The sequence below is a fragment of the Cherax quadricarinatus genome, chromosome 22 (assembly GCF_038502225.1).
Source record: "Cherax quadricarinatus isolate ZL_2023a chromosome 22, ASM3850222v1, whole genome shotgun sequence".
In the NCBI taxonomy this organism is placed as follows: domain Eukaryota; kingdom Metazoa; phylum Arthropoda; class Malacostraca; order Decapoda; family Parastacidae; genus Cherax; species Cherax quadricarinatus.
Genome location: NC_091313.1, coordinates 258,890 through 547,247, shown reverse-complemented (window position 1 = coordinate 547,247; position 288,358 = coordinate 258,890). Strand labels below are relative to the sequence as shown.

Sequence of the window (288,358 nt, the reverse complement as noted above, 5' to 3'; positions counted from 1 at the left end):
CTCTCCACCTCCCACTGGTACCTCAGGCTTGAGCGGCTCTCCACCTCCCACTGGTACCTCAGGCTTGAGGGACACTCCACCTCCCACTGGTACCTCAGGCTTGAGGGACTCTCCACCTCCCACTGGTACCTCAGGCTTGAGGGACTCTCCACCTCCTACTGGTACCTCAGGTTTGAGGGACTCTCCACCTCCCGCTGGTACCTCAGGCTTGAGGGACTCTCCACCTCCCACTGGTACCTCAGGCTTGAGGGACTCTCCACCTCCCGCTGGTACCTCAGGCTTGAGGGACCCTCCACCCCTCACTGGTACCTCAGGCTTGAGGGACTCTCCACCTCCCACTGGTACCTCAGGCTTGAGGGACTCTCCACCTCCCACTGGTACCTCAGGCTTGAAGGACTCTCCACCTCCCACTGGTACCTCAGGCTTGAGGGACTCACCACCTCCCACTGGTACCTCAGGCTTGAGGGACTCTCCACCTCCCACTGGTACCTCAGGCTTGAGGGACTCGCCACCTCCCACTGGTACCTCAGGCTTGAGGGACTCGCCACCTCCCAGGGTGACGGACCGATCACGTCAATATTATTTCTACTGCTGCCAATGCCGCATTCACCTGGCTGACCGAGGAAGTCTGCTGCGCAATATTTCGGCAATAAAGATACGTACTTCAGTGTCGCAAATGTGTCCTATCAACTTGTCGGTATTGTATACCGACAAGTTCACTGTGTGGGCAAAACGTTGCCCCTAAAGGACCGCTTTATACAGCCTTTATCAACAGTGTCGATATTTTATATAATTTCTCTCCTTTCTAAATCTAAATTTACCAAACTTGAATACATTATCTTGAGTTCTTTGTTGGTTACCATAAGAACATAAGAAGGAACACTGCAACAGGCCTGCTGGCCCATGGAAAGCAAGTCCAACTTACACATGTCTTCCACTTATATACTTCAGTCATATCTCCATGTTACGTCTTTCGAGACAGTGTAGGAACAGGATTCTTAAACTATTTTCCCATGAAAGATTCCCTATGCAATGGTTTAATTTTCTCCTTTATCTCTATGCATTCCAAAATATAGCATTTATATCCATTCTGTAGTGAGAAGACCAGAACTGCATAATCCGAATAAGCTGTTAAATAATCTCTATACCCCGGTTTCTAATACGTCCAGATATAAGTCTAAGCAATCTGTTAGCCTTATTACGGACGCTCAGAAATTGCTGTCGAAAGATTTCAATTTTTTTCTTTTTTTTTTACATTTTGTACGGTCATATTCTACATTATTTAGTTCATTCCTGAGGATTAAGACTTTGCTCGTTCCACAATGAACTTTATCTGTCACCTGACCACAACATTGTCTTGTCTTAATCATCCTAAATGAAGTCTTCCTCTGGAATTTTTGTTGGACAGTTTTTGTGTCATCAGCGAATTTACTCACGTTGCTTTTATTACTACAGAAAAAGCGTCCTTCCTCCAAAATTTGCACCAGTCAACTATAGTGATAATATAGCATTTATTGTGGTGGAGACGGAAAAAACAAAAATAGAAAAGCCAGATACAGCGATTGATAAACAAAGAGGTCGACTGTACGTCATTGTAGGAGCTGCCAGATATCACCGGCTCTTCAACACGCAAGTTATACTTTTGTATCAGTCAAATCACATATTACTCGGGTAGATAATTTCCAGTAGATCCTTCATGTGTTAGCTCAAATCACCGACCAGTATGTTTTAAATAAGTGACCCACTGATCAGAGCAGATCGACTGGTCCGAACCCTTGACTGGTCCGAACCCTTGACTGGTCCGAACCCTTGACTGGTCCGAACCCGGGACTGGTTTCAAACAGTTTCGTTGGACAATAAAGCAGACTGTAAACGGATGGGTTTGTAGGCGCCCTTATAAACACAAACATTAAAAATCAGGAACGTGACGGTAAGCTGTCCAATATACAAAAAGAGTTAGAAACAGAAATACAAATAGCTAGAGCTTCATTTAAGGTTATTAATATAATATTCAAGAGGTTGCTAGTAGAATTGCAGTAAATCAACCATTCAAATCATTATGAAGCTGTGTGTAGTCTGTGGTCAGTCAAACAAACGGGCTTCCACATGGATAAATTGTCATTTTTGTGGAAATTGGTGTCACGCTCCTTGTGCAGATATCCCAGAACTAGCTACAAGCAGTATTAAAACAGAGAAGTGTTTTTGGGTATGCCCAAATGAGGAAAATCTGTGGACTAAAATCACAAGGGTATTAAAAGAGGATAACATCAAAGCTGCTTTCATAGAAAACCTGGAAGCTTTCTACAACAGATGGGAACATAAAAAGTCTGGGCTGAATGGTACTGCCCTTGATACTGGCCATGTAGTCACAAACTGTAAGGCTGGAGGTGATGTCCTGGTAGTCAGTAAATGTGGGGCTGATAGTGCTGTCCTGGGAGACAGTAATGGTGAAGCTGGAGGTGCTGTCCTGGGAGACAGAAATGGTGAAGCTGGAGATACTGTCCTGGGAGACAGTAATGGTGAAGCTGGAGATTTTGTCCAGGTAGTCGGGAATTATACGCAGGAAGGAATACATATAAATAACCTCATAGAGGACAGGAGCCATAGTAGGGAAACAAGTGTAGTCAAAGATAAGATAAAACCAATATTGCAAACTAGAAATACCGCAGGAAATAGCAAACAAGAGGACTCCAATAGCAATAGTGAGGATAAATTACCAAAAACAACTGGTGGGAGCTCCATTGTTGGTGCTAGGGAGGATAGGAGTAAGACAGGGAAACATGCACCAACAGGGAATACAGTCACAGAAACCCAAGGCAAACGGAAACCAAGCCTGTGCACATACTATGCACTTGGTATCTGCTGGCATGGGAAATCTGGAAAAACAGATGGGACATGCAACTATGACCACCCTAGAAAATGTCATGCCCATATGACAACAGGAAAATGCAAACTCCCTTCCTGTAAGCTTTTTCACCCTGAAATGTGTACCTCTTCAGTACAGGAAAGACTGTGCTATAACTTAAATTGCCAGGCATACCATCTAAAGGGGACAAAAAGATACAAAACATCCAGGCCATGGGAAAACCTGGGTAGCCACAGCCACTCAAGAGGGAGAGGTTTTTTAGTGCCAGGAAGGAAAAAAACTGGCAGGAAATGGCAGAAATCGTACACCAAATCCAGTCATTCCTGGAGTGGAACCACAGTCGATGGCCTCCACTCCAAACCAACAGATACAGATACTAATGCCGGAAAAAAAATCCCCCCCCAGTACCAACAATACCACCAGTCCGATAACATTCTTCTTTGCAAATATACAGGGTCTAAAGCCAGCAACAAACAACAAAATACCTTTCATCCGTGGACTGCTTGCAGAGGCAAAGGCAATGTTCGCGGCTTTCACTGAGACCCACATAAAGGATCACTTGGACAACGAAATATGGATCCCAGGTTACAACCTATACAGATGTGACAGAGTGAACAGGCAAAAGGGGGGGGGGTTGGCCTGTACATTGCAGAGTCACTTGTTTGCACAGAACTGCTTAATGCCTCAAATGACGTAGTGGAAGTTTTAGCAGTAAAGGTCGAGAACCAAAACCTAGTCATTGTGGTAGTCTACAAGCCTCCGGATGCAACATCCCAGCAATTCCAGGAACAGCTGTTAAAAATTGACCACTGTCTGGAAAATCTTCCAGCTCCTGCACCCAACATCTTGCTCCTGGGGGATTTCAACTTAAGGCACCTAAAATGGAGGAATATAGCAAATAATATTGTTGCAGTAATAACACCAGGAGGCAGCTCTGATGAAAACTCACACTCACACGAGCTTTTAAATCTCTGCACAAAATTCAATTTAAACCAGCAAATAATAGAGCCTACTAGACTGGAGAATACACTAGACCTCATCTTCACTAACAATGATGATCTGATAAGAAATGTCACCATATCAAAAACAATATACTCAGATCACAACATAATTGAGGTTCAGACATGTATGCGTGGAGCCCCAGACCGACAAAATGAGACTAGTCACGAGGGAGCATTCACCAAATTCAACTTCAATAACAAAAACATAAAGTGGGACCAAGTAAACCAAGTCCTAACCGATATAAGCTGGGAAGATATACTAAGCAACACAGACCCAAACTTATGCCTAGAACAGATTAACTCGGTGGCACTCGATGTATGCACAAGGCTTATTCCTCTAAGAAAAAGGAGGAGTAGATGTAAAATAGAAAGAGACAGGCGCTCCCTTTACAGGCGACGGAAAAGAATAACAGAGCGGCTAAAAGAGGTCAATATATCTGAAATGCGCAGGGAGACACTGGTCAGAGAAATAGCAAGCATCGAACTTAAGCTAAAAGAATCCTTTAGGAGTCAGGAATCGCGGGAAGAACTAAAAGCCATAAATGAAATCGAAAGAAACCCAAAGTATTTCTTCTCCTATGCCAAATCAAAATCGAGAACAACGTCCAGTATTGGGCCCCTACTTAAACAAGATGGGTCCTACACAGATGACAACAAGGAAATGAGTGAGCTACTCAAGTCCCAATATGACTCAGTTTTTAGCAAGCCGCTAACCAGACTGAGAGTCGAAGATCAAAATGAATTTTTTATGAGAGAGCCACAAAATTTGATTAACACAAGCCTATCCGATGTTATCCTGACGCCAAATGACTTCGAACAGGCGATAAATGACATGCCCATGCACTCTGCCCCAGGGCCAGACTCATGGAACTCTGTGTTCATCAAGAACTGCAAGAAGCCCCTATCACGAGCCTTTTCCATCCTATGGAGAGGGAGCATGGACACGGGGGTCGTCCCTCAGTTACTAAAAACAACAGACATAGCCCCACTCCACAAAGGGGGCAGTAAAGCAACAGCAAAGAACTACAGACCAATAGCACTAACATCCCATATCATAAAAATCTTTGAAAGGGTCCTAAGAAGCAAGATCACCACCCATCTAGAAACCCATCAGTTACACAACCCAGGGCAACATGGGTTTAGAACAGGTCGCTCCTGTCTGTCTCAACTACTGGATCACTACGACAAGGTCCTAAATGCACTAGAAGACAAAAAGAATGCAGATGTAATATATACAGACTTTGCAAAAGCCTTCGACAAGTGTGACCATGGCGTAATAGCGCACAAAATGCGCGCTAAAGGAATAACAGGAAAAGTCGGTCGATGGATCTATAATTTCCTCACTAACAGAACACAGAGAGTAGTCGTCAACAGAGTAAAGTCCGAGGCAGCTACGGTGAAAAGCTCTGTTCCACAAGGCACAGTACTAGCTCCCATCTTGTTCCTCATCCTCATATCCGACATAGACAAGGATGTCAGCCACAGCACCGTGTCTTCCTTTGCAGATGACACCCGAATCTGCATGACAGTGTCTTCCATTGCAGACACTGCAAGGCTCCAGGCGGACATCAACCAAATCTTTCAGTGGGCTGCAGAAAACAATATGAAGTTCAACGATGAGAAATTTCAATTACTCAGATATGGTAAACATGAGGAAATTAAATCTTCATCAGAGTACAAAACAAATTCTGGCCACAAAATAGAGCGAAACACCAACGTCAAAGACCTGGGAGTGATTATGTCGGAGGATCTCACCTTCAAGGACCATAACATTGTATCAATTGCATCTGCTAGAAAAATGACAGGATGGATAATGAGAACCTTCAAAACTAGGGAGGCCAAGCCCATGATGACACTCTTCAGGTCACTTGTTCTATCTAGGCTGGAATATTGCTGCACTCTAACAGCACCTTTCAAGGCAGGTGAAATTGCCGACCTAGAAAATGTACAGAGAACTTTCACGGCGCGCATAACGGAGATAAAACACCTCAATTACTGGGAGCGCTTGAGGTTTCTAAACCTGTATTCCCTGGAACGCAGGAGGGAGAGATACATGATTATATACACCTGGAAAATCCTAGAGGGACTAGTACCGAACTTGCACACGAAAATCACTCACTACGAAAGCAAAAGATTTGGCAGACGATGCACCATCCCCCCAATGAAAAGCAGGGGTGTCACTAGCACGTTAAGAGACCATACAATAAGTGTCAGGGGCCCGAGACTGTTCAACTGCCTCCCAGCACACATAAGGGGGATTACCAACAGACCCCTGGCAGTCTTCAAGCTGGCACTGGACAAGCACCTAAAGTCAGTTCCTGATCAGCCGGGCTGTGGCTCGTACGTTGGTTTGCGTGCAGCCAGCAGCAACAGCCTGGTTGATCAGGCGCTGATCCACCAGGAGGCCTGGTCACAGACCGGGCCGCGGGGGCGTTGACCCCCGAAACTCTCTCCAGGTAAACTCCAGGTAATTCCCTCAGAAAGGTCATTATACAAACAATAAACCCCGTGGAATGCCACTCATGAGTGGTCCCCATTCTCATTTCACTTCATTAATACATCCGGATATAAACATGTAGATAGTTCATTACCTCTGTAACTTGTTCAGCTATAAAAACTTTGCTTTCCAGTCCCTGGACCCATTACGTACCTCTGTAATGTTGAGGTACAGTCCCTGGACCCATTACGTACCTCTGTAATGTTGAGGTACAGTCCCTGGACCCATTATGTACCTCTGTAATCCTTGCACCACAGCCACAGTATGGGTATGGAGAGCATAATACATACTCTTAGCTGCCTTTATGTCAGCCATGACTCTGTCCTTGAGAAAATGTTTCCTTCTAAACATGTGTTGTTATTTTTTAAGTCTTTTGTGTGTGGGACTCCAAAAGTCTGAAATCGAAGTAGACAACGTCATATTCTTTAATTCTTTATCATTGTCTACTGCTCAAATGTTGACAAGAAAGGTCAGCAAATTTGTTATGCATGATCGGCCTCTTGTGAATCCATGTTGAAACTCATTAACCAAATTAAGTTCATCGAGGTGATTTCTTATATCTGCTATTATTGGGTAGTATTGTGATGCTAGGTACTAATCTCCCATTGTAGATAGGAGTCATATTAGCCATCTTTTACACACGATACCTGTTTGTAGCGATGTGTTGCAAATGTTAGTTAATGATTCACTAATTTCTTTAGAACTCTTGAAAACATTCCTTCAAGACCCGGGATTTTATTTTACTTTAATCGATCCACCTGTTGAATTCTAGTGACTATGATATTACGTCCACTCTAATAATTATGAGGATCTCGTTTGTGTCGTATAAGACACAAACAAAACCGACAGTCAATAATTATTGAAAAGAAATAGCACATTTCTTTCTCAATTATCAGTATAGCGTCTTGAGTTAGCTTTAAGTGTGCCCAGCTTCTCTCTAACCTTCGTTCTCTATACTTGAAAAAAATCTTCGGATTTGTTTTTTGATTCATTAATAAGTTTAATCTCACAATCTCATTTAGCTTTCTTATCTTTTCGTTTACCTATCTTTTAGTATGAACATAATGGTTCATTAAGGTAACCCTCTCCTTTATTAGTGCGCCTGTAAACTCTCTTTTCATTTAAAAGATATTGTAGTCGCCCGTTCATCAATTTCGGACCCGTTTTATTCGATGTTATTTTTCATTAAGAGCAGTTTGTATAGTATTTAGAAAGCCGTCATTAGGCAGTTCTCGTTTCTCAAGTAACTACATGACAGGTGCTCTTGGAGTCCATTATAATTCGCAGAACCAGAATCTGGGACCTTCACCGCAGTATCCATATTATCATACTTCTAGACAATTTTAAATGTGACAGATATTTGACCGCATATACGAAGCTCTTCCATGACTTGTAGAGTGTTTACAAGGGTTTCCTTGTTTGCCGGTACAAAATCAAGCAGGTTATTTCCTCGCGTTGGTTCTGTCACAAACTGTTTTTAAAAGAAATCGAGAACTATGTCAAGGAAATCATTTGACGCTCAATTCCCAGTCAAGGAATTCCAGTCAATCTGAGTAAAATTAAAATCCCCAGTATTGAATAGAAAACCGTGACTGGAACAATACACGAATAACCCGCACTTGGGAGAATGAAACTTACAGCGACGTTGAGGTCCACTTCGACCATTAACTAATCACGACCGAAACGTCATCATAAGTTTCATTCTTCTATGTGCGGATTATTTGTCTATCCCCAGGATTATTATATTTTCACATCTTAATGCCTTGATACTTTTATCCCCAAGAAGTCTCCCAGAGTCGATGTCTAGGTTATGGGATCCGTAACGAACGTCTAATTCAGATTTTAATTTCATTTAGAAAATTGCAGCCATGGTGATTCAGTGTCAGGGGCCTGCAGACTTTATATAATTTTTAAGAAAATTTCAAGTTTTCTCTGACGTTTAGTGACGCTTCATCCACTTTCTTGTTATTTCTCTGTAGGAAATCATTTAAGTTCTTTTATGTGTCATTCGGCAGTCATATCTCGAATCTACAAATTAAACTACGTTTCTGTTATTGCTATAATATCTACATTTCATTTCCTCTAAATGGAATTAATCTTAGTTCGTTTATCTGGCTTTCAGCGGCACAACAGTTTATACAATAAATGCTGAAGAAGCTACTCTTCGATGTTCTTTGTTTTTTTCTATTATTTATGGTATTACCTGGAGAGGGTTTCGGAGGTCAACGCCCCCGCGGTTGATGAGGGTCTGATCAACCAGGCTGTTACTACTGGCCGCACGCAAACTGACGTACGAACCCCAGCCCGGTTGGTCAGGTACTGACTTTAGGTGCCTGTCCAGTGCTTTCTTAAAGACAGCCAGGGGTCTATTGGTAATCCCCCTTATGTAGGCTGGGAGGCAGTTAAACAGTCTCGGGCCCCGGACACTTATTGTGTTGTCTCTCTGTGTACTGGTGGCACCCCTGCTTTTCACTGGGGAAATCTTGCATCTCCTGCCGAGTCTTTTGCTTTCACAGGGAGTGATTTTCGTGTGCAGGTTTGGTACCAATCCCTCCAGGACCTTCCAAGTGTATATTATCATATATCTCTCTCGCCTGCGTTCCAGGGAATACAGATCAAGGACCTTCAACCGTTCCCAGTAATTTAGGTGCCTTATCGAGCTTATATGTGCCCTGAAAGTTTTTTTTTTTTGTTTACACAGGGTTTGACAAGGTTAAGGATCCCTAGCTTTATTGACAAGCTATTTACAGGTTAAGGATTCCTAACATTATTGACAAATTAAGAGCTGTTACCTACATCAGCTCATTTGAAAGCATTTTTATTATTATGAGACATACAAGTAGGGAACAGGATGAAGCTGGAGCAATCTGTGGGCCAGCATTTTCATTTGATCAACTCTTCCGCACAACCAATTACAGTTGGTGTCCCACAGGGAAGTGTCCTTGGCCCTCTTCTCTTTCTCCTATACATAAATGACCTACCAAATGCTTCGCAATTACTCAAACCCACACTATTTGCAGATGACACTACATACGTCTTCTCTCACTCGAGCCCAGTCATGCTAGCCAATACTGTAAATACCGAATTACAGAAAATATCTACCTGGATGAGGACTAACAAACTTACACTAAACATTGACAAAACCTACTTCATTCAGTTTGGTAACAGAGCTACAGATGTACCTCTTAACATAATGATAAACGGATCACCTATCACAAAGCTAACAGAGGGAAAATTCTTAGGAATCCACCTTGATAATAGACTCAAATTTCATACACATATACAACAAATTTCTAAGAAAATTTCCAAGACCGTAGGCATACTATCGAAGATACGATACTATGTTCCACAGTCAGCCCTCCTGGCCCTATATCACTCTCTTATTTACCCCTATCTCACCTGCATTATTCTTACTGAGACCTGGCTTAAGCAGGACACAATAGATATCTACCCTCTACCAGGATACACAGCAATTCACAACTGCAGACCAAACCAAGTTGGGGGTGGTATTGCAATCTATTACTCTAACCAATTATCTTGTATTAGCACCACTTGCTTTAGTGATGAATATGGGGAATACATTTTTGCTAATTTTACTGTAAAAAACCTTAAGACGCCTATAACAATCGGTGCCATTTACCGGATACCTCACACAAACATCCCAAATTTCAGTGAGAAATTAAAGTCACTAATAACAAACAGACAAATGAATAAGCACCACCTTCTCTTAGCTGGAGACTTCAACATCAACCTTGGCTTACTAGATGATCAGCCTGTAACTGATTTCATCAACAATATGAACAACACACTTCTCATACCAACAATAACTAAACCAACCAGGCTCACTGAGACAAGTGCAACCATAATAGACCACATATGGACCAATATACTAGCCCCCCTTAAATCAGGGATAATCACAGATAGCACTACAGACCACTACCCTACCTTCCTCCTGACAAACATTAGTAAACCACCACTTGAATACAACAAAGTCTCATTTAGACTCCATGACGAGGCCTCAGTAAGGAAGTTCACAGCTGACCTAGAGACTGTTGACTGGCCTACAGAATTCTCCAAGGCCAATGGTATTGATGACTGGACAGACATTTTTCTTAACAAATTACTTAGACTATACAACAAACATTGTCCTATAAAAACAAAACAGATCACAAACAAACGGCTTGGTTGCCCATGGCTAACCAGCACCATTCTGAAATCCATTGACAAGAAACACCAATATGAAAAGCAATATAGACAAGGCTTAATACACAAAGATATTCTTAAACACTATTCATCAGCTCTCACCAAAGTAATAAAGAAAGCCAAACAACTATACTACTCCAGTAGATTCACAGACACTAGAGGAGATATAAAAAAGACCTGGAAAACACTCTCTCAGATTCTAGGGACCCACAAACTGAGAAAAACCAAGAATATTGTCCTAACTAAACCTAATGAAACACCACTACATCCCACTGACACAGCTAACAAGATAAACGACTTCTTCTCAACCATAGGATCTAATCTCGCCAGTAAAATCCCACATACCAATGCCCATGCCGGGGACTACCTAGATGGGAATTTCCCTAATTCCTTTTATCTTGCACCAACTGAGCCCACGGAAGTCACCGAGATTATAAAGTCACTTAAAAATAACTCGGAGAATCTGTCTCATGTCCCACCATTACTGTACAAGCGAGCGGCCCATGTCCTTTCGCATGCTATTTCATTACTCTTTAACAAGTCACTAGAGACTAGCACCTTCCCGAAACTACTCAAGTTGGCAAGGGTTACACCAATACATAAAGGTGGTGACCCTACAGACTTAAACAACTATAGGCCAATATCTAACTTACCATTGCTATCCAAAATCTTTGAGAAACTCGTGCACAGGAGACTGTATTCATTTATAACGGCTCAAAACATACTCAACCCCTGCCAATTTGGATTCAGGAAAAATAAAAGCACTAATGATGCAATCATAAAAATGCTAGATCTGCTTTACACAGCATTGGAAAATAAGGAATATCCACTAGGAATTTTTATTGACCTAAGAAAAGCTTTTGACACAGTAGACCACGACATCCTACTCCACAAACTTGATCATTACGGTATAAGAGGCCATGCGCTTGCTTATTTCAAATCTTACATTTCTAATAGGTATCAGTATGTCACCATTAAAGACACAGCATCAGCAACACGGCCACTTGATACTGGAGTTCCGCAGGGAAGCGTCCTTGGTCCCCTGCTCTTCCTCATATACATCAATGACCTTCCAAACGTATCCCAACACCTGAAACCCATTCTCTTTGCTGACGACACTACTTATGTCATCTCTCACCCTAATCTTGCCACCCTCAACACCACTGTGAATGAGGAGCTGATCAAAATATCGACTTGGATGACAGCCAATAAACTTACGCTTAACACTGACAAAACCTACTATATTATGTTTGGTAGCAGAGCAGGAGATGCACAAATTAACATTAAGATTGGCAACACTCTAATTACCAGAAATAATGGGGGCAAATTCCTAGGCTTATACCTTGACAACAACCTGAATTTCAGCACCCATATCCAGCATATAACCAAAAAAGTATCCAAAACGGTTGGGATCCTCTCCAAGATACGATACTACGTGCCGCAAAATGCCCTTCTCACACTATACCACTCACTTATTTATCCATACCTCACCTATGCTATTTGTGCTTGGGGATCAACTGCAGCAACACACCTAAAGCCAATAATAACCCAACAAAAAGCTGCAGTAAGAATAATCACTAAATCCCATCCCTGGCAACACACCCCCCCACTCTTCATAGACCTAAACTTACTCCCTGTTCAGTACATCCACACTTACTACTGTGCAATCTACATCTACAGGGCCTTAAACTCTAATATCAACCTTGACCTAAAACGCTTTCTTGATAGTTGTGACAGAACCCACAGGCATAACACCAGACACAAACATCTCTACGACATTCCCCGTGTCCGACTAAACCTTTACAAAAATTCAATGTATGTCAAAGGCCCTAAAATCTGGAATACCCTACCTGAGAACTCTAGAACTGCAGACACATTCATCACCTTCAAAACTACCATTAGAAAACATCTTATCTCCCTGATACACCCTGTCAACTAACTACACGAATACCACCTGGTGGTTCACACTTACACTCACTGACTCATTTGACCATAAACAGAAATATTAATCTCAATCTTAAAATAATGAATCCTGTGATACTCCAATACTGAAACTATGTACTGTGCCAAAACAAAAGCATTTACATTGCTAAACTCACAAACTAGTATTTAGTCACTTAGCCATAATACCAACTTACCTCATAATTTGTAATATTTTACAATTAAGAATAAAACTAAGTCTGCCCGAAATGCCTAGCCATGCTAAGCGTTCTAGTGGTACACTCTGTAATCACTATTTTACTACATGTAAACCACACAATAACCAAATTTCTGTAAACTCAGCATTGTAATCCTTATAGAGAATAAACTTTGAATGGAATTTGTGTATGGGGCTCAACAACAATTAACCATCTCAGACCAATAATTACCCAACAAAAGGCTGCAGTCAGAATGATAACAAATTCCCACTACAGGCAGCACACTCCACCAATATTCAAAACTCTAAACCTACTCACCATACAAAACATCCATACTTATTACTGCACCTATTACATACATAGAACACTTAACTCTGATATTAACTCTCCCTTCAAACATCTCCTTGCCAACCTCAACAGAACACATAACCATAACACAAGGCACAGATCACTCTTTGATGTTCCTCGTGTCCATCTCACGCTATGCAAAAACTCAATGCACATAAAAGGCCCTAAAATCTGGAATTAATTACCTGTAGATATAAAAGAAACACTACCTGTTTATAAATTCAAGTCTCTTCTCAAAGATCACTTACTCACCCAAAACCAAATAAATACTGAATAACTGAACCTTATAAATTGTATATCTTAAATGTTTCTCACAATTATATCACATAAATGTTAAACCTAAGACCCAATCTAACTTTGTTATTTTTTAAATACACTACCTAACAGAATACTCCATTCTACTGAATGTTCAGCAATGCATGCAACCATATGACCTGTCTTTGTAATACTCATTTGTGCTTTATTGTTATCTGTTTACAATAATGTTTTATCACTGATTACATCATTGCTTAGTTAATCTTAAGTTAATTTTAAGCCTGCCCGTAATGCTATGTATACAAGTGGCTTTGGCATGCTGCTCTTACCTGTATTGTTTTGTACCTCTGTATGTATGTTCAAATTATTAAATAAATAAATAAATAAATAAATAAATAAATAAATAAATAAATAAATAAATAAATAAATAAATAAATAACTGACTTTATCTCGTTGACACTCTCGTTGACACACTCGTTGTACACTCTCCAGGTTTGCAATGTCGCCAGCCTTGAAGGGGGCCGTTAGTGTACAGCAGTATTCTAGCCTAGAGAGCACAAGCGATTTGAAGAGAATCATCATGGGCTTGGTATCCCTAGTTTTGAAGGTTCTCATTATCCATCCTACCATTTTCCTAGCAGATGAGGTAGATACATTGTTGTGATCTTTGAAGGCGAGGCCCTCTGACATTATCGCTCCCAGGTCCTTCACATTACTTTTCCGCTCTATTGTATGCTTAGAATTTGTCGTATACCCCTGGCAGTCTTCAAGCTGGCACTGGACAAGCACCTAAAGTCAGTTCCTGATCAGCCGGGCTGTGGCTCGTACGTTGGTTTGCGTGCAGCCAGCAGCAACAGCCTGGTTGATCAGGCTCTGATCCACCAGGAGGCCTGGTCACAGACCGGGCCGCGGGGGCGTTGACCCCCGGAACTCTCTCCAGGTAAACTACCCTGATACATTTTTAATTTCCTCAAGTTTCCCATATCTGAGTAGTTGAAATTTCTCCTCGTTAAACTTCATATTATTTTGATGGTATGTCCATCATAACCAAGCACTGTTATTTTTACTATATTTATAATTCTCGATATTTTTATCATTTACAGCTGCAGAACGGCCTCTCTTTCCAAGTAGCTTATATCTTCAGCCTCCACGAAACTTAACCTTCTTTTCGTGTTAATTTCATGAATGCGCCACTCTTAATTTCTACAAGTACATGATACAGCTTATATACTTCTAGCTGACATCAATGGCATACTACTATATAGCAAGCCGCTTGTTATGCAGAGCATTTCGGGCAAATTAGGTCAGTTTTGTCCCAGGATGAGACCCACACCAGTCGACTAACGCCTAGGTATCCATTTTACTGTTGGGGAACATAGACAACCGGTGTAAGGAAGCATACCCAATGTTTCTACCCTCGCCGGGAATCGAACCTATACATCATCATATGAAGCGAGAGCTTTAGCCACCAGGCCACAGGGCACCGTATGCAGAGCATTTCGGGCAACTTTGGGCAATAAATGACATACTCATGCACTCTGCCTCATGGAACTCTGTGTTCATCAAGAACTGCAAGAAGCCCCTGTCAGGTGCCTTAAGCATTCTGTAGAGAGGGAGCATGGACACAGGGGTCATCCCACACTCACTGAAAACAACAGACACAGCCCCACTCTACAAAGGTGGCAGCAAAACAATTGCTGCTACCTTTAGCACTAACATCCCATATCATAAAAATCTTTGAAAGGGTTCTAAGAAGCAAGATCACCAACCACCTAGATACTCATCAGTTACACAACCCAGGGCAACCCGGGTTTAGAGCAGGTCGCTCCTGCCTGTTACAGCTAATGGACTACTATGACAATGTCCTGGATGCTGTAGAGGATAAGCAAAACGCAGGTGTAGTATACACAGACTTGGCGAAAGCCTTCGACAAGTGCGACCACGGTGTAATAGCGCACAAAATGCGTGTTAAAGGAATAACAGGAAAAGTTGGTAGATGGATCTATAACTTCCTAACAAATAGAACACAAAGTAACAATAAACAGAGTAAAGTCTGAGGTAGCTTCGGTGAAAAGCTTTGTTCCACAAGGCACAGTACTTGCTCCCATCCTATTCCTCATCCTCATATCTGACATAGAGATGTAAGCAGTGTCCTCTATCGAAGACACCGTAAGACTCCAAGCGGACATCAACCAAATCTGTTGGCTAAAGCTCTCGCTTCACACGTGGAGGGTCTGGGCTCGATTCCCAGTGAGGGTAGAAACATTGGGCGTGTTCCCTAACACAGATTGTCTATGTTTCCCATCAGTAAAATGGGTACCTGGGAGTTAGTGGACTGGTGTGGGTCGCATCCTGGGACAAAACTGACCTAATGTGCCCGAAATGCTTTGCATAACAAGCGGCTTTCTATCGTAGTATGTCACTGATGTCAGCTAGGACTGTATACCTTGTACATGTACTTGTAGAAATAAAGATATTATTATTATTATTATTATTATTATTATTATTATTATTATTATTATTATTAGGTCACTCAAAACAATATGAAATTCAGTAAACAAAAAATTCAACTGCTCAGATATGGCAAACTTGAGGAAATTAAAACTGTATCAGGGTATACAACAAATTCTAACCATACAATAGAGCGAAAAAGTAATGTGAAGGACCTGGGAGTGATAATGTCAGAGAATCTTACCACCACCGTCAAAGACCACAACAATGTATCTACCGCATCTGCTTGAAAAAATGATAGGATGAATAATGAGAACCTTCAGAACTAGGGACGCCAAGCCCATGGATTCTCTTCAAATCGTTTGTTCTCTCTAGGCTGGAATACTGCTGTACACTAACTGCCACCTTCAAGACAGGCGAAATTGCTGACCTGGAGAGTGTACACAAAACTCTCACGGCACACATAAGTACGATATGGCACCTAAATTACTGGGAACGGTTGAAATCCCTTGATTTGTATTCCCTGGAATGCAGACGAGAAAGATCCATGATAATATACGCTTGGAAAATCCCAGAGGGATTAGTACCAAACTTGCACACGAAAATCACTTCCTATGAAAGCAAAACACTCGGCAGGAAATGCAACATTCTCCCAATGAAAAGCAGGGGCGCCACGAGTACACTGAAAGACAACACAGTAAGTGTAAGATGCCCAAGACTGTTCAACAGCTTCCCAGCATACATAAGGGGAATTACCAATAGACCCCTGGCTGTCTTCAAGAAGGCACTGGACAGGCACCTAAAGACAGTGCCTGACCATCCGGGCTGTGGTTCGTACGTCAGTTTGCGTGCGGCCAGCAGTAACAGCCTGGTTGACCAGACCCTGATCCACCACGAGGACTGGTCTCAGACCGGGCCGCGGGGACATTGACCCCCGAAACCCACTTCAGGTATAATCCAAGATGCGACCCACACCAGTCGGCTAATACCCTGGTACTTACTGCTAGTTGAACAGGAACAGCAGGTGTCTTAAGAAAACATGCCCCTATGTTTCCATACCAGATCATTGGTATAAATTAGTTGAAGCCCTCAGACAGGTCGCGAAAGGTGCATGATACCTGAAGCATTAAAAGTTAGCAATTCACTCTAGTGACCCTGGATAACCATTCAATTTTCACCCTCATCTTATGCAAAATACCATATAAGTGAAGCGTTTGAGCCTTCATGCAACACTTAGGCAAATGATTAGTTTATTCTCACTTCCAGTCAAGATACTAATCCTGTCCTTAAAATTCCTGTTCCCTCGCAAGGCAAACACGACTTCATTCTTCATGTACCTTTCGCAGAGAGCATGATCCATACACCATACTTGCAAATGATCAACTACAAGAATGTATTTACTTTTGTCTTTCCTCTGGCACTTCCTGTTGTTGTCCTGGTTCATTACTGCATTAAATGTCCTTCACTGATTTTCGAGCACAGCAAAGAAATTGTAAGTTTTCAGACTTCCTTCAATCCTTCCCGTCTTGAATCTGGCGCCTTTTCTCTCCACTACTGACCACCATATTTTTCGCCCTAGCTGTTGTGAAGGGTGTGAGGAATCCTACTGTTCTACTTTCTTAATCGCCATATCTCTACTAGTTTCCTCCAGTTCCTCTTTTACCTGGTGGAACAGCTGCTCCAGAGAAAGCATCATTGTTTATTCTTTACCGAGAGCTCACAAGGTACTACCTCAAAGTACACCTTCCACATCTCCCAGATTTTATGACGAGGACAAGCATCTGATATTTCACATAAATTGCTTGGATCATAAAAAAAAAGAGTCAACTTGTTCCATGTGTATTGGAGGAGCTATACTCAGCTAATATTCAGTCATACAAAAGTGAACCAGATTTTAATACTTATAGCAGTCAAGAAGGTATGATTCGATCCATTTGTAGAGAACAGTGATTGAATCAAACATTCAAAATCAATTGACCTAGCTTCCCACTTGTTACGTAAAGAATCTTAAGATAAGCCTAGCCGGACATCATTTAATCTAACAGTCATTTTGAAGGATGCTGAGAAGACGTCTTGGATAGCTGCCAATAACCCTTCTCTCAGTTCACGATCTGGATACACTGAACACAGATGTGAAGGGAATATCGTAATATTTGCACACCTGGACTAAGACTAAGCCCTGTACTGCAAGCTGATGGAGTTGAAGTGGGCTGTCTCGCATTACTAAAACAAGTTAATACAACGCTTTGGCAGTGTTTACATATTGAACTTTGTGAAGGACATAGGGAATCATAAGAATGGCTCTGGATTTGCTTAGGTACTGGTAGTGTGTGGACTCCTTGGGCAGGATAGTGTGTATGTTTGCAAGGCATACATTAGTTAGTTTAATATGTTTATTATGCACCCCATACCCATCCTGTGGGCGGTAGTCAAAAGATTACAGAGGTACATAATTGGTCCAGGGACTGGACTCCAAAGTTTTGATAGCTGAGCAAGTTACAGAGGTAATGAACTCACAATTTACAAAGGTAATGAACTCACAATTTACAAAGGTAATGAACTCACAATTTACAAAGGTAATGAACTCCAGGTAAGTCTGGTCACAATCATGACAAGTTACAAAGGTATTTACAGATTACAGAGGTACGTAATGGGTCCAGGGACTGGGCCCCCAAAGTTTTGATAGCTGAACTAGGTACAAAGGTAATGAGCTCACAAGTTACAAAGGTAATGAATTCTGTAGAATGGTTACTTACGTTTATACTTTGGCTACAATCATGAACAAATTATAGAGTAATGAGCAATTCACACTTCCACACAAGTGATATCGGAATTAATTCTAAATCATGCATACATCATGTATGCTAAGTATGGCATATTTTGTTACCAAAATTCCTTTCCTTTGCTAAAGATTCTGATAAGTAATGTCACAATGAGCTGAAAAATACGATTCTTACTCTTCACACGAGCTGAGCGTGATGGTGTTTGAGATTTTACTCTGCTCTCCTTCAGCGTAATGTTACCAGACTCTGCGAGGTATAACCATCTTTATGATGCACGCTGAGGTCCCCTTTATCTTGATAAAATGCACCAGCTTAACAAGTCTGTGCTGGCAGAGTTTAGGGTCGGCAACTTTTTTGCAAAACGTTCGGCTAAGAAATTCAACCAAACAGTAGTGGACACTATCCTACAATCTAAGGTTTCATACTGCAAGTGAGGTTCTTGCCATGTACAAGCTCTTCTCTGTGCAACATTACCACAAAAGATCTAGCAACGAAAGTATTTCAGGATTCCCCACTTTCTGCAGGTGATCTTTCCAAGCAAGATGTTAACCAATTTGTTGAAGAACTCTTGGTAATGGAGGGATTTCCATATGTGTTCTTTTCAAGCAAAAAAAAAAATGCTTCCGCTTTCTCCTTACTGTATGCATGATGATTGATGAGACGGGATGACTGATCATGACGTGCAGTGGTTTCTGGGCAAAGTGTTTCTGTTAGTGAAATGTCAGCCAGTAGAGACTTCACTGTGTGATGCAAGTCATTGATTTCTGCAAGTGATATCGGAATTAGTTCTAAATCATGCATCAGAACAGCGTGCAGATTTACAGTTCGCTGCTTGGTAATCTGCAATTTAAACACTGAAGGACTTCTGTGCCAGTAAACTTGTTACAATGTTATTTTTACGCAAGCAAAGTTGTTACAATATTACTGTTTATGCCAGTAATATTGTTACAATAATACTCTTTATGCCAGCAAACTTGTTACAATAATACTTTTTATGCCAGCAAACTTGTTACAATAATACTTTTTTATGCCAGCAAACTTGTTAAAATAATACTTTTTTATGCCAGCAAACTTGCTACAATGGCCTTGAAGGCAGTTTCATGACACAACTCAGACATTAAGGGTTGAAGCCATTCAGAAGAAGCGTACCTCAAATATGTAAAGGAAAGTACTGTTGTACCATTTCGAAATTAAAACTGACAAAATGACACCTACATACTCCACTGACAATCTCAACATTCTTCCAAGTACGATGAACGAGCGTTTAACGTTTGAAGCCGACCAGAAGAGGCTGCCTAAGGTAATCGCATGGTAACCAAAATCGGGTATGGCCAATGTAAAATTAAGGAGAGGGAACCTACACATGCCAATTCTTCCATGAAACTTTCCCTAGTTAAGGTTAACTTTGGTTGAAAATTTGAAGCTGATCAGATAAGTCTTTTAGAATTTCAAAGTGAAATCCTCTGGAGGAAATAAATGGAAAATACAAAAAAGATGTAGTAACTGGTGCCTGGAAATCTGTCATTTGTCATTTAGTATATTGGTTGTATCAGTAGGCTGTAGGTGAGGCTCATTGGGTTTAGTTAATACAATATTTGTGGATTTGGTCAATTTTCGAGAGTCCAGGATTTGGAAGTTTTCCAGGCCTTTTTCATATCTTCTTTTATTTAACCAAACCTGTAGCATAATACAGTTGTGGAAATTATTTAATTTCCGAAGCTATAGTGCCTCATAAGTGTTTAATGTGTTGATTTGGGTCAAAATGTATTTGTATTTTGAATGGAACCAACTGGGTTCCCGCTGCGCCTGCGCAGATGTGCGGGGGTATAGGTCGAACGAGGGCACGAGAGACGGGAGTGTTTTGAATGTAGTGAGGAGGCTGGGAAAGCATGGAATCAGAAAATTGGCGTTCACGGCGGCCTAAGGATTAATATAGGCCTCATTTCATAATAGGAAGTGTCGTAACTGTTCCTGGTGGAGAGTGAGGGAACGTGATTTACGGGACCACCGTAATAGAGTGGTAAAATGAGTGAATAAGGGTAGGACCGGGTGACTGGCGCGTCACCATGGACTGTGTCCCGGGGAAAATTACCCTTGGTTTAATCATCACTCATCGGTCTCAGATCTTAATGGAGTGATCTCTAATGTGAATAATAATTATGAGACATTAAATCGTCTTGTGAATTGTAATGTAATTAATGATAATAACGCTAAGTTAAGAGAATGCGTGAAGTGAAATAAGTCGCCTTGCTCCGAGTGAACACGTTAGACCTCATTGTTCCCGTCACGAGGAAAGTGAAGTTCATTGAGTCACGACTTCTAAACCGGGACAAACCAACGGATACCTCGTCCTGCTGGAATGAGAACCATGTCGGTGTAGCAGGACATCGAAATGAGATGGTGAATGGAGGAAATAAGGAGTATCAATCACCCACAGTTAAGTAACCCTTCTAGTTATAGCAGACTGATACTGGCCAGTTAGGTATGTTGTAATTGGATAGGTTATGGGTGATCCAGCTACATCAAGTGACCCCCAGAGAATATCTGGTAAGTGGTGGGATTATGTACAAGTGTTTTTTCCTTGATGGGTATATCCATGTGTAACCTACCCCCCCCCCTTCATTCAGTTAAACTAATATAATCTATACAGTCCACAATTAATTAGTAGCGCCGTACTTGAGGGTGCTACCCAATTTATACTGGTCTCGGATAGATATGTATAAAACTCCAAGGTATAGGACGGTTATCCCTCAGTGCCAGTCGTGGGAAAGAAGTGAATAGGTAAATAGTCAAGGTTAATATTTTAGCAGCTGACCTATATTCAGCTGACCAGTGACCAGTGAGAGAATCATAGCAGAAAAAGCCAAATATATCTATAAACTCAAGGAAAGTCAGGTGGTGTTACTCCCCTCAGTGTTTTAAAAATGGCTGAGTCAGCAAAACAGGTCAGGAGACAACAACACGACACAACCCCCGATAAATGGAATTGAGGGGGATTTGGAAGGATAAAACCACTGATTAAACCTTTCTGGTCTACCAGAATGGAAAGGAGTTAGAAGTTAATTGGTGAAGCCAGACTGTGAAGTGAGGTGGGTAGGGGAGGGTGAATAAGGGGTTAAATGTAAGGGTGTTGTGAAGTTAAGGGAAAAGTGAGCAGTGAAGAGGGTTTTGAAGGTCAACTGTAAGGGTTTTGTGAAGTTAAGGGAAAAGTGAGCAGTGAAGAGGGTTTTGAAGAGGAAATTTTACTAGTAATTCAGTGTAATTAAAGCAGATACTAAGTGTACTAGGGACTGGAAAAGAAAAATAAATATTATTGTATATGAGTAAAAGAGCGAAGAGTGAAAATGGCAGGCATTAGAGGGGTACAGGCTGCCATAATTATATTTATATTTCTTCTTCAATTCCATGAAGAAAGAAATCAGTCATGGGGGTTGGAAAAGGTGAATGGAGTAACAGCGCCCTGGACAGTAAAAGCCCAACAGTTGCCATCCTACCAGAAAAGTAAACCTCACTATCGCCGCAAGGTATGGCAACACCGCATACCCAAACAAAAACAATGGCACACAGCTCTTATTGTAGCGCTCTTAAGTGGTGATATCCAAATTAATCCAGGACCTCAAACTATTGTGCAGAGGCAAAACAGACAGATAAATGACGGCAATAATGACGGTCTAGTAGCTAGGGATGATAACCTTAACTCCATATGTAATGCATACATAGGTCAATGTGAGACAATACAGCCATTATTATCTCAAACACTACCAAACAGATGCATACACTGTACTAAAGTACGCATGAAAAACAGAAAAGGCACCTTATGTAAAATGTGTAAGGGGTGGGTGCATGATGGATGTATGTACAATTATAGCAACGGTGCCAGAATTCATTTTGTGTGTAACAAATGCACTTTGGCACAGTTACCCTTTAGCAGTGATGACATTGATTTACCTAATTTTAATACAAATGACCCATTGCCATATATTGATGATTATGATTGTTTTATGAAAACAGGCCTTCACTTTATTCATGTCAATGCAAGATCACTTCTTCCTAAATTGGCAGAGATTAGGATTCTAGCTAACAAAATTAGGGCGGCAGTTATAACCATCTCTGAATCTTGGTTGGATGATACGGTGACTGACGACGAGGTCAAAATAGAAGGTTACAATATAAAACGCTTAGATAGGAACAGAAAGGGCGGTGGAGTATGTGCCTACATTAGAAATGACTTAGCTTACAACCCAAGACCTGATTTAAATAACAATAAACTGGAGATTCTATGGTTTGAAGTGCTGCTTCCCAAGACCAAACCCATCTTAGTAGGAACTAGTTACCGCCCTCCTACCCAGGACCAGTTCTTAGAAGACTTTTCCAGAGTCTTGTCCGGAGTTGAAAGCAATTGCGAAACAATAATACTGGGCGACTTCAATATCTGTTTTCAGCAACAGAATAACGGGCTATGCAAAAGGTATAAGCAAATTCTAGGATTAAATAGCTACACCCAACTAATTAATAAACCAACCCGGATCACACAGTTCTCAGCCACCCTAATTGACCACATACTTTGCAACCGCGCTGAGAACATTAGTCAGTCAGGCGTCATTACCACAGGTCTTAGTGATCATTTCATCATTTACTGCACCAGGAAAATCACTAGGGATAGGATAGGCCTACACAGGACAATAAAAATGAGGTCAACTAGAAACTACAGTAAAGAAACACTGGTAAATAGGCTACACAATTGTGACTGGACAGAGATAACAAGTTGCACGGACGTAAACGATGCCTGGGAAAATTTCAAAACAATGTTCACTACCATTCTTAATAATATTGCACCAGTTAAAGAGGTTAGGATTAAACGAAGAACTGAACCCTGGATGACTACTGAGATATTAGATAATATGAAATTCAGAGACCAGCTGCTAAAAAGATTTAAAGCAAACAGACAGGATATTGCAGCACTAAATGAATTCCAAAGGGTGAGGAACAGAGTACAGAGGCTTATAAAAGGAGCAAAGGCAAAGCACTATTGCTCAAAAATTGAAGAATATAAGCATAACCCCAGAAAGCTCTGGCAACAACTAAAACAATTGGGATATAGCCATAAGCCAGTAGATAGGTCTAACATAGTACTCACTATCGATAATGAGGTATGCCACGAAACATCTAAGGTGGCAAATTGCTTTAATTCCTACTACACATCTGTTGCATCAACACTAGTAAGTAAACTACCAGCTGCATCAAATACCTTTAACACAGACTCTGATAAGTTTCAAACATACTATTCCAATAAAGGGGTAACCCCAAACAGTTGTCAACTAGTAAGTGTATCTCATGACTTCATTCAAAAAGAACTAAGCAGGTTAAACCCAACTAAGAGCACAGGCCCTGATAACATCCCATCTAAGTTCCTAAAAGATGGTGCTTTTGAACTGTCAATCCCTATTGCTCACATAATAAATCTATCAATCACCACTAATACCGTACCGGAGGGGTTCAAGGAGGCCAGAGTTTCTCCTATCTTCAAGAAAAATAATAGGTCTGATGTAAGCAACTATAGACCTGTTAGTATACTCAGTATAATATCTAAAATTCTGGAGAGGGCGGTGTATTCTCAAGTAGTTAAGTACCTTAATGACAACAGCATTCTCCATAGCTATCAATCGGGCTTTAGAAGATCCTACTCAACCGATACCTCCCTTATTAATCTGATGGATTACCTGAGAACTGAAATGGCAAAAGGGAACCTCATAGGTATGGTAACCTTAGACCTGCAAAAGGCCTTCGATACTGTCAACCACAATATATTATGTAATAAACTTCAATCTATCGGTATAGGTTCTGTAGACTGGTTTAAGTCCTACCTTAGCAACAGGAGACAAATAGTCAAAATCAACAAAACGGAATCAGAACCCCTGCCGATAACATGTGGAGTTCCCCAAAGTAGTATTCTGGGTCCCTTACTATTCTTATGTTATGTCAATGATATGCCTATCAGTGTCAAGTGCAAACTCCTACTGTATGCAGATGACAGTGCTCTGTTAGTGACAGGTAAAGACCCACAAGATATTGCTAATGTTTTAACACTGGAACTGGAGTCCTGCAGCAAATGGTTAGTAGACAACAAACTATCATTACACCTAGGGAAAACTGAAGCCATTCTCTTTGGAACGAAACATAAACTGAGAAGGGTAAATAATTTTAATGTTCAGTGTAATGGGGAGTCCATCACTTTGGTTTCATCAGTTAAATATCTGGGAATCCCCTTTGACCCATGCATGTCAGGAGAATTGATAGGGAACAGTGTAGTAAAGAAAGCGAATGCCAGGCTGAAGTTCCTGTATAGACAAGCACAGTGTCTACCTACTGAGGCTCGCAGGACCCTATGTCTAGCCCTTATACAATGCCATATGGATTACGCTTGCTCTTCTTGGTACTCTGCCTTGACAAAAAAAACTGAAAGATAGGCTGCAAATCACCCAGAACAAAATAGTAAGATTCATCCTGGGGCTGGGACCAAGAGAACATGTAGGCCAGGATGAATTACAGCAGTTGGATATGCTGAATGTTGAAGACAGAGTAAAACAACTGAAGCTAAATCATGTTTATAAAATTGCTCACGAACAGTGTCCAGAATATCTTGCTGTCAATTTTGTCAAGGTTGGGAACCAAAGCAATCATAGTACTAGGGGGAGAGAGCACAACTTTGTAGTACCCACAGTCAGTGGCCAAGCTTCAAACACCTTTTATTGTACAGCAATAAAGGAATGGAACAGACTACCCACAAATGTCAAGGCCAGTCATAGCTTGAACCAGTTCAAGAAGACTGCCAAAAAGTGTCTGATGAATGAAGCAACAGAAAGGGAGGGGAATGATTTTCTATTTTTTAGCTAAAATACGTGTAAATTTTACCTTATCCCTAGTAATGACCCTCGTATTGTAGATAGTCGTAATGACCCTCGGGTAGTAGATAGTCTTAATGACCCTCGTATTGCAGATAGTCTTAATGACCCTCGTGTAGTAGATAGTCTTTTTAGTATGATAATAAGATGTTATCTTCATTATAGAATAATAAGAAAATATTATAACCTTTATATTATAATAATAAGGTAAAAGGACCCCAATGGAAATAAGTCACTCTGTCTGACTTTTTTGGGTTATCCTAGGTTCTCTACACATATGCTGCTATGTATGAGAATTCTATGTAACTGTATTGTGTATACCTGAATAAATTTACTTACTTACTTACTTAGGGTCGAGGGGGCCACCTGCAGTGACCAGAGGAGGTTAAGTTTTCTCACATGTCTACGTGGGTGACTATGGTAAACAATATCGTTGTTGTCTCCCAAGGAGATTACTCGTATGCATGTAATGTCGAGGTACGTACAAGTAATCACTCCTATAAAATTTTCCACATATAACCGCTGGTCCTTCCTGAACCGGATGCAATCAGTGAAAAATTAATTAAATTAATTACTTAATAATTGACTGATTGAAGAAAGTGGGTATAGGGTACACAAATTTAATCGGTCGTGTGGCGGATGATAATTAACCCAATTAATTACTAGCACATGGGTGGCTAGGATTTATACAAGTGCAAGAATTACTCACACAAAGTGTCTACTTAAGTCGTATAATTGGTGATTAATTCCCTAACCATGGCTGGGTCTGAGGAAGTTAGTGCGGCTGGCAAGTCCATGGATGCCAAAGCAAAGAAAGCGTCACTACAAGCTCGGAAGGGTCATGTTACTAAATCATACAACAAGTGTATGGAGTTAATGAGACAAGAAACGGTAAACCCTGATGAATTAAAGCTACACCTAGATGCCTTAGAAAGTAGATATGAGTCATATAAATTGTGGTATAAGGACTGTGAGAGCGATCTTCTGGTGAATTGTGCAGATGATGCTGAAAGGGAGCGGCTGCTGGATCAATATTATGAAGTGGAGGACAACATTGTGTCCTGCAAAACTAAGGCTTTAGAGAAGGTAAAGGGTGTAGACAATGTTGTTGGTCAACCTAGTAAGGAAAATCAGAGGTGTCTACCAAAACTCCCAGAATTATGCATGCCTGTGTTTAATCCGGGAGAAAACTGTGAGGAGTTTTGGTCTATCTTTAAAGCAGTCGTACATGATAGGAGTGATCTTGCAAGTGTTACCAAATTATGCTATTTAAAGGGACAAGTAAGGGGAGATGCGCATGTTCTCATACAAGCATTCCCAAATGTAGATGACTCCTATAGTGAGGCAGTTGACTTGTTGGAGGTCACTTACGGTAACTTGGAGCAAAGTAGGCTGGATCTAGTAGCTAATTTGGCAAGTTTGAAGACTCCAGATCACAACCACAACAGCTTACAGCAATTTAGGATCAAACTAGAAAGCACTCTTAAGACCTTGAGTAATAAATATGATCTGGAGGGAGCAGAATGGTTGTTGAGTGCCTTGATTCAGAATAAATTGAACCACAAGACAATAGAGTGGCTATCTAACAGATATCACACGGGTTACTTCGGGTTGGAAGAAATAAGAGTGGGCCTGCAGGAGCTAATTGTCCAACTGCAAACCAGCCAACCCATTACCTCTAGGAATACCACGTTTACAGACCCCAGTGCACCTGTCAAGTTCCACAAAAGGAAACTTTATCCCAATATCAATAATCATAAGTCACCTACTAAACGGGGTTACGTAGGCACATATCAAGTGACAGGGGGCAGTAATATGGTTCTCCACATCCAAGCAAGAGGAGGAAGTACCACAATAAGGGTAGCCCAGTTGATAAGAGGTCAGGCAAAGAAAGGAGAGATTGTATCTTCTGCAACGGTACTCATTTCTCTAAGAACTGTAATGCCTATAATTCATGGGATGTTAAAGTGGAAAGATTGGAAGAGCTTGCCAGATGTATCAGGTGTCTAGGAAATCATAATGTAAGGGATTGCCGTGCTAACTTGCACCATTGTTATCAGTGTAACAAGGGAAGACACCACATAGCTATGTGTAAGGGTGGATCTAATCGTAATAATGGTAACAATAGTACTGATAGTGATAATAACCCGGACACAACAGTAGCCAACGTAAAGATTGCAGCTAATGTCGGTAATGATGGCCTAGCTGAGGTAGCTTTACCTGTGTTGGATGTGGTGATTAATGATAAACGGCCTAAATCCAAAACTGTAACAGCATTACTGGATCAGGGATCACAGCGTACCTTCATAAAACGTAATTGCCTTAATGGGATGAACGTACAAATGGGAGATCCTGCTATACTCAAGTTATCTGGCTTTCTCTCGAATAAGAAGGCCCAGTCATACGACACTGTTTATGTAACTGTCAGGCTGGGCAATGAGAGAAAACGTATTAATGCCGTAATTGTGGATAGGCTCCCAGAGAAAATATCTACAATAGGGCTTGGTAACGCTACTGAAAGGCTTTCAAGTAAGGTAAATTTGGCACCTTCTGGTGTAAATAATGATTCTGTGGGGCCAATAGATATTTTGATAGGTAGTGACCATTATGCCACCTTTGTAAAGGGTATGACAAAGAAATGCGGAGTCACCCTTCTAAGGACCGCAGGAGGTCACGTGATGTATGGCAGGCTTCTTCGTACTGATAATGAATGACTGGAGGAAGCCATAAATACAGTTACGGTGTCTTACTCATGAAATATCACCCCAGTATAAATATACTTCAATAGAGGATGAAGTTGAACCTGTGTATAAATTATGGGAATTGGACAGCATAGGGATCAATGTAAATGAAGAAAGTCCAGATGATTCCTTTACTCAAGAACAATACCAGAAGGATGTTAAATTTGAATCTGGACAATACTGGGTGAGACTTCCGTGGAAGCTGAACCATCCAGACCTACCAACTAATTACCGGATGGCGTATGGACAATTAAAGGCTCAGCTCCACGAACTGAGCAAGACACCAGAACTGTTGACTGCTTACGATGATATAATTAATGAGCAGTTAAATAATAAATTCATAGAGGAGGTACCTCCTGAGCAAGCCCAGATTTATGGTCACTATTTGCCACATCATGGAGTGAAGAAGGATTCTAAGACCACTCCTCTGAGGATTGTGTTTAATTGTAGTGCCAGGAGTAACAAAAATGTACCTAGTTTGAATGACTGCTTGATGACAGGTCCGTCGTTGACGGAAAAACTGGGAGACATATTATTAAACTTCAGGGTTAAGAATTATGCCTTTACGGCGGACATAAGTAAAGCTTTCCTGAGAGTGGGTCTGCAGGAGGCTGACCGGGATTGCACTAGGTTCTTATGGCTCGAGAATCCTAATGACCCACTTAGTCCCCTGAAGACTTTTCGCTTCAGGAGCGTATTGTTTGGTGCTACCCCCAGTCCATTCCTACTCCAGGCAACGATAAATGCACACCTTAAGCGTATGGGTGGTTCACTGAGTGGAGTAATGGGTAAACAATTTTATGTGGACAATTTCCTGGGGGTGACGTCTACTGAAGAGGAACTAATAAGCATATATGAAGGGGCTAATGAAATAATTCAAGGTGCAAATATGCCCCTGAGGGAATGGAACAGTAACTCGTCCAGTTTAAGGGCTCAAATAAATAAAGACAACCCTGGAGTTGAAGTGTCTAAATATAGTAATGTGCTGGGACTGACTTGGGACACAGAGAGAGACTTGTTATCGTTAAAGTCTAATAACTACAGTATGCCCAATAAATTAACCAAAAAAGTCTTACTGGAGACCTGGAGTTTACCTGGAGAGAGTTTCGGGGGTCAACGCCCCCGCGGCCCGGTCTGTGACCAGGCCTCCTGGTGGATCAGCGCCTGATCAACCAGGCTGTTGCTGCTGGCTGCACGCAAACCAACGTACGAGCCACAGCCCGGCTGATCAGGAACTGCCTTTAGGTGCTTGTCCAGTGCCAGCTTGAAGACTGCCAGGGGTCTGTTGGTAATCCCCCTTATGTGTGCTGGGAGGCAGTTGAACAGTCTCGGTCCCCTGACACTTATTGTATGGTCTCTTAACGTGCTAGTGACACCCCTGCTTTTCATTGGGGGGATGGTGCATCGTCTGCCAAGTCTTTTGCTTTCGTAGTGAGTGATTTTCGTGTGCAAGTTCGGTACTAGTCCCTCTAGGATTTTCCAGGTGTATATAATCATGTATCTCTCCCTCCTGCGTTCCAGGGAATACAGGTTTAGAAACCTCAAGCGCTCCCAGTAATTGAGGTGTTTTATCTCCGTTATGCGCGCCGTGAAAGTTCTCTGTACATTTTCTAGGTCGGCAATTTCACCTGCCTTGAAAGGTGCTGTTAGAGTGCAGCAATATTCCAGCCTAGATAGAACAAGTGACCTGAAGAGTGTCATCATGGGCTTGGCCTCCCTAGTTTTGAAGGTTCTCATTATCCATCCTGTCATTTTTCTAGCAGATGCGATTGATACAATGTTATGGTCCTTGAAGGTGAGATCCTCCGACATAATCACTCCCAGGTCTTTGACGTTGGTGTTTCGCTCTATTTTGTGGCCAGAATTTGTTTTGTACTCTGATGAAGATTTAATTTCCTCATGTTTACCATATCTGAGTAATTGAAATTTCTCATCGTTGAACTTCATATTGTTTTCTGCAGCCCACTGAAAGATTTGGTTGATGTCCGCCTGGAGCCTTGCAGTGTCTGCAATGGAAGACACTGTCATGCAGATTCGGGTGTCATCTGCAAAGGAAGTCACGGTGCTGTGGCTGACATCCTTGTCTATGTCGGATATGAGGATGAGGAACAAGATGGGAGCTAGTACTGTGCCTTGTGGAACAGAGCTTTTCACCGTAGCTGCCTCGGACTTTACTCTGTTGACGACTACTCTCTGTGTTCTGTTAGTGAGGAAATTATAGATCCATCGACCAACTTTTCCTGTTATTCCTTTAGCGCGCATTTTGTGCGCTATTACGCCATGGTCACACTTGTCGAAGGCTTTTGCAAAGTCTGTATATATTACATCTGCATTCTTTTTGTCTTCTAGTGCATTTAGGACCTTGTCGTAGTGATCCAGTAGTTGAGACAGACAGGAGCGACCTGTTCTAAACCCATGTTGCCCTGGGTTGTGTAACTGATGGGTTTCTAGATGGGTGGTGATCTTGCTTCTTAGGACCCTTTCAAAGATTTTTATGATATGGGATGTTAGTGCTATTGGTCTGTAGTTCTTTGCTGTTGCTTTACTGCCCCCTTTGTGGAGTGGGGCTATGTCTGTTGTTTTTAGTAACTGAGGGACGACCCCCGTGTCCATGCTCCCTCTCCATAGGATGGAAAAGGCTCGTGATAGGGGCTTCTTGCAGTTCTTGATGAACACAGAGTTCCATGAGTCTGGCCCTGGGGCAGAGTGCATGGGCATGTCATTTATCGCCTGTTCGAAGTCATTTGGCGTCAGGATAACATCGGATAGGCTTGTGTTAATCAAATTTTGTGGCTCTCTCATAAAAAATTCATTTTGATCTTCGACTCTCAGTCTGGTTAGCGGCTTGCTAAAAACTGAGTCATATTGGGACTTGAGTAGCTCACTCATTTCCTTGCTGTCATCTGTGTAGGACCCATCTTGTTTAAGTAGGGGCCCAATACTGGACGTTGTTCTCGATTTTGATTTGGCATAGGAGAAGAAATACTTTGGGTTTCTTTCGATTTCATTTATGGCTTTTAGTTCTTCCCGCGATTCCTGACTCCTAAAGGATTCTTTTAGCTTAAGTTCGATGCTTGCTATTTCTCTGACCAGTGTCTCCCTGCGCATTTCTGATATATTGACCTCTTTTAGCCGCTCTGTTATTCTTTTCCGTCGCCTGTAAAGGGAGCGCCTGTCTCTTTCTATTTTACATCTACTCCTCCTTTTTCTTAGAGGAATACGCCTTGTGCATACATCGAGTGCCACCGAGTTAATCTGTTCTAGGCATAAGTTTGGGTCTGTGTTGCTTAGTATATCTTCCCAGCTTATATCGGTTAGGACTTGGTTTACTTGGTCCCACTTTATGTTTTTGTTATTGAAGTTGTATTTGGTGAATGCTCCCTCGTGACTAGTCTCATTTTGTCGGTCTGAGGCTCCACGCATACATGTCTGAACCTCAATTATGTTGTGATCTGAGTATATTGTTTTTGATATGGTGACATTTCTTATCAGATCATCATTGTTAGTGAAGATGAGGTCTAGTGTATTCTCCAGTCTAGTAGGCTCTATTATTTGCTGGTTTAAATTGAATTTTGTGCAGAGATTTAAAAGCTCGTGTGAGTGTGAGTTTTCATCAGAGCTGCCTCCTGGTGTTATTACTGCAACAATATTATTTGCTATATTCCTCCATTTTAGGTGCCTTAAGTTGAAATCCCCCAGGAGCAAGATGTTGGGTGCAGGAGCTGGAAGATTTTCCAGACAGTGGTCAATTTTTAACAGCTGTTCCTGGAATTGCTGGGATGTTGCATCCGGAGGCTTGTAGACTACCACAATGACTAGGTTTTGGTTCTCGACCTTTACTGCTAAAACTTCCACTACGTCATTTGAGGCATTAAGCAGTTCTGTGCAAACAAGTGACTCTGCAATGTACAGGCCAACCCCCCCCTTTTGCCTGTTCACTCTGTCACATCTGTATAGGTTGTAACCTGGGATCCATATTTCGTTGTCCAAGTGATCCTTTATGTGGGTCTCAGTGAAAGCCGCGAACATTGCCTTTGCCTCTGCAAGCAGTCCACGGATGAAAGGTATTTTGTTGTTTATTGCTGGCTTTAGACCCTGTATATTTGCAAAGAAGAATGTTATCGGACTGGTGGTATTGTTGGTACTGGGGGGGGATTTTTTTTCCGGCATTAGTATCTGTATCTGTTGGTTTGGAGTGGAGGCCATCGACTGTGGTTCCACTCCAGGAATGACTGGATTTGGTGTACGATTTCTGCCATTTCCTGCCAGTTTTTTTTCCTTCCTGGCACTAAAAAACCTCTCCCTCTTGAGTGGCTGTGGCTACCCAGGTTTTCCCATGGCCTGGATGTTTTGTATCTTTTTGTCCCCTTTAGATGGTATGCCTGGCAATTTAAGTTATAGCACAGTCTTTCCTGTACTGAAGAGGTACACATTTCAGGGTGAAAAAGCTTACAGGAAGGGAGTTTGCATTTTCCTGTTGTCATATGGGCATGACATTTTCTAGGGTGGTCATAGTTGCATGTCCCATCTGTTTTTCCAGATTTCCCATGCCAGCAGATACCAAGTGCATAGTATGTGCACAGGCTTGGTTTCCGTTTGCCTTGGGTTTCTGTGACTGTATTCCCTGTTGGTGCATGTTTCCCTGTCTTATTCCTATCCTCCTTAGCACCAACAATGGAGCTCCCACCAGTTTTTTTTGGTAATTTATCCTCACTATTGCTATTGGAGTCCTCTTGTTTGCTATTTCCTGCGGTATTTCTGGTTTGCAATATTGGTTTTATCTTATCTTTGACTACACTTGTTTCCCTACTATGGCTCCTGTCCTCTATGAGGTCATTTATATGTATTCCTTCCTGCGTATAATTCCCGACTACCTGGACAAAATCTCCAGCTTCACCATTACTGTCTACCAGGACAGTATCTCCAGCTTCACCATTTCTGTCTCCCAGGACAGCACCTCCAGCTTCACCATTACTGTCTCCCAGGACAGTATCTCCAGCTTCACCATTACTGTCTCCCAGGACAGCACCTCCAGCTTCACCATTACTGTCTCCCAGGACAGCACTATCAGCCCTACATTTACTGACTACCAGGACATCACCTCCAGCCTTACAGTTTGTGACTACATGGCCAGTATCAAGGGCAGTACCATTCAGCCCGGACTTTTTATGTTCCCATCTGTTGTAGAAAGCTTCCAGGTTTTCTATGAAAGCAGCTTTGATGTTATCCTCTTTTAATACCCTTGTGATTTTAGTCCACAGATTTTCCTCATTTGGGCATACCCAAAAACACTTCTCTGTTTTAATACTGCTTGTAGCTAGTTCTGGGATATCTGCACAAGGAGCGTGACACCAATTTCCACAAAAATGACAATTTATCCATGTGGTAGCCCGTTTGTTTGACTGACCACAGACTACACACAGCTTCATAATGATTTGAATGGTTGATTTACTGCAAGTCTACTAGCAACCTCTTGAATATTATATTAATAACCTTAAATGAAGCTCTAGCTATTTGTATTTCTGTTTCTAACTCTTTTTGTATATTGGACAGCTTACCGTCACGTTCCTGATTTTTAATGTTTGTGTTTATAAGGGCGCCTACAAACCCATCCGTTTACAGTCTTGCGGAAGTTTCAAAATGATTCGATCCACTAGGCTTAGTGTCCCCACTTACCATAAGAGGAAAATTGTTGATACAAGAACCATGGAAGCTTAAGTGTGCTTGGGATGAAACCCTACCTGAGGAATTTGTTGAAAGGTGGGAAGAACTAATAGGTGAATATGTAAAATTACCAATGTTGGAGTTCCCACGTAATGTGGCCAGTCAAGATGGAGAAAATGTACTCCACATTTTTTGCGATGCTTCGAAATTAGCATATGGAGCAGTCGCTTACCTTCAATGTAATAGTGCCATTTCTCTTGTTATGTCTAAGGCTAAGGTGGCTCCAATCAAATCACGTACCTTACCTCAGTTGGAATTAACGGCCATTTATGTAGGTGTCAAATTAGCCAATTATATAAGAAATAAATTGCGAGAGATAAATATCAGCGACACCGTAATTTGGTCTGATAACGAGGTATCCTTACAATGGATTCGTAATGGTAACAGTAAGATTGTGTATGTACAAAACAGAGTCGCTGAAATCAATCAAATGCAGGAGAAATATAACAGTTTGGGTCAGCATATGTTAACCTTTAATCACATTCCTGGTGACGAGAATCCAGCTGACTTCTTGTCTCGAGGCTTGACTTATGGAAAATTTGTGAGTGCTTTATCGTGGTTTAAAGGGCCAAGTTGGCTGGTGGACAAAATTAACTGGCCGGTGCAAAAGGCACATATTGCTCCTGTCGAAATTACGGTGAGCACCGCTCCAGTCAGTAGTCCCTCCTTAGCCATTGACATTAATAGGTATTCTTCCTTACCCAAGCTGATTAGCGTGACAAGGTTAGTGTTTAAATTTATAAGTAAGATGAATATCTCATATAATTTTCCCCATCCTCTGAAATACTGGCTACAGAGGGTACAAGAAGAAACCTACAGGGATGAGATTAAATTAATGATGGACGGAAAAATTGTGAAAGGCTCAATAATAGAAAAGCTGGGGCTGTATTTAGAGGATGATGTAATTAGGTGCAGAGGCAGGTTACAAAATGCTGAATTGGGGGAATATGCTAAGCACCCTATCTTGCTGCCCAAAACTCATCACCTGACAACCTTGATTGTCTTTAATGCCCATAATAACGTGATGCACGGTGGGGTACAGGATACCTTAAACTGTATTCGGGAAACCTTCTGGATTCCACAAGGACGGCAAAGTGTAAAAAGGGTTATCAAGTCGTGTGTAATATGTCGCCGGGTGGATGCCAGAACCTACATGTACCCAGGTCCTCCACCATTGCCCAAGGAACGCGTGCAGTTGGTAAAACCATTTGATGTGACCAGAGTGGACTATAGTGGGCCAATCATTTTAACAGGTACTTCAGATGGTGTTCCCTTGAAGGTATATGTATGTCTATTTACTTGTACAGCTACTAGGGCTGTTCATCTAGAAGTGGCTCAGGAATTGTCTGCAGAACAGTTCATACAGCTGTTTCGGAAATTTGCAGCTAGGAGATCCTGTCCAAGATTGATGATCTCAGATAATGCCACCAATTTTGTAGCGGGTGCTCAACACTTGATGGAATTAAATAAGAGTGATGATGTACAGTCTTTGTTGACCCAGCGAGGGTGTGTCTGGAAATTTATTACTCCCAGAGCCCCTTGGCAGGGAGGACTGTACGAAAGAATGATAGGTACAGTGAAAAGATGTCTTCGTAAGGTGCTACACAGGAAGAGAATTAATTTGGAGGAATTCCGTGCAGTGTTGGTGGAGGCAGAGAATCGGGTAAACAATCGCCCTCTGTCATACATGAGCGACACTCCTGACGCGGAGATCCTGACTCCCTCTCACCTAATATGCGGACGAAGGTTAGAAGCTGCACCTATCTATAGAGATAATCCCGAGGGAAGTGATGAGGATTACAATAACGTGACCGTGTTGAGTGATAAGTTCAAGATGTTAAATAAGGTAATTACTCATTGGTCCGATGTGTGGCGTAAAGAATATCTTCTTACACTACGTGAACACTTTTATGGTGCGCCAGAGGCAGTAAACCGACAGATCATTCGACCAGGTGACATTGTGTTAATTGATACTGAACAACATCGAAGATTGTGGCCTCTGGGCAAGGTAGTTACATTATACCCAGATGCACAAGGTGTTGTCAAAAACGTCAAAGTGTTGTGTCGTGGTCAGGAAAGTTTGCGTACCATTAATAAATTAATTCCCTTAGAATTAAATGGTGTTCATTCCAGTGCAGATGGAAATCTAAGGGAAAGTGACACGAGTGATATTGAAGACACTGACCGAGTAATGCAAGAAGAAATTGTAGTAAGACCCACTAGGAAAACAGCAGCGCAATCTAGAGAGGGCTGGAATCGTCTCCTGGAGAAAGACGCAATTTAAGTTGTCTAATAACTACTTCCGCCCGGCCGCAGTGTGGAAATTATTTAATTTCCGAAGCTATAGTGCCTCATAAGTGTTTAATGTGTTGATTTGGGTCAAAATGTATTTGTATTTTGAATGGAACCAACTGGGTTCCCGCTGCGCATGCGCAGATGTGCGGGGGTATAGGTCAAACGGGGGCACGAGAGACGGGAGTGTTTTGAATGTAGTGAGGAGGCTGGGAAAGCATGGAACCAGGAAATTGGCATTCACGGCGGCCTAAGGATTAATATAGGCCTCATTTCATAATAGGAAGTGTCATAACTGTTCCTGGTAGAGAGTGAGGGAACGTGATTTACGGGACCACCGTAATAGAGTGGTAAAATGAGTGAATAAGGGTAGGACCGGGTGACTGGCGCGTCGCCATGGACTGTGTCCCGGGGAAAATTACCCTTGGTTTAATCATCACTCATCGGTCTCAGATCTTAATGGAGTGATCTCTAATGTGTATAATAATTATGAGACATTAAATCGTCTTGTGAATTGTAATGTAATTAATGATAATAATGCTAAGTTAAGAGAATGCGTGAAGTGAAATAAGTCACCTTGCTCCGAGTGAACACGTTAGACCTCATTGTTCCCGTGACGAGGAAAGTGAAGTTCATTGAGTCACCACTTCTAAACCGGAACAAACCAACGGATACCTCGTCCTGCTGGAATGAGAACCGTGTCGGTGCAGCAGGACATCGAAATGAGATGGTGAATGGAGGAAATAAGGAGTATCAATCACCCACAGTTAAGTAACCCTTCTAGTTATAGCAGACTGATACTGGCCAGTTAGGTATGTTGTAATTGGATAGGTTATGGGTGATCCAGCTACATCAAGTGACCCCCAGAGAATATCTGGTAAGTGGTGGGATTATGTACAAGTGTTTTTTCCTTGATGGGTATATCCATGTGTAACCTACCCCCCCCCCCTTCATTCAGTTAAACTAATATAATCTATACAGTCCACAATTAATTAGTAGCGCCGTACTTGAGGGTGCTACCCAATTTATACTGGTCTCGGATAGATATGGATAAGATTGTGAGGGTCGAGGGGGCCACCTGCAGTGACCAGAGGTGGTTAAGTTTTCTCACATGTCTACATGGGTGACTATGGTAAACAATATCGTTGTTGTCTCCCAAGGAGATTAATAACAAAAAGGCACAATACCGTGACTGGAACGATACACAAATAACCCGCACATAAAAGACAGAAGCTTACGACGACGTTTCGGTCCGACTTGGACCATTGACAAAGTCACACTAACAGAGGAGGAGCAGAACGGCTATATATAGGCAGGAAGAGGTGGAGGTAGTAGTAGTGGTAGAAGTAGTAGTAGTAGTAGTACAAGAATTGTATATAATACCGACAGGATGAAATGACACATGCACAACACCCGGGCATCCCCACCGTAGACGTTTCGCCATCCAGCCAGCCACTGGATGGCGAAACGTCCACAACAAAGACAACCAGACGCCGCACATGTGTCTAATTTCATCAGTAGATGTAGTAGAAGAAGAAGAGGTAGTAGTAGTGGTAGTGGTAGAAGTGGGAAATAAGGAAGACGAGCCAGTCAAATACAAAGGAAGGGGAGCACTGCAAGAGAGCTAGAAACCCACAGAGGGAGAGCAAGCGCACCGAGGTGCGTGAAAGGGGAAGTGGTGAAATAAAATAAAGAAGGAACAGAAACACGAGACAGGAGAGAGAAAGACAACCCAGAGGAGAAAAGGAGAGAGGAAAGGGGAAGAGGAAGAAGAAAAAGAAGAAGAAGAAAAAATGAGGATTCAGGTTAAGTCACGGGTGTTCTGAAGTTTGGAGCATTTTACAATGTAGTGGGAGAGGAAGGCATCTACAGAGACGAAGCCAGGGCTAAGGTTCATACAAGGAAAGTTGTGTATAAGAGAGGATTCAACTAAACGGCGACTGTTCGAGTTGGAAGTAGGGAAGATAGTTTTAGCAGAAGACCAGTCAATAGGATGGCTATGATCTCTGACGTGACAGAAAAGAGCATTGTTAGTGTCGGCAAGCCTAACACTATTTTTGTGCTCCCTAAGTCTGTCAGAAAGAGATCGACCAGTTTCTCCAAAGTATTGAAGAGGACAGGAGGAGCAAGAAATAGAGTAGACACCAGGAACATCTGTAGAGGGAGGAGAGGTATGAACGAGATTAGTGCGAAGAGTGTTAGTCTGGCGGAAGGTAAGCTTGATGTCTAAGGGACGGAGAGAATTGTTGAGATTAGAAAGACCGGAAATGTAGGGAAGGCAGAGGATAGAAGAGTTCCCATGAGTAGAGAGTTTGGGAGAGAAGAAATTGCGTTTAGCACGTGAGAGGGCAGAGTCTATGAAATGGGAAGGGTAGCCAAGACGGGAGAACGAATTATAAAGAGTGGAAATTTCTGCTGGAAGGAACTGAGGATCACAGATGCGGAGGGCACGGAGAAAGAGGGAGATAAGAACACTTTTCTTGACAGGGGAAGCATGATAGGAAAAGTAGTGAATGTACATGCCACTGTGTAGTGATACTGGTCCTGTGAGGAGCAGCAGCAGGATAATACTGCACCACCTCTAGGGGCCCTTAACAACAACAACAGTTTGGTGTGGTCATGGGCACCAACACATGGTGTGTGATTCTCTCATACTTTATACATTTATCAGCGATGCAGATTACATGGTGAGTTTAAATATGTGGCCTGTAGTTATAACTTTTCTCTTGACATATGCAAGACATCACCATCCCTGTAGAAGCCATTATTAGATGTACTAGTCATTATATTTTGTTGTTGCAGAAGTACTATGAAGATTCTATGTTCAATAAAGCCTAGAGATAAGGCCTGTGTTTCTATCACAACAATTTATTGAACATAGAATCCTGGGCTACCTGGTGGTGATCCTGCGCTAGACTACATCACAACATGGAGCGTTTACTGAAACCTGAGAGGCTAGACTGTGACCCCAGCTTATCAACGGCTGCTCAGGAATGGAAGCACTGGTTTAAGACTTTCGAAAACTTCTTGGGAGCCCTTCCTAAAGAAGATCTAGATAAACTAAGTCTGCTCATCAATTTTGTGTCACCTAAGATATATGAGGCTATTTCTGAGTGTAATACCTACGAAGATGCTATCAAAACCCTCAAGTCTCAGTATATTAAACCTACAAATGAAATCTTTGCACGCTATCGCCTTGCAACTCGCCGCCAGCAGATTGATGAGTCCTTAGAGGAATACTTTCAAGCACTGAAAATCTTAGGTAAGGACTGTCACTTCCAAGCAGTGACAGCTGCTCAGTATTGTGAAGAGTCCATCAGGGATGCTTTTATCAGTGGCCTGCAATCACCAATAATAAGGCAGCGTTTATTGGAGAATAAAACTCTCGACTTAGCCGCTGCCTTTGACCAGGCAAGAGCTCTAGATTCAGCCCAGAAGAATTCTGAAGTATACAGTACCACTCAGCCTTCTCGAGTGGTAAGTGCTGCAATTCCTGACCAAGACTCTTGCAATGAAGTTACTGTGGAACCTGCCTCAGTGACAGCAGCAGCAGGTACGGTGTGTTTCTTTTGTGGTTTTTCAAGACATCCACGTCCAAAGTGTCCTGCTCGTGAAGCAATGTGCCATAAATGCCACAAGAAAGGTCACTTTGCGAAAGTATGTCGTGCTAATGCATCAACAAGAGCTAGTGCCTCCACACATTCCAGTGATCATGCGACTCTAGCAACAGTGACTTCTGCGGCTACTCCAAATTCACTGTCAAAGGCAGTTGTGAAAGTATTCATCAAAGGAACAGAAGTAGATGGTCTTATTGATAGTGGCAGCTCAGAGAGTTTCATCAACCTTGACTTAGTTAAACGGCTCTCCTTGACTCTACATCACTCATCAGGTACCGTTTCCATGGCATCAACATCTCTCTCTATTCAGACCTTAGGGTTTTGTAAGGTAAATCTCAGAGTTAATGGAAAGGATTATCAAGATGTACATTTAGCTATTCTGCCACAACTGTGCTCTGATGTTATCCTTGGTCAGGACTTTCAGAAGCTGCATGGTAGTGTCACCTTAACATATGGAGGTGAACTGCCTCCTCTTGTTGTCTGTGGACTTAGCACTTTAAGGGTAGACCCACCAAAGCTGTTTGCAAATCTTACCGCGGATTGCCATCCTATATCAGCTAAGTCACGCCGCTATTCTTATGAGGATCGGATGTTCATTGAGAAAGAAACTCAGAGGCTGCTGAAGGAGGGTATTATAGAACCGAGTGATTCTCCTTGGCGTGCACAGGTTGTTGTTGTTAAAGATGGTTATAGGAAACGGAGACTGGCTATCGATTACTCTGAGACAATCAACAAATTTACACTTCTTGATGGGTACCCTCTACCTCGAATTGACGATACAGTGAACAAAATTGCTCAGTACTACGTGTTTAGCACAATTGATCTGCAGAGTGCCTATCATCAAGTCCCTATAAGGAATGAAGATAAACCATACACAGCGTTTCAGGCTAGTGATGGCCTGTATCAGTTTACCAGAGTCCCTTTTGGAGTCACCAATGGGGTAGCCTGCTTCCAACGAATTATGGATTCACTCATTCAGGAAGAGCAACTCATGGGAACTTACGCGTATTTAGATAATGTTACCATTTGTGGCAAGACCCAGGAGGAACATGATGCAAACCTTGATAAGTTTTTGGAAGCCGCCAAGAAGAAAAATATCAGTTACAATGAGGAAAAGTGCACTTTTTCAACTAAAAGGCTTAGCATCCTTGGTTATGTAGTGGAAGGAGGTTCAATATTCCCAGACCCTGAACGACTACGACCTCTACGGGAACTTCCAATGCCTCAAGACAAAAAGTCACTCCGAAGAACTCTTGGTCTCTTTGCTTATTACTCACAATGGATCTACAACTATTCAAGTAAAGTCCGCCCATTGAGTGCTACCACATTTCCTGTGACAAAGGAAGCAGAAGCCGCTTTCCATACTCTCAAACAGGACATTGAAAACTCAGTAGTTCAAGCCATTGATGAGTCCCTACCATTCGAAGTGGAAACGGATGCATCTGACATTGCCATTGCTGCAGTCTTATCTCAGGCAGGACGACCAGTAGCCTTCTTTTCGAGAACTTTTCAAGGATCAGAGAAATGTTATGCTGCTGTAGAAAAGGAAGCCCAGGCCATCATAGAAGCAGTTCGCCACTGGAGGCATTATTTAACTGGTAGACATTTCACCATAAGGACTGACCAACGGTCCGTGATGTATATGTTCGACAAGAGGCACAAAAGTAGGATAAAGAATGACAAGATATTACGCTGGAGGATGGAACTATCGTGTTATGACTTTGATATTCTGTACCGACCGGGTCAAGAGAACATCTCACCTGATGCATTCTCTAGGTCCCACTGTGGAGCAGCATGTCATGATTTGCAATCACTCTCATCTCTCCACAAGGCTTTGTGTCACCCAGGAGTTACACGCCTGTACCATTTTGTCAAATCAAAGAACATGCCCTACTCAGTGGAAGATGTGCGACAAGTGATCAGAGCATGCAGAGTATGTGCAGAGTGCAAGCCAAACTTTCATCAGCCAGAGAAGACTCATCTCATAAAATCCACCCAGCCTTTCGAAAGATTGAATATAGATTTCAAAGGACCTCTACCAAGCACAAATCAGAATAGGTATTTCCTTAACATAGTAGATGAATATTCAAGGTTTCCCTTTGTATTCCCCTGTGCAAATATGGCTGCTTCAACTGTTATTAGTTGTCTTTCACAGTTGTTCTCTATTTTTGGTATGCCAGCTTATATCCATTCAGACAGGGGATCCTCGTTCATGAGTAACGAACTTCAGGAGTTTTTGGCTAGCAAAGGTATTGCCTGCAGCAGAACAACAAGCTACAACCCTCAAGGCAATGGTCAAGTGGAGCGGTTCAATGGTACTATATGGAAGGCAGTTACAATGACATTAAAGTCGCGCAATCTACCTGTTCAACACTGGCAAACTGTCCTACCGGATGCTCTTCACTCTATTAGATCACTGCTGTGCACAGCTACTAATGCAACCCCTCATGAAAGACTCCTCAACTATTCACGTCGTTCCTCTACGGGAGCCTCCGTGCCCACTTGGTTATGTCATCCTGGACCCGTTCTCCTGAAGAGTCACCGTAGGATGAACAAGACGGATCCTTTAGTGGAAGAGGTAGAGCTCCTGCAAGCTAATCCACATTACGCCCACATTCGCTACCAAAATGGTGAAGAGACTACAGTATCTACAAGACATTTAGCCCCAGTTGAAATCCCTATTAGTGTGGAATCTCAAGATACACCAATAGATGTGAAAGATGCTTCGTTTTCTCCTGGAAAGCCCCTTGAGACTACCCCTATGGAAATAGAGGATTCTGCTCCAGCAGTTAATCAAACCCCGCTGGAAAATATCGAACCTGGTGAAGAGGCTCAAGGGCTACGAAGGTCGGGACGTGTACGTCGCCCACCTAACAGTTTGGGAGATTACTGTCTCTGATATTTTAGAAGGGGGAGATTGTAGTGATACTGGTCCTGTGAGGAGCAGCAGCAGGATAATACTGCACCACCTCTAGGGGCCCTTAACAACAACAACAGTTTGGTGTGGTCATGGGCACCAACACATGGTGTGTGATTCTCTCATACTTTATACATTTATCAGCGATGCAGATTACATGGTGAGTTTAAATATGTGGCCTGTAGTTATAACTTTTCTCTTGACATATGCAAGACATCACCATCCCTGTAGAAGCCATTATTAGATGTACTAGTCATTATATTTTGTTGTTGCAGAAGTACTATGAAGATTCTATGTTCAATAAAGCCTAGAGATAAGGCCTGTGTTTCTATCACAACATTGTTAAGAGCTTCAAGAAAAGGTTGGAAGAGACTGGAGTCATGAGGCCACAGAGCAAAGATGTCATCCACATAGCGGAGCCAGAGTGAAGGTTGCACATCGAGGGTAGGAAGAAGAACAGTCTCGAAGTATTCCATGTAAAGATTAGCAAGGACAGGAGAGAGAGGAGAGCCCATAGCGACACCGAAGGTTTGGGAATAATATTTCCCTTGGAAGGAAAAGGAGTTAGAGTCCACACAGAGGCGGATCAGATCAAGAAAGACATCAGTGGGGATAGGGAGATGAAGAAACCCTTCATGGGCCTTCTCTCTAAGGAAATCAAGGACATCATCAAGAGGGACATTGGTGAAGAGGGACTCAACGTCAAGACTAAGCATCTTACAGGTGGGAGAGAGCGAACTATCTTCCCTACTTCCAACTCGAACAGTCGCCGTTTAGTTGAATCCTCTCTTATACACAACTTTCCTTGTATGAACCTTAGCCCTGGCTTCGTCTCTGTAGATGCCTTCCTCTCCCACTACATTGTAAAATGCTCCAAACTTCAGAACACCCGTGACTTAACCTGAATCCTCATTTTTTCTTCTTCTTCTTTTTCTTCTTCCTCTTCCCCTTTCCTCTCTCCTTTTCTCCTCTGGGTTGTCTTTCTCTCTCCTGTCTCGTGTTTCTGTTCCTTCTTTATTTTATTTCACCACTTCCCCTTTCACGCACCTCGGTGCGCTTGCTCTCCCTCTGTGGGTTTCTAGCTCTCTTGCAGTGCTCCCCTTCCTTTGTATTTGACTGGCTCGTCTTCCTTATTTCACACTTCTACCACTACCACTACTACTACCTCTTCTTCTTCTACTACATCTACTGATGAAATTAGACACATGTGCGGCGTCTGGTTGTCTTTGTTGTGGACGTTTCGCCATCCAGTGGCTGGCTGGATGGCGAAACGTCTACGGTGGGGATGCCCGGGTGTTGTGCATGTGTCATTTCATCCTGTCGGTATTATATACAATTCTTGTACTACTACTACTACTACTTCTACCACTACTACTACCTCCACCTCTTCCTGCCTATATATAGCCGTTCTGCTCCTCCTCTGTTAGTGTGACTTTGTCAATGGTCCAAGTCGGACCGAAACGTCGTCGTAAGCTTGTCTTTTATGTGCGGGTTATTTGTGTATCCCAAGGAGATTACTCGTATGCATGTAATGTCGAGGTACGTACAAGTAATCACTCCTATAAAATTTTCCACAACAGTTATTTAGATTTCCTTAATAGCTTGGTAAGCACAGTTTTTAGTATGTTCTTTAGTTATTAATTTCAATGTGCAGTTTTTCATATTTTTTTTATCAATGGTAAAAATCCGTGTTAAGGAATTGTGCAATACGTCCACCTATTCCCCAAGAAACTAATCATGCGCAATCCTCAACTTCGATTACTTTCTAAAACCAGCGCTCTGGAACACATACAGGACCTTAGATCAAAGAATACTATCAAACAATCTTCACTGATGGCTACCTTAACCCTGACAGTGGTAGGGCGGCAAGTGTCGTTGTTGTGAACCAGCCTGATGCTACTATAATACACAGGTGTATTAGAATTAATAACTGGGCTTCCACCTTACAAACAGCTGTTGGTCATTCTTGTTGCTCTCAAGCTTATTGAAACTACGACCTCACACAGTGCAACTTTAACTCTTTCCTCATTATTTGCTCTAAATAACCTGAGATCTGAATGTAGTACGCTTGTGTATGAAGCTTGGCACTGATGTACATAAATAATTTAGAAATTTATTACAGTTAAGTTTTTGTGTATTCCCTCTCACACACACCACCAGGAGCATGACGATGTTGATGAATTAGCTACACAAGCATTAATAAAGAGAACGTTGAGTATAACTTTATTTTTTCAAACTGAAGTTTACGAACATTGTCAAAAAAGAACTAACAAACGAGCTTAAAAAAAAGTTGAACAGTACAGACAGGAACTAGCAGATCCATTATCCATTATGATGAAGTGTGTAAAGTCAAATATATATGTCTACGGAGAAAGTGACAAGGTTAGTAGATTACAAGATGGTGTTACTACTAGACTATGACTAGGCTATAAGTATCTCTGGTAGTACGATTGTATGGAGATGTCAATGATATAAAATGTAAAGTGTGTGGACAGGCCATACACCGGAGCATTATATCTTAGAGTATCCAAACACCTGATCTTTCAGAGATATCTTCATGCAAACCTAATAGGATAGGGCACAATAACTCATTATTAATGATACGATATCTGAAATATTGAGGTTGTATCCATGTTTTACATCGACTAGATGAAGTCTTCATGGAGACTGCAACCCAGCTATGACCAATGTTTTTTTTGTTTTTATCTCTAGTTGTAATTAGAAAGCATTTTTTTTTTTTAGATTGTATTCCTTACCGTACTGTGTACAACTATACGAAGTAATTGTAAAATGAGAAATGACTGATATTCCTTTCTAGCAATGTAACAATGTCCAGAGGGATCTGACCCGTTGTGACCTCTGTAATCCTTTTTTTTTTGCGTTACCGCTCACAGGCTGAGCATGAGGTGCATAATAAAGTAACTGTTACTCTCGCAACTCTTAAGGTTCTTTACTGACTCACCTGGAGAGATTTACGATGTAGAGATTCCTTATTTCAGTGTTTCCAGAGGATTCCTAACCACAAATGATTCATTAAACTATTGAATCTAGAGAACTTAGGGCCCTGTAAATGGAGTATACCTGGAGAAGGTTTCGGAGGTCAACGCCCCCGCGGCCCGGTCTGTGTTCAGGACTCATGGTGGATCAGGGCCCGATCAGCCAGGCTGTTGCTGTTGGCCGCACGCACCTCTACGTACAAACCACAGCCCGACTGGTCAGGTACTGACTTTAGGTGCATGTCCAAGTTGGACAGTCCAACGCCTTTTTGAAGACAGCCTTTATCCTGCATAATTATCCGCGGCTGGCCTCGAGGTGGTGTAAATGTGATTGGTACCCAACAATCACTCTTCTCTAGGCCTGGCACGCCTGCCACATTGGTGGTCTGCAGAGGTGACACTGTGGCTGTACTTATGATATTTAGGTCTATATTCCTAGTCTAACTTAACTGTCTAAATTGATCTTAGACATGGTGTTAGTCTACTAATAGCTTACAACTAATTGTCTTACAATCAAGGTTTAAGTTAGAGGCGTGGCACCACAGCTACTCCTCACAAACCTTTGTGAAGAGGAATCAGTTGAGTGCGCCTCTCCTCTCTCGCACCCTCCATCCCACTTGTTAACAGTTCGGATCTAGGACGGAAGAACACCAGTTTTTCCATACCTACGGGTTTATCGCTTCACCTGAATAAAATAATGATAACTGTCCAGTGTGGTGGCTACTGATAATGTGCGCCCGTTATTGTTCACGTGTTGTTGTTCACTGAGACGGTCGCTGGAAGTGTTCGCTTCCTGTATTCTGATAATTTAGTGATCGTGAGTCACGAAAAATCATACATTTTATGTGTTTATTTAAGTGTGTGAAGCTAATAAGGAATTTTATATTAAAATGACGCATAAGAGGTATGTATATTAAGTATTATCCTGAATGTAACAACGATACTTACAATTTCATGTAGAAATGACTGGGAAGTTTTATTTAGGCCTTTGTATTATGTTTAAACTTTTACGCTGATTTAATGTAGCATATTATGTATACTTAATCTAAGGTAGCCCAGCAAAGCCAGGAAGTGTGACTTGTATTTATGTTATATAGTTACTTTGAGTATTGCATTATTCAAAGTTTCATGCTATATATTTTTCTATATGTAAATTCATTGTGAAAATTTAAAGTTATGTATGAGATGTAAATAAACACTTATTACATAGCTTAGTATTTACATAGTCATACTGTATTATCCTCTGCTTTTATTTATATTAATAAAATGTAAACAACTTTATACATTAGGAAAAAATGAGCATTTTAAAATTACAAGAAATCACTACCTTCCCTTTCTACTGCTTCACTTATTAGATATTGTCTGGCTCAGTTCCTCAATAATTTTATATATGATTGACCTTGACATGATCAGGTAACCCATCCCAGTGGATTGTGCAATAGAGATACAGTAGTTATATCCTACCCCAGTTTGTCCTAACTTACCCTACAAATTTTAGATTGTTCGGTTGGGCTATGCTTATTTTTGGGTTTCCAAAAAAATAGTTTTCTCCCATTAGGCCTAAAATGTACCAGTCTACATTGTATACCTCATTTTGTATTGGGGAATCTGGAGTTTATCTGGAGAGAGTTCCGGGGGTCAACGCCCCCGCGGCCCGGTCTGTGACCAGGCCTCCTTAGGTCAGTGTCCCAGGATGCGACCCACACCAGTCGACTAACACCCAGGTACCCATTTTACTGATGGGGAACATAGACAACAGGTGGAAAGAAACACGTCCAATGTTTCTACTCTGGCTGGGAATCGAACCCAGGCCCTCACCGTGTGAAGCGAGAGCGTTAACCACCAGGCCACTAGAGCATTTTTCATTTTCAGTACTTGACCCTGAGTACTTGAGAGATATCCATGGTATACCTGTGATTAGTTTCAAGAGTTTTTCTTCAGTCAGCCTGGTCTCTGGCCAGGATTTTCTGTTGATTGGCTAGTCAACCACTCTACTGCTGTGTGGCTCACTAGCCCATATATCCATTGTAGCCTGGTTGATCTGGCATGTGGTGGAGGTAATGATCCAGTTTCCTCTTGAAAACTTTCTATATTCTGGTAATATTTCATATATCTGCTGGTGACAGGTTGAATAGTCTTTGACCACAGATCTTGGCATGGTTTTCTCATATTGAATGGTATCACTTCACAGCATTATTCATCTTCACTACCCAACCCTTGCAACATCATTCATCTTCACTACCCAGTCCAAGCTGGCACTGGTCAAGCACCTAAAGTCGGTTCCTGACCAGCCGGGCTGTGGCTTGTACGTTGGTTTGCGTGCAGCCAGCAGTAACAGCCTGGTTGATCAGGCTCTGATCCACCAGGAGGCCTGGTCACAGACCGGGCCGCGGGGGCGTTGACCCCCGGAACTCTCTCCAGGTAAACTCCAGGTAAACTCCAGTCCTTCCAGCATCATTCATCTTCACTACCCAATCCTTGCAACATCATTCATCTTCACTACCCAACCCTTGCAACATCATTCATCTTCACTACCCAATCCTTGCAACATTGTTCATCTTCACTACCCAATCTTGCAACATTCATTTTCACTACCCAATCCTTGCAAAATCATTCATCTTCACTACCCAACCCTTGCAATATCATTCATCTCCACTACCCAACCCTCACAACATCATTCATTTTCACTACCCAACCCTCACAGTATCATTCATTTTCACTACCCAGCCCTCACAGCATCCTGTATCTTCGCTGCCCAACTCTCACAGGGTTATCCTAGGTAATTTACACATATGTAAGACAATTGTAATAACCTAAAACTAGTGTAATTACTAATACCTATCTGTAACTGTACCTAAATAAACCTACCCTCATAGCATCATTTATTTTCACTGCCAAACCCTCAGGGTACCAGTTATCACTTTTTTTTTTTTTTTTTTTTTTTTTTTTTTTTTTTTTTTTTTTTTCCAACAAGTCGGTCATCTCCCACCGAGGCAGGGTGACCCAAAAAAGAAAGAAAATCCCCAAAAAGAAAATACTTTCATCATCATTCAACACTTTCACCACACTCACACATTATCACTGTTTTTGCAGAGGTGCTCAGAATACAACAGTTTAGAAGTATATACGTATAAAGATACACAACATATCCCTCCAAACTGCCAATATCCCAAACCCCTCCTTTAAAGTGCAGGCATTGTACTTCCCATTTCCAGGGCTCAAGTCCGACTATATGAAAATAACCGGTTTCCCTGAATCCCTTCACTAAATATTACCCAGCTCACACTCCAACAGATCGTCAGGTCCCAAGTATCATTCGTCTCCATACACTCCTATCTAACACGCTCATGCACGCTTGCTGGAATTCCAAGCCCCTCGCCCACAAAACCTCCTTTACCCCCTCTTTCCAACCCTTTTGAGGACGACCCCTACCCCTCCTTCCTTCCCCTATAGATTTATATGCTTTCCATGTCATTCTACTTTGATCCATTCTCTCTAAATGACCAAACCACCTCAACAACCCCTCTTCAGCCCTCTGACTAATACTTTTATTAACTCCACACCTTCTCCTAATTTCCACACTCCGAATTTTCTGCATAATATTTACACCACACATTGCCCTTAGACAGGACATCTCCACTGCCTCCAACCGTCTCCTCACTGCTGCATTTACCACCCAAGCTTCACATCCATACTCAACTGAAATGCCTATGGTAATAATAACAATAATGATAAGTGCTTACCCATATGGATCATATGTCACATGCATAGAAAAATTTAGACAGTTACTGTTGTCACTAAACCAATGGCAAAAATATTTTCATAAGGTGTAAAATGAATGGTTTTCTAGCAGTAATATGTACATTCAGTAATGCTTTTCAGACTGATGATGTCAAAAGATGATTGGAAAATTATAGTATTTTATTTGTATAATCTGAGGGAGAATTTGTATGTGATTTGCAGTCATACATGATACATTGTAAGGAAAAACCTTATCAGATCTTGTTTATCAGTGATGTAGCTTATCAGTATGTACGTAATTGTCATCTGTTTACCAATTATTGGGTAGTGACTACTGGATAGCCTTTTACTTAAACCAAATTGTGTAACATAACATAATTATTGATAATTGAGAAAGAAGCAATTCTAGCCATATTCTCTCCATATTGGAGTTTTATTTTGGCATGTTCAGGTTTGTTTCATTTATTTATGTGAATGGAATGTATAGGAGCTGAAATTACTATACATGTATGTATATTCATATTTTTAAGGTACCTGCCCAAGGAACTTTGGTTAAAGGAAAGATATACTGTAAAGATATACTATCTCCAACTCCCAGGTTTACATGTATAGTTCTTATTCTGCTGTAAAATACAGTCTTTGTCACAGGTGTAATTATGGCTGAGCCAGTGGAGGATGACATAAGCTTACTGGGAACGCGAGAAACAACAGAATATATTTCACCTAGCTCTGACTGCCAAGTGCCCAGCACTGAATACCACACAACTGGTGCAGACTACCAAGTGCCTGAGTATCTCCCAGCTGGGGCACTCAGAGCACCAGTCGTCCCTTCTCAGCCAAGGCAGGAGCGAAAACACTCCTCAGGGTAAGTTCAGGAAGTGCATTTCATAAACACACATGAATGTAGTATTGATTTGACAAATCTGTTATTTCTGTTGATGGTTCCAGAGATTATCATCCCACAGCCAAGTTTCAGATCTGGCCTTATAACTTGGAAAGGTAGTACAGTATTATAGGAATCACTATATAATGTACTGTTTAAAATGACAGAAAGGTAAAGTGATTTTTAAAAATTAAATTTTTTTTTACCCTGCTGTAAGTTAAAATCAGCAGTTTGCAAAAGCTAGTATCACTGTTAACTCCAAATGAAGTAGTCAAATTTAAATTTTCTTACATTGTACTGTTAAGGGACTTTTTTTTATGTAACACTTCTATGGTTTGCTCATCTGCTTAATTTGTTATAAGAACAGTTTTGCAAGTAAGGTTTGAATTATTACTTTCTCTTAAGTTAATTTTAATTCCCTCATATATTGGCCTTTATGTGGGCAAGTGAATCATTTAGCATTATTTTATTATTTTTATTAATACATCAGCGGTTTCCCACCAAGGTAGGATGGCTTGAAAAAGAAAAACTTTCACCATCATTCACTCCATCACTGTCTTGCCAGAAGTGTGCTTACACTACAGTTATAAAACTGCAACATTAACACCCCTCCTTCAGAGTGCAGACACTGTACTTCCCACCTCCAGGAATCGAGTCCGGCCTTCTGGTTTCCCTAAATCCCATCATGAATATTACCCTGCTCACACTCCAACAGCACATCAAGTCCTAAAAAACATTCGTCTCCATTCGCTCCTATCTAACACGCTCACACATGCTTGCTGGAAGTCTAAGCCCCTCGCATACAAAACCAACTTTAGCACCTCCTTCCAATCTTTCCTAGGCCAACCTCTACCCCACCTTCCTTCCACTACAGATTTATACACTTGAAGCCATTATATTTCGTTCTAGCCTCTCTACATGTCCAAACCACCACAGTAACCCCTCCTCAGCCCTCTGGATAATAGTTTTGGTAATTCTGCACCTCCTCCTAATTTCCAAACTATGAATTCTCTGCATTATATTCACACCACACATTGCCCTCAGACATGACATCTCCACTGCCTCCAGCCTTCTCCTTCTCGCAACATTCACCACCCATGCTTTGCACCCATATAAGAGCATTGGTATAACTATACTCTCATACATTCCCCTCTTTGCTTTCATGGACAAAGTTCTTTGTCTCCACAGACTCCTCAGTGCCCCACTCACCTTTTTTCCCTCGTCAGTTCTGTGATTCACCTCATCTTTCATAGGCCTGTCTGCTGACACGTCCGCTCCTAAATATCTGAATAGTGTCACCTTCTCTATACTCTCTCCCTCCAATTTGATATCCAATCTTTTGTTACCTAATATGTTTTGTTATCCTCATCACCTTACTCTTTCCTATATTCACTTTTAATTTTCTTCTTTTACATACCCTACCAAACTCATCCACCAACCTCTGCAACTTCTCTTCAGAATCTCCCAAAAGCACAGTGCCATCAACAAAGGGCAACTGTGACAACTCCCAGTTTGTATTAGATACTTTATCTTTTAATCTCACACCTCTTCCCAACACCAGAGCATTCGCTTCTGTTACAGCCCCATGTATAAGTACAGTGGACCCCCGCATAACGATCACCTCCGAATGCGACCAATTATGTAAGTGTATTTATGTAAGTGCGTTTGTACATGTATGTTTGGGGGTCTGAAATGGACTAATTTACTTCACAATATTCCTTATGGGAACAAATTCGGTCAGTACTGGCACCTAAACATACTTCTTGAGTGAAAAAATATCGTTAACCGGGGGTCCACTGTATATTGAATAACCATGGTGACATCACACATCCTTGTCTAAGGCCTACTTTTACTGGGAAATATTCTCCCTCTCTCCTACATAATCTAACCTGAGCCTCACTATCCTCGTAAAAACTTTTCACCACTTTCAGTAACCTACCTCTTATTCCTTACATTTGCAACATCACATTGCCCCTCCTATCCACCCTATCATATGCCTTTTCCAAATCCATAAATGCCACAAATGCCTCCTTACCCTTATCTAAATACTGTTCACCTAGGAATTTAAACTGGTAGATTATAGAGGTATGGGTGTTTGTGAAAAACAATCAGGCTGCAGCATTAGAGTTAAAAACAGCAGATATTACCAGGATACCCCAGTAATATGTTTAAAAGATAATATTCAAAATAAAGTTGCTAGTAAAGGCAAAGCAATTGCTCAACAAACAGAGAGAGAGAGAGAGAGTAGAGAGCAACAAGTGACTAACTCTCTTGGGGTTTACTATACAAATAGTAGGAGTCTAAGAAATAAGATAGATGAGCTAAGATTACTTGCAAGTGCAGGTAATATAGATGTTATTGCTATAACAGAGACCTGGTTCAACTTGAAAGATAGAGAAATGCCTTCTGAATGCAACATACAGGGTTATAAACTATTCCACACTGATAGGGTCAACAGGGTGGTAGAGTGGCAATGTATGTCAGAGATAATTTAAATTGTTGTGTTAGACAAGATGTAAGATAGGAACATCGGACACAGAATCTGTTTGGCTACAGCTTCTTGAAGGTCATGAAAAATTAGTCTGGGTGTGATTTGTGGGCCCCCAAACCTTGATAGCGAGTGCAGTAGGCTGCTATGGGACGAAATTCATAAGGCGTCCAGATATGAAAGTGTTGTGTTAATGGGATATTTTAACTTTAGACAAATTGATTGGAACAGTGTGATAGGAAATCTTGAATCTAGTGACTTTCTTGATATGGTTCAGGACTGCTTTTTAAAACAGTTTGTGACAGAACCAACTAGAGGAAACATCCTGCTTGACTTGGTTCTTGCCAGCAAAGAATCACTAGTTAATAATCTTGAGGAAATGATGAGCTAGGGGAAAGCAATCACAAATCACTTAGTTTCAATATATCATGGAATTACCCAGATAACTGCAATCAAGTCGCTACCCCAGATTTCCGCTAGGCCAACTTCATGGGACTGAGAAATTACTTGGGTAAGCTAAATTGGAATGACCTTACTATGGGTCAGGTAGGTAGGGTTGGTTGCCAATATGATGTATTTCAGAGCATAGTTCTAGCTGCCCAGACAACATTTTTCCCGAGTAGGGAAATTAGACCTAACAAAAATGATCCCAAATGGATAAACAATAGATTAAAACATCTCATTGGTCAAAAGAGAGGCATATATAGGCATGTCAAAAGAATTCAGTATATTCAATTAAAGAGAAATAAAACAAGGAATAAGAAAAGCAAAAAGGGATTATGAGGCTAAAGTCACAAGGGATTCGAAGACTAACCCAAAAGGGTTCTTTCAGGTATACAGAAGTAAGTTTAGGGACAAGATAGGCCCACTTAAGAGTAACTCAGGTCAGATCACTGATAGTGATAAGGAAATGTGTGAACTTTTCAATACCTACTTCCTCTCAGTTTTTACTCAAGAAGATACCAGCGAAATTCCAGAAATAATAAATTATGTAGAACAGGATGATAATAAACTATGCACTATTGGGGTAAGTAGTGACATGGTCCTCAGACAAATAGAGAAATTAAAACCTAACAAATCCTCAGGCCCTGATGAACTCTTTGCAAGGGTATTAACCCTTTGACTGTTTCGGTCGTATATGTACGTCTTAAAGGTAGTAGGTTGGTAGACAGCAACCGCCCAGGGAGGTACTACCGTCTTGCCAAGTGAGTGTAAAACGGAAACTTGTAATTGTTTTATATGATGGTAGGATTGCTGGTGCCCTTTTTTCTGTCTCATAAACATGCAAGATTTCAGGTACGTCTTGCTACTTCTACTTACACTTAGGTCACACTACACATACATATACAAGCATATATATACACACCCCTCTGGGTTTTCTTCTATTTTCTTTCTAGTTCTTGTTCATGTTTATTTCCTCATATCTCCATGGGGAAGTGGAACAGAATTCTTCCTCCGTAAGCCATGCGTGTCGTAAGAGGCGACTAAACTTCAATTCAATTCAATTCAATTCAATTCAGTTCAAAATGGCAGGAGCAAGGGGCTAGTAACCCCTTCTCCTGTATAAATTACTAAATTTAAAAAGACAAACTTTTGTTTTTCTTTTTGGGCCACCCTGCCTTGGTAGGATACGGCCGGTGTGTTGAAAGAAAGAAATACAGTGGACCCCCGCATAACGATGGCATCACATAGCGATTTTTCCGCATAACGATTACTTTTATCGCAAAATTTTTGCCGCGCATACCGATTAAAAACCCGCATACCGATTTTCGTCCGAGACGCGTCCAATGTGCCCTCAGCCAGCCTCACATGTGCCGCCCCGTCCCATTGTTTACCAGCCAGCCTCCGCGGTAACATCCAAGCATACACTCGGAATATTTCGTATTATTACAGTATTTTCGGTGCTGTTTCTGGAAAATAAGTGACCATGGGCCCCAAGAAAGCTTCTAGTGCCAACCCTACACCTCAAAGGGTAAGAATTACTATAGAGATGAAGAAAGAGATAATTGATAAGTATGAAAGTGGAGTGCGTATAGCCGACCTAGTCAAGCTGTACAAGAAACCCCAATCAACCATCGCTACTATTGTGGGCACCAGAAAGACAATCAAGGAAGCTGTTCTTGCCAAAGGTTCAACTGTGTTTTCGAAACAAAGATCTCAAGTGATGGAAGATGTTGAGAGACTCTTATTGGTGTGGATAAATGAAAAACAGATAGCAGGAGATAGCGTCTCTCAAGCGATCATATGTGAAAAGGCTAGGAAGTTGCATGAGGATTTAATTAAAAAAATGCCTGCAACTAGTGATGATGTGAGTGAATTTAAGGCCAGCAAAGGTTGGTTTGAGAGATTTAAGAAGCGTAGTGGCATCCATAGTGTGATAAGGCATGGTGAGGCTGCCAGTTCGGACCACAAAGCGGCTGAAAAATATGTGCAGGAATTCAAGGAGTACATAGAAACTGAAGGACTGAAACCTGAACAAGTGTTTAATTGTGATGAAACAGGCCTGTTCTGGAAGAAAATGCCAAGCAGGACCTACATTACTCAGGAGGAAAAGGCACTCCCAGGACATAAGCCTATGAAAGACAGGCTTACTTTGTTGATGTGTGCCAATGCTACTGGTGATTGCAAAGTGAAGCCTTTATTAGTGTATCACTCTGAAACTCCCAGAGCGTTCAGGCAAAAGAATGTCCTCAAGGATAATTTGTGTGTGCTGTGGAGGGCAAACAGTAAGGCATGGGTCACTAGGGAATTTTTCTATAACTGGTTACACCATGCATTTGCCCCCAATGTGAAAAATTACCTAACTGAAAAGAAATTAGAACTTAAGTGCCTCCTGGTGTTAGACAATGCCCCTGGTCATCCTACAGACGTGGCAGAGCGACTTTATGGGGACATGAGCTTCATTAAGGTGAAGTTTTTGCCTCCTAATACCACTCCTCTCCTGCAGCCCATGGACCAGCAGGTTATTTCCAACTTCAAGAAACTGTACACAAAAGCTCTGTTTGAAAGGTGCTTTGTAATGACCTCAGAAACTCAACTGACTCTAAGAGAGTTTTGGAGAGATCACTTTAATATCCTCAATTGTGTAAACCTTATAGGTAAGGCTTGGGAGGAAGTGACAAAGAGGACCTTGAACTCTGCTTGGAAGAAACTGTGGCCAGAATGTGTAGACAAAAGGGATTTTGAAGGGTTTGAGGCTAACCCTGAGAATCCTGTGCCAGTTGAGGAATCCATTGTGGCATTGGGAAAGTCCTTGGGGTTGGAGGTTAGTGGGGAGGATGTGGAAGAGTTGGTGGAGGAGGACAATGAAGAACTAACCACTGATGAGCTGATAGATCAACTTCAAGAGCAAGAGGCCAGACCTGAGGAAACTGGTTCAGAGGAGGGGAGAGAGAAATTGAAGAAGTTGCCTACTACAAAGATAAAGGAAATCTGTGCTAAGTGGCTTGAAGTGCAAACCTTCATGGATGAAAATCACCCTCACACAGCTATTGCAAGCCGTGCTGGTGATTATTACACTGACAATGTTGTGAAACACTTTAGGCAAGTCATAAAGGAACGAGAGGTACAGGCCACTATGGACAGATATCTTGTGCGAAAGAAGTCCAGTGACTCTGAAGCTGGCCCTAGTGGCATTAAAAGAAGAAGGGAAGTAACCCAAGAAAAGGACTTACTACCTCAAGTCCTAATGGAAGGGGATTCCCCTTCTAAACACTAACACACTCTCTCCCCTCCTCCCATCCCATCAATCATCACCAGATCTTCAATAAAAGTAAGTGTCATTTAATTGTGCATGCCTTTTTCAGTTTGTGTGTATTAAAATTAACATTTCATGTGGTAAAAAAAATTTTTTTTCATACTTTTGGGCGTCTTGCACGGATTAATTTTATTTCCATTATTTCTTATGGGGAAAATTCATTCGCATAACGATTATTTCGCATAACGATGAGCCCTCTTGCACGGATTAAAATCGTTAACCGGGGGTCCACTGTATACATCTTACGAGCCACCGTGTTTGACGGATATCTACTCTTAAATTCTAGCGGCTTCAAATCAAGCAGGAGAAAGCTGGTAGGTCCACATGTGAGAGAATGGGTCTGTATGGTCAGTGTGCACCATATAAAAAAATCCTGGAGCACGCAGTGCATAATGAGAAAAAAAAAAACTCCGACCGTTTTTTATTTAATTAAAATGCCGACTTTGTGGTCTATTTTCGTATAGTATTAATGGTTGTATTCTCGTTTTCCTGGTCTCATTTGATAGAGTGGAAAACATGTTATAGACGTAGAGGTGATTTTGATTGGTTTTACTATGAAAAGAACCTGGAAATGGAGCTCAAAGAAGGGGAAATGTTTGATTTTTGCCAATGTTCAGAAGTAAACAATTGATGTCGTTGTCCAATAAATGTCCAACTAGCCATTCTAATATGCATTCATGAATGGGTTGACATTATTTGTACAATTATTATAGTACAGTGTATTGCAGTAGTCTGCATAACAGTAAATCTTCTATTTTTTGTTTGAATAAAAATTCAAAATAGAAATTCAAAATATCAGAGGGGCCTGGAGACATGACTGATGAGCAAAGAAAATGTTATTTTAGAGCCAGGAATGTCTGTATTGTTCATTCTGGACTTTATTTTGAAATTGTCATATTTTTTAATTTTTGTGAAATTGGCCAAATTGCAAATTTCTGACCATGTTATTGGGTAGTTTAAATCGGTAAATGGGTAATTTCTTGTGCTCAGTCGATAGAAAAAATGGAGTTCTAAAGAAATGGCTATGAGTTTGGTCGACTGGAACAATGGAATTAGCGGAAAATAGGAGTCAAAGTGGGCGAAATAGCCGATTTGTAAATATCGCTGAGGTCGCTAACTTCGCAAGAGCGTAATTCCATCAGTTTTCCATCAAATTTCGCTCTTTTGGTGTCATTACAATCGGGAAAAGATTCTCTATCATTTCATAAGAAAAACTTTTTTTTTTTTTTTTTAATTTTGCGACACCAAGAGACACCTCAGGATTGGGGGCTGTGACAGTCAAGGGGTTAAAGGAACGTAAAGAGGAATTTAGCATACCTTGGCTAATCTTTTCATTATATCACTACAAACTGGCATAGTGCCAGACAAGTAGAAAATGGCAAATGTAATACCTATTTACAAGGCAGGTGACAGGTCCTTTGCTTTGAACTATAGACCAATAAGCCTTACTTCCATAGTTGGTAAATTTATGGAAGCAGTAATTGCTGATGTAATTCGTAGCCATCTTGAAAGGCATAAATTGATTAATGAATCTCAGCACGGTTTTACAAAGGGGCGTTCCTGTCTTAGGAATTAACTAACTTTCTTCACTAAGGTATTTGAGGAGGTAGATCATGGTACTGAATATGATATTGTGTATATGGACTTCAGTAAGGCTTTCGATAGAGTTTCACATCAGAGGCTCATGAGAAAACTTACGGCACATGGAATAGGAGAAATTTTTTCCTGGGTAGAGGCATGGCTGACAAATAGGCAGCAGAGAGTTTACATAAGTGGGGAGAAATCAGAATGGGGGCACGTCACAAACTGTGTTCCACAAGGGTCAGTATTGAGCCCGTTGTTCACAATTTACATAAACGACATAGATGTGGGAATAAATAGCAGCATAAGCAAATTTGCTGATGACACCAAAATAGGCGATCCAATTCATTCTAATGAGGACATTAGAGCTCTCCAGGATGATTAGAGTAGACTGATGCAGTGGTCGGAGAAGTGGCAGATACAGTTTAATATGGACAAATGCAAAGTTCTAAATGTTGGACAGGAAAAGAACCATGCCACACATGAACTAAATGTACGTACATCTTAATATTACGGATTGCGAAAAGGATTTAGGAATTCTGGTTAGCAGTAATCTGAAACCAAGACAACAGTGCACAAGTGTTCGCAATAAAGCTAACAGAATCCTTGGCTTCATAGCAAGAAGTATAAATAATAGAAGTCCTCAGGTTGTTCTTCAACTCTATATATCTTTGGTTAGGCCTCATTGAGATTATGCTGTGCAGTTTTGGTCACCATATTACAGGATGGATATAAATGTCCTGGAAAACATACAAAGGAGGATGACAAAGTTGGTCACATGTATCAGAAATCTTCCCTATGAGGATATACTGAGGGCTCTGAATCTGCACTCTCTAGAAAGGTGTAGAATTAGGGGGGATATGACTGAGGTGTATAAATGGAAAACACAAATTAATAAAGGGGATGTAAATAGCTTGCTAAAAATATCTATCATAGACAGGACTCGCATCACTGGTTTTAAATTGGAAAAATTCAGATTCAGGAAGGATATAGGAAAGCACTGGTTCAGTAATAGAGTTGTGGATGAGTGGAACAAATTCCCGATTACTTTCATAGAAGGTAAGATGTTGTATAGTTTTAAAAATAGGTTTAGTAAATACATGAGTGGGTGTGGGTGGGTGTGAGTTGGACATGACTAGCTTGTGCTACTAGGTCGGATGCTGTGCTCCTCCCTTAAGTGAATGTGACTGACCTGACTAGGTCAAGGCATTGGCTTAAGCCGGTGGGAGAATTGGACCTGCCTTGCATGGGCCAGTAGGCCTGCTGCAGTTTTCCTTCTTTCTTATGTTCACTGCAAACACTTGGTCTACACACCCCCTACCCTTCCTAAAGCCTCCTTATTCATCAGCTATCCTGCTCTCTGTCTTACTCTTAATTCTTTCAATAATAACTCTACTATACACTTTACCAGGTATACTCAACAGACGTATTCCCCTATAATTTTTGCACTCTCTTTTGTCCCCTTTGCCTTTTTAAAAAAAACTATGCATGCTCTCTGCCAGTCCCTAGGTACCTTACCCTCTTCCATACATTTATTAAATAAAAGCACCAACCACTCCAGAGCTATATCCCCACCCACTTTAAACATTACTATCTTTATCCTATCAATCTCGGCTGCCTTAACCCTTTCATTCTACCCACCGCCTCACGAACTTCCCCCACACCCACAACTCGCTCCTCCTCACTCCTATAAGATGTTATTCCTCCTTGCCCTGTACATGATATCACAGCTTCCCTATCTTCACCAACGTTTACCAGTTCCTCAAAATATTTCCTCCATTTTCCTGATACTGCCTCTAACTCTCCATTTAATAATTCTCCTCTCCTACCTTTAACTACAAGAAGTTCTTCATAGTAAACTTTAGATAGGCAGAATATCCTATAATCTTGTAAAATAAGATTGCAGTTTTGAGTGTTGCTAGTTGTATACATAATCAAAATCTAGCTATGTACCTGTTTGATGTTAGTTTTCGGCACATAAACCATGTACAACTCTAGACGTGTGTTGCCTGGCAGTGGGTCAGACCGGGTCACCCCATTTTCGTCCAGCAGTCCTGCAACCAGTCCACGAACTCCAGAGCGAAGTCCTAACTACAACATAGACGCTTCAGGCTCCACATATGCCCTACAGGTAAAATTTATGCAAGTCTCTCAGATGACATCATTTAGTGTGTATAATACAGTGGTCCCTCGTTTATCGTCGTTAATCCATTCCTGGAAGTGCGACGATTATCGAAATAGACGATTTTCAAATAAATTTTCCCCATAAGAAATAATGTAAATACAATTATATATATCGCATGTATGCGCAGAATTGTCCTCACTGGCTTTATAATCAGTGACACACTGGCTGGTACATGGAATGAGTGGCCGGGCCCGCTCATGGCGCTGTGCCGACACGTTCAGGATGAAAGCTCTTAACCGTGTTTTTTGGTGTTAGCCGAGCCAATTTTATTACGCCAAAGTGAGGTGTTAGCCAAATTTGGCATTAGCCGATGCAGGCATTAGCCGAGGGTCTACTGTACTTTTAGTCTGTAAACCATTCAAAATCATCTCTATTTCTGTACATCTTTCTATCAAATGACACCAAGAAAACGAGAATGCAATCACAAGTACAGTACCATACAAAAATACAGCGCAAAGTCACTAAATGTACTTTTGGGGGTCTGAAATGGATTAATCAAATTTACATTATTCCTCATGGGAAAAATTCGTTCAGTACTCAAACAGATTGGTACTCTAACAGCTTTCTGGAACGAATTAAGTTTGAGTACCGAGGTTCCACTGTATTATCTCCTCCAGTCGTCCGGTAAGTTTGACACAGGACTTTCCATCCCTAAAGCCATGCTGGCTGTCATGTGTGAACCCACTCCTTTCTATGTGCTCTACCACTCTTCTGATGATCTTCTCTATAACCCAGAAGTATTAAAACAAAAAAAATTTTTACATGAAATATAGATGTAGTACATAAACAATGCAATGGGACATGATGAATGAAACATTAACAGCATAACACTTACCTTTATTGGCGATTTTTCTTAGTGTATGGAAGACTGGAGGAGGAGAGAGATTGGATTAGGTACTGTTTGGAAGGGAATCCCCTTCCATCAACACCTCAGGTACCAAGTCCTTTTCTGGGGTTAATGCCACTAGGACCAGCTTGAGAGTCACTGGAGTCCTGTCTCGCAAAAAAAGTGTCCAGAGAGCTCTGTTTCTGGCATCTCTTTAAAACTTCCCTAAAATGGGCCAAGACTCTCTCACTGTATAAGTTGCCGATATGGCTTGCAACATCCTTCTCAGGGTGATGTTTCTCCATAAATCTTTCCATCCTACCCCACATTTCAACAATCTCCTTAATTTCTGAAGAAGGCACCTTCTTCCATCTCTCTTCCTCCTCCTCTGCAGCAAGATTCTGAGCTGCGATCTGTTGCTGTTCCTGCTGAAGCTCTTGCAGCTCCTCAGTGGTTAGCTCTTCGTTGTGGTCCTCCACCGACTCTTCCACATCCTCCAAACTCACATCCAACCCCATGGAAATCCCCAATGCCACAACAGATTTCACAACTGACATAGGCTCATCAGGGTCAGCCACAAACCCTTCAAAATCCCTCTTGTGGACACAAGCTGGCCACAATTTTCTCCAAGCAACAGCAGCTCCTTGATATCCTTTTTATAAATAACAAAAAGGCACAATACCGTGACTGGAACGATACACAAATAACCCGCACATAAAAGACAGAAGCTTACGACGACGTTTCGGTCCGACTTGGACCATTGACAAAGTCACACTAACAGGGGAGGAGCAGGACGGCTATATATAGGCAGGAAGAGGTGGAGGTAGTAGTAGTGGTAGTAGTAGTAGTAGTAGTAGTACAAGAATTGTATATAATACCGACAGGATGAAATGACACACGCACAACACCCGGGCATCCTCACCGTAGACGTTTCGCCATCCAGCCAGCCACTGGATGGCGAAACGTCCACAACAAAGACAACCAGACACATGTGCGGCGTCTGGTTGTCTTTGTTGTGGACGTTTCGCCATCCAGTGGCTGGTTGGATGGCGAAACGTCTACGGTGAGGATGCCCGGGTGTTGTGCGTGTGTCATTTCATCCTGTCGGTATTATATACAATTCTTGTACTACTACTACTACTACTACTACTACCACTACTACTACCTCCACCTCTTCCTGCCTATATATAGCCGTCCTGCTCCTCCCCTGTTAGTGTGACTTTGTCAATGGTCCAAGTCGGACCGAAACGTCGTCGTAAGCTTCTGTCTTTTATGTGCGGGTTATTTGTGATATCCTTTTTCTTTGCCATGATGGAAGATATGGTTGTATGGGGTTTGTTATACATCCTGGCCAGTTCGGCCACACGTACGCCACTTCCATATTGTTCAATGATGTTTTTCTTAAATTCAGTCATATTTCTCACCTTTACAAAAGGCTTGGCACTAGGAGCTTTCTTTGGAGCCATGGTAGCTTGTTTAGCACTTGCAAGCACTAAAATGAATGGAATATTATGAAATATTTCATATGACCAAGTGAGGGGACCGTCGCTCACTGGTAAACAATGGCACACTGGCTGGGAAGGGAGGCCAAGGCAGCTCAGACCCATGAGTACGCGTCCAGGACAAACGACGATTAGCGAGTCAACCAATGATTTGCGAGCCAATGTTTGGACGAAAATAACGCGACAATTTCAGAAAAGGACAACTATTGAGCCCGACGATTATCGAGGGACCACTGTACTAGCATAATTTTAAAGACAAAAGTTTTTCACATGGTTTGTATTTCACATTTTTATCCTTTTCTTATAGCTGCTTGTGCATTTTTACATTGACTTAAATTTTTTTTCTTCTGTGGGTCTTTACTCTCTGCATGTCTTATCGAACCGAGTTCACTTAATATTTTTGGTTTAAATTGAAAGATGTGTGTCTGAGTTTATTACATTCCTATAAATTATTACAAAATTCTCTTAATGTTTGCATAGTTCTAATATGTATCAGATGTAGTAAGATTGCTTTAACTTCTGTGACTATAATCTTTGGAACACAGATGATAGATATCTCATAATTTATACAATACCGTATAGGAAAACTTAACTAAGCATAAGAGGACTGATGATTTATTGGAGTGTAGGGTATTGTTGAGGTATCAAAATAAATCTATTGTAGAAGAGGAGTCTTGATTTTTTAAGCCTAGAGAGCAATGTAAACATACCGGTTGATAACTTTCAGAGACGGCTTGGTGAGTTTCTGCAGTAGGCTCTTGCTTAATCTGGTTGTGAAGGTTGTTGTGTTGACGTGTGGATTACAAATAGCAATAGCTGGGTTGATAGGGTAATCATCAGAAAAGCGTGTACTCTGGTAGGATTACCTAGACTCTCCCACATAGCAGTAGCTTCTGTGGTACTTTCTGCAGTTCCTCAGTCTTCGATGTTGTGGGTGATCTGTCATTATTTTGATCAGATTAAGTGTGATATTGCACCTGGTTAACTGCTATAGGTGTTCTTGCAGCATTTTTTTTTTTGAGCATGTGTTTCCTTTTTGTTTATGCATAGACACCTCCAGATCTGATGTAGCCTCTGGGTTTGTTGCTGCCTTATCTGATATTACTCATAATGGCAGTTTACTTGCTAATGTACTAATAGGTTTGTTTTTTTAACCAATAAGCTGGTTGGAATGGTAATACTGCCCCAGACCCTTTTTCCATGGACTATGTTTAAAATTCATTTATTATTATTGATTCTAGGTCTTGACCCTTTTAAGATCTTTCATCCCACTGTCTTAGAAATTTTTGAGTGGTTGATCATTCTTCTTCAGAGGGGTATAAGCCGCAAAATATTACCACTGTAGTATGCCCATGGAAGTACATGTACAACCTTTCCTCACTTAGCGATGTACTCGTTTACCATTGCCTTGGACTTACGATGGACTCTTTGACCAATATTTATACCTAAATAATGTATATTAGAGCTGATTTCCTCTATTCTGTTTATTTCAATATACAGTGCACTACTGTACAAACATTAAATTTTTTTTTTTTAACAAGTCGGCCGTCTCCCACCAAGGCAGGGTGTCCCAAAAAGAAAGAAAATCCCCAGAAAGAAAATACTTTCATCATCATTCAGCACTTTCACCTCACACACATAATCACTGTTTTTGCAGAAGTGCTCAGGATACAACAGTTTAGAAGCATATACGTATAAAGATACACAACATATCCCTCCAAACTGCCAATATCCCAGACCCCTCCTTTAAAGTGCAGGCATTGTACCTCTCATTTCCAGGACTCAAGTCCAGCTATATAAAAATAACCAGTTTCCCTGAATCCCTTCACTAAATATTTCCCTGCTCACACTCCAACAGCTCGTCAGGTCCCAAATACAGTGGACCCCCGGTTAATGATATTTTTTCACTCCAGAAGTATGTTCAGGTGCCAGTACTGACCGAATTTGTTCCCATAAGGAATATTGTGAAGTAGATTAGTCCATTTCAGACCCCCAAACATACACGTACAAACGCACTTACATAAATACACTTACATAATTGGTTGCATTCGGAGGTGATCGTTATGCGGGGGTCCACTGTACTATTTGTCTCTATTCACTCCTATCTAACACGCTCTCGCACGCTTGCTGGAAGTCGAAGCCCCTTGCCCACAAAACCTCCTTTACCCCCCCTCCCTCCAACCTTTTCGAGGATGACCCCTACCCCGCCTTCCTTCCCCTACAGATTTATATGCTCTCCATGTCATTCTACTTTGATCCATTCTCTCTAAATGACCAAACCACCTCAACAACCCCCCTTCAGCCCTCTGACTAATACGTACTTTTATTAACTCCACACCTTCTCCTAATTTCCACACACTGAATTTTCTGCATAATGTTTACACCACACATTGCCCTTAGACAGGACATCTCCACTGCCTCCAACCGTCTCCTCACTGCAGCATTTACAACCCAAGCTTCACACCCATATCAGAGTGTTGGTACCCCTATACTTTCATACATTCCCTTCTTTGCCTCCATAGATAATGTTTTTTTTGTCTCCACATATACCTCAATGCACCACTCACCTTTTTTCCTTCATCAATTCTATGATTAACCTCATCCTTCATAAATCCATCCGCTGACACGTCAACTCACAAATATCTGAAAACATTCACTTCTTCCATACTCTTCCTCTCCAATGTGACATCCAATTTTTCTTTATCTAAATCATTTGATACCCTCATCACCTTACTCTTTTCTATGTTCAATTCAACTTTCTACCTTTACACACACTCCCAAACTCATCTACTAACCTTTGCAATTTTTCTTTAGAATCTCCCATAAGCACAGTATCATCAACAAAAAGTAACTGTGTCAATTCCCATTTTGTATTTGATTCCCCATAATTTAATCCCACCCTTCTCCCGAACACCCTAGCATTTACTTCTTTTACAACCCCATCTATAAATATATTAAACAACCATGGTGACATTACACATCCCTGTTAAGCTTTACCAGGAGGTAGTCTCCCTCTCTTCTACACATCCTAACCTGAGTCTCACTATCCTCATAAAAGTTCTTTACAGCATTTAGTAACGTACCACCTATTCCATATACTTGCAACATCTGCCACATTACTCCCCTATCCACTCTATCATATGCCATTTCTAAATCCATAAATGCAATAAAAACTTCCTTACCTATATCTAAATACTGTTCACATATATGCTTCAATGTAAACACTTGATCTACACATCCCCTACCCACTCTAAAGCCTCCTTGCTCATCCGCAATCCTACATTCTGATTTACCTCTAATTCTTTCAAAAATACACCAGAAATATTATAAATGGTGCAAAGGTGACTTTAAAACAATATCAAAGATGGTTTACACAAATCCACAACCATTAGATGACATATTTGTTGTCTTAGTGCTAGGACAAGTTGTTTGTCTCAAATTTATTGAGGAAGTTAGTGGTCCTTCCATTTTTATATTTAAATTTTTATTTTAGTTATAAAAAATTATGCGGTGTTTTGATTTTATTTAATATATTGTAATGCAGTACAATTATTTTTTGTGGAATAATGTATTTGGGAGGGCATTCAAATAAAATTCTGAATTAAAGAAGTGGTACAGACAGTTCAGATGGGTTTTAAAAACCATTAGAGGGTGCTAAGAAGGATTGCAGTGTTGGAATGAAATCATTCACACTTCAGTAACATTTCTCATCTAATTTCAAAATGCAGGTTTACAGTAATGAGTAAGTGTTGAGAATAACTTGCATGGTTTTGCTTTGCTATGGCTGTTCCTCTGAAATAGATACAGAAATAACTATAAGACACCTGAAATATTTTATATTTTAGCCTTAGAGTACACCTTGCTTTATTGAATGTGCATGATATTGCTATACCTAACGCCTACGTGCTCATTTCACCTTGCTTCAGGTTGCTCTTAGAAACATGAAGGAGCGATACCACAAACTGCAGAAGAAAATGGCACTCATAGAAGATGATAACCAGAGACTTATTAGTGGAAAGTCTGAACTATTTGGAGAAATTGGGAAATTACAGGTATTTAAAAGATCTTAAAAGTACCATATATTTTCTATGCCTGATAATGTGTCCATTTTTTTAATCCTTAACCAATTGTATCTTTTCACTGCATAAGATTTAACCAATTTCTATGTACTAGGATGTATTTTAATAGCAGGATGCTCCTGTCTACCACAATAATTAAACCACTAAAACTTGATTTTGGATGCACTAAAAGATGAGCAAAATGCAGATATAATATGCAGGTTTTGTGAAACCCTTCAATAATTGTGATCATGGTGTAATAATACACTAAATGCATGCAAAATGAGTAACTTTAAAAGTTTGCAAATGGATCTTGCATTTTCTACCCAGTTGAAAAAAAAAATAAAGTAAAATTAGAAGCCTCCAGTGTTACTGTGGAGTTATGTTCCTCAGTGCATGCCCCAATTCTGTTTTTCATGTTTGAGATAGACAAAGCTACAAATCATAACCGTGTATCAGCCTTTGCATACAATATTAGAATTTGTATGAGTGACATCCATCTAGAATTTAACAAACTTTTAAGCAAATTTACCAGTAACCTAAATCTTTTGCTGGGCTACAGAAAACAATGTGATATTCAGTGAGGACAAATTCCAGCTACTCTTGGCATGGAATAAATTAAGAAATAAAAACTGAAATAGAATACAAAAGGCAATCAAGCCACTTGATAGTGTGGAAGAGAAATGTAAGCACCTGGAAGTAACCTTGTTGAAAGACACTAATTTCCTTCAAGACAAGGGATACCAAGTTGGTAATGATTTTCTTTTAAGGCCCTTTTATGGTTTAGATTGTAATATTGCTGAAAAACAAAATAATACATAAAGAATAAAAGCTTATTGCAAAATTGACAGAATCAGAGGATGAAGTATGAGATATTAAAGGAAGAATCCAGAGTACATGTATATTTAAAAAAGAAGAGACCTCAGATAAAATGAACTTGAACACCCCTCCCCCAGCCATATGAGAGGGAGCCTATTGAAATAACCAAAGCCAAAGAAAAGAGCCTGTTATTGTATATTGACAGAAACAAACTAATATGAGTGTTGAAGGCATAGGCAGATGATCTTTGCTGTCATATTTCAATATTTTTCAGTTTGTATTACTTAAAGGCAGGCTAATAGACAATTGGAAATTGGTACAAATTGTGCTCGTCCAGGCCTATGATAGCTTTACTAAACTAAATCAGGCTTTCAATACTTAATTTACACAGATTTAGAATCTTCAATATACATATTTTGTGAAATGACAGACAAGTAAGACAGGTGCACTACTTGGGTATCTTTAATGTAGAGACATTTTACTAACTAACGACTATCAATCCAATTAAGAGAATAATAACGAGATGGTGGAAGACATGTAGAAATAGTGTTTGATGTGATCAGTTCTTCAACCTTGTTATGAAGTGTTCAGTCCCTCAACCGTCTATGTTGGCATTTTTTGAAAAAAGAATTCCTTATAATAGTAGGTAATCTTTTTCTAAAGGCAGTGACACCAAAAATGCAAAATTTGATTAATACTTATAGAAATACTGTACTTCTTCTTTCAACAAACCCGCCATATCCCACCGAAGCAGAATGGCCTAAAAAGAAAAACAAAAGCTTCTCTTTATAACTTTAGCAACATATGCTGGAGAAGGGGTTACTAGCCCCTTGCTTCTGGCATGTTAGTTGCCTCTTACAACACGCATGGCTTACGGAGGAAGAATTCTGTTCCACTTTCCCATGGAGATAAGATGAAATAAACAAGAACAAGAACTAGTAAGAAAATAGAAGAATACCCAGAGGGGAGTGTATGTATATGCTTGTGCATGCATGTGTAGTGTTACCTGAGTGTAAGTAGAAGTAGCAAGACATACCTGTAATCTTTCATGTTTATGAGACAGACAGAAGACACCAGCAATCCTGCCATCATGTAAAACAATTACAGGCTTTCATTTTACACTCATTTAGCAGGACGGTAGTACCTCTCTGGGCGGTTGCTGTCTTCTAACCTACTACTTTCCTCAACGACGATTTTTGCCCATCTTGAGGCTTATTTAACCCTATTCCTGTGCTCAAACTGGCCCAGTTCTTTGCTGTTTTCTAGTATTCCTTGAATATTATTCATTGATTGCAAGAAAATGCCCATTCAACTATTAAAACTATCCCATTTAGTTCCAATAATTCAGTAATTTGGCTAATTTTAATCAATTATGAACAAATTACAATTAAAAAATGGAGTCCAATACAAAAACTATGCATTCCAACCACTAAGGCACCCTTCCCTCTGTTTATTAATCATATCCCCAGGCATCTCTTATATAATGCTTTACCTCCATTTTGAATACATTGTCACATTGAAAAAATCTTTTTTTTTTTTCTAATATTTTTAGCTTAAAAACCATAATCAAGAGTGGTTTTTGGCTGTCCTATATAAGTGAAACAAACCTAGCAAAATTCACAAAGTAGACTGGGGAGACCCACCTTTCTAAGGAAAAATCAACCAAAATTGACCATTTCTTGCTAATTTGATGCTTATTTCAAACCACTTCTGGTCCTAAAATGATCCATATTTTGTCCAGTTCACTAGTATGTCTTCCAGTCTATCTGTTGGCACCAAGAAACTGGCAATAAACATGAAAGCCACCCTAGAAAATGCCCCAAAGTTGCTACAGTAGGACCTCGTATCCGCAGGTCCCGTATCCTTTGTGTCAGTTTACTGTGGCCCAAAACTAACCCTTAATTTTGCTTAATAATTGCCTCAAAGTGAAAAAGTAGTGATGGTGAAAGTTCTTCAAAGCCTAAGAGAAGTCATGAAGTGTTCCCATCAGTGAAAAAGTGATAATTCTCCACTTACTGTGCACAATTTATCAATTAAACTTTATAATAGGTTTGTATAGGACTTCTATATAGGGTTTGCTACTATCCATGGTTTTGGTATCCACGGCAGGTCCTTGGAACGTATTTCCCACGGATACAGGGGTCCTACTGTACAGCCTCTTGGTGCAAAGGTGACGTTAAAGAAATATCTAAAGATGGTTGACACAAACCCACTACCAGTACAGTATGCTTCTCGCTTAATGACCAGTTCAATCACTAACCTACTACATGTATTAGGAAGGGAACCCCATCATTAAGTGAGGAGAGGATGTATTTTAACTGAAGTGTAGGGTCAGAGATTAGCTGTGCTCATCATGCACTGCATGGAGTAGTTTTTCTTTTATGCTGTGCTCATTATGCACTGCATGCTGTGCACACCCACTGCACAGACCCATTCACTCATGTCCAGGCCAAAATTTACAGCTCTTAGCAGATTTGAGGGCACTATGAATTATGTGTACTAGTACGTCACCAAATCTGATTGCTATGTTGTACTAATATGTGGCAGACACCTTAGTGGTTAACAAAAATATTCACTGTATCAAAGTTTTATCTAGTTCAAAATAGTGGATTGTGGTGTTAACAGATTGTGTAGAAAAAATGGAAAGATAAAATTTTTCTTTCAGTTTTTGGGTTGCTGTTTAGATAAATTTCTTAATTTCTTTTCCAAGTGTATGTTTTTTTGCATTTTCTTATTTATTTCATTATGCTTTCAGGAAAACAGTATTAAACTTAGAGAAAAAAACTTGCAGTTGAATCAGGAGATCCATACAAAACATCAAGAATGTTGTTCTCTCAAGGAGAAGTTCTCTTCATTATCAACAGAAAACATGAATCTCACGAGACAGTTGGCCAAAACTTCTCAAGAAAATAGAAGACTAGTGAAACAAGTAAGATTTTTGATTTGAGTTGTTGTATCTGGCTAAAGTGAAGCTAACTAAAAACCTATCTGAGATTTTTTTTTTTTTTTTTTAACTTTTATTACTATGCATCCGTAAATGTTTATGTTGATAGATTACCTCCCATTCACCCTAGCCATTGTATGACCCTTATGAATTTAGCACTGCCATGTGAATGTTATAATTATATAATTTATTTATGAATTCTGAGGAAAAATATTCTGAATTAATGAATTCAGGATCAGTGTGTGATGCAGAGTATACTAATTTAGAGGCACAAGGGTAAATACTTTAACATTTTTGAGTATATAGTACAAAGATGATTTTTTTTTTTTTTTAACACACAGGCCATCTCCCACCGAGGTAGGGTGACCCGAAAAAGAAGAAACACTTTCACCATCATTCACTTTATTACTGTCTTGGCAGAAGCATGCTCATACTACATTTCAGATTCTTTTTTTTTTTTTTTTAACAAGTCGGCCGTCTCCCACCGAAGCAGGGTGACCATAAAGAAAGAAAATCCCCAAAAAGAAAATACTTTCATCATCATTCAACACTTTCACCTCACTCACACATAATCACTGTTTTTGCAGAGATGCTCAGAACACAACAGCTTAGAAGCATATACGTATAAAGATACACAACACATCCCACCAAACTGCCAATAACCCGAACCCCTCCTTTAGAGTGCAGGCATTGTACTTCCCATTTCCAGGACTCAAGCCCGGCTATATAAAAATAACTGGTTTCCCTGAATCCCCTGCTCACACTCCAATAGATTGTCAGGTCCCAAATACCATTCATCTCCATTCACTCATATCGAACATGCTCACGCACGCCTGCTGGAAGTCCAAGCCCCTCGCCCACAAAACCTCCCTTACCCCTTCCTTCCAACCTTAACGAGGACGACCCCTACCCCGCCTTCCTTCCCCTACAGATTTAAACACTCTCCATGTCATTTTACTTTGATCCATTCTCTCTAAATGACCCAGCCACCTCAACAACCCCTCTTCAGCCCTCTGACTAATACTTTTATTAACTCCACACCTTCTTCTAATTTCCACACTCCGAATTTTCTGCATAATATTTACACCACTCATTGCCCTTAGACAGGACATCTCCACTGCCTCCAACCGCCTCCTCGCTGCTGCATTCACAACCCAAGCTTCACACCCATATAAGAGTGTTGGTACCACTATACTTTCGTACATTCCCTTCTTTGCCTCCATAGATAACGTTTTTTGTCTCCACATATACCTCAACGCACCACTCACCTTTTTTCCCTCATCAATTCTATGATTAATCTCATCCTTCATAAATCCATCTGCCGACACGTCAAATCCCAAGTATCTGAAAACATTCACTTTTTCCATACTCCTCCTCTCCAATTTGATATCCAATTTTTCTTTATCTAAATCATTTGATACCTTCATCACCTTATCATGCAAATATCCCCACCTCTGCTTCAGGGTGCAGGCACTGTACCTGCCACTTCCAGGACTCGAGTCCATTTAACTGGTTTCCCTGCATCCTTTCATAAAATGTTACCTTGCTCACACCAACATCTCATCAAGTCCCAAAACCCACTTCACTCCTAAGACGCTCACACATGCCTGCAGGACGTCCAAGCCCTTCACACGCAAAACCTTCTTTACTCCCTCCAGCCTTTCCTAGGGTGACCCCTACCCCACTTTCCCTCCACTACAGATTTATACACCTTTCAAGTCATTCCATTTTGCTCCATCTTTCTAAATGTACAAACCACCTCAATAACCCTTTCTCAGCCCTCTGAATAGTACTTTTAATAACCCTGCACCTCCTACTCTCCAAGCTATGAATTCATTTATTTTTTTTATTAACACATTGGCCATCTCCCACCAAGGCAGGGTGGCCCGAAAAAGAAAAACTTTCATCATCATTTACTCCATCACTGTCTTGCCAGAGGTGCTGACACTACAATTATAAAACTGCAACATTAACACCAGCTGTGAATTCTCTGCATAATATTTATACCACATATTGCCCTCAGACATGACATGTCATTGCCTCCAGCCTCCTCCTTGCTGCAACATTCACAGCTCATGCTTCACACCCATTTAAGAGTATTGGTCCCACTATTTTCACATACATTCCCTTTTTTGCCTTCATGGATAATGTTTTTTATCTCCACAGATGCATCAGTGCACCATCCACCTTTTTCCCCTCATCATTTCTATGGTTCACCTCATCTTTCATAGACCCACCTGCTGACAAGTCCCCTCCCAAATATATGAACAACACATTCACTTCCTCTAGACTCCCTCCTTCCAATATGATATCCAATCTTTCATTACCTAAATTGTTTGCTACCCTCATCACCCAAGTCTTATCTATATTCATTTTTAATATCCTTCTTTTTACATACCCTTCCAGATTTGTCCACCAACGCTTGCAACTTCTCTTCAGAATCTCCCAAAAGCAGTGTTATCAGCAAAAAGCAGCTGTGACAACTCTCATTTTATATTAGATTTGCATATTTTAACCCCATACCTCTCCCCAACACCCTAGCATTCACTTGTTTTACAACCCCATCTGTAAATATGTTAAACAATCATGATGATATCATGCATCTCTGTCTAAGGCCTACTTTTACTTGAATATAATAATCTTCTCTCCTACATACTCCAACCTGAGCCTCACTATCCTCATAAAAACTAACTACTTTCAGTAACATAACACCTATTCCATATTCCATACACTTTCAATATTTGCCACATTGCTTCCCTATCCACCCTATCATGTGCCTTTCCTGTATCCATAAATGCAATGAAAACCTCCTTACCTTTACAGTGGACCCTTGATTTTCGTGATTAATCTGTTCCAGAGAGTCTGCCGAAAACCAAAATTCACCAAAACTGAAACCTTTTTCCCATAAGAAATAATGTAAATCCAATTAATCTGTTCCAGACACCCAAAAGTATTAACAAAAAATAATTTTTTTAGAGATTAAATATATAGTTACTTACAGAAAGGAATGACAAATCAATATAAAGCAATAATATCACACCTTTATTGAGGACTTGTTGGTGTATGAAAGATGGGAGGAGGGGAGGGAGAAGTTACTATTGTTTGGAAGGGGAATTCCCTTCCATAAAGACTTTAGGTACTGAGTCTTTATCCAGGGTTACTTCCCTTCTTTGTTTTTTAATGACACTAGGACCAGCTTGAGAGTCACTGGACCCCTGTCACTCAAAAATTTTTTCCAGAGAGCTTTGTTTCTGGCGTTTCTTTAAGATTTGCCTAAAATGGGACAAGGCATTGTCATTGAACATGTCACAGACACAATCTACAACAGCTTTGTTAGGGCGATGTTCCTCCACAAAAGTTTGCACCTCATTCCATTTTGCACAAATATCCTTAATCACTGAAGAAGACACCTTCTCCCCTCTATCTTCTTTCTCCTCTGAAGTAGTTTTCTCAGCTGTGGTCTGTTGCTGTTGCAGATTAAGCTCTTGCAGCTTTTCAGTGGTTAGATCTTCACTATGGTCCTCCACCAACTCTTCCACATCCTGGCCACTCACATCCAACCCCATGGAATTCCCCAATGCCACAATACATTCCACAACCTTTACCTAAGGGGTGGCACTAGGAGCTTTCTTTGGGCCCATGGTGGCTTAGCAATTGCAAGCACAAAAAACAGTGGATTATTACGAAATGTTTCATATGAACGTGGAGGGTGATGCTCACTCGCTGAGAAACAATGCCACACTATTACAACCCAGGAGTCCAAATGGCCTGTTATCCTGGGTGTAAAGGGAGCAAAATATACACAGCAGAAAAGTTTTGACATACAGTGGACCCCCGGTTAACGATATTTTTTCACTCTAGAAGTATGTTCAGGTGCCAGTACTGACCGAATTTGTTCCCATAAGAAATATTGTGAAGTGGATTAGTCCATTTCAGACCCCCAAACATACACGTACAAACGCACTTACATAAATACACTTGCATAATTGGTCGCATTCGGAGGTAATCGTTATGCGGGGGTCCACTGTATATTATCCTTCACCAATTTAGAACAGCAATATGTACACTATATACAGTGATAGGTATTAGTCCACTCCACAGTAAGCAAGGCAGAATAGAAGCCACAAGAGAGCAGACCATGCTTCAACCAGCTCTAGAATGGGAATGACAAGGGCTGACAGGAGAGTGGTACCCACATAACCTCTGCGATTGCCAAAACCATCTTCTTATTGGCTGGAACCTGGTTACTAGTTGAACGACGGGGCCCCATCATCAACTCTCAGTAACCTGGTTCGCTGGTTGGGGGAGATAGCCTGTAGATGAGGGTGTGTGCATGCCACACCTCCACCCCGAGAAGGCTCAGGATTAGGCTGCCACCTCCCAGTGGTAACCGTGTCGCCATGGCACAAAATAATGGGACCGCCTTTCCTCTCCACCATCCAACTCTTAGATAGGGCTCAGTTTTTCTCGTGACAAAAAGCCAAACCCTAAACTCAGAGTGAGACAGCAGTCAGTCGGGCTAGCATAGGTCCAAGATACTGGCGGACGGTAGCCCGCATCCCCTCACTAAAAAAAAAAACCCACACCAGGGGATAAAAAAAAGAGCATGAAAGGGGTTACCACAAGTAACCTAACATCCTAACCTAATTAAATAATATAGTTAGACTCTAGATAATGAGTCTGCCAACATATTTTCTTTTCCGGCAATATGTTTAATTTTAATATAATAGGGTTGCAGTCATAAAGCCCAACGCATGAGCCTCGTGTTGTGGTTCTTCATGGCTTGGAGATATGCTAGAGGATTGTGATCACTGTAGACGGTGACCACCTGCGATGTCTGGCCCACATAAACATCGAAATGCTCCAAAGCCAGTACCAGCGCGAGGGCTTCTTTTTCAATGGTAGAATAAGCCCTCTGATGTGGCTGTAACTTTGCCTAGAAGTAGGCTACAGGCTGCAACTCCTCGTTCCTGTTTTGCAATAGTACTGCCCCAACCCCAGACTCACAAGCATCAACCTGTAATGAAAAAGGTTTGGAGAAGTCTGGAGACAAAAGAATGGGTGCAGTACACAATAATATTTTTGCTTTGTCAAAAGCATTTTGCGACTCTGGGGTCCAATTAAAGGGAACTTTGTGACTGGTAAGAGAGGTAAGAGGGGCTACAATATCTGAGAAATTCTTACAGAATCTTCTGTAAAATCCTATCATGCCTAGGAAACATTGAAGAGATTTCCTATCATGAGGAACTGGATAATCTTTAATAGCAAGAACTTTAGCAAGTTTAGGAGCAACTTTACCACTACCTACTTCATGGCCTAGAAAAGTGACAGTGGCCTGGCCAAGGAAGATTTAGATAAATTAACAGTTAAATGGGAACTCTGAAAGGTCTCAAAAAGAGCCTTAAGTCTAAGTAGGTGTTGATCCCAAGTATCAGACACCACAACAATATCATCCAGGTACACTGCTGTGCCTTCAAGTCCTTTAATAGCCTGATGGATAAGTTTCTGAAATGAAGAGGGAGAGTTTTTCATTCCAAAGGGGGTAACTGTGTATTGATAATGACCTCCTGGAATTACGAAGGCTGAGATTTCCTTCGCCTTATCCGTCAAAGGTACCTGATAGTAACCTTTAAGGAGATCTAACTTGAACACAAAAGTAGCCTTACCCACAAAGTCAATTACGTCATCCAGACGAGGAAGAGGGTAAGCATCTGTGGTTGTGACCTCATTCACCTTACGGTAGTCTGTACACATACGAAACCCTCCATCAGCCTTCTTAACAAGGATGCACGGTGAAGCCCATGGACTAGATGACTCCTCCACTAAATCATGCTTTAACAGAAATTCTACTTCCTGCTGAAGTAGCCTCTGCTTTTCAGGATTAGCTCTGTAGGGGGAGAGTTTAATAGGTTTAGAGTTTCCCACATCTACATCATGATAACCTAACGTACATTTTTTCGGCACATCCAAAAAAATATTAGGGTATGACTGTAGAAGCTCAGTTAAACTTGTTGCTTGTGTTTCAAATAGTCCCTCCATTATAGGGCTAGGGTCCTTGAGGAGGACAGAATTTGAAAGTTTAACATTAATTTCAGAAATAGAGTGCAAAGAAACAGAGTTGTCCTCAGAGGAAGAGGATAAGAGTCATTACTGGGACTTTATCTGGTGTATGAAAAGATTTTAACTGATTAATGTGGTAGGTTTTAGTTTTTGAGGTCTTATCACGAGGAGCTACCACATAATTTACCTCAGATAATTTATTTACAATTTGCATAGGTCCCATAAATCTAGCTTTCAAGGTGTGGCCAGGTATAGGTTCCTGCACCAACACCTTGTCTCCTGGATGGAAGGAGCGGAATTGTGCACTTCTGTCATACCTCTGTTTCATCTTATTTTGAGCTGTCTTTAGGTTAACCTTGGCTAACTGACATGCCACCTGCAACCTTGAAGACGGGTTGTAGAGTGTTGAGCTAACGTCTTCTCCCATCCATCCTTCTTTGAGCACCCGAAGAGGACCTCGTACATTGTGACCAAAGATCAGCTCAAACGGACTATACCCAGTAGACTCTTGCACCGTTTCTCGTACTGAGAATAGCAACAAAGGTAGTGATTCATCCCAGTCTGTAGGAAAATGCATGCAAAAAGTTCTCATCATGGTTTTTAATGTCTGATGGAATCTTTCCAAGGTGCCTTGGGACTGAGGATGATAGGCAGTGGATAAGTTGTGGATTATCCTTAACCTAGTTAATGCTTCCCTAAATGCTTTGGCAGTGAAGTTAGTACCTTGATCACTTTGAATAGTTTTAGGAATGGCAAAACAAGAAAGAAATTTTTTTAAAGCTTTGAGAATAGCTTTAGTATTAATACTGCGCATGGGAATTGCTTCAGGATATCTGGTTACTCTATCCATAATGGTAAATAAATACTGATTTCCAGACTTTGACCTAGGTAGTGGACCTACACAATCTATAATTAAATCTGCAAAAGGTTCTCCATCAGCAGGTATAGGTTGGAGAGGTGCAGGTTTAATGGAATGTCCAGGTTTCCCTACTTGCTGACATTCTCGGCAACACCTGATATGATTCTTCACATCCTGCTTTAATTTTGGCCAATAAAATTCTTTTGTGATTCTATACAAGGTCTTTGTAATTCCTAAGTGACCTCCTAATGAAGTATTATGAGCTATATTCAGTATTTGAGGTCTAAACTTTGTTGGAACCACTAACCTGTCAGACAATTGCTGGCCCTCTATCTCCTTACCAGTCTCAGTGCAGATCAATAATCGTTTTAAAGTTCATACTTGACCGGATGATCCAAAAAGGATTTACCCATGGCTGCCTGAAAAGCGAATTTCAAAGAAGGGTCCTTTCGTTGTTCCTCCCGGAAGGACAGTTCTTCGGGCATGGAAACAGAGATATCTGGTAATCCTGCAACCTGGGAATAGGAAGGCTTGATCGGGGTCTGTTCACTTGATTTACAAGGCTCCGGCCAGTGTGCCTCATAAAACAACGTGGCTATTCCGAGATCAGAGTCGTCCAAGGATAGGTCAACATTCTCGCCAGACAACCCTTGGGATGTTGCCCGAGTTATGGCCAACACTGGAGAAGAATTTATCATTATGGGTTCAGGACACACACTAGCAGTAGTAATGTTATTACCCAGTAATAACATGGCATCTTTCATGGGGGAATCCTTTGGATACACCCACAGTCAAGTACCCAGTGTAATATTTGCACTGTACATAAATTTTATGCAAAGGGACAGAATATATAGCTCCTCCAAATGCTTCCAATAAAACAGAGGAATTCAAGGAAGTGTTCTTAGAGAGGGATAATATTCCCTCTCTTATAAGAGAGCAATATGCTCCAGTATCTAAAGGTTTTGACTTCAGTTGTTTTGGAGTTTTCCTGAAGGGAAATAAGACTCTTACAATAATAAGGGGCCATCCCTTTTTCTACTTCTCTTGGGGACATGTTACTAGGGATATTAGAGATTTTCCCAATGGGTTGGGGCTTGTGGGGGCAGTTGGGATGGATGTGACCTACTTTGTTACAGAGGAAGCAAACGACAGGCTTGCCCTTTACTCCCTGCTGACGTTGCAACTGGTGTCGTTCTGGCTGGTGTCTCTCTGGATACTGTTGTCGAGATGCACCATGTTGAGTAGTTTGTCTCTCAGCAGGTGGACCATAAGTTGAGAAGCGTGGCTCACCAGGTGACTTAGTTGGCTGACATAGACATTCTCCCTCCGGCTGGCACTTCATTTTCCAAGGTTGACGATCTCTGCTCATGCCAGGCTGTTGAAAAGAGAGACGGGACCGCTCGGACAAGGAGTGGTTAGTTTCGAAGGTATCAGCCAACCTGGCTGCCTCCAATGCAGTGGTTAAGTCACGATCCTGCAGAAAGACTTGAACCTCTGGTCCCACAGACTCCAGCAGGCTGTCAATCAGAATAAGCTGCACCAGCTCCTCAAAGGTGGCGATACCACTTGCTTTATACCAGCTGGTAAAAGCTTTGGTCTGCTTTCGCACAAAATCAACTAGGGATTGACCAAGCTGTCGCCTGCCTAATTTAAATAATTTTTTGTACTTGGCTGGGATACATGTATATGCTCCCAAAACTGTGGTTTTCACTACTTGGTAATCAGAAAATTCAGCGTCATTTAACACTGACATAAATTCCTGTGCCTTACCAAACAATACTGTGTGAACCAACGATGCCCAGTGCTGCTCCGGCCACCTCAAGGCTCGAGCCTGATTTTCGAAGCTTTCGAAAAATTGTTCTGGTTCGGCCTCATTGAAGCGGGGAACAAGCTGTACTGCTTTCTGTAAACTAAAATCATTTACAGAATACGAAAACTGCCTCCTTCTCTATCCCTATCAAATTCTTCTTTTGCGAATGCTCTCTGTTCCCTAGTCTGCTCAAGATTGATTTTTGCCAGCTCAAGTGCCAACGCCGCTGATTCACCTTGAGACAACCCTGCTGCACTACTGACTATTTTGCTCCGTTGATATATCATCTTCCTCCTGCGAGAACATAGTAGTTTTTGCCCTAGCTCCCGTAGAGGGAGGAGTCTGATGTGCCATCTCTTATTCTCGAAGTTTGTCAGTAATCAGTGAACGCGGTTGCGCAGCTGTGAGAGTGCGTTTGTATTTAATGCCAATGGAACGAGCAATTTTCCAACAATGCTGTAGGGACAATTTAGGTAGGTTATGCAGAGTACAGTGGACCCCCGCTTAACGATCACCTCCCAATGCGACCAGTTATGTAAGTGTATTTATGTAAGTGCGTTTGTACGTGTATGTTTGGGGGTCTGAAATGGACTAATCTACTTCACAATATTCCTTATGGGAACAAATTCGGTCAGTACTGGCACCTGAACATACTTCTGGAATGAAAAAATATCGTTATCCGGGGGTCCACTGTATATGCCGACACCAGACGTCTGACTCGTCTAGGTGGCATAAGTTATTCGCTATGCACAGTACGATTGCAGAATACCCCAACGTAACATGTTAATTTGCAGAACACGCTTAGCTATGCACAGTACGATTGCAGAATACGCATACAAGGTGGATACGCAATAGCAGAGCTGACTGCAAAATTCTCCACACCGAACAGGCTAGTAGCAACTGACACGCAAAATTTGTAAAGCAATGCCAGACAGCCAGCTACACACTGTTCTACAAGATTGACCGTAGCGAAGCGAGCACACCGAACAAGCTAGTCGCGAGCTGTTGAACGATCACACAATAGCAAGGCTAACCATAGCAAAGTAACTGACATGCAAAATTTGTAAAGTGTTGGCAAAGCTAATGCAATGCCAGACAGCAAGCTGCACAATGTTCCTGCTACCAGCTTCACCCTAGGCTCAACCCTTTCTCTAAGTCCAGCTCCAGCTCTCGGACAGGCTACCCATATTACAACCCAGGAGTCCAAATGGCCTGTTATCTTGGGTGTAGAGGGAGCAAAATAAACACAGCAGAAAAGTTTTGACGTATATTATCCTTCACCAATTTAGAACAGCAATATGTACACTATATACACTGTGTACAGTGATAGGTATTAGTGCACTCCACGGTAAGCAAGGCAGAATAGAAGCCACAAGAGAGCAGACCGTGCTTCAACCAGCTCTAGAATGGGAATGACAAGGGCAGACAGGAGAGTGGTACCCACATAACCTCTGCGATTGCCAAAACCATCTTCTTATTGGCTGGAACCTGGTTACTAGTTGAACGACGGGGCCCCATCATCAACTCTCAGTAACCTGGTTCGCTGGTTGGGGGAGATAGCCTGTACAAGGGCGTGTACAAGCGCCGAATAAAGGTTACGTACTATTTGCATGCCACACGCACTGACTCTTGAATGCATCTGTGGGAGGCTTTGTTTGTTTGTTCTCTGCCAATCTGTAGGTACCTTCCTCTTTCATACATTTATTGAACAAAAGTGCCAACCACTCAAAAACTATATTCCACTTCCTCCGACTTCCTCCTTACTGCAATATTCACAACCTATGCTTCACATGCATATAAGTGTTGGTACCACTATGCACTCATACATTTCCCATTTTGCCTCTGTGGATAATGTTTGCATTTATTAATGCTTAATGTAGTAATGTACATACTTATTACATAATTTTTTATTTTGAGTATGTTTGAGAAATTTAGCCATATTTCACAATACTCAGGTTAATCACCTAAATGATGAGAACAAAAGATTGAGAGAGAAGCTGAGCCTCATAACCACACAAGTTAAAGCATTGCCTGGAGGAGCTGGTTTGGCAGTGTCTGCAGCAGATGTGCCAGTACCTCTGAAAACGAAGATTGTTCCTCTCTCAGGTTAGCTCTGACTGCTTTTCATTTTAATTCTGTTGTATGCTTTACGGGTCTTTCTGTGTATCTTCCTTAGTTGTACAACTTTTCCCTAATGATTGTCACTTGCTTTCTGTCAAAGCTGTCTGAACAGTATTCTAGTTTTCCATTGCATGCCAATCAATATTTTCTTCCTAGAAAGGTTCACTTATGATACAGAAGTTGTTTTTGTCTCCTTTGAGTGAATGTATATTCTTGAGGCACCTCTATAGAGCCTATCATCCTCTTTTTTTTTTTTTATACAAACTCTTATATGTCAAGAAGTGTCTGGGTGATGATGTGTTTCTAGTGATGTTTAATGCTGCTGGTTTTACATTTTGTTATTGGGTAGTAGAGCCCAGATAGATCTCATTAACCCTTTCAGGGTCCAGAGGCCAAATTTCAAAGTGTGCCCCAGGGTCCAAGAATTTTCAAAAAAAAATTTTGTTATTTTTTCTTAGGAAATGGTAGAGCATCTTTTTCTGAAGGTAATAAAACAAATGGTATGAAATTTGATGGAAAATTGACGAAATTATGCTCTCGCGAATTTTGATGTGTCAGCGATATTTACGCATCGGCAGTTTTGCTGACTTTGACTCCCATTTTAGGCCAATTATATTATTCCGGTCAACCAAATTCTTAGCTATTTCACTAGCATTACTTCTGTTTTATCAAATGAGCACAAGAAATCGCCCAGTCAGCTGTTTCAACTACAAAATAAAGTGATCGGAAATTGGTAATTTGGCCAATTTAACGCAAAGTTCAAAATATTCCAGTTTCAAAATAGGATCCAGAATAAACAATGCAGGCATTCCTGGCACTAAATTAACATTTCCTCTGTTCATTAGTTACCTTTCAGGCTTTACAAATGAATTCCATTTTGACATTTTATTCACATAATGAATTTTTATTCAGACCAAAAAATGGAAGATTTACTGCTATGCAATATTGTAATAATTGTATAAATAATATCACTACATTTGTGAACGTATATTAGACCCACCACGTGGTGCACATTAGACGTGTGAGGTCATTTGTTTACTTTTGAACATTGGAAAAAATTTAACATTTCCGCTATTTTGAGTTTGGTTTCAAGCCATTTGCAGTACGAAAACCAATCAAAATCATCTCTATTTCTGTAATATATCTTCCATTCTATCAATTGAGACCAAGAAATCACAAATACAACTATAAAAAACATACAAGAAAGCACTGCAAAGTTGCTGTTTTAATCGAAAATTACGGTCTCATTTCTTTTTCTCATTATGCACTGTGTGCTGCAGGATTTGTTATATGTGGTACACACTTACCACATAGATGTATTCTCCCATATCTAGGCCCAAATTTACCGCTCTGAGCTTATCTGAGTGAGCTGAGCTCATGGCGTAGAACTACGGCACGGACCCTGACAGGGTTAATAAACTTCAAACAGGTTAATGTAAAAGGCAAGGAAAAATGTAGCTTTTGTGTCAAAATTGGTTTGTATGTTATATGTGAATTTTTTTTTACAGTTATCACTCAGCAAATTAGAAGTATAACACCATTATTATTAGATAAAATTATAATCTACAACATGCATATAGCGTCTTTAATATTATTGGCTAATGTTGCTGTGATCTGACATTTTATTTTGAAGGCAGAATTTATATCCTAAATTAAATCTTATGTTTTTAACTCAAATAATCCCAATTTGTCTTCTGTATTTGTTATATTATATATAATGAAATTCATGTATTTCATTTCAGAAGAACTTGATAGCTTTGATGATCCTCCATCTAGATTTATATCATCGTATAAAGATACTCTAGATGAATTTGAGCAGGTATGCTTTTCATTGTATAAGAATGCTTCTTGAATTTGTGCATGCTTACCACTTAACAAAGTCCATCAGATTTAGAGGAGCTTCCAGAGTTAAAGTATTATTTGAGAATTAAAACATTCTTGTCATTTAATGTGTCTCATTTTGGTTTAGAAAGACATGTAAACAAACGCTAGGATATATTTATTAGAAAATGTTTGTCCCAGGATTTTGATCACTTGTGATCAAGGTTCCAGGACTGAAATATTTTCTAATAAATATGTTCTAGAGTTTGTTTGTGTCTTTCTAAAGCAACTTATTGGTATCTATTACTAAGGTTTATACCATGTCTGGTGTTATTTAACAAGATGTAGAATAAGTTTAAATTTGATAGCATTTCATGCATTAGGTTTTAATTGTAAGGCCATTTATTGTAATGCAGATAAGTAGTAATGAGCTGGCTGGTACAGACTCAACCTGGAGTGTATCAGACATTGAAGATGAGCAGCTAGTGGTGTCGTTACAGTTGGCTACACGACGCATGAAGGACTTGCTCTCTAGTTTACAAGAACAACATCACAGTCTGCTGTTGCTCTCTCCCCTTTTAAATTCTCTGCCACCTTGTAGCTCTCAAATAGGTAAGGTCATGTTTGAGATATTGTATATTATTGTGGTTATTTCACTTGTGCTGCATGGGTAGTATATGCACATTATTGCATACCTTGCCTTTGATGAGTTTCGAGTCTGTTTCTGTTCTCAGAGCCCGGCCATGGGCCAGGCTTGCATAGGGTCAAATAAAGTAGTCACATTGTCAGTCATTATAAAATTATGAAAATTACCAACAGTTATAACTTATATATACAGTAGGGCCCCACTTATACGGCAGGCTAGGTTCCAGGCTACCGCCGTAAAGCGGAAATCGCCGTACAGTGGAACACCCTTTTTTTTCCCTTATAAATGCATACAAATACTAGATAACAAGTTTACATTAACATATATTAAGTTAGCAATAGAACCAGGCATTAAAAAACAATAAAAAAGTAAAATACACACAGTGCACTCATTACTTACCTTAAAATATTTGTAGTCTTAATCTAGGGTGAGACAAGTAGTATTTATTGTAAAAAACCAAGTGTGGTATGTATGGTAGTCAGCCGGGCTACCATACCAGGCCACCCCACCTACACATAATATTCTATTACATTTAAGCATCCCAGAGCGATAAAATGCATATACAGTTCACTCATTACTTACCTTAAAATATTTGTAGTCTTAATGTAGGGTCAGGGGTGAGTAAATGAGATAAAACAAATAAATGAGAGAGAGAGAGAGAGAATGAGTACATGGGAGAGGACAGGCGCAGAGTTATGTAAACAAACCAGGCGAACGCAAGTTTTGTAAACAAAGTGTACACGTCTGGTTTGTGTACAAATTACATTGTGTACAAATAGTCTCTACATTGATATGGTAGAATAAATAAAGAGAAACACTCCTATTCTCATGTAACACCATTTTTAGAAGAAATGATGCTCTGAGTGAAGGCAATGAGAATAAGTCACTCTGACTTTTTTGGGTTATCCTAGGTACTTTACACATATGCTGCTATGTATGATAATCTATGTAACTGTATTTGTGTATACCTGAATAAACTTGCTTACTTACATACGAAAAGAATAATTTTCTACAGTTACCCCCAGTAACACATTTTCTCTTATGTTGGACTAGAGAAAATGTTATTCTTGCCATCACTAATGCAAGTTGTCTAGCTCCCACATCTCATATTTATGTTTATTTATTCTACTGTGGGGTGTATTTATCATCTTTATATGTTATGCATCGTGTTTATTATATAATTTTGAAAAAATATCATAGATGGATTAATGAAAATATGTATATTAACGTAATATACGACATTTAATGAGACTCGGTGATTATTATTATCATTACTAATATAGCATCTGGAGACATAAGACACTTACTAATTTTAATATGTACCTGCACGCCAGCACAGTGTGTAAGTTTATTTAGGTACAGGTATACATAAGTGTAATTATTAGAGTATATATAAATTGCGGATGAGCAAGGAGGTTTTAGAGTGGGTAGGGGATGTGTAGATCAGGTGTTTACATTGAAGCATATATGTGAACAGTATTTAGATAAAGATAGGGAGGTTTTTATTGCATTTATGGATTTAGAAAAGAGTGGATAGAGGAGCAATGTGGCAGATGTTGCAAGTATATGGAATAGGTGGTAAGTTATTAAATGCTGTAAAGAGTTTTTATGAGGATAGTGAGGCTCAGGTTAGGGTGTGTAGAAGAGAGGGAGACTATTTTTTTTTTTTTTTTTTTTTTTTATCACACCGGCCGATTCCCACCAAGGCAGGGTGGCCCGAAAAAGAAAAACTTTCACCATCATTCACTCCATCACTGTCTTGCCAGAAGGGTGCTTTACACTACAGTTTTTAAACTGCAACATTAACACCCCTCCTTCAGAGTGCAGGCACTGTACTTCCCATCTCCAGGACTCAAGTCCGGCCTGCCGGTTTCCCTGAATCCCTTCATAAATGTTACTTTGCTCACACTCCAACAGCACGTCAAGTATTAAAAACCATTTGTCTCCATTCACTCCTATCAAACACGCTCAAGCATGCCTGCTGGAAGTCCAAGCCCCTCGCACACAAAACCTCCTTTACCCCCTCCCTCCAACCCTTCCTAGGCCGACCCCTACCCCGCCTTCCTTCCACTACAGACTGATACACTCTTGAAGTCATTCTGTTTCGCTCCATTCTCTCTACATGTCCGAACCACCTCAACAACCCTTCCTCAGCCCTCTGGACAACAGTTTTGGTAATCCCGCACCTCCTCCTAACTTCCAAACTACGAATTCTCTGCATTATATTCACACCACACATTGCCCTCAGACATGACATCTCCACTGCCTCCAGCCTTCTCCTCGCTGCAACATTCATCACCCACGCTTCACACCCATATAAGAGCGTTGGTAAAACTATACTCTCATACATTCCCCTCTTTGCCTCCAAGGACAAAGTTCTTTGTCTCCACAGACTCCTAAGTGCACCACTCACTCTTTTTCCCTCATCAATTCTATGATTCACCTCATCTTTCATAGACCCATCCGCTGACACGTCCACTCCCAAATATCTGAATACGTTCACCTCCTCCATACTCTCTCCCTCCAATCTGATATTCAATCTTTCATCACCTAATCTTTTTGTTATCCTCATAACCTTACTCTTTCCTGTATTCACCTTTAATTTTCTTCTTTTGCACACCCTACCAAATTCATCCACCAATCTCTGCAACTTCTCTTCAGAATCTCCCAAGAGCACAGTGTCATCAGCAAAGAGCAGCTGTGACAACTCCCACTTTGTGTGTGATTCTTTATCTTTTAACTCCACGCCTCTTGCCAAGACCCTCGCATTTACTTCTCTTACAACCCCATCTATAAATATATTAAACAACCACGGTGACATCACACATCCTTGTCTAAGGCCTACTTTTACTGGGAAAAAAATTTCCCTCTTTCCTACATACTCTAACTTGAGCCTCACTATCCTCGTAAAAACTCTTCACTGCTTTCAGTAACCTACCTCCTACACCATACACTTGCAACATCTGCCACATTGCCCCCCTATCCACCCTGTCATACGCCTTTTCCAAATCCATAAATGCCACAAAGACCTCTTTAGCCTTATCTAAATACTGTTCACTTATATGTTTCACTGTAAACACCTGGTCCACACACCCCCTACCTTTCCTAAAGCCTCCTTGTTCATCTGCTATCCTATTCTCCGTCTTACTCTTAATTCTTTCAATTATAACTCTACCATACACTTTACCAGGTACACTCAACAGACTTATCCCCCTATAATTTTTGCACTCTCTTTTATCCCCTTTGCCTTTATACAAAGGAACTATGCATGCTCTCTGCCAATCCCTAGGTACCTTACCCTCTTCCATACATTTATTAAACAATTGCACCAACCACTCCAAAACTATATCCCCACCTGCTTTTAACATTTCTATCTTTATCCCATCAATCCCGGCTGCCTTACCCCCTTTCATTTTACCTACTGCCTCACGAACTTCCCCCACACTCACAACTGGCTCTTCCTCACTCCTACAAGATGTTATTCCTCCTTGCCCTATACACGAAATCACAGCTTCCCTATCTTCATCAACATTTAACAATTCCTCAAAATATTCCTTCCATCTTCCCAATACCTCTAACTCTCCATTTAATAACTCTCCTCTCCTATTTTTAACTGACAAATCCATTTGTTCTCTAGGCTTTCTTAACTTGTTAATCTCACTCCAAAACTTTTTCTTATTTTCAACAAAATTTGTTGATAACATCTCACCCACTCTCTCATTTGCTCTCTTTTTACATTGCTTCACCACTCTCTTAACCTCTCTCTTTTTCTCCATATACTCTTCCCTCCTTGCATCACTTCTACTTTGTAAAAACTTCTCATATGCTAACTTTTTCTCCCTTACTACTCTCTTTACATCATCATTCCACCAATCGCTCCTCTTCCCTCCTGCACCCACTTTCCTGTAACCACAAACTTCTGCTGAACACTCTAACACTACATTTTTAAACCTACCCCATACCTCTTCGACCCCATTGCCTATGCTCTCATTAGCCCATCTATCCTCCAATAGCTGTTTATATCTTACCCTAACCGCCTCCTCTTTTAGTTTATAAACCTTCACCTCTCTCTTCCCTGATGCTTCCCGGTAAAAGTAGGTCTTAGACAGGGATGTGTAATGTCACCATGGTTGTTTAATATATTTATAGATGGGGTTGTAAAGGAAGTAAATGCTAGGGTGTTTGGGAGAGGGGTGGGATTAAATTATGGGGAATCAAATTCAAAATGGGAATTGACACAGTTACTTTTTGCTGATGATACTGTGCTTATGGGAGATTCTAAAGAAAAATTGCAAAGGTTAGTGGATGAGTTTGGGAATGTGTGTAAAGGTAGAAAGTTGAAAGTGAACATAGAAAAGAGTAAGGTGATGAGGGTGTCAAATGATTTAGATAAAGAAAAATTGGATATCAAATTGGGGAGGAGGAGTATGGAAGAAGTGAATGTTTTCAGATACTTGGGAGTTGACGTGTCGGCGGATGGATTTATGAAGGATGAGGTTAATCATAGAATTGATGAGGGAAAAAAGGTGAGTGGTGCGTTGAGGTATATGTGGAGTCAAAAAACGTTATCTATGGAGGCAAAGAAGGGAATGTATGAAAGTATAGTAGTACCAACACTCTTATATGGGTGTGAAGCTTGGGTGGTAAATGCAGCAGCAAGGAGACGGTTGGAGGCAGCGGAGATGTCCTGTCTAAGGGCAATGTGTGGTGTAAATATTATGCAAAAAATTCGGAGTGTGGAAATTAGGAGAAGGTGTGGAGTTAATAAAAGTATTAGTCAGAGGGCAGAAGAGGGGTTGTTGAGGTGGTTTGGTCATTTAGAGAGAATGGATCACAGTAGAATGACATGGAAAGCATATAAATCTATAGGGGAAGGAAGGCGGGGTAGGGGTCGTCCTCGAAAGGGTTGGAGAGAGGGGGTAAAGGAGGTTTTGTGGGTAAGGGGCTTGGATTTCCAGCAAGCGTGCGTGAGCGTGTTAGATAGGAGTGAATGGAGACGAATGGTACTTGGGACCTGACGATCTGTTGGAGTGTGAGCAGGGTAATATTTAGTGAAGGGATTCAGGGAAACCGGTTATTTTCATATAGTCGGACTTGAATCCTGGAAATGGGAAGTACAATGCCTGCACTTTAAAGGAGGGGTTTGGGATATTGGCAGTTTGGAGGGATATGTTGTGTATCTTTATATGTGTATGCTTCTAGACTGTTGTATTCTGAGCACCTCTGCAAAAACAGTGATAATGTGCGAGTGTGGTGAAAGTGTTGAATGATGATGAAAGTATTTTCTTTTTGGGGATTTTCTTTCTTTTTTTGGGTCACCCTGCCTCGGTGGGAGACGGCCGACTTGTTGAAAAAAAAAAAAAAAAATATATAAATTATGAAATAACTTTTAAAAACACTTGAAATTTTGGAGTTTCCAGACATAATGGAGAGACTTGGTGCTTACGGATCTCACAGAGAATGTAAACAAACCGGGTGGGGCACGGTGACCGTATTAGAAAGTCAGGTGGGGGGAGCCGTATATAGAGTTTTGGCATAATTTGAAATGACCGTATTAGTGGAACGCCGCAAAGCGAAACACCGTAAAGCGGGGCCCTACTGTACAAACAAAATTTAAATACCTGAGTATAAAACTTTGCTATTCAATATTTGCTCTGGAGTGATCACTGAGGTAATGTTTCTTTGGAATTACCTGTACTGTAGTTGAATTACTGATTTTTTAAAGGAGAATGAGTATTACTGTACATATTATTTAAGTATAGTGTTATACAATAAATATAAATTGGCATGGACTCCATCATAATTTTTTGCTTAATTCTAGATTTAATAAGAAGACCATGTATCTTATTGACTCAGTATTTCCCAAAAAAATTAAAGGGTTCAAAGACTGGATGAAAAGTGAAGAAATTAAAGAAAGCTGGTATGAGTTTGATTTGGGAAACATGTGGACCCCAACAGTGAATCTCACAGAGTGGACATGACATAGATAAGAGTAAGGTGATGAGAGTATCAAATGAGTTAGGTAAAGAAAAATTTGATATCTCATTGGAGGGAGAGAGTATGGAAGAAGTGGATGTGTTCAGATATTTGGAGGAGACGTGTCAGTGGATGGGTTTATGAAGGATGAGGTTAACCATGGAATTGATGAAATAAAAAAAGGTGATGGGAATGTATGAGAGTATAGTTATACCAACGCTTTTGTATGGATGGGTGGTGAATGTTGCAACAACGAGAAGGCTGGAGGCAGTGGAGATGTCATATCTGAGGGCAATGTGTGGTGTGAATATGATGCAGAGAATCTGTAGTTTGGAGATTAGGAGGAGGTGCAGGATTACCAAAACTATTATCCAGAGGGCTGAGGAGGGGTTATTGAGATGGTTTGGATGTGTAGAGAGGATGGAACGAAATAGAATGACTTCGAGAGTGTATAAATCTGTAGTGGAGGGAAGGCAGGATATGGGTCAGCTTAGGAAAGGTTTGAGGGAGGGGATAAAGGAGGTTTTGTGTGTGAGGGGCTTGGACTTCCAGCAAGCATGCATGAGCGTGTTAGATAGATGCAAATGGAGACAAATGGTTTTTAGGACTTGACGTGCTGTTGGAGTGTAAGCAAGGTAACATTTATGAAGGGATTCAGGGAAACCTGCAGGTCGGACTTGATTCCTGGAGATGGGGAGTACAGTGCCAGCACTTTGAAGGAGGGGTGTTAATGTTGCAGTTTTATAACGGTAGTGTAGGCATGCCTCTGGCAACACAGTGATGGACTGAATGATGATGAGAGTTTTTCTTTTTTGGGCCACCCTGCCTTGGTAGGAAATGGCCGATGTGTTAATAAAAACTAATAAATAAAAAAAAGGTGAGTGGTGCATTGAGGTATCTGTGGAGACAAAAAATCCATGGAGGCAGAGAAGGGAATGTATGAGAATATAGTGGTACCAACACACTTATATGGTTGTGAAGCATGGGTCGTAAACGCTGCAGCGAGGAGGAGGAGGCTGGAGGCAGTGGAGATGTCGTGTCTAAGGGCACTGTGTGGTGTAAATATTATGCAAAGTATTCATAGTGTGGAAATTAGAAGGAGGTGTGGAGTTACTAAAAGTATTAGTCAGAGGGCTGAAGAGGGGTTGTTGAGGTGGTTTGGTCATTTAGAGAGAATGGAACAAAATAGAATGACTTGAAGAGCGTATAAATCTGTAGGGGGGACAAGAGATGTAATCCACAGCACCGTGTCATCCTTTGCAAACAATACTAGGATCTGCATGGGACTGTCATCTATTGAGGACACAATCTCCAAGAAGATATAAACCAAGTTTTCCAATGGGCAATGGAAAGCAGTATGATGTTCAATGAAGACAAATTCCAACTACTACATTATGGAACACTGGAGGAGATAATAACTAGAACTGAGTACTACAAACTCTGATCATACAGTACAGTGGAAAAATAATGTGAGGAACCTGGGAGTGGTAATGTCTGAGGATCTCACTTTCAAGGATCACAACAGTGCCACAATCACAACTGCAAAGAAAATGATAGATGGATAATGAGAATGTTCAGAACAAGAGATGCCAAGTCAATGATGATCCTTTTCAGATCACTTGTTCTCTCTATGCTGGAATATTGCTGTACATTAACATCTCCATTCAAAGCAGGTGAAATTGCAGATCTGGAGAGTGTACAGTTCCATCAAACACCTCAACTACTGGGAACACTTGGAAGCACTTGACTTGTACTAGTTGGAATGCAGGCAAGAGAGATATATCACAATCTACTCTTGGAAAATCTTAGAAGGAATGGTTCTGAATCTGCACACAGAAATCACTCCTTATGAAAGTAAAAGACTGGGCAGGCAGTGCAAAATACCCCCAGTGAAAAGTAGGGGTGCCATTGGTACACTAAGAGAAAACACCATAAGTGTCTGGGGGCCAAGACTGTTCAACAGCCTCCCACCATGCATAAGGGAAATTACCAATAGGTCCCTGGCTCCCTTCAAGAGAGAGCTGGACAGATACTTCAAGTTGGTGCCGGATCAGCTGGGCTGTGGTTCGTACGTTGGACTACGTGCGGCCAGCAGTAACAGCCTGGTTGACCAGGCCCTGATCCACCGGGAGGCCTGGTTGTGGACCGGGCCACGGGGGCATTGATCCCCAGAATACCCTCCAGGTAGGGGTTGTCCTTGAAAAAAATGGAGGGAAGGGGTAAAGGAGGTTTTGTGGGTGAGGGGCTTGGACTTCCAGCAAGTGTGCGTGAGTGTGTTCGATAGGAGTGAATGGAGACAAATGGTTTTTGGGACCTGACGAGCTGTTGGAGTGTGAGCAGGGTAATATTTGTGACAGGATTCAGGGAAACTGGTTAGCTGGATTTGAGCCCTGGAAATGGGAAGTATAATGCCGGCACTTTAAAGGAGGGGTTTGGGATATTGGCTGTTGGAGTGACATCCAAACTGTCATATCTGGGTGCCTTTGCAAGTGATTATGTGTGAATGTTGGTGAAAGTGATGAATGATGGTGAAAGTGTTTCTTTTTTTTAGGGGGGGGGGGGGGTCACCCTGTCTTGTTGGGAAATTGCTGAAATGTTAAAAAAAAAAATTATTAAAGATATGACTGCTTAGATCTGTTTGTATGATAATTCCTGTATAAGAGATTCTGGAAAAATGGTTGACCACTGTATCATTTTTGTATTTTTCTTATCTGTTCTTGTGTATTAACATTCACTTGTGTATATTAACAACCACTTGTATTCACTTACCCAGTTGCTTTTCCTTTCATTAAAATTGATTATTAAATTAATATATCAGTAAGATATTAAATCACTTTCTTTTTATATGTTTTTTAAATCCTCTCGTCCTTTCTTGATAACATCCAGTCTTTGTTTCTGAACTGTTACAAAACTATGACCTGTCACAGAAGGCTTCTTTCCAAACATCACAGCGTATGTCAGTTCTTCATCTTACACACCTCTTGCTCTTCACTTGGCTGCTCTGCAACAGGAAGAAATGAGAAATTAAATTTTTTATTGTTTTTCATCTTGCTTATCTTCCATAAAGATGAGGGTACATATAAGGGAAGATACATGATATAGAAGTTACATAAAAGAGAAAATACATAGAAGTGAAGGTACATAAAAGTGAAGGTACATAAAAGTGAAGGTACATAAAAGGGATGGTACATAAAAACAGATGCATAAAAAAATGAGGCACATAAAAGAGAGGATGCATAAAAGGGAAGGTAAATATAAGTGAAGGTACATAAAAGCATTCATGGGTTCAGGAGGACCAAGGTAGCTGTGATGTGTTTAAGATCAAGGTTGACTTTCGTTAGGTTGTTCTTATACCAAGAGGTATCATGTTACATTTTCACTCTTCAAAGATATTGCCTTTACACTGATGAGTCTTTTGATCCAAAGTATTAAAGTTACTTTGCCTTTTCTTGGATCAAACCCATTTTCCAAGGGCTGCATTACCCTAATGGTCGTCCTTTTCTTGGATCAAACCTGATTATCTCCCATTTCCCAGGGGCTGCATTACCCTAATGGTCTAGCCCTATCTATTGAATATAATATAGTAATTCTGTAATCTAACATTTTCATAACTGCAGGTTCTTTGGCATTTATAACACACATGTCTGGTTTAGTGTGTTCTCAGTGTGACACCAACTTTGAGCATAGTCATCGTACCTTGTCAAAAGATGGAACTCTGAGTCAGCGAGACCGTGATTTGTCTACAGTGACAATTACTCCTTCCACTCAGTTTGAGGAGGGAACAAAATATGAAGTAGTTGATGATGATGGTGCTTGTCAAAGTCGATTAGCAACATGTGGATCAGTTCTCAACACCAACTTCACATCTGCAGGAATGAATACGTAAGTATTGGACATCGCTAAATCACCTTGAAGATGTTGGTTATTTGAGTGCATGTTAGTATGTGGGAGATATAGGCATCTATTAGTAGAAAGGTGGGATAAGAGAGCTTATCAGATAATGAGGAGGTCAAAGAGGTATAGAGTAGATTTAAGAATACAGTGCTAGTGTGCATCAGAAGTTTGTGGTTATAGGATTTATTGAGATTGAGGAGCTTCTATCCAGTGGTCTAGCCTCCAGCAACATACTTCGGGAGTGTGACCCTTTGAGGGATTGAGGGGGGGTTGCTAAATGCTAGTGAAGGGCTTTTGATCCAAGGAATTGGAAGTCTTGGATTAGATATAATTACTGTACCTTGCATTTCCCAGGTGCTGTATGACCCTTATGGATTTAGTAATTCCCCATGAACATAATTTAGGGGGTAAAAAGAACAAGTAGTTGACTTAATTTGAGCAAAAATTTTTGTCTGCATAATTATTTTTGCCACCTCTATGTGCTTTTTCTTTATTTAAAGTTTTCAGAAATCTGTATGCATAGTAAGCAAATATTATACTTTCAAAACAGAAGCCCATTGATGGATGACATCAATGGTGAGAGTAATATCCACATGGATGCCAATAATTCTGCAGAGGATCGACCACATAGTCCGTTTGATTGGAGACAAGTTCAGGTAAAGTTTTATTACCATATGAAATAATATTTGTTATCTATTACATTAAGCATAATTTAGAAAAAACAACTAATCTAATTTCAGTCAAATTTATCTTAATTTTTTACTCATTAAGGCTTGCTTTTTTTGTATTGCTAATTCGATTTTATATTCATGTACATACTAGTATGTGGATAATGGTGATGAGTTTAATTTTTCTTTTAATTATTGTAATTTTTAATACCATAAAGGTGGATCCAGTGAGCTAAAAAATGTTAAGGAATGTGTATTGGTAATGATGAATATATTTGCTATGGTGACAGCTCTCAGTTAGATATGAGAATTAGAACATATTCTTTGGGATTATCCTTAAGTTAATTAGACATTTTTTTATATTTTTACTGTGCTCTATCATTGATACAACAATATAAATTCTTGACTTGTTGTATGGTAAGAATATTTCACTTGGTTCATTTTGCTGTATGAAAATTGTGACTTTCAGTTTTGTTATTTCATTAAGATGAGTGATGACGAAGGGCGTGAGAATGACTTGACAAGACCATACACACGAACAGTGAGCACCTCACCAGATCCAGTGCTGGAAGATGAGGAAGAGCGCATCTGCCCAATGTGCAATGCAGTGTTTCCTCAAGTTATTCCTCAGGAGTCATTTGAATCTCATGTTGTAAGCCATTTTGAAATTGAGAATGGCTTTGAGGTTATTGCATAATTGAAGCCAGTTTCATGTGTTGGTATAAAGAAAATTTTTGGTCACAGATGCAGAATGTGTTATCAGTGAATAATGCATATTGCATTTTTACAGGGCTGTGATTATTGAAATACTCTAAGACGGTACTGAATTACATTCTTAGTATTGAACACTTAAACACCTGTAATGTTTCTTCATTTATGTAATGCAAGTATATATAATGCAGTTTGTTTAACCAGACTATTAAATTCCAAGTGACCTTGAACTAACAAAAGAATGCTTTGAAAAGGTACCTAAATTTTAAATTAGAAACTTTAACGTTTATAGTTTAGAATGTACAGTAGAAATTATATTAATTTCCATTAACATCAGAAACGGAAGATGATTACTGTTTAAGCTTTTTAATAGTATCCAAAGAAAAATTATATTAATTATAGTGATGTAGAATTATTCAGAGTATAAAACATTTTCAGCATATCACCACCCTGATACCTTCAAAAGGAGTCTGTAGGTGTTGATGCTTTCTAATTATTTACTGCACTTCTCATTTAAATACTTTGTGCAGGATAATCTTTCACTTCATCACCCTCCCTACATGAGGTGCAGTAAGTGCACTTAGTTTCTGGGTAACTGTAATGACTCTATTGATTCTTAATTCATGTTGGGGAAGTCTTCAGATAAATTGTATTACCTGGTAGTTTCTTCTCTTTATATTGTATGTTTATATACAATGTTAAGAGTTTTAAACAAAGTATTTTTATGTATTCTGTTACTGGTAAATTTTCATATACCTATATGACAACATTTTCTTTAAATGGAATGTCTTTAAATATGCAGCCAAAAATCAACTACCTGTGAAATGGTTCTTATTCCTTTTACATTTTTACATTATATTTTGCCTCATATTTTGAGCCAGATAAATTGCCAATGTATATGGTGTACAGCAGTTTAATTGTTCAGCTAGTTGATGTTTATTTTGCTTCAAGTTGTATATTTGTAAATAATATTGTTATTTATCTTTTAATCATTTAAATATCTAGACATAGTTTTAATATAGCATATTATATGGTATTAAGATTGGAAAGGAAGAGAGCCAAGAAAAGAACAAAATATACAGTGCTACAAAATGTAAGTTCTGTCTTTGAAACCAAATAATTTTTTTATATTTACTCCCTTCAAGGGTGTGTGTCTTGCTGCAATAAAGGGGCTCTTGATTTGAGAAACTGAACCTCTTCACCCCTTTATTAAACTGAATATAAATATCCCCCCCCCCCAACCCTCCTGCCCTTTTTGCCTGATTATAGGTAATATTTTTCCTTTTGTGAAATTCAGCTCTTTGATGGAACAAGGAAGAATTGCTTTCAGCCCTGTTCTAACACAGCTTCTGTTTGTAGTACTGTAGTGATTGTCTTCTGACCCGATGAAAACTGGATCATCTTAGGGTGTCATATGACTCTCCAAGACACTTGAGTGCCCATCTGGCATGGCTTCTGATGGCAGTTCCCAGCAGTGTATGACTCCTGTTCACCCATTACCATAAGTGCTCTTGCCTAAACAGGCAATTTTGCTAAGCCTTACTCGACTAATTCTGGAGGTGCCATCTTGGTGTTGCACCATGTAGGGTAAAAGGTGGTTTCCAGGAAAGAACAGCACTATCTCTTGCTGCAAAGGTGACCGTGGTTAAGGGTGGGTTTGTAATTTCTTTTCATTTATTCTCAGAGCTGGTTTATTCTCTTGGATGTCAAGTGATCATAACACATACTACTGACTCTTACACAGCCATGGATCTTACTCAGATCCCCAGCATCTCTAATGGGTAATCACTTGTGTTCTGGGCCCAGTACTGGCATTCTACTTTTTTCCTGTAGCACCTCGGACCTCATTACCTTGACCATGGAACTGACTTCATCCATGATGCATTGACTTTTCATGGATTGTCCACACACCAAGGGACTGAGTGGCTTGAAGCCATCTGCCAAGTGACAATAAAAGACAAATGATGAGACTGGTATAGCACACACCTTGGTTGTAAACTAAGAAACTCATAACCTGGAAATCTTCTGCTAACAGAATCTTCCAAACATGACAATGAATAAGATTTTTTCATCCAAATCATTCTTGAATGGCCACATTCTTGCACAAGAACTCATGACCCACATCAGCCAAGACATTTACTTGCACCCTCTAAAAAAGTTGAATGCACATTGTCGGAGATGATGATGCTGATATAGTTGAAACTAGTGCATCCCCACATCAATCTGTGCATGGAACTGTTGTTATCACTCACATGGTTATACAACAAAACTTCACCAACTGTACTTAGGATGCAAAAATAATTAGAATTACAACTCCCAATCACTGAATCAAAACTTATGTCTGCCCTGCTCATGGATGAAAATAACATCCAACTGATATAGCTAAACTGACATTCAATGTCTATGAACTTACCCCCTTCTGTCGGTATGCATATCAGGTCAACACTACAACAGTGCTGCCAGTGTAGTGGTACAGTCATCCATCAAAACATTGCAGGCCACAGGAAGAATGTCCGATCTGTGGGGAAATAAATCATAATTACCCAAACTGTGACTGCCCCCTTCCTACCTTAAGTGCAAAGAAATATATCCCTCATATTCCTGCCACTGCCTCATTTTCTTTCAGGAAAGCCAAATACAGTGTTGGAAAGAAAAAGGTCATTCCAATTTCTTTTTCTCCGTTTATTGTTACAACCTGCTTACTTTTAGCCATAGCTCCAATGAATAAAAGATATGTACACACAGTACATTGTCCACTAACCCTTTCAGGGTCGAGCGGCCCTCTCCTGAGCTTGTTCTCAGGGTCGAAAATTTTTCGGAAAAAATAAAAAATTTATCATGAAAACCAAACGATTGCCCAACTCCACCTACAGAGAATACCTCACATCTCTTATTCCAGAGTTCTCTAACACCCCCATTTCCAAGTAGTGTCCTCCTTTGCACTTATTTCTATATCCAACCTTTACACAGTTCTCACCACTGATGTTTCAAATTCTTCACCATATGTCACTTTCATTGCATTCCAATCCACACAATCCTCTCCAGCTATCTTTTTGACACTTGCTACCCCATAGACCTCTAAAATCTTTAAGGTCGAGACCTAGCAACGACACTACCATTCCTTCATGAACTACATTCTTTGACCAACTACCTAAAATTTTAACTAATGATAGATCTATCACTTTGTTGAACTGAAATACAGTAGCTTATATAATTTTAGAACTGTTTTTGCAATTTATATTTCAGTAGTTGTAATGGAAAAGGTTGCTAGTGGTAAGGGAATTGTTGGCTTCCCTGCTACAAACATTCAAGAAATTGTCTTTTCTCTCTTATGAAAACAAGTATTTAAAACTATAAAAAAATATGATAGAGTGGATAGAGGAGCAATGTGGCAGTTGTTGCAAGTATATGGAATAGGTGGTAAGTTATTAAATGCTGTAAAGAGTTTTTATGAGGATAGTGAGGCTCAGGTTAGGGTGTGTAGAAGAGAGGGAGACTACTTCCCGGTAAAAGTAGGTCTTAGACAGGGATGTGTAATGTCACCATGGTTGTTTAATATATTTATAGATGGGGTTGTAAAGGAAGTAAATGCTAGGGTGTTCGGGAGAGGGGTGGGATTAAATTTTGGGGAATCAAATTCAAAATGGGAATTGACACAGTTACTTTTTGCTGATGATACTGTGCTTATGGGAGATTCTAAAGAAAAATTGCAAAGGTTAGTGGATGAGTTTGGGAATGTGTGTAAAGGTAGAAAGTTGAAAGTGAACATAGAAAAGAGTAAGGTGATGAGGGTGTCAAATGATTTAGATAAAGAAAAATTGGATATCAAATTGGGGAGGAGGAGTATGGAAGAAGTGAATGTTTTCAGATACTTGGGAGTGGACGTGTCGGCGGATGGATTTATGAAGGATGAGGTTAATCATAGAATTGATGAGGGAAAAAAGGTGAGTGGTGCGTTGAGGTATATGTGGAGTCAAAAAACGTTATCTCTGGAGGCAAAGAAGGGAATGTATGAAAGTATAGTAGTACCAACACTCTTATATGGGTGTGAAGCTTGGGTGGTAAATGCAGCAGCGAGAAGACGGTTGGAGGCAGTGGAGATGTCCTGTTTAAGGGCAATGTGTGGTGTAAATATTATGCAGAAAATTCGGAGTGTGGAAATTAGGAATAGGTGTGGAGTTAATAAAAGTATTAGTCAGAGGGCAGAAGAGGGGTTGTTGAGGTGGTTTGGTCATTTAGAGAGAATGGATCAAAGTAGAATGACATGGAAAGCATATAAATTTATAGCGGAAGGAAGGCGGGGTAGGGGTCGTCCTCGAAAGGGTTGGAGAGAGGGGGTAAAGGAGGTTTTGTGGGCAAGGGGCTTGGACTTCCAGCAAACGTGCGTGAGCGTGTTAGATAGGAGTGAATGGAGACGTATGGTACTTGGGACCTGACGATCTGTTGGAGTGTGAGCAGGGTAATATTTAGTGAAGGGATTCAGGGAAACCGGTTATTTTCATATAGTCGGACTTGAGTCCTGGAAATGGGAAGTACAATGCCTGCACTTTAAAGGAGGGGTTTGGGATATTGGCAGTTTGGAGGGATATGTTGTGTATCTTTATATGTGTATGCTTCTAGACTGTTGTATTCTGAGCACCTCTGCAAAAACAGTGATAATGTGCGAGTGTGGTGAAAGTGTTGAATGATGATGAAAGTATTTTCTTTTTGGGGATTTTCTTTCTTTTTTGGGTCACCCTGCCTCGGTGGGAGACGGCCGACTTGTTGAAAAAAAAAAAAAATAGTGTCAGACTGGATTGCTTTTGTAACAAAATGTGGCCTGATAGTTGCAGAGCTGACAGTAAGCTTCAGAAGTATCTGGGATCAGTGACAACTGATGCACTGGCAATGATCCCAAAAGACAAGCCAGTGACAGCACCAGTCATTAATAGTAGGATTTTTTTCTAACACCGGCCATTTCCCATCGAGGCATGGTGACCCAAAAAGAACTACTAAATTTGTCCTGTCTTACCCTCATGGTTTGGGTGACCCACACCTAACCTGTTGACTTAAAAAGAATTGCAGGTAGATTACCAGAAAGACATTTAAGAGAAAAATAGCAACGGAATGCCCTAAAGTAAAAGGTGTCAACCATGCACATTAAAGTGCACAAGAGTGAAATTATTACTGATAATCAATATAAACAATAAGCGCAATAATAAAAACGCTATTATAATAAAGGTATCCAATAAGGATAGAGTAGCTTATATTTTCAGAAGAGGAGTGGAGGGCAAAATGAAGACTGACTGAGAGCACTGTCAACAGGTAAAATAAAATAAATCGGAGGTATTTCAAAGTCATCAAATGAATCCCACCGTGAGTCAGGGACATGGCTCATTGGTGGCATTGACATACATGCTCCTATGAGAGTAGAGGAAATTAGCGAAGGCCAGAACTACTTACATTCATCCTAATATAGCTGTATGACCCTTTGGGTTTAGCACTTAGTTATGATTATAATACTAATAATCATCCTAATATAAATACTGCAGTTCTGGTCTTAGGAACTTTTTCCCTTAAAGTAATATTCAAGTATTTGCTTTAATCAAGATTGTAAGGCCCCTTGATATTTATAAAAGCAATGCTTGCATCTGTCACTCTTCAATCTTAACATGAAAGACTGAATAACTTCAGCTCTTCTAAATATCATATGCTTACTTTTTAGTCTGGGTATATTCTTCACCTTTCCATGCTGAGCATCCACCTGTTTACCAATATTCATACTTGTGTATGAATATCAAAACTAGATATGCTAGAGTAGGATTTAACAACTTGTACAAAATGGCTGGCTCAACTTGACTTCAATACGTTATAAATAAATCCTAAAAGAGTGTTATATTTTTTACTGTGTCAGTACACTGCCTGTTTATCTTTATCTGGCATTATTACTCCTAGGCCATTTTCTTCAATTGGTTTCTTTAATTCTGTGGTGTTCAGAAAACTCTTACCTTTTTACTTTTGTTTCTGATATACTATGTACTGTATATTGCTTTGCATTTAACAGTGAAATTCATTTGCCATTTATTACTCCAACTTTCTGTACTGCACTGTTTAAGTTACCTTGGAATTTTTATACTTAGGTGGTGTAATGTTGCTCCCTTGTTTTATGTCATTATCAAAATTAGATTGTACACCACAACTCACTTTTATTTATTTGCACTGTGATTTGCAAAAATTCCGTCCACAGTTGTGTTAACTGGGGAGTTATAGCATTTAAACCAAAACTGTTACTATGTCATGTTAAGAGAAAATTCCTGGTTATATTTTTGTATTTCTCACATTCATGTGTGAATTTATGAAAAAAATACTGTCAGTCACAGTCCTGATGATAAATCGAGCTAAAAATCATTACCTAGTTGCAAGCAAAAGTGAGCAAATGTCATGAATTCTGCAGTTTTATCATTGTAAACTTACCATTCCCCCAAAATATTAATTCTTACCATGTGAAATGAAGCTCATCAAATTTGTATATATTATACTGTATTAAATAATGAATTGAGCATCATATTTTGATGCATTGCATTAGGGTACCTTCACTTTGAAGTGAAATTACTACAGAATTAATATTTTGGGATAGTCCTTTGGAAATGTACATTTAAGGCACTGCACTGCATTATTCAATCTTTACTACATGTATTTTGATAATCAGTTTAATTTTATTTTCCATATAGTACCTAATAGTATTCTTTATTTGTATGTCATGCATTTATTAATCTATACAGTACCTAAGAACCAGTGTTAATTGTATGAATAACAACGTTTTTGACTGAAAAGGAAAATAAAACATTACAATAAATTTTGGATATTTCAAGGTAAGTGGTTCCCTAAATCTTTGGGCACAAACAGTATTAGTCTCAGAGTTTCAAACCATCTTTTATCAAGAGTAAATGTAAACTATATGTAAAGTACATGCATCTACACTTTACTGACATAAAATGCATGTCTTTAATATCTTAACCTGAGTCTTGCATATATAGAGTACAGTATGCTACAGCTTTTAACATCCTTTTTTCTTTTCCATACACTTGTAACAATCAGTCATACTGCTTGCCTGCCCATTTATTATAAGCTTTTTTCAAATCTATAAATCCAGCACCTAGCTCCTTACCTTTATGCAAGTATTTCTCACACAGTATAATTTATTCCAAACACTTAAACTATTAACCCCTTCTCCTGTATTTTTTTTTTTTTTCAACAAGTCGGCCGTCTCCCACCGAGGCAGGGTGACCCAAAAAAAGAAAGAAAATCCCCAAAAAAGAAAATACTTTCATCATCATTCAACACTTTCACCACACTCGCACATTATCACTGCTTTTGCAGAGGTGCTCAGAATACAACAGTTTAGAAGCATATACGTATAAAGATACACAACATATCCCTCCAAACTGCCAATATCCCAATATCCTGTATAAATTACTAAATTTAAAAAGGGGAACGTTCGTTTTTCTTTTTAGGTCATGGTGCCTCGGTGGGATACGACCTGTTTGTTAAAAAGAAACAAAAAAAATATACACCCCTTCCTTTCCTAAGTCTTCCTTATTCTGCAGTTCTATTTATTGTCTTAACCATAACTCTTTTAATAATAGTTCTACTATACACTTTACCTGGTATAATCAATCAACTTCTTCTCTTCTTTCAACAAACTGGCCATATCCCACCGAGGGAGGGTGACCTAAAAAGGAAAACGTAGGTTTCTCTTTTTAAATTTAGTAATTTATACAACAGAAGGGGTTAATCAGTCAAATTATTTCCATATAATTTTTACATTCCTCTTTTGTACCTTTTTCCTGATACAGAAGAACTATTCATGCTCTGCCAGTCCTTAACCCCTTGACTGTCGCAACCCCAAATCCTGAGGTGTCTTCTGGTGTCGCAAAATTTCTGAAAAAAAAAAAAATTCTTATGAAATGATAGAGAATCTTTTCCCGATTGTAATGACACCAAAAGAACGAAATTTGACGGAAAACTGATGGAATTATGCTCTCGCAAAGTTAGCGACCTCGGCGATATTTATGAATCGGCGATTTTGTCCACTTTGAGCCCTATTTTCGGTTAATTCCATTGTTCCAGTCGACCAAACTCATAGCTATTTCTTTAGAACTCCATTTTTTTATCGATTGAGTACAAGAAACTGCCCATTTACCGATTTCAGCTACCCAATAACGTGGTCAGATATTTGCAATTTGGCCAATTTCACGAAAATTAAAAAATATGACAATTTCAAAATAGGGTCCAGAGTGAACAATGCAGACATTCCTGGCTCTAAAATAACATTTTCTTTGTTCATCAGTCATGTCTCCAGACCCCTCTGATATTACTCTTCCTTTCCATTTTGAATTTTATTCAAACAAAAAAATAGAAGATTTACTGTTATTCAAACTACAGTACTGCAATATTGTAATAATTGTATAAATAATGTCAACCCATTCATGACTGCATATTAGAATGGCTACTTGGACATTTATTGGAAAATGACATCATTTGTTTACTTTTGAACATCGGCAAAAATCAATCATTTCCCCAACTTTGAACTTCATTTCAAGGTTCTTCTCATAGTAAAACCAATCAAAATCACTTCTATTTCTATAATATGTTTTCTCTTCTATCAATTGAGACCAAGAAAATGAGCATACAACCTTAAATACTATACAAAAATAGACCACAAAGTCGGCATTTTAATTAAAAAAATGGTCGGAGTTTTTTTTCTCATTATGCACTGCGTGCTGCAGGATTTTTTTATATGGTGCACACTGACCACACAGACCCATTCTCTCACATGTGGGCCTACCAGCTTTCTCCTGCTTGATTTGAAACCGCTAGAATTTATGAGTATATAGTATATGTCAAAAATAGTGGCTTGTAAGACGTATATATATATATATATATATGACCAAAACAGTCAAAGGATTAAGTACTTTTCCTCTTGCCACACATAGTATGTATTGTATAACAATACTACTTATTCCAAAACTACACGGAGGTTCACAGCTCACACATGTATTACATTCCCAGTATCTCAACTTACAAACAAGATGTTTGTAACCCAGAACCTGTTTTTCTATAGAAAATAATGGCACAAGATCATTATGTGTCACATGTGTCTAATTTCATAAATAGGTATTCATAAAATAATTTTCTCAGTATTATGTCCCTTGGATTTTGTAAATGCAGAGCATCATAGCTCAGTCATTTTTAATCAGAAATCCTCCCTATATATTCTCATCTAATTTCAGCTTCTCAGTTTAAATCTCACCTATTTCTTCCATTTCTAACCCTTTTAACTTGCTTATTAGTTCACTTGCTGTCTTATGGGCACTTCTAGTTCTTCCCTTCTGTGCTATGCATGAAATCTCTGCCTCCATTTCATCATCTACTTTGAATAACTCCTCAAAAATTTATATCTAGTACTTCTACCTCCCCATTTAATATCTTACCACCTTCACTCTTAATTGATAGATTCAGTTGATCCCCAGGCTTAGTCACCTTAGTTATTTCTCTCCAATATTCTTTTCTTAATCTCATCAAAATTCTCATAATAACTCTTGCAGTCTCTCACTTGCTTTTCTGTGCTCCGTCGCCATTGTTTCCACCTTTCTTATCTCAGTTTTACATTGTAAACAGTTAGTTATCACTTACTACCCTTATTATTTCATTATTCCACCCATCATTCCTGTTGACTCCTATACCACAAACCTCTATTATATATTTGTACTGTATTCTTAAATGTTCTTCGACCTCTCCTTTCTTACTAGTCAGTTTTTCTTCCAACAGTTGCTCGCACCTCTTACTAAACATTCCCTTCTTTGACTCTATCACCTCTCTCTTATCCTATGACATCATTCTTGTAACTCTACTTGCCTCATATTCTTACTGTAGCTATTGCTAAATACTGATCGGACATGTTGGTCACTCATTTAAAATGAAATGTATTTCTTGAAATTTGCCCTTCAACATTTTATCATCTAATAATCTAACAAACTGCTGTCTTTATGCATTTCATCATTCCTCATATACTTGTTTATCCTCCTGTTTTATACATTAATTACTTATTTCCAGACCTCTGTATAGATACAATTTAATTAAAGGTCACTGTTGTCATTAAGCTCTGGCACTAAACTTTTCTATTGCTGCCTTTACAACAGCATTAAAGTCTCTTAAATCTTAAATGTAAATATAGATTTTTTGCCTTGTACATATAATGGTTATACTGTATGTACACAGTATCCTGCTTTGTTAAATAAACACATATGTATTAGAAATGGTGTTTGTTAACCTTTAATCTTAACTTATACAGTAACTAGTACAATATTATCATATTGGTGTTTGTGAGTGGACTTAGACTTTTGTTTTATTTTGTATTATGCATTTTGTTAAATACTTTGATAGCATTATATAGTAAACATACCTTCATAATGGCCTATGTATTATGTTATCATTCTGTTTTATACTGCAGTGTATATTATGTTTTTCCTCTAGTTATAGAGGCCCAGTGGACATAATCATATAGTGTATAGGTACTGTACAGTAGTTCACCATAAACTCGCTTCTTTTATCAGTGTTCCACTACTCTTGTATGATAATTATGATCATTGTATACAGTATAGGCAAGCCCTGCTTTACAGCCCTTTGCTTTACAGCATTTTGCTAATGCAGCAGTTTTCAATTAGTATACCCATTCTTCATTAATTCAGACTTCCTACAATAAATATATTCACCACTTACTATAAGCTAATGAAGAAAATATTTTAAGGTAAGTAATGTGTGTACTGTACATGCACCTTTTAGGCCTAGCTCGATTGCTCACTTAATATATGATAGTGTAGACGTGTTATCAGGCTTTTATGTGTACTTGAAAATGAAAAAAGGCTGTTTCACTTTACAGTGATTTTTGCTTCACAGCAATAGCCCAGAACCTAACCTGCTGTACAAGTGGGGTCCACTGATACAGCAGGTTAGTTTCTGTATATACACTCTACCTACACACTAAGAGGTGTATAGGTAAAGTTTAATCCCCAAGAAGATAATCTGTCTCATTACCAGGCAAAAAGGCAGCCTGCATGCTGACCCAGTCTCCAGGGTGCTCCTGCAGTACATCAACATTACCCTGCAAGATACAGACATGCCACCCATGCAGTTGATTATAGTACTGGGAGACATCTACATGATTGTTCTTGTGGCTAGCTTGTACCACAGTGTGGACCAGCACTGAAGGATACTGCATCACAGGAAGGTGTGAATGGGAGAGACCACAGAGTGTGTCAGAGAAATATGATCATGGTGACTGGCATAAGCCTGTTTTCCAGATGGAAGATGTCACACTGACATCCCTGGTCACACTGACATATCTGGTCACACTGACATATCTGGTCACACTGACATATCTGGTAACACACATCCTTGATCTTACTGATATTCAGAGCAACCAAAAAATAGACTCGGCCACTTAATTTGCTGTTCATGACTTACCAATCCTCTCACGGAAGGCTTCTTGATGTTCAGGGGTTCTCGATCTGGGGAATTGGATATTTGTTCCAATTCCTTGAATTAATCTGGAATGCTTTCCATCCCCTCCCCGCCCCCTACAGGTACTGTATAACCCATCCATCTTTCCGATCTCCCATAATAATAATGTCCCTCAAGGAGTCTCCCATTCTCAGACTGTTTTTCAGTACTGTTTCATCAACTTGAAAACTGCTGACAACAATGTTGGCCTTAATTAGAGCACCATTTTCATTTTATCAAACTACAGTTGAATTCCTGTCCATCTTCTTTCCATCACTGCTGACAAGGGATGATTACAAATCGGACATACACTTCTCAGCTGCCACGTGAAGAGAAGCCCAGAAAGTTTTATTTATTTATTTATTTATTTTATATCTTTGCAAACAGTACATTGAGATTTTGTATTTACAATAGTGGGTTGCAATGCAAAGAGAGCCTCTATTATGCCTAGGCATTATGGGCCAACTTAACATTAATGGCTTACAGTCTACTTAACACTGAGGAGTATATCATAGTTGTACAGTAGGATAGTAATTATTTCATAGTTGTACAGTAGGATAGTAAATATTTCATAGTTGTACAGTAGAATATTAATTATAAATGAATCAAAATTTGCATAATACAAAGATATATTTATATTCGAAAATGCTTTTTGTGAAAAACAATGTTTCAATTATATTCCTGTCAACAATGGATAAAAGGTTCAAGGTAATTGTTTCAGTTATGATGTGGGAGTACATAGGTGAGTAAGTGTGTACTGAGTATTTAGCATTTAGTCTAGGGTGATTAAGTGGCTTTTGAGAAGAGTCTTAAATTGATTTTCAGACTGGATTACTTTAATATCTTCTGGTAATGAATTCCATATTTTGGGGCCCTTCATGTGCATAGAGTTTTTACACAGTGTGATATGGACACGAGGTATATCAAAAAGAGATCTGTGTCTTGTGTTGTGGTCATGTGTCCTGTTTAGGTTGGTGAGGAGAAGTTTGAGTGGAGGGTTTATATTTGCGTGTATTGTTCTGTGTATGTAGTAGGCACATGAATAAGTATGGATGTTCTTAATGGTGAGCAGATTCAGACTTGAAAATTGGTGGAGTATGCTAGTGGGAATTTGTTATCATTCTTACTGCTGCCTTTTGCTAGGTTATTAGGGGATTTAGGTGATTGGATGTTGTTGATCCCCATGCACAAATTCCATATGTAAGATAAGGGTATATGAGTGAATGGTACAGTGCCAGGAGAGCTGATTGTGGAACGTAGTACCTTATCTTTGATAGTATGCCTACAGTCTTGGAGATTTTCTTGGTGATTTGTTGTATGTGTGTCCGGAACTTAATGCTACTGTCAAGGTGGATACCTAGGAATTTTCCCTCTGTGAGTCTTGTGACTGATGATCCATTTAGTGTTATGTTAATTGGATCATTTGCAGCTTTGTTTCCAAACTGAATGAAATAGGCTTTATCAGTGTTCAGGGTAAGTTTGTTAGTCATCATCCAGGCAGATATTTTCTGTAATTCAGCATTGACTGTGTTTGCTAGTATGACTGTGTTTGGGTGGGAAAAGACATATGTAGGGTCATTTGAAAATAATATGGGTTTGAGTAGCTGTGATGCATTCGGTAGATCATTGATGTAGATGAGAAAGAGGAGTGGTCCAAGGACGCTTCCTTGTGGGACTCCTACTGTGATTGGTTGGGTGGAAGGGTTTGCATCATTTGCATACACATATTGAGTTCTGTTACTAAGGTATGATTTTAGGTAGTTGAGGGAGTGGCCTCTGACACCATAGTGCATTAATTTGGAGTACAGCAGTTCATGGTCAACTGTATCGAAAGCTTTACGTAAATCAGTGAAAATGCCCAGTGGGACTTCTTTCTTTTCAAGTGTGGTATATATTAGTTCTAGCATGTGTATGATAGCATCATTTGTACTTTTATTATTACTGAATCCAAACTGACAAGGGTATAATATGTTGTGTGAAACGAGGTAGGAATAGATCCGTCTATGAATTAATTTTTCGAAGATTTTAGAGAGCAGTGGTAAGTTAGATATTGGTCTATAGTTATTCAAGTCAGCTTGGTCACCTCCTTTATGGATCGGAGTGACCCTCGCTATTTTGAGGATTGTTGGGAAGGTAGATGATTCAATGGATTTGTTAAAGAGCATTGCAACAATTGGTGACAATACTTGAGAAGCTTTTTTGTACATAAAAGCAGGCAAGTTTTTTATGTCTCCTGCCTTGTTTTTAAAGGTGTTTATGTTGAGCGTAACTTCAATGGGGTTGGTTGGAGCTAAGAATAGCGTATTTGGGTAGGTACCTATGAGGTAGTCTGATGGATGGGTGTTTGTGCTTGGTATTTTGTTTGCTCAATTTTTTCCTATGGTGGAGAAGAAAACATTAAGTCTGTTTGCTGTTTCGGTTGGAGTAGGGGTTCATCTGATTTTGTTAGTTTGATTGTTTTGTTTTTGGATAACTTTTTAGTTCCAAGAATTTCAGATAGAGTTTTCCAGGTTTTTTTCATATCACCTTTGATGTTATGTAATCTATTTTCATAATACAACTTTTTTGACCTTCTTATCAGGCTGGTAAGTGCTGACGAGTAAATTTTCGACTGTTCTCTAGTTATTTGACCCATTCTATACTGTTTTTCGTATTTGTGCTTTGTGTTAATGGATTTGAGGATGCTTGGTGTTAGCCAGGGATTATTCAGTCTCTTTGCTGTGATTTGTTTAGTTTTTCTGGGGCAATGTCTGTTATAGAGGCATTGGGCTTTTTTTAGAAAATTATTTATACATTCATTCATATCTGTATATGTTTTGAGCTCATTTTGCCAATCGATGTTATTCATAGCTGCTATAAAGTTGTTAACTGGTGTCTTGTTATGTAGTCTGAAGGTTACTTCAGCAATGTCTTGTGGCAGTTTTCCCAGATTAGTTATGATAAAGGTTGGGTAGTGGTCTGTAGTGTTGTCTGTGATTATGATTGATTTTATTTAAAGGTGCACATGAGTACAATTATCCCCACAAGGTGAGGGGCTCTTGATCTAGGGAACTGGATCTGTGCTCCAGTTCCCTGAATTGAGCCTGAATGCCTTCCATCTCCCCCCCCCCCCCCACATTTGCTGCATAATCCTATGGGTTTAGTGTTCCCCCATGATTATAATAATTATAATTGAACCAAGGAACTGAACTTGTGTTCCAATAACTTGAATTGAACCTGAATACCTTCCATTCACCCAGGCACTGTATGATTCCTATGGGTTTAGTGTTCTCCCATAAATACAGTATACAGTACAATTATCATACCTAGTAGCATATGTGTAAATTACCTAGGACAGCCAAAAATGTCAGTGACTTATTTTCATTGTGGGTCATGTGCCCCTCAAGGGAGGTTCCTTGATGCTGGTGAGGGGCTCTTGATCTAGGGAATTGGATCTGTGCTCCAGTTCCTTGAATTGAGCCTGCTCTTCCTCATATACATCAATGATCTTCCAAACGTATCCCAACACCTGAACCCCATTCTCTTTGCTGACGACACGACTTGTCATCTCTCACCCTAATCTTGCCACCCTCAACACCATTGTTAATATTAACGAGGACCTGATCAAAATATCGGCTTGGATGACAGCCAATAAACTTATGCATAACACTGACAAAACCTACTATATTATGTTTGGTAGCAGAGCAGGAGTTGCGCAAATTAACATTAAGATCGACAACACTCTATTTGCCAGACATAATGAGGGCAAATTCCTAGGCCTATACCTCGACAACCTGAATTTCAGCACCCATATCCAGCACATAACCAAAAAAGTATCCAAAACGGTTGGGATCCTCTCCAAGATACGATACTACGTGCCGCAAAATGCCCTAATCACACTATACCACTCACTTATTTATCCATACCTCACCTATGCTATTTGTGCTTGGGGATCAACTGCAGCAACACACCTAAAGCCAATAATAACCCATTATTATTATTATTATTATTATTATTATCAAGGGGGAAGCGCTAAACCCAGAGGATTATACAGCGCCTGGGGGGGGGGGATGTGGAAGGCATTCAGGCTTAATTCGGGGAACTGGAGCACAGATCCAATTCCCTAAATCAAGAGCCCCTCACCAACAGATAATAACCCAACAAAAAGCCGCAGTAAGAATAATCACTAAATCCCATCCCTGGCAACACACACCCCAACTCTTCATAGATCTAAACTTACTCCCTGTTCAGTACATCCACACTTACTACTGTGCAGTCTACATCTACAGGACCTTAAATTCCAATATTAACATTGACCTAAAACGATTTCTTGATAGTTGTGACAGAACCCACAGGCATAACACCAGACACAAACATCTCTACGACATTCCCCGTGTCCGACTAAACCTTTACAAAAATTCAATGTATGTCGAAGGCCCTAAAATCTGGAACACCCTACCTGAGAACTCTATAACTGCAGACACATTCATCACCTTCAAAACTACCATTAGAAAACATCTTATCTCCCTGATACACCCTGTCAACTAACTACACGAATACCACCTGGTGGTTCACACTTACCCATTTGACCATGAACAGAAATATCAATCTCAGTCTTAAAATAATGAATCCTAACTAGTCATAAGATGGCCTGTGATACTCCAATACTGAAACTATGTATTGTGCCAAAACAAAAGCATTCACATTGCTAAACTCACAAACTAGTATTTGGTCACTTAGCCATAATACCAACTTACCTCATAATTTGTAATATTTTAAATTTAAGAATTAATCTAAGTCTGCCCGAAATGCCTAGTCATGCTAGGTGTTCTAGTGGTACACTCTGTAATTATTATTTTACTACATGTAAACCACACAATAACCAAATTCTGTAAACTCAGCATTGTAATCCTTATAGAGAATAAACTTTGAATTTGAATTCCTCCCATCCCCCCACATGCACTGTATAATCCTACGGGTTTAGCGCTCCCCCATGATTATAATAATAATGCGGGCCATGTGATATACTGTACTTCGCTTTATTGAAATAAAGTTTATTTTGTTTTGAATGAAGCTACAGTTTTAGTTTAATATGTTTATTATGCACCCCATACCCATCCTGTGGGCGGTAGTCAAAAGATTAGAGGTACATAATTGGTCCAGGGACTGGACTCCAAAGTTTTGATAGCTGAGCAAGTTACAAAGGTAATGAACTAGATCTGGTCATAATCATGACCAAGTTACAAAGGTAATGAGCTCCAGGTTGAGCTGGTCACACTCATGAATAATTGCATTATTATTATTATTATTATAATCAAGGGGGAAGCGCTAAACCCGGAGGATTATACAGCGCCTGGGGGGGGGGGATGTGGAAGGCATTCAGGCTTAATTCGGGGAACTGGAGCACAGATCCAATTCCCTAAATCAAGAGCCCCTCACCAACATCAAGGAACCTTCCTTGAGGGGATGAATAATTGCAAAGGTAATGAATCATAAACACATTAATCATGAGAATTTACAAAGGTAATGAGCTCCAGGTAGAGCTGGTCACAATCATGACAAGTTTCAAAGGTAATGAATGATAAACACGTTATGACATGATTACAATCATAGACAAATTACAGAGTAATGAGCAGTTAACAAACATAGTAGGGAATTCATCCAATGCCCCAACAACAGATGTTGCTAGGTGCCTGTCTCTCCTCGGTAGACAGCCATTGCAAACAGCAGCAAGTTGCCCCGGGATCTGCTGCTTGCACGAGCACCATCGACCCTCCCCAAGAGGTCCAAGAAGCCAGTGACTCCGTTAGCAGCCCGATGGAGAGCTGCCCTAGGGACATGTCAGCGTCCTGGTGGACGCCAAGAAAATGAGAAAAGTGATTTCTTGTATATCTAACATTCATGTGCTTAATACTGTAAGATGTTCCGCTCTTTAATGTTCAGGCAAATAGTTTAGCTTATTCCTTGTATATTTCATTTTATTATAACTGATTTTCACACAATTGAGTTACTTAGCTGTTTTAACTCTTAAGGTTTAAATAAGATATTACCAGAACCCCAATAGAAATAAGTCACTTTGACATTTTTGAGTTATCATAGGTAATTAACACATACGTTACTTATGTATGATAGCTTGTGTAACTATTTGTGTGTACCTGTACCTAAATAAACTTGCTTGTTTTCTTTTGTATTAAAAAGTTTAACCTGACTGGGAAGGCAGTGTTCATAAGACATACACTCCAGCGGCCCTTAACAACCCCACAACATAACAAGAAGGATGTGCTCCAGACATGACAGACCTTACAGAGTTGTACAAACAACTGTGCAAGAGATACAACATAGAGGAGCAGGAATGTGTCCAGGACGGGTTAGCACAGTAAGTAGCTCGTCATGATTTAAGTAAGCACCATTTCAGTATTGTTGACAAATATAAAGTTATGAAGTCACTAGCATGGTCAAGCATGCTAGTGACTTTCTTTGTGCTTAACAAGACTTTATTCCCATCAAAGGAGGTTCCTTGATGTTGGTGAGGGGCTCTTAATCAAGGAAATTGAATCTGCTCCTATTCCCTGAATACCTTTCCCCCTTCTACAGGTGCTGTATAATCCTTATGGGTTTAGCGCTCCCCATGATCATAGTGATAACAAGATTTTATTACATGTAAACTACGTTTGTATACTACACAAAGAAATATAAATTTTGATTTTTATTTGAATTTTTGGTTTTTAAGTGTCTGATTTTTTTTTTTGGGGGGGGGGAGGGGGAGATTATTCTAGGTAATTTACACTATGTATGATAAGTACCTAATTAAACTTACTTAAGGGATAAGATTAAGATAAAATTTGTTTGGTTTTTAACCTGGAAAGGATTTGGAACCCAGGATAACCCAAGAAAATGGTGTGTTATCAAGGACAGTCTTATTTCCATTGGCATCCTTTAATCTTGTCTCCCAGGATGTGGTCTGCAACAGTCGACTAACACCTAGGTACCTACTTACTGCTAGGTAAACAGGGACAGCAAGTGTAAGGAAAGATAAGATTTCGTTCGGATTTTTAACCCCGGAGGGTTAGCCACCCAGGATAACCCAAGAAAGTCAGTGCGTCATCGAGGACTGCCTAACTTATTTCCATTGGGGTCCTCAATCTTGTCCCCTAGGGTGTGACCCACACCAGTTGACTAACACCCAGGTACCTATTTGCTACTAGGAGAACAGGACCTGGAGTTTACCTGGAGAGAGTTCTGGGGGTCAATGCCCCCACGGCCCAGTCTCTGACCAGGAAACGCTGTGTTAGGAAACACGTCGAAATGTTTCCACCTGCTGGGAATTGAACCCGGGCCCTCCATGTGTGTGAAGCAGGAGCTTTAGCCACCAGGCCACCGGGCCCAATGTTTCCACCCATGCTGGAGACTGAACTACAGACACTTAGTATGTGAGCTGAGTGTGCTATCAACTGAGCCACGAGCATCCATACCGAGCTACAAGCATCCACATTGCCTGTGGGGGGGCTCTTAATCTAAGGAGCTGAACATGTGCTCCCCTTCCTTGGTTTGTACCTAAATGCCTCCCATTTCCTTAGGTACTGCATGAACCTTTCTGATTTAGTTGATTGTAATATGTATTATTAATGTATGACCTCTTTGGATTGAGCCCTCCCCATATACGGCCAGCCCTCCACTTTTGCGAGCTTCGAACATTCGCGAATACCCAGCCGCCCGGTTTTCATGTGTTTTATGGTTTTTCGTAGTTCGATAGGTTAAGTAAGCACTATTTTTAGGCTAAGTAAATGCTATTATTATATTTCCCTACAATATATTTGCACATCAAAACATTCGCGAATGCTACAGTACAGTATTATTATATTTCCCTACATCATATTTACGCACCAGACATTCGCAAATTTTCAAGATTCGTGAGGTTTTTGATCCCCTAATCCTTGAAAATGTGGCAGGCCTTTAGTATGTTAAATAATAATGGTGGTGGCAGTAGTAGTAGTAGTGGTAGTATCAGGGTAATTGGAGATGCGTGGTTTTTGTGGTTTGATGTTCTGTAGGAGTGTTTACTCTGAGTAAAGTACTGGTATATAACATTCATGATGGAAATCAGAAAAGCTGCTTAGCTGGACTTGACTTGTGAAGGTGGCAGGTACAGTGTCTTCACTCTGAAGGATGGGTGGGGATATTATAGTTTGGACTATCACTGAGTGAGTGATAGTAAATGTGTTTTTCATCTTTGATTCATCCTGCATTGGTGGGAAATTACTAGTGTGATAAAAATGAATTGCTGTGATAAAAATAAACTACTTTCTTAATTTTGTTTAATTTACAGGGGCAGCACTCTAGATCTCTCCAACCAGACACTTGACATTGGCACTTGTGCTGTTTTAGGCAAGATTATGCAGATATCGAATGTAATCAACAAGGTTGGTGTTTACTGCATCTACCTTTATTTGACTTTCAAATACTGGATCTAAATTATTGATTTAATATCCTCAGTGATTTATAGTCGACTAAAAAAAATTAGCTGAGGAGGAGTTGCTTATTTTGTTTCAGTTTAAACCAGGTGTTCCCAACCTTTTCTATTCCTCACACTTCTAGGAAATGTTTGATTAATGTTGCACCCTCTACAAAAGTAATATCACATTTGATATTACTTGCTCAGATATAAATTGAGCAATTAGAAAATTATTTGGTAAAATAAACGGGGTTGTGTTTTTCATTAGGACTGTCGCACCCCCTAAAATGCCATCTCACACCCCCCTGGGGGTACATGCATCCCAGGCTGGGAACCCCTGGTTTAAACCTTACTCAGTACTTAACATATTTTGGGGGCTTATAAGACACTCTGATGCATTAGACACATCCCAATTTAGAAGGTAATAATTAGAAAAAAAATTAGAGTGCCTAATACCAAGTAATATTTACTCCACTGAAACCTATGATAATTTTACATGCAGAAATAAGGTTAAGTTTGATTTATGATAGGCCTAGTGCTCACCTGAACACCAGATGATCTCTCAGTTTGAATTGGTGAAACAGTCACTAGTGGTCGAGTCGCTGCTGTGTGCACAACTCTACATAGTGAGGGTCCCAGAGTGCATACTGATGCGTCTTTGTCAGTGACTGTCGATATAAACAAAAATGGCTGCTTCAGTTGTTATTGGGCCTCCGTATTTGCTTGGCAATATTTGACACTATACATGTATGTACAGACTCCTCACTTACTGACGAACTCGTTTACTGACAACTCGGAGTTATGATGGGCTCTCTGACGAGTTGTTATTGTACAGTGTACGAGAACTTGGGTCATGAATGGGCAGTACAGCATCTCAGCATCAAGCATCTGAATCTCCTTCCTTCAGCCACTCAGAAAACTAGCTTTCACAGTCTCCAAGACTACATATTTGTACAAATATGTATAAATTTGTACAAATATTATTTCCTCTTGGAAAAAGGAAATTTTTTATTTTATTATTATCACACCGGCCGATTCCCACCAAGGCAGGGTGGCCCGAAAAAGAAAAACTTTCACCATCATTCACTCCATCACTGTCTTGCCAGAAGGGTGCTTTACACTACAGTTTTTAAACTGCAACATTAACACCCCTCCTTCAGAGTGCAGGCACTGTACTTCCCATCTCCAGGACTCAAGTCCGGCCTGCCGGTTTCCCTGAATCCCTTCATAAATGTTACTTTGCTCACACTCCAACAGCACGTCAAGTATTAAAAACCATTTATCTCCATTCACTCCTATCAAACATGCTCACGCATGCCTGCTGGAAGTCCAAGCCCCTCGCACACAAAACCTCCTTTACCCCCTCCCTCCAACCCTTCCTAGGCCGACCCCTACCCCGCCTTCCTTCCACTACAGACTGATACACTCTTGAAGTCATTCTGTTTCGCTCCATTCTCTCTACATGTCCGAACCACCTCAACAACCCTTCCTCAGCCCTCTGGACAACAGTTTTGGTAATCCCGCACCTCCTCCTAACTTCCAAACTACGAATTCTCTGCATTATATTCACACCACACATTGCCCTCAGACATGACATCTCCACTGCCTCCAGAAGGAAAAAGGAAAAACAACAGGAAAATGGAAGAAGTACTAAAGAAGTTAACAGTAAATGGGTTAGCTAGTGTGGTCATCTGTGTTTACACTCTCGGTGTATTGCGGCAGCTTAAGAAATGATTAAACTCAGTGTACAAGGTATGTTGATGGTAATTTAATAATAACCTATATACGAAATACAAAATACATGGATTTGGAAAAGGCGTATGACAGGGTGGATAGGGGGGCAATGTGGCAGATGTTGCAGGTGTATGGTGTAGGAGGTAGGTTACTGAAAGCAGTGAAGAGTTTTTACGAGGATAGTGAGGCTCAAGTTAGAGTATATAGGAAAGAGGGAGATTATTTCCCAGTAAAAGTAGGCCTTAGACAAGGATGTGTGATGTCACCATGGTTGTTTAATATATTTATAGATGGGGTTGTAAGAGAAGTAAATGCGAGGGTCTTGGCAAGAGGCGTGGAGTTAAAAGATAAAGAATCACACATAAAGTGGGAATTGTCACAGTTGCTCTTTGCTGATGACACTGTGCTCTTGGGAGATTCTGAAGAGAAGTTGCAGAGGTTGGTGGATGAATTTGGTAGGGTATGCAAAAGAAGAAAATTAAAAATGAATACGGGAAAGAATAAGGTTATGAGGATAACAAAAAGATTAGGTGATGAAAGATTGGATATCAGATTGGAGGGAGAGAGTATGGAGGAGGTGAATGTATTCAGATATTTGGGAGTGGACGTGTCAGCGGATGGGTCTATGAAAGATGAGGTGAATCATAGAATAGATGAGGGGAAAAGGGTGAGTGGTGCACTTAGGAGTCTGTGGAGACAAAGAACTTTGTCCTTGGAGGCAAAGAGGGGAATGTATGAGAGTATAGTTTTACCAATGCTCTTATATGGGTGTGAAGCATGGGTGATGAATGTTGCAGCGAGGAGAAGGCTGGAGGCAGTGGAGATGTCATGTCTGAGGGCAATGTATTTTGATTTATTTTTTTTATCATCACACTTGCCGATTCCCACCAAGGCAGGGTGGCCTGAAAAAGAAAAACTTTCACCATCATTCACTCCATCACTGTCTTGCCAGAAGGGTGCTTTACACTACAGTTTTTAAACTGCAACATTAACACCCCTCCTTCAGAGTGCAGGCACTGTACTTCCCATCTCCAGGACTCAAGTCTGGCCTGCCAGTTTCCCTGAACCCCTTCATAAATGTTACTTTGCTCACACTCCAACAGCACGTCAAGTATTAAAAACCATTTGTCTCCATTCACTCCTATCAAACACGCTCATGCATGCCTGCTGGAAGTCCAAGCCCCTCGCACACAAAACCTCCTTTACCCCCTCCCTCCAACCTTTCCTAGGCTGACCCCTACCCTGCCTTCCTTCCGCTACAGACTGATACACTCTTGAAGTCATTCTGTTTCGCTCCATTCTCTCTACATGTCCGAACCACCTCAACAACCCTTCCTCAGCCCTCTGGACAACAGTTTTGGTAATCCCGCACCTCCTCCTAACTTCCAAACTACGAATTCTCTGCATTATATTCACACCACACATTGCCCTCAGACGTGACATCTCCACTGCCTCCAGCCTTCTCCTCGCTGCAACATTCATCACCCATGCTTCACACCCATATAAGAGCGTTGGTAAAACTATACTCTCATACATTCCCCTCTTTGCCTCCAAGGACAAAGTTCTTTGTCTCCACAGACTCCTAAGTGCACCACTCACCCTTTTCCCCTCATCAATTCTATGATTCACCTCATCTTTCATAGACCCATCCGCTGACACATCCACTCCCAAATATCTGAATACATTCACCTCCTCCATACTCTCTCCCTCCAATCTGATATCCAATCTTTCATCACCTAATCTTTTTGTTATCCTCATAACCTTACTCTTTCCTGTATTCACTTTTAATTTTCTTCTTTTGCATACCCTACCAAATTCATCCACCAATCTCTACAACTTCTCTTCAGAATCTCCCAAGAACACAGTGTCATCAGCAAAGAGCAACTGTGACAACTCCCACTTTATGTGTGATTCTTTATCTTTTAACTCCACGCCTCTTGCCAAGACCCTCGCATTTACTTCTCTTACAACCCCATCTATAAATATATTAAACAACCACGGTGACATCACACATCCTTGTCTAAGGCCTACTTTTACTGGGAAATAATTTCCCTCTTTCCTACATACTCTAACTTGAGCCTCACTATCCTCGTAAAAACTCTTCACTGCTTTCAGTAACCTACCTCCTACACCATACACCTGCAACATCTGCCGCATTGCCCCCCTATCCACCCTGTCATATGCCTTTTCCAAATCCATAAATGCCACAAAGACCTCTTTAGCCTTATCTAAATACTGTTCACTTATATGTTTCACTGTAAACACCTGGTCCACACACCCCCTACCTTTCCTAAAGCCTCCTTGTTCATCTGCTATCCTATTTTCCATCTTACTCTTAATTCTTTCAATAATATCTCTACCATACACTTTACCAGGTATACTCAACAGACTTCTCCCCCTATAATTTTTGCACTCTCGTTTGTCCCCTTTGCCTTTATACAAAGGAACTATGCATGCTCTCTGCCAATCCCTAGGTACCTTACCCTCTTCCATACATTTATTAAATAATTGCACCAACCACTCCAAAACTATATCCCCACCTGCTTTTAACATTTCTGTCTTTATTCCATCAATCCCGGCTGCCTTACCCCCTTTCATTTTACCTACTGCCTCACGAACTTCCCCCACACTCACAACTGGCTCCCCCTCACTCCTACAAGATGTTATTCCTCCTTGCCCTATACTCGAAATCACAACTTCCCTAACTTCATCAACATTTAACAATTCCTCAAAATATTCCCTCCATCTTCCCAATACCTCTAACTCTCCATTTAATAACTCTCCTCTCCTATTTTTAACTGACAAATCCATTTGTTCTCTAGGCTTCCTTAACTTGTTAATCTCACTCCAAAACTTTTTCTTATTTTCAACAAAATTTGTTGATAACATCTCACCCACTCTCTCATTTGCTCTCTTTTTACATTGCTTCACCACTCTCTTAACCTCTCTCTTTTTCTCCATATACTCTTCCCTCCTTGCATCACTTCTACTTTGTAAAAACTTCTCATATGCTAACTTTTTCTCCCTTACTACTCTCTTTACATCATCATTCTACCAATCGCTCCTCTTCCCTCCCGCACCCACTTTCCTGTAACCACAAACTTCTGATGAACACTCTGACACTACATTTTTAAACCTACCCCATACCTCTTCGACCCCATTGCCTATGCTCTCATTAGCCCATCTATCCTCCAATAGCTGTTTATATCTTACCCTAACTGCCTTCTCTTTTAGTTTATAAACCTTCATCTCTCTCTTCCCTGATGCTTCTATTTTCCTTGTATCCCATCTACCTTTTACTCTCAGTGTAGCTACAACTAGAAAGTGATCTGATATATCTGTGGCCCCTCCTTAAACATGTACATCCTAAAGTCTACTCAACAGTCTTTTATCTACCAATACATAATCCAACAAACTACTGTCATTTCGCCCTACATCATATCTTGTATACTTATTTATCCTCTTTTTCTTAAAATATGTATTACCTATAACTAAACCCCTTTCTATACAAAGTTCAATCAAAGTGCTCCCATTATCATTTACACCTGGCACCCCAAACTTACCTACCACACCCTCTCTAAAAGTTTCTCCTACTTTAGCATTCAGGTCCCCTACCACAATTACTCTCTCACTTGGTTCAAAGGCTCCTATACATTCACTTAACATCTCCCAAAATCTCTCTCTCTCCTCTACATTCCTCTCTTCTCCAGGTGCATACACGCTTATTATGAGGGCAATGTGTGGTGTGAATATAATGCAGAGAATTCGTAGTTTGGAAGTTAGGAGGAGGTGCGGGATTACCAAAACTGTTGTCCAGAGGGCTGAGGAAGGGTTGTTGAGGTGGTTCGGACATGTAGAGAGAATCTAGCGAAACAGAATGACTTCAAGAGTGTATCAGTCTGTAGCGGAAGGAAGGCAGGGTAGGGGTCAGCCTAGGAAAGGTTGGAGGGAGGGGGTAAAGGAGGTTTTGTGTGCGAGGGGCTTGGACTTCCAGCAGGCATGCGTGAGCATGTTTGATAGGAGTGAATGGAGACAAATGGTTTTTAATACTTGACGTGCTGTTGGAGTGTAAGCAAAGTAATATTTATGAAGGGATTCAGGGAAACTGGCAGGCCGGACTTGAGTCCTGAAGATGGGAAGTACAGTGCCTGCACTCTGAAGGAGGGGTGTTAATGTTGCAGTTTAAAAACTGTAGTATAAAGCATCCTTCTGGCAAGACAGTGATGGAGTAAATGATGGTGAAAGTTTTTCTTTTTCGGGCCACCCTGCCTTGGTGGGAATCGGCCAGTGTGTTAATAAAAAAAATAATAAAAAAAATACGTATGACATTTAAAGTGCTCCAGAGCGATTATTTATTATTATTATAAGTTATTATTATTATAAATTAATATTACCATCAACATACCTTGCTCACAGAGTTTAATTTTTTATTAACTATTGAACTGTCCAAACGTAGATTTACGTCCTCGTGGGGAGGGGGCTCCGAACATGTATCTACATTGTTTTTTTACATGCTTTCAAATGGGGAAAATCAAGGCCGGAGCGCTACGCACGTGAACGTAGATCTACGATTGCACAGTTTAAGGGTTAAAATGCTGTGAGACAGAGAGCATAAAATATTACTCAGAAAAAAATTCAGGAAAAATCTTGCTGTTTTTGCGTTTTTTCTTATGATAAGAGTGATCTAGGAGAATTTGCCCTGATGTAAATACCATTTTCTTTCGTTATAGACCAGAGGTACAGACGAGAGAACGTATCTGTTGAATGATCTTAGAGCAGCAGCTTCCACTGTCTACCCCACTCACATAATATGGTATATATTATTCATTTCGGCACCTTTATTACATTTCTAGGCTATTTTTCGTGTTTCTGATATAAATTTGGAGTAAATGTGATAGATAGATAACCTCTATTATGTACTAATGTTAGTGTAATTACACATTTTATTAGTGCTAAGGCTAACATCCAACACCCATTGACGATTCACCAGATACTGAATGCTCCTGCTGGCCTTCCCTATAGCTCCTCTCGCTTTGTAATGATGTTATATGGTGACTTTAATGTATTAGATAAAAAAATTTAAAAATTCAGAAAAAAAATCTGAAAATTCACTACGTTCAGATGTATGTACTATATTACTCACTGCGTCATAAAATATAGTTTTTGTAAAATGACTATAATTCTTTGTAGAAGCATAGTACAAAGACGATATACCAAAATGTTGCCAGATTCTTAAGCTATTTTTCTGTAAGCTTAACTTGTTGTGTGTGTATTTTACTTTTTTATTGTTTTCTGTATAATATAAGAGTTATGCAAATTAAAATAAAGTTATCAAGTTGGAGTTTTATTTTTATTTTATTTTTTCTTTCTAATACATGTATTTAATTCACCATTTGGCATCGTTACAAAGTGGGCGGAGCTAGCTATAGCAGAGGGAGAAGCGAGCAGTGTCTCAGTAACTCATGGTTGCCCATGACGCATGGAGGGGTGTGCCTCTCAGCACGATAAAATATTGTATAATTATACTATTACTATCAACAAAGGTTATCTATCTATCATATTTATTCCAGAATAATATTATGTATAATATAAATAATGCAGACGCATGATAAAGATGCCCAAATTAATAAAAACTGACATTACATTGAGGTATTGAAGGGTGGAGGGCAGGGAGGGATAAAAAAAAATATAGTGACTGCAACCATTACAGAAGGGTAACTTTAGAAGATCACTCTTATCCTCTGCAAAAACCTGAAAAAAGTGCACGCGTTTCCTGGAATATCTTGGAAGTAAGTCATCGACGTATTTCATGTTGCATTACCGTATGGTACAATGGTACCATATGGTACCATATGCTACCATTGGTACCATTGTAGCATATGATTCAAAACCATAGAATTCTTCTTCAGATCCACTTCCATCAGTGTTAGAACTATAACTTGGGAAGAAGAGAGTCGGAATTTGCCGGGGAGTGAGAGCTTCCTTGCTGCCAGGCGTGATGAACAAAGTGTACCGAGATGGCATTCCCACAATGCAGTGCGGGTGCCCTGATTTTTTGTTTATTGTGCACACCCATTCTCTTAGATGTAGGCCTACCAGCCTTCTCACTCTAAATTTGAAGCTGCTAGAATTTTGACATAAATCTACAGCTTGGACCCTGGCTTCAAAGCTGTAAATCTATGGGACGGACCCTGAAAGGGTTAAACACGTGTCACAGGAATGTCAGGAAGTATTTCTTCATCCTCAAAGTAATCAGGAAGTGGAATGGCTCAGACAAAGTAGTAGTAGTAGAGGCAGGTTCCTTCCATAGGCTTTAAAAACAGGAATGACAGGGTCCAAGAGGCTAGGAGGGAGTAAATCCACCAGACATCAGAGCCAGGAGCCAAGACCGCTCCAGCAACCACAAATAGATGGGGACACCCTACTTTGTCACCCCATCAGAATCCCACCTTAGATAATGCAGTAGGCCTACTGCAGTATTCCATGGCCGTGCAGTGTTCCATGGTCCTCTCAACTATTCAGTCAACTTCGCCTCCCTCACCTGACCACGCTTTCTAGGACTACAATATATTTGATGTTTGTGTGTGTGGATTCTTTATAGACTTGAGAAAGTCCTGTTTAAGGTAAATTGATTTTTAATGAAAAAAATTGCTTCTGTTATTCGTGTCTTAAATTTCTCATTAATGAGAATTATTGGGGCAAACATCAACCTCTGTGGCACCCCACTGTTTGCATGTTTTTTAAACTAAAAAAATATTTTGTCCAGGTAATAGTTTAATAGTATTGTAGTTTCCAGATCAGTCTGTGATCAGAAACTCAGTTGAAATCTTTCTTGAAATTTAAATGTAATCTGCCTATCCATTTCAGTCTTCAATAATTTTTATGAGTGTCCTAGCACCTTTGTTAATTGGATGTACAGGAATTTTTTGATTCAGACTGAACTACATGTATATGATGGTTAGTAGCTTTTGGCTCTCAAATTCTTTTATATAGTTTTTCCATTTTTTCATTAATAATTTCACAACAGTGAGACAGACCTGTACCCCATAAGATCCTACTGGTCTCATTTTTCCGCATCTGTCAGTTTACCTTCTTGTAGAGATTATTTAATTTGTCTGCACATTCTTTCAGGAGTCATGGTGCTATCTTGTCAGGTACTATTGCTTTTTTCTTATCTACATATAATAATATCTTAAAAATTATCTTTGGGTATATACATATCCTCTATTTCAGTTGGGGACATTTTTGGGGTTTAACCCGTAAACAGTCCAAACGTATATATACGTTTTTTCAACATTTGATAGTATGTAAAAAAAGTAGATCTTCTTTTTTTTTGTTATATTTGAAAATATGTAAAAAATACGTAGGTCTACTTTTGGAGCACTACGCATGTGAACATAAATCTGCTTGGACCATTTACGGGTTAAATCTGCAACATCGACTGTCTCCTCCTTTCAAACTAATAGTGTGGGGATTCTTACATGTATGTAGCAGTTTTGGTCCCTAAGGCCTTCTTCCTTCATAGCCAGGATACAAAGGTAGAGAACCCTCAAAACTGGCCATAGGTATGTGTTCTGGTCCCTCATTTGTTTTCTCTTTGACTGTATGTACCACAACTGGCTCTTATGCTGGTCAGGTAGTTACAGAGCTGATGTTTTATTTGATGTCATGGTGTATTGATTTTTTAGGCCATGGTCACCTCACAATGCCTGGGGACTGCCACCTTGATTGACATAACTTTAGACATTTGTTAAACGAGTCATAAGTTCATCATACAAATTTATATTTGAAGGATAAAGGATGGGGTAATGTAATACATTTTGTGTTGCCTGTAGGTATTATAACTTTAATTCTTTTAAAAACATGTTATTCCCTTGTGGCAATAATACTATTTTTTGTTTTCATTTTGTCCATTCCTTGCCCTTTTCCTTACTTTTGTAAATCTAAATGTACACAGGCATATTTATTCTTACCTAACTTATATTCTGCCCTGACTTTTATAGACCTCAAGCATCCCTAATCTGTGTAATTGCTTTTTATTCTATGTTCTCTTATTGAATCATGCAGACTTCCACTTCAAATTACATATAGAAAAAATCAAAGAATTGAATCAAATTACAGTGCTGGCATATTAAAACTATATAATACATACTCTGTATGTATAATTTCAGGTGAGCTTTGGAGATTGCTTACTGAAAGAAGATGGCATCAAGTCAATTCTTCTAGGACTTTGTGGTAACACCTCTGTGAAGACGCTATCTCTGAAGGGTAACAGCATCCAGAGCAGCAGCACCCATGCACTGGCCAAGATGCTCAGGCATAACAATACTATTATCAGGTCTCATTTTCACCAGGTGTAGTTTTTATATTATGTAGAGGCTTTGTTTTTATGTTGGGTAATATTTAGCATTCACATGTGTGCCTTATTTAGTCATATGATTTTGGATGGTCTTTGTGGTAACTGTACAGTGGACCCCCGCCTTATGATGGCAGCACGTTATGTTAAATCCGCCATACGATACATTTGAACGCAAAAATTTTGCCTCGCCTCACGCGATTCGTCCAGGACGCATCCCACGTGTGGCCTCAGTGCCAGTGTTTACAAGCCAGCCAGTGTGGTCGCATCCACACATACATTCGGTACATTTCACCTTATCCCAGTGTTTTTTGTGCTTGTAACTGCAAAATAAGTCACCATGGGCCCCAAGAAAGCTTCTAGTGCCAACCCTGTTGTAAAAAGGGTGAGAATTAGTATGGAAATTAAGAAAGATTTTGAAGGGTTTGGGGCTAACCCTGAGAAGCCTATGCCAGTTGTGGAATCCATTGCGCCTACTTCAAAGATTAAGGAAATGTGTGCAAAGTGGGTTGAACTGCAAACCTTTATGGATGAAAAGCACCCTAACACAGCTATTGCAAGCCATGCTGGTGACTATTACAGTGACAATGTTGAAGCCCATTTTAGGCAAATCTTAAAGGAACGGGAGGTACAGAGCTCTGTGGACAGATTTGTTGTGCAACAGAGGTCCAGTGACTCAAGCTGGTCCTAGTGGCATTAAAAGAAGAAGGGAAGTATCCCCGGAAAAGGACTTGATACCTCAAGTCCTAATGGAAGGGGATTCCCCTTCTAAACAATAACAACTTCCACACACTCCCCTCCTCCCATCCCATCAATCATCACCAGATCTTCAATAAAGGTAAGTGTCATGTATTCTATTCTTAGCAGAGTATTAATTGTGCATGTATTCTTAAGTTTGCATGTATTAAAATTAATATTTCATGTGGCAAAACTTTTTTTTTCAGACTTTAGGGTGTCTTGCACGGATTAATTTGATTTCCATTATTTCTTATGGGGAAAATTAATTCGCCTTACGATAATTTCGGCTCACGATGAGCTCTCAGGAACGGATTAATATTGTAAGGCGGGGGTCCACTGTATTATATTGACAATTGATGCTATGGAGCTCTTAGAAAGTGTAGAGTACTGTAAACTGTGTTAAGAAAAATCAGATGTTACAGAACAAGCTTTTATTAAAACAAAATTTTGCTCTATGTAGAACTTTATCATGACTTGATAAAGCTCTACACAGCTTCTTCTGCAACATGTCTTTTTATCACTTGTTGGCAGAACATCATTTAAATCCTGCTACTGTATATACATATTTTTATGAAATACCTCTGCTGTTTATTTTTGAGATTTACAAAGTTAAAATGTAAAAGTAATATAATAAGCATTTACAGTGAAGCATATAAGTGAGCAATATGTAGATAAAGGTAGGGAAGTTTTCATTGCATTTATGGATTTAGGAAAGGCATATGATAGGGTGGATTGGGGAGCAATGTGGCAGATGTTGCAAGTGTATAGAATAGTTAGTAAGCTACTAAATGCTGTAGAGAGTTTTTATGAGGCTAGTGAGGTTCACGTTAAGGTGTGTAGGAGGGAGGGAGATACTTTCCAGTAAAAGTATGACTTAGACAGGGTTGTGTAATGTCATCATGGTTGTTTAACATATTTATAGATGAGGTTGTAAAAGAAGTAAATGCTAGGGAGAGGGATGGGATTAAATTATGGGGAATCAAATTCAAAATGGGAGTTGACATAGTTACTCTTAGCTAATGATACTGTTTTCTGAGAGATTTTAAAGAGAAGTTGCAAAGGTTAGTGGATGAGTTGGGGAGGGTATGTAAAGGAAGAAAGTTGAAAGTGAACATAGATAAGTGTAAGGTGATAAGGGTATCAAACAAGTCAGGTAAAGAAAAATTGTATATTTTCCACTTCCCTGTAGAGAAAATGTTTATGTAACTACATATGTACTTCATGGGGAAGCAGAGAAGAATCCTTCTGTAATTCATGCATATTATAAGAGGTGAGTAAAATGCCTGGAGCAAGGAGCTAGTGATCCCTTCTCCCATATAAATTACTAAATGTAAAATGAAGAAAAACTTTACGAAGGTGTTTCGTCTCTTTCAGGTCACCTTGTTTTGGTGGGGGATGGCCGGTATGTTAAAAAAAATGCATATATACATGTATACATATATATGTGTATTTACATATATACATGTGTGTTAAAAAAATACATATATACATGTATGTATATTTCTTTCTTTCTTCTTTCAACGAACCGTCTGTATCCCACCGAAGCAGGGTGGCCCAAAAAGAAAAATGAAAATTTCTCTTTATAAATTTAGTAATGTATATAGAAGGGGTTACTAGCCCCTTGCTCCCGGCATTTTAGTTGCCTCTTACGACACGCATGGCTTATGGAGGAAGAATTCTGTTCCACCTTCCCATGGAGTTAAGAGGAAATAAACAAGAACAAGAACTAGCAAGAAAAGAGAAGAAAACCCAGAGGGGTGTGTGTATAGATATGCTTGTATATGCATATGTAGTGTGACCTAAGTGTAAGTAGAAGTAGCAAGATGTACCTGAAGTCTTTCTTGTTTATGAGACAGAAAAAGACATCAGCAATCCTACCATTATGTAAAGCAATTACAGGCTTCCATTTTACACTCGCTTGGCAGGACAGGAGTACCTCCCTGGGTGGTTGCTGTCTACCAACCTTCTACCTAGGATAGTTCTTTCTGTTTACATACAGTATATTTTTTCAACACATCAGCTGTCTCCCACCTAGGCAGGGTGACCCCAAAACAAAAAGAAACGCTTTCAATATCATTCACACACAATCACTGTCTTTGCAGAGGTGCATGGAAACTACAGTTCAGATGTTACTCCAAACAGCAAATATCCCAAACCTGTGATCATGGTCATGAGCCTTATGGTCTAGAAGTTGTATTTTTGGCTAAATTAGAAAAGTAGGTAACACAAGGTTGGGAACCACTGACCTAGAGGATCACTAGTGCCTCCCCTGAAAGGGAAGAAGAGGATACCTTGATACTGGTAAAGGGCTCTTGCTCCAAGATTTTAAATCTCTCCTTCCCTTGGATCAAATCTGATTAGCTCCCATTCCTTTTATATTAAAAATAATAAAAAAGAGTGGTGGCTAGAGAGGCTTATATCTGATGACTTTTTTTTTTTTTTTTTTTTAACACCACCCATCTCCTAGTAGGGTAGGGTGACCCAAAAAAGAAGAAACAATTTCACTGTCACTCACTCCATCACTGTCTTGCAAGAAGCAGATGAGAGTCACATAAGAGAATATCTACAATTTCTATTTGTTCTTTTTTTAGTTGCTTTATAAACAAAATTTAACTTAAGGCTTGTTTCAGGCTGTCTTTGGAGTGGAATAACTTGGGGCTATGCTCTGAGAGTTTTTCATCTTTCTGCGAGGCCCTTGGAAGCAATTCAACCCTACAGTACTTAGACCTACGTAGTAACCAGCTGGGCATAGATTGTGGACCACATTTGGCTCGAGCACTAGCTAGAAACTGCAGTTTATCATCTCTTGGTTAGTATTGTTAATTGTGATTTTTTTTAACATGGCTGTTTCCCACTGAGGCAAGGTGACCCAAAAAGAAAGAAAGAAAAACTTTCATCATTGTTCAACACTTTCACCATCATTCATACATAATCACTGTCTATGCAGAGGTGCTCAGATATGACTATTTAGACATCACTCCAAAACAGCCAATATCCCAAACCCCTCCTTTAAAGTGCAGGCATTGTACTTCTCACCTCCAGGACTCGAGTCCGGCTAACTGGTTTCCCTGAATCCCCTCACAAAATATTACCCTGGTTACACTCCAACAGCTTGCGAGGTCCCCAAAACCATTCATCTCCATTCACTCCTATCTGACACTGATGCACGCTTGCTGGAAGTCCAAGCCCCTCACCCACAAAACCTCCTTTACCTCCCCTCCCTCCAACCTTTCCTAGGATGACACCTACCCTGCCTTCCTTCCACTACAGCCCTCTGACTAATACTTTTAATTTTGATATGTTAAAAAATTGTATTTGGCTCTGTGATTGATAAATAGGCAGAATAATACTGTACTGTATTTTCTTTTTTATCATAATTATGAAATCTCTGTACAAATGAGAGATTTTTTATATTTTTTTTTTATGTGGAAAAGCTAAACCCATAAGAGTTACAAAGCACCTGGTATATTTATATGGTATATATACCGTAAGAGTAAGGTGATGAGGGTATCATATGATTTAGGTAAAGAAAATTGGATATCATATTGGAGGGAGGGAGGGAGTATGGAGGAAGTGAATGTGTTCAGGTATTTGGGAGTTGATTTGTCAGCAGATGTGTTTATGAAGGATGAGTTTAACTATAGAATTGATGAAGAAAAAAAGGTGAGTGGTGCACTGAGGTATCTGTGGAGACAAAAAAACGTTATCCATGGAGGCAATGAAGGGAATGTACGAGAGTATAGTGGTACCAACACTCTTATATGGGTGTGAAGCATGGGTTGTAAATGCTGCAGCAAGGAGGAGGCTGGAGGTAGTGGAGATGTCGTGTCTAAGGGCAATGTGTGGTGTAACTATTATGCTGAGAATTCGTACTGTGGAAATTAGGAAGTGTGGAGTTTCTAAAAGTATTAGTCAAAGGGCTGAAGAGGGGTTGTTGAGATGGTTTGGTCATTTACAGAGGATGGAGCAAATTAGGATGACTTGGAGGGTGTATAAATTTGCAGTGGAGGGGAGGAGGAGTAGGGTTTGTCCTAGGAAAGGATGGAGGGAGGGGGGTAAAGAGGTTTTGTGTACAAGGGGCTTGAACATACAGCAGGCGGTATATGTGAGCATGTTAGGAGTGAATGGAGACGAATGGTTTTTGGGACCTGACAAGCTGTTGGAGTGTGAGCAGGGTAATATTTTTTGAAGGATTCGGGGAGACTTGCTAGCTGGACTTGAGTCCTGGAGGTGGGAAGTACAATGCCTGCACTTTAAAGGAGGGGTTTGGGATATTGGCTATTTGGAGTGACATCTAAACTGTCGTATCTGAGCACCTCTGCAAAGACAGTGATTATGTGTTAATGATGGTGAAAATTTTGAATGTTAGTGAAAGTGTTTCTTTCTTTTTTGGGTCACTCTGCCTCAGTGGGAAACGACCAATGTGTTAAAAAAAATATACTGCATATATGCCCCAGTAAAGTCAGTATTACTTATTTCTATGTTCTGAAGAGTATTACACTCTGAAACAATTGTAATGTTATAAGTATTCATTTTACATAGCCTTAGAAGACCAAAATAGTAAAAAATAAAAGAATGAAAACCAGTCATACTGTAGATATACTGATTATTCCAAGTGAAGCAATGTTTGAAGTGCTAAAACACCTTGAAACACACTTTATATTATAAAAAACTAGTATGCAAAACATTAAACATTAAAATGAATTAAAAAGACAGAAAAACAATCATATATTAGCATCAGTAATTTGTAAAATACAAATACTAATGTTTATTTCTCCATGAAGATTACAATGTGGGGTTTGCATAGTATGAAATATTGGTTGCAATGTGTGGTTTACATCTAAAATACTAATTACAAACAGGGCCACTATCATGCCTAGCATGACTAGGCATTTTGGGCAGACTAATAATAATTCTAACTACAGTATATTGATACAGGTTATGGAGCATATTGATATTAAAGCTAGGTAACTGCATTACAGTTTGTAAATTTAGCAATGAGAATGGTTTTGTCTTGGCATGATACACAGTTTCTGTTAAAGCTCCTATATTGGAGTATCTCAGGCAAACTTATTACTAGTTTAAGATTTGTTAGTCAATAGTGTTATTCAAAATTTTATGTTTACAGTCATTTGGGTAAGTGTAAGTGTAAATTGGGGGGAAGAATCACAGATATCGAGAGTATGTCTAGTTCGTTTTTTATGCGTGCATGATACAACTAAGAGAATAGCTAGCTGATGGAGGGGTGTGTCAGGGAGATAAGATGTTTTTTAACGATAGTTTTGAAAGTGATGGTTGTGTCTGCAGTTCTAGACTTCTCAGGCAGGGAGTTCCAGATTTTAGGCCCTTTAATTAATGTACATTAAATATTTGTATAGATTTAGCCGGACACAGGGAATGTCGTAGGGATTTTTGTCTGGTGCTGTGCCTGTGGGTCCTTTCACAATATAAACATTGCTGGAACTTTAATGCCACTGTTGCCAATTACTAATCATTTTTTCACCAACTTCAACACATTATAAAATTATAAACTTTTATCAGATTTTGCACATTTTGGTCATATTCGATTCAGAAAAACAAACTATCAATGTGTTAGATTTTTTATGTTTATCAAAATCTTCCCCCATACACAGGATTGTTTTTTCAGGCTATTCCCCAGTTTAAGGGTTAGATATTGCTCTAACATCATTAATGTTGACAAAAAGTTTATAGAAAAAAAAAAAACAGATTTTGCCATGCTCACGTGTGGGAAAGCTTGTTTAAAATATTATGTTTCACTAACTTCATTCTTATTGTTTTTAACTGGGCCTATCCACCCCTTCCTTGGATTGAATCTAATTGCCTCCCCAGGTACTGTATAACCCTTGTGAGTTTAGTGCATCTCACTGATGAAAAAAAAAGCATAAAATATGAACATGATATTATATAGTACCAACAAAGAATTGTTTAGGAGTGAATATCCCCAAGGGTAAAGAAATTAGTATCAAGTTTTTCTTTTACTTAATTAAAATTTTTTATGTACTTAATGTACAGTGCTGTTAAATTATATTATTCAGAGTCAGTGAATAGCATACAGTGTAACAAATTTGATGGTTCTTCCAGTGTCAGTGTTTTTAAATGGCTGAATATTCAAAGTAAGGAAATGGAAGATTAAAATTGAATGGATCAATCATTTTCTTGAAAAGTTTGATTTTTTCTATTTTTTTTTTTACTGCAAGAAATACAGATATGTTCTGCTGCCAGATTTAGGATGAGATTAACAAGAGTAAGTTTGAGGTAACATGAAATTTATATACTGTACATAAGTATTATGGTAGTAATATGCTCTTGACTAGAGAACTTTAAATATTATTTTCTTCATTTTTTCAGACGTAAGATGGAACAATTTAGGAGGAACTGGAGGAAAGGCCTTGTTGGAAAGCCTACACCACAACAGAACTCTCTCTAAAATAGATTTAGTGGGAAATGGAATACCAAATGAAGAAATTTCTGCCATTGGTAAGTATCCATAGTTTTCTGTCTTCTGGCTGTTGCTAGTGATTGTAGGATCTGTTTAATGAATTAGAACCAATTAGCCCTTATAAGAAATGTCCAAAAACAAAAGAAATTTTGCATCATTATGCATGTTTGTGCACTAATCTTTCCCTTTCCTCATGTATTACAGAAGAGCAGCATTGTTAAAGTATATTTAACATTTAATTTCAGTAACTGGATGAAATAGTTTAATAATAGAACACACCATGACCCATAAAGCTTTACTACATGTTTTTAACTATAATAATTATTAATAATGGTAATTATACAGCCTCTCCTCACTTAACGACGGAGTTCCGTTCCTAAGACCACGTCGGCAAACGAATTCATCACTAAACAAGGAGCATACTATAATGGTAGTGGGTTTGTGTCAACCATGTTTAATATTGTTTTAATGTCACCTTTGCACTATTTACAATGTTTTTGGTATATTTTTAAATGTTTATACAGTAGTGTACTGTACAGTGGACCCCTGGCTTACGATATTATTTCATTCCAGAAGTATGTTTAGGTGCCATTACTGAACGAATTTGTTCCCATAAGGAATATTGTGAATTAGATTAGTCCATTTCAGACCCCCAAACATACACGTAGAAACGCACTTACATAAATACACTTACATAATTGGTCGCATTGGGAGCTGATCGTAAAGCGGGGGTCCACTGTATATTGTAATAAACAGAATAGAGGAAATCAACTCTAATATACATTATTTAGGTATGCATACTAGTCAGAGAGCCTGTCATAAGTCCGAGTCATTGGTAAACAAGTACGTCACTAAGTGAGGAGAGACTGTAATGGCATGTAGAGAGGATGGAAAGGGATAGGATAAGAGGTTATACAAATCTCAAGTTTTTGTGACTTGAACATCTAGCAAAAGTGTTAGATAGGGGTGGAGACCAGTGGTTTTTAATGGACGTGCTGTTGGAGAGTGAGCAAGATAATTTTATTCAGGAATTCAAAAGAAACTGGTTAGCCAGGCTTGGGTCCTGGAAATGGAAAGAACAGTGCCTGCACTCTGAAGGAGGGGTAGGGATGTTGAAGCAGTTGAACGAATGATGACGAAGGTGAAAGATGGCTGTTGAATTAAAAAAAAAATAATACTGTAATAATAAAAAAAAAATCCAGAACCTTGTTATCTATCAGATTACTTGTTGGCACCACTGACTTTACTGTTGTGAGACAGGAGATATAAATCACTTGTCATTAACAGCTCTATGACCCTTGTGGGTTTAGTGCTTAGTTTTGATTGTAATAATAATAATAATTGTCATCAACAGAGATGCAGCTGAGCCAGAACAGCCGGTCAGCCATAATGACAAAGGAGTACACAAGTCGGACTGGTATCCTAAAGCAACAGCTGGAAGAACGTGAGCGCTACTCAGCCCAGCAAATTGAATATCTGGAGCGGTCTTTAGCACAAACAGACTTAACATTAAATAAAACTATTAAGTAAGCAAATTTATTGAGCTGTTAGCCACCATATCTAGAAAATTTTGGCTCAAAGTGTTCTATAGGCTTATTAATTTTTTGAGAGAAGAATTTCCATTTGAATGTCCTGGTAGGATTGAAGTTTTTCTAGTATATGATTACAGTGCTCCTAGGTAGTAGGTTGGTAGACAGCAACCGCCCAGGGAGGTACTACCGTCCTGCCAAGTGAGTGTAAAACGAAAGCCTGTAATTGTTTTACATGATGGTAGGATTGCTGGTGTCCTTTTTTCTGTCTCATGAACATGCAAGATTTCAGGTATGTCTTGCTACTTCTACTTACACTTAGGTCACACTACACATACATGTACAAGCGTATATATACACACCCCTCTGGGTTTTCTTCTATTTTCTTTCTAGTTCTTGTTCTTGTTTATTTCCTCTTATCTCCATGGGGAAGTGGAACAGAAGTCTTCCTCCATACGCCATGCGTGTTGTAAGAGGCAACTAAAATGCCGGGAGCAAGGGGCTAGTAACCCCTTCTCCTGTATATATTACTAAATGTAAAAGGAGAAACTTTCGTTTTTCCTTTTGGGCCACCCCGCCTCGGTGGGATACGGCCGATGTGTTGAAAGAAAGATTACAGTGCTTGCTTGTTATTACAAGAGCAGAGATGTACATGTAGGTTATGCTATGTAAGATGGTCAGGAAACAGGATAAGTGTTTCCTGATGCTGGTCTTAGTTATATGATGACCCACAACTAGAACTTTAGGTCATCTGACCAAGGCCTTTTGCTGGCTTACCGGTCCACTTCTTTAAAAATTATGATTACAATTATAACCAATACTTATTTTACATATAGTGTTTCACCTTCATTCTTTAGTTAATCTCATGCTGTCAGTTGTGCTATATTATTTATAAAGAAATTTTTTATAGCATCCTTTTGATAGTTTTTTTTAGTTTGAAACTGTTGTCCTTTTCTCCTTGTTTAGGGTGATGAAAAATTAACTTTATTTCATCATGATATATGTGGTTATAATGTCTCCTCCTTTCTTCCATCTCCCAGCAAATGTCTTGTCGGTCTTTCTTAGCTCTGTACTTTATTTTTCTTAACTCTGGAGGTTATTTTGTGCATGTAATTTTGGCTTTTTTATGTGCATTTTTTTAGCTGTAGACATCATAATACAGGTGCATTGTTGGATTTTGGTATAATTTATATTTTGAACAATATTTTCATCATGTCTTCATACATTTATAAGAAGACTGTTTTTTTTAGCTTGCTAGTATAACATACAAGTTTCTTACTATTGTATATACATGCTCTGCTGAAAAAATTCCTATTTATTTTTACTCCCAGAATCATTTATCATCTAGTTTTCAAATACAGTATCATATACAGTGCTAGTCACGGCATTATGCCGGGTGAGCGCCCTGGCATAATGCTGTGATGAAAATCAAAGGGCTTCCATACATGGGGGTCCTTTTTTGTCAGTGCATTATGCCGGGTAGCAGCCATTAGCATGATGTCACGGCCTGCTGCCACACTTCACAGTGACTCCTCAGTGTTCACATGGCTGCTGTGGTGAGAGGAAGTGTTACACTCTTGTCTCTTATCTGCCCCATCTTTTGTCCAGTGTTCCCTTTGGTTTTGGGGCTATACATGTTTGATTATGAGTAAAAGCAAGTCTTTAACACCTGAAACTATAGCTCAAATCATAGGGCTTCACAAAGCTGGGCACCAGATGAAAGAAACAGTGGAGAATGTTGGTGTGTGTAAGCATTCAGTGAGGAACTGGGTGCAGCGTTTCAAGGCTGGTGGCAGTGTCGAGTTACCATCTGCCAAACTTTGGCTTGGCTCCCTCGAAGAAGACATCTGTTCATATCTTAACTGTGTTAAAGAAGCATTTAGAGAGTACACCTAAGATAACTGCTAGAGAATTGAAAGAAAAGAACCCACATCTTCTCTCAGAGGTGTCTGTAAGAACTGTTAATACGTGTGTCAGAACTGGGCTAGTCACTGCCAGGTTAAAAAACCGATCCTCTCCAAGCTACAGAAGAAACGTAGGCTAGATTATGCAAAGAAATATCTTCACTGGAATCCTCAACAGTGGTCTGAAGTACTTTGGAATGATGAAGCAACCTTCACCATCACCTGTAACAGTGGGGGACATGTGTATCGGCCCAGAGGTAGTGACCCGCTAGACCCACGCTACACCTGTGGGACCACCAAACACCCAGACTCGCTCTTGGTTTGGGGGTGTTTCAGTGCTCATTGTTGGTGAACTCATTGTGTTTCCCCAAAACCAGTATATGAACCAGTATAATTACCTGGAGTTATTGTGTGACAATTTACCTGAGCCATTGACAATTGTGGGGCTATGGTTTTTATGCAGGATGGTGTACCATATCATACCACCAAATCTGTAGTTCAGTGGCTTAAGGACTGTGAAGTGAGGTTCTTTAATGACTGGCCAGGCAATTCCCCAGACCTAAACCCTATTGAGAACCTCTAGTCAATAGTGAAACAAAGTTTACTGGGCAATGATATCAGTTCCATCCCATGGCTGGAGGCTGCTCTACATGATGCATGGAATAATGTACCTCCCCAAACCCTCAAGAATTTGTGTGAGAGTCTTCCTACATGGCTGAGGGATGTGATTAAGTGTAAAGGATGCAGCACCAAGCATTAAAACCTCAATAAGTGTCCAAATATATACATTATAATCTTTCATAGTATGAGTTTGTGTTTTGGTATGTGTGTGGGGGAGGGGCGGTATAATACCATGACTAGCACTGTAGTCTATACTCTTTACTTGGCAGATGCTAATATTAAATCTCATCATCCATTCATCACCTCACTAGCATAACCCATCTAAGTTGTCATGTAGAGATTTACAATAATTTTTATTTTATTTGCATAGGATTTTTGCATCATCTGCAAATGCCTTTGTAATGGAAGTTCTTTATAAAACACTCTAGCTGTCTCTCCAAAATATTTGAACTCCCCTTTCCTTTTGTTGTTCAACTCTGATTACCTTCTTATCCTTAGGTGCTATGTAACCCAAAGGGTTAATTGTTTTCCTATGAATTATTATTTTATTTATTATCACACTGGCCGATTCCCACCAAGGCAGGGTGGCCCGAAAAAGAAAAACTTTCACCATCATTCATTCCATCACTGTCTTGCCAGAAGGGTGCTTTACACTACAGTTTTTAAACTGCAACATTAACACCCCTCCTTCAGAGTGCAGGTACTGTACTTCCCATCTCCAGGACTCAAGTCCGGCCTGCCAGTTTCCCTGAACCCCTTCATAAATGTTACTTTGCTCACACTCCAACAGCATGTCAAGTATTAAAAACCATTCGTCTCCATTCACTCCTATCAAACACGCTCACGCACGCCTGCTGGAAGTCCAAGCCCCTCGCACACAAAACCTCCTTTACCCCCTCCCTCCAACCTTTCCTAGGCCGACCCCTACCCTGCCTTCCTTCCACTACAGACTGATACACTCTTGAAGTCATTCTGTTTCGCTCCATTCTCTCTACATGTCCGAACCACCTCAACAACCCTTCCTCAGCCCTCTGGACAACAGTTTTGGTAATCCCGCACCTCCTCCTAACTTCCAAACTACGAATTCTCTGCATTATATTCACACCACACATTGCCCTCAGACATGACATCTCCACTGCCTCCAGCCTTCTCCTTGCTGCAACATTCATCACCCATGCTTCACACCCATATAAGAGCGTTGGTAAAACTATACTCTCATACATTCCCCTCTTTGCCTCCAAGGACAAAGTTCTTTGTCTCCACAGACTCCTAAGTGCACCACTCACCCTTTTCCCCTCATCAATTCTATGATTCACCTCATCCTTCATAGACCCATCCGCTGACACGTCCACTCCCAAATATCTGAATACATTCACCTCCTCCATGCTCTCTCCCTCCAATCTGATATCCAATCTTTCATCACCTAATCTTTTTATCCTCATAACCTTACTCTTTCCTGTATTCACTTTTAATTGTCTTCTTTTGCACTCCCTACCAAATTCATACACCAATCTCTGCAACTTCTCTTCAGAATCTCCCAAGAGCACAGTGTCATCAGCAAAGAGCAACTGTGACAACTCCCACTTTGTTTGATTCTTTATCTTTTAACTCCATGTCTCTTGTCAAGACCCTCGCATTTACTTCTCTTACAACCCCATCTATAAATATACTAAACAACCACGGTGACATCACACATCCTTGTCTAAGGCCTACTTTTACTGGGAAATAATTTCCTTCTTTCCTACATACTCTAACTTGAGCCTCACTATCCTCGTAAAAACTCTTCACTGCTTTCAGTAACCTACCTCCTACACCATACACCTGCAACATCTGCCACATTGCCCCCCTATCCACCCTGTCATATGCCTTTTCCAAATCCATAAATGCCACAAAGACCTCTTTAGCCTTATCTAAATACTGTTCACTTATATGTTTCACTGTAAACACCTGGTCCACACACCCCCTACCTTTCCTAAAGCCTCCTTGTTCATCTGCTATCCTATTCTCTGTCTTACTCTTAATTCTTTCAATAATAACTCTACCATACACTTTACCAGGTATACTCAACAGACTTTTTTTTTTTTTTTTTCAACAAGTCGGCCGTCTCCCACCGAGGCAGGGTGACCCAAAAAAAAGAAAGAAAATCCCCAAAAAGAAAATACTTTCATCATCATTCAACACTTTCACCACACTCGTACATTATCACTGTTTTTGCAGAGGTGCTCAGAATACAACAGTCTAGAAGCATACACATATAAAGATACACAACATATCCCTCCAAACTGTCAATATCCCAAACCCCCCCTATAATTTTTGCACTCTCTTTTGTCCCCTTTGCCTTTATACAAAGGAACTATGCATGCTCTCTGCCAATCCCTAGGTACCTTACCCTCTTCCATACATTTATTAAATAATTGCACCAAGCACTCCAAAACTATATCCCCACCTGCTTTTAACATTTCTATCTTTATCCCATCAATCCCGGCTGCCTTACCCCCTTTTATTTTACCTACTGCCTCACGAACTTCCCCCACACTCACAACTGGCTCTTCCTCACTCCTACAAGATGTTATTCCTCCTTGCCCTATACACGAAATCACAGCTTCCCTAACTTCTTCAACATTTAACAATTCCTCAAAATATTCCCTCCATCTTCCCAATACCTCTAACTCTCCATTTAATAACTCTCCTCTCCTATTTTTAACTGACAAATCCATTTGTTAATCTCACTCCAAAACTTTTTCTTATTTTCAACAAAATTTGTTGATAACATCTCACCCACTCTCTCATTTGCTCTCTTTTTACATTGCTTCACCACTCTCTTAACCTCTCTCTTTTTCTCCATATAGTCTTCCCTCCTTTCATCACTTCTACTTTGTAAAAACTTCTCATATGCTAACTTTTTCTCCCTTACTACTCTCTTTACATCATCATTCCACCAATCGCTCCTCTTCCCTCCCGCACCCACTTTCCTGTAACCACAAACTTCTGCTGAACACTCTAACACTACATTTTTAAACCTACCCCATACCTCTTCGACCCCATTGCCTATGCTCTCATTAGCCCATCTATCCTCCAATAGCTGTTTATATCTTTCCCTAACTGACTCCTCTTTTAGTTTATAAACCTTCACCTCTCTCTTCCCTGATGCTTCTATTCTCCTTGTATCCCATCTACCTTTTACTCTCAGTGTAGCTACAACTAGAAAGTGATCTGATGTATCTGTGGCCCCTCTATAAACATGTACATCCTGAAGTCTACTCAACAGTCTTTTATCTACCAATACATAATCCAACAAACTACTGTCATTTCGCCCTACATCATATCTTGTATACTTATTTATCCTCTTATTCTTAAAATATGTATTACCTATAACTAAACCCCTTTCTATACAAAGTTCAATCAAAGGGCTCCCATTATCATTTACACCTGGCACCCTAAACTTACCTACCACACCCTCTCTAAAAGTTTCTCCTACTTTAGCATTCAGGTCCCCTACCACAATTACTCTCTCACTTGGTTCAAAGGCTCCTATACATTCACTTAACATCTCCCAAAATCTCTCTCTCTCCTCTGCATTCTTCTCTTCTCCAGGTGCATACACGCTTATTATGACCCACTTCTCGCATCCAACCTTTACTTTAATCCACATAATTCTTGCATTTACACATTCATATTCTCTTTTCTCCTTCCATAACTGATCATTCAACATTACTGCTACCCCTTCCTGTGCTCTAACTCTCTCAGATACTCCAGATTTAATCCCATTTATTTCCCCCCACCGAAACTCCCCTACTCCCTTCAGCTTTGTTTTGCTTAGGGCCAGGACATCCAACTTCTTTTCATTCATAACATCAGCAATCATCTGTTTCGTGTCATCCGCACTACATCCACGCACATTCAAGCATCCCAGTTTTATAAAGTTTTTCTTCTTCTCTTTTTTAGTAAATGTCTACAGGAGAAGGGGTTACTAGCCCATTGCTCCCGGCATTTTAGTCGCCTCATACGACACGCATGGCTTACGGAGGAAAGATTCTTTTCCACTTCCCCATGGACAATAGAAGAAATAAAGAAGAACAAGAGCTATGTAGAAAAAGGAGAAAAACCTAGATGTATATATATATATATATATGCATGTGCGTGTCTGTGAAGTGTGACCAAAGTGTAAGTAGGAGTAGCAAGATATCCCTGTTATCTAGCGTGTTTATGAGACAGAAAAAGAAACCAGCAATCCTACCATCATGCAAAACAGTTACAGGTTTCTGTTTCACAGTCATCTGGCAGGACGGTAGTACTTCCCTGGGTGGTTGCTGTCTACCAACCTACTACGGTTTTACACATATTTATATATGAATATAATAATAATTTGGCTGTCTCTAGGTTCCAGTGCACCAATCACAACTTTCCTGAATCGCAACAAGAGTACAGTATTGCCTTCATGTTAGCAAGTCTTTTTGTCATTCATTCAACACAGTTATTATAACTCTTAAAGGAATTTTAGCAAGTTTCTTGCCATCTTGACTTCATATAGACTTTTTATTCTCTTTCTTGTAATATTAATTTACATAAAGCAATATTCACTTTCAACTGTCTGTTTACCATACTTGTATGGTAAACAGACAGTTTACCATACAAGTATGGTAAACAAAGTTGTATGGTAAACAGAAAGTTGGAAGAGAATATGCAGAAAGAACTTTTATTGATAGACAATGACACAGCTATGTTCAGAGTTAAGCATAGTGTATAAGAGAAGGTTTGTTCTGCATATAGTGTCTTTCTACTATAACTCTTTTCTTGCGCAACCAATTTCCAGCTCCCCCAAGAAAAAAAAATCATTCTTTAATTTGAGTGTATGTTTTTAGATTTCTAGTTTATTTTACACAAATTTACTGGTTGTAAATACAGGGAAAGTATGTTCCAAACTGGAAAACTGGATGAGCAGTTGCGATCAAAATCTTTGGAACTGGAGGCATTAGAGGCAAAATATGAGCTAGTTAACTCTGCTCTTCGCCTGAGCCATGAGCGAGTGACATCATTAGAAGCAAAGAATAATGCTTTAGAAGAAGAATTACAAAAGAGTCAAGAGGAGGCCTTGCTGCATAAGAAGAATGACAAAGAGGTAATTATTCCTAATATTTTTTATATGTGTACTGCTGTTATTTTATTTCCAGTTAAAGACTAGGAGAAGACAGGAATGGGATGATTTCACTACCCACTGTTCAATGAAGCAAATAGCCTCACAATCTCAACAAAAAGATAATGGAGCTAATTCCATGAACCTGTCCTCTTTCATCTTGTCTTAGCTGCTTTGCCCTGATGGTTAAAACTGCCTTTTCCTCTGTGGAGGAAACCCCGGTGCTGGTGAATGACTCTTGAAAGGAGATTTATTTTCCATTAAAAGCAGGCCTTAGAGAGGGATGTCTGATGTTATCATGGTCGTTTAACATATTTATATATTCTTTCTTTCAACACACCGGCCGTATCCTACCGAGGTAGGGTGGCACAAAAGAAAAAATGAAAGTTTTGCCTTTTACATTTAGTAATATATACAGGAGAAGAGGTTACTAGCCCCTTGCTCCCGGCATTTTAGTCGCCTCTTACAACACGCATGGCTTATGGAGGAAGAATTCTGTTCCACTTCCCCATGGAGGTAAGAGGAAATAAACAAGAACAAGAACTAGAAAGAAAATAGAAGAAAACCCAGAGGGGTGTGTGTATATATGCTTGTACATGTATGTGTAGTGTGACCTAAGTGTAAGTAGAAGTAGCAAGATGTACCTGAAATCTTGCATGTGTATGAGACAGAATAAAAAGACACCAGCAATCCTACCATCGTGTAAAACAATTACAGGCTTTGGTTTTACACTCGCTTGGCAGGACGCTAGTACCTCCTGGGCGGTTGCTGTCTACCAACCTACTACCTAGAACATATTTATATATGGGGTTTAAAAATTGGTAAATAGTTGGGTTTTGAATGCTGGGATTCTGAATGTTCCAAATATTTGGGAGTGGATATGTTTACTGATGGGTCTATGAAAGACAGGTGAACCATGGAAAAATGAAGAGAAAAAAGGTGGGTGGTATGATGAAGCATCTGGGGAAAGAAATTTGTTTATTTAGATAAAAAAAGGGGAATGTACCAGAGTATAGTGGTAATGACATTGCTGGAAGGAGTCTGAAAGCAATTCAGATGTCATGTTCGAGAGCAATGTGTGGTGTGAATTTAGTATTATGCAGAGAATTGGGAGCGTAGAGATTAAAAGACTGTGGGGCTATCAAAGGAATTGCTCTATAGGCATTACCAAACTGGTGATAATTAATTATATAGCAAGAGAAGAGGAATGCCCAAGATGAGAATGATAAGTGTGGGAGATGTGTTTGTGAAGAACTCACAACATTTGGCAATGGACATGTCTGAGTGGAAATAGTCTGTTAGTAGAGAATGAATGAATACCATTTTGTGTTTGCAAAAAATACTGTACTGCACTGCTGAATGTATTTTATAAGAATATGGTAGTACATAATACTGCTTTTGACTTGGGGTGTTTAATGTATTACAAGAGGTTAGAGGTTGCTTATAAATATTTAACATTTTTAATCCTACAATTCTTTTCCATAACTGCTGAATGCTTCCTAACCCCATGACAATGAAAAGCAGGTTGATCCTAATGATGATACACTAAAGCAATTCTTGGCTTTAATTAGTAGGTTGGTAGACAGCAACCACCCAGGGAAGTACTACCGTCCTGCCAGATGACTGTGAAACAAAAACCTGTAACTGTTTTGCATGATGGTAGGATTGCTGGTTTCTTTTTCTGTCTCATAAACACGCTAAGATAACAGGGATATCTTGCTACTCCTACTTACACTTTGGTCACACTTCATAGACACGCACATGCATATATATATATATACATACATCTAGGTTTTTCTCCTTTTTCTAAATAGCTCTTGTTCTTTTTATTTCTTCTATTGTCCATGGGGAAGTGGAAAAGAATCTTTCCTCCGTAAGCCATGCGTGTCGTATGAGGCGACTAAAATGCCGGGAGCAATGGGCTAGTAACCCCTTCTCCTGTATACAATTACTAAAAAAGAGAAGAAGAAAAACTTTATAAAACTGGGTTGCTTAAATGTGCGTGGATGTAGTGCGGATGACAAGAAACAGATGATTGCTGATGTTATGAATGAAAAGAAGTTGGATGTCCTGGCCCTAAGCGAAACAAAGCTGAAGGGGGTAGGAGAGTTTCAGTGGGGGGAAATAAATGGGATTAAATCTGGAGTATCTGAGAGAGTTAGAGCAAAGGAAGGGGTAGCAGTAATGTTAAATGATCAGTTATGGAAGGAGAAAAGAGAATATGAATGTGTAAATTCAAGAATTATGTGGATTAAAGTAAAGGTTGGATGCGAGAAGTGGGTCATAATAAGCGTGTATGCACCTGGAGAAGAGAGGAATGCAGAGGAGAGAGAGAGATTTTGGGAGATGTTAAGTGAATGTATAGGAGCCTTTGAACCAAGTGAGAGAGTAATTGTGGTAGGGGACTTGAATGCTAAAGTAGGAGAAACTTTTAGAGAGGGTGTGGTAGGTAAGTTTGGGGTGCCAGGTGTAAATGATAATGGGAGCCCTTTGATTGAACTTTGTATAGAAAGGGGTTTAGTTATAGGTAATACATATTTTAAGAAAAAGAGGATAAATAAGTATACACGATATGATGTAGGGCGAAATGACAGTAGTTTGTTGGATTATGTATTGGTAGATAAAAGACTGTTGAGTAGACTTCAGGATGTACATGTTTATAGAGGGGCCACAGATATATCAGATCACTTTCTAGTTGTAGCTACACTGAGAGTAAAAGGTAGATGGGATACAAGGAGAATAGAAGCATCAGGGAAGAGAGAGGTAAAGGTTTATAAACTAAAAGAGGAGGCAGTTAGGGTAAGATATAAACAGCTATTGGAGGATAGATGGGCTAATGAGAGCATAGGCAATGGGGTCGAAGAGGTATGGGGTAGGTTTAAAAATGTAGTGTTAGAGTGTTCAGCAGAAGTTTGTGGTTACAGGAAAGTGGGTGCAGGAGGGAAGAGGAGCGATTGGTGGAATGATGATGTAAAGAGAGTAGTAAGGGAGAAAAAGTTAGCATATGAGAAGTTTTTACAAAGTAGAAGTGATGCAAGGAGGGAAGAGTATATGGAGAAAAAGAGAGAAGTTAAGAGAGTGGTGAAGCAATGTAAAAAGAGAGCAAATGAGAGAGTGGGTGAGATGTTATCAACAAATTTTGTTGAAAATAAGAAAAAGTTTTGGAGTGAGATTAACAAGTTAAGAAAGCCTAGAGAACAAATGGATTTGTCAGTTAAAAATAGGAGAGGAGAGTTATTAAATGGAGAGTTAGAGGTATTGGGAAGATGGAAGGAATATTTTGAGGAATTGTTAAATGTTGATGAAGATAGGGAAGCTGTGATTTCGTGTATAGGGCAAGGAGGAATAACATCTTGTAGGAGTGAGGAAGAGTCAGTTGTGAGTGTGGGGGAAGTTCGTGAGGCAGTAGGTAAAATGAAAGGGGGTAAGGCAGCCGGGATTGATGGGATAAAGATAGAAATGTTAAAAGCAGGTGGGGATATAGTTTTGGAGTGGTTGGTGCAATTATTTAATAAATGTATGGAAGAGGGTAAGGTACCTAAGGATTGGCAGAGAGCATGCATAGTTCCTTTGTATAAAGGCAAAGGGGATAAAAGAGAGTGCAAAAATTATAGGGGGATAAGTCTGTTGAGTGTGAGCAAAGTAACATTTATGAAGGGATTCAGGGAAACCGGCAGGCCGGACTTGAGTTCTGGAGATGGGAAGTACAGTGCCTGCACTCTGAAGGAGGGGTGTTAATGTTGCAGTTTAAAAACTGTAGTGTAAAGCACCCTTCTGGCAAGACAGTGATGGAGTGAATGATGGTGAAAGTTTTTCTTTTTCGGGCCACCCTGCCTTGGTGGGAATCGGCCAGTGTGATAATAAAAAAAAAAAAAAATAAGTCTGTTGAGTGTACCTGGTAAAGTGTATGGTAGAGTTATAATTGAAAGAATTAAGAGTAAGACGGAGAATAGGATAGCAGATGAACAAGGAGGCTTTAGGAAAGGTAGGGGGTGTGTGGACCAGGTGTTTACAGTGAAACATATAAGTGAACAGTATTTAGATAAGGCTAAAGAGGTCTTTGTGGCATTTATGGATTTGGAAAAGGCGTATGACAGGGTGGATAGGGGGGCAATGTGGCAGATGTTGCAAGTGTATGGTGTAGGAGGTAGGTTACTGAAAGCAGTGAAGAGTTTTTACGAGGATAGTGAGGCTCAAGTTAGAGTATGTAGGAAAGAGGGGAATTTTTTCCCAGTAAAAGTAGGCCTTAGACAAGGATGTGTGATGTCACCGTGGTTGTTTAATATATTTATAGATGGGGTTGTAAGAGAAGTAAATGCGAGGGTCTTGGCAAGAGGCGTGGAGTTAAAAGATAAAGAATCACACACAAAGTGGGAGTTGTCACAGCTGCTCTTTGCTGATGACACTGTGCTCTTGGGAGATTCTGAAGAGAAGTTGCAGAGATTGGTGGATGAATTTGGTAGGGTGTGCAAAAGAAGAAAATTAAAGGTGAATACAGGAAAGAGTAAGGTTATGAGGATAACAAAAAGATTAGGTGATGAAAGATTGAATATCAGATTGGAGGGAGAGAGTATGGAGGAGGTGAACGTATTCAGATATTTGGGAGTGGACGTGTCAGCGGATGGGTCTATGAAAGATGAGGTGAATCATAGAATTGATGAGGGAAAAAGAGTGAGTGGTGCACTTAGGAGTCTGTGGAGACAAAGAACTTTGTCCTTGGAGGCAAAGAGGGGAATGTATGAGAGTATAGTTTTACCAACGCTCTTATATGGGTGTGAAGCGTGGGTGATGAATGTTGCAGCGAGGAGAAGGCTGGAGGCAGTGGAGATGTCATGTCTGAGGGCAATGTGTGGTGTGAATATAATGCAGAGAATTCGTAGTTTGGAAGTTAGGAGGAGGTGCGGGATTACCAAAACTGTTGTCCAGAGGGCTGAGGAAGGGTTGTTGAGGTGGTTCGGACATGTAGAGAGAATGGAGCGAAACAGAATGACTTCAAGAGTGTATCAGTCTGTAGTGGAAGGAAGGCGGGGTAGGGGTCGGCCTAGGAAGGGTTGGAGGGAGGGGGTAAAGGAGGTTTTGTGTGCGAGGGGCTTGGACTTCCAGCAGGCATGCGTGAGCGTGTTTGATAGGAGTGAATGGAGACAAATGGTTTTTAATACTTGACGTGCTGTTGGAGTGTGAGCAAAGTAACATTTATGAAGGGATTCAGGGAAACCGGCAGGCCGGACTTGAGTCCTGGAGATGGGAAGTACAGTGCCTGCACTCTGAAGGAGGGGTGTTAATGTTGCAGTTTAAAAACTGTAGTGTAAAGCACCCTTCTGGCAAGACAGTGATGGAGTGAATGATGGTGAAAGTTTTTCTTTTTCGGGCCACCCTGCCTTGGTGGGAATCGGCCGGTGTGATAATAAAAAAAAAAAAAAAATATTTCCATTTTGGCATTCAGTTGAAGAATCTCCCCTATTATTTGCTTTTATTTCTTATTGCTCTATATATAACTAATCATAACTAAATGTTTGCATTAGGCCTGAAGGTCCAATCCCCAACCTTTAATATAAATGTTTTACTTTTTAAGAATGTAACAGAAGTAGATGTTTATTGTGTTCTGATTAGCTTAAAGTGTTTTAATTCCTTGATAGCCATTAGTATATTGATAAATGATTGATTTGTGGATTTAAAAGTGCTAGACCCAATTGATTATTCAGTGCCTTGAATGTAAAAAGTTACTGACATGACCAATATTCTGCAATCTTAACAATTTGCTATCATTACCAAGTCAATTATTGTTGTAAATTATTTGTCATAATTTAGAAATAATCAGAAGTCAGTCAAAACATTTCATTGTTGATCTTGTATATATTGGTTTATTTGTATATTTATAACTCAATCCCAGTGAGAGTCAGTATAACCAAAATTTGTCACAGTCTTCCCCATACCCAGGAGCAGGTTTTAGCCTAAACGGTATTCCTAAATTTTAATTTGGGGGTGGCACACCTCGGGGGTGGGGGTGGCATTTTATTTGCATTATGTTGAGTAGTACAAGCTATTTTTGTATTGATTTTGAAAACACGTGTGGCATTCCAAAATTTTAATTTGGGTCAGCATCCCTTGGGGAGCATTTTTTTTTTTTTACTGGTAAATAATTTTAAAGCTCTTTTTATACTGATTTCAAAAAGATGTAATGTGCTTCAAATTTTTAACTCTTGGAGGTAGGGGCAGCACTCCTTGGGGGTATTATTTTTAGGTCTCTTCATATTGAGTGGCACATTTTAAAGTTCTTTACATACTGATTTCAATAATATGTTTCCAACCTAGCTTAATAAGGTTTGATACAGAAACATAGCTCAATAGAAATAGATACAGTTGTGTTTTGGAGCCAAAAAATTAAGATACACTCACCTTCTGACAAGGTGGACAAGGGGGCAAAGATTTTAGAAACTCTCAGAAGACCTACCAAACAAAGAAAGATTTCCAGTAATTATTTGTACACATACAGTGTGTTGAAAGTGTTGAATAATGATGAAAGTATTTTCTTTTTGGGGATTTTCTTTCTTTTTTGGGTCACCCTGACTCTGTGGGAGATGGCCGACTTGTTAAAAAAAAAAAAAATTACAGCGTTTACTTGCGGTAAACTAATTACATGTATGTATGTCTGGTCAACGCTGGGCTATTTAGTCACATTCCATAAACCATACCCATAAGTTTTTCAAAATCATAGGCCAGTCAGATTATAGAAACCACCATGGTGCAATAAAAAAAATTCTCCTGGCCAGAGATGAGGGTACTGACATTTAATCTAAGAGAGATGCTACATCAGGTTTTTTTTTCTCAGATCAGGAACCCTTTACCACCATAATGGGCTCCTCTTGAAGAAATTTATTATGATATGGACATTATATCTTGAAGAAATTAATCTTAACCTTGCTGAAAAATTTCTTTTTATTCACATGCTCTATGTGGAATATGTAATGTACATTCACAGATGAGAATATTGTTCTTATATTTAAGGAACTGGAGCATGTTAGATCAGAACATAACCAAGAAGTAAGATTGCAACAGAAAACTATCAGTCACCTTGAGGCACAGGTCTGTACATACATGTTGTTTTTAAATTCATTGGTTCTTTCTTGTCAAGGCAGTGTAATATACTTGGTGTATAAGTATATTGCATGAACAAGTAGCAGAATATATACAATTTGATGAATAAACTTTTGCCAGAATATGACTCAAGCTTTTAAGTGTTTTTGATGAGATAAGCATAATGAAAATATGAAGTAACTTATTGATATTTTTAATGCTGTTTCCTCTAATGAAACTTGCTTAGTACATAGTTATTACAATTTTTAATTTCTCTTTGTCAGACTGTCTTTGGCAATTCTTATAACCTTGGATTCAGCTTCATCATTTTCACTTTACTAAATAGTTTTAGGTTTTGAGTGCTAGGGGGGCTTGGACATCCAACAAGCTTGTAAGTGCATTAGACTGGAGTGAGTAGAGGTAAATGGTTTTTATTACTTGATGTGCTGTTGGAGTGCAAGCAAGGTAACATTTATGAAAGGATTCAAGAAAATTGGTTAGTTGGATTTGAGTTCTGGAGTGGGAAGTACAGTGGTTGCATTCTGAAGGAGGAGTGAAGATATTGCACATTAGAGGGCCATCTGATTTGTGTCACCATGATTGAATGAGGCACCATGAAAGTTTTTTCTCCTTGTTTTGGTCACCCTGCATTAGTAGTGGGAAATGATTGGTGTGTTAATCCCTTAACTATGGTATACCCTGAAAATAAAATTCTTGTGTGGGAAGATTTAAAATTTTTTTTTTCTACAGTTTGAAAGAGTATATTTTTCTGAATTGAATAAGACTAAAATGAGTAGAATCTGATAAAAACTTGCCATTTATGATGGCACCATTGGTGCTAAAGTGTCATTTATTTTTTTTCAGTTTCTAGTTTTGATGAGCCAAATAAGGTGCTATTTTAATTTTTTTTTTTTTGGTATTCACTGGTTAACACTAAGTGCCACATTTTACAATGAAAATATCCTGATTTCAAGCAAAAACAGTACTGGAAATAAGTTGGGAAGCAAACTGTACAAAAATGGGCCGCGGGGGTGTTGATCCCCGGGATACCCTCCAGGTATCTTGTATATAATGATTGTTTGTCATGAACACTATGTACTACAGGTTTTTATTGCCACATTAGAACTATTTCAAGATATTATATTCCTCAAAACATGGATTGAGGCACAGTAGAATATCACATAATTTTTTTTATTAACACATCGGCCATCTCCCACCAAGGCAGGGTGGCCCGAAAAAGAAAGGCTTTCATCATCATTCACTCTATCACTGTCTTGCCAGAGGCACGCTTACACTACAGTTATTGAACTGCAGCATTAATACCCCTCCTTCAGAGTGCAGACACTGTACTTCCCATCTCCAGGATTCAAGTCCATCCTGTACTTGTTTACTTGGCTTTCTGCTTGTGCACTGACATACACGACATCTTTTCTGTGCTTTCTTCTTCTCAGTAGCAGGAATAGTATTAGGGAAGTGTGCACCAGTCTTCAGTCACAATGGATTGCTTTCACTACCATGATGGCGACATGTCTACCAGATAAATGGAATTCTGGCCAATTTGGGTTTCTGTCCAGTTTTCACCTGAAATATATGGTGTGCATTTAGCATTGCAGCATCGAACAGTGAAAAAAAATTCATATATCATCTCCTGACACATTCCACAGACCAATTTGCATAAATGATTTGTTTACTAAACACACATTGTTGTTGTACTCAGTGACCACAAATGGTTTCACAATACTGTTACCCAGTCAACCTTTCCAGTTTCCTTCATATGATGCCTATGTATGGTCATCAACATTGTTATACCTCTTTTGTATTGGCATTGACCCACCATCATGTCATTGGTATCGAGTGATTCATGAATGATGACATGTGTTTTCTATTTCCTTTCGTTGTCCTGCATGTGTCTGTGTTGTTTTCTTGGAGGAAATTGGAAAGAAATTGGCGTATGTACCAATTATTTATGAGTAGGGCATACCTCTTACTTAGATATGGCTCCATCATATTCCTCACAGCTGCATCAGAGTCCTACCATGTTGTGTGTATTTTCCAAAGTTTTCATTCCTTTATAGACAGTAGCATCTGTCACTATACCAGTTTAGCAGTCACACATCACAAAAAATTTGAAAACCAACTGATGTTGTTTTCTTGGTATACAGGCAGGGCCTACTTTACAGAGCTTCTCTTTACAGCGTTTCGTTAATACAACTGTTTTCAGTTATACCTATTCTTCATTTATTCCGATTTCCTACAGTAAATATATATACCACTCACTATAAGCTAAGGAAGAAAATATTTAAAGGTAAGTAATGTATTTACTATACTATATGCATTGTTTAGTCCTAGCTCTATTGCTCTCTCAGTATATGACAGTGTAAACATGTTATCAGACTTTTATATAAGAATATAAGAACATAAGACAGAAGGAACACTGCAACAGGCCTACTGGCTTAAGCCAATGCCTTGACTTAGTCAGGTCAGTCACATCACTTAAGGGAGGAGCATGGCATCCGACCTAGTAGCACAAGCTAGTCAGGTCTAACTCATACCCACTCATGTATTTATCCAACCTATTTTTAAAACTACACAACATCTTAGCTTCTATGATGGGAGTTTGTTCCACTCATCCACAACTCTGTTACCAAACCAGTGCTTTCCTATATCCTTCCTGAATCTGAATTTTTCCAATTTAAAACCATTGCATATGCATTTGAAAGTAAAAAAAGGCTGTTTTTCACTTTACAGTAGTAGCCTGGAGCCTAACCTGCTGTAAAAGCAGGACCTGCCTGTATATTACCTGAAGGAAAGTCTTCCTTTGAATAAAATCAAAGACTCTTTTATGACAACTTTCTTGAATGGATAGAAATACTTACTGAATTTGTTTCAGGTAAATAATTACTACTTGTATTTTGTAGAGCAAATCATCCCACTGGGGATTATTTTTATCAGACAGCCGACTTGTTAAAAAAAAAAAAATGCAAAATATGCAGCAGTAGGAAAAAGCTATCATTGGACATGATTTGACCAAAAGTTGGTGTTGCTGTAAGTCTTTCTGCACTCCAATACAGTTCTTGGATATATTGTTCTTATAGGTGTGTGGCATCAGCTTTAGTGTTGCAAGGAAGAAATGCAGCTCTGCAACAGCAGTGGCCTTCTGCTTTCAAAGCCATGTATTCAGAGAAACACATGAATTGGCCACTGTGTACTTGTAATAGTTATTTGTTTGGGCAACAGTAATGTTCATCAGTGTGTCACTGAAGAATAACTGAAAGTAGTCAGGTTCAGTGGAATCATCTGTTATTGGACAGTTTGGCTGAATTCATCAAGTTTTGAAATATCTGGGACAAATGAGGTACTTTCCATCCAGTTCTACACCCTGTTGGTCTGTAGGTCTGTCATTGTTAGCATGGCCACTGCTGCTGCCACAGCTGGGAGTGGTGATGTCATTGCTGCTGGCATTGTCATGGCTGTTGGTGTCACAGCTTGTACTGTCAAGGGTGGTGGTGTCACTGTTGTTCGTGTTGGCATGGCTGAGGCTGTTGCCACTGCAGTTGGTACTGTCACTGCTGCTGTCATAGCTGGTGTTGGTGCTACATGTGATTTTTTGATACTAATGAAAGCACCATCAATGTCATGATCACTAGTGATAGGATGATACTATCACTGTCACTAGTGATAGTATCATCCTGTCTAGATGTGCTGCCATGGAACAATGAATCAGCACATGGCTGAGAGTCAGACCTAGTGCAACGCTGCACTGGTGTTTGTTTTATTGGCGAATATTCTGCATCATTATCACCTGATTTGGCACTCTCCTCCTTATACACACTTCTCCATTGTCATTACCCACATCTCTTCAATCACTATCAGTTTTTGGGGTAAAGAGCCTTCAGCATCTCCTTTATTATGCAGTAGTTTTGAGGTGGAACTGCAATGCTATATCTTGTGTTGAACTGGCAATATTTTCATTCCTGTCTCCCTCGAAATTGGAACATGGTGCTCCATTTTCACCCTCCTCAATGTCACTGGTGTCTTCATTGATCAGTATGTATTTATTTTTTCATAATTTACTGTGAAAAATGTTGGTGTGTCAGCTTACCATTTTGAGCCTATGTTTATTGGGTGATATTACCGGGTGATATTACCCACAGTGACCCCACACATACCCAGTGGGTTGGCTTTTTTTCCTTATGATGCATGAAGTAGCTACCTACCCAAACAAACAACACAACCAAGACCTAAAATCGTGGCATGTGGAAAAAGTTGTGCATACTAATATGTCAGACACGTTGTCATCACTTTCACACTAGCACACTGGACACAGTTAACCTTTTCAGGGTTTCTGACGTACTAGTACGGCTTACGCACCAGGGTTATTGATGTACTAGAACGCCTAAATTCTAGCGCCTTCAAATCTAGTGAGAGAAAGCTGTTAGGCCTACATATGAAAGAATGGGTCTATGTGGTCAGTGTGCACAGTATAAAAAAATCCTGCAGCACACAGTGCATAATGACAAAAAAAAAAAAACTCCGACTGTGTTTTTGGTTTAAAACAGAGACTTTGCAGTGTATTTTCGTATGGTATTTATGGTTGTATTCTAGTTTTCCTGGTCTCATTTTATAGAATGGAAGACATATTACAGAAATTGAGATGATTTTGATTGGTTTCATAATGAAAAGTACCTTGAAATTGAGCTCAAAGTAGCAGAAATGTTCAATTTTTACCAAATTTCAAAAGTAAACAAATCATGCCAAGCATCCAATACATGTCAACTGGTGAGTCTGATATTCTTTCACAAGTGCACTGATATTATTTATACCATTTCTACACTAATGCAGTAGTCTGCATAACAGTAAATCTTCTATTTTTTGTGAGAATAAAAATTCAAAGTGGAAAGCAAAAGAGATGTAAGAGGGGCCTGGGAACATGACTGATGAACAGAGAAAATGTTATTTTAGTTCCAGGAATGTCTGTCTTGCTTATTCTGGACCCTTTTGGAAATTGGCATCTTCTGAAATTTGTGTGAAATTGGCAAAATTGCCAATTTCTGACCACTTTATTGGATACTTGAAATAGGTAAATGGGTGGTTTCTTGTACTCATTCGATAGAAAAAATGGAGTTCTAGTGAAATAGATATGATTTTTGTAGACTAGTACACTGAAATTGGCTGAAAATAGGGCCGACGTGTAAACATCGTTGAGACCGCTAACTTTGTGAGAGCATAATTCCGTAAGTTTTCCTTCAAATTTCATACTTTTGGTGTCATTATGATCGGGAAAATATTCTCTGTCATTTTATGAGATTTTTTTTTTTTCCCCGAAAAATTTTCGACCCTGAGAACGAGTTTAGGAGAGGGCCTCTCGACCCTGAAAGGGTTAAAAGGTTAAAAGAAATAATTTCAGGTGTTTTTTTGTAGGTAGTAGGTTGGTAGACAGCAACCACCCAGGGAGGTACTACCGTCCTGCCAAGTGAGTGTAAAACGAAGCCTGTGATTGTTTTACATGATGGTAGGATTGCTGATGTCTTTTGTCTGTCTCATAAATATGCAAGATTACAGGCATGTCTTGCTACTTCTACTTACACTTAGGTCACACTACACATACATGTACACATTTATTTATACACACTCATCTGAGTTTTCTTTGATTTTATCTTAATAGTTCTTGGTCTTATTAATTTTCCTTTTATATCCATGGGGAAGTGGAATAAGAATCTTTCCTCCGTAAGCCATGCGTGTTGTAAAAGTCAACTAAAATGCCGGGAACAATGGGCTAGTAACCCCTTTTCCTGTAAAGATTACTAAAAAGAATAAGAAGAAGAAAATTGTCAAAGTGGGAAGTCTGAATGTGCGTGGATGTTGTGCAGATGATAAGAAAGAGATGATTGTGGATGTTATGAATGAGAAGAAGCTGGATGTCCTGGCTTTAAGTGAAACAAAGCTGAAGGGGGTGGGAGAGTTTCAGTGGAGAGGAATAAATGGGATTAGGTCAGGGGTTTCAAATAGAGTTAGAGCTAAAGAAGGAGTAGCAATAATGTTGAAGGATAAGCTATGGCAGGAAAAGAGGGACTATAAATGTATTAATTCAAGGATTATGTGGAGTAAAATAAAGATTGGATGTGAAAAGTGGGTTATAATAAGCGTGTATGCACCTGGAGAAGAGAGAAGTGTAGAGGAGAGAGAGAGATTTTGGGAAATGTTGAGTGAATGCGTGGGGAGTTTTGAATCAAGTGTGAGAGTAATGGTGGTTGGGGATTTTAATGCTAAAGTGGGTAAAAATGTTATGGAGGGAGTAGTAGGTAAATTTGGGGTGCCAGGGGTAAATGTAAATGGGGAGCCTTTAATTGAGCTATGTGTAGAAAGAAATTTGGTAATAAGTAATACATATTTTATGAAAAAGAGGATAAATAAATATACAAGGTATGATGTAGCACGTAATGAAAGTAGTTTATTAGATTATGTATTGGTGGATAAAAGGTTGATGGGTAGGCTCCAGGATGTACATGTTTATAGAGGGGCAACTGATATATCGGATCATTATTTAGTTGTAGCTACAGTTAGAGTAAGAGGTAGATGGGAAAAGAGGAAGGTGGCAACAACAAGTAAGAGGGAAGTGAAAGTGTATAAACTAAGGGAGGAGGAAGTTCGGGTGAGATATAAGCGACTATTGGCAGAAAGGTGGGCTAGTGCAAAGATGAGTAGTGGGGGGGTTGAAGAGGGTTGGAATAGTTTTAAAAATGCAGTATTAGAATGTGGGGCAGAAGTTTGTGGTTATAGGAGGGTGGGGGCAGGAGGAAAGAGGAGTGATTGGTGGAATGATGAAGTAAAGGGTGTGATAAAAGAGAAAAAGGTAGCTTATGAGAGGTTTTTACAAAGCAGAAGTGTTATAAGAAGAGCAGAGTATATGGAGAGTAAAAGAAAGGTAAAGAGAGTGGTGAGAGAGTGCAAAAGGAGAGCAGATGATAGAGTGGGAGAGGCACTGTCAAGAAATTTTAATGAAAATAAGAAAAAATTTTGGAGTGAGTTAAACAAGTTAAGAAAGCCTAGGGAAAATATGGATTTGTCAGTTAAAAACAGAGTAGGGGAGTTAGTAGATGGGGAGATGGAGGTATTGGGTAGATGGCGAGAATATTTTGAGGAACTTTTAAATGTTAAGGAAGAAACAGAGGCAGTAATTTCATGCACTGGTCAGGGAGGTATACCATCTTTTAGGAGTGAAGAAGAGCAGAATGTAAGTGTGGGGGAGGTACGTGAGGCATTACGTAAAATGAAAGGGGGTAAAGCAGCTGGAACTGATGGGATCATGACAGAAATGTTAAAAGCAGGGGGGGATATAGTGTTGGAGTGGTTGGTACTTTTGTTTAATAAATGTATGAAAGAGGGGAAGGTACCTAGGGATTGGCAGAGAGCATGTATAGTCCCTTTATATAAAGGGAAAGGGGACAAAAGAGACTGTAAAAATTATAGAGGAATAAGCTTACTGAGTATACCAGGAAAAGTGTACGGTAGGGTTATAATTGAAAGAATTAGAGGTAAGACAGAATGTAGGATTGCGGATGAGCAAGGAGGTTTTAGAGTGGGTAGGGGATGTGTAGATCAGGTGTTTACATTGAAGCATATATGTGAACAGTATTTAGATAAAGATAGGGAAGTTTTTATTGCATTTATGGATTTAGAAAAGGCATATGATAGAGTGGATAGAGGAGCAATGTGGCAGATGTTGCAAGTATATGGAATAGGTGGTAAGTTATTAAATGCTGTAAAGAGTTTTTATGAGGATAGTGAGGCTCAGGTTAGGGTGTGTAGAAGAGAGGGAGACTACTTCCCGGTAAAAGTAGGTCTTAGACAGGGATGTGTAATGTCACCATGGTTGTTTAATATATTTATAGATGGGGTTGTAAAGGAAGTAAATGCTAGGGTGTTTGGGAGAGGGGTGGGATTAAATTATGGGGAATCAAATTCAAAATGGGAATTGACACAGTTACTTTTTGCTGATGATACTGTGCTTATGGGAGATTCTAAAGAAAAATTGCAAAGGTTAGTGGATGAGTTTGGGAATGTGTGTAAAGGTAGAAAGTTGAAAGTGAACATAGAAAAGAGTAAGGTGATGAGGGTGTCAAATGATTTAGATAAAGAAAAATTGGATATCAAATTGGGGAGGAGGAGTATGGAAGAAGTGAATGTTTTCAGATACTTGGGAGTTGACGTGTCGGCGGATGGATTTATGAAGGATGAGGTTAATCATAGAATTGATGAGGGAAAAAAGGTGAGTGGTGCGTTGAGGTATATGTGGAGTCAAAAAACGTTATCTATGGAGGCAAAGAAGGGAATGTATGAAAGTATAGTAGTACCAACACTCTTATATGGGTGTGAAGCTTGGGTGGTAAATGCAGCAGCGAGGAGACGGTTGGAGGCAGCGGAGATGTCCTGTTTAAGGGCAATGTGTGGTGTAAATATTATGCAGAAAATTCGGAGTGTGGAAATTAGGAGAAGGTGTGGAGTTAATAAAAGTATTAGTCAGAGGGCAGAAGAGGGGTTGTTGAGGTGGTTTGGTCATTTAGAGAGAATGGATCACAGTAGAATGACATGGAAAGCATATAAATCTATAGGGGAAGGAAGGCGGGGTAGGGGTCGTCCTCGAAAGGGTTGGAGAGAGGGGGTAAAGGAGGTTTTGTGGGTAAGGGGCTTGGACTTCCAGCAAGCGTGCGTGAGCGTGTTAGATAGGAGTGAATGGAGACGAATGGTACTTGGGACCTGACGATCTGTTGGAGTGTGAGCAGGGTAATATTTAGTGAAGGGATTCAGGGAAACCGGTTATTTTCATATAGTCGGACTTGAGTCCTGGAAATGGGAAGTACAATGCCTGCACTTTAAAGGAGGGGTTTGGGATATTGGCAGTTTGGAGGGATATGTTGTGTATCTTTATATGTTTATGCTTCTAGACTGTTGTATTCTGAGCACCTCTGCAAAAACAGTGATAATGTGCGAGTGTGGTGAAAGTGTTGAATGATGATGAAAGTATTTTCTTTTTGGGGATTTTCTTTCTTTTTTGGGTCACCCTGCCTCGGTGGGAGACGGCCGACTTGTTGAAAAAAAAAAAAAAAAAAAAAAAAGTTTATGATTTAAATTTTAGGGACCATATACTAAATCAACCAATATAGTGCTCACAATAGTCAGTTTATGAATTAGGTTTTAGGGAATACGTATAAGTTTAATCAAGCAGTACTGTATTCTCGGCCAGTTTTCAGAATCAAGTGAATAAACCTGAATGTCACAAATTGATAAGGGGTTCTCTCACTAATCTTCCTATTAGTACAGTGCCTGCACTTTAAAGGAGGGGTTTGGGATATTTTCTGATTAGAGAGACATCTAAACCGTCGTATCTGTTCACCTCTGACAAGACAGTGATTGTGTAAATGATGGTATACCTTTATACCTTTGATATACCTTTGAAGAGTTTCGAGAGTTTCACTACTCTCGAAGCCCGGCCATGGGCCAGGCTTATCTGGTGCTTGCCTGGTCAACGAGGCTGCTGCTACTGGAAGCCTGCTGCCCCACATATCCATCACAGCCTGGTTGATCTGGCACCTAGTGAAGATACTTGTCCATTTTCCTCTTGAAGGCTTCTACACTTGTTCCAGCCGTGTTTCCAATATCTTCTGGTGAGATGTTGAATATTCTGGGACCCTGAGTGTTGATACAGTGTTCCCTTATTGCCTCCACTGCACCCCTGCTCCTCACTGGGTTTATTTTGCACTTCCTCCCATATCTCTCACTCCAGTATGTTATGGCAGTGTGCAGATTTGGGACCAGGCCCTCGAGTACTTTCCAGGCTTATATTATCGTGTATCTCTCTCTCCTCCGCTCCATTGAGTACGTGTTCAAAACTTGAAGGCATTCCTAGTAATATAAGTGTTTTACTGGCTCAGTGTGAGCTGTAAACGATCTCTGTATTTGTTCCAACTCTGATATTTCTTCTACTTTGAACAGGGCCATCAGCACTGAGCAATATTCTAAATGAGGGAGCACTAGCGATTTGAAGAGTGTCACCATTGACCTTATTTCCCTTGTTTTGAAAGTTCTCAATACCCATCCTGTCATCTTTCTGGCTGTTGTGATCTTTGTCTTGTTATGGTCTTTAAAAGAAAGGTCAGCTGACATAATTGTTTCCAGGTCTTTTACATGTTCCTTTTGTTCTATTTAGTGACCCTCTTGAGTTTTGTATGTAGTGTCCCTCTTGAGTTTTGTATATAGTGTCCCTTTAGGGTTCTTCATTCTTTCCATACCTAAGCAGCTAGAACTTATCACCATTAAATGTCATGTTGTTCTCCCCTGCCCACTGGAAAAACCCTGCTTATGTCTTCCTGTAATTTTTCAGTGTCCTCTACTGTAGTGACTTTCATGCTTATTTTAGTGTCACTTGCAAATGATGATTTGAAAGTGTGACTGGTGTTTTTATCTGTCTGCTATGAGGATGAGAAATAGCAGAGGTGCTAGGAGCATTGAGTTTTTCACCTCGCTGATGCTGGATCTTGCTCAGTTTACTACTAGTTTTTGTGTTGTGTGTGTTAAGAACCCGAAAATCCATCTGCCTACTTTTCCCATAATGCCCATGGCCCTCATTTTGTGTGCTATCACTCCTTGATTGCATTTGTGAAATGCCTTTGCAAAATCTGTGTAAATCTGGTGAAAGTGTTTCTTTTTTGGGTTACCCTGCCTCGGTGGGAGACGGCCAGTATTTAAAAAAAAAATATTAATCTAAACCAGGGGTGGGCAAACTTTTCAGTGCAGGGGCCACATTCAGCCATTTGCGGGTAACGTGTTAATGCTCCTCAATATTTTTTGGCATTGCATGGTAAGTTTTTTTTTTCAAATTTACTAATATTTTGTCCCCAAGTAACGTGTTTATATGACTTGATCTTGGTAGGCCACATGCAGCTCGTGGGCTGTAGTTTGCCCACCGCAGCTCTAAACTATCCAAGAGAGCTATACATAATTTAGTGAGCCAACCTGTAAAGAATAGTGATAGTAAAGTATTGTTTCATTTGCCTGTTGGGTGTCTCTGCTTAGACAATTATTATTTGGGCTGTTTCTTACTCTTCTGTGTGGGCTCTTACAATATTAAAGTACAGTATTTGTGAGGTTGTTTTTTCATATTTTAGAATTGTTGTTTCAGAAAGCTCTGAATAATTCAAATACATCCTACTTTAAATTTGTCTCTGCTCTTCATATTTTCAGGTTGGTGAGCTGGAGTTTAAGTGTAATAATCAGAAAACACAAATTTTTGATTTGAAGGAGGCTGTATGTTCCTTGCAGTCAGAAGTAAAAGGGATAAGATTAGAGTGTGATGGTTAGTATTCTTTATATGAATGTGTAAATGTTTTTGGCAGGTTTCTTTAGCTAGTCAATTGATGTACAGTACTACAGCCTTACTGAATGACTAATCACTTATAATGTCCTTCCATGGGGCACCATGAACATCATTGATGACTAAACATCTTAACATTGGTAAAAAATGTTTTAAAACACTTGTGAATATGGAGGAGGGAAGTACAATGTCTGTACCGAGAAGGATGGATGGGGATGCTATGGGATAGAGGGTCATTTGAATCGTAATGTCTGTGTGCTTGTCAACTATTGAATGAGTGATGATGTGTGTTTCCTGATCATCACTCAATTTTTAATAATACTGGCTGACACCCTCCATGGTAGGTGACAAAAAAAGGGAAAGTTTACCATCTTTCATTAATATCTGTCTTGCCAGAGGGCCACAAACAGCATGGTTTAAATAACTCTCTCATCTGCAACATCACTACCCCTCCTTCAGAATGCAGCCACACTACTTCCCACTACTAGGGATTGCTGTACTTATATTATTACATAAGGATTCCTATATTTATAGCTTCACATAGGGATTGCTGTATTTATAGCTTCTATTTGGGACTGGTGCATTTATAGCATTACATAGGGTTTACTGTATTAACCCTTTGACTGTTTTCGACGTATAAATACGTCTTACGAGCCAATGTTTCTGACGTATATATACTCAATAATTCTAGCGGCTTCAAATCAAGTGGGAGAAAGCTGGTAGGCCCACATGTGAGAGAATGGGTCTGTGTGGTCAGTGTGCACCACATAAAAAAAATCCTGCAGCACACATTGCGTAATGAGAAAAAAAAAACTCTGATCGTTTTTTTGGAATAAAACGCCGAATTTGAGGTGTATTTTCGTATAGTATTTATCATTGTATTCGCGTTTTCATGGTCTTAGGTGATAAAATGGAAAACATATTACAGAAATAGAGATGATTTTCATTACTTTTACGAGGAAAACGACCTTGAAACTGAGCTCAAAGTAGCGGAAATGTTCGATTTTTACCAATGTTCAAGAGTAAATAAATCACACCACACGTCCAATACACGTCAACTGGGGAGTCTAATATTCTTTCACTAGTGCACTGATATTATTTATACCATTTTTACAATAATGCAGTCGTCTGCATAACAGTAAATTTTGTATTTTTTTGTATGAATAAAAAATCAAAATAGAAAGCAATAATAATATAAGAGGAGCCTAGAGATGTGACTAATGAACAGAGCATATGTTATTTTAGTGCCACGAATGTCTACCTTGTTTATTCTGGACCCTATTTTGAAATTGGCATCTTTTTTATTTTGCGTGAAATTGGCCAAATTGCCAATTTCTGACCACCATATTGGGTAGTCCAAATTAGTAAATGGGAGGTTTCTTGTACTCAGCTGATAGATAAAATGGAGTTCTAAAGAAATAGCTATGAGTTTGGTCAACTGGAACAATGGAATTGGCTGAAAATAGGGCTCAAAGTCGGCGAAATCGCCGATACGCATATGTCGCCGAGACCGCTAACTTCGCGGGAGCATAATTCCACGAGTTTTCGACCAAATTTCGAACTTTTGGTGTCATTACCATCGGGAAAAGATTCTCTATCATTTCATAAGAAAAAATAATTTTTTTTTTTCAAAAATTGAGCGACATAGAATGACAGTTTCAGAGAGGGGCCTGAAACAGTCAAAGGGTTAATGGCAATTGAGGTTAGCATTTGTTTTATATAATAATTTAAGGAATGTATTCAAGTGAATTTTTTAATATCTAATTAGAAATGATGGCTGCAGAGGCTGGGAAGCACAAAGAATCTTTGAGGAACCTGGATCAACAATACAATGCTGAAATACAGCGACTCAAGAAGGAGCACCAGCTAATGGAGGTATGTTTGCTTATCCCTTGATTACCGGTACTCAGAATTTCCGTGCTTTGACCTAGAATGCAGAAAAGTTGATACTGTGAAGTTGTTGCATTTTTTGGTTTCTGAGGAAATTGATTTTTGCTTGTGTCTATCTCTGATGCCTTTTTTTGGGGGGGAGTGGGGTTAGCCATGCAGTTTTCCTTATACAGTCATGTCATCTCTTGTAAATCATTCTCCACTAACTTTTCCCCATTAAAAGGTGAGCTCTGAGTATGAATGTACAGTGAAACCCTGGGTTTCGGCCGCCCTGGGAATCGGCTGCTTCGGATTTCGACTGCTTTTTTTGTCCAAATTTTGTCCCATGTTTTGGCCATTGCCCCGGGTTTTGGCCGGCATACCGGACCTGTCTGCCTGCCCGTGCAGGCGTCCTGAGCCAGTCCAGCGTTGTTTATTCTTGAGTGAACATTACCCTGTGCTCTCATCCTGCCAGCCAGGCAGCTGAAAAATTTGTGCATGAATTTAAGGGGTACATAGAGACTGAAAAAGTAAAACCCCAACAAGCGTTCAGTTGTGACAAAACAGGTGTGTTTTGGAAGAAAATGCCAAAGAGGACCTACATTTTTCAGGAGGAAAAGGCCCTGACAGGACACAAGCCTATGAAAGACAGACTAACTCTTTTGTTCTGTGCTGGCATCTGGAAGATGCCAGCAAGTCTCTTTAATAAAGGTAAGCAAATGTTATTTTAAATGTTTATTTACATTTTAATTTATCTATTGTTTACTAGTATATGTATTTGTGTGTGTTGTGTTTATGTAAAACTATAGTTATTCTTTAAAAAATGTATTTTTTGTGAATATTGTTGTGAGTCTAGAACAGATTAATTGTATATACCTTATTTCTTATGGGAAATATTGCTTCGCCTTTCGGCCGTTTCAAGTTTAGGCCTAGCTCCTGGAACGGGTTACGGCCGAAACTTGGGGTTCCGCTGTATGCTTTCTTTTGTGATAATCTGAGGAACCAGACCTGATTGTCCCTTCTTTGAATCAAACATGATTGCTTCCAATTTCTGTGTAACCCCTATGGGTTTAGTGCTCACCCATGAATGTAATTAATATAATTATAATAAAAATAATGATTGTGATTAGTTGAACTACTGTTGGAGAAGATGTTTGATCATAGAGCAGTGACTGCTGATACTGTCACTGAAACACCATGAGCAACAAAGATTATTGTAGATGTTTCATTTATTATTATTAGTATAAACATGGGGGAGCATTAAACTTATAGGAATCATATAAGGTAAACAGGTTTGATCCAGAGGGAAGGGTAGCTCCAGTTTCTTCAATCCAGAGCCTTTCACCAGCATCTAGGCATTCCTCTAGAAGAATTACCAATATATTGAAAGATGCATCACCAGTTCCTATGACTTAGCCTTGCATTTAGGTAATACTACATAGTGAATTTACAAGAGATATACTCAACTGGGCACTGATGCAATGATTCTTTTTTCTTCTTGTCACATTTGACATGAGTTAGGAAACTGGGAATGCTATCATAATGCTATTATCTGTGTTCAACTTGCACTGAGGAACTTCTGTCATTGCTAGATCAAGATGCAATACATGTGTCCATCAGTGTGTGTGTTTTGTGTTATGACAATGTTTGAATTTTTAAAGAATATTTTTTTTTTCATTAATATGATCCTTCAAGGGAGATTCATTGATGTTGGTGAGGGGCCCTTGATCTAAGGAATTGAACTTGTCCTCCCCTTTGATCAAACCTAATTATCTCCCATTCCCCAGGCGCTGTATTACCCTTACAGGTAATAATTTTATTAATGTAAAAGAATGAAAAAATTTGTTAATATTAGTTCATGGTAGACTTATTGTTAGCTACAATTTTTTTTTCAACAAACCGGCCATATCCCACCAAGGCAGGGTGGCCTAAAAAGAAAAACAAAAGTTTCTCTCTTGAAATTTAGTAATTTATACAGGAGAAGGGGTTACTAGGCCCTTGCTCCCGGAATTTTAGTCGCCTCTTACAATACACATGGCTTACAGAGGAAGAATTCTGTTCCACTTCCACATGGAGATAAGAGGGAATAAACAAGAACAAGAACTAGAAAGAAAATAGAAGAAACCCCAGAGGGGTGTGTATATATATGCTTGTACATGTATATGTAGTGTGACCTAAGTGTAAGTAGAAGTAGCAAGACGTACCTGAAATCTTGCATGTTTAAGAAACAGAAAGAAAGACACCAGCAATCCTACCGTCATGAAAAACAATTACAGGATTCCGTTTTGCACTCACTTGGCAGGACGGTAGTACCTCCCTGGGTGGTTGCTGTCTACCAACCTACTACCTAGATTAGCTACAAATATGTTAATGAAAAAAACGGAATGTACTTACTTAGACATTTTTACACAGCCACCCATGTTAAACATGGTTCCTGTATCGTATTATTCTTTCTTTCTTTCAACACACCGGCCGTATCCCACCGAGGCGGGGTGGCCCAAAAGGAAAAACAAAAGCTTCTCCTTTTACATTTAGTAATATATACAGGAGAAGGGGTTACTAGCCCTTTGCTCCTGGCATTTTAGTTGCCTCTTACAACATGCATGGCTTACAGAGGAAGAATTCTGTTCCACTTCCCCATGGAGATAAGAGGAAATAAGCAAGAACAAGAACTAGAAGGAAAACAGGAAAAAACCCAGAGGGGTGTGTATATATATATATATATATATGCTTGTACATGTATGTGTAGTGTGACCTAAGTGTGAGTAGAAGTAGCAAGACATACCTGAAATCTTGCATGTTTATGAGACAGAAAAAAAGACACCAGCAATCCTACCATATTGTAAAACAGTTACAGGCTTTCGTTTTACACTCACTTGGCAGGACGGTAGTACCTTCCTGGGTGGTTGCTGTCTACCAACCTACTACCTACATTAGCTACAAATATGTTAATGAAAAAACGGAATATACTTACTTAGACATTTTTACACAGCCACCCATGTTAAACATGGTTCCTGTATCGTATTATTATTATTATAATAAAAAAGAAGCACTAAACCACAAGGGCTATACAGCGCTGCTCCTGTATCATGGGACATCAGTGATGCTTTGTGATGAATAATAACTAGCTGTAGACAGAAAAGTCACAGAATAACAAGCAATGCATGTTTTTATTCTAATTACATTACCAGATTTTTAATAGTTTTATCAGGAGTGATGGCAATTTAAATTTCCATATTTATAGAGCTCAAAGAATAAAAAGTCGCAATACCATGGCTGGAACAATTCACAAATAACCCACACGGAGGAGAAGAACCTTATGACAATTTTTTGGTCTGTCCTAGACCATTGTCAAGTCACAACTGAGGTGAGGAAGTAGAAAAGACCAGAGGACATGACCACCGCTATTACTACTACCACTTCCTCCTTCCCCCTCTCTGTAGCATTTTCTAAATTTTTCTAGTCTCAGTTGTGACTTGAAAATTGTTCTAGGATAGAAAGAAGCATTATACTAAGGTTTCTTTCATAAATGAAGGATTATTTGTGAATTTACAGACCTTAACTGACTTTTTATTTAACAGGTTAGGTTCTGGGCTACTGCTGTAAAGTGAAATATAACCTTTTTTCACTTTCAAATGCATATAAAAACCTGATATGTTTACACTATCATATATTAAGTGAACAATAGAGCTAGGCCTAAAAAATGCATATACAATACACAAATTACTATTTTTTTTTTTAAATAACCAATTATTACAAAAAAAGTAATTTTTAAAAGAAGACGGTAAGATTTACTCCTTTTGTAATAAAGAGTTCGGGATACATAAATACACACATTAATATAAATTAATCTTTAATATATAAAAATCAACTATCTTTGGTCTAGAGGTATTTGAACTATGATATAATAATAATATGTACATGTTACTATAATAAATTATAATCAGCATTTTACTAAAATATAATTAATAACCCTACACAGGGTACAACTCTTGACACTACTGTCACTATATATATATATCTCTCTATGCTAAAACAATAAATTATAAATAACATTTTTATAATAATAAATTACAATCAACTGCCTCTCACGACACGAAGTCAGTCACACGACACTGTTCAGTGTACACTACAACCAGGCCATCTTCAGTGTCCCACGACACCCTTTTCATCTCAGTGTTCCACTACGGTCCTGTGCATATCTCAGTGTTCCACTCCATCGTACGTCCCTCAGTGTCACACTACGGTCCTGGCCCAGTTCAGTGTAACACTCCAACCTTTTCTTCATGTAATGTCCCACTAAACAGCATCTGACGACTCCGGCCCACAGTTGATCAACGTAGACGGTGAGTCCACAGACATCACCGGTAGTCCAGTAAATCCTCTCCAAAGGCGGTTGACACACCGCTAGCCGAACACCATGCTGCAAGCTCACTGAATGCGGCCGTCAAGTAACTGAGGCCAACAGACTCAGTGAGCTGCGGTGAGCGGTTCTTCTCACGCCAGTAGATAGGTACGATTCGGTGGTCAGGTACCTACTGCATAGACGTGTACCCTGAGGAGTTCAGGTACTTAATGTTGAAGCCAGTAGACGTGTACCCTTCGGTGGTCAGGTACCTACTGCTTAGGTGTGTACAGCGAGGCGCTCAGGTACATAATATTTCTAAAGCCAGTAGACGTGTACCCTTCGGTGGTCAGGTACCTACTGCTTAGGTGTGTACAGCGAGGCGCTCTGGTACATACTGTTACTAAAGCCAGTAGACGTGTACCCTTCGGTGGTCAGGTACCTACTGCTTAGGTGTGTACAGCGAGGCGCTCTGGTACATACTGTTACTAAAGCCAGTAGACGTGTACCCTTCGGTGGTCAGGTACCTACTGCTTAGGTGTGTACCGTGAGGCACTCAGGCTCTTACTGCTCTAAGGCCGGCTCAGCAGCCCCCACATTGGGTTTGATGACGCACCCAGTGGTACTGCCGGCCGGCAGGTTAACTATTTAACCGCTAGTTTGGCAGGGGCCGCAACACCAATCATCTTCTGAGGCAGGGTGACCCAAAAAAGAAAAAAACACTTTCATCATCATTTAAACACAATCACTGTCTTTATGGAGGACAAACAGCCAATATCCCAGACCCCTCCTTCAAAGTGCAGGCATTGTACTTCCCACCTCCAGGACTCAAGTCCAGTTAACCAGTTTTCCTGAATCTCTTCACAAAATATTACCCTGCTCACACTCCAGCAGCTCATCCTGTCCCAGACTCCATTCGTCCTCCATTCACTCCTATCTAACAAGCTCACACATGCCTTCTTTATATCCAAGCCCCTTGCACACAAAACCTCTTTTACCCTGTTCCTCCATCTTTTCCTAGGATGACCCCTACCCCTCCTCCCCTCCACAGCAGATTTATATGCCCTCCAACTCATCCTATTTTGCTCCATCTCTAAATGACCAAACCACCTCAACAACCTCTCCTTGGCCCTCTGAATTACTTCTTAAAATTTTTTTGTCCTTAGCTCATAGGGAGTAGTGAATATATTTATTGTAAGAAGTCCGAAGAATAGGTATAATTGAAATGGATAGGTATAATGTGAAATGCTGTAAAGTGGGACCCACCTGTGTACCCCTTCTAAGGATGTCCTTTGATGCTAGTGAAGGAGTTGGAGTTACCCTCCACATCCTTGACTCAAACCTATTTTCCAGGTACTATATGGTCCCCCTACAGATTTAGCGATTCCTTATGAATATTATATTAGTCATTGAAATATCAGTATTGATAATGGGTGTATGACCATTACTTGTATTTATACCATTGTTTACCCTACAGTATTGTTTTTACATACAAACCTAAGGAATACCAGTTCTGTAAATAGGGTGGCCAGTACTATTCCATGAGAAGTATACTTATTGCTTAGAGTAGAAGGGACATGTAGCCCAAAAATTATTGTTGTTGCAGTTAAACTTGTCATACAGTGATGGATTCTTGTAACAGGATGAGATAAGAGAGAAGTTGTCCAATTCTGAGACCCTAAGAAATGAACTGCAATCAGAAGTAGTGGCCCTGAGGCTTCAAATTTCAACAGAAAGAAGTTCAACACAAGCTCAGTTACAATCTCTCAAACACCAGTTAAAGACTGAGCAGGTAAGTAACTGCCTATTATAATTTAGTGATAATTTAAATAATGCCTACAGTAGCACAAGTGAACCCACATGAAAAAAACAGAATGGAGATGAGTATTGTATAATTTGGCATGCCACTGAGGCTTGTTTAAGCAGTAGTTTTATTTCCACCTTGTGGGTTTGTTCATGCCATTGATCAACACAACAAGAGTGACATCACACTACAATCAGTGCAGTCGTCAAGATAACTAAGTAAACTGTGTATTTCGTGAAGAGGATTAATGTTTATTGCACCTGTGTGTGTGTGGATTAGTGTTCAGTTCACAGGTCCTATGAGATCCCCTGGCTTAGTATTGTTTCCAAGGTTAGACCTTTGTATTTCTTGATCACTGATCCAGTCAGACTTATCAAGGTCCTATCCTTCAAGTGTGTGCATGTGTGTATTAGGTTGTGGAAGTTAGCTTATGATGTTATGATAGTGCCCCTTTATATTAATGTTGTCATTTCATTGACATGTTCAGCTTTGTTATTGTATACAGGATCAGTAAATTTTGTGCTTCTCAGTGCAAAAACTTCCCAGTGAACTGATTTGATATGTTATGTTTTCAAAATGCAGGACCTCAGTTGCTGAGTCTAGCACACCTCAACATAAGTCATTTCAGCAGTTGGATAACAGCTACAATGATCTGATACCCCTGGGAAGAAGGGCACAGGCAAAGGGGTACTTGGTACAATTATAGACTGGTTATGTCCTCATCAAATTCAACATTTTCTGCATTTTCTGTTAATATTTTAACAGTACAAATAATAATTAAAGGCTGCATTTTTATATTTATTGATTTTTAGTGTACAGTAGTTCGAGGACTGGAGGAGCAGTTACATGCTATGGAAGAGAGCCGTAATGATGGAGAGGAGAGACTGAGAGTACAAATGGCATCTAATTCAACACTTTCAGCCACCAATGCCAAGCTCAATGCTCAATTACATGCACTCAAAAATGATCTTGCTGAGCTGAATATTGTGAGTTATTTTATTATTTATTGTTACTTATACCGTATAGTTGTCCCCTGCCACTACAGTTGCTTTAAGACTTGGAGTGTTATGAAAGAAAAACTTTTGGAACAGATTGTAAAACATTCAGTGTGATATATTACAAGCAAAATTAGTATAAAAATAAAATAAAAGCAAGTGTTTCCAGTGGTTGTAGTAGTTTTCATACAAATTATAGGTAAAGTATATCCTTAATATAATATACATATATACTTTAGGGGGTGAGCAGGTAGCTGGTAAGGGTAGTTGTAGTCCTTTTTTCTGTCTCATAAACATGCGAGATTTCAGGTACGTCTTGTTACTTCTACTTACACTTAGGTCACACTACACATACATGTACAAGCATATATATACACACCTCTCTGGGTTTTCTGCTATTTTCTTTCTAGTTCTTGTTCTTGTTTATTTCCTCTTATCTCCATGGGGAAGTGGAACAGAATTCTTCCTCCGTAAGCTATGCGTGTCGTAGGAGGCGACTAAAATGCCAGGAGCAAGGGGCTAGTAACCCCTTCTCCTGTATATATTACTAAATTTAAAAGGAGAAACTTTTGTTTTTCTTTTTGGGGCACCCTGCCTTGGTGGGATACGGCTGGTTTGTTGAAAGAAGAAGGATTGCTGGTGTCTTTTTTTGTCTCTATAAACATTTAAGGTTTCAGGTATGTCTTGCTACTTCTGCTTACACTTAGGTCAAACTTCACATGCATGTACAAGCATATATACACACACACCTCTCTGGCTTTCTTTTTATTTTCTTACTAGTTCTTGTTCTTGTTTATTTCTGCTTATCTCCATGGGAAAGTGGAACAGAATTCTTCCTCTGTAAGCCATGTGTGTTGTATGAAGCAACTGAAATGCCAGAAGCAAGGGGCTAATAAACCCTACTCCTGTATATGTTACTAAATTTAAAAATAGAAACTTTTGTTTTTCTTTTTGGGCCACCCAGCCTCGGTGGGATATGACCGGTATGTTGAAAGAAGAAGAAATTAATAAATTCATGGAAATCTTTATCGGTACCAACATTATCTGTGGATAGTTTTTCTTCAGCTTATTGTACCTGAAGAGTAGTGGCAAAGTCTAAATGTGGGAATGTAGTGATTCCCATGAGTATATATATATTTTTTTTTTCAATAAGTCGGCTGTCTCCCACTGAGGCAGGGTGACCCAAAAAAGAAAGAAAATCCCCAAAAGGAAAATACTTTCATCATTCAACACTTTCACCACACACACACATTATCACTGTTTTTGCAGAGGTGCTAAGAATACAACAGTTTAGAAGCATATACAGGTCTCCCTCAACATTCGTGAGGGTTAGGGGATCAAGAGCCTCGCGAATGTTGAAAAACCGTGAATGTTTGGTGCTCCAATATATTGTAGGGAAATATATTACAATACTGCTTCCTTAACTTGTTGAACCATGAATAATCATAAAATACATGGAAACGTCATAAATTGTACTAAATATATACATGTTATGCTTTAATAACGTATGTTATTTAATAACATGAATGTTAATAACATGTATGTTATTAAATACCACAGACTCCACCACTGCGAGTCCCTACTACCCTCCCTCCGACCCCCGCAACTGGCAGCCAGCCCTCCCACCACTCAGTGTGGTGAGTGTTTTGTTCATTATTTGCTATTAAACTACAGAATAAATAATGTAAACCCATTCATGACTGCATATTGGAATGGCTATTAGGAAAGGTATTAGACGGTGACATCATGTGTTTACTCTTGAACACAGCAAAGAATCGAACATTTCTGCTATTGCTAATAATAATAATAATAATAATAAATACGATATAATTGAAGAAGGAAATTGTACAAAAATACGAGGGAGTGGTTGACACATCATCAGTGTGACTTTGTTTATGCTGGAGTGAACATTAGTCTCCCTGCTCTTCCAAACATTTCACAATAATTCAGCGGTTGAGGCAGTGGTATTTAATAACATATATGTTATAAATAATAATAATAGTACATGTTATTATTAATAACATGTATTATTATTAACATGTATGTATTTAATAACATATATGTTATAAATAATAATAGTACATATTATTAATAACATGTATTATTATTAACATGTATGTTATTAAATACCATTGCCTCAATCACTGCCTCTACCACTCCAGTCACACTCAATCTACAAGCACCAAACACAATGAATTATTGTGAAATGTTTGGAAGAGCAGGGAGACTAATGTTCACTCCAGCATAAACAAAGTCACACTGACGATGTGTCAACCACTCCCTCGTATTTTTGTACAATTTCCTTCTTCAATTATATCATATTTATTATTATTATTATTATTATTATTACTATTGTTATTATTAGCTGTAGCAGAAATGTTTAATTCTTTGCAGTGTTAAAGAGTAAAAACATGATGTCACCGTCTAATACCTGTCCGAATAGCCATTCCAATATGCAGTCATTAATGGGTTTACATTATTTATTCTGTAGTTTAATAGCAAATAATGAACAAACAAAACACTCACCACACTGAGTGGCGGGAGGGCTGGCTGCCAGTTGCGGGGGTCGGAGGGAGGGTAGTAGGGACTCGCAGGTGGCGGGAAACTTAAATATGATTTGGCGGCTGGGAATTTGGTGGCTGGGAATTCGCGAATGTGTGAAGCCCATGAAAGTTGAAAATGTGAATGTTGAGGGAGACCTGTACGTATAAAGATACACAACATATCCCTCCAAACTGACAATATCCCAAACCCCTCCTTTAAAGTGCAGGCATTGTACTTTCCATTTCCAGGTCTCAAGTCTGACTATATGAAAATAACCGGTTTCCCTGAATCCCTTCACTAAATATTACCCTGCTCACACTCCAACAAATCGTCAGGTCCCAAGTACCATTCGTCTCCATTCACTCCTATCTAACATGCTCACGCACGCTTGCTGGAAGTCCAAGCCCCTTGCCCACAAAACCTCCTTTACCCCCTCTCTCCAACTCTTTCGAGGACGACCCCTACCCCGCCTTCCTTTCCCTATAGATTTATATGCTTTCCATGTCATTCTACTGTGATCCATTCTCTCTAAATGACCAAACCACCTCAACAACCCCTCTTCTGCCCTCTGACTAATACTTTTATTAACTCCACACCTTTTCCTAATTTCCACACTCTGAATTTTCTGCATAATATTTACACCACACATTGCCCTTAGACAGGACATCTCCACTGCCTCCAACCGTCTCCTCGCTGCTGCATTTACCACCCAAGCTTCACACCCATATAAGAGTGTTAGTACTACTGTACTTTCATACATTCCCTTCTTTGCCTCCATAGATAACGTTTTTTGACTCCACATATAAGTATACACGATATGATGTAGGGCGAAATGACAGTAGTTTGTTGGATTATGTATTAGTAGATAAAAGACTGTTGAGTAGACTTCAGGATGTACATGTTTATCGAGGGGCCACAGATATATCAGATCACTTTCTAGTTGTAGCTACACTGAGTAAAAGGTAGATGGGATACAAGGAGAATAGAAGCATCAGCGAAGAGAGAGGTGAAGGTTTATAAACTAAAAGAGGAGGCAGTTAGGGTAAGATATAAACAGCTATTGGAGGATAGATGGGCTAATGAGAGCATAGGCAATGGGGTCGAAGAGGAATGGGGTAGGTTTAAAAATGTAGTGTTAGAGTGTTCAGCAGAAGTTTGTGGTTACAGGAAAGTGGGTGCAGGAGGGAAGAGGAGCGATTGGTGGAATGATGATGTAAAGAGAGTAGTAAGGGAGAAAAAGTTAGCATATGAGAAGTTTTTACAAAGTAGAAGTGATGCAAGGAGGGAAGAGTATATGGAGAAAAAGAGAGAGGTTAAGAGAGTGGTGAAGCAATGTAAAAAGAGAGCAAATGAGAGAGTGGGTGAGCTGTTATCAACAAATTTTGTTGAAAATAAGAAAAAGTTTTGGAGTGAGATTAACAAGTTAAGGAAGCCTAGAGAACAAATGGATTTGTCAGTTAAAAATAGGAGAGGAGAGTTATTAAATGGAGAGTTAGAGGTATTGGGAAGATGGAGGGAATATTTTGAGGAATTGTTAAATGTTGATGAAGATAGGGAAGCTGTGATTTCGTGTATAGGGCAAGGAGGAATAACATCTTGTAGGAGTGAGGAAGAGCCAGTTGTGAGTGTGGGGGAAGTTCGTGAGGCAGTAGGTAAAATGAAAGGGGGTAAGGCAGCCGGGATTGATGGGATAAAGATAGAAATGTTAAAAGCAGGTGGGGATATAGTTTTGGAGTGGTTGGTGCAATTATTTAATAAATGTATGGAAGAGGGTAAGGTACCTAGGGATTGGCAGAGAGCATGCATAGTTCCTTTGTATAAAGGCAAAGGGGATAAAAGAGAGTGCAAAAATTATAGGGGGATAAGTCTGTTGAGTGTACCTGGTAAAGTGTATGGTAGAGTTATAATTGAAAGAATTAAGAGTAAGACGGAGAATAGGATAGCAGATGAACAAGGAGGCTTTAGGAAAGGTAGGGGGTGTGTGGACCAGGTGTTTACAGTGAAACATATAAGTGAACAGTATTTAGATAAGGCTAAAGAGGTCTTTGTGGCATTTATGGATTTGGAAAAGGCGTATGACAGGGTGGATAGGGGGGCAATGTGGCAGATGTTGCAAGTGTATGGTGTAGGAGGTAGGTTACTGAAAGCAGTGAAGAGTTTTTACGAGGATAGTGAGGCTCAAGTTAGAGTATGTAGAAAAGAGGGAAATTTTTTCCCAGTAAAAGTAGGCCTTAGACAAGGATGTGTGATGTCACCGTGGTTGTTTAATATATTTATAGATGGGGTTGTAAGAGAAGTAAATGCGAGGGTCTTGGCAAGAGGCGTGGAGTTAAAAGATAAAGAATCACACACAGGGTGGGAGTTGTCACAGCTGCTCTTTGCTGATGACACTGTGCTCTTGGGAGATTCTGAAGAGAAGCTGCAGAGATTGGTGGATGAATTTGGTAGGGTGTGCAAAAGAAGAAAATTAAAGGTGAATACAGGAAAGAGTAAGGTTATGAGGATAACAAAAAGATTAGGTGATGAAAGATTGAATATCAGATTGGAGGGAGAGAGTATGGAGGAGGTGAACGTATTCAGATATTTGGGAGTGGATGTGTCAGCGGATGGGTCTATGAAAGATGAGGTGAATCATAGAATTGATGAGGGAAAAAGAGTGAGTGGTGCACTTAGGAGTCTGTGGAGACAGAGAACTTTGTCCTTGGAGGCAAAGAGGGGAATGTATGAGAGTATAGTTTTACCAACGCTCTTATATGGGTGTGAAGCATGGGTGATGAATGTTGCAGCGAGGAGAAGGCTGGAGGCAGTGGAGATGTCATGTCTGAGGGCAATGTGTGGTGTGAATATAATGCAGAGAATTCGTAGTTTGGAAGTTAGGAGGAGGTGCGGGATTACCAAAACTGTTGTCCAGAGGGCTGAGGAAGGGTTGTTGAGGTGGTTCGGACATGTAGAGAGAATGGAGTGAAACAGAATAACTTCAAGAGTGTATCAGTCTGTAGTGGAAGGAAGGCGGGGTAGGGGTCGGCCTAGGAAGGGTTGGAGGGAGGGGGTAAAGGAGGTTTTGTGTGCGAGGGGCTTGGACTTCCAGCAGGCATGCATGAGCGTGTTTGATAGGAGTGAATGGAGACAAATGGTTTTTAATACTTGACGTGCTGTTGGAGTGTGAGCAAAGTAACATTTATGAAGGGATTCAGGGAAACCGGCAGGCCGGACTTGAGTCCTGGAGATGGGAAGTACAGTGCCTGCACTCTGAAGGAGGGGTGTTAATGTTGCAGTTTAAAAACTGTAGTGTAAAGCACCCTTCTGGCAAGACAGTGATGGAGTGAATGATGGTGAAAGTTTTTCTTTTTCGGGCCACCCTGCCTTGGTGGGAATCGGCCAGTGTGATAATAAAAAAAAAAATATACCTCAACGCACCACTCACCTTTTTTCCCCTCATCAGTTCTGTGATTAACCTCATCTTTCGTAAATCCATCCGCCGACACGTCAACTCCCAAGTATCTGAAAACATTCACTTCTTCCATACTCCTCCTCCCCAATTTGATATCCAATTTTTCTTTATCTAAATAATTTGATACCCTCATCACCTTACTCTTTTCTATGTTCACTTTCAACTTTCTGCCTTTACACACATTCCCAAACTCATCCACTAACCTTTGCAATTTTTCTTTAGAATCTCCCATACGCACAGTATCATCAGCAAAAAGTATATATGAGTATATAGTTATCCTAAATCTATGGAGGCACCAATGACTAGTAATTTATTTTAATCTGGCAAAAGTACCTGGTCATATCAAAATTCTTTCAGAAAGATCAAAATCACTGCACCCCTCTTGACTTGCAAGCCCACATAAATTCTAAAGTTGACCAAGAGTTTGTTTATAGTCAATATCTGAAATGTACTTGAGAAGTTTGTCTTTCTGTGCTTTTAAATCTTACACAATTCTTCTAGCAACATATTACTCTATCATGAGGAGAGTTGTATTTAATCCACTCCATTTTCTTAAGTAATTCTTCCTTATCAGTTACAAATGATTTTCTCTTATGTTTCACTATGGCATGAGAATGTCCACTGCTGCTTTCAGGGGCTTAGAGTTTTTCATATCTTCCATATCACAGTCACTAGTATAAGCTACAGGTGTTGATTGATTATCATGGGAAAACATACCAGTATATCAAGTCTAAAAATTGGCATTCAGACTGCCACCACCTGGCTCCATGTAGCCTGCCATTTGAACTGAGAGAGAAAACTGAAGATATGCAGAAATGAAAAAGCACTGGAAACCAGATTGGTAAAAGGGAACTTAAGGTTCATTAATGTAAGGAATGATGGTGCTAGACTGTATTTACTTCTGTCTGTACAGATTACTCTTCTTGGTGTGTATACCTTTGAAGAGTTTCAAGAGTTTATCTACTCTCTGAGCCCGGCCATAGGCCAGGCTCATCTGGTGCTTGCCTGGTCAACCAGGCTGTTGCTGCTGGAGGCCCTCTGCCCCACATATCCATCACAGCCTGGTTGATCTGTTGATCAGTTTAAAATTATTTTTCAAAGTTTAGATTATCAGATCTAAACCAAAGCTGACAATTACTGTAAGTTATAGTGTATTAAATTAGACCTTTTTTTTTTTTGTTCCAGAAACTAGAGGGCAGTGAGGCAGAGGTGAAGGCAGCTGAAAAGCGAGTCAGAGACGAGTTTGCTGCTCAGCTGATTGAACTTCAACAAGAGCATGAGAAAGTTACTAAACTCAACAATATTATTGTGGATCTTAAAAGGCAGGGAGTAATTACCTTACCTATTTATAAGTAGAAGAGTTGAGCAATGCTAATGATGTTCCAGTATTTAATGAAAAAAATAACTTGGAGCAAAGGAATGGGTTACAAAAGGAGGTTTTGCTACATCACTGTGAATAGCTTGGATGCTTTCAGTACCTCTTCTTCTTTTACTTAAAACAATGGCTTATTTTTCTCCCTGTTGATGGTGTTAAGGAACCTTAGCTATTCTTTTGTATCTTTTATGTAGTTATCATGTCTTTTCCTATCAGCCAACGAGGGCATATCTGCCACTTTCAGCTGTTCTTCGTAATTCATTTTTTTCTAGCTTTGTAAATATCATGATCTTGTCCACTTTTTTTTTTTATTTTAGGTGCAAACACCACATCACTACTGCATACAGTGGAACCTTGACTTACGAGTTTAATCCGTTCCAGGAGCTAGCTTGTAACTCAATTTACTCGTATATCAAATTAATTTTCCTCATTTAAATTAATTGCAAAGCCATTAATTCGTTCCTGCACTCTGGAGAGATGAGAAGAAATACTTGAATATGACACTATTATCAACTGAACGGCTTATTTATCTATCACAATTCATCTAATCCTAGGTAGAAGGTTGGTAGACAGCAACCGCCCAGGGAGGTACTACCGTCCTGCCAAGTGAGTGTAAAACGAAAGCCTGTAATTGTTTTACATGATGGTAGGATTGCTGGTGTCCTTTTTTCTGTTTCATAAACATGCAAGATTTCAGGTACGTCTTGCTACTTCTGCTTACACTTAGGTCACACTGTACAAGCATATACATGTATATACATACCCCTCTGGATTTTCTTTCTAGTTCTTGTTCTATTTCCTCTTATCTCCATAGGGAAGTGGATCAGAATTCTTCCTCCGTAAGCCATGCGTGTTGTAAGAGGTGACTAAAATGCCAGGAGCAAGGGGCTAGTAACCCTTCTCCTGTATATATTACTAAATGTAAAAGGAGAAACTTTCGTTTTTCCTTTTGGGCCACCCCGCCTCGGTGGGATACGGCCGGTGTGTTGAAAGAAAGAATTCATTTTACATGACATAATAAACAATATAATTAGCACAGAAACATGATATGTACTCTAGAATGAATAAAATAGGCCATAATACGGTGGCAGAGGCAGAAGTGTCGGCCATTCCTGTCCCAATTTGACTCTAGTATCTTCCCATGTTCTTACTGTAAGAGAAAATGGAGTATTTTTGAGGATAACTGCAGTAGATCACTAGGACCCATGGTTAGAAAAAAGAAATTTGGTCAGATGACTAAAAAAAATGCAAAAAAGCATGAGAGAACTGCCCCCACAGGGATGTAAACATACTTATTGCTTACCAGCTGTGCCAACTAGCAGAAGCAATCTGAATTATTATTACATGCGTATTATGCCAAATCTAGCCTCGTTCAACACTATTGTTAACGAAGAACTCACAAAAATAGCAACCTGGTTGACTGTCAACCAACCTACAATTATATAGACAAAACCTTTTACATTTTGTTTGGGAGTACAGTAAATGAGGTCCAACTAAACATTATGCTTAACAGCACCCTTATTGCTAAACATAATGAGGGAAAATTACTGGGTCTGCACCTTGATAACCTGAAACTCAACACCCATCCTCTCAAAGATACGTTACTATGTACCACAAATAGCACTACTTACACTATACTATTCACTGATCTACCCATACCTCACCTATGATATTTGTGCCTGGGGTTCCACGATGAAAAACCACCTAAAAACAATAACACAACAAAAACCTGCAGTGTGAATGATCACAACACCCACTGCCCCACTCTTCGAAGACCTAAACCTACTTACTATACAAAACATTGTGCAACTTACATTTACAGAACAATCAATTCTGATATAAATCCTGACAGTTGCAATAGGACTCATAGACACAACACTAGGCACAAAAACCCTTATGACATTTCCCATATCAGGCTAAATCTTTTCAAACACTCATTGTACATAAAAGGACCCAAAATCTGGAACTCCCTGCCAGAAATCTCCAGAACCACTGGCTCAGCTAGCATTTTTAAAACTACAGTTAACCCTTTCAGGGTCCGTCCCGTAGATCTACGGCTTTACGTTCAGGGTCCAAACCGTAGATCTACGCCATGAGCTCAGCTCACTCTGATAAACTGTGAGTGGTACATTTGGGCCTAGATATGAGAGAATACATCTATGTGGTATGTGTGCACCACATAAAACAGATCCTGCAGCACACTGTGTATAACGAGAGAAAAAAAATGAAATCATGATTTTTCGATTAAAACAGCAACTTTGCAGTGTTTTTTCGTATGTTTTTTATAGTTGTATTTGCGATTTCTTGGTCTCATTTGATACAATAGAACACATATTACAGAAATAGAGATGATTTTGATTGGTTTTAGCACTGGAAATGGCTTGAAACTGAGCTCAAAGTAGCAGAAATGTTAAATTTTTGCCGATATTCAAGAGTAAACAAACGACCTCACACGTCTAATACACGCCAGCTGGTGGGTCTAATATACATTCACAAATATGGTGATGATATTTATACAATTATTACAGTATTGCATAACAGTAAATCTTCTATTTTTTGGTGTGAATAAAAATTCATTATGTGAATAAAAAATCAAAATGGAATTTATTTGTAAAGCCTCAAAACATAACTAATGAACAGAGGAAATGTTAGTTTAGTGCCAGGAATGCCTACATTGTTCATTCTGGACCCTATTTTGAAATTGGAATATTTTGAACTTTGTGTTAAATTGGCCAAATTAACAATTTCCGATCACTTTATTTTGTAGTTGAAACAGTTGACTTGGCGATTTCTTGTGCTCAATCGATAGAATAGAAGTAATACTAGTGAAATAGCTAAGAATTTGGTTGATTGGAATAATGTAATTGGCCTAAAATGGGAGTCAAAGTCGGCAAAATTGCCGATTCGTAAATATTGCTGACACATCAAAATTCGCGAGAGCATAATTTCGTCAATTTTCCACCAAATTTCGTACTTTTTGTTTTATTACCTTCACAAAAAGATTCTCTACGATTTCATAAGAAAAAATACCAAATTTTTTTTTTGAAAATTCTTGGACACTGGTGCGTGACTCCAGATTTGGGCCTTGGACCCTGAAAGGGTTAAAAAACACTTTTTCTCCTTAACCTATCCCAGCCTATCATAAAGGCATACGTAAAAACTATCCATGCATTTGCTCAATATCATGAACATAGGTAAAACTCTCTCATCAATATAATCGATCTATACTTACTCTGAATATCTCTATTAATCTGAAATGTTAATTTCTCCATTGTGGCCATGTAAGGTTAATAATCAAAATTGTACGTCTTCTCTACAAAACTTATTAAAGCCATATAGCATGATCTGATAGAATACTCAATTCTCTTGTATTCATTGTAACTCGTCTATTGATCATATGTACTGTTATTGCCTTATTAATCTTAAGTCAGTTTTAAGTTTGCCCGAAATGCTCTGCATATAAAGGGGCTTTTGGCATGTGCACCCAACTATCATATTCCATTGTATAAACATGTATCATGTCAAAATAAAATATTATTATTATTATTATTAATACACAGCACTTGTCCATATTAAATTCATTTCACACAGCTATCACTCTGCTTGTTCAACGTATTCAGATCTTGCAACTATTTGAAGTAATTTTTATTGCTTGTTATTCAGAGGATTTTTGCTTCATCCACAGACATGTTTATATAGTTTTCTTTTATTTTTTCACAATTGATTCAGGTAAATTATGAAAATTGTTAGGGCAAACACTGTTCCTTCTGAAACTTACATTACAAGGTGGTCAGGACACTTTTCTTCCCTTCTCTCTCAACTGCTGTGTGCTACCTCTCCACCTCCTCTCTACTCTACTTTCTTACTCTCCCTCTCCTCTTAAGTACAGAACACCTAAAAAAGAGCTTTGCAAAAAGTTAGGGATAATGAGAAGTCTTTATCAGACATTTTAGAAAATTCGGTTACTGTGGATTACTATGCTTATCCCTTCTATCAGAGTTGAATAACAAGCGATTGATATAATAAAATCACATGGATTGTGAAGCAAGCAAATTATGGGATTCTAATGTACCTTGTGTCACTTGCATATATTTTAAGAACATAAGAATGGAGGGCCACTGCAGCAGGTCTACTTGCCAATTCCCATTGAGGTAGGGTGACCTGAAAAAGAAGAAATACATGTACTTTCACCATCACTGAAGTATTTTTTAATCCATCAATTCTTGTACATACATATATATGTCCAACCTGTTCTCAAAGCAATGCAAAGAATTAAATTCAATAACCATAATAGCCAAAGTAAGGCATGTCCTATTTAAATCCAACCCTTCTAACTTGTATATGTATTTCATGATATCTTAGTTTAGCATTATTCTTGTAATACTGGTTATGATTTTTGTGTGTAAATTTAACACTACTAATAACCTCAGGAGTACATCCACAATAAGTATCAAAGTTTAACTGTAATTTGAAACTCAATAAATAAAACTATTAATTGTTTTTTGATGATGGTTCTCCACGTTTCATATACTATAATAATTTCAAGGGTATAAGTTGTGTTCTGCTTATCATATATATGTTTCAGGACCGTATCAGAACTGGAGCACCAATCTAGTGAGTACAAACGAGAAGTGAGGTTAAAAGAGGATGAAATTCAGAAAATGCGGGAAGATGAAACTCGTCGAGTAGGAATGTTACACACAGCTTTTATGTCATATTTCAACACTTCTCTTGGATCACCAATCAACCCACGTTGAGCAAATTATAAATTTTAATGTGTACAGTATTTATTTTTATAATGTTTTATAGAAAATACAGTGGTACCTTGACTTATGAGTTTAATTCGTTCTGTGACCGAGCTCATAACTCAATTTGCTCATATATCAAATCAGTTTTCCTCAATGAAATTATATGAAATGCCATTAATCAGTTCCAGCTCCCCCCCCCAAAAAAAACTCAATTTTTTTTGTTACGGGTTTTTAAATAAGAAAAATGTATTTAAAAATAAGAAATGATTTTTGCCTTTTTTTGCCAGGTCCTAGCAATGTTTTAGAAATGCTGAAGTATATGTGAAACTCCTTGAAGCATGGTGTAAGATAAGTGTCACTCCACTGCTGACAGTGCAGCAGTGGAGTGGCATTTGATGATTGTGCACTGTTACACATAAACATGTCTGTCTATCTAGCTCTGTCTGTGTTTATCTCTGTCTCTGCTTATCTGTCATTCTGTATGCCTGTGTTCCTGTCTCTACTTGTCTGTCTCAGAGAGAGCCACTCATGAACCAACAGGTACTACACACGATGCAGAATCGTCACGTCTGATTCCTGAACAAGTGAAAATGTGTATTACTTGCCAGTCATGCTTATTATACCTTTTATCTACAAGCATAGTAGATATGTCTGTTTTTTTTTGGGTTATCCTAGGTAATTTACATTATGTGTAACTGTATTTATGTGTACCTGTGAGACAGAGATAGATACAGACAGACAGAAGGAGATAGAGACAGCCAAAGCAAATCAGTCAGCCGGCCTGCCGAACATGTATTACATGTTCCAGAATCGTTTCGGTATGGAACATTCTGGCAGGATGACATTACCAGTGGTATCAAAATTGAAAGGATGTTACACATTGGTTATTAGTGAGGTTTTTGATATTTTTTTTGGTATCTCCTGTTAGTGGCAGCGTATCTGAAGCTCCCTCGTAACTCAGATTTTGGCTTGCAACTCAAAGCAAAAAATCGACTGAGCCATGGCTTGTAATTAGGAAAACCCATTAGTTGGGGCACTTATAAATTAAGGTATCATTGTATTGAAAAATTTAAATCAGCTGATAGGCAGGGCATTTTTTTTTTCTCCTAAACTCGCCTTCTCTATTCTAATCTATAATGTAGGGTGTTTCACATTTGTTAGAAGTAATTGATCAAACAAATACTAATTAAAAATCATGGAGTTAAACTGTAATTATTAAACAGAAAAGTTTAGTATATGATTTTTTCTTACATAACCTAATCTAACCTTAAATGAAAGCTTTATGTACAGCTTTTTTATATTTTAAATTAGTAGGAAATTATTGATCAAACACACACATCTGTGTCAGCTGCTATTTTTTTTTTTTTTTTTTTTTGGAGAGAAACCACTTTGGAATAGAAAAAATCCCTAGCTATAAGCTTATTATCAAAAATTTTCGCCACTGCTTAAAATTATGCCACATGTGATATTTGACATACAGATCAAGGAAATTAAAAATTCATTAATAAAAATTTTAACACTAAAGGACTTTCTTTTAACCTAACTTTCAGTATATGTATGTACATATATTTTTAACACACTGGCCATCTCCCACTGAAGCAGGGTGACCCAAAAAAAAGGAAACACTTTGATAAATTAGACACATGTGCAACACTTGGGTATCTTTACTGAAAAGATTGATGGATTGATTTCATTGACTCAAGGCTGAAGGACTGATTACCTCAAACACCACCTGTTCTTCACCATTCTCTTTTGTACGAACTTATGAAGCCACTGTGTGGCAAAACGTTTCCTCAATAAAGATAACAAAGTGTTGTACGTGTGTCTAATTGATCAACTCGTCGGTTCTCTGGACTACTTATCTACAAAAAACACTTTCACCATCATTTGCACATAATCACTAACTTTGCAGAGGCACCCAGATATGACAGTTTAGATGTCACTCCAAATTTCCAATATCCCAAACCCCTCCTTTAAAGTGCAGGCATTGTAATTCCCACCTCCAGGACTCCTATCTGGCTAACTGGTTTTCCTTAATCTCTTCATAAAATATTACCCTGCTCACACTTCAACAGCTCATCAGGCCCCAAAAGCCATTTGTCTCCTTTCACTCCTATTTAACACTCTCACATGCCTGCTGCATGTCCAAGCCCCTTGCACACAAAACCTAGTTTTACCTCCTCCATCCTTTTCTAGGATGACCCCTACCCCCTCCTCCTATCCACTACAGATTTATATGCTCTCCAAGTCATTCTATTTTGCTCCATCCTCTCTAAATAACCAAACTGCCTCACCAACCAATCTTCAGCCCTCTGAATAATAATACTTTTAGTAACTCCACCCCTCCTAATTTCCACACTACGAATTCTCTGCATGATATTTACACCACACATTGCCCTTAGACACAACATCACTGCCTCCAGCCTCCTCCTTGCTGTAGCATTTACAACCCATGCTTCACACTGATATAAGAGTGTTGGTACCACTATACTCTCGTGCATTCCCTTCTTTGACTCCATGGATAGTGTTTTTTGTCTCCACAGATACCTCAATGCACCATTCACCTCTTTTCTTTCATCAGTTTTATGGTTAACCTCGTCATTCATAACCCATCTGCTGACAAGTCTACTCCTAAATATCTGAAATCATTCACTTCTTCCATATTCCCTCCCTCCAATATGATATATAATTTTTCTTTACCTAACTCATTTGATACCCTCATCACCTTACTCTTATCTTGTATTTACTTTCAACTTTCTTCTTTTACACACCTTCCCAAACTCGTTCACTAACCTTTGCAGCTTCTCTTTAGGATCTCCCAAAAGCAGCAGCATCAGCATAAAGTAACTATGTCAGCTCCCATTTTGTATTTGATTCCCCATACTTTAATCCAACCCCTCTTCCCAACACCTTAGCATTTACTTCTTTTACAACCCCATTTATAAATGTGTTAAACAACCATGGTGATATTTTTCATCCCTATCTAAGATCTACTTTTACTTGGAAGAACTCTCCCTCTCTCCTACACACCTTAACTTGAGACTCATTATCCTGATAAAAACTACAGCGTTTAGTAACTTACTACTTCCATACACTTGCAACATTTGCCACATTGCTCCCCTATCCTCCCTGTCCTATGCCTTTTCTAAATCCATAATTGCAATGAGAATTTCCCTACCTTTATCTAAATATTGTTCACGTATATGCTTCAGTGTAAACACTTGATCTACACATCCCCTACCCATTGTAAAGCTTTCTTGTTGATCTGCAATCCTGCAGAAATAATTCCATTATAAAATCGGTATGTACAGAGTTTTGTACTACCAAAATTTTTTACATTTTCAAAGGAAAAAACTTTTTCCTTTTTTCCACTATACAGTGGACCCCCGCTTTACGATCAGCTCCCAATGCGACCAATTATGTAAGTGTATTTATGTAAGTGCGTGTAATGTTTGGGGGTCTGAAATGGACTAATCTAATTCACAATATTCTTATGGGAACAAATTCGTTCAGTAATGGCACCTGAACATACTTCTGGAATGAAATAATATCGTAAACCGGGGGTCCACTGTATTTTGTATTATGATTTTTTTATGTAATTTGAATTTTATTTCATATTCAGTACACATTCAGTCAATACACATTCAATCACAATAATTTACAAAAATCGTACAATAATGTGTTACAAATTCTAATAAAATATATTGATATTTAATGGAGATAATGCGAGTTGCGATCAACCTTCATGTTTGTTTGGGAACTTTTTTGTGGAGGTCGATGCTATGTTTCAAGCCTCACATACAATACTGCAACTGTGTTATGGAGTTTGGTGCCTCATTCCAAGAAATATCACGTACAATACAACAACTTGTGTTGTGGAGGTTGACACTACACTCCACTAAGCCTCTCATACATTGCAATACAGGCAGGCCCCGCTTGTACAGCAAGTTAGGTTCCAGGCTACTGTTGTAAAGCGAAAATCACTGTAAAGTGAAACATGGCCCTTTTTTTCACTTTCACATGCATATAAAAGCCTGATAACATGTTTACACAATCATGTATTGAGTGAGCAATAGAGCTAGGCTTAAAAATTGCATATACAGTGCACACATTGCTTACCTAAAAATATTCTTGTCTTTAGCATATAACAATTGGTGAATATATTTATTGTAGGAAGTCTGAATAAATGAAGAACGGGTATGAATAACAACCACTGCATTAGCAAAATGCTGTTAAGTGAAGCACTGTAAAGTGGGGCCCTCCTGTACATCCATAAACACTCCTGAACATATTGTCAGTTCCTAGATCCATACTGATTTATGCTAGTGTGAAACGACCTGAATTTCCTTTAACCCTTTGAGGGTTTTCGTCGTACTAGTACGTCTTACGCGTAGGGGTTTTTGGCGTACTAGTACGCATAAATTCTAGCGGCCTCAAATCTCGCGCGAAAAGGCTGGTAGGCCTAGGTGTGAGAGAATGGGTCTGCGTGGTCAGTGCGCGAGGTAGAAAAAAAATCTGGGACCCAGTGGTGCATTGTGGGAATGCCCTCTTAGTAAACAATGTCCACCATGCCTCGCGGTAAGAAGCTCCTCACTCCTCGGCGAATTGGGACACTTTTGTTCCCCAGTGACAGTTCTAATAGTGATGGAAGTGCCAGTGAAGATGAGTTTCGTGGTTTTAGTGAGGTTTTGACCGAAACTAATGACCATAATATCGGTAATAGTGAAGAAAACCCAGACGACCCTCAGCCTTCCACCTCTGGTGCTGGGCCCTCGTGTTCACGTTCAGTTGTTCCAGAACCCAAGAGGAAACTTCTATTTTCCCAAATCCCAGACTCAGATGAGAGCATGGGTGATGATAGTGATAGTGAATATGAACTACAAGCTCTTCAAACTAGTTCCAGTAGTGATAGTGAAGTGCAATATTCCCCAGTGAAGCGTCAGTATATACGACGATATATGCGCTCTGGTAGTGTGCCATATGTTATACCAAGGGGAAGGAGTGTATCTCGGAGTACATCCCGTGGCTGTACAACAGGAACAGACAGTGAAAATGACGAAGATACTGTTGCAATTGGGATGGAAAATGTGCGTGGTGGTAGTGGTGCCGGCGGTGAGGCACCAGCAGTGGGCCATGCTGCCACCCACGCCGCTGCCTCAGCTGATCTAGAACAAAGGCCACCATCCCCCACTCCCCCACCACACCAGCCTCCACAACCACAACCTCCACAACCACAACCTCCACAACCACAACCACCTGTCATTGTCCAGTACCCACCAGCAGACCGCACCTGGGATTGGCAGGAAGCTGTCAATTTTGTTCCAAATCCCCACCAGTTTGATGGCAGCCAAAGTGGAATACGGCCATCTTGTGCACTTGGGAACAATGCCACTGAACTGGAATGTTTCGAGTTATTCTTTGACGAACCACTGATGAAAAGTATTGTCATGGAAAGCAACACATACTACGAGTACACCATGGCAAACACAATACTTTCACCAAAATCACGTCTACACCAATGGAAGGAGGCAACTGTGGCTGAGATGTATCTTTTCTTTGCCACAATAATGCTTATGCCACATGTGTATAAGCACAAAGTGAAATCATACTGGTCAACAGACCCCCTGATTGCAACACCAGGTTTCAGTGATATAATGCCAGTGAATCGATTTGTGCTAATGTTACGTATGCTTCACTTCTCAGATAAAACCAGGCCTGACAGAACTGACAGGTTATATAAGATTAGGAATGTGTTTGTGTATCTGAAACAGAAATTCAGTACTCATTTTTATCCCTTCAGGAAGCTTGTAATTGACGAGTCTTTGATTCTGTTCAAAGGAAGACTCTCTTTCAAGCAGTACATACCAAGCAAGAGGAAACGCTTTGGTATAAAGTTGTTTGTGCTTTGTGATTGTTACAGTGGTCTGGTATTGGATATTATTGTGTACACTGGAAGTTATACATTGCAAAATACCAGGAAGTTATTGGGCATCTCAGGTGATGTGGTTCGAACAATGATAGAACCATACCTTGGTAAGGGGCATATATTATATACAGATAACTGGTACACAAGCCCCTCACTCAGTGATTTTTTGCGAGTGAACATGACAGATGTGTGTGGCACAGTGCGTGCAAATCGAAAACATATGCCCAGGTTTGATGCTGGCACTCGCAGAGGTGAGGTGCAGGCGTTTGCTGCCAATGACATCATGGCATTTCGGTGGCATGACAAACGAGATGTCACACTGTTGTCATCAATTCACCCTAATGAAATGGCAGACAGTGGCAGGCAGCATAGAGAGAGAAATGAACCCATTCTAAAACCTGCAGCTGTGATTGATTACACCTTCAACATGCGTTCAGTGGACAAATGTGACATGCAGATTGGGTTTGCTGATTGTGTTCGCAAGAGTTATAAGTGGTACATCAAACTGTTTTTCCATCTTCTGGACATTTCCATGCTCAATGCTTATAATATGTATAAGATGAGCACCAGAAACAAACCACAGTACGGCGAATTCTGTTTGTCTGTCATCAGTTTTTTAGTTTAGTTTAATATGTTTATTATGCACCCCATACCCATCCTGTGGGCGGTAGTCAAAAGATTACAGAGGTACATAATTGGTCCAGGGACTGGACTCCAAAGTTTTGATAGCTGAGCAAGTTACAGAGGTAATGAACTCACAATTTACAAAGGTAATGAACTCACAATTTACAAAGGTAATGAACTCGTACTCTGTCATCAGACAAATAGTATTCAAGTACCAAGGAAATGCACCTGCAATTGACCGCCCACCAAATTATCAACAACTACCTGCTCGTCTGAAGCATGGTGATCACTTCTTGGTAAAACTGCCTGCTACTGCTTTGAAGAAAAAGGCTCAGAAGAGGTGTTACGTCTGTTCACATACAAAAAAACGTCCACGACAACGCAGAGACACTCGTTTTATGTGTGAGGAGTGCAAAACTCCACTGTGCATGACACCATGTTTCAAAGAGTTCCACAGGCTGCAGAACTTCTAGAAACATGTCCTGTGACTGTATATGTGTATATAAAATATAGAAAAATAGTAATAAACAACATTTCATATTGTTTGTTTGTGTAAATATTTTCTGTAAACAAAATAATGACAACAGTGTTTACGCCCTTATTGTGTAGTATTGAAAAAGAAATAACTTACAAAATACTGATCATGTTGGCCTCAGAGGCCATAAAAGTTACTCAGAAAAAGAAAAATTGAAACAAAATTGAAAATAGTACATAAAAAAGTAAATAGAAAAATACCGGGTGACGGCAGTCGGCGATGTTACCATATGTTGTTCAATTTTGGCAAATTTCACACCTCCATATCTCGGTAAGTATTGACGTTAAAAATTTTTTTGTTTAGCCTATAATGTTTAGAAAAAAATACTCTATTTTTTCATAAGAAAAAATATTTTTTTTTTTTTGAAATTTGGCCGACCCTGAGAACGAGTTTCGGAGAGGGCCTGTCGACCCTCAAAGGGTTAAACAATTACTTTTTTTTTTTAACACATCAGCCATTTTCCACCAAGGCAAGGTGATCCAAAAAGAAAGAAAAACCCAAACAGAAAGAAAAAAAAAACTTTAATCATCATTCAACACTTTCATCATCACTCATCCATAATCACTGTGTTTTCAGAGGCACTCAGATATGACAGTTTAGATGTCCCTCCAAAACTGCCAATATCCCAAACCTCTCCTTTAAAGTGCAGGCATTGTACTTCCCATTTCTAACTGGTTTCACTGCATCCCTACACAAAATATTACCCTGCTCACACTCCAACAGCTCATCAGGTCCCAAAAACCATTTGTCTCCATTCACTCCTATTTAACATGCTCACACATGCTGGAAGTCCAAGCCTCTTCCCCACAAAACCTTTATCCCCTCCCTCCAACCTTTTCGAGGATGACCCCTACTCTGCCTTCCTTCCCCTACAGATTTATATGCTCTCCAAGTCATTCTTTGTTCCATTCTCTCTAAATGACCAAACCACCTCAATAACCCCTCTTCAGCCCTCTGACTAATACTTTTAGTAACTCCATGCCTCCTAATTTCCATATTAAGAATTCTTTGCATAATATTTACACCACATTGCCCTTAGACAGGACATCTCCACTGCCTCCAGCCTCCTCCTCACTGCAGCATTTACAACCCATGTTTCACACCCATATAAGAGTGTTGATACCACTATACTCTCGTACATTCCCTTTGCCTTCATGGATAACGTTTTTTTGTCTCCACAGATACCTCAACACACAACTCACTTTTTTCCTCTATCACTTCTATGATTAACCTCATCCTTCATAAACTCATCTGCTGACAAGTCAACTCCCAAATATCTGAACACATTCACTTCTTCCATACTCCCTCCCTCCATTGTGATATCAAATTTTTCTTTATCAAAATCGTTAGCTACCCTCATTACCTTACTCTTTTCTATGTTCACCTTCAACTTTCTACCTTTACACACCCTCCCATACTCGTCCTCTAACCTTTGCAACTTTTCTTTAGAATCTCCCATAAGCACAGTATCATCAGCAAAAAGTTACTGTGTCAATCCCAATTTTGTATTTGATTCCCCATAATTTAATTCCACCCCTCTCCCGAACACCCTAGCATTTACTTCTTTTACAATCCCATCTATAAATATGTTAAACAACCATGGTAACATTACACATCCTTGCCTAGGACCTACTTTTACTGGGAAGTAATCTCCCATTCTCCTACTCACCCTAACCTGAGTCTCGCTATTCTCATAAAAACTTTGCAGCATTTAGTAACTTACTACCTATGTAATGAGAACCTTCAAAACTAGGGAGGCCAAGCCCATGATGACACTCTTCAGGTCACTTGTTCTATCTAGGCTGGAATATTGCTGCACACTAACAGCACCTTTCAAGGCAGGTGAAATTGCCGACCTAGAAAATGTACAGAGAACTTTCACGGCGCGCATAACGGAGATAAAACACCTCAATTATTGGGAGCGCTTGAGGTTCCTAAACCTGTATTCCCTGGAACGCAGGAGGGAGAGATACATGATTATATACACCTGGAAAATCCTAGAGGGACTAGTACCGAACTTGCACACGAAAATCACCCACTACGAAAGCAAAAGACTTGGCAGACGATGCACCATCCCCCCAATGAAAAGCAGGGGTGTCACTAGCACGTTAAGAGACCATACAATAAGTGTCAGGGGCCCGAGACTGTTCAACTGCCTCCCAGCACACATAAGGGGGATTACCAACAGACCCCTGGCAGTCTTCAAGCTGGCACTGGACAAGCACCTAAAGTCAGTTCCGGATCAGCCGGGCTGTGGCTCGTATGTTGGTTTGCGTGCAGCCAGCGGCAACAGCCTGGTTGATCAGGCTCTGATCCACCAGGAGGCCTGGTCTCAGACCGGGCCGCGGGGGCGTTGACCCCCGGAACTCTCTCCAGGTAAACTCCAGGTAATACACTTGCAACATCTGCCACATTGCTCCCCTATCCACTTTGTCATATGTCCTTTCTAAATCCATAAAAGCAATGAAAACTTCCCTACCTTTATGTAAATACTGTTCACATATATGTTTCAATGTAAACACTTTATCTACATATCCCCTATTCATTCTAAAGCCTCCTTGTTCATGTGCAATCGTACAGATGAACCTGGTATACTCAGTAAACTTATTCCTCTATAATTTTTACAATGTCTTTTGTCCCCTTTCCCTTTATATAAAGGAACTATACACACTGTCTACCAATCCCTAGGTACCTTCCCCTCGGCCATACATTTATTAAGCAAAAATACCAACCACTCCAACACTATCCACTCCTGCTTTTAACATTTCTCTCATGATCCCGTCAGTTCCAGCTGATTAACCCCCTTTCATTCTAGGTAATGCTTCACGCACCTCCCCCACATTCACATCCTGCAATTCTTCACTCCTAAAAAATGCTGTACCTCCCTGGCCAGTGCATGAAATTACTGCTTCCCTTTCTTCATCAACATTTTTATAATAATTTTTTATCACACCGAACAAAAGAAAACGCATTCACCATGATGGAGATAAGAGGACATAAGGAAGAACAAGAACTAGTACGAAAATTGAAGAAACCTCAGAGGGGTGTGTAGTATGCATGTACATGCAAATGTAGTGTGACCTAAGTGTAGGTAGAAGTAGCAAGACGTACCTGAAATCTTGCATGTTTATGAGACAGAAAAGAGACACCAGACACAATAACTGTCAGGGGCCCAAGATTGTTCAACTGCCTCTCAGCATACATAAGGGGGGATTACCAATATACCATTGGCTGTCTTCTAGAAAGCTTTGGACAGGCACCTGTGATCAGTACCTGATCAGCTGGGCTGTGGTTCATACATCGGTTTACGTGAGGCCAACAGTAACATCCTGGTTGATCAGGCCCTGATCCACCATGAGGCCTGGTTACAGACCGGGCGCTGCGTGGGAGTTGACCCCCGAATCCTTCACCAGGTATACTTCAGGTATGATTCATTCGAAAGATGTCTTGCCTGAGGTGTGTAGACATAATTCAGTTGACCTCTGAACTGCAACACATCAATCCTTCCTTCAGGGCTCAGGGCTCAAGTCCGGCTAACCAGGTTCTCTAAGACACTTTATAAACGATACTTTGCTTACACCCCAATAACACCTCAGATCCTGAAAACCAGTGATCTCCTCCAATTGATCAAGAATTACCTGGATGAACTTGTCAAGATCCATCTTGATGACATGTTCCCTTATCTCTAGACTTAGCCCAGTACTATATACCAGAAAACATATCAATGAAAGAGAACAGATCAATTGAATTACTGTGCAACCCAGCAAAGTATCCAATGGGTCCCCAGTAAACCCTTGCCTCCTACCTCAGCCTATCTCAAGAGACAAGATTTGCAATTTATCTTGCAGATTAAATTCTCTTAGCTTTTCTGTCACTTTTATATCAATATAAATATTAAAGGTAAGGGAAATATTTAAATGTTGATTTACAATACAGTTTCAAAGAGCAGTTTAGATATTTTTAAGATAAGATTTTCTTCGGATTTTTAACCCCGGAGGGTTAGCCACCCAGGATAACCTAAGAAAGTAAATGCGTCATCGAGGACTGTTTAAATTATTTCCATTGGGGTTCTCAATTTTGTCCCCAAGGATGCAACCCACACCAGTCGACTAACACCCAAGTACCTATTTGCTGCTAGGTGAACAGGACAACATGGGTAAGGAAACGTATCGAAATGTTTCCACCCGCCGGGAATCGAATCCGGGCCCTCCGTGTGTGAAGCGAGAGCTTTAGCCACCAGCCCACCAGGCCACCTTTTAATAATAAGAAGTGAAGCAACAATATGTCAGAGGGTCTCGACACCACCTCTGCTTCACGCGAATTCATGCGCCTCTTAATAATAATAATAATAACAACAACTTTATATCTACAAGTACATATACAGGGTATACAGGTCGAGCTGACATCAATAACATACTACTGTATAGAAAGCGGCTTCTTATGCAGAACATTTCGGGCAAATTAGGTCACTTTCGTCCCAGGATGCAACCCACACCAGCCGACTAACACCCAGGTATCCAGTTTATACTGATGGGTGAATATGGATAGCAGGTGTCTTATGGAAACACATTTTACTGTTATCCAGCCGTACCGGAGATTCGAACTCCGGACCTCAGTGTGCGAGTTGAGTGCGCTAGTAATCGAGTTATGTCTTACTTCATCTCTACCACAAGTCAGAGACGCTGGGTGGGTGGGAGGTAGGCAGTAGGAAGGGTGAGTATGCAGTAGGCAGGTTAGCATTGTAGTAGACAGGCTGGGTGGGTGACAGATAGGCTAGTGTGGCTTACAGGTTGAGTGGGTGGCAGGCTGGGTAGGTAGCAAACAGGCACGTGGGATGGGAGGGGGGCAGGCAGGCTAGGGTAGCAAACAGGTTGGGAGATTGGTAGGCAGGCTGGATGGGTGGCAGGCAAGTAGGCAGGCAGAGTGGGTGGGTGGCAGGCTGGGTGGATGGCAGGCAGGCTGGGTGGGTGGGTGGCAGGCACTTTGGGTGGTAAGAAGGCTGGGTGGCAGGAAGGCTGGGTGGCAGGAAGGCTGGGTGGCACGAAGGCTGGGTGGGAGGAATGCGGGTGGCAGGAAGGCAGGGTGGCAGGCAGGCTAGGTGGCAGGAAGGCAGGGTGGCAGGAAGGCTGGGTGGCAGGAAGGCTGGGTGGCAGGAAGGCTGGGTGGCAGGGAGGCTGGGTGGCAGAAAGGTTGGGTGGCAGGAAGGCTGGGTGGCAAGGAGGCTGAGTGGCAAGGAGGCTGGGTGGCAGGCAGGCTGGGTGGCAGGCAAGCTGGATGGCAGAAAGGCTGGGTGGCAGGCAGACTGTTTGGCAAGAAGGCTGGGCGGCAGGAACGATGCGTGGCAGGCAGGCTGGGTGGCAGACAGGCTGGGTGGCAGAAAGGGTGAGTGGCAGGAAGGCTGGGCGGCAGGAACGATGCGTGGCAGGGAGGCTGGGTGGCAGGAAGGCTGAGTGGCAGAAACGCTGGGTGGCAGGAAGGCTAGGTGGCAGGAAGGCTGGGGGGGCAAGAAGGCTGGGTGACAGGCAGGCTGGGTGGCAGGAAGGCTGGGTGGGTGAGTGGGAGGCAGGCTGGGTGGGTGGAAGGCAGGAAGGCTGTGTGGCAGGAAGGTTGGGTGGCAGGAAGGCAGGCTGGGTGGCAGGCAGGCTGTGTGGCAGGAAGGCTGGGTGGCAGGCAGGCTGGGTGGCAGGCAGGCTGGGTGGCAGGAAGGCTGGGTGGCAGGCAGGCTGGGTGGCAGGAAGGCTGGGTGGCAGGAAGGCTGGGTGGCAGGAAGGCAGGCTGGGTGGCAGGAAGGCTGGGTCGCAGGCAGGCTGGGTGGCAGGCAGGCTGGGTGGCAGGAAGGCTGAGTGGCAGGAAGGATGGGTGGCAGGCAGGCTGGGTGGCAGGAAGGCTGGGTGGCAGGCAGGCTGGGTGGCAGGAAGGCTAGGTGGCAGGAAGGCAGGGTGGCAGGGAGGCTGGGTGGCAGGCAGGCTGGGTGGGTGGGTGGGTGGCAGGCAGGCTGGGTGGCAGGCAGGATGGGTGGAAGGAAGGCTGAGTGGTAGGAAGGCTGGGTGGCAGGCAGGCTGGGTGGCAGGCAGGCTGGGTGGCAGGAAGGCTGAGTGGTAGGAAGGCTGGGTGGCAGGCAGGCTGGGTGGCAGGCAGGCTGGGTGCCAGGAAGGCTGGGCGGCAGGAAGGATGGGTGGCAGGAAGGCTGGGTGGCAGGAAGGCGGGGTGGCAGGAAGGCTGGGTGGCAGGAAGGCAGGCTGGGTGGCAGGAAGGCTGAGTGGCAGGAAGGCTGGGTGGCAGGCAGGTTGAGTGGCAGGCAGGCTGGGTGGCAGGAAGGATGGGCGGCAGGAAGGATGGGTGGCAGGAAGGCTGGGTGGCAGGAAGGCTGGGTGGCAGGAAGGCTGGGTGGCAGGAAGGCTGGGTGGCAGGCAGGTTGGGTGGCAGGAAGGCTGGGTGGCAGGCAGGCTGGGTGGGTGGGTGGAAGGCAGGCTGGGTGGGTGGGTGTCAAGCAGGCTGGGTGGGTGGGTGGCAGGCAGGCTGGGTGGGTGGGTCGCAGGCAGGCTGGGTGGGTGGACGGCAGGAAGGCTGGGTGGGTGGTAGGCAAGCTGGGTAGCAGGCAGGCTGGGTGGCAGGAAGTCTGGGTGGCAGGCAGGCTGTGTGGCAGGCAGATTGTGTGGCAGGAAGGCTGGGTGGCAGGCAGCTGGGTGGCAGGAAGGCTGGGTGGCAGGCAGGCTGGGTGGCAGGAAGGCTGCGTGGCAGGAAGGATGGGTGGCAGGCAGGCTAGGTGGGTGGGTGGCAGGCTGGGTGGGTGGATGGCAGGAAGGTTGGGTGGCAGGAAGGCTGGGTGGCACGAAAACTGGGTGGCAAAAAGGCTGGGTGGGTGGCAGGCAGGCTGGGTGGCAGGCACGCTGGGTGGCAGGCAGGCTGTGTGGCAGGAAGGCTGGGTGGCAGGCAGGCTGGGTGGCAGGAAGGCTGGGTGGCAGGCAGCCCGGGAGGCAGGCAGGCTAGGTGGCAGGAAGGCTGGGTGGCAGGCAAGCTGGGTGGCACGAAGGTTGGGTGGCAGGAAGGATGGGTGGCAGGCAGGCTGGGTGGCAGGAAGGCTGGGTGGCAGGAAGGCTGGGTGGCAGGAAGGCTGGGTGGCAGGAAGACAGGCTGGGTGGCAGGCAGGCTGTGTGGCAGGAAGGCTGGGTGGCAGACAGGCTGAGTGGCAGGCAGGCTGGGTGGCAGGAAGGCTGAGTGGCAGGAAGGCTGGGTGGCAGGCAGGCTGGGTGGCAGGAAGGCTGGGCGGCAGGAAGGATGGGTGGCAGACAGGCTGGGTGGCACGAAGGCTGGGTGGCAGGAAGGCTGGGTGGGTGGGTGGAAGGGAGGCTGGGTGGGTGGGTGACAGGCAGGCTGGGTGGGTGGGTGGCAGGCAGGCTGGGTGGGTGGATGGCAGGAAGGCTGGGTGGCAGGAAGGCTGGGTGGGTGGTAGGCAAGCTGGGTAGCAGGCAGGCTGGGTGGCAGGAAGTCTGGGTGGCAGGCAGGCTGGGTGGCAGGCAGATTGTGTGGCAGGAAGGCTGGGTGGAAGGCAGCTGGGTGGCAGGAAGGCCGGGTGGCAGGCAGGCTGGGTGGCAGGAAGGCTGGGTGGCAGGCAGGCTGGGTGGCAGGAAGGCTGGGTGGCAAGAAGGCTGGGGGGCAGGAAGGATGGGTGGCAGGCAGGCTAGGTGGGTGGGTGGGTGGCAGGCTGGGTGGGTGGATGGCAGGAAGGTAGGGTGGCAGGAAGGCTGGGTGGCACGAAAACTGGGTGACAGAAAGGCTGGGTGGGTGGCAGGCAGGCTGGGTGGCAGGCACGCTGGGTGGCAGGCAGGCTGGGTGGCAGGAAGGCTGGGTGGCAGGCAGGCTAGGTGGCAGGAAGGCTGGGTGGCAGGCAGCCCGGGAGGCAGGCAGGCTAGGTGGCAGGAAGGCTGGGTGGCAGGCAAGCTGGGTGGCACGAAGGTTGGGTGGCAGGAAGGCTGGGTGGCAAGAAGGCATGGTGGCAGGAAGGCATGGTGGCAGGCAGGCTGGGTGGCAGGAAGGCTGAGAGGCAGGAAGGCTGGGCGGCAGGAAGGATGGGTGGCAGGCAGGCTGGGTGGCAGGAAGGCGGGGTGGCAGGAAGGCTGGGTGGCAAAAAGGCTGGGGGGCAAGAAGGCTGGGTGGCAAAAAGGCTGGGGGGCAAGAAGGCTGGGTGGCAGGCAGGCTGGGTGACAGGAAGGCTGGGTGGGTGGGTGGCAGGCCGGGTGGGTGTGTGGCAGGCAGGCTGGGGGTGGCAGGCAAGCTGTGTGGGTGGGTGGCAGGCAGGCTGGGTGGGTGGATGGCAGGAAGGCTGGGTGGCAGGAAGGCTGGGTGGGTGGTAGGCAAGCTGGCTAGCAGGCAGGCTGGGTGGCAGGAAGTCTGGGTGGCAGGCAGGCTGGGTGGCAGGCAGATTGTGTGGCAGGAAGGCTGGGTGGCAGGCAGCTGGGTTGCAGGAAGGCTGGGTGGCAGGAAGGCTGGGTGGCAGGCAGGCTGGGTGGGTGGCAGGAAGGCTGGGTGGCAGGAAGGCTGGGTGGCAAGCAGGCTGGGTGGCAGGCAGGCTGGCTTTCAGGAAGGCTGGGTGGCAGGCAGGCTGGGTGGGTGGATGGCAGGAAGGCTGTGTGGCAGGAAAGCTGGGTGGCAGGAAGGCTGGGTGGCAGGAAGACAAGGTGGCAGGAAAACTGGGTGGCAGGAAGGCTGGGTGGCAAGAAGGCTGGGTGGCAGGAAGGTTGGGTGGCAGGAAGGTTGGGTGGCAGGAAACTGGGTTGTCATGTGGGTTTTCGAAAACGTGGATAGGGTAAGAATACTCACGTACTCTGGTAGTACATATAATATAACGGAAAGTGTTTGAAAGCGCCAACAGCCGTCCTGCCTCTTTCTGCTCCCTAGCCTGACTGACCCACCAGTGCCTATGTGTGAGGGGGTGTTTGAAATCCTGCTATGGTCAGCAGCAATATGAATACAGTCAGTGATTCACGCAGAGACGGTTGGTAGTGAGTCATCTACTGGTACACTGGTTACTGGTAACTGGTTACTATGAACTGGTACTACTACTGAGAGCTCGGCGACGCTAACGTATGTCGTCCCGACATACAACTAATACAAGCTAGAGATGGCAGGTATACGGCTTGGGCTGATTCTATACAATGTCAAAGTACACAACAATTGAACATTATAATATACATAAGTAGAACATTGGAATGGAAGCTTACGAACTGAAACTGTAATAAAACTGTAATGCAATACAAGGTATAATATAGCACAACTCATCGAATGACACTCAACGTTGAGATTACACAGCAGAAGTGATAAAAAGAAATTTGATCGATCGATCTGTATTCATGTGATCTACGGATTCTGAGGAAGGAATATATACAAAGAAAGAAGTGTTTAACAGAAAGGCAGATTCGGTGCACTCAAATCTAGACTGTTAACTCTCATAATTCGGAGAGAACGTGAACACAAAAAAAAAAAAATTCTTGAATACTGATAAGTTGATACTGTAATTATTCATCTATACAGGTTATTTACATTTAACCCCAACTCTGCTAGGGTGAGATTGATATATGCAGAATGGGTGTCATCTCTGGGAGGATCAAACTCTGTTGCACTGGCTAACTCATGCTGTATTTGAGGCAAATCTGAATTGCTAGTTACAAATGATACTTGAGGATTTCTCAATACCTGTCGTGTACGTAGGGAATAACGACATTCAGGTTGATCGTCTGACTGAGTATCAGAGGTAGAGAGTACAGGATCAGGAGGATTGTCAGAGTCTGTCACATTAGTCTGGGTTGGAACATCATTATCATCACATACTAACTTCATATGATCTAAATGCGATTCTTTATACTGACCAGTACTAATTTCTCTAACCTTATACTTATTACCAGTGCTATGTCTTTCTCCTCAACTGGTGGAACAGATTGATCTGGTGAAGTGGATGAGGTCTCCCCGGTAGAAATAGCAACGACCCACTGGTCAGGTGACAATTCATCCTCTACCTGAACAGGGTAAGGATAGTGAACAAGGTCAACAAGATTGGTATTTGCGCTGAGACGAACACTGTGACCAGAAGCGTTAGCTAGGAAGAAATGGATCTTACTATCTCTTACAACATGTAAGGATGGTTCAACAAATAGACCTTTTACTTTGCAGGAATCACTGTCAACTAGGACGTTATCACCATCTGGAACACTAGGAACAACAACAGACACTCTAGTGAGGGCACTAGCTGCGACAGAAACGTCTTTCTGCAGACGGCATGTGACATCAACAAGAGATGGCATTACTAGTTGCAAGTAATTGTTTTCCGACAAGGCGTCCCCTGTGGAGAAACTACTACTTGAACTAGCAGACATTGCAGGGATAGGCTCAGCACTCAAGGTAGTCAGAGCATCCTCGGACACTTGAGGTAACTGGACACCATCTTGCAAGTCTGAAGTTGCAGGAACACAGACAGGAGTGACAGGATCATCAGTGTCTGACCGCTTGGGTACGCTACTGGAAAATGCACTGGCCTGTAAGGACTTAATTCGAATGTTGTACTCTGCGGCAGTATGGCAGATCTCGGATCCAAGCTGGTAACCCCAAAATGGTACGATCAAGTCATCAATTTGGGCATGCCATCGATAAGGGTCGAGCACAATGCGTAAGTCTCGCATGGAAGCAAATTCCAGTAGAAGGTCACCAGGGAAAGTAATCTGGTCAACAACAAGGAAGGAAGCTGTGAAGTCTCTACCTTGGATAGAAAAGGTGAGGGAAGTCCGACCTCGGACACGCAGGTGAGAACCAGCTACTCCACTAAGGGAGGACACATGAGTTGGTTCTACGAGAAGGACATGTCGTAACTGCTTATCCCTAAACAAACTAGACCTGATAATATTGACTTGCGCACCAGAGTCCATGAACAAATGAACGGGCGCATTATGAACAGATGCTTGCACTATAGGGCCTATTGTTGCATTGGAAGTTATGTGCAAACAAAAAGGTGGATTGTCATCAGCAAAGATTTGTTCCACTTCATCCCCAAAATCATCTATGTCAGAGACATGTGAAGCGACATCATCAGCAGGATTGTCATTCTCGAGACTGCTTAAGGCTTCAAAGGAATTGTGAACGGGGATGGTGTACTCATTATCACCTACTGTCACCATGGGACGGTTTGACTGGGGCGCTCGAATTCCCCCGAATTGGAAGAATGAGCCTGGTTCTGGTTATTTTGAGAACCACGATGTCTGTTTCTTCTACGGGTTCTGCGGTTGGAACGGCCACGGAAAGACCTAGAGTAGTGAAGGTTGTAGAAAGCATTGCACTCATCTGTGTCATGTCCATGTATTCTATGATAAGTACAGTAGGGAAGATCTGACTGGTACTCATCATCAGTACGACGCCTCTTAGGGTAACTATCAGGACAATTAATTGCAATATGGCTACGGAAACCACAGTTGTAACAAGTCCGCTGACTATAGTTACTGAATGTACTATGAATACTAGGAGGTTTATAATGACTCTGTACACTGGTCCTTGGTGGTCGCTGAGATGGTTGACGACCACGATTTGTCGCTGTGGTGCAAACAAGAGGTGGTGCAGACTGAGGCATAGGTGTGAAATTACTTTTGATACATGGGAAAGTACCCTGGGGGCACAAGGAACGTACATGATTTAGGGCTGTAAGTGGTTCCATCGTCACAGTTGGAGGATTAGCCTCATAAGCACACACGGAAGCAGGCGGCATTAGTTCTTTGATTGCTCCAAAAGCTGCTATTTTAGCAAACGATGCTGTGGATGGTCTATCCTCGTCAGGGACAAAAGCTGAGGACTGGACAGCATTGATAAATGATGATAAAAGTTTGTCTAATCTAACAGCAAATGCACTCAACGATTCATTCATGGGTGTAGCATTCACTAGTTCCCTAAGAACGACATATGGATCAGCTGTTTTTACTGGTACAAGGAAAGAACGAATCAGTTCCTCATATTGTGACCACTTAGTAAGATTCCTGAAGTCTCGCATATCAAGGAGATCAACAACGTGAACAGCAGCAGGGGATCGATGAAGAGCTTGTTTCGCAAGTCTGATAAGACTTTCCTCAGAAGGAGGACCTTCAACTAGAGCATTAACACGAGAACGAATGGCAGTAAACCATGCTTCAAGACTATGTACATGGCCATTGAATAAAGGTAACGCATCAAGGGAATCACGAATCAAACTGTAGTGTCTCAGTGTCTGGGTCGGTCTTTCAGTCCATAAGGAACTGTGAGGACTGATGACAGGAGCAGCAGTAGCCTGAGAGGTCTGAGTGTCGACATTCACTAAAGTATCACTTGACGGTATGTGAGACATAATGACAAAGAAGTTGCACGAGAACAAATAAGGCAAAAATAACGAACAATAAAAATGATACAAAATGCTAAAATTAAAATAAAAGAGATGCAACTAATTCTGCAGAAGTAATAAAAAAAAATGTCTAAGATACACTGCAAGAGGAAGGACAACTCAATGTAAAGGACTGCTGGACAAGATAAAAAAATTACATTTACATTTACAAGTAAAAAAATATTACTGGAGACTGAATTAAATGCAAAATGAGCTGTCTGTACTCTTGCTAATAAAGGAATTAACTAATAAAATTGTAAATCAATGTAAAAAGTATAAAATAAAATTACTAAATTGTATGCAACGAGAGATAACTGGGAAATTTAAATATTTTCTAAGAATGCATAAACAAAATTAAAATATAATTCAAAGACAACATGAGGAAAAATAATAAAATGAAAAACAAGACTCAAACAATAATGAACTGAGAATAATAATGTCAATAAAGGAAAATAATTCACTGCAGAACAAGTGCAACAAAATAAGGTGTAGAAATAATCAATGCAGTAATAAAAGTTACACTGGGAAAATGTAGGTTAAATAATAAAATAAAAATATGAAGAAAAACTGATTGAACACTTTAACTCTTAATTGTAAATTAGACAAAACAATTTAATCGAGTAAAGAAAACACTTTACGTTAAAAAGAAATTGAAATTACACTAAGAGTGAATTTGTTCAAAGAAATATGAAAAATATGAATGAAAATAAAACAAGAAACAAAACTGGAAGTGTAACACTTACAAGTGACGGGGCACACAACACTTACAAGTGGCGGGGCACACAACACTTACAAGTGGCGGGGCACACAAAACATATTCACTTATTCATTTTTCTTAGTATATTCTTACAACAAAATCTTGCTGTGACTGATACGACAAAAATTGCTGGCAAAAATAATGGTACACAAGTCTGCGAAAGGAATCAGGGAGTGAGACACTGCTGGCATACGAAAAAAAAGGTACACATAGAAATAAATGGATAATTTGGTATACTGCATGAACTACAATGACAAATACTGGAGAATACAATGCTGAAAGAATACAAAAAAAAAAAAAAGAATGAATTACTTCACACGGAGTGACTGACTGGTACACTACATAATAATACTTACTACAGACAGAGAGTAGCATAAAAAAAACACAGATAAAAAAATATGAGATGAGCGATAACACTGAAAAATATTGTAAAAATAATGAGTCAAAGAAACACTGAGTCTACACTGAAAACACAAGGTTAGAGTACACAAGAAATTCACTATAAATGTCTCACACACGCGAATGTCTTTAAATGCAAGAAAAATGTCTCTAAACAGAAAATTATCACTGGAGTCTGGAGTAGTAGACAGGATGACTGGTGATGAGGGGAAGACGTCCTGTGCGGTGATGACGCCTCCACTCACACTGTCGTCGGAAGAAATGCGCTTTCTCGGTGAACTCACATAACTGGCTTTATCGTTGGCGCTCAGCTACAATCTCTTGACCAATTATGTGAGCCAAAACAGTACTAGGACCCGGTACAAGGGTGCAAACAGCCACAGGTAGATGAGTGAAGAGTGTGTGGCGGGTGGGTGGCGGGTGGTGGGTGGCGGGCGGGTGGTGGGTGGCGGGTGGTGGGTGGCGAACGGGTGGCGGTTGGTGGGGGCAGCGGAACAAGCTGGCCCTGTGCGCTCTCACTGCCATGCACTTCTCACCATGCACAAGGTGGCTTAACTAAATCACAATGCCATAGGGATGATGAAAACCACTCTTACCAGCATCCAAGCACAAGCGATATATGAAACAATACTTCAGAGGAACTTGCGTGGCTTACTTCTCTCTCTCTCAGCTGGGTTAGAAACTGGGTTGACTGACTGGCTTAACCCACGAGAATGGCTGACGAAGACGTGTAACGATGCACACAGCAGGAAGGAGCAGGTGGATGACAGGAGACAGGCTGGATGGTAGGCTGAGGTAGGCTGACTAGCGTTCACTTCCACAGTCTGGCTTACTGACTGGCTTAATTGCAAAATCCGGGTCAACCCCTTGGAGATTGAAGCAATTAGCACACGAACTAAGCCAGGAAGCTTGAAAAACGGCTGCAACAGGCTTGCAGGCTGGAGTACACAGGGTGGTGTTCTGAGGGTAAGCTGCAAGCTGGAGGTGGCGGATGGTTCACCTTTGACCTGCCGGCTCCCCACAGTCTTCTAACGTCTTGAAATACCCTTAAATCCACGCTCACACTGGTGCCACCATTTGTCATGTGGGTTTTCGAAAACGTGGATAGGGTAAGAATACTCACGTAGGCTGATAGAACGTATAACATAACGGAAAGTGTTTGAAAGCGCCAACAGCCGTCCTGCCTCTCTCTGCTCCCTAGCCTGACTAACCCACCAGTGCCTATGTGTGAGGGGGTGTTTGAAATCCTGCTATGGTCAGCAGCAATATGAATACAGTCAGTGATTCACGCAGAGACGGTTGGTAGTGAGTCATCTACTGGTACACTGGTTACTGGTAACTGGTTACTAGGAACTGGTACTACTATTGAGAGGGTGGCAGGAAGACTGGGTGGCAAGAAGGCATGGTGGCAGGAAGCCATGGTGGCAGGAAGCCATGGTGGCAGGAAGGCTGGGTGGCAAGCAGGCTGGGTGGCAGGCAGGCCGGATGGCAGGAAGGCTGGGTGGCAGGCAGGGTGGGAGGGTGGATGGCAGGAAGGGTGTGTGGCAGGAAAGCTGGGTGGCAGGAAGGCTGGGTGGCAGGAAGGCTGGGTGGCAGGAAGACAAGGTGGCAGGAAGAATGGGTGGCAGGAAGGCTGGGTGGGAGGAAGGCTGGGTGGCAGGAAAGCTGGGTGGCAGGAAAGCTGGGTGGCAGGAAGACAAGGTGGCAGGAAGACTGGGTGGCAGGAAGGCTGGGTGTCAGAAAGGCTGGGTGGCAAGAAAGCTGGGTGGCAGGAAGGCTGGGTGGCAGGAAGGCTGGGTAGCAGTAAGGCTGGGTGGTAGGCAGGCTGTGTGGCAGGAAGGTTGGGTAGCTGGAAGGCTGGGCGGCAGGAAGGCTGGGTGGTAGGAAGGCTGGGTGGCAGGAGGGCTGGGTGGCAGGCAGGCTGGGTGGCAGGCAGGCTAGGGTGGCTGGAAGACTGGGTGGCAAGAAAGCTGGGTGGCAGGAAGGCTGGGTGGCAGGCAGTCTGGGTGGCAGGAGGGCTGGGTGGCAGGAGGGCTGGGTGGCAGGAGGGCTGGGTGGCAGGCAGGCTGGGTGGCAGGCAGGCTGGATGGCAGGAAGGCTGGGTGGCAGGAAGGCTGGGGTTCAGGAAGGCTGGGTGGCAGGCAGGCTGGGTGGCAGGAGGGCTGGGTGGCACTAACGCAGGGTGGCAGGAAGGCTGGGTGGCAAGAAGGCTGGGTGGCAAGAAGGTTGGGTGGCAGGAAGGCTGACTGGCAGGTAGGCTGGGTGGCAGGCTGGGTTGCAAGTAGGCTGGGTGGCAGGAGGGCTGGATGGCAGGAGCGCAGGGTGGCAGGAAGGCTACTTGGCAAGAAAGCTAGGTGGCAGGAAGGCTGGGTGACAGGAACACTGTGTGGGAGGATGGCTGACTGGCAGGCAGGCTGGGTGGCAGGAATGCTGGGTGGCAGGTACGCTGGGTTGACAGGCATACTGGGTGGGTGGGTGAGTGGCAGGCAGGCTGGGTGGCAGGAAGGCTGGGTAGCAGAAAGGCTGGGTGGCAGGAAAGCTGGGTGGGTGGCAGGCACACTGGGTGGGTGGGTAGGTGGAAAGCAGACTGGGTAGGTGGGTGGGTGGGTGGGTGGCAGGCAGGTTGGCTGGCAGGAAGGATAGGTGGCAGGAGGGCTGGGTGGCAGGAAGGCTAGGTGGCAGGCAGGCTGGGTGGCAGGCATTCTGGGTGGCAGTCAGGCTGGGTGGCAGGAAGGCTGGGTGGCAGGAAGGCTGGGTGGCAGAAAGGCTGGGTGGCAGGAAGGCTGGGTGGGTGGCAGGCAGACTGGGTGGGTGGGTGGGTGGCAGGCAGACTGGGTGGGTGGGTGGGTGGCAGGCAGGCTGGCTGGCAGGAAGGATAGGTGGCAGAAGGGCTGAGTGGCAGGAAGGCTAGGTGGGAGGCAGGCAGGGTGGCAGGCATTCTGGGTGGCAGTCAGGCTGGGTGGCAGTCAGGCTGGGTGGCAGTCAGGCTGGGTGGCAGTCAGGCTGGGTGGCAGGCAGGCTGGGTGGCAGGCAGGCTAGGTGGCAGGAAGGCTGGGTGGCAGGCAGGCTGGGTGGCAGGAAGGTTGAGTGGCAGGAAGGCTGGGTGGCAGGAAGGCTGGGTGGCAGGAAGGCTGGTTGGCATGAAGGCAGGGTGGCAGGAAGGCTGGGTGTCAAGTAGGCTGGGTGGCAGGCAGGCTGGATGGCAGGAAGGTTGGGTGGCAGGAAGGCTGGGTGGCAGGAAGGTTGAGTGGCAGGAAGGCTGGGTGGTAGGAAGGTAGGATGGCAGGAAGGCTGGGTGGCAGAAAGGCTGGGTGGCAGGAAGGCTGGGTGGCAGGAAGGCTGGGTAGGAAGAAGGCTGGGTGGCAGGAAGGCTGGGTGGCAAGATGGATGGGTGGCAGGAAGGCTTTTTAGCAGGTAGGCTGGGTGGCAGATAGGCTGGGTGGCCGGAAGGCTGGGTGGCAAGCAGGCTGGGTGGTAGGAAGGCTGGGTGGCAGGAAGGCTGGGTGGCAGGAAGACTGGGTGGCAGGAAGATTGGGTGGCAGGAAGGCAGGGTGGCAGGAAGGCTGGGTGGCAGGAAGGCTGCGTGGCAGGAAGGCTGGGTGGCAGGAAGGTTGGGTAGCAAGAAGGCTAGGTGGCAGGAAGGCTGGGTGGCAAGAAGGATGGGTGGCAGGAAGGCTGGGTGGCAGGAAGGCTGGGTGGCAGGCAGGCAGTCTGGGTGGGTGGCAGGCAGACTGGGTGGGTGGGTGGGTGGCAGGCAGGCTGGCTGGCAGGAAGGATAAGTGGCAGGAGGGCTGGGTGGCAGGAAGGCTAGGTGGCAGGCAGGCTGGGTGGCAGGCATTCTGGGTGGAAGTTAGGCTGGGTGGCAGGAAGGCTGGGTGGCAGGCAGGCTGGGTGGCAGGCAGGCTAGGTGGCAGGAAGGCTGGGTGGCAGGCAGGCTGGGTGGTAGGAAGGTTGAGTGGCAGGAAGGCTGGGTGGCAGGAAGGCTGGGTGGCAGGAAGGCTGGTTGGCATGTAGGCAGGGTGACAGGAAGGCTGGGTAGCAAGAAGGCTGGGTGGCAGGAAGGCTGGGTGGCAAGAAGGATGGGTGGCAGGAAGGCTGGGTGGCAGGCAGGCAGTCTGGGTGGGTGGGTGGTAGGCAGACTGGGTGGGTGGGTGGGTGGCAGGCACGCTGGCTGGCAGGAAGGATAGGTGGCAGGAGATCTGGGTGGCAGGAAGGCTAGGTGGCAGGCAGGCTGGGTGGCAGGCATTCTGGGTGGCAGGAAGGCTGGGTGGCAGGAAGGCTGGGTGGCAGGCAGGCTGGTTGGCATGAAGGCAGGGTGGCAGGAAGGCTGGGTGGCAAGCAGGCTGGGTGGCAGGCAGGCTGGATGGCAGGAAGGATGGGTGGTAGGAAGGATGGGTGGCAGGAAGGCTGGGTGGCAGGAAGGCTGGGTGGCAGGAAGGCTGGGTGGCAGGAAGGCTGGGTGGCAGGAAGGCTGGGTGGCAGGAAGGCTGGGTGGCAGGAAGGCTGGGTGGCAAGAAGGATGGGTGGCTGGAAGGCTTTTTAGCAGGTAGGCTGGGTGGCAGATAGGCTGGGTGGCAGGAAGGCTGGGTGGCAAGAAGACTGGGTGGCAGGAAGACTGGGTGGCAGGAAGGCTGGGTGGCAGGAAGGCTGGGTGGCAGGAAGGCTGGGTGGCAGGAAGGCTGGTTGGCATGAAGGCAGGGTGGCAGGAAGGCTGGGTGGCAAGCAGGCTGGGTGGCAGGCAGGCTGGATGGCAGGAAGGATGGGTGGTAGGAAGGATGGGTGGCAGGAAGGCTGGGTGGCAGGAAGGCTGGGTGGCAGGAAGGCTGGGTGGCAGGAAGGCTGGGTGGCAGGAAGGATGGGTGGCAGGAAGGCTGGGTGGCAGGAAGGCTGGGTGGCAAGAAGGATGGGTGGCTGGAAGGCTTTTTAGCAGGTAGGCTGGGTGGCAGATAGGCTGGGTGGCAGGAAGGCTGGGTGGCAGGAAGGCTGGGTGGCAGGAAGGCTGGGTGGCAGGAAGGCTGGGTGGCAGGAAGGCTGGGTGGCAGGAAGGCTGGGTAGCAAGAAGGCTGGGTAGCAAGAAGGCTGGGTGGCAGGAAGGATGGGTGGCAGGAAGGCTTTTTAGCAGGTAGGCTGGGTGGCAGATAGGCTGGGTGGCAGGAAGGCTGGGTTGCAGGTAGGCTGGGTGGCAGGATTGCAGGGCGGAAGGAAGGCTGGGTGGCAGGAAGGCAGGGTGGCATGAAGGCTGGGTGGCAGGGAGGCAGGATGGCAGGAAGGCAGGGTGGCAGTAGGGCTGGGTGGCAGGCAGGCTGGGTGGCAGGCAGGCTGGGTGGCAGGCAGGCTGGATGGCAGGAAGGCTGGATGGCAGGAAGGCTGGGTGGCAGGAAGGCTGGGTGGCAGGAAGGCTGGGTGGCAGGAAGGCTGGGTGGCAGGCAGTCTGGGTGGCAGGAGCGCAGGGTGGCAGAAAGGCTGCTTGGCAAGTAAGCTGGGTGGCAGGAAGGCTGGATGGCAGGAAGGCTGTGTGGCAGAATGGCTGACAAGCAGGCTGGGTGGCAGGTAGGCTGGGTGGTAGGCAGGCTGGGTGGGTGGGTGTAAGGAAGGCAGGTTGGGTGGCAGGGAGACTGGGTGGATGGGTAGGTGGGTTGCAGGTAGGCTGGGTAGCAGGTAGGCTGGGTGGCAGGCAGGCTGGGTGGGTGGGTGGAAGGAAGGCAGGTTGGGTGGCAGGTAGGCTGGGTGGGCAGGCAGACTGGGTGGGTGGGTGAGTGGCAGGCAGGCTGGGTGGCAGGCAGGCTGGGTGGCAGGAAGGCTGGGTGACAGGCAGGCTGGGTGGCAGGCAGGCTGGGTGGCAGGCAGGCTGGGTGGCAGGCAGGCTGGGTGGTTGAGCTGGAGGCGCCAAAAGAGCACTTAACTCGGGGCAATAAAGATCATAGGAGCTTTTAAGCAAATATTTTATGCACCAGAAGCAACACATTCAGAGACGAGGAGAGAAAGAAAAAGAAAGAGCATGAGGAAAATTAATAAAAAAAAGGTAAATAAATAGGCATGAGCGTAGTCGTACATGGTAAAAGACACAGACAGACAGGTGGGGCCAGGAGCTGTGCATCGACCCTGCAACCAAAATTAGGCGAGTACAGACACACACACACATCCAACATGAATTCAGGGACGGGAAATCCTGTGTCACAAACCTACTGGTGTTCTGTGACAAGGTGACAGCAGTAATGCAAAAGAGAGAGAGAGAGAGAGAGAGAGAGAGAGAGAGAGAGAGAGAGAGAGAGAGAGAGAGAGAGAGAGAGAAAGAAAGAGAGAAAGAAAGACAGAGAGAGAGAGAGAGAGAGAGAGAGAGAGAGAGAGAGAAAGAGAGAAAGAGAGAAAGAGAGAGAGAGAGAGAGAGAGAGAGAGAGAGAGAGAGAGAGAGAGAGAGAGAGAGAGAGAGAGAGAGAGAGAGAGAGAGAGAGAGAGGAGGAGAGAGAGAGAGAGAGAGGAGGGAGGTGGGGAGGGAGGGTGGGGAAGAGGTGATTGGTTTTCTTGAATGTAAGAAGGCTTTTGACACAGTTCCACACAACGGATTAGAGCAAAAGCTGTAGGGCCAGGCAAGGATAACAGGGATGGTACTGCAATGGATCAGAGAATACCTGACGGGTAGACATCAGCGAGTCATGGTACGTGACGAAGTGTTAGAGTAGGTGCCTGTGACGAGCGGAGTTCCACAGGGATCAGTCTTAGGACAGCTGCTGTTACTTGTACATATGAATGACATGACGGAAGGAAAAGACTCAGAAGTGTCCCTGTTTGCAGACGATGTGAAGTTAATGAGGAGAATTCAATCGGAGGCAGGACTACAAAGGGATCTGGACAGACTGCAGGCCTGGTCCAGAAACTAGCTGCTGGAGTTCAACCCCACCAAGTGCAAAGTCATGAAGATTGGAGAAGGGCAAAGAAGATCGCAGAGTATATTTTAGGGGGTCAAATACTACAAACCTCAATCAAAGAAAAGGATCTTGAGGTGAGTATAACACCGAACACATCTCCTGAGGCGCATATCGACCAAATAACTGCTTCGGCATATGGGCGCCAAGCAAACCTAAGAACAATATTCCCACGTCTCTGTAAGGAATCGTTCAGGACCCTGTACACTGTGTATGTCAGGCCCATATTGGAGTACGCAGCACCAGTTGGAACCCACACCTGGCCAAGCATGTCAGAAAATTATAGAAAGTGCAAAGGTTTACAGCGAGGCTAGTCCCGGAGCTCCGGGGCATGTCCTACGAGGAAAGGTTAAGGAAAATCGGCCTGACGACACTGGAGGACAGGAGAGACAAGGAATATATGATAACGACATATAAAACACTGCGCGGAATAGACAAGGTGGACAGACTGGGTGTTTCAGAGATGGGGCACAGAAACAAGGGGTCACAATTGGAAGTTGAAGACTCAGATGAGTTAAAGGGATGTTAGGAAGTATTTCTTCAGTCATAGAGTTGTCAGGAAGTGGAATAGTCTAGCAAGCGATGTAGTGGAGGCAGGAACCATACATAGTTAAAGCTATGTATGGTATTAGGTATGATAAAGCTCATTGAGCAGGAAGAGAGAGGACCTAGTAGCGATCAGTGAAGAGGCGGGGACAGGAGCTGAGTGTCGGCCTCTGCAACCACAATTAGGTGAGTACACACACAATAAAGGGGGAACGAAGAGTGAGAATCTAGGAATGAGGATGTCAAAGTAAGGATGGAAGCAGAGAACAGACTCGAAAACGACGTAACTAATCTACTCCCAAGACTCGCCAGGAAAAAAAATAATTTGCTAAAGATCAGATGGAAAAGATGCAGAGGTTAGTGGAGAACTGTACTCGCTCCCATCTTGTTCCTCATCCTCATATCTGACATAGACGAGGATGTAAGCCACAGCACCATGTCTTCCTTTGCAGATGACACCCGAATTTGCATGACAGTGTCCTCCATTGAGGACACTACAAGACTCCAGGCGGACATCAACCAAATCTGCAAATGGGCTGCAGAAAACAATATGAAGTTCAATGATGAGAAATTTTAACCACTCCGATATGGTAAACGTGAGGAAATTAAAATTTCATTGGAGTATAAAACAAATTCCAACCACATAATAGAGCGAAAAACTAACGTCAAAGACCTGGGGATGATCATGTCGGAAGATCTCACCTTCAAAGACCATAACATTGTATCAATCGCATCTGATAGAAAAATGACAGGATGAATAATGAGAACGTTCAAAACTAGGGAGGCCAAGCCCATGATGACACTCGTCAGGTCACTTGTTCTATCTAGGCTCTAATACTGCTGCACACTAACAGCACCTTTCAAGGCAGGTGAAATTGCTGACCTAGAAAATTTGCAGAGAACCTTCACGGCGCGTATAACTGCGATAAAACACCTCAATTAGTGGGAACGCTTGAAGTTCTTCAACTTGTACTCCCTAGAACGCAGGCGGCGGAGATACATGATTATATACACTTGGAAAATCCTAGAGGGATTAGTACCGAACTTGTTAAAAAAAAAATCACTCCTTATGAAAGCAAAAGATTCGACAGACGATGCAACATCCCCCAATGAAATGCAGGGGCACCACTAGGACGATAAGAGGTAACACAGTAAGTGTCATTGGACCAAGACTACTAAACTGCCTCCCAGCATACATAAGGGGGATTACCAATAGACCCCTGGCTGTCTTCATGAAGGCGCTGGACAGGCACCTACAGTCAGTAACTGACCAGCCGGGCTGTGGTTCGTACGTCGGGTTGCGTGCGGCGAACAGTAACAGCCTGGTTGATCAGCCCCTGATCCACCATGAAGCCTGGTTACAGACCGGGCCGATGGGGCGTTAACCCCAAAACCCTCTCCAGGTATACTATCCTAGGTCTTCACGAATGAACATAACCAGTGCCACAGAACTGAGGAACTGTGTAATAAGGAAAAGTGTATAGCAGCACATGAGAGAGCTTTATATAGGACAGGCTTTGAGGCCTGACAGGAATATTATCACCATGGATACTGAAACAATGAATCACTCCTGAGTGAACCATTCATACAGATATACAACTAGATGGTATGTCTGGCAGACAAAGCAACTAGTGATGTATGTAGGTAGTTGTGACATTTACAAGCGCTTTTCAGCGCTCACAGCACTAAGGAAATATATGCAACGCACAATAAAACAAGGATAAAATTACTCTATAATGATGGGAAGATAATTAGATCAGTGGAACATCTGAGGAGATAAAGTCTCATCACTTAAAATGGGGTTCACAGAAGAGAAATCTTGCCTTATAAATCTGATAGAACTCTACTAAATGTTGACCGAAATCAGGCAGAACAAGATTGATAGAAGGACTGAAGGTTCTTAAATTGTGAGAAAGAATTTAACACTTCAAAGACGGAGGACAGTCTCTCTCCCACTGTGTAGTCATTTTTTTTCCTGTCGTCTGTCACCGTACCATGTCTTGACCTTTTCTATGTACGCACTTTTGCTTCTCTGATACTTTCTTTAAACTGCGGTCACGTCTTGTGATTTACATTTCAAGCTCTGACTGGTATGAATAATTTTGTGGTCTCCCAGCAAATTAAGGAATTCTTTTATGTGAATTGAGTGGTTATCCAACTCCTCTGCACGTTGTGTTCTGAGTAGGAAATCTCTCAACCCTTTGTAGTTTCTTCTTAGGAATTTATAAGTTAGTCCTGTATCAGTAATGGTTCCTATACCTATAGTTATTTCTTAATATATTTGAGCTACATCTGATTTGTTTAAGGTGAAAAACCATGTCCATTCCAGCTGACTCGCCTTGTTTCTTATTTAATGTTTGCTCATATGATTTTTCCACGATTGTCTTCATTAGCTTTACTCTCTCTCTCTCTCTCTCTCTGTCTCTCTCTCTCTCTCTCTCTCTCTCTCTCTCTCTCTCTCTCTCTCTCTCTCTTTCTCTCTCTGAATTTTAGTTTTCCCAGTCTATTTCTGTGTGCTTAAAATATCCTGTGATCAATGCTCTGCATTAGTACTCCTGTTCTTTATTCAAGGTGTTAGTCATTGCCCTGTTGTTGTCTTGGCACACTCCTATTCATCTCTTTGTTGGGTTGTGGTTTGCATATTACCAATATTATTACTCCGGGTTCATCAGTTATTAGTGTTTATATTTCTTCTATTTAGTTCTTGAATTATTATTCGTGTTTTTTAGCACCTCAAATCTCCACTTGTTCCTGATCATTTGTGACATGAATCATCCATTATTCCTTCCTCTCATCATGCTGTATCTCATGAGGAATATTACGTGTATTATTACTACAGCGAGTCACCACTAACAGTCTGACTGGATAGAGACAGGACAACATAATTAGTGGATGGAGGATCAAACCTCCAACACCTTTTGCACTGAGTGACCCACAAGAGTCTAGAGCTTCATGTAATATAGCAAGTTAATTTTGTCTTGACTGTAATGCTTCCTGCAGTTATGTGCTCCATTCTTACCATCCTATATCTTAGTTTTCACTGGAAGCAATTTTCCTCATTAGTTATCTGGTACTGTATAACCTTTTCCATCGAGGTAGAGGTAGGAGTGGCTGTAATATTGGGAGATTTGGTTGGAGTGCGTGAAATTGGGGTGGTAAAGGTGACTAATGTTGTAAGGCTGGGACTTATCCTGGTGTGTGGAAGTGGAGGTGAAGGTCAACCTTGGTAGAATGTTGGGTGTAGGGACCAGAGTTAGACAACGGGTGTTAGACATATGTGGTGTAATACGTTAAATTTAGTTTCGAAAACTGTGCTAGTATTCTGACAAGGGATTTGTGATGGAAGGGGTAGTAGTGGGTGTGAGCGGATGAAGAACAACTTGTGACTGGTTGGAGGTAGAGACAGGGCTGGATGTGGTACACTAGACGGTGAATGAGTGATTGATGAAGTCGGATGAGTAAATGGTATGAGTGCTTGTGAGAGTTGCTTGGAGATGGATAGTGCGTGGTTGTGTGCATGGCTGGAGGCTAGAGTGCATGTTTGACTACATGGGATTAAGTAGCTATAGAAAATATGATGGAGATTGTGAAAAATAAAACCAGGGGTTCAAGAGTTAGTGTGATGAGAGTTCTTTGTACTGGTGGGTGAACAAAGAGGCGGTGTTGTAATTCCGGTTTCCCTCTTCCTTACAATTTCCGCTATTCCATTCCCTGAAACTCTTGTTACTCATTTATTTCTGCCTTGACAGACACGCCCTCTCCCCTTTAATTACAATCACCGCTTCCCCACTCATTTAAGTACAATCACCTCCATTTCTCCTCTTAATTACAGTCACCTCCACTCATTCAACTACAGTCACTTCCTTTACCTTTCAAGTACAATCAACCCTCTCTTCCCTTCAGTTGCAATCACCCCCTCTGCCCTTCAGCTACAGTCACCCAATCTACTCTTCAACTACAGTTGCCCCGTTCCCCTTCCCCGGTCCTTCAGTTACAGGCTTTCCCTCTCGCCTGTCATTTATGTCAGCTTCACATCTGCAACTACATCAATAGCAGTGTTAATGGCTTCTTCGTTGCTAGCTCAGCTGCTTCAAAAGCAACTGTGGCGATGTATGGGTTTCGGTGTTCTCTAACAGTGTAACACTCATGTTGTCCAGCAGTGCTACGCTGATATTGTTCTCTCGCAGTGTTACATTCATGTTGTTGTCTAGCAGTGTTACATTCATGTTGTTGTCTAGCAGTGTTACATTCATATTGTTCTCTAGCAGTGTTACATTCATATTGTTCTCTAGCAGTGTTACATTCATGTTGTTGTCTAGCAGTGTTACATTCATGTTGTTGTCTAGCAGTGTTACATTCATGTTGTTGTCTAGCAGTGTTACATTCATGTTGTTGTCTAGCAGTGTTACGTTCATATTGTTCTCTAGCAGTGTTACATTCATGTTGTTGTCTAGCAGTGTTACATTCATGTTGTTGTCTAGCAGTGTTACGTTCATATTGTTCTCTAGCAGTGTTACATTCATGTTGTTGTCTAGCAGTGTTACATTCATGTTGTTGTCTAGCAGTGTTACGTTCATATTGTTCTCTAGCAGTGTTACATTCATGTTGTTGTCTAGCAGTGTTACATTCATGTTGTTGTCTAGCAGTGTTACGTTCATATTGTTCTCTAGCAGTGTTACATTCATGTTGTTGTCTAGCAGTGTTACGTTCATATTGTTCTCTAGCAGTGTTACATTCATGTTGTTGTCTAGCAGTGTTACGTTCATATTGTTGTCTAGCAGTGTTACATTCATGTTGTTGTCTAGCAGTGTTACATTCATATTGTTCTCTAGCAGTGTTACATTCATGTTGTTGTCTAGCAGTGTTACATTCATGTTGTTGTCTAGCAGTGTTACATTCATGTTGTTGTCTAGCAGTGTTACATTCATGTTGTTGTCTAGCAGTGTTACGTTCATATTGTTCTCTAGCAGTGTTACGTTCATATTGTTGTCTCGCAGGTGAATTCAGTTGTCTAGCATGTTTACGTTCAATTGTTGCTTATTCATAGCAGGAGCGTACATCTGCGTTGCTTGTTCAGCAGTGTTACATTCATATTGTTCTAAATATGTTACATTCATGTTGTTGTCTAGCAGTGTTACATTCATGTTGTTGTCTAGCAGTGTTACATCTACATGTTGTTGCCCAGCAGTACATTCATGTTGTTGTCTAGCAGTGTTACGTTCATATTGTCTTCAGCAGTGTTACGTCTATATTGCTGTCGCAGTGTTACATTCATGTTGTTGTCTAGCAGTGTTACGTTCATATTGTTGTCTAGCAGTGTTACATTCATGTTGTTGTCTAGCAGTGTTACGTTCATATTGTTCTCTAAGCAGTGTTACATTCATGTTGTTGTCTAGCAGTGTTATTCATTCATGTTGTCTAGCAGTGTTACATTCATGTTGTTGTCTAGCAGTGTTACGTTCATATTGTTCTCTAGCAGTGTTACATTCATGTTGTTGTCTAGCAGTGTTACATTCATGTTGTTGTCTAGCAGTGTTACATTCATGTTGTTGTCTAGCAGTGTTACATTCATGTTGTTGTCTAGCAGTGTTACGTTCATATTGTTCTCTAGCAGTGTTACATTCATGTTGTTGTCTAGCAGGGTTACGTTCATATTGTTCTCTAGCAGTGTTACATTCATGTTGTTGTCTAGCAGTGTTACATTCATATTGTTCTCTAGCAGTGTTACATTCATGTTGTTGTCTAGCAGTGTTACATTCATGTTGTTGTCTAGCAGTGTTACATTCATGTTGTTGTCTAGCAGTGTTACATTCATGTTGTTGTCTAGCAGTGTTACATTCATGTTGTTGTCTAGCAGTGTTACATTCATATTGTTCTCTAGCAGTGTTACATTCATGTTGTTGTCTAGCAGTGTTACATTCATGTTGTTGTCTAGCAGTGTTACATTCATGTTGTTGTCTAGCAGTGTTACATTCATGTTGTTGTCTAGCAGTGTTACATTCATGTTGTTGTCTAGCAGTGTTACATTCATGTTGTTGTCTAGCAGTGTTACGTTCATATTGTTCTCTAGCAGTGTTACATTCATGTTGTTGTCTAGCAGTGTTACATTCATGTTGTTGTCTAGCAGGGTTACGTTCATATTGTTCTCTAGCAGTGTTACATTCATGTTGTTGTCTAGCAGTGTTACATTCATGTTGTTGTCTAGCAGGGTTACGTTCATATTGTTCTCTAGCAGTGTTACATTCATGTTGTTGTCTAGCAGTGTTACGTTCATGTTGTTGTCTAGCAGTGTTACATTCATGTTGTTGTCTAGCAGTGTTACGTTCATGTTGTTGTCTAGCAGTGTTACGTTCATATTGTTCTCTAGCAGTGTTACATTCACTAGTAATACTAACCTTACAAGCAATATTAACTTCACAAACTTCCCATGTAATACTAACCTCACAAACCTCCCAAGTAATAGTAACTTCACAAACCTCCCAATACTAACCTCATAAGTAATACTAACCTCCCAGGTAATACTAACCTCCAAAGTAATACTAAGCTCCCAAGTAATACTAACCCCACAAACTTCCCAAGTAATGCTAACCTCACAACCTTCCAAAGTAACAGTAAAACCAAAAACCTCCCAAGTAGTCACCTCTAAAGTTTTATCATTGAAATAATGGAGGATTTAGATGCAGTTCTAGTACATATTTTATAGACTAGATCTAAGACTTATTACTATTTTGAACTTTTGCCGTAACTTTCATAGAGTATTGTGAGTTTTTAAAAGTGACTGCAGTCATTATTCCAACTTACAAGCGACTCGAATCGAGGACGACGATATCTGTCGTAAGATGGGAAGGAAGAAGCGACTGGGAACCCTCTCTCTCTCCCCTGCCTAGAGCTACACTGCTTCCAGTCTCGTCTCTTCACTTCTCTCCAAATAAAGAGAGAAAATACAATGACGGGATCCTTGAGGGTCCATTCTAGAGTGAACATCTACAGAAATTCTTTGCAAGGACCACCAAAGATGTGGCATAACTTAACAGACAAGTCGAAAGACTGCGATAATGTAACTCAGTTTAACACTAAGCTAATGTAAGCATTGTGTGCCTAAATACTGAAGTAAAATCACTACAAATCTCTTTGTAAATACCATCAACTCTTCTGTACTGGCTTCCCCCATAAGAGCAATACTGCTTCAATATTCTATACTGGGCCTTGATATCTAAATTAGTCATTATCTCTATTAAATTATTGTATTCAGTATCAACTAATATCAAAAATTCTTCCAGAGAGCCTATCTAATTTGGCTGGACTAACTTGTTTAATTTTTATCATTGTCATGAACAATGACAATAATATGCGTGTGTTTATCTTCATTAAAATTTATGTTTCTTTGATGTCCTTGTATACACAGATGCAGTGTTTACGTCTGTTATATTCTATTAGTCTTAAGTTATATCTTGCTAGTAATACCGTGCACAACCAGGGGCTTCCCTGCCTTCTTTCAACTGTTGTATCTTGTGGAAATAAAAGTTTGCCTTTTTTTTTATTTTAAGATAGGTCAAGTTACGTTAGGCTAGGTCAAGTTAATTAGTATGTTAAATGCACATAAACACTGTTGCATTTTGTTGTTGCGAGTGATAGTGGTAGTTGTGGTGGCCATTAGTGGCGGTAGGACTATAATGGTGGTGATGTCGATGGGGGGAGAGAGGGGAAGGGGAGAAGGGGGTAGATTAATATATATATATATATATATATATATATATATATATATATATATATATATATATATATATATATATATATATATATATATATATATATATGTCGTGCCGAATAAGTAAAACTGGTCAATTAGCAAGAACTCATTTAAAATTAAGTCGTTTCTAAAATTTTCATTTATACGTTTAAAGATATATTTTTTTCATTAATGTTGATGTAAAAATTTATAATTTTGCACCAAAAGGAACTTAGAAAACTTACCTAACCTTATTATGACAAGCGCAATTTATTTTAGCCTAACCCAACTAAATATATTTTAGATTTGTTTACAATAATTTAATGCTAAACAAACTCAGTGAAATATATTATTTTCGTTAGGTTCAGAATGATTTTGGCGGAATTATTGCATTTACAAATTTTCACTTGTCCTATATGGCAAGATAGGCCTTGCTACTTAAGCCAAGATCGCAAGTTCTGCCTATTCGGCACGGCATATATATATATATATATATATATATATATATATATATATATATATATATATATATATATATATATATATATATATATAAAAAAAAAATAAAAAAAAAGAAAAAAAACCAAGAGAGAGAGAGAGAGAGAGAGAGAAAGAGAGAGAGAGAGAGAGAGAGAGAGAGAGAGAGAGAGAGAGAGAGAGAGAGAGAGAGAGAGAGAGAGAGAGAGAGAGAGAGAGAGAGAGAGAGAGAGAGAGGAGGGAGGAAGGGAGGGAGGGGGGTGTCGGAAACACCAGTCACTGTTGGAGGTATAACGAAAACAGCCATGCATCTCCTGCCCTCACAGTTACTGCCACCTGACTCACACAAATTGGTTCGCTGTTAGCTCGGTGCGCTGGAGACGTTAACTCTCCCTCGCCTTCTCCCTCTCTCCTTCTCCCTCTCCATCTCTCAGCAGCAGAGAAGGGCATAGCTTGTAACGTCACTAAAATCCATATATAGAAATACCTGACTCACTCACATTGGTCTCCAAGTAAGGGCGACTTCCAAATCTCATTCATTGGTTTAGGATGTTGACCGGATTCGATACAATGAATTACGTTGAAGTGTTAAAAGTGCAGGATCAAAACTCCCTAAACAACGAAATAAGACTTTCAAACAAAAGGTGTAATACAAACGTGAATAAAGTGTTTTGGCTGTGGGCAACAGGATACAGTGCAAGGGCTAGCTGTGATCAACAGGATACAGTGCAAGGGTTAGCTGTGGTCAACAGGGTACTGTGTAAGGGTTAGCTGTAGTCAACACGATACTGTGCAGGCATGGCTGTAGTCAAGAGGATGCTGTGCAAGGGCTAGCTGTTGTCAACAGGACACTGTACAGGGCTGGCTGTGATCAACAGGGTACTGTGTAAGGGTTAGCTGTGGTCAACAGGATACTGTGCAGGGATGGCTGTGGTCGACAGGGTACTGTGTAGGGCTGGTTGTGGTCAACAGGTTACTGTGCAAGGGTGGCTGGTTTGGGACCAATCTCTCCAGTGTCTTCCAGGTGTAGATCATCTTTCTCGTCTGCGCTCTAAGGAGTACAGTTTTAGAAACTTCAAGCGCTCCCAATATTTCAGGTGCTTAACTGAGTTTGTATGAGTTGTGAAGGTTCTCTGTACATTTTCCAGCTCTGCCATTTCGCCTAAATTGAAGAGGGCCGTTGGTATACAGTAATATTCCAGGCTAAAGAAAACGTGTGACCTGAAGAGTGTCATCATTGGTTTGATATCTCTTGTTCTTAAAGTTCTAGTTTTCCATCGAATCACTGTAGTGCTCCTTGGACATGAGATCTTTTGACATTATCACTTGCCGGTCTCTCACAATCGATATATGTTCTACTGAGTGGTTTGAGCACAAGCGTTCAGTCAGGTACGGTCAAGAAGTGTTGTACACTCCTAACATTCATGAAAATACTCATCATACGACTGGAATAGCGATTTCATTTACGAGGTGGAAGACCAATATGGACGAAAATCAGTGGAGGCGACTGAAGCCATACCGACCATTAATATTACAAAGGGAAATCTTAAACCAGATGTGATAGACAAATATGCACAAAAACACATCCCAGCATGGATTTTAATTAGGCAATCATACAACAGTCTAGAAACACGAGCACACATCTACAAACACATCATTCACACGACGTGTGAATGACAGGAGCAACCTAGCATGGGAAATAAGACCTAGCGTAATGCTTCTCTGTTCTTTAGCAATTATTATACTAATTGTATACAGAACAGACTAATAGATGTAGAAGACACATGTGCAACACGTGGATATCTTTATGTCGGAGACGTTTAGCCCAATGCCTAGCCATGCTAAGCGTTCTAGTGGTACACTCTGTAATCACAATTTTACTACATGTAAACCAAACAATAACCAAATTTCTGTAAACTCAGCATTGTAATCCTTATAGAGAATAAACTTTGAATTTGAAGACTAAATCAAATACGGTGAATAACTACGGAGACGGTGGGAGATATAAAGTAGCAGCTTGATGTGTGCAGTCCGTCAGCCATGTTAAGAGTTATTTAGCGTTGATGAACCGTGAACAGATGTCTGTGGATGAAGATATTTGTGGCAAATGGTTTAGAAAACCGACAAGTTGAAGAACGAGGAACTTGTGCAACATTTGTATTGGACTGAGGAAGACAGTGGCTGGCGAAACGTTTCCGCAAAGATTCCCAAGTGTTGCATAAGTGTCTCATGAAAAAATATGTACAGGAGACAGGTGAGGTGAAGCAGTCTGGGGAGAGCACCACAGGGAAGGTTGAACCCATTGGTGGAAATAGGTAATGTCTATAGAAAAATTCATCACGTTGTGATAACATTATTTATAAAAATTATAGCACACTTTTCCACAATACCTTACATTACCTTACATTGTATACAACAATGCAGAAACCTGTGTAATTATGACTGACAAGGATGAGGGACTGATCACCTCAAACTAATGCTTCACGTCTTCCACTGTCTACTCTAAGTATTATGTGTGTTGGACTGATAAAGCCACTGGTATACCTGGAGTATACCTGGAGTATACCTGGAGAGGGTTTCGGGGGTCAACGCCCCCGCGGCCCGGTCTGAGACCAGGCCTCGTAGTGGGCGAAACGTCTCCACAATAAAGATGACGTGTTGCACATGCTTCTCAGTCATCTACTTTTCAGGTTTGCAAACTATTTAAATAATTACTCATAGAGCTTTCACACTTCCAAAATAAAGACGAGGTAATATGAAATAACATGTGACCACCCTCACGTCCTGGGAGGGTCACCTACTAAATAACATGTGACCACCCTCACGTCCTGGGAGGGTCACCTACTAAATAACATGTGACCACCCTCACGTCCTGGGAGGGTCACCTACTAAATAACATGTGACCACCCTCACGTCCTGGGAGGGTCACCTACTAAATAACATGTGACCACCCTCACGTCCTGGGAGGGTCACCTACTAAATAACATGTGACCACCCTCACGTCCTGGGAGGGTCACCTACTAAATAACATGTGACCACCCTCACGTCCTGGGAGGGTCATCTACTAAATAACATGTGACCACCCTCACGTCCTGGGAGGGTCACCTACTAAATAACATGTGACCACCCTCACGTCCTGGGAGGGTCACCTACTAAATAACATGTGACCACCCTCACGTCCTGGGAGGGTCATCTACTAAACATTTTGTGACCACCCTCACGTCCTGAGAAGGTCACCAACTAAATAACATGTGACCACCCTCACGTCCTGGGAGGGTCACCTACTAAATAACATGTGACCACCCTCACGTCCTGAGGTCACCTGCTAAATAACATGTGACCACCCTCACGTCCTGAGAGGGTCACCTGCTAAATGTCTTCAAGCAACTCGAGGTCTCAAGATCTGCTCTGACAATATAACGGCCAGGAACCTCCTACTCTCCTTAACTCTATAAATACCTGGTCTCTCCTCATTCCTTTGTAACTGCTGAAGAGGACCTTACCAGGAGGTCGAAATATACGGACAACCATTCTTTCTAGTGTTTTTTCTAAGTCCTCCTCTCTCTCCTTCTCTTTCGGCACGATATGTACAGTATATATATATATATATATATATATATATATATATATATATATATATATATATATATATATATAATATATATATATATATATATATATATATATATATATATATATATATATATATATATCTATACGTATATATATAATATCGTGTCGGGTAGGTAAAACTTACGATTTTGGCTTAAATAATAACGCTCTTCTTGCCGAATAAGGCAAGCTAAAATTTGTGTATGCAATAATTTTGCAAAAATCATTCTGAACCTAATGAAAAAATATATTTCATAGTGTTTGTTTATTATTAAATTATTGTAAACTTATCTAAAATATGTTTAGTTGGATTAGGCTAAATTAAATTGCCCTTGTTATAAGGTTAGGTAAGTTTTCTAAGGTTCTTTTGGTACAAAATTATTAATTTTAACATTAACATATATATCTTTAAACGTATAAAAGAAAATTTTAGAAAGGACTTAATTTTAAACGAGTTCTTGCTAATTGCCCAGTTTTACCTATTAGGCACGACATATATATATATATATATATATATATATATATATATATATATATATATATATATATATATATATATATATATATATAATATATATATACATATATATATATATATATATATATATATATATATATATATATATATATATATATATATATATATATATATATATATACACACACGCACACACACTTAACAATTCGCAAACGGGCGAATATATATATGACTGACAGGAACAAAAACTAAAGCTCTTACCTTTCTCTCATGTTATATTATTTGATACACTAAAAGCATAAAACATTCACATGTTACAGCTCCCAAATTTCAGAAAAACCCGCCAGTGAAAACGAATGTATGCGGTGGCCAGGCAGCAGATGTATGGCAGGTCGTATTCGGTTAAATGAGGTGGTGTAGGGAGTGATGGCCGGTAAAACGAGGTGGCGTTGGGCGTATCTGGAATAAGTAACATCTAGTATAATGAGCAGGTGTTCGTGGTATGGAAAGTTCCAGTTGTTTCTGTTGTATGGAAACGGAAAGGTGTTGTTTGGGCGTCTGCCATGATGGCTTATGCTACTGCTGCCATGTTAGTACCATGGGGGTGAGACTGTGGCCTGGCTTGGGATGGTATTTTGTGTATTATTACTCATGTCTAAATACATCATTTTGGTTATAAAATTTCTAAAAATGAAAGATCCATGAAAGAAAAACAAAAGAAGATGACCCCGTCTCCCTGTGTCTTTGCTAATTGTGATTATGGAGTTGCAAGGAGTTCATTGGTAATGCTGCAAAACCTGTCTAAACAGATACCAAAACAGAAAATCATAAGGCTCTTCCCCCACTCTCTACTACCTCTACCTTAAATACTGTCAGAACAGATGGCTGGTATAGCACCATATAGGATTGAAAACACCTTCAACACCTGCATGAAAATTTAGCGGAAAAGTGGGAATGTCGACCAATATCTTACTACTACCATCACTGTTAATGTAATATAAAAATTACGTTGAAATACAAGTTAGCTTCTATGACTAGTTTCATAATAAAAATCTAGTTTCTATTGGAATCACTTCAAGGTGTCCTACAAGGCAATGAATTTCTAGTACCGTGACAGGTAAGGGAGAACAAGGGTGTGTGAGTACACTGAGAGAAAATAATAAGTTAGGTGCTCATGACTGTTCAACAGCCTCCCGTTATACATAGGGGGGATTACCTATACACCCCTAGTTGACTTCAAGACTGAACTGGATATATTCCTAAAGTCAGTGCCTGACCAGCCGGACTGTGGTTTGATCAGCCTGGTTGATCAGACCCTGATTCACAGCGAGGCCCAGTCATGGACCGGGCCGCGGGGGCGTTGACCACGGAATACCCTTCAGGTAAATTTATGCAAGTGTGTGTGTGTGTGTGTGTGTGTGTGTGTGTGTGTGTGTGTGTGTGTGTGTGTGTGTGTGTGTGTGTGAGAGAGAGAGAGAGAGAGAAAGAGAGCGTGTTTGCTGATTTGCTCACTTATTTGTGGCTACAGAGGTCGAGTCCCAGCTCCTGGCACTGCCTGATAACTTGCCATTAGCCGTGCTTACTGCCTACTGGTCTCTTGGGCCCTGCCATACCTATTCTTAAAATCATGTATGTAACCTGCCTCCACTACTTCTTCGTCATGGTCTATCCACACTCTGACGACGTCAGATTTAAGAAAAGCACACTGATAGTTCTGTGACTATACAACAACAGCGAAAATAGCAACAGCAACAACAACTTGACCTACTTGCCAATGCTAGGAAGAGCTTATTTTGGCTAAGCTAGGTAGCACCTACTTGCTCATGATAGGCAGGACCTATTTGCCTATGTTAGGCAGGACCTACTTACCCATGCCAGGCAGGACCTACTTACCCATGCTAGGCAGGGCCTACTTACCCCATGCTGGGCAGGACCTACTTACCCATGATAGACAGGACCTACTTACTCATGCCAGGCAGGACCTACATACCCATACTAGGCAGGACCTACTTACCCATGCCAGGCAGGACCTGCTTACCCACGCTAGGCAGGGCCTACCTACCCCATGCTAGGCAGGACCTACTTACCCATGCTAGGCAGGACCTACTTACCCATGCCAGGCAGGACCTACTTACTCACGCTAGGCAGGGCCTACTTACCCAATGCTAGGCAGGACCTACTTACCCATGCTAGGCAGGACCTACTTACCCATGCCAGGCAGGACATACTTACCCCATGCTAGGCAGGACCTACATACCCATGCTAGGCAGGATCTGCTTACCCATGCCAGGCAGGACCTACTTACCCATGCTAGGCAGGGCCTACTTAACATATGCTAGGCAGGACCTACGTACCCATGCTAAGCAGGACCTACTTTCCCCATGCCAGGAAGGACCTACTTTCCCCATGCCAGGACGGACTTACCCATGCTAGGCAGGACCTACTTACCTATGCTAGGCAGGACCTACTTACCCATGCTAGGCAGGACATACCCCACGCTAGGCAGGACCTACATACCCATGCTAGGCAGGATCTGCTTACCCATGCCAGGCAGGACCTACTTACCCATGCCAGGCAGGACCTACTTAGCCTATACTAGGCAGGACCTAAGTACCCATGCTAAGCAGGACCTACTTTCCCCATGCCAGGAAGGACCTACTTTCCCCATGCCAGGAAGGACTTACCCATGCTAGGCAGGACCTATTTACCCCATGCTAGGCAGGATCTACTTACCCATGCCAGGAAGGACCTATTTACCCATGCTAGGCAGGACCTACTTACCCCATGCTAGGCAGGACCTACTTACTCCATGTTAGGCAGAACCTACTTACCCATGCTAGGCAGGACCTGCTTACCCATGCCAGCTAGGACCTACTTATTCCAGGCAGGACCTACTTACCCATGCTAGGCAGGACCTACTTACCCATGCCAGGAAAGACCTATTTACCCATGCTAGGCAGGACCTACTTACCCCATGCTAGGCAGGACCTACTTACACCATGTTAGGCAGAACCTACTTACCCATGCTAGGCAGGACCTGCTTACCCATGCCAGCTAGGACCTACTTATTCCAGGCAGGACCTACTTACCCATGCTAGGCAGGACCTACTTACCCATGCCAGGCAGGACCTACTTACCAATGCCAAGCAGGACCTACTTATCCATGCTAGGCAGGACCTACTTACCAATGCTAAGCAGGACCTACTTACCCCATGCTAGGCAGAACCTACTTACCCATGCCAGGCAGGACCTACTTACCCCATGCTAGGCAGTACCTACTTACCCATGCTAGGCAGGACCTACTTACCCATGCTAGGCAGGGCCTACTTACCCCATGCTAGGCAGTACCTACTTACCCATGCTAGGCAGGACCTACTTACCCATGCTAGGCAGGACCTACTTACCCCATGCTAGGCAGTACCTACATACTCATGCTAGGCAAGACCTACTTACCCCATTCTAGGCAGGACCTACTTTCCCCATGTCAGAAAGAACCTACTTACCCATGCTAGGCAGGACCTACTTACCCATGCTAGGCAGGACCTTCATACCCATGCTAGGCAGGACCTACTTACCCATGCTAGGCAGGGCCTACTTACCCCATGCTAGGCAGGACCTACTTACCCATGCTAGACAGGACCTACTGACCCATGCTAGGCAGGACCTACTTACCCCATGCTTGGCAGGACCTACTTTTCCCATGTCAGAAAGAATCTACTTACCCATGATAGGCAGGACATAATTACCCATCCTAGGCAATACCTACTTACCCCATGCTAGATAGGACCTACTTACCCATGCCAGGCAAGACCTACTTACCCCATGCCAGGAAGGACCTACTTATCCATGCCAGGCAGGACCTACTTACCCATGCTAGGCAGGACCTACTTACCTATGCTAGGCAGGGCCTACTTACCCATGCTAGGCAGGACCTACTTACCCCATGCTAGGCAGTACCTACATACTCATGCTAGGCAAGACCTACTTACCCCATTCTAGGCAGGACCTACTTTCCCCTTGTCAGAAAGAACCTACTTACCCATGCTAGGCAGGACCTACTTACCCATGCTAGGCAGGACCTTCATACCCATGCTAGGCAGGACCTACTTACCCATGCTAGGCAGGGCCTACTTACCCCATGCTAGGCAGGACCTACTTACCCATGCTAGACAGGACCTACTGACCCATGCTAGGCAGGACCTACTTACCCCATGCTAAGCAGTACCTACATACTCATGCTAGGCAAGACCTACATACCCATGCTAGGCAGGACCTACTTACCCCATGCTTGGCAGGACCTACTTTTCCCATGTCAGAAAGAATCTACTTACCCATGATAGGCAGGACATAATTACCCATCCTAGGCAATACCTACTTACCCCATGCTAGATAGGACCTACTTACCCATGCCAGGCAAGACCTACTTACCCCATGCCAGGAAGGACCTACTTATCCATGCCAGGCAGGACCTACTTACCCATGCTAGGCAGGACCTACTTACCTATGCTAGGCAGGGCCTACTTACCCATGCTAGGCAGGACCTACTTACCCCATGCTAGCAGGATCTACTTACCCCATGCTAGGCAGGACCTACTTACCCATGCTCGGCAGGACCTACATACCCATGCCAGGCAGGACCTACTTACCCATGTCAAGCAGGACCTACTTACCCATGCTGCGCAGGACCTACTTACCCATGCTAGGCAGGACCTACTTACCCCATGCCAGGCAGGACCTACTTACCCATGCTAGGCAGGACCTATTTTCCCCATGCTAGGCAGGACCTACTTACTCATGCTAAGCAGGACCTACTTATCCATGCTAGGCAGGACCTACTTACCCCATGCTAGGCAGAACCTACTTACCCATGCTAGGCAGGATCTACTTACCCATGCTCGGCAGGACCTACTTATCCATGCTAGGCAGGTCCTACTTACCCATGCCAGGTAGGACCTTCTTACCCATTCTGTAGACAGCCTGTACTGTCTGCCAGCTTAGTTCATATTTCGCGGCACTAAGGTGCTGCCCTCTGTAGACAGGCCTCTCGGTGGGCATGCCAGCCTGCCTGCCCTTGCCTCACTCTCACTCTGGCGACACTCTTCACTCAGTCAAGAAGTGTCCACTCCTTTCTCCCTCGTGGGCATGGCCCTCCCGGGCCATGGGCACAACACACAAGCCTGTGTGCCCACCACGACTTAACAATAAAGAAGCCTCCGAAGACGTCTATCATTCACACGCCTGCTACCAGAATCACCAAACAAACCCGTTATAAATGATGGGAAGCGGTGGTCGCAGCAGTTGTGTTTGCCCAGAGAGAGGAAGGGATGAAGTCATCTTCACTTTATCACCCTATACAAGAAGCATCCGTCTCTCAACGTGTTATCCTGATGTCATGTCTGCATATTTGAGCATCCAGACACAGGTACAAACAGGATCCAGCCGAAATTTGCCGAATTTCCTCGAGAATTGTAAGTGGCGTCCCAGCGACCCCACGCTACAGCGTCCCACGCTGTTTCTCAAGTCACATGTTCAGCATCACTTGTATGTTGCTGTTGTTGTTCAGCTCATTACAGCTGTTTCAGCAAGCCAGAGGTGAGTTTTGTGGTGATTTCTGCATCCAGTGTGAGCTTCTCCATGTGTTTGTGGGTGGGGGAGGAGGAGGAGAAAGTGGCCGTTCCTCACCTTGCCCATGCTCGCCCTACTCACCTCACCAGCCTACCATACACCACTCACCACTGCCCACTCCCTCTGCTGTGTTTTCTGCTGTTTTTCATGTGATTCATTGCCAGAGCTGTGTACCTGAGTGCCCGAGGCCACTTGAAGCTACGTGGATCAGCAAGCCACGTGGATCCCAACACCATGTTGGGTGTGGGTGATGTCACGTGGATCTACAAGCCACGTGAGTTACCAGATGTCCCAGGCTTCATGCTGTTGTCTGCTGCTTGCATCACATTGACATCACCGACGATGCTGCCCGACTTCATGACGTCACGATGTCTGCTGACGTCACCTCGCGATGTCTGCCTGACGTCACCTCGAGATGTCTGCTGACGTCACCTCAGGACATCACGCCTGACATCACATGATGTCACATCGAGTGTTTCAGTAATTATTTCAGTATTGTCGAGAAGATTCAGAGAAGATATATGTCGTGTGTTAATTAATTCCTCTCAGTCAGTGTTCTCACATGTTAGTGTACCGCATGTACCATGGGTGTAGTTTCCGTGTGTCCAGTGAGGTCTGAGCCAGACCTGAGTAGCACCACTGTGTTAAGTCACCCGATGTGACCAGTGAGTTTGACGGCTGTTATCAGTCAGCCCCTGAGCCCACTTCTACAGAAAGCTCTTATGCTCATCACTCATAGATGTTCTGCAGAATCGTACCTGCTACGATTTCCATCGAGATTTGTTTCATTTCACCTCCAGACCTTCATAGTGCAGTTATATGTAGAGAAACAAGTCTGGGGACGCTTAGACTAACCTCTGCTATAACTCCAACTGCTGAGAGAATGACACTTGTCAAGCTGCAGTTAGCCCTATCGGCAGGCGCTGTGTCAGCCTCGTGTCACAAGCTTCAGTGAGCAGCCTGCACAAAGAAGATGTCACTTTGACTGCTAGCTCTCTCACTGCAGTCTGGTGTATGATGTTACAACTCCCAGATGTTTCGCCCAGTCGTCTCTGCCACGACTCGCTCCATGACTTGCTCCACGCTCGCCGGCAGTGACAGCCCAGCGACAGTACCAGTCGAGAAGTGTCCTCCCAAGTCCCTTGCCAGAAGTCCTGCCCAGTTGCTGAGTTTTGTTGACGCCTCACTCGAGGGCACCAGCATGTTGTGCCCCAGGTTGAGTGAAAACCTGCAGTAACTCCTACAATGACTGCTTCATTCCAGAGGAGACCGTACCCTGTTACGTCACAGCTCAGCTGCAGCAATGTCTCCTGTGTTGCAGTATCTGTCCAGATGCAGGAAGGTGTGCAGTGATGCCCTTCGACACTCACTGCCTATGACCACGATGTTTAGCACACCCCACATGTTTTTTTTCTTCCCTCTCTGTAGGAAGTTTTTTTTCATTGTCCATATGTATATATATGTTTTTTATGTTGTGTTCTGTGCCCTGTGCCTATGAGAGAGAGACCGAGTTTCTTTTACCACCAGTATTGTCGCGTTGGGACGACGCGAAGTAGGTGGCCGGGCATATGTAGACAGCCTGTACTGTCTGCACAGACAGCCTATGCTGTCTGCCAGCTTAGTTCATATTTCATGGCACTAAGGTGCTGCCCTCTGTAGACAGGCCTCTCGGTGGGCACGCCAGCCTGCCTGCCCTTGGCTCACTCTCACTCTGGCGACACCCTTCACTCAGTCAAGAAGTGTCCACTCCTCTCTCCCTCGTGGGCATGGCCCTCCCGGGCCATGGGCACAACACACAAGCCTGTGTACCCATCACGACTTAAAGTAAGAAGCCTCCGAAGACGTCTATCATTCACACTCCCGCTACCAGAATCACCAAACAAACTGGTTATAATACTAAGCAGGACCTACTTACCCATGCTAGGCAGGACCTACTTACCCATGCTAGGCAGGACCTACTTACCCATGCTAGGCAGGACCTATTTATGCATGCCAAGAAGAATTATACAGTTGCCAGCATGAACTATCAAGAGGAAGATATTTAGTTATCAACATTGAGTTATCATCAACATTGAGTTATCATCAACATTCAGTTATCAACATTCAGTTATCATCAACATTCAGTTATCAATATTCAGTTATCAGCAACATTGAGTTATCATCAACATTCAGTTATCAACATTCAGTTGTCAGCAACATTCAGTTATCATCAACATTCAGTTATCAACATTCAGTTATCATCAACATTCAGTTATCAATATTCAGTTATCAGCAACATTGAGTTATCATCAACATTCAGTTATCAACATTCAGTTATCATCAACATTCAGTTATCAACATTCAGTTATCATCAACATTCAGTTATCAACATTCAGTTATCATCAACATTCAGTTATCAACATTCAGTTATCATCAACATTCAGTTATCAATATTCAGTTATCAGCAACATTGAGTTATCATCAACATTCAGTTATCAACATTCAGTTATCATCAGCATTCAGTTATCAACATTCAGTTATCAACATTCAGTTATCATCAACATTCAGTTATCAACATTCAGTTATCATCAACATTCAGTTATCAACATTCAGTTATCATCAACATTCAGTTATCAATATTCAGTTATCAGCAACATTGAGTTATCATCAACATTCAGTTATCAACATTCAGTTATCATCAACATTCAGTTATCAACATTCAGTTATCAACATTCAGTTATCATCAACATTAAGTTATCAACATTCAGTTATCAACATTCAGTTATCAACATTCAGTTATCAACATTCAGTTATCATCAACATTAAGTTATCAACATTCAGTTATCAACATTCAGTTATCAACATTCAGTTATCAACATTCAGTTATCAACATTCAGTTATCAACATTCAGTTATCATCAACATTCAGTTATCAACATTCAGTTATCAACATTCAGTTATCAACATTCAGTTATCATCAACATTCAGTTATCAACATTCAGTTATCAACATTCAGTTATCAACATTCAGTTATCATCAACATTCAGTTATCAACATTCAGTTATCAACATTCAGTTATCAACATTCAGTTATCATCAACATTAAGTTATCAACATTCAGTTATCAACATTCAGTTATCAACATTCAGTTATCAACATTCAGTTATCAACATTCAGTTATCAACATTCAGTTATCAACATTCAGTTATCAACATTCAGTTATCATCAACATTCAGTTATCAACATTCAGTTATCAACATTCAGTTATCAACATTCAGTTATCATCAACATTCAGTTATCAACATTCAGTTATCAACATTCAGTTATCATCAACATTCAGTTATCAACATTCAGTTATCAACATTCAGTTATCATCAACATTCAGTTATCAACATTCAGTTATCAACATTCAGTTATCAACATTCAGTTATCAACATTCAGTTATCAACATTCAGTTATCATCAACATTGAGTTATCATCAACATTCAGTTATCAACATTCAGTTATCATCAACATTCAGTTATCAACATTCAGTTATCATCAACATTCAGTTATCAACATTCAGTTATCATCAACATTCAGTTATCAACATTCAGTTATCATCAACATTCAGTTATCAATATTCAGTTATCAGCAACATTGAGTTATCATCAACATTCAGTTATCAACATTCAGTTATCATCAGCATTCAGTTATCAACATTCAGTTATCAACATTCAGTTATCATCAACATTCAGTTATCAACATTCAGTTATCATCAACATTCAGTTATCAACATTCAGTTATCATCAACATTCAGTTATCAATATTCAGTTATCAGCAACATTGAGTTATCATCAACATTCAGTTATCAACATTCAGTTATCATCAACATTCAGTTATCAACATTCAGTTATCAACATTCAGTTATCATCAACATTAAGTTATCAACATTCAGTTATCAACATTCAGTTATCAACATTCAGTTATCAACATTCAGTTATCATCAACATTAAGTTATCAACATTCAGTTATCAACATTCAGTTATCAACATTCAGTTATCAACATTCAGTTATCAACATTCAGTTATCAACATTCAGTTATCATCAACATTCAGTTATCAACATTCAGTTATCAACATTCAGTTATCAACATTCAGTTATCATCAACATTCAGTTATCAACATTCAGTTATCAACATTCAGTTATCAACATTCAGTTATCATCAACATTCAGTTATCAACATTCAGTTATCAACATTCAGTTATCAACATTCAGTTATCATCAACATTAAGTTATCAACATTCAGTTATCAACATTCAGTTATCAACATTCAGTTATCAACATTCAGTTATCAACATTCAGTTATCAACATTCAGTTATCATCAACATTCAGTTATCAACATTCAGTTATCAACATTCAGTTATCAACATTCAGTTATCATCAACATTCAGTTATCAACATTCAGTTATCAACATTCAGTTATCAACATTCAGTTATCATCAACATTCAGTTATCAACATTCAGTTATCAACATTCAGTTATCAACATTCAGTTATCATCAACATTCAGTTATCAACATTCAGTTATCAACATTCAGTTATCATCAACATTCAGTTATCAACATTCAGTTATCAACATTCAGTTATCAACATTCAGTTATCAACATTCAGTTATCAACATTCAGTTATCATCAACATTCAGTTATCAACATTCAGTTATCAACATTCAGTTATCATCAACATTCAGTTATCAACATTCAGTTATCAACATTCAGTTATCATCAACATTCAGTTATCAACATTCAGTTATCAACATTCAGTTATCATCAACATTCAGTTATCAACATTCAGTTATCAACATTCAGTTATCATCAACATTCAGTTATCAACATTCAGTTATCAACATTCAGTTATCAACATTCAGTTATCATCAACATTCAGTTATCAACATTCAGTTATCAACATTCAGTTATCATCAACATTCAGTTATCAACATTCAGTTATCAACATTCAGTTATCATCAACATTCAGTTATCAACATTCAGTTATCAACATTCAGTTATCATCAACATTCAGTTATTAATGTCTTGGTGTCGAGAACTATCTCAGGGATTTATCATATATATTTATACTGTTGTAATATTTAGTGTTTGTTAATACTGTTGTAATATGCTGCTACTACTACTACTACTACTACTACTACTACTACTACTACTACTACTATTAGCAGTTTAACTATCCCTGACTCGCTACACTCCACTGACAGAGCAGATTTATATTGGCGACCTGCGTAGCGTAAAACATTTAATGGGGTGTGAAATTAGCGAGGGTGCTGGTTGTGGCTCCAAAACTCAACGTCAACAGCACTTGGTGTGCACGGGGGGGGTGCACGGCGGGGGTGCACGGTGGGGGTGCACGGCGGGGGGTGCACGGCGGGGGGTGCACGGCGGGGGGTGCACGGTGGGGGTGCACGGTGGGGGGTGCACGGTGGGGGTGCACGGTGGGGGGTGCACGGTGGGGGTGCACGGTGGGGGTGCACGGTGGGGGGTGCACGGCGGGGGGTGCACGGTGGGGGTGCACGGTGGGGGGTGCACGGTGGGGGTGCACGGTGGGGGTGCACGGTGGGGGGTGCACGGTGGGGGTGCACGGTGGGGGGTGCACGGCGGGGGGTGCACGGCGGGGGGTGCACGGTGGGGGTGCACGGTGGGGGGTGCACGGTGGGGGTGCACGGTGGGGGTGCACGGTAGGGGGTGCACGGTGGGGGTGCACGGTGGGGGGTGCACGGTGGGGGGTGCACGGCGGGGGGTGCACGGCGGGGGGTGCACGGTGGGGGTGCACGGTGGGGGGTGCACGGTGGGGGGTGCACGGTGGGGGTGCACGGTGGGGGTGCACGGTAGGGGGTGCACGGTGGGGGTGCACGGTGGGGGTGCACGGTGGGGGTGCACGGTGGGGGTGCACGGCGGGGGGTGCACGGCGGGGGGTGCACGGCGGGGGGTGCACGGTGGGGGTGCACGGTGGGGGGTGCACGGTGGGGGGTGCACGGTGGGGGTGCACGGTGGGGGTGCACGGTAGGGGGTGCACGGTGGGGGTGCACGGTGGGGGTGCACGGTGGGGGTGCACGGCGGGGGGTGCACGGGGGGGGTGCACGGTGGGGGTGCACGGCGGGGGGAGCACGGTGGGGGTTCACAGTGGGGGTGCACGGTGGGGGTGCACGGCGGGGGGTGCACGGTGTGGGTGCACGGCGGGGGTGCACGGCAGCCGTGCACACCAGCTCTACGGTAAGTCCGTTTCCAAACTAATGAGCACACGTTACTTAACTGCTGTTAAGTGCCTTTTTTTGTGTTGCTGCAGGTTAATGGGTTGGTAAGTGTTTATTTGCATTTTTAATGGTCCCGAGTTTCACGTAACGTAAATGGCTGGTATGTCTGCTTATAAATATGTTTGTTTTCTTCACCCTTTTCTCTCTCTCTCTCTCTCTCTCTCTCTCTCTCTCTCTCTCTCTCTCTCTCTCTCTCTCTCTCTCTCTCGTTATTGCCTGTTAATGGTAAAGATACCACATGCTGGGGATTTCTTATTGGCTGTATTTAATTCCAACCTGGGCACTCATCTTTACCTCCAGGTCATTCACATTTGTGCAGCTTTTCTCCCAGCCGCCTCTGCTCTCACCGACCTCAGCTGTGTCTGCTGTAGAGCATCGTCAGACCAATTTAGTCTCAATGGTCTCACTTGTGACACATCAGGATGACAGTATGCCAGGCTCAAGATCAGGTATATTAAGCAAACCCTTGGTGGTGCATTGAAGCATCTGTGGAGAAATTAGCCACCGCCAACACTGTTATATGGGTGTGGAACATGGGTTTTAAACATTGCAGCGAGGAGGAGGTTGGAGGAAGGGGTGATGGCATGTTGGAGGGCAATTTGTGGGTGGTGTGAATATTATGCAGAGAATTCAGAGCTTGGAGACTAGGAGGTGCGGGTTTTCCAAAAGTATTATTCTAAGAGTTGAAGAGAGGATGTTAAGGTTGTTTGGACATTTATAGAGAATGGTGAATAATAATAATAATAATATTATTATTATTATTTTCCATAAGTACATGATACAATTGATGTGGACCTAGTGGACATCACTGACATATAGAAAGTTCCTGGTTATGCAGAATATTTTAGGAAATTTAGGTTAATCTTGTCCCTCTAGAATGTGACTCACAACAGTCGATTAACAACCGGGTACTTACTTACTGCTGGATGAACAAGGGCAGATGTCATGACACATACGAAAAGTTTCACCCGTGCCGGGGATCGATCCCGGACCCCTCAGTGTGTGAGCTGAGGATGCTCACACTCTGCCGATGTCTTAAAAAATGAAACTAAAAAAAAAAAAGGACAATTCTATAATGCTAATAAAAAACTTTGCAAAGAGAATCTCACACAGCTGGAGTTAGAATGAATTACAGTCACTGGAAACATAAAAATAAAATAAAATAAAATGCAAAGAAACACTGAAGACGGAACACCACGACATCTAACTCCAGTAGGTAAAACAAATAAAAATAGTTTATATATCTCTCTCTCTCTCTCTCCCTGTCACACGCACACACACACACACACACAACCTCGCGTTCCCCCACCTCTCCTCCTCTCTCTCCCACCCCCCTCTTCAGCCTTCTCTCCCCTCCCTCTTTCTATCTTTCTCTCTCCCCCTCCCTCGCATTTCTCTCTCTCTTAGCCTTTTCCCTCACCCTCCTCTCTCCCTCTCTATCTCTCTCTCTCTTTCTCTCTCCCTCTCTCTATCCTTTCTCTCCCCCCTCTCGTTTCTCTCTCTCCCCCATAGTCTTATCCCTCACCTCCATCCTCCCTCCTCTCTCTCTCTCTTCCTACCCTTTAACTCTCCCCCTCTTACTCTCTCTCTCCTTCCTCTAGCCTTCCCCCTCTTATTTTTTCTCTCTCTTATAGCCTTGTCCCTCCCCCCCCCACACACACCCTGAAAACACAAACTTCTCTCTGTGGTAAAATACATAAGCTTCTTTCTGTGGTAAAATAAAAATGGGTGGCCCTAGAGGGCGGAAAACCAGAGATATGGTGGACGAACCAGGGAGGAAAGATTTGGAGTTAGAGCTCTAAAAAGGGAGGAAGAGTGGGGAAGGAAGATAGAAGAGCTTGGAAAGATAATGGAGGAGCAGATAGCTGAAGAGTGCAGGAAATGGGAGCTACAAGTCTTAGCAGCAGAAACTAGGATACAGTGCTTAGAAGAGAAACTGAAAAACCTAAAACAAATTAGAAAGACAAATGACAATTCAGATGCAACAACAGGAAATTCTATGTCAGGTACAGACAAGGGGACGGTAAGAAACAAAGGAGATATGCTGTATGCGAAGGCCCTATCAGACCCACGTGGGGCCAGGGAAAAGACGAGGAGCATACTAAGATCAAATGACAGGTACGAAGACAATGAAGGTATGTTATATGCAGAGACTAACAGCCAACTGCAGTAGCAAGGGACAGCTGATCATGAAAGACAGTTCCCTGAGAATAGAAGTTTCAGATAGGACAGGGATTGAAGGCAAGAACATTTCAATGGAAGGAAACAAAACACCTCAGAGGATGCAAATGGAGACTCAATGGGAGGAGGAAAGGCAGAGGTCAGTTTTTATCTACGAGCTCCAAGAAGCCAAGAGGGACAACTTCGAAGAAATAAAACAGGAGGAGGAAAAAATGATTGAAGGCATCATGAAAACAATAGGTAAGGACGATATGACCCAGGTGACAAATTTTCTGAGAATTGGGTGGTTTGCGAGTGGAATGATACGGCCTGCCAAAGTAATTTTCAAGGAAGAATCAGTTCGAACCAGGATTATGCAAGAGAAAGCACGACTGAGGGACAAACAGGGGTACCAGAAAGTATACCTCGATCGCGACAGAACACAAGAAGAAAGGACTACACTGAAAGAGGGTACAGAGATGCAAGGAGGAACAAGAGGCAATGATGAAGATGAGCAGGACCCAGACACAGGAGGAAGGACAAACACACCCCACAGAATCTCCCACTGAAAGACTCCAACTGCGACAATCCCAACGCAACTGAGCAACCCAAACCACAACCCACTCACTGTTCCCTTTTCCAGCAACACCCACATCACAAACCTCACCCCAACAGCTGTCCCTTATGGGCATTCAGACCCCACCCCCATCATCACAAACCCCACCTACACCACAACCCCCCATAGGTCCCCACCGAGGCTCCTGCTCCCCCAACTCCAATATTCTTGCAGGACCACAGTGATAGAAAAGAAGCTGAAAGTTTGGTACTCAAATGCGGACGGAATAACGAATAAACATGAGGAGTGGCATGAAAGAATCAGTGAGAAATCCCCAGACATCATAGCAGTCACAGAAACAAAACTCGCTGAGACAATAACAGACGCAATCTTCCCACCGGGATATCAGATCCTGAGAAAATATAGAAGGAGTAGAGGGGGAGGAGGAATTGCACTGCTCATAAAAAAACGATGGGGATTTGAGGAAATGGAAGGCATGGACGCGATTGGAGAAAGAGACTACATAGTAGGTACAATTCAGTCTAGAGAACATAGTCATTGGAGTGATGTATAATCCACCACAGAACTGCAGGAGGCCAAGAGAGGAGTACGAAGAAAACAACAGGGCGATGGTGGACACACTGGCTGAGGTGGCAAGAAGAGCTCACTCGAGCAGAGCAAAGTTACTGGTAATGGGCGATTTCAACCACAGGGAGATCGACTGGGAAAACCTGGAACCACATGGGGGTCCTGAAACATGGAGAGCCAAGATGATGGATGTGGTACTTGAAAACTTCATGCATCAACATGTCAGGGACACTACCAGAGAGAGAGGGGGGGATAAGCCAGCAAGACTGGATCTTGTGTTCACCCTGAGCAGTTCAGACATTGAGGACATCACTTACAAGAGGCCCCTTGGAGCTAGCGATCACGTGGTTCTGAGTTTTGATTATATAGTGGAGTTACAAGTGGAGAAGGTAACAGGAACTGAATGGGAAAAGCCAAACTACAAAAGGGGGGACTACACAGGTATGAGGAACTTCCTACAGGAGGTTCAGTGGGACAGAGACCTGGTAGGAAAATCAGTAAACGAGATGATGGAATATGTAGCAACAAAGTGCAAGGAGGCAGAGGAAAGGTTTGTTCCCAAGGGAAACAGAAATAATAGGAAGACCAAAGCGAGTCCTTGGTTTACCCGAAGGTGTAGGGAGGCAAAAACTAAGTGCACCAGAGAATGGAAAAGGTACAGGAGGCAAAGGACCCAGGAAAATAAGGAGATTAGTTGAAGAGCCAGAAACGAGTATGCACAGATAAGGAGGGAGGTCCAGCAACAGTACGAAAACGACATAGCATCAAAAGTCAAGTCTGACCCGAAACTGCTGTATAGCCACATTAGGAGGAAGACAACAGTCAAAGACCACGTGATAAGGCTGAGGAAAGAAGGTGGAGAACTCACAAGAAACGATCAAGAGGTATGTGAGGAGCTCAACATGAGATTTAAGGAAGTATTTACAGTGGAGACAGGAAGGCCTCTCGGGGGACAGATCAGATGGGGACACCAGCAAGGAATATACCAACAAGTGTTGGATGACATACATACAAATGAGGAGGAGGTGAAGAAACTGCTAAGGGACATTGATACCTCAAAGGCAATGGGACCGGACAACATGTCCCCGTGGGTCCTTAGAGAGGGAGCAGATATGTTGTGTGTGCCACTTACCAAAATCTTTAACACGTCCCTGGAAACTGGGCAACTACCTGAGGTATGGAAGATGGCAAATGTAGTTCCCATTTTTAAAAAAGGAGACAGAAAAGAGGCACTAAACTATAGACCTGTGTCAATGACGTGTATAGTATGTAAAGTTATGGAGAAGATTATCAGGAGGAAAGTGGTGGAGTACCTGGAACGGAACAAGAGTATAAACGCCAACCAGCATGGATTCATGGAAGGAAAAATCCTGTGTCACAAACCTTCTGGAGTTTTATGATAAAGTAACAGAAGTAAGACACGAGAGAGAGGGGTGGGTTGATTGCATCTTCTTGGACTGCAAGAAGGCCTTTGACACAGTTCCTCACAAGAGATTAGTGCAGAAGCTAGAGGATCAGGCTCATATAACAGGAAAGGCACTGCAATGGATCAGAGAATACCTGACAGGGAAGCAACAACGAGTCATGGTACGTAATGATGTATCACAGTGGGCACCTGTAACGAGCGGGGTCCCACAGGGGTCGGTCCTAGGACCAGTGCTATTTTTGATATATGTAAACGGCATGATGGAAGTGTTAGACTCAGAAGTGTCCCTGTTCACAGACGATGTGAAGTTAATGAGGAGAATTAAATCAGATGAGGACCGGACAGGACTTCAAAGAGACCTGGACAGACTGGACACCCGGTCCAGCAACTGGCTTCTCGAATTTAATCCCGCCAAATGCAAAATCATGAAGATAGGGGAAGGGCACAGAAGACCGCAGACAGAGTATAGGCTAGGTGGCTAAAGACTGCAAACCTCGCTCAAGGAGAAAGATCTTGGAGTGAGTATAACACCGAGCATGTCTCCGGAAGCACACAACAACCAGGTAACTGCTGCAGCATATGGGCGCCTGGCAAACCTGAGAATAGCGTTCCGATACCTTAATAAGGAATCGTTCAAGACACTATACACCGTGTACGTCAGGCCCATACTGGAGTATGCAGCACCTGTTTGGAACCCGCACTTGATAAAGTACGTCAAGAAACTAGAGAAAGTGCGAAGGTTTGCAACAAGGTTAGTTCCAGAGCTAAGGGTAATGTCTTATGAAGAAAGGTTAAGGGAAATCGGCCTGACGACACTAGAGGAGAGGAGGGTCAGGGGAGACATGATAACGACATATTAAATACTGCGCGGAATAGACAAGGTGGACAAAGACAGGATGTTCCAGGGAGGGGACACAGAAACAAGAGGTCACAATTGGAAGTTGAAGACATAGATGAGTCAGAGAGATATTAGGAAGTATTTCTTCAGTCATAGAGTTGTCAGGCCGTGGAATAGCCTAGAAAGTGATGTAGTGGAGGCAGGAACCATACACAGTTTTAAGACGAGGTTTGATAAAGCTCATGGAGCGGGGAGAGAGAGGACCCAGTAGCAACCGGTGAAGAGGCGGAGCCAGGAGCTAAGAATCGACCCCTGCAACCACAAATAGGTGAGTACATACACACACACACACGCGCACACACACGCGCACACACACATACACACACTTAAAACTATATTTTTGTTAAGTCTCGCTGTTTCAGCAATCAAAATCATGATTGTTTACAAGATGTGTGTATACAGGTGGAGAGATTATTTATATAATGTGAACTGCTGTTAGCATGGGTGGAGCAGCGTCCAGTGTTTTGTCTATATGAAGTTTGCAGTGGCAATCTACTAGGCATACAAGTACTCATACGCGCACGCGCAACGCACACACACACACACACACACACACACACACACACACACACACACACACACACACACACACACACACACACACACACACACACAGGTAAACAGGTAATCCGGCTGAGGAAGGAAGGAGGGAAGATCACAAGAAACGACCGAGAAGTATGTGAGGAGCTCAACATGAGATTTAAAGAAGCATTCACAATGGAGAAGAAAGGACTTCTGAAAAATAGAGTGGTGGGGTACACCATCAAGTGATGGACACAATACATACAACCAAGGAGAAGGTGAAGAGACTGCTAAGCGAACTAGATAATATCTAGTTCGCTAAGCGAACTAGATAATATCTCTCCATGGGTCCTGAAAGAGGAAACAGAGGCGCTGTGTACCACTAACAACAATCTTCAACACATCTATCGAAACAGGGCGACTACCTGAGGTGTGGGAAACAGAAAATGTAGTCCCAGATTTTTAAAAAGGAACAGACACGCCACATTAAACTACAGACCAGAGTCACTGACATGTACAGCATGCAAAGTCATGGAGATTATCAAGAGAAGAGTGGTGGAGCTCCTAGAAAGGAATGAGCTTATCAACGACTCGCAGCAAGGATTCAGGGACGGGAAATCCTGTGTCACAAAGTTACTGGAGTTCTATGACAGGGTGACAGCAGTAAGACAAGAGAGAGAGATTGGTTGAGTTGATTGCATTTTTTTGGACTGGAAGAAGGCTTTTGACACAGTTCCACACAAGAGATTAGTGCGAAAGCTGGAGGACCAGGTAGGTATAACAGGGAAGGCACTGCAATGGATCAGAGAATACCTGATGGGAAGGCAACAACGAGTCAAGGTACGTGACAAGGTGTCAGAGTGGGCACCTGTGATGAGCGGGGTTCCACAGAGGTCAGTCTTAGGACCGGTGCTGTTTCTGGTATATGTGAATGACATTACGGAAGGAATAGACTCAGAAGTGTCTCTGTTTGCAGTTAATGAGGAGAGTTCAATCGGAGGAGGATAAGGCAGAACTACAAAGAGATCTGGACAGGCTGTAGGCCTGGTCCAGAAACTGGCTCCTGTAGTTCAACCTCACCAAGTGCAATGTCATGAAGATCGGGGAAGGGCAAAGAAGGCCGTAGACAAAATACAGTCTAGGGGGCTAGAGGCTACAAACTTAACTCAAGGAAAAAGGATCTTGGGGTGAGTACAATGCCGAGTACATCTCCTGAGGTGCATGTCAACCAAATAACTGACTGCTGCAGCATATGGGCGATTAGCAAACGTAAGAGTAGCATTCCGACATCTCAGTAACGAGTCGTTCGGGACCCTGTACACCGTGTATGTCGGGCCCATATTGGAGTCTGCAGTACCAGTCTGGAACCCACACCTGTCCAAGCACGTCAGGAAATAAAAGAAAGTGCAAAGGTTTGCAACGAGATTAGTACCATAAGGGGCATCTCCTTCGATGAACGGTTAAGGAAAATCGACCTGACGACACTGGAGAGATAAGGGGGACATGATAACGACATATAAAATACTGAGAGGAATCGACAAGGTGGACAGAGACAGGATGTTCCAGAGATGAGACACACCAATAAGGGATCACAATTGGAAGTTGAAGACTCAGATGAATCACAGGGATGTTAGGAAGTAATTCTTCAGTGATAGAGCTGCCAGGAAGTGGAATAGTCTGGAAAGTGAGGTAGTGGAGGCAGGATCTATACATAGCTAATGGAGCAGGGAGAGTGTGAACCTAGTAACGACCAGTGTAGAGTCTGGGCCAGTGAAGAGTCTGCAACCACAATTAGGTGAGTAGAAACACACACACAGTCATCACCTCTGCAGTGGTCGTCACCCACCATAGTTGTCACCCTCCCCCCATAAGCACCACAGCAAAGCACCCTCTCCCATAAATGCCTTTGTGTATCCGAGCGCAAAGGCATTTGGATCCCTAGTGAATGTTGTGGTTGTTTCAAGGGGAAGGTGTAGGAGGGAGGGGAGGGGGTAAACGGGAGCACGAGGTAAAGGAATAGGGAAGGGGGGGAAGGGGAAAATGATGAGAAACAGTAGGGGCATTGTTCTTATTTTTATTAAAAAAAATGGATACAACGGCAGTGTGATGCTTCCCCATTCCATATGATAATTATACAGTGGGAACAAAAGCTATGTTTCTCTGTCGTATTCCATCACACAGGAAGGGGATGGGGTGTGAAGAAGGTGAGAAGGAAGGTAAGGGGAAGGGACTAGAGAGAGAAGGAAGGGATAAGAGAAACATTAGCAGTTTACACGCGAGGGTCCTCCCTCAATGATAATAGTCTGGGATAGTTCACCACTGAATCACCTCCGTATCACTCGGCTTTTATGTAGTGGTAACAGATTTAAACTTCCACTCTGTGGATGAATGCTAGAGTGAGTGCGCTCAGGGCCTTAATCTTGTGATGGTACGCTGGATGCTGCACCTGAGTCCAACACTTACACAGTATACCTCAGGTTCGTGCATGCTATACGAACATAATAGATTACCATCTCAATAGGCTTTTTAGCCCACGCTAGCGGACTGAGAATCGAGCCTTATCCTTGTGCTGAATTGTGCAATAATATATATATATATATATATATATATATATATATATATATATATATATATATATATATATAGATATATATATATATATATATATAAGTAGTACTGGTTTCTTCTGAGCGGTCCCCACGGTACGGTCCCTCCTCTGAGCGGTCTCCTCTGAGCGGTCTCCTTCCATGCCGCGCCCGCCCCGCCGCGCCCTCGCGCCCGCCCCCCGCGCCCTCGCGCCCACCCGGCCTCTCCCGTCCACCGCGCCCACCCGTGCCTTCTGCAGCGTCTTCTGCGGCGTCGTCCGGATCGCCCCCGCTCCCCGAATTTTTTTCCGATTTTTTTTGAATTTCATTTTCTTGTGCTCTCCATCTCCTTCTATCAAGTTTTTCTCGATATCAATAATACAAAGACTCCATCTCCTAGGATCAAGTTTTTTGGAGTCCCCCTCTGGGGGTAAGTATTCAAAATGGACTCCCACTTGCATCTCAAATTCCCTGCTCCAATTCCTCGAATCAACATCCTCCCATCTTCCACTTCTACCCCAAGTATTCCTGCTCTTCTTCCTTGGATCAAGTTTTTCTCGATATCAATAATACAAAGACTCCATCTCCTCGGATCAAGTTTTTTGGATTCCCCCCTCTGGGGTTTCGAAATTCTTATGATCTCCTCGGATCAACACCCTCCCACCATCCACTTCTACCCCAAGTATTTCTCCTCCATCTCCTTGGATCAAGTTTTTCTCGATATCAAATAATACAAAGACTCCATCTCCTTGGATCAAGTTTTTTTGGATTCCCCCCTCTGGGGGTAAGCATTCAAATGAACTCTCCCTATGGGGCATGGTACTTTCTCTTACTAGAGGTCTAAACAAGTGTGACGTCACCCCACCTGTGTTTACTCGGTGGTCAGTGACGTCACGTGATGACCTCACACACACAGGCTGAATCTTGTCGATTGAACATTAACTTAAAATGCAGGATAACACTAATACACAATATTTTCATTTATTTATTTATTATACAACCAATGCATTTCATACACATTTCTGGTAATACAACAACAAAAAAATACAAAATAATTGAAAAAAAGGTGCAATTCATTGACTAAAATCAACATAGAGTAATTGTTTTTCTCTTGAAATTCTGTGCATTTTGTTCTGGATCTTCTTCGTCGTCACCATCTCAGTATTACATATTTCATATACAACATAGGGAAAACATTACACATTTTCACTCTTAACCCAGGATAACCCAAATAATTTCACATTTTTCCGTTAATACCCACAACAATCCACAATTTCTTTACAAAAGATTCACTCTCCTCAAGTCTAGACATTTTTCTCGTTTTAACTATTTCATCAGAAAAAGTCTGGTGAGTCTTATCTGACCAATCTCAGATAACATCTCAGGTCACCCCATAGCATCGTCTGAGACTATGACCTGCTCTCCTCACTCTCCCACCAACATCTCACAACAAGACACAATTTTCACTCATAACATACAATTTTTCTCGTTTTAACTATTTCATCAGAAAAAGTCACCACAACACTTACAGCTTATAACCACTTTTCGATAATTTCACTAGTCACAATTTTACATATTACGAAGTTAACACACACACACACACACACACACACACACACACACACACACACACACACACACTTTTCTCAATATCTCTTAAGAAATATTCATCGACAACCTTCATCATCTCACTACAAAACATCCCACAGATTACTTCGAACACTCTCATAAATCATTGAATACTCACAAAAATACCTTTGAACATTTCCAAACAACACCGAAACACTTCCAAAATATCATTTTGAATACTCCCAAATAAGATTTGACATCTCTAATTTATCTACACTTATATTATTTCATTAAATTACAACTCATCCCCCAAACACCTCCCTCAGTCTCCAGACTTTACAACATTATCACAAAAACTAATTCGGACACTTATGACATGAGACATTTTACCAAAACTAACACAAACACACCCCCACACACTACACTTTACTTTGAACAACACCAAAAACACCATCAATTACCATTGAATACTCCAAAAACATCATTCGAACACTGTCAAATCACCACTGAATACTCTCAGAACTCCTTCATACTCTTACACATCATTTGAACATCTTCAAAAACACCTTTGAATAGTCTCAAACACCATTTGAGTACTCCCAAATACACCACTCAATGCTACTAAAACACCACTGAATACAGTCAAAACACCACCAAAATCACCATAAACTAAGATCAACATCACAGACTAACACCCATTTTCACACAAATCCCCTCAAATCACTATAACCAAGACGATTACCAATTTCTATGAGTCCACTCACCTCCAACTAAGATATAACATGGGCGCAGAAATACATGAACACAAAACACACACGAACACTTACAACAGAATCACTTCTTTTTCGGTATCTCTAGTTCGACAACAATGCCCACAACCCACAAAACCCCACAGCCAACATCACCCACAACAACAACCCACTTACAACATCTTTTTTTGGTATCTCTAGTTCGATAACAATACCCACAACCCTCATCACTTACCAATTTATTCCCAATTTTTCCTCTTTCGATACAAATTTTTTCCCTTCTTTTTATTGAATCTTAAAAAGTAATGCACATTCCTCCATACATTACTAAAATTCTAATAAAATCCTCTCCATACCCATCTCCTCGGATCAAGCTTTTGGATTCCCCCCTCTGGGGGTAAGCATTCAAAATGGACTCCCACCAAACACAAAAATCACATTTCACATCCACAAATGCATCTCATCACCCATCTCAAATCCACTAAAATCACTGTAACCAAGATATTCACAAAATTCTATGACCACCTAATACACACAGACAACTCACTTTACTTTGAACACTACCAAAAACACCATCAATTACCATTGAATACTCCAAAAACATCATTCGAACACCCCCAAATCACCACTGAATACTCCCAGAACACTTTCAAAAATACTCTTGCACATCATTTGACCATCAAAAACATCATCAAACTCCTTTGAATACTCCCAAATACACCACCGAATACTACTAAAACACCACTGAATACTACTAAAACACCACCAAAATCACCATAAACTAAGATCAACATTTACCTATGAATACTCCAAAAACATCATTTGAACACATTTAAAAACATCAACAAGCTCCTTTGAACACTACCAAAACACCACTGAATACTGCCCAAACACTACTAAAAATCACCAAAACTAAGATCAACACTACCAGCCAGACTGGTTATAAATGACCATAATTTTTAAAGGGGTGGACCGGTAAACCAGCGGAAGGCCTCGGTCAGATGACCAAAAGCTCCAAAGGCGGGTCATCATCTGACTAAGACCCGCGTCAGGAAACATTTGTCCTGTTTCCTGACGAACCTTACCTAACCTAACCTAACTACCAGCTAATACCCATTTTATAGAAATCCCCACAATTCTTTTTCTTAAATGTAATGCACATTCCTCCCTACACTCACTAAATTTCTAATAAAATCCATCTCCTCAAATCCACATAGTTTAATATTATACTCATAACCCACAATTTTTCTCATTTTAACTATTTCTCCAGAAAAAAAGTCACCCGCATTTCGACTCAGTAATATTCACAATATGTCACAAATTTTTAGAAAACACTCATTTTTATAAATATATCACGAACACATCCAACTAAGATATGATATAAATCACATTTATAGCCACATTCCCTCGATTTCGATAATATGAACAAAAATATTTGGGATAACATTAGAACATTTCCAAATTACGTTGGAGCACATTCAAAAATATATTGGAACACTTCCAAAATACATAATAGTACTCCAGAATTACTTTGAACGACTCCAATTTTGGATATTTCCAAATTAGTTTTGGAGACTTTATCTTAAAATCGAACATTATTTTCTTGTTGGTAAACACACTCAATGGTAGAAATATTTACTCGATTTCCAGATAGAAACACAATTCTCGCTCTCAGAGACTCCTTGAGCTTATATGGCTTACCCCAAAGTATTGCATCATGATTTTTGTACAATCCCCTCCAGCGACGCCATGAAATGGTGTTCACACCCAAGGTAGATTTAAGATAATCATCTCTTTCCAGACCAACTGTGTCCTCTTGTGCTAAAATTTGGTGAGGTCACAGGGCTGACAGACACCATGAAATTAACTTAAATGAGATATAACATTTGTATTCTACCTCAATACTTTTTTCATGGTAAGGTTTGATTGATTTAAAATTCATCATGTCTTAAAATTTTTTATTAAACATTTCTCTTTTTAATGAATGAATCATCATATATTATTAATCTTGGTGTAACAACACGCTCTAATCATCATAAATCCTCCTCTCTAAGTCTTGTTCATCCAAGCCCCGTCACATCGGTACCTGTAAATGTTAATATTTTTTTTTATTTCATTTGCATATAATGGGGAGAATTTTGCATCACCTGTAAAAGATATAAACCAACTAAAAGTTATATATATTTTTTTTACTATCCCAAACATATGTCTCTCAAGTGTTACATCAGTATTCCTCTCGTTAACTTAAATATCTTCCCATTATTAACTTAAAAGCATAATCATACTGTGTCCCTTTATTAACTTAAATGAACTAAAAGTGTGTTGTTAACTTAAATGAAGTATTCATTATGGTAGACATGATTCTTGGTGTTCTGGTAGAGAGAGAAGGCCGAAATGGTAAGTAACACATTTCACGAAGAGGTAAATATGAGTTATATATTAGTTCAAATATATCTCTCTCTTCAAGTTATAATTACTTCCTCATAATAATAATTTAAATGAATTAAACCACTGATACAAGGTAAATAATTTTGCTTACCTCATGAGGGATACCAAGCACTTCCTTCAATTCTAGAAGACAATAACTTCGAATCATCTTCTAATTCTTGGCCTTGGTTAATGTTTTTCATTTCTTCTCTGACAAGCATTGTTGTACGAATACCTTCTTCCTTAAATTTCATTATCATATCTTCGAGTATGGGTTTATAATGTGTATTCCAGATATAATCATTTGAAGTTTCATACCTCCCAATACCTTTCAGAAAGATAACCTCTCTTATATTTTTATTGTCTTTCACACTTTTTATGACTCTCTCAATGGCTTCCTTGAAATATCTTATTCTGTCTGCGATAGTATCTCTCTTTAAACCATACACCAAATGGGAATCTCTTGATTTTTCAATTAAATTTTGAGAAATGATATTTTCCTCCAATGGTCCAGCAATACCAAATTGGCTTATTATGGCTGCTAAATAAGGAAGATTCAATTTTCTTTGATCCGGTGAAGGTTCAAACTCGATAACAGTTCCAGGAGTATGACGGTCTTCAACTCTGCATCTTCTCAGATTAAATAATGGTTCTCTACTCCGATACACATCAGCATAAGGATATTTCTTACCCAAATAATAACTTGCACCATATCCTTTTATAGCAACACAATTCACATGAAAAATAATGCAGGCATTGTCACGACAATATTTTTCATCGTACAATTTTCCTTCTTCAATTTTAAAATATTTTTCCATCCTATTGTCTGTCTCCATTTTCTTGAGATGGTTAGTCGCACCCTGGTGGAAGAGGTACTAATGTATGAAGAACAATGATCAGAGATGTTTATACTCATCACCATTCCTGCCAGACGTATGATCTCTATTCAGTTGCCTAATAAGGTTTTAGAGTGATGGTGAATAAAACAAAAAAGTATTATAGAGATATTTTATTTGTCATATTTTACAATAATGACAACAATATTTCTACGACGTTTTTTTTAATTCCTTTGCAAAATCATGAATGATTTTAAGATATGCATGCCAATCACCTCCAGCTGAAGCACATCCAATTCCTTCTGGAAACACAACTTTTTCCATTATAATCCCGTTGGGATCTGTTAATAACCACTTAACAAGATCATGCACTCTTTGAATATAATCTCACGACCTTTCTTTGTATCTAAATATTTGCATGTATTGTAGTAGGTCTTATCAACTTTACAGTTCATATAATACTTATGTGGAGGTCCCATCACATACTGTGCAAACATATTGGCAATCATCGGGTTATTTTTTCCATTATTTACAAATTTTATGCTCCCAAATTTATCACGAGTGACTTCACTAGCTAGATTTGCTTTATGACATTCAGGTGATCTAAATAAATATGGATTGCTAAGTGGTAAAACCTGACTTAAAGCATCAGCAAGACCTCCCTTTTTCAATTTAACAGCACAACAATTTGCTTGTTGTACTAAAAGAATTTTATCACTGCCACTAAAATCTTTCGTAATATTACCTTTCATTAACGAAAGATATTTTTCCTCATCTTTTGTTGCTTCTTTACCTGAAATTTTGATAAAATATAGCATTATATCCCAAAAATTAAGTTTGTTACTCAACAAATGAAAAAAATATTTCTCATTAGAATTTCTAAAAATTACATTGTGGGTGAATTTACTCAATAATATCTCATTAAAAACTCACGTTCAAAATCTTCCATTGCTATAAGCATTTCTTTATCGGTGAGATATTGTTCAGTCACCTTCCTTCGTTTTGGAGGGTTGTGATCAAGGTCTTCTATTGAATTAATCATTTCTTTATCAGATCAGTGATGTGTAGACACATGTAACTTCCACTTATTAATTGAACTTTCCTCTTGTTAACTTAAACACAAGATGACTCTAACACAATTTTTTTTAGACTATAACAAAAATCTCACTTGAATTTTTACAGTCCAGGGAACTTACATAGATCTGAAGTCTCCATCTAAATACTCTTGTAACTCAATACAGATGTGTCTTCTTATACTCTTTTCACCACGAGGGTTGTCGAGTTAGTAGTTTTTATAACTATATGTGTAGAGAAATTTGTTCCATGAAAACACTACGTGGCATCACCATGACGATAGGTGAATGAACCACCACGAGTTTAGTGTCATACAGGATGGGGAGAGTTAAACATTTGTTGGATCTCTTTGATGAGGTGAAGAATCTTAAGTGGAATGAATATAAACCTTCAATATGTAAAGTCTTATCTGGAGGAGGTGATCTTAGCAAGAAAAATTATGAAAAAGTTGTATCGTGGATGATAGATGAACAAACCTCCATAGGGGAACTTCACCAACTGTGTTGATTTCTAGCAAATGATTGGAATTGGTAATGCGTTTGTTGGATCCTGTAGAGTGTAATCATAACTTACTTCAACGGTATTATGACTTGTTATTACTATACCGATGGTACATATCTGGAAATGCATGAAGATAATTAAAGGTAAGAAAAATTTGATCAATGAGTATCGTGACGTCACTCCGTGACCTCTTGTTATCCTGTTTTAACGTGTTGATGGATAGTGACGTCACGCTTTTAGTTCATTTAAGTTAAGGGGAAGATGCCTGCTCAATCCTGTTTGGTGGAGCGTGACGTCACAAGCGAGTAGTGTTGCCAAAAAAAATATTGTCTGAATATTTCTTTTTACTGAAAAATAAGGAAAGTTAACAATGGCTAAACATATTAATTGAAATATACGATGGATAATATATATGCTTTGAAGAAATCCCCTGTAATGTGTATTTGTATTATTAAAAATTGATATTCGATGATGACAACGATTGAAATTTTTGGTATAAATATTTGGAGTGAAATGGTAAGGAATCACTTGAGCAGAAGAAAAAATATGGAGGTGGTTGCGACAAAACATACTAGTGTGGTGTTTATATTAATGTTGTATACAATTAAGAGAGTCGAACCCATTCAAAAAAGAGTTGACGCGGAACGTGTTCTCTCAAAAGAAAAGATTGTAGCTGAGGTACGAGAAATGACTCAACGATGGAGTGAAGAAATATTGGAAAATTTATTGCTACAAAAATGTGAATGGAGTAGTCATTTATCTCAAACTTTTATTATTCCAAAGCCCCAAAAATTAATTACGAAAATGGATTTTGAAATGGCTGATCCTAGTTTAGGTAAGTTTAATCATAATTAAATTTTCATTTAATACTATTTAGCAACTCTAAGTATAAGGGAGAGTTGTGTGTAAGTCACCACCAGACATTGTCAGGGAACCGCATGGAAAGCATCTAATATGGGGAAACTTGGTGATTTCATTGTTATTTGTGAAACGGTGAAAGATCTTCCTTGGTTGGAATTTTGCAACACTGTCAATCAACTCTTAAGGAAAGATGGTGAATCATTGAGTGAAAAGAATTTTCAACGAGTGAAAAATTGGTTAGAAAATGAACTTGATTTGCATAAATTCATTGATGAAATGGTAACGGAGTGGAGTGACAATCTGGTATATTATATTTTGGAAAACAATATATCTGAAAACTTTGTCAGTCAAATATTTAATAGACAGTATAATCTGTGCATTTTGCATAGATGGTGCAACACAAAGAAGTGGAAATTAATTTGGAGAGAACTTTTCACAGATATTAAACAATATATTAAAAACATTGAATCTAATGTGTGAGTAACTTAATAAGGTAAGCAAAATTATTTACCTTGTATCAGTGGTTTAATTCATTTAAATTATTATTATGAGGAAGTAATTATAACTTGAAGAGAGAGATATATTTGAACTAATATATAACTCATATTTACCTCTTCGTGAAATGTGTTACTTACCATTTCGGCCTTCTCTCTCTACCAGAACACCAAGAATCATGTCTACCATAATGATTACTTCATTTAAGTTAACAACACGCTTTTAGTTCATTTAAGTTAATAAGGGGACACAGTATGATTATGCTTTTAAGTTAATAATGGGAAGATATTTAAGTTAACGAGAGGAATACTGATGTAACACTTGAGAGACATATATTTGGGATAGTGAAAAAAATATATAACTTTTAGTTGGTTTATATCTTTTACAGGTGATGATGCAAAATTCTCCCCATTATATGCTAATGAAATAAAAAAAATATCAACATTTACAGGTACCGATGTGACGGGACTTGGAAGAACAAGACTTAGAGAGGAGGTTTTATGATGTTTAGAGCGTGTTGTTACACCAAGATTAATAATATATGATGATTCATTCATTAAAAAGAGAAATGTTTAATAAAAAATTTTAAGACATGATGAATTTTAAATCAATCAAACCTTACCATGAAAAAAGTATTGAGGTAGAATACAAATGTTATATCTCATTTAAGTTAATTTCATGGTGTCTGTCAGCCCTGTGACCTCACCAAATTTTAGTACAAGAGGACACAGTTGGTCAGGAAAGAGATGATTATCTTAAATCTACCTTGGGTGTGAACACCATTTCATGGCGTCGCCGGAGGGGATTGTACAAAAATCATGACGCAATACACTGGGTAAGCCATATAAGCTCAAGGAGTCTCTGAGAGCGAGGATTGTGTTTCTGTCCGGAAATCGAGTAAATATTTCTACCATTGAGTGTGTTTACCAACAAGAATATTAAACTATGTGGATTTGAGGAGATGGATTTTATTAGAAATTTAGTTAGTGTAGGGAGGAATGTGCATTACATTTAAGAAAAAAAATTGTGGGGATTTCTACAAAATGGGTATTAGCTGGTAGTGTTGATCTTAGTTTTGGTGATTTTTAGTAGTGTTTGGGCAGTACTCAGTGGTGTTTTTGTAGTATTCAAAGGAGTTTGATGATGTTTTTAAATGTGTTCAAATGATGTTTTTGGAGTATTCATAGGTAAATGTTGATCTTAGTTTATGGTGATTTTGGTGGTGTTTTGACTGTATTCAGTGGTGTTTTAGTAGTATTTAGTGGTGTTTTAGTAGTATTCAGCGGTGTATTTGGGAGTATTCAAAGGAGTTTGATGATGTTTTTGATGGTCAAATGATGTGCAAGAGTATTTTTGAAGGTGTTCTGGGAGTATTCAGTGGTGATTTGGGGAGTGTTCGAATGATGTTTTTGGAGTATTCAATGGTAATTGATGGTGTTTTTGGTAGTGTTCAAATTAAGTGAGTTGTCTGCGTGTGTTAGGTGGTCATAGAATTTTGTGAATATCTTGGTTACAGTGATTTTAGTGGATTTGAGATGGGTGATGAGATGCATTTGTGGATGTGAAATGTGATTTTTGTGTTTGGTGGGAGTCCATTTTGAATGCTTACCCCCAGAGGGGGGAATCCAAAAACTTGATCCGAGGAGATGGGTATGGAGAGGATTTTATTAGAATTTTAGTAATGTAGGGAAGAATGTGCATTACATTTTAAGATTCAATAAAAAGAAGGGAAAAAAATTTGTATCGAAAGAGGAAAAATTGGGAATAAATTGGTAAGTGATGAGGGTTGTGGGTATTGTTGTCGAACTAGAGATACCAAAAAAAGATGTTATAAGTGGGTTGTTGTTGTGGGTGATGTGGGTTGTTGTGGGTTGTGGGTATTGTGGGTTGTGGGCGTTGTTGTCGAACTAGAGATACCGAAAAAGAGGTGATTCTGTTGTAAGTGTTCGTGTGTGTTTTGTGTTCATGTATTTTTGCGCTCATGTTATATCTTAGTTGGAGGTGAGTGGACTTATAGAAATTGGTAATCGTCTTGGTTATAGTGATTTGAGGTGATTTGTGTGAAAATGGGTGTTAGTCTGTGATGTTGATCTTAGTTTATGGTGATTTTGGTGTTTTGACTGCATTCAGTGGTGTTTTAGTAGTATTCAGTGGTGTATTTGGGAGTACTCAAATGGTGTTTGAGACTATTCAAAGGTGCTTTTGAAGGTGTTCAAATGATGTGTAAGAGTATAAAGGAATTCTGGGAGTATTCAGTGGTGATTTGACAGTGTTCGAATGATGTTTTTGGAGTATTCAATAGCAATTGATGGTGTTTTTGGTGTTGTTCAAAGTAAAGTGTGGTGTGTGAGGGCGTGTTTGTGTTAGTTTTGGTAAAATGTCTCATGTCATAAGTGTCCGAATTAGTTTTTGTGATAATGTTGTAAAGTCTGGAGAGTGAGGGAGGTGTTTGGGGGATGAGTTGTAATTTAATGAAATAATATAAGTGTAGATAAATTAGAGATGTCAAATCTTATTTGGGAGTATTCAAAATGATATTTTGGAAGTGTTTCGGTGTTGTTTGGAAATGTTCAAAGGTATTTTTGTGAGTATTCAATGATTTATGAGAGTGTTCGAAGTAATCTGTGGGATGTTTTGTAGTGAGATGATAAAGGTTGTCGATGAATATTTCTTAAGAGATATTGAGAAAAGTGTGTGTGTGTGTGTGTGTGTGTGTGTGTGTGTGTGTGTGTGTGTGTGTTAACTTCGTAATATGTAAAATTGTGACTAGTGAAATTATCGAAAAGTGGTTATAAGCTGTAAGTGTTGTGGTGACTTTTTCTGATGAAATAGTTAAAACGAGAAAAATTGTGGGTTATGAGTGAAAATTGTGTCTTGTTGTGAGATGTTGGTGGGAGAGTGAGGAGAGCAGGTCATAGTCTCAGACGATGCTATGGGGTGACCTGAGATGTTATCTGAGATCGGTCAGATAAGACTCACCAGACTTTTTCTGATGAAATAGTTAAAACGAGAAAAATGTCGAGACTTGAGGAGAGTGAATCTTTTGTAAAGAAATTGTGGATTGTTGTGGGTATTAACGAGAAAATGTGAAATTATTTGGGTTATCCTGCGTTAAGAGTGAAAATGTGTAATGTTTTCCCTATGTTGCATATGACATGTGTAATACTGAGATGGTGACGACGAAGAAGATCCAGAACAAAATGCACAGAATTTCTTCAAGAGAAAAACAATTACTCTATGTTGATTTTAGTCAATGAACTGCACCTTTTTTTCAATTATTTTGTATTTTTTTTATTGTTGTATTACCAGAAATGTGTATGAAATGCATTGGTTGTATAATAAATAAATGAAAATATTGTGTATTAGTGTTATCCTGCATTTTAAGTTAATGTTCGATCGACAAGATTCAGCCTGTATGTGTGAGGTCATCACGTGACGTCACTTACCACCGAGTAAACACAGGTGGGGTGACGTCACACTTGTTTAGACCTCTAGTAAGAGAAAGTACCATGCCCCATAGGGAGAGTTCATTTGAATGCTTACCCCCAGAGGGGGAATCCAAAAAAACTTGATCCAAGGAGATGGAGTCTTTGTATTATTTGATATCGAGAAAAACTTGATCCAAGGAGATGGAGGAGAAATACTTGGGGTAGAAGTTGATGGTCGGAGGGTGTTGATCCGAGGAGATCATAAGAATTTCGAAACCCCAGAGGGGGGAATCCAAAAAACTTGATCCGAGGAGATGGAGTCTTTGTATTATTGATATCGAGAAAAACTTGATCCAAGGAAGTAGAGCAGGAATACTTGGGGTAGAAGTGGATGATGGGAGGGTGTTGATCCGAGGAATTGGAGCAGGGAATTTGGGATGCAAGTGGGAGTCCATTTTGAATGCTTACCCCCAGAGGGGGGAATCCAAAAAACTTGATCCGAGGAGATGGAGTCTTTGTATTATTGATATCGAGAAAAACTTGATCCAAGGAAGTAGAGCAGAAATTTTGGGGTGGGGATGTGGGAGGGGGAACCTCAAAAACTTAATCCGAGGAGATGGAGAGCACAAGAAAATGAAATTCAAAAAAAACGGAAAAAAATCGGGGAGCAGGGGCGATCCGGACGCTGCAGAAGGCGCTGCAGAAGGTGCGGGCGGGCGAGAGGGCGTGGCGGGCGGGCGCGAGGGCGCGGCGGGGCGGGCGCGGTGCGGAAGGAGACCGCTCAGAGGAGACCGCTCAGAGGAGGGACCGTACCGTGGGGACCCCTCAGAGGAGACCGCTCAGAGGAGACTGCTCAGAGGAGACCGCTCATAGGAGGGACCGTACCGTGGGGACCGCTCAGAGGAGACCGCTCAGAGGAGGGACTGTACCGTGGGGACCGCTCAGAGGAGACCGCTCAGAGGAGACTGCTCAGAGGAGACCGCTCATAGGAGGGACCGTACCGTGGGGACCGCTCAGAGGAGACCGCTCAGAGGAGGGACCGTACCGTGGGGACCGCTCAGAGGAGACCGCTCAGAGGAGGGACCGTACCGTGGGGACCGCTCAGAGGAGACCGCTCAGAGGAGGGACCGTACCGCGGGGACCGCTCAGAGGAGACCGCTCAGAGGAGGGACCGTACCGTGGGGACCACTCAGAGGGGACCGCTCAGAGGAGGGACCGTTCCGTGGGGACCTCTCAGAAGAAACCAGTACTACTTTATATATATATATATAAATTTAATATATATATATATATAATATATATATATATATAAAATATATATATATATATATATATAAGGAGGCCTGGTCACAGACCGGGCCGCGGGGGCGTTGACCCCCGGAACTCTCTCCAGGTAAACTCCAGGTAAGAAAAATATAAGTTAATGTAAAAATTAAAAAATTTGTACCATGAGAACCTTAGAAAACTTACCTAACCTTACTATAACAAACTCAATTTAATTTAGCCTAATGCATTTAAATATATTTTAGATAAGTTTACAACAATTTAATAATAAACAAACACAATGAAATATATGTTTTTTGTTAGATTCAGAATTATTTTTGAGAAATTATTGCATTCACAAATTTTCGCTTGCCTTATTCGGCAAGAAGAACGTTGCTATTTAAACCAAAATCGTAAGTTTTATCTATAAGGCAGGACAAACACACACACACACGTACACACACACACAGGAACCATACATAGCTTTAAGACGAGGTATGATAAAGCTCATGGAGCAGGGAGAGAGAGGACCTAGTAGTGATCAGTGAAGAGGCGGGGCCAGGAGCTGAGTCTCGACCCCTGCAACCACAATTAGGTGGGTACACATGTAGAGAGAGAAAAGAGAGAGGCGGTGGAAATGTAACGTAAAGTTTAATTGAAACAAGTTTACAAGCAGAGTGGCTCTTGCAAATCCTCCTGGCTGATCGTCCTGGCATTGCTCTACATCAAAAGATGATTACAACTGTTTATGTGAACAACGCATGCATTAGCCAAGCAGACTGATGCTCATAAATGTCAGTGAGCAGAGACTGTGCTTGGAAGCTGAGGTGATTATGACTTTAAATACAGTTGTACCAGGTGGGTACATTCAGCATCATTAACGTATTAACACAATTGATCTTTCACTGTTGAGGTACTGCCATCAGTCGACGCCGGATTTATTTAATTTGCATTCTAGAGCAACGTTATACAGCAAGAGAAACGCCAGTGTAGAATTAACCTTAGTAGATTTCAACCTGTAGTAAGCACAATTAATAGGTTTATATATACCGAGTGTATATATACAGAGCTCATTTTAATTCCTATTATAGTTATTTCAGTGTTTTTGACAGGTGGTGCACAGGTGATCAACAACCCTCGTGTAAACGACAAACTTTAAACCCAACACCTGTAAGAACAATTTAGAGAACATCGTTTTAAAACCTGAGGTCGATGACTCTTCAGCTAATTACTAGCAAACATAAGAAATACTGAAGGTACGAAGGTCGAAGCCTTCTAGGTAGAACAAACTGGGTTTCTGTAGGTGCCTGATCAACCAGGCTGTGATGGCCAGGTGGGTCTGCAGGTAACAATAACCTGGCTAATCAAGCAGTCATCAGAATTTTTTCCATAGCCCAACCGAGTGCACAAAACTTTCGAAACTTGTTATAAGCTGTATTACGTAACAGACAAGGAAAATAGAGCTTCTCGTTGTCCCTTATAACGCTCCTTTGCATAAAGTTCTTCTGGTTTGTCCTCACTGACTGTTACACAATATTTACTTACGAGAAATCGTGTTATATATCTTATTGAAAATTAAAAGTTGTTTTATAAACGAGGGGAATCGTCAAAATCAAGAGAGGAGGATGAAAATTAGGAGGAAGAGCTATAAGAGGAAGTTGAGCCGGAACATCGGGAGGATAGATGAAGTGAAGCACCGTGCTTGGCAGATCAGAAAATTGCGTATGATAATTTATACATAAAATATATGTAGTGAAAGGGCAGAGTAGCCTCATATTAGAACAAACCTAGAATGTACATCCGAAGAAACACTGAAAATTATTTATTCTGTTAACTACTATAATGATAGTGATTACCTTCTCGCCGAACATGAGCTACAGTGGTCATTAATATTAAATAAATGTCGATCAACAGCCCCTGGATAGGATGATATTTTAAACTCACTATAACCTTAGAATTTTGGAACAAGTTCCCCTGGATCTGTTAGCAATGTGTACTCTTAGTAACACGAAGGACGTCCTTCGTAATTCTTAGATTCATTGTTCCCATTCCTAAGCCACAACAATCTGATGCATTGAAAACCAGTATGGCAGCAGTAATGGTATACAGTACCGACATGATGATGAATAACACACATGCACAACACCTTTGTAAAAAATTTGAAAGAATGATAATATATATTAGAGAATTAGAAAGCCCTTACTTCATCTCTAAGGCTTTAAGAACTGGGAAAGTGAAGAACCGTACTACTACTTCTCTCACTTCACACTTATCTATCTAGTTTTACCTCATTTCTCGATTTAAAATCTGCATTTGATATTGCAACAGAACTGTTAAATTAAATGAACTAGGCAATTATGATAATGATGACATTCTTCAGGGCACTCATTCCCCTTAGGCTGGAGTACTGCTGTGTACTAACGGCCCGATGCATGGCAGGAAAAACTGCTGAGCTGGAAAATTCACAGAGAAATTTCACAGCTAGTATAGACTTAAACATCTAAATTACTGGGAATGCTTGAAATCCCTAGAACTGTACTCCTTAGAACGCAGACAAGAGAGATGCATCATAATCTACACCTAAAAGATACTGGAGGGATTGGTCCGAATCCTGAGTACCGAAATTGTTGCTGATGCACACAAGAGGCTTGGCAGATGGTGCAGGGGAGCAATGAGTACACTGAGAGAACTCAGTAAGTGGGGCCCACGACTAGTCAGTGCTCTCCCTTCTTGCATAAGGCGGATTACCAACAAACCCCTGGCTATCTTCAAGGGGGAACTCGACAGTTTCCTCGTAACAGTTCCTAATCAACCGCATTTTGATGTATACGTTGGATTGCAGGCGGTGGGAACTAAAAGCTTTGATAGATCAAGCCAACAGCCAGGAGGCCTGGTCTGGGACCGGGCCGCGGGGGTAGTGACCTCCGGAAGTGACTCCTGGTAAATAGCCAAAACTAATATGGTAGCAACTAACTCAGCTGGGTAATAGGTTACCACCAAATATCTTTTTTCTACTAAGGGTTAGAAGAAATGTCCATACAGGGAAGTGATCTCAGTCCAGTGCAATTGATCTATTATTTAATACTACCCTAAATGCACTACTTCACCTAAGTATCTAGTCATATGTTATGCTGATGACGACATATTTCATAAAACAGGGCAAAAGAAAATGGGTACCATTCTTTATGAAGTTAAAACAATAAGTAATTGAATAGGACTCATCATGTATTCATCTAAGAACAAAATTTTTGACAATCAAAAGATATCCTACCCATCTACTTGCAGGGCAAAATCGTCATCTGCTTTAAATCTTACAGATAACTTGGTATATACACAAACTTTGGTAAATCCACCATAACACAAATAAACAGATGCGAAAATAATTTAAATCCTCTTACCTGGAGTTTACCTGGAGAGAGTTCCGGGGGTCAACGCCCCCGCGGCCCGGTCTGTGACCAGGCCTCATGGTGGATCAGAGCCTGATCAACCAGGCTGTTACTGCTGGCTGCACGCATTCCAACGTACGAGCCACAGCCCGGCTGGTCAGGTAACGACTTTAGGTGCTTGTCCAGTGCCTGCTTGAAGACAGCCAGGGGTCTATTGGTAATCTCCCTTATGTATGCTAGGAGGCAGTTGAACAGTCTTGGGCCCCTGACACTTATTGTGTTGTCTCTTAACGTGCTAGTGACATCCCTGCTTTTCATTGGGGGGGGGGTGTTGCATCGTCTGCTGAGTCTTGCTTTCGTAGTGATTTTCGTGTGCAAGTTCGGTACTAGTCCTTCTAGGATTGTCCATGTGTATATAATCATGTATCTCTCCCGCCTGCGTTCCAGGGAATACAGGCTCAGGAACTTTAAGCGCTCCTAGTAATTATCTCCGTTATGCGTGCCGTGAAGGTTCTCTGTACATTTTCTAGGTCAGCAATTTCACCTGCCTTGAAAGGTGCTGTTAGTGTGCAGCAATATTCCAGCCTAGATAGAAGAAGCGACCTGAAGAGTGTCATCATGGGCTTGGTATCCCTAGTTTTGAAGGTTCTCATTATCCATCCTGTCATTTTTCTAGCAGATGCGATTGATACAATGTTATGGTCCTTGAAGGTGAGATCCTCCGACATGATCACTCCCAGGTCTTTGACGTTGGTTTTTCGCTCTATTTTGTGGCTGGAATTTGTTTTGTACTCTGATGAAGTCTTAATTTCCTCATGTTTACCATATCGGAGTAATTGAAATTTCTCATCGTTGAGCTTCATATTGTTTTCTGTAGCCCATTGAAAGATTTGGTTGATGTCCGCCTGGAGCCTTGCAGTGTCTGCAATGGAAGACACTGTCATGCAGATTCGGGTGTCATCTGCAAAGGAAGAAACGGTGCTATGGCTTACATCCTTGTCTATGTCAGATATGAGGATGAGAAACAAGATGGAAGCTAGTACTGTGCCTTGCGGAACAGAACTTTTCACCGTAGCCGCCTCAGACTTTACTCTGTTGACTACTACTCTTTATGTTCTGTTTGTGAGGAAATTATAAATCCATCTACCAACTTTTCCTGTTATTCCTTTAGCACGCATTTTGTGCGCTATTACACCGTGGTCTTAGAGTTGTTGCTAGCTATAAAATCAACTATGGTGTCAATGTAATGATGAGAATTACGAGTCTAGATCTAGAACCTTAATGGAATAAAAAGGCACTAGTTGTGGTGCAAGTCAGACCGAAACGTCGTCATAAGTTACAGTCTCCTATGTGAGGGTTAACCGATTATACTGCACCTGCGGTATATTTATACTAGTTCAAGAATAATCTTTTCGGCTCTTACCTGGAGGGTGTTCCAGGGGTCAACGCCCCCCGGCCCGGTTTGGAGCTAATGCAAAAACAAAGATTTCAGAATAATTCTTGGCGTTCCTGAAACTACCAATGTACTTAATATGAGGGAGGAGTTTGGCATTCCTATGTCAGTGACAGGATAATTGAACTTATCATTATACTTGATAATAAATGTTGAGGAGTGAATACTGCACTATAAACCTTGGTAATATCATAAATCTTGCTAAATATCTACAAGTAAATAAACACAATTCCAAAAGGATAATTAAAACACGCAATTATATTAATTCTACAGCCTGTATAAACTAGAATATTTCACCCCCCATGGAAACTATTTATTCAGTATCACATATCTTTAAATCCCTTTAAAAGCTTAACACCATTAATCCCTTTCTTAAAGACAAAACCATATTCTCAATAAAAAATTTGCCACCTAACTGTTAAAACGAAAATACAAATTATATACATTGGTGGATCTAAACAAGAGTCTACTGGCACGGCTGCATCTGCTCTTGTTGTCACTTCCATCAATATGAATTATAACACCCATATTGATTTAAGCACAATATTAATTAACTGGGCTTCTACATTACACAGTTTTTCTTTGCCATCGTAGTCGCAATGAAGTTAACTTATGAGAATGAGCTTTGGACCCTTGATTGTAACTGATACGTCACCTCTGACAGCACTTGACTTGCAAAATTAATTAATTAATATGCTGACTGAAGAAGCCAAACTGAGGCAGGAATTAATGTACAGTTCTTACGGATTCCATCTCACACTGAATTACTCCTGAATATAACCTTGGTATGTGTGTGTCTAACATTGTAAATGATATTATGAGAGAAGTAAATACTGAATCTGGAAGGAACAAAACTACAGTTAAGAAGCCTGAATAAATTTAGGGAGAGTAGAGAATATTTTTTATTTCAAAAAAGTACTAAAACAATATAGTAAAAACGAAAATGCAGTTAATTGGCACTGTACTGTAATTACCGAAACATGACGCTCTATGGCGAATGAACTTGGCGTAATTCCTCAGTTAAATGATTCCTATGCTCATCTGGGATCACGCTTTTAGACATCTTTTTGTGAGTGATACCATTAACACTTCTTGCTATAGTATATGATAGCATCGGAAAGGTCAGACAGGATGTGTTGGCTTATGCAAGAATAAACTGAAAATCGACAGGATGTGTTAGAGGCTACTGGAGATGCACATGTTGGGGTTGCATACATTAAACGCTTAGCGTATTACGCTGTATAAAAACTCTTAGTTCAGCTATCATATACGAAAAAACGCGGTTTCTAATGTTATCATTTATTGTAAAAATGCAGTCATACAAGGACTTTTGGGGCACATTGAACTATTATAACTTGAATGTAGATAAGCACATTAACGGAACCCTTTACAGTGTAAACAAACTGATACCAGACATTTTAAGGGAATATATTAAATTTGTGTATAAGAGATGAAATATAAATTGTAAGTAGTATATACCCAGATGCACACCCGTTAACACTTTAAGGGCCTAATTCCTAAGCCTTATGTACAACTCTGTTCTTCCGCTACACTTCACTGGATGGATATAGAGTGCACAGCACAGTAGCCGCTACCGTCCACCAGATGAACGTGGGGTCCACAATAAACTAACAAAGTCCAATCTACGTCTTGATGAAACACTGTTTAAGGTGAAATGTTGATTAGTAAGAAGCCTCGTTCTCCTACATGTGTTTCACATTTCCTGTAAATAAAATACAGTAAACACGGCTTCCACAGGTGTTAAGACGAGGAGGTAGAAAAAAAACTTTCCTAGCTCACAAGGAAGAGTGTCTCGTCCCTCTCAGAAGGTGCTGAAGTTCAGCCGTAATCTGCAAAGGGAAGGGGAGGATCCCTATTCAAAATCACTAACGTGTGAAATGCAATTAAATCGTCCAGTGAGCAAGTTCGACCCAGGAGGCTCCTAGACACCGGCGGGCAGCTGCACCAGAGAACCATTAAGTAGAACATTAATGATAAATACTTATGTTTATCAGGTATCAAGGAAGATGCCAGTGGCTCCGTGTGCTTTGTTTGGTCTGATGAAACCGGGTGTCGTCTTTGGTTCAGTGAACCCGGGTGTCGTCTTCGGTCCAATAAAACCGGGTGTCGTGATCAGTCTGATGAAGATGGGTGAGGATCATGATAATGATGCCCGAGTCGTATAATCAATGAATATATAAAATATTATATTAGCTGGATATATCGTGCACCTGTCGTTGTTTGTATAACAGAAATAACCCTAAAATAATGTGGTTAACACAGTGGGTGTAGTATATCACTCCTTGTTGCAACATCTAGAATCCACTGTTGTAGATTCTACATCTGCACAACATTCTTAGAGAGGTCGTATGATACTAACGTAAAAATCTCGACTCACGTACGGTCAGTATCAGCAAGCTACAAATCCACACGTTAATATTCGCTGTTGTATGTGTACTCGCAGTAGTGTATTGCCAAAGATAAATGGGTTGAGGCACCACTGAGTCATGTACTACTATGCCATCTAGCAGCGGGGGTGCCAAAATCGCTGGCAAATGACTCGTATTTCCTGTACAGCAGCAGGATGTGGGAAAATTTAGAGTGCAGTGGCAACAAGATGTGGGTAATATTTATGTGAACTAAAGGAATTGTATTTGCGGGGAACGGGGAAAGAGGAGTCGAGATTCCTGATATTACTGATATCTGGCCTCTTAGAGCTTATCATACTTACTGTTGATGCTGTGTATTGAATCAGCCTCCAACATTTCCTCATCTAAATCATTCAAATTTTCAACTACGCTGAGACTAAAGAAATACTTCGTAACAGTCCAATTACTCATTTGTGTCTTCAATTCCGCACCTGTTCCATTGTTCCAGGACCTTGTAATTTAGTTAACCATACCTGACCTACCAATCCTCGCAAGATTTTGTGCATCGTAATAACAAACCTAATCCTTCTCTCCACCAGGGTCGTCAGGTTCTGTTCCTTCTACCTTTCCTCAAAGTGCATTTCTCACAGTTCTGGTACTAGTCTGGCTGTAAATCTATGACTATGGGGCCGCCGTTCTCCTGATTGCCCCTAAAATGTCTCATGTATAAATTTCTGAAGGATTCTTTATTCAGTTATATGAGTGTTTTGCTGATCTTGCAAACACTGCTGACGTTATACACTTTATGCGTTATTCTGACGATAAGTTTGGCGTCATATTTACCTCCTGGTCTTTTTCCTTCGCTGATAATTGTAGCTTCTCTCCACTTTGCCGTGTGTGTGTGTGTGTGTGTGTGTGTGTGTGTGTGTGTGTGTGTGTGTGTGTGTGTGTGTGTGTGTGTGTGTGTGTGTGTGTGTGTGTGTGTGAGAAATTTCCTGTACATTTATTTTATTTCTTGCATATTTATAGGCTATGGTAACTTTATTAACGACATTAATGCTACATGGATTGTGTGTGTTTACCTGTCTCCCGCATCAACACAGCTTACACATGCACATGATATTCATGCCTCACTTAGGTGGCAAAAATCTAAGGCAACATTGCATCTATACCATGTTAATTCGTAGGGGAAAATCTTATATTAGACGACTGTAACACTTTAAACGATTTAACCAGACTTAAACTTGAGATTTGTCCTTTCCATAAATAAGTCTCACAGTTTGCAGATAGCATGAGGTAAAATAACTAGGAGATAGTTAATAACCAGCTCTAAGCTTCTGACCGCTGGGAACAGGTCATGTGACGTAAAAAGTTACATTACAATAGTGGATGATTTACATACAGAATGTAGTTAATGTGAACAACCTTCTAACTCATGAAATAGAGGGAATAAATCCCTCATCTTGTCAACCGGTGTCGCAGAACATTCCAGAATATTCAGGAAATACTCTCAGTGTCAATTATGTCTGTGTGAATTCTCCAATTCAGGCTTTTCTTTCTTATTTTAACTAGGCAATTTCTGATTTCTTTTTATATTTTTAATACCATTATTATCCACTGTCATCTACTAATATCATTATTAACATTATTATAATATTACTAACAGCCTAATTCAGTAAACCATTAAACTAGTTGCAATCACCATGTTGCAATCGACTATGTGTACCTTATACCGCTGTACTTAGACGGGTTAGGACTTCAACAGGTCACTCGGCATTTCTTTCGGGCTATCCTAGGATGATCACACATACCTAAATGAATCACCAGGACTACTTCCTTACTACTGATGTTATGTCGCTCAGGTTGCAGCCTATATTGCAGCACACCTGCTAGATCACCTGTAGCATTAAGATACCTGTATGCAGTAGTAATTGAGTGAGTTCTACTGACGGTCATGGCGAACCTAACATGTTAAATATCGACGTTCGCGACGGACTTAACAAGATGTTATATATTATATCATTAGAAGGTTGTTCACATTAGCTGCATTCTGTATGTAAATGATCCATTATTGTAATGTAACTTATGTCACATGACCTGTTCCCAGCGGTTAGAAGCTTAGGGCTGGCTATAAACTCTCTCTTAGTTATTTTACCTCATGTTGTCTGTAAACTGTGAGGCCTACTCCACCCGACCCCATATGGGGTGTGGTGTGGGGATCACCGGTGTGTGGTTGGCATTCCGCTGGGCCCCTCAGACACTGGCTGGTGCCACCGTGCTACAATACTCTGAAAAATCTTATCCTATATCTCCTGTTGTTGCCCTTGTAACATTGCACAGCTCTTGATGACGCATTGAGAAGTGTGAAAGTACTTGAGCTAAAGATTTCCACCCACCTCCAGTGGCTTGTCTTGCACACACACACACACACACACACACATACACACACACACACATACACACACACACAATATATATATATATATATATATATATATATATATATATATATATATATATATATATATATATATATATATATATATATATATATATATATATATATATATACATATATGTAATATACATATATATATATATATTATTATTATTATTATTATTATTATTATCACACTGGCCGATTCCCACCAAGGCAGGGTGGCCCGAAAAACAAAACCTTTCACCATCATTCACTCCATCACTGTCTTGCCAGAAGGGTGCTTTACACTACAGTTTTTAAACTGCAACATTAACACCCCTCCTTCAGAGTGCAGGCACTGTACTTCCCATCTCCAGGACTCAAGTCCGGCCTGCCGGTTTCCCTGAACCCCTTCATAAATGTTACTTTGCTCACACTCCAACAGCACGTCAAGTATTAAAAACCATTCGTCTCCATTCACTCCTATCAAACACGCTCACGCACGCCTGCCGGAAGTCCAAGCCCCTCGCACACAAAACCTCCTTTACCCCCTCCCTCCAACCTTTCCTAGGCCGACCCCTACCCCGCCTTCCTTCCACTACAGACTGATACACTCTTGAAGTCATTCTGTTTCGCTCCATTCTCTCTGCATGTCCGAACCACCTCAACAACCCTTCCTCAGCCCTCTGGACAACAGTTTTGGTAATCCCGCACCTCCTCCTAATTTCCAAACTACGAATTCTCTGCATTATATTCACACCACACATTGCCCTCAGACATGACATCTCCACTGCCTCCAGCCTTCTCCTCGCTGCAACATTCATCACCCATGCTTCACACCCATATAAGAGTGTTGATAAAACTATACTCTCATACATTCCCCTCTTTGCCTCCAAGGACAAAGTTCTTTGTCTCCACAGACTCCTAAGTGCACCACTCACCCATTTCCCCTCATCAATTCTATGATTCACCTCATCCTTCATAGACCCATCCGCTGACACGTCCACTCCCAAATATCTGAATACATTCACCTCCTCCATACTCTCTCCCTCCAATCTGATATCCAATCTTTCATCACCTAATATTTTTGTTATCCTCATAACCTTACTCTTTCCTGTATTCACTTCTAATTTTCTTCTTTTGCACACCCTACCAAATTCATCCACCAATCTCTGCAACTTCTCTTCAGAATCTCCCAAGAGCACAGTGTCATCAGCAAAGAGCAACTGTGACAACTCCCACTTTATGTGTGATTCCTTATCTTTTAACTCCACGCCTCTTGTCAAGACCCTCGCATTTACTTCTCTTACAACCCAATCTATAAATATATTAAACAACCACGGTGACATCACACATCCCTGTCTAAGGCCTACTTTTACTGGGAAATAATTTCCCTCTTTCCTATGTACTCTAACTTGAGCCTCACTATCCTCGTAAAAACTCTTCACTGCTTTCAGTAACCTACCGCCTACACCATACACCTGCAACATCTGCCACATTGCCCCCCTATCCACCCTGTCATACGCCTTTTCCAAATCCTTAAATGCCACAAAGACCTCTTTAGCCTTATCTAAATACTGTTCACTTATATGTTTCACTGTAAACACCTGGTCCACACACCCCCTACCTTTCCTAAAGCCTCCTTGTTCATCTGCTATCCTATTCTCAGTCTTACTTTTAATTCTTTCAATAATAACTCTACCATACACTTTACCAGGTATACTCAACAGACTTATCCCCCTATAATTTTTGCACTCTCTTTTGTCCCCTTTGCCTTTATACAAAGGAACTATGCATGCTCTCTGCCAATCCCTAGGTACCTTACCCTCTTCCATACATTTATTAAATAATTGCACCAACCACTCCAAAACTATATCCCCACCTGCTTTTAACATTTCTATCTTTATCCCATCAATCCCGGCTGCCTTACCCCCTTTCATTTTACCTACTGCCTCACGAACTTCCCCCACACTCACAACTGGCTCTTCCTCACTCCTACAAGACGTTATTCCTCCTTGCCCTATACACGAAATCACAGCTTCCCTATCTTCATCAACATTCAACTATTCCTCAAAATATTCCCTCCATCTTCCCAATACCTCTAACATGGTTGTCGAAACTTTTCAGTCACTGGGAATCCATCATCAGACCAAAATCAGGAAAAAACAATGCTTAATATTGCGATACTTGGAACAATATTGGTACACTAAATTTATTAAAAGGAAAAAGCTGTGTAATATTTACCGTTTTTTTGATGCTTATAAATTGGGTTAGGATACATAGTTTCTGACCTAGCGTCTGTTATTAATAATAATTCAATCATTTTTTTTGTAATTTTTTTAGTTTAATTAATGAAAGTAAACCCACGAAGATATATTAACAGTTGTGAGCAATAAGAGAATGTATAAACATCAGTGGTAATACAAAGTATACTGATAGAGAATTTGTTGGCATTTCAAAATAATACTGAACGTTACTTTGGATTTTAAGATAAAGTAGAGAATAGATAAGAATATTGATATTTTCAACAACTGAAAATCAAATATTTCAAATATCTTCGTTGAAGAACGATTTTTTTTTTAAAATCTGAATCCACCCCCCCCAAGAATTTTTTTTTTTTTTTGAACTGTTAAAACAATATGGAATGTTATATCGATTTTTTTTTTGCGGCCTGAGGCGGGGGCCGCCGCCCCTGGAGTGTTTATGTAGTGGGTAGAAAGAACCACCACCACCACCACCTCAGCCTGCCAACACCATTACAAGTTTCCACACCTACAATACCATAAACCCTCGAGTTTACTGTTTGGTCTACACCAACAAGTTTACGATGCAATTTGCAATGTAATTTTACCTGATCTGTGTCGCGAGTTTAGTAAGAAACCGGCGATAAAAATACCAAATTGATGCTACTCTCGCCTCTAGCCCGGGATTATAACACACCGTCCCACAGCATCAACTGCGAGGGAGGAATTGTTTTTTCCGTCTGTGGTAATGGTGTGGCGATAAGCGGCGGCGGCGGGAACCCAACACGACGGAGGTCCTGCTAGAGTCTTCTTAAGACAATATTTATCAGAGCGCGGCTGGAGGCAAGGCGGTGCCAAGTAGCGCTTATTTTTTTTTTTTTTTTTTTTGGTCTGGTATCCTGGTATGACTTCTTTGTCTCAAGCGACATCTTCTGTTAAACCCTATCTTATATTTTGCTACTATTGCTAATACTTCTACTACTACTACTACTACTACTGCCACTGCTGCTATTATGACTATTATCACTTCCACTACTGTTACAGTAGTACAGTCATTACTACTGACACTCACATTGCCACTTTCGCTATTCCTAGCACTGCCGTTACGACTACCATTACTACCATTATTTCCATCATTACTACCACAAATATTATTTTTTATTACAGACTTACGTTATTATGCTGTAGATATTAAGGCAATAATTTGTTTATACTGACTTAGGATTCATGATGATCGTAATTAAACACATAAATATTGGTTATTACGTACACACACACACACACACACACACACACACACACACACACACACACACACACACATACACACACACCGGTGCTGTTTCTGGTATATGTGAACGACGTGAGGGAATGAATAGATTAGGAAGTGTCCCTGTGTCCAGACGACGTGAAGCTAATGCGAAGAATTCAGTCAGATGAGGATCAGGTAGAAATATAAAAAGGATCTGGACAGGCTACAAGCTTGGTCCATTAACTAACTCTTGGAGTTCAGCCCCACCAAGTATAAAGTCAAGAAGATTAAGGAAGGTCAGAGAAGATCGTAGAGAGAGTACAGGCTAGGGTACTAAAGACTGCAAACCTCACCCAAGGAAAAGGATCTTGGGGCGAGTACAGCACCGAGCACATCTGAGGCGCTCATCAACCGAATAACTGCTGCTGGACATGGGCTCCTCGTTAACCTAACAATAGCGTATCGACATCTTAGTAAGGAATCGTTCAAGATTCTGTACACGTGTACGTAAGGCCCATACTGGAGTACCAGCACTAGTATGGACTCCACACCTGGCCAAGTACTTCAAGAGATTACAGAAAGTGCAAAAGTCTGAAACAAGACTAGTCCCGGAGCTAAGGAAGAGGAGAGGTTAAGGAAAATCAACCTGACGACACTGGAAGACAGGAGGGTTAGGCGGGAAATTATAAAGGCATAAAATACTGAGAGGAATTGACAAAGTGGATAGGGACAGGATGTTCCAGAGATGGGACACAGCAACAAGGGGTCACAGTTGGAAGCTGAAGACTCAGATGAATCACAGGGATGTTATGAAGCATTTCTTCAGTCATAGAGTTGTCAGGAAGTGGAACAATTTGGAGAGTGATGTAGTGGAAGCAGGATCCATACATAGCTTTAAGAAGAGAAACAATATAGCTCATGGAGCAGGAGTGGACCTAGTAGCGGCCAGCGAAGAGACGGGGCCAGGAGCTGTAACCCGATCCTTGCAACCACAACTAGGTGAGTACACACATACGCCAAGAGTGGATCTAGTAGCAGCCAGCGAAGAGGCTGGCTAGGATTTGTAACTCGACCCCTGTATCCACATATACGTGAGTAAATATAGGTGAGTACACAGTACTACACCCACACCACTGTGTCACCCCCCTCTCCCATCATCAATGAGCAAATTAATCCCTAACACTCATCAGAAGCTCCTAACCTATTTTTTCCCATGACTTTGCACCCTCCTGCACAACATACAACCACTGCTCTCCCCTTTACACAAGACAAGATGAACCACCTCACCTCACCACAAATTCCTCTCTCTCTCTCTCTCTCTCATACTATCCAGCCTGAGCCAACCCTTTCGACTCCTTTCATGGGCCCGAATGGAATACTGGCGTAATATGAAACTAAGGCACACGTTAAAGAAGCTTTAGTTGAAAAAAATGTGTCTACATAACAGAACAAAACTCAATAAGAAAAAAACTGAATATGGGAAATACAACTGCACTGACCTGGCTAATTTCGATCAACAGAGTTGGGAGCAACAAAAACAATATTACTGAATAAGATATCGCCTTGGATACTGTCTTGGATAGTAAATGAAAATATAAAGGTCCTAAGAACACCATTTGCCTAAATCTTAAAAGCACAGAGAGGGAAAAGAACACAGAAAACATCAAAATAATCCCAATATTCAACACAGACGATGAACAATGATCACTAAAGTACATACCAGTCTTCATGACAGCTCTTCAATGCAAAATAACAAGAAAACAGAAAGAAAACGAGAGTAGAACACTTTGAAAGTATGGGGTTCATAAGAAAATAATAACGTAAGTTCAAGATGGGAAAACTGTCTTGCAGAAGTTGTGCAATAATTTGGAGAGCAGATGAACGTAACAGGGAAGGTAAATAGACTGCATGAAGGAGTCCTTCATTAATGGGAAGAAAAAAGGTCATGGTTAGAAAGGATGTGTTAGGATGGTATGCTTAACCACAAGTATCCCACCCGGAATCTGTAATATTCCTGGTGTACATTATTGATTTTTTTTTCAGAATTGATAGAGCATCTAAATGAATGCTCGCAGACGAGGCAAACCCAAAAAGAAGATTTCAAATGGACGGTGACTGGAAAAAAACTGGAAAACGATTTGGACAGTTTGCAGGAATTGTGTAAAAAGCGATTTCTGGAAGTGAATCCCGATCAATGTAATGAAAATGAAGGAGGTAAGAAGAGACCACAAAATACGAATCATAAAAGAGATGAATAAGTCAAAGAATCAAGTATTGAATAAAAAGACCTGAGAGTAAACATTACACCCAACCTCTCTCTCTCGAAGTGCACTTTAACAGAGTAACTTTAACAGAGTAACTTTAACAGAGTAACTTTAACAGAGTAACTTTAACAGAGTAACATCAACAGTGTAATCCCGACTGATATACGTAAGGACGGCATTAAGAAAGATGAACAAGCTATCAGAGTGCTACACATTTATAACCAAATTACAGAACAGTTGGGGATCGAATCCATGGCAGGAAAGCCTTAAAACTCCCAAGCCAGTGCTCTAACCACTGGGCCAGCTGGCTCTAACAGAATTCACCCAGCTAGGTATATTTCTGTACGTGAGTCACGTTTAGAAATATACTAGCCTCCGTATTACCGACCTTCGAATACCGAACACCAGCGTGAATTCCCCCTCAAAAGATTAAGAAAACTGAGGAAAGAATAAAGATTCCTCACCAGACTAGTACGGGAGCTGAAAAACAACAGCTGTAGAGAAAGAATCGACGAGCTGAAGCACTAGATGCTGGAAGAACAATGAAGAAGACGAGACATTATCACGACATGCTAAATGCTCTAGAGAACGGACGTGGATGGCGAAGACAGATTGTTTAACAAGGATACAACAAGACGAGGAGACACAGCTGCCAGGGAACATCTGGAGGAGTCAAAGAGATGACACGAACCACCCATAAGTTTTAAAAGAATGGACAGGCAAGCCAGCGGAAGGCCTCGATCAGATGACCAAAAGCTCCAACTGTGGGTCATCATCTGACTAAGATACGTGTCAGGAAACACTTTTTATGTTTTCTGACAAACCTTACTTAACCTAAGACCTTCTGTTATTATTACTATTATTATTGGATACCGCATAATCCGCAGGGTCCACACAGCGCTCTAAGAAGGGCAGCTCCAATCTTTTGGATCTAGAGCACTAACATCCAGGTATCTTCTTGAAGGACTAAAAGGTTAGGAATACTGACTGGGAACCACCATAGTGGAGGCAAGCACTTCTGTAGACAGCCTGTACTGTCTGCACAGACAGCCTATGCTGTCTGCCAGCTCAATTCATATTTCGCGGCACTAAGGTGCTGCCCTCTGGGCCTGCTCCAGGTCTGTGGGAAGCTGGTCCCACACGCTCTCACTCACACAGCGGCCGAGCACCAAGACAGAAGGCCTACTAGCTCTCTCCTCTCCTGGGATGGCCCTGCCCGGGCCATGGGCTTAACACACAAGCCTGTGTACCCACCACTACATTACAAATAAAGTAAGAAGCCTCCGAAGACGTATCATTTACTCCCCCGGTACCAGCAGTACCAAATAATTCCCTTATAAATGGTGGGAAGTGGTGGTCACAGCAGTTGTGTTTGCCCGGAGAGAGGAAGGAAGGGATGAAGTCATCTTCACTTTATCATCCTATTCAAGAAGCATCCATCTCACAACGAGTTATCCTGATGTCGTGTCTGCACGTTTCAGCATCCAGACACAGGTACAAGCAGGATCCAGCCGAAATTTGCCGAAATTCTTCGAGAATTGTAAGTGGCGTCCCAGTGATTCCACACTACAGCGTCCCACGCTGTTTCTCAAGTCACGCGTTCAGCATCACTTGTATGTTGCTGTTGTTGTTCAGCTCAGCACAGCTGTTTCAGCAAGCCAGAGGTGAGTTTTGTGGTGATTTCTGCGTCCAGTGTGTCTCCCGGTGTTTGTGGGTGGGAGAGGAGGAGGAGGAGGAAGTGGTCGTTCCTCGCCTTGCCCAAGCTCGCCCTACTCACACCTCACCAGCCTACCACCACACTCCACCACTATGTGTTCACTCCCTCTGCTGTGTTTTCTGCTGTTTTTCGTGTGATTCATTGCGAGCTGTGTATCCGAGTGCCCGAGGCCACTCGAAGCTATGTGGATCAGCAAGCCACGTGGATCAGCAAGCTATGTGGATCAGCAAGCCACGTGGATCAGCAAGCTATGTGGATTAGCATGCCACGTGGATCAGCATGCCACGTAGATCACGACGCCACGTGGGGGGTGGGCGATGTCACGTGGATCTACAAGCCATGTGGGTTACCAAGCCAGATGTCCCAGGCCACATGCTGTGGTCTGCTGCCCACATCACATTGACGTCACTGACGATGCTGCCCGACTTCATGACGTCACGATGTCTGCCTGACGTCACAGTGCTGCTGATGTCACCTCACGACATCACATGATGTCACATCGAGTGTTCTAGTAATTATTTCAGTATTGTCGAGAAGATTGAGAGAAGATATATGTCGTGTGTTAATTAATTCCTCTCAGTCAGTGTTCTCACATGTTAGTGTATGGCTTAGTGTCAGTTTTGTGCACAGAAAAGCATCTTTTGGTAGTTTAAGCCATGTTGTACCGCATGTACCACGGGTGTGTGTAAAGCTTTCCGTGAGTCCAGTGTCAGACCTTGTGTAGCACCACTGTGCCAAGTCACCCGGTGTGACCAGTGCATTTGACAGCTGTTATCAGTCAGCTCTGAGCCTGAGCCCTCTTGTACAGAAAGCTCTTATGCTCGTCGCTCGTGATGTTCTGCAGAATCGTACCTGCTACTATTCCCATCGAGATTTGTTTCACTTCACCTCCAGACCTTCAGAGTGCAGTTATATGTAGAGAAACAAGTCTGGGGACGCTTAGACTAGCCTCTGCTATAACTCCAACTGCCGAGAGAATGACACTCATCAAGCCGCAGTTTAAGCCCTGTCGGCAGGCGCTGTGTCAGCCTCGTGTCACAAGCTTCAGTGAGCAGCCTGCACAAAGAAGATGTCACTTTGACTGCTAGCTCGCTCACTGCAGTCTGGTGTATGTTACGACTCCCAGATGTTTCGCCCAGTCTCTGCCACGACTTGCTCCACGACTCGCTCCACGACTCGCTCCACGCTCGCCGGCAGTGACAGCCCAGCGACAGTACCAGTCGAGAAGTGTCCTCCTGAGTCGCTTGCCAGAAGTCCTGCCCAGTTGCCGAGTTTTGTCGACGCCTCACTCGAGGGCACCAGCGTGTCGTGCCCCAGGTTGAGTGAAACCTGCAGCGACTCCTACGATGACTGCTTCACCGTTCCAGAGGAGACCGTACCCTGTTACGTCACAGCTCAGCCGCAGCGATGTCTCCTGTGTTGCAGTATCTGTCCAGACGCAGGAAGGCGTGCAGTGATGCCCTTCGACGCTCACTGCCTTTGACCACGATGTTTAGCACACCCTACATGTTTTTTCTTCCCTCCCTGTAGGAAGTTTTTTTTTCCATGACCATATGTATATATATGTTTTTATTTTGTGTTCTGTGCCCTGTTCCTACGAGAGAGAGACCGAGTATTTTTTACCACCAGTATTATCGCGTCTGGACGACGCGAGGCAGGTGGCCGAGCGTATGTAGACAGCCTGTACTGTCTGCACAGACAGCCTATGCTGTCTGCCAGCTCAGTTCATATTTCGCGCCACTAAGGTGCTGCCCTCTGGGCGTGCTCCAGGTCTGTGGGAAGCTGGTCCCACACGCTCTCACACAGCGGCCAAGCAGCAAGACAGAAGGCCTACTAGCTCTCTCCTCTCGTGGGATGGCCCTGCCCGGGCCATGGGCACAACACACAAGCCTTTGTACCCACCACTACATTACATGCCTCCGAAGACGTATCATTTACTCCCCCGCTACCAGCTACACCAAATAATCTCGTTATACTTCATAGCCTGAAAAACACATTCAGTAGTGAAAGTTGTGACGTGGGCCCAATAATAGCTGAAGCCCAACACAGACTTAATTAGGTAATTACTCCTACTACGTGATTACCATTATACGGTAACTGCAACTTAGCATCACCACAAAGTCATTACCACTAAGTCGGTGGTCCTCAACCTTCCTACAAAAGTCTGCCACATTTGAAGGTCAAATGTATGGTGAGGGACGCACGGTTTTGTTGACACTGACCAGTCTGGAACCTACAAAAGAAGTGAATTCATAATTTCATGTGAGGGCCACATGCGGCTCGCGGGCCGCAGGTTGGGGACCATTGCTATAAAGTATTCCCTTCTAGGTAATCTTATTATTTAGTAATTACTTCTAGGTAATTACCATTTGGTAATTACTCAAAAATCATTCGTATTTCTCCTCCTCCTTGTGAGAATCTTCCATCGAGCCAGCAACAAGCCTAAAAAATTACACTATAATAATAATAATAATAATAATAATAATAATTATAATAATAATAAAAGTTATTATCATCAAAACTAAGCGCTCTCTATAATAATTAATTTCCCTAAAGAAAAATACTACAAAAAAAAGATTAAAAACATCAGGAGACTCGCTTTTTCAACTTTTGAGAACACCGGCAGCAGAGACTTCCGTTAATCACAAGATAAACAACATGCTGGTACTGGAGAGGCTGTGAAGATATTGCAAATTAATACATCTCAGGGATGCTGTGGGGAAGATATGGAGGGGAGTGGGAAATGGAGAGGGAAGATGATGGAGTTGGGAAGAGGGAGGAGGAGAAGGGAAGAAAGAGAAATATAATGTCTTAATGTAATTTGATACATTTGCAGAGTGCTGCTACGCGTCTATATGATAGTTACAGTGAGTGAAGACACTCTGTGTTTCACTGTCATCTTCCATCACACAGGATGAGTTTCACTGTCATCTTCCATCACACAGGATTGGTTCATGCGAGTGATAATCTCCCAGTTCATAACAGGAGACTTCGGCAGAACAGTGGAGAAAGAGACGAAGAAAAGGTGGGGGAGGTGGGGAGGAGGGGAAGAAGACAAGAAGAGGGAGAAACGAGGGGAGGAGGGAGTGTGTTAGGGGGTGTGGAGAGAGGAAGAAAAGAGAAAGAGGGGAGACGGGGAGGAGAAAGTGTGTTAAGGGAGGGGAATTGAAGGAAGGAAGAAGGGGAAAAAAGGTGAAACATTTTGAAAGGGGAAAATAAGAGGAAAATGTGAGATGTTGAGAAAGAGAGAGGAAGGAGCGGAGAAGTGGAGGAGAAGGAAAAGGATCGGGGAGGGAATTGTGAACAAGTGGAACAAAAAGAAGGAAGGATGACGAGACGTTAGATGTTGAGGTGATGGTGATGAAGAGAGGTGAGGAGCATGAGAGGTGATAAGAGAGGTGAGGAGCATGAGAGGTGATAAGAGAGGTGAGGAGCATGAGAGGTGATTAAATGAGGTGAGGAGCATGAGAGGTGATGAAGAGAGGTGAGGAGCATGAGAGGTGATAAAGAGAGGTGAGGAGCATGAGAGGTGATAAGAGAGATGAGGAGCATGAGAGGTGATTAAATGAGGTGAGGAGCATGAGAGGTGATAGAGGTGAGGAGCATGAGAGGTGAAGAAAAGAGGTGAGGAGCATGAGAGGTGATGAAGAGAGGTGAGGAGCATGAGAGGTGAGGAGCATGAGAGGTGAGGAGCATGAGAGGTGATGAGAGGTGATAAAGAGAGGTGAGGAGCATGAGAGGTGAAGAAGAGAGGTGAGGAGCATGAGAGGTGATGAAGAGAGGTGAGGAGCATGAGAGGTGATGAAGAGAGGTGAGGAGCATGAGAGGTGAAGAAGAGAGGTGAGGAGCATGAGAGGTGATGAAGAGAGGTGAGGAGCATGAGAGGTGATAAGAGAGGTGAGGAGCATGAGAGGTGATTAAATGAGGTGAGGAGCATGAGAGGTGATGAAGAGAGGTGAGGAGCATGAGAGGTGATAAAGAGAGGTGAGGAGCATGAGAGGTGAAGAAAAGAGGTGAGGAACATGAGAGGTGATGAAGAGAGGTGAAGAGCATGAGAGGTGAGGAGCATGAGAGGTGAGGAGCATGAGATGTGATGAGAGGTGATAAAGAGAGGTGAGGAGCATGAGAGGTGAAGAAGAGAGGTGAGGAGCATGAGAGGTGATGAAGAGAGGTGAGGAGCATGAGAGGTGATGAAGAGAGGTGAGGAGCATGAGAGGTGATGAAGAGAGGTGAGGAGCATGAGAGGTGATGAAGAGAGGTGAGGAGCATGAGAGGTGATGAGAGGTGAGGAGCATGAGAGGTGATAAAGAGAGGTGAGGAGCATGAGAGGTGACAAAGAGAGGTGAGGAGCATGAGAGGTGATGAAGAGAGGTGAGGAGCATGAGAGGTGATGAAGAGAGGTGAGGAGGATGAGAGGTGATGAGAGGTGATTAGCATGAGAGGTGATTAGCATGAGAGGTGATAAAGAGAGGTGAGGAGCATGAGATGTGAAGAAGAAAGGTGAGGAGCATGAGAGGTGATGAAGAGAGGTGAGGAGCATGAGAGGTGATGAAGAGAGGTGAGGAGCATGAGAGGTGATAAAGAGGAGCAGGATGATCAGGCGAACTGAAAGTTGTTGCTGCTGCTTTCGAGTCAGTACATACCTTGAAGAAACTCACGAGTCTAATTATCCTTGATCGCCACTGACTGGTCATTCATTATTTTTACCTGCGGTGGAAAACTTAAACACATCTTTAGTGTTCATGATTTTTTTTACTGGGCGACCCTGTCAGCCAGCTGAAGGACTCGATCACATAACCAGACTTTCCATGGAGAGAAATGGTGTACAAGACCAATAAGATGAAAAGACACACGAATGCACCATAATACGATCCATTATTGTCAAGGTTTCGCCTGCGCTTCAAGGCTTCGTCAGTCGAATACACAGATGAATCACTCGCCTGGAGGCATCATTGTTAGTGGAAGATGAAGTTGACGAAGTGTAGAGGCAGTGTGATGTAATCAGTCCATGATTTTAGGTACGAGATGATCACTCTCTTAGCCTAAAGCAGAAACAGTTGGTCAGAGACTTGTACACTTCGTGTTCCACCAACGATGATGTTTCCAGGAATGTGATTCAGCGTGATTCATGGCTGTTTTCGACTGATGAAGCCTGTAGCGAAGACGAAACATTTCGTCAATAAACACTAAAATAGGAATCTTACTCAATCATAAATCAAAGTTGCCACAACAGAAGAAGAGTTAAAAGAAAAAAATCTCCCACTCAATTACATAGGCAGCCCCAGAACTTAACCTTACTAAACTAAATAAAATAAAAACCAATGCCCTAAATGATAAAAACACTAAACTAACTAAATGACCATAAGCACTTCACATCACGATTTAAAATAACTTTCTTATCTCTTCGGCACCACAACCCGACGTTTTACTCTAAACTATTTAAATTGAAAGGTTCTAGTAGTTTAAAAAAAATTTGGTCTTGTAAACCAAAGATGAAGTCCATTTCTAGAACTTTATACCATCTCAATTATAATATTTTATATTTTACTCTCCCTCTTACCTTAAGGATAGCGATCCTGTTCTCAACCTTAACACATCCTCTTTCCATAGGACTTACCCTTCTCACACAAACCATTCTTATCTGCATACTTTCAGGTGTCTTCAGGCCCTCCTTCTGATTTTCATATGGATGTTACGCCCACGTATACTTAAACCGTCACAATCGTTGCAAGAGATTGTGTATACCCTTGTAATGGATTGAACCCTTAGCTGGTATCCCTTACTAATGATGTCCTTGACTGTAGATAAAGACACAAATGCAGTATAATGAGATTCATTGTCAATAAAGGATCACATTATACTGCAATTGTCTTTATCTATCGCGTCGGTATTTTACATCATTTCTCTCCATTCTTGATTACAGTGGAAGCAATGGTGGCTACTTGAAATACGGTGTTGGAGAGAATGTTTGAGACGTGTTTGACAGTGGAGTTGTTATGAAGGAGTATGTATCTTCTTTCGGTGGTATCTCATCTGAGTTGAAGATGTGTGCACGGCGTCTGCAACCTCTGATGAAGTGACGGAGGTAGTGAAGCTTAGAAAACACTAGTTACATGCAGTAACATTCTTCTAGGAATGCATTGTTGCAAATACGGAGGGCACGTAGGAAGAAGCTTAAGAAGAAAAAGAAGAAGAATAGAAAGAAAAATAAGATTACTCTGATTGGTGCTCAATTAATTACCACCAGAACTTCCACTGTAATTATTATATTCATGGGAGTTAATTATAACCTAAGATAAATGATCTCTAATTTAATTATTTATTTAGATGATTATATTAAGAATTAAACAGCGTGTATCTCTCTGTTACTCTCTGATGGGTTTTGGACCCCAGTCAACTGTAGCAATAATAGTACTACTAATGTTGCTGCAACTGGTACTACTACTGTTGCTATACTACTACTACTACTGTTACTACTGCTACTGCTACTACTACTACAATTGTTGTTACTACTGCTACAACTACTAAACTTATTGTTGTTACTACTACTATTATTCTTACTACTGCTACAACTACTACTCTTACTGTTGTTGTTACTACTGTTACTGTGCTGCTGCTTCTACTAATACTACTGTTGTTGCTACTGCTGCTACTATTGTTGCTGTACTACTACTGTTTATACTGCTACTACTACTATTCCTGCTGTGCTGCTAATACTACTACTGTTGCTGTGCTGCTGCTACTGTTGTGTTTACTGCTACTACTACTGCTGTTGCTACTACTACTACTGCTGTTGCTACTACTACTTCTGCTGTTGCTACTGCTATTACTACAACTACTGTTACCGTGCTACTACTACTGTTGTTACTATTGCAACTGTGCTATTGCTACTATTACTCCTACTGTTGCTACTGCTACTACGATTGCTGTTGTTGCTACTGTTACTACTGATACTACTATTATCAGTGCTATTACCATTACTACGACCAATATTGCTACTACTATCACTACTGCTGCTGCTGTTATTACTACTACTGATCCTGACACCGCTACCGTCACATGGACATCAGCACCATTAGTAACATTAGCACCACCACTGTTAACACTACCACCACTGTTATCACCACCACCACCACTCCTACTACCACAACCACCACCACAACCACTATCACCATAACCACCACCATCAACAAACATTAACATTACGGACGGCTCCGTCGCCTCTCAGTACCACTATTTCTCCAACATAATATGTAAACAGATTAATCTATCTATTCACACATTTGTTTAGATCCTGGAGAGTAATGCGAGTTGTGATGAATAATTCTTAAGATTTAAGTGATTAATACCACTGTAGACTGAAGACTCTGATGATTAATATCAGACCTGTTTTTTTTCCTTCCGGGTTGTGTTAGCGATGCTGCGGTTATCTTGGGGTTACGTTACTGTGGGCTAGTGAGGATTATTTATAAAAATCACGGGGAAGCTGTAAACCTGTAGGGTGCTCATATAGCACCTGGGGAGCGAAAGGTAATTAGGCTTGTTACTAGGAAGGAGAAGGTAGGAGGAGGAGGAGGAGGAGGAGGAGGAGGAGGAGGAGGAGGAGGAGGAGGAGGATGGAGGAGGATGGAGTGAGATAAAAACTAAAAAGTTAGGAGAAAGTGGAAAGGGTAATATAAGGGTGAAAGCTGGAAGAGGGGAAAAAAAGGTGATGAATTGGCTAGGTGTAAAGATTTAATGAAGAAGAGAGAATGAAAATGGAGTACCAGTGATCCAGCCCATCCGTCTCTCTCTCTCTCTCTCTCTCTCTCTCTCTCTCTCTCTCTCTCTAATGGGACAAAAGGTAGTGGACAGAGGGTCGAGTCTGCAACATTCGTTGCGTTGAATGACGCACACAAGCGCAATGCGTCAGGTAATTTACAATCATGTTGGCGAGGTTTTAAGTGATCTATCTCCTGGTCCAATGTTCAGTCTTGGACGGTTTCTCTTTCACACTGTTGCTAAATCACTTCATCTTAGACTCTGCTGCTCCTTCAACTTTACAACATCAAAACTGCCAGCAAATTTTTAACTTCCTATATTGTAAAATCTAAAAGTTCGTTTACATTATAAATATGTTGTGCCGAATAAGTAAAACTTTCGATTTTGGCTTAAATATCAACGCTCTTCTTGCCGAATAAGGCAAGTTAAAAATTTGTAGATGCAATAATTCCCCAAAAATCATTCTGAACCTAACAAAAAAAAATACACTTTGTGTTTATTATTAAATTACTACAAACTTATCTAAAATGCATTTAGTTGGATTAGACTAAATTAAACTGCGCTTGTTATAATAAAGTTAGGTAAGTTTTCTAAGGTTCTTTTGGCATAAAATTATTAATTTTTACATCAACATAAATGAAAAATATATATCTTTAAACGTATAAGAAGCAATAATCGTGTCACCGTGCATGACAGTCATACTTGTAGCTCCAGGATTTCTTTCATTTAGTTTGGTAATCTTGAAATATATGAGAGTTAAAGGAATACTTAAAATACATAATATTCTGAATAAAAATTACAATATGCTAAGATACGAAACGTCGTAAAAATCGGAAAATGGTCGAGATCCTAATTTCAGTTTTTTTCCTCTCTGCCACAGTTTTGAGAATATTGCGGGAGGAAGAAAAGAAAAACCTTAACAAAGTTGCGCCACAGATGCGCCAGAGGGAAGCTCCCCGAGCTTTGTGCTGGAGAAAGAGTGAGCTTTTGTCCATTCAAACTTAGATCACCTTCACGGCAGGTTCGGCAAAACTACACAATCTACAGTTTTGCTCCAGCAATGCCTCAAAGAGGTGAAATGCGTTCAGAGTTTTCTTGAAGGTTATTCAAAGGGGCTGTCCGTAAGACTCAATTTTCTTAAGATGGTTTCAAAGGCACGAAGTATGATTCCCACTTTTCTTGACGTGCTTCAAAGGGACTCTCAACAAAAGCATCCATTGCAAAAGGCACACAAGAGCGCGAGTGTGAGAACCTGCTCACGCGCACTCAACTTCCATCATGGCGGGAAGAAAACATTCACGAAAACAGAGAGAGAGAGAGAGAGAGAGAGAGAGAGAGAGAGAGAGAGAGAGAGAGAGAGAGAGAGAGAGAATGAGAATTAACATGGGCTTAGGTTAGGTTTACTAAGGTTTGTCAGGAAACAAGACAAGTGTTTCCTGTAGCGGGTCTTAGTCATATGATGACCCACAGTTGAAACTTTTGATCATCTGACCGAGGCCTTCCGCTGGCTTACCGGTCCATCCCTTTAAAAATTATGGTCATAGTTATAACCATTTTCTTTTACGAAATTTAACACCAGGCCTATGCCAGCCTCCCAATATATCACTTCCGTATGTGACCCGTATACATCGCGTCCATGTTGTGGACATCAACACAACACACGGGCGCTCATCGTCAAGGTCCATCATAAAGTACTGAGAAATTTTTTCTGGTTCTAAAGTTGAATTTTTTTTTGTTATAAGAAAGAACTGAGTTATGATGGAATGAACAATTTTGTGAATGATCGATAGCGAGGTGAATGATCAATAGCGAGGAGAACGATCAACAGCGAATTGAATGATCAATAGCGAGGTGAATGATCAATAGCTAGGAGAACGATCAATAGCGAAGTGAATGATCAATAGCGAGGTGAATGATCAATAGCGAGGAGAACGATCAATAGCGAAGTGAATGATCAATAGCGAGGTGAATGATCAATAGCGAGGAGAACGATCAATAGCGAAGTGAATGATCAATAGCGAAGTGAATGATCAATAGCGACGTGAATGATCAATAGCGAGGAGAACGATCTACAGCGAAATGAATGATCAATAGCGAGGTGAATGATCAGTAGCAAGGTGAATGATCAATAGCGAGGTGAATGATCAGTAACAAGGTGAATGATCAATAGCGAGGAGAACGATCAATAGCGAAGTGAATGATCAATAGCGAGGTGAATGATCAATAGCGAGGTGAATGATCAGTAGCAAGGTGAATGATCAATAGCGAGGTGAATTATCAATAGCGAAGTGAATGATCAATAGCGAGGTGAATGATCAGTAGCAAGGTGAATGATCAATAGCAAGGTGAATGATCAATAATGAGGTGAATGATCAATAGCAAGGTGAATGATCAATAATGAGGTGAATGATCAGTAGCAAGTTCAATGATCAATAGCGAGGTGAATGATCAATAGCAAGGTGAATGATCAGTAGCGAGGTGAATGATCAATAGCGAGGTGAATGATCAATAGCGACGTGAATGATCAATAGCGAGGTGAATGATCAATAGCGAGGTGAATGACAAGTAGCGAGGTGAATGATCAATAGCAAGGTGAATGATCAATAGCGAGGTGAATGGTCAATAGCAAGATGAATGATCAATAGCAAGGTGAATGATAATTAGCGAGGTGAATGATCAATAGCAAGGTGAATGATCAATAGCGAGGTGAATGACCAATAGCAAGGTGAATGATCAATAGCGAAGTGAATGACCAATAGCGAAGTGAATGACCAATAGCGAAGTGAATGACCAATAGCGAAGTGAATGACCAATAGCGAGGTGATCATTAGCAAGGTGGATGACCAATAGCGAGGTGAATGATCAATAGCAAGGTGAATGATCAATAGCGAGGTGAATGATCAATAGCGAGGTGAATGACCAATAGCAAGGTGAATGATCAATAGCAAGGAGAATGATCAATAACAAGGTGAATGATCAATAGCAAGGTGAATGATCAATAGCGAGGTGAATGATCATTAGCAAGGTGAATAATCAATAGCGAAGTGAATGATCAATAGCGAGGTGAATGATCAAAAGCGAGGTGAATGATCAATAGCGAGGTGAATGATCAATAGCGAGGTGATCAATAGCGAGGTGAATGATCAATAGCGAGGTGAATGATCAATAGCAAGGTGAATGATCAAAAGCGAGGTGAATGATCAATAGCGAGGTGAATGATCAATAGCGAGGTGATCAATAGCGAGGTGAATGATCAATAGCGAGGTGAATGATCAATAGCAAGGTGAATGATCAATAGCGAGGTGAATGATCAATAACGAGGTGAATGACCAATAGCAAAGTGAATGATCAATAGCGAAGTGAATGACCAATAGCGAGCTGAATGATCAATGAAGTGAATGACCAATAGCGAGGTGAATGATCAATATCAAGGTGAATGATCAATAACGAGGTGAATGATCAATAGCGAGGTGAATGACCAATAGCAATGTGAATGATCAATAGCGAGGTGAATGATCATTTGCGAGGTGAATGATCATTTGCGAAGTGAATGATCATTTGCGAGGTGAATGATCATTTGCGAGGTGAATGATCAACAGCGAGGTGAATGATCAATAGCGAAGTGAATGATCAATAGTGAAGTGAATGATCAATAGCGAGGTGAATGGTCAATAGCAAGGTGAATGATCAATAGCGAGGTGATCAATAGCGAGGTGAATGATCAATAGCGATGTGAATGATCAATAGCGAGGTGAATTATCAATAGCGAGGTGAATTATCAATAGCGAGGTGAATGATCAATAGTGAGGTGAATGATCAATAGCGAGGTGAATTATCAATAGCGAGGTGAATGATCAATAGCGAGGTGAATGATCAATAGCGAGGTGAATGACCAATAGCGAGGTGAATGACCAATAGCGAGGTGAATGATCAATAGCAAAGTAAATGATCAATAGCGAAGTGAATGATCAATTGCGAAGTGAATGATCAATAGTGAGGTGAATAACCAATAGCGAGGTGAATGATCAACAGCAAAGTAAATGATCAATAGCGAAGTGAATGATCAATAGTGAGGTGAATGATCAATAGCGAGGTGAATGATCAACAGCGAGGTGAATGATCAATAGCGAGGTGAATGATCAATAGCAAAGTGAATGATCAATAGCGAGGTGAATGATCAATAGCAAAGTGAATGATCAATAGCGAAGTGAATGATCAATTGCGAAGTGAATAATCAGTAGCGAAGTGAATGATCAATAGTGAGGTGAATGATCAATAGCAAGGTGAATGATCAATAGCGAGGTGAATGATCAATAGCGAGGTGAATGATCAATAGCTAGGTGAATGGCCAACAGCGAGGTAAATGATCAATAGCAAGGTGAATGATCAATAGCAAGGTGAATGATCAATAGCAAGGTGAATGGCCAACAGCGAGGTGAATGGTCAATAGCAAGGTGAATGATCAATAGCTAGTTGAATGGCCAACAGCGAGGTGAATGATCAATAGCAAGGTGAATGATCAATAGCAAGGTGAATGATCAATAGCAAGGTGAATGATCAATAGCGAGGTGAATGATCAATAGCAAGGTGAATGATCAATAGCAAGGTGAATGATCAATAGCGAGGTGAATGATCAATAGCGAGGTGAATGATCAATAGCGAGGTGAATGATCAATAGCGAGGTGAATGATCAATAGCGAGGTGAATGATCAATAACGAGATGAATGAACAATAGCAAGGTGAATGATCAATAGCGAAGTGAATGACCAATAGCGAAGTGAATGACCAATAGCGAGGTGAATGATCAATAGCAAGGTGAATGATCAATAGCGAGGTGAATGATCAATAACGAGGTGAATGATCAATAGCGAGGTGAATGATCAATATCAAGGTGCATGATCAATAGCGAGGTGAATGGTCAATAGGAAGGTGAATGATCAATAGCGAGGTGAATGATCAATAACGAGGTGAATGATCAATAGTGAAGTGAATGATCAATAGCAAGGTGAATGATCAATAGCAAGGTGATCAATAGGGAGGTGAATGATCAATAGCAAGGTGAATGACCAATAGCGAGGTGAATGACCAATAGCGAGGTGAATGATCAATAGCAAGGTGAATGATCAATAGCGAGGTGAATGATCAATAGCGAAGTGAATTATCAATAGCGAGGTGAATGATCACTAGCAAGGTGAATGATCAATAGCGAGGTGAATGACCAATAACGAGGTGAATGATCAATAGCAAAGTGAATGATCAATAGCGAAGTGAATTATCAATAGCGAGGTGAATGATCACTAGCAAGGTGAATGATCAGTAGCGAGATGAATGATCAATAGCGAGGTGAATGATCAATAGCGAGGTGAATAACCAATAACGAGGTGAATGATCAATAGCAAAGTGAATGATCAATAACGAAGTGAATGATCAATAGCGAGGTTATCATTAGCAAGGTGGATCACCAATAGCGAGGTGAATGATCAATAGCAAGGTGAATGATCAATAGCAAGGTGAATGATCAATAGCGAGGTGAATGATCAATAGCAAGGTGAATGATCAATAGCGAGGTGAATGACCAATAGCAAGGTGAATGATCAATAGCGAGGTGAATGATCAATAGCAAGGTGAATGATCAATAGCAAGGTGAATGATCAATAGCGAGGTGAATGATCAATAGCGAGGTGAATGATCAATATGCGAGGTGAATGACCAATAACAAGGTGAATGATCAATAGCGAAGTGAATGACCAATAGCGAGCTGAATGATCAATGGCGAGGTGAATGACCAATAGCGAGGTGAATGATCAATAGCAAGGTGAATGATCAATAACGAGGTGAATGATCAATAGCGAGGTGAATGATCAATAGTGAAGTGAATGATCAATAGCGAGGTGAATGGTCAATAGCAAGGTGAATGATCAATAGCGAGGTGAATGATCAATAGCGAGGTGAATGATCAATAGCGAGGTGAATGATCAATAGCGAGGTGAATGATCAATAGCGAGGTGAATTATCAATAGAGAGGTGAATGATCAATAGCAAGGCGAATGATCATTAGCGAGGTGAATGACCAATAGCAAGGTGAATGATCAATAGCGAGGTGAATGATCAATAGCGAGGTGAATGATCAATAGCGAGGTGAATGACCAATAACGAGGTGAATGATCAATAGCAAAGTGAATGACCAATAGCGAAGTGAATGACCAATAGCGAGGTGAATGATCATTAGCAAGGTGGATGACCAATAGCGAGGTGAATGATCAATAGCAAGGTGAATGATCAATAGCAAGGTGAATGATCAATAGCGAGGTGAATGATCAATAGCGAGGTGAATGATCAATAGCGAGGCGAATGACCAATAGCAAGGTGAATGATCAATAGCGAGGTGAATGATCAATAGCAAGGTGAATGATCAATAGCAAGGTGAATGATCAATAGCGAGGTGAATGATCAATAGCAATGTGAATGATCAATAGCGAGGTGAATGATCATTAGCGAGGTGAATAATCAATAGCGAAGTGAATGATCAATAGCGAGGTGAATGATCAATAGCGAGGTGAATGATCAATAGCGAGGTGAATGATCAATAGCGAGGTGAATGATCAATAGCGAGGTGAATGATCAATAGTGAAGTGAATGATCAATAGCTAGGTGAATGATCAATAGCGAGGTGAATGATCAATAGCGAGGTGAATGATCAATAGCGAGGTGAATGACCAATTGCGAGGTGAATGATCAATAGCAAAGTGAATGATCAATAGCAAAGTGAATGATCAGTAGCGAAGTGAATGATCAATAGTGAGGTGAATGATCAATAGCAAGATGAATGATCAATAGCGAGGTGAATGATGAATAGCGAGGTGAATGATCAATAGCGAGGTGAATGACCAATAGTGAGGTGAATGATCAACAGCGAGGTGAATGATCAATAGCAAGGTGAATGATCAATAGCGAGGTGATCAATGGCGAGGTGAATGATCAATAGCGAGGTAAATGATCAATAGCGAGGTGAATGATTAATAGCGAGGTGAATGATCATTAGCGAGGTGAATGATCAATAGCGAGGTGAATGATCAATAGCAAGGTGAATGACCAATAGCAAGGTGAATGACCAATAGCGAGGTGAATGATCAATAGCAAGGTGAATGATCAATAGCAAGGTGAATGATCAATAGCAAGGTGAATGATCAATAGCGAGGTGAATGATCAATAGCAAGGTGAATGATCAATAGCGAGGTGAATGACCAATAACAAGGTGAATGATCAATAGCGAAGTGAATGACCAATAGCGAGCTGAATGATCAATGGCGAGGTGAATGACCAATAGCGAGGTGAATGATCAATAGCAAGGTGAATGATCAATAACGAGGTGAATGATCAATAGCGAGGTGAATGACCAATAGCAAAGTGAATGATCAATAGCGAGGTGAATGATCAATAGCAATGTGAATGATCAATAGTAAGGTGAATGATCAATAGTGAAGTGAATGATCAATAGCGAAGTGAATGGTCAATTGCGAGGTGAATGATCAATAGCGAGGTGAATGATCAATAGCGAGGTGAATGATCAATAGTGAAGTGAATGATCAATAGCGAGGTGATCAATAGCGAGGTGAATGATCAATAGCGAGGTGAATGATCAATAGCGAGGTGAATGATCAATAGCGAGGTGAATTATCAATAGCGAGGTGAATTATCAATAGCGAGGTGAAGGATCAGTATCGAGGTGAATGATCAATAGCAAGGTGAATGATCAATAGCGAGGTGAATTATCAATAGCGAGGTGAATGATCAATAGCAAGGTGAATGATCAATAGCGAGGTGAATGACCAATAGCGAGGTGAATGATCAATAGCAAAGTAAATGATCAATAGCGAAGTGAATGATCAATTGCGAAGTGAATGATCAGTAGCTAAGTCAATGATCAATAGTGAAGTGAATGATCAATAGCGATGTGAATGATGAATAGCGAGGTGAATGATCAATAGCGATGTGAATGATCAATTGCGAAGTGAATAATCAGTAGCGAAGTGATTAATCAATAGTGAGGTGAATGATCAATAGCGAGGTGAATGATCAATAGCGAGGTGAATGATCAATAGCAAAGTGAATGATCAATAGTGAGGTGAATGATCAATAGCAAGGTGAATGATC

At 41.1% G+C, this 288,358-nt stretch overlaps 2 protein-coding genes across 8 annotated transcripts; both read left to right on the top strand.

The window, feature by feature from the left end:
- Positions 1–46,324: 46,324 nt before the first annotated feature.
- spn-F (Protein spindle-F) lies at positions 46,325–105,379 on the top strand. Of its 5 annotated transcripts, none has more exons than XM_053778224.2 (11): positions 46,325–46,635; positions 50,121–50,337; positions 60,198–60,312; positions 66,621–66,746; positions 70,327–70,500; positions 81,200–81,350; positions 83,108–83,184; positions 83,603–83,798; positions 93,462–93,690; positions 94,253–94,358; positions 94,858–105,379. In XM_053778224.2, exons 2-11 carry the CDS (start codon positions 50,129–50,131, stop codon positions 95,065–95,067), a joined length of 1,593 nt encoding a protein of 530 aa, XP_053634199.1. In that variant the 5' UTR covers positions 46,325–46,635; positions 50,121–50,128; the 3' UTR covers positions 95,068–105,379. The 5 variants fall into 5 exon arrangements, with proteins under 5 accessions (XP_053634199.1, XP_053634198.1, XP_053634194.1 ...); XM_053778223.2 differs by having other exon boundaries at positions 46,327–46,635; positions 60,180–60,312; positions 83,111–83,184; XM_053778219.2 differs by having other exon boundaries at positions 46,328–46,635; positions 60,180–60,312.
- Positions 105,380–112,288: 6,909 nt separating this feature from the next.
- Positions 112,289–182,337, top strand: LOC128689767 (leucine-rich repeat-containing protein 45). 3 transcript variants are annotated; one of them, XM_053778226.2, is made up of 15 exons: positions 112,289–112,516; positions 112,800–112,977; positions 114,928–115,021; positions 124,959–125,125; positions 128,512–128,690; positions 132,251–132,379; positions 133,696–133,867; positions 141,301–141,514; positions 148,535–148,612; positions 159,845–159,956; positions 161,743–161,849; positions 167,831–167,980; positions 168,805–168,978; positions 176,168–176,304; positions 180,943–182,337. In XM_053778226.2, exons 2-15 carry the CDS (start codon positions 112,892–112,894, stop codon positions 181,112–181,114), a joined length of 1,971 nt encoding a protein of 656 aa, XP_053634201.1. In that variant the 5' UTR covers positions 112,289–112,516; positions 112,800–112,891; the 3' UTR covers positions 181,115–182,337. The 3 variants fall into 3 exon arrangements, with proteins under 3 accessions (XP_053634201.1, XP_053634202.1, XP_053634203.1); XM_053778227.2 differs by lacking the exon at positions 112,289–112,516 and adding an exon at positions 121,518–121,600 and having other exon boundaries at positions 112,945–112,977; XM_053778228.2 differs by lacking the exons at positions 112,289–112,516; positions 112,800–112,977 and having other exon boundaries at positions 124,959–125,141.
- Positions 182,338–288,358: the final 106,021 nt, after the last annotated feature.

What these genes read in the sequence shown, in the direction of transcription:
- LOC128689767 (XM_053778226.2), top strand. Translation starts at nt 112,892, where the DNA reads ATGACAGACCTTACAGAGTTGTACAAACAACTGTGCAAGAGATACAAC. An exon ending in CATAACAATACTATTATCAG is followed by an intron (nt 125,126 to 128,511) that starts GTCTCATTTTCA and finishes GGCTTGTTTCAG; the next exon opens with GCTGTCTTTGGAGTGGAATA. An exon ending in ACCAGTTAAAGACTGAGCAG is followed by an intron (nt 167,981 to 168,804) that starts GTAAGTAACTGC and finishes ATTGATTTTTAG; the next exon opens with TGTACAGTAGTTCGAGGACT.
- spn-F (XM_053778219.2), top strand. Translation starts at nt 50,129, where the DNA reads ATGGCTGAGCCAGTGGAGGATGACATAAGCTTACTGGGAACGCGAGAA. An exon ending in GAGAAATTGGGAAATTACAG is followed by an intron (nt 66,747 to 70,326) that starts GTATTTAAAAGA and finishes TTATGCTTTCAG; the next exon opens with GAAAACAGTATTAAACTTAG. An exon ending in GAAGATTGTTCCTCTCTCAG is followed by an intron (nt 81,351 to 83,107) that starts GTTAGCTCTGAC and finishes ATTTCATTTCAG; the next exon opens with AAGAACTTGATAGCTTTGAT.